The sequence below is a fragment of the Leucopleurus acutus genome (assembly GCF_964270905.1).
Source record: "Leucopleurus acutus genome assembly, chromosome: 10".
Taxonomy (NCBI): domain Eukaryota; kingdom Metazoa; phylum Chordata; class Mammalia; order Artiodactyla; family Delphinidae; genus Leucopleurus; species Leucopleurus acutus.
Genome location: NC_139153.1, coordinates 25,733,734 through 25,977,526, shown reverse-complemented (window position 1 = coordinate 25,977,526; position 243,793 = coordinate 25,733,734). Strand labels below are relative to the sequence as shown.

General features: G+C 42.3%; 1 protein-coding gene across 2 annotated transcripts; it reads right to left on the bottom strand.

Moving 5' to 3' along the window:
• Positions 1 to 12,950: 12,950 nt before the first annotated feature.
• Positions 12,951 to 178,032, bottom strand: ADAMTS9 (ADAM metallopeptidase with thrombospondin type 1 motif 9; the record flags this gene model as incomplete). 2 transcript variants are annotated; one of them, XM_082848658.1, is made up of 39 exons in its annotated part: positions 12,951 to 13,047; positions 23,105 to 23,209; positions 28,043 to 28,134; positions 30,257 to 30,390; positions 30,483 to 30,577; positions 30,693 to 30,787; positions 31,002 to 31,134; positions 32,555 to 32,749; positions 36,818 to 36,991; positions 56,610 to 56,783; positions 63,620 to 63,787; positions 89,015 to 89,191; positions 91,349 to 91,510; positions 96,535 to 96,804; positions 98,789 to 98,956; positions 99,092 to 99,196; positions 101,800 to 101,919; positions 105,367 to 105,531; positions 107,573 to 107,737; positions 108,217 to 108,427; positions 113,360 to 113,486; positions 114,059 to 114,188; positions 114,281 to 114,447; positions 122,348 to 122,443; positions 122,693 to 122,810; positions 124,570 to 124,706; positions 124,797 to 124,978; positions 131,383 to 131,528; positions 137,431 to 137,535; positions 139,506 to 139,647; positions 141,135 to 141,281; positions 146,070 to 146,175; positions 146,295 to 146,335; positions 147,311 to 147,426; positions 147,527 to 147,610; positions 149,861 to 150,150; positions 171,679 to 171,841; positions 176,920 to 177,320; positions 177,918 to 178,032. In XM_082848658.1, the coding sequence occupies 39 exons, from the start codon at positions 178,030 to 178,032 to the stop codon at positions 12,958 to 12,960; spliced, it is 5,811 nt and encodes a 1,936-aa protein (XP_082704784.1). In that variant the 3' UTR covers positions 12,951 to 12,957. The 2 variants fall into 2 exon arrangements, with proteins under 2 accessions (XP_082704784.1, XP_082704785.1); XM_082848659.1 differs by lacking the exon at positions 147,527 to 147,610.
• Positions 178,033 to 243,793: the final 65,761 nt, after the last annotated feature.

Genomic DNA, 243,793 nt, shown 5'->3' with positions numbered 1-243,793 from the left:
TCAGTCATATTAAAAGTTGAACCCCAAAGACAAATGGAACAGGAGCAAAGTCTAACCAATTAAGTGGAAACTGACTTCATCTTAACTTCACAGGGCCTGTGGCTCTCAACTGTTGGTATCTAGTCCAGAATATATTTGAGCAATCACAGGCAATATTCCCGGCGGGGCTCTTTTCTTCCTTTCTCTGCTCGCTCATGTGAAACAAGGTTCTAAATTTTCTCTTCTTTCTGCGAGCAAGCTCTCTGCTGTGACAGGTCAGTGTGTCAGGAGTGAGGAGGTATGGGCTCCAGTCTTGGTACTGTCCTTTCCCTAATTTAATGCCCTGGACACAGCTGCTTCGGGTCTCGTGCGTGCTGAGTGCGTAAGCCCCTGGGTTTGGGAGTCAGGCTATCAGACTCTCTTAACCTTCGATTTTCTCATCTTTAAAATGGGAATTTAAAAAGCGGCTCCCCCATAGAGCCGTCACGATGGTTCCATGAGAGGACACGTGCAAAGCACTTAGGGCTCAGGGTGAATGGCACCCCCTGGAGTTGTGCAACGGAATGGCTCTGGCCTGTCACGTAGTGTATGAGTCAGGGTTCTCCAGAGAAACAGAACCAACAGGAGATATCTACCTATAGATATCAATATGAAATAGAGGTATATTTATACATAGATATAAATATGGAATATACCTATAGCTATGGATATCTCTCTGTATAGATACATAATATATAATACTCTATCTATCATCTATGTATCTAGAAAGATTTATTTAGGGAAGAGATTTATTTTATGGCTTATGCAATTGTGAAGGTTAGAAAATCCGAAATTTGCAACTGCAGAACCAGGCAAGAGTTGCTGCTGCCGTCTGACGGCAGAACTCCTTCTTCCTCAGGGGGCCTCACGCTTTCTCTCCAGGCTTTCAGCTGATTGCTGAGCCTCCGCCACAGTGTGGAGGGTAACCTGATTTACTCAACGCTACTGATTTTTTTTTGGCTGCGTTGGGTCTTTGCTGCTGCACACGGGCCCTTCTCTAGCTGCAGCGAGCTGGCCGGGGGCGATTCCTCGTTGACGTGCGCGGGATCCTCACCGCGGTGGCCTCTGCCGCTGCAGAGCACGGGCTCCAGGCACGTGGGCCTCAGTAGCGGCAGCAGGAGGGCCCAGCAGTTGTGGCCCGCGGGCTCCAGAGCGCAGGCCCAGACGCTGTGGCGCATGGGCCCAGCCGCTCCGCGTGTGGAACATGCGGGATCTTCCTCGACCAGGGCTCGAACCCGTGTCCCTTGCACTGGTAGGTGGACCCCCCAACCACTGCGCCACCCGGGAAGTCCCTCCACTGATTTAAATGTTAATCATATTTGAAAAATACCTTCCCAGCAACATCTAGACTGGTGTCTGACTCAAAACTTGGTACCATGGCCTGGCCAACATGACCCATAAAATTAACCACCACACATAGTAAATGCCCAATAAATGCAGTTTTATGATGCTTGAGATACAGTTATTATTATTGTTGTTGATCTATGTATCCTTTCAGGCCCCTTCTAGCCCTGACGGTATCCTCTGATACACAGCTTTCATTTACGTTTTGGGAAGGGAAACAGAAAGAACTACGGTATTTTGCGAACAAGTGGAGCCTGAGGAAGGCACATACATGAAAACGTAGTTTTCTCAACTCTAGGACATGGAGTGGAGGTAAGAGTGTGGGCCAATACCTTCATACCTTCCCCACAGTACCCCTTCCCAAATTAAACCATGGTTTCTATAGCATTTAGTCAGTTTCTAGTAGCTAAGAGATACTGAGTACTTAACACAGGCAGTGTTCCAAGTGCTTTACGTGTACGAGCACATTGAGGCCTCACAGCAACCACGTGCCATGGGTACCATTATTATCCCTCATCCCACTGAAGAGGAAGGGGGGGCCAGGGAGTGTACGAGTCTTGTCCCAGGTCACACGGCTAGGGAGTGGGGGAAGCAAGACAAGCCATTCCATCTTGTTCTAGAGCTTATGGGTGCCAACTGCATGCCCACAGAGGACAAATACGAAGTGCTTGGGTGACAGGGTGAAGGAGACTGACACTGCCTGGACAGCCTCACTGCTGCATGAAAGAAGATGCTCTGAAAGGTAGCTTTCCCTAGTCTGCACAGGATCACTTGGGGAGCCTATTAAAAGGCAGATTCTCAGGTTCCACACCTAAGCATACTGATTAAGCTTGGTGGTATGCCCACGAACCACAAAGGGACCCCCTGAAGTCTCCTGCCTTGGCCCACAGTATGCTGGGGCCGAGAAGGCTCCCAGATGTGTACTCATTCTACGGTATTGTGAAACTTAGTACCAAGCACTGAAGAGATATCCTGGCTTAACAAGAACGATGAAGAAGGCACTGTTACCAAGGGTACCTATGAAAGTTTCTATACTTAATAATGGCTCATGCCCTAGAAGGCTGTTATAACATAAAGATGGCCCTATAAGCCTTGATGGCAGGTCAGATCTATCCAAGCATGAGAGAGATTCAGAATTCAGTGCACCATCACTTTAGTACCATAAGAATTCTATGTCCTGGGAAGTATATGCAAAAGCACAAAATTCTTGACAAGTTCAAAAGTCTTTGGACCAAGACAGGAAGATGTCTATATATATAAGGGCCACATGCCAAAGCCAATGAAGCAATCTAACTGTTAAAGAGTTTGGAATGCCGGTGGAAAAATCACGTAATATATAGCATTTGAATCCAGGAACATGGGCTATGGGAACATCCCTCTCTTGAAGTTGAAGTTCACTGACATTAAGGTCAGTGTGGCTCACTGGGAATTTGGACAATCACGTCAGCATCTGGCCAATCTCTCTAGTCCTTAAATGTGTGGAAAATGTAGTAGACAGAATAATGACCCCTCACTCCCACCCCAAAGATGTCCACATCCCAATTTCCAAATCTGGGAATATGTGACCTTTCTTTTGACAGGGGACTTTGCAGATATCATATCAAGGTAAGGATCTTAAAATAGGGAAATCATCCCGGGTTACCTGATGGACCCAATGCAATCACAAGGATCCTTAAAAGAAGGAGGCAAGTGAGTCAGAGTTAGGAAAAGGTGATGTGATGAAGGAAGCAGAAGTAGAAGGGGACACAGAGACTGGAAGATGCGACGCTACTGGCTTCCAAGATGAGGGGAGGGGCCACCAGCTAAGGAATGCAGGCAGCCTCTAGAAGCTGGGAAAGCCAAGGACACAGATTCTCCCCTGGAGAACAGAGAAGGAATGCAGGTCTATTAACCCACTTTAGATGTCTGACCTTCACAACTATAAGATAATAAACCTATATTGTTTTAAGGCTGGTTTGAGGTAATTTGTTATGGCAGCAACAGGAAATAGAGAGCCGCAGAGCAGCTCTCTGCCCAGCAGAGGACTCCAGCTTTCTGGGGACCCAGGCCTGAGCCCGAAGCAGCAAGCGCCCCAGGAGCCCCAGAAGACAGGTGCTGGGCTGGTACAGGACCTGCCCGGCGGCCTTGGGGAGCATCCCAGGGCCTTGCTGACATGCTTTTCTATCGAATCCCCACCTGTTCCTATTTAATCCTCACTAAAGAGCATCTACAGCCTAAAAAAAAAAAAAAAATACACAAGTCTTCCCTAGATGGAGTGAGAAGAACCATCCCAGTCTCTGCTGTTCCAACTCTTATGCTCGAGGAGAACCTCTGGTTTTTACAAGAGTTGGATGAGCTCACAACTTCTACTCACGCTAAGAGCAAGATTTAGAATACAAAAATGTCTACGGGAATCAGAACCACTATTAAGATTTTTGGTTTTAGGTACATGTGAAAATTTGATAGCTTATGTAATTGTCATAATTTTAAACATCTGAACTATTAGAGTAGTAGCTTATAAGGCCAATTTAAAACATGTCATTGAGGGCTGCCCTGGTGGCACAGTGGTTAAGAATCCACCTGCCAGGGCTTCCCTGGTGGTGCAGTGGTTGGGGGTCCGCCTGCCGATTCAGGGGTCACGGGTTCGTGTCCCGGTCCAGGAGGATCCCACATGCCGCGGAGCGGTTGGGCCCGTGAGCCATGGCCGCTGAGCCTGCGCGGCCGGAGCCTGTGCTCCGCAATGTGAGAGGCCACAGCAGTGAGAGGCCCGCGTACCGCAAAAAAAAACCAAACAAACATGTCATTGAGTACTTGATTTTCATTTGTAATTTTAAGTTAAAACCATTCTAAATCAACTTGCCACTTAGGAGTATTTAAAAGAACTTTAAGGTCACTGATTTACGCAATATTTATATTTTTATATTTATAAAAATTATCTAAGTACTCAGAAATATTTACCTCTGTCAGATAATTAAAGGGCTTAAGACAGGAAAACTTCATTAAATATATAAATAGCATATAAAATATTTAAAGGCTTTTTGTTGAGTAAGTGACGAATGGAGAAAATATTGTTCAAAAGTTTTTAAAAAGTAATTGCTAAAAAGTAGGCTGACAAAATAAATAGTAAAATAATAGGATTTGTCAGCCGAACTCCAAAGCTTAAGGAAGAGCTAGGTTTTTGAACTTGTAAATGTAATAAACTGAATATTAATTGTCTTTTCTACCTACAGACACCGTTTGATCTAACTGTAACTCTCCTATCAACAGCCTGCAAGGCATTTGATTCTAAATCCTAATAAAGTGACATAGTATAAGTTATATAGGAATTTTATCTTCTTTCCTTTGTAACTGAATGCCCTTTTTATTAGCACTTTAAATATTTGCTCCTTCTGTCCTTATCAGAAATCACTGCAATTAATAATGCTATAAAATTGGCTGTATCACCTACTGAACAGAAAAAACATGTGCCTAGGGCTACACCAAAGATGGTCTTCAGGTTTCAGGGGAAAAATTGATATTTGGTATTATTTAAAAAAATAGACTTCATGGGGAAAAAAACCCCTAAATTCATGGTCTGAGGTACATATTTAAGGGGAGTAGCATAAACTTTTTAGGGCCTAGGGCCTCTAAAGGTTTTATACACACCCTGAAAAATCACCTCTAAAATACCAGCAGAAATAAACTGCAGGTTTAATAGTGCAATGCCTAGACTTGATACCAAAATAACAGAGCAGGACCTCTCAGGCCATCTGTCGGTGGCAGAGAGAGTTTCCACACCCACTGCGGTTGGTGCCAGGCTTTTATGGTGATCCAGGGCTTTGTTAGGAGCTATGTAAGTTCATAAAGAAGAAATTCCTGACCACCCTGTTTAAAACAGCAACATGCTCACCCTGGGGCGCCGGGCATCCCTCCTTCTTCTCCCTTCTTTATTTCTCCCTCTGGTACTTCCTTACCATACTAGGTTTTGCTTACTCTTTATTACTTTTGTATGAATCAGAAGAGAAAGAAACATTGACACGCTAAGGCAAAAACAGACACGGGGCTTCTTCCCTGGTGGCGCAGTGGTTGAGAGTCCGCCTGCCGATGCAGGGGACACGGGTTCGTGCCCCGGTCCGGGAGGATCCCACGTGCCGCGGAGCGGCTGCGCCCGTGAGCCGTGGCCGCTGAGCCTGCGCGTCCGGAGCCTGTGCTCCGCAACGGGAGAGGCCACAGCAGCGAGAGGCCCGCGTACTGCAAAAAAAAAAAAAAAAAAAACAACAGACACGTGTGAAAGCTTTGGGGTATGAAAGTTCTTGGGATTCAGGGAGAAGCATGACGTGCCACGATGGTATATGGGTGGCTATCATGGAAAATACGCTCAGATCTATTACTGGAAAGGAACTGCAGAGTGCCTTACTTGCTCATTTGTTTATTTTCTCTCTCATCTGTCACCACTAAAATGTAAGCTCTGAAGGGCAGAGATTCTTGTGGGTCTTGTTCGCTGCTTGTGGCAGAGCAGCTAATCTGCCCAGGGGCCATCCTTCCCTCCTTCTTTTTACTCATGGAAGCCCCACCTCCACTCAGCATTAGCGGGGCACATGGTTGCCAACTAGAGCACATTTCCTCTTGCTTCTAAATCAGGCTCTGCACCTAAGCAATTGCTAATCAACTGTCAATATAGAGATTATCATACTAAGTGAAGTCAGACAGAGAAAGACAAATATCATATGATAACACTTATATGTGGAATCTAAAAAAAAATGACACAAATGAACTTATTTCCAAAACAGAAACAGACTGAGAAAACAAACTTCTGGTAACCAAAGGATAAAGGTGGGACTGGGGAGGATAAATTAGGAGTTTGGGATTAACATATACACACTACTGTATTTAAAATATATAATCAACAGGGACCTACTGTATAGCACAGGGAACTCTACTCAATACTCTGTAATAACCTATATGGGAAAAGAATCTGGAAAAGAAGAGATAAATGTATATGTATAACTAAATCACTTTTGCTGTAAACCTGAAACTAACACAATATTGTAAATCAACTATACTCCAGTATTAAAAAATTTTTTTAAGTCATTTTTTAATTTTCAGGTGTTGCCTGAAAATGATTGGCCCCTTCCTGCAGACTGGACACAGACACAGTGAGGATGAACCACATAAGGACACCACCTCGAGAAAGGCCAGGCCACAAAACAGAAGGAGCCCAAGTCCTCTGAAGACATACAGAACAGAGTCACGTAGCAGGCCCAGCTGCCTGCTGACCTCTACGTGGCGAACGAGAGAAAAATGAATGTCAGTCTTATTTTGGGGTCTCTTTCTTACAGCTCTGTGATGAACCGAATTGTGTTTTCCCAAAATTCATATGTTGAAGCCCTGACCCCAAATATGACTGAACTTGGAGATATGGATTATAAGGGTTAAATGAGGTCATAAAGGAGGGGCCCCATCCAACAGGGACTGGTATCCTTATAAGAAGAGGAAGACACACCTACCTCTCTCTACCCCCCCCCCCCCCCCAATGCTCACACCAAGGAAAGGACACAGTGAGAAGATAGCTGTCTACAAGCCAGGAAGAGAGGCCTCACTAGATATCAACCCTGGTGGCGCCTTGATATTGGGCTTTTGGCCTCCAGAACTATGAGAGAATACATTTCTGTTGTTTACAATACCCACACTGCGGTGTTTTGTTATGGCAGCCCCAGTGGACTGACACAGACTCTTAGCCTGTACCCTAATACAGCTGACACTTGAACAACACGGGGGTTAATCCACCTATTACTTACTGTGTTCTCTGTATCCACAGTTCTTCCATAGCTGTAGGTACAACTAATGCCAGGCCAGGTAGCGCTGTAGCATTTACTATTGAAAACTATCCACGCCTAAGCGAACCTGTGCAGTTCAAGTTTGTGTTGTTCAAGGATCAACGGTACACTGCTGCATCCCTAGTGCCTAGAACAATGACTGGAAATTAGTAGATGTGCAACAAATAGTATGTGGATAAACAGTGAATAGAACACAAAGACAATATTTAATCTGTACGGTGCTGTAAAGATATAAAGAATGAACAGAATCTAATAGATTATATCTGTGCATTCACCCATCCAAACATTCATCTTTCTATCACCCTGGTTGCATTTTCAGGAAAATGAACCCTCATCTTTGAATTCTGATCAGGGCCTTCTCTCCCACAGGCCACCCCGAATCTACCCACCGTCAGCCCCTGTTAATTTTACCACCTCTATCACTCTATAATTTTCTACCATTACAACGGTCACATCTCCAGCCCAGATCCTGTTATCTCTTGCTTACTTTATGATCATTGCTTCCAAACCATTCCCTCTTGTCAGTGTAGTTGAACCTGTTGCGGAGACTTCTAATTGCTTCTCTTAAGTCTATTTCGTCTTCCGGGAACAGATCCCTCATTTTATTTAGTTTGGCAATATACTCTGAGAAATAACCCTAATTCTCCACTGCTTCTGCGGCCTAGGTGTAAGACAGGACTCAATTCTGGCTGAGCAGATATAAGTGGAATTTGTTGGGTGAGGTTTCTGGAAAACCTCTTTCACCGAGTAGAAAGCTGGGACCAAGCTACTTTTTACCCTTTCCCCCACTCCTTTACTTTTATTTATTTATTTTTTTGCGGTACGCGGGCCCCTCACCGCTGCGGCCTCTCCCGCCGCAGAGCACAGGCTCCAGACGCGCAGGCCCAGCGGCCATGGCTCACGGGCCCAGCCGCCCCGCGGCATGTGGGATCTTCCCGGACCGGGGCACGAACCCGTGTCCCCTGCATCGGCAGGCGGACTCTCAACCACTGCGCCACCAGGGAAGCCCCCACTCCTTTATTTTTGTTGCCTAGAATTTGGGAGTGATTGCTGGAGCTCTAGCAGCCATATGGAAATAGGGAGGACTGAGGTGAGTAGGAGATAAAGAAACTATGTCCCTGAGGAGTTTGTGGAGCTGCCATACCAGCCCTGGATCGCCTATCTCCAGGCTTCTTGAATATAACAGTGAAATACACTTTTTAACGTGTAAACCATTGCAGTCAGGTCTCTGTAATTATCAGCTGAACGCAATTCCTAACTGATACAGAACCCATGGCTTTCACGCTGTCGGCTTAAATGTGCGGACGTGTATTTTGAGTGCAGCTATAGAAAACGCAATCCCGCACGGTAGACAGGAGGCATTTCAATAGCCTCATTTTACACATCTTTATCCTACTACGGTTCAGGATGCTACAGTTACTAGATGTCAGAGAAAGGACTAGAACTCAAGTCTCAGATGAAGCTGAGGGGTGACAAGGAACTATGGAACTATGGTGTGAGCTATGGGATGTGGAGATTTTATACTTGCACACATGCATGTGCATGCAACCACACACACACACACGGAATCTCCTGTGGATATGTGTTGCTTTTGCCTGTCTCCATACCATCTACCCTTTTCTGGTAACACAACCCTTCTCTTCTGGGACAGCTGGTCTTTCAACTGAAGTTGGTGATCACGTGCCTCTAGGTGGGCACATAATCCCAGCCGTCTTGACAATGTGATTGGTCCAGAAGTAGTCATGTAACCCAATCAGAGCCAAAGTTCTTTCTGAGACTGTCACTTATTCACTGTATGTGACCTTGGGCCCAAGTGTATCTTGAAGGCTCTGTCTCCTTATACAAAAAATGATGGCAAGTCTATTACCTGCTCCACTTGGTGGTTCTAAGAATGAGCTAAAACAATTTAGTAAAGGGCCCCGGCATATGGTGGATATTCACTTACTATTAGCTGTTCATTAGATTTCTTTGGAAAGCTCTCAATTCCCAGGACACCGTCAGTCTCTAGAATAGAAACTACTGTTACATAATATTAACAATTAAGCCCCCAAACCCCACTTAAATCTCCTCTTCTGTTTGCTCACTTGTTCCCCATCACACAAACAAGAGGTTTCTGTCTCTAAGTTTCAGAATAACCACTTCAACTGATTTAAGTGATGAAAAGACAAACCTTGGGGACAGTCCCCATTCTTTATCTGTCTCCAGAATGACAAACACAATCAATGGGATTAAGAAAGTCTGCATTTCTTCTCAGTCCGGAAATCTTAAAAACTAGAGATATGTTCATTCCAATTTGAATCAAGAGTCCAGAAACCATGTGAAACACAAATGTTTGGATGTGGTCATGGTATTTATTCATAGTATATTTTCACACTGTATTAATAATGGAGGATAACACTTTTTCATATATTGATATAACTTCCTGGAGCACTCTGGAGTTTGTTTGGCTTTGGGGAATGCTGCCAGGTTTCTCCTAATCTCTTTGGTTTTTGGAAATGGGAGGGCTCCTCAAATCGAGTGTCTGACATGGGCCGTGACCTTTCTTCAATCAGGCTGGAAGGGCAGAAAGACCACGGCTTTGGCACTTCCATTTTGGAAAGGAGAAAAAAACAGGACTTCCAAAGATGAATGGAATCCAAAGATTAATGGGCAATGAGAAAGACTCAGGCATCTTGTACTCCACAGTTCATTTCTTCTCATAAATGCCACCAATTACTGCAGCAGCCATGGACACTGGCAGGGTTTCAGGCTCAGGGCTCAAAGGCATCAAGTCACCAGCTAATATTTTCATACAGAAGTCAATCCTGATGACTAAGAATCCGGTTCTGAGTTTCTCCAGGTGTGCTGAGGTGTCGAAGGTCACCCCCACCCCGTGCATCCTCTGTCGCAATTGTTAACACAGACACCATTTCAGAATCTTGGCAAAATGCTGAGCGGCTCTCATGTGCTTAATGTCACTCTGTAATGAGGCTGCTTGGGGGACCCTCCATTTAACCACAGAGAGACCAAGGCACCATGAACTGAAGTAAAGTATTGATAAGAATAACAACAACAAGAACAAAGTCCAACTCTCTTCCCAAAAAGGCATGTCCAAAAACAGGGGTAAACAGTTGGTCTTATTTTTTCCAAGTGATTCTGTCCACTGGAAGTTGTCCTTTAGCTTCTCCCTTTTATTAAAAGCGTTTACATTTCTGAGTCTGATGATCACTTAAATACATACAACATTAGCACCAAGGCAGCCACTTTTTTCCCAGAGATCACATGAAACTGAATAGATATTTAACATAATTAATAGCTGGTACAAACTGTGACATCACTGAATTACTGATTGGCTAATGATACGTTCCTAGAAATGCCAAAAATATCCTCATACGATTCTTGTAGCACCTTGATGGCGGCTAGGTTGTTTTTTTTTTTTAAAAAATTATGGTTTTAAAAAAGTAACAATAAAACATTTACAGATAGAAAGTAAACAATAGTGTACCGTGATAATGAAGGATCACTTTTGTCAAAGTACTACATATAATGTAGAGTACGTAAAATGCAGTGGTCTGACTGCAGGGGACAAAATAACGTGAAAGGCAGTCATAAAAGAATCATTTTACGTACAAAAATATTACATCACAATAAATAATTTCAAACATAAATATTAAACTTTACATCATAAGGATATTCCACATTTATATACACACACATATATACATGTGTATATATGTGTGTATATATGTATATATATATATGCATATGTACACACACACACAGGCATACAAGTCCTCACACACATACACGCTCACACACATACACCCAAAGTTTAAGGTGGAGGTATTTCATCACTATCCTTCATCCATCCCATAACGGCTTCCTCTTCAGAGCACCTGAAAACAAATGAACCAACCAGGAAATGTAAATCTTCTGTCTCAAATGACATAAGTCAAGAGAAGGTAAACCATAAATTTGTACATATAGAACTTGAAAATAACACTATTTTCTCTGGATTTAAAAAATAACACTTGCTGCAAGAAACATGGAAATTCCAGGGGTGTATAGAGAATAAAACAAAAACCATTAGCCTGTGATTCCCCCAACCTGAGACAATGTTCTTCAAATACTGCTGTATTTCCTTCTAGCCTTTTTTATACATGCACGTAAATGTTATGTATCTGTGCTCACTCGAATGTTACTGTACATAAAATACATATAAAATTTACTTTATTGGATATAAAATACATAAAATACATATTGAATGGGAATCTCTAATGGATACCTGCTGACTCTGCCTGCCTCTCTCCCCTCTTTTCTGATAAACTCCTTCTGGTTCTTTGGCAACCATCCCTCTTCCAAATGAAGCTGTCAGTCAGTCACCCGACTCTAGGTGGGTATATGATCCCAGTCTCCTGGACATTGTGATTGGTTTGGAAATGGCCACGTGACAAATCAGAGCCAGAGTTCTTGTGCAGAACAGATGCCAGAGATGAGCATTTACTTGGAGCCGTGAGCTGTAAAGATGATGTAAGCCTAGAACTGCCAGGGACCATGGTGTGGAGGAGATGATCTGCCTGAGAATGAAGCCACTTAAGAAGCAAGCATTGTTGATGGATGGAGAAAGAAAGAGTCCTGATGACTCTGAGCATCTAGATCCAGCCATGCCTGAAGTCAGACCACCGCTTGGACATCTCAGTTACTTAAGACAGTAAGTTTCTTTTTCTTTCTCTCTTTTTTTTCCCCCCTGTGGCCTCCTGAAGTGGAAATAATCCTAATGTGAGATCATAAGGTTGAATATGGATTTTTAATTAAACACTGACACTGATACGTAAGTGTCAACTAGGTATTCCTTTGCCAGGATCCTGAAGAGCCTAACAGGGTAATGGGCTGCTGGAAGCTTGAGGGAAGTTGTAGGAGGGTCGCCTGAGTTGGCTGAGCCCTTGTACGTAAAAGGCACTGGGATGAGAAAAAGAGTGATCAGTTCAGTCCTCTGCCCAGCAGAGGGACAACTTGCTGGCATACTATAGTTATACCAGGAATTGTCAAACTTTAACAGGCACGACTCTCCTGCGGATCTGTTAAAGTGCAGATTCTGACTCTGTAGGTCTAGGAGGAGGCCTGAGATTTTGCACTCCTAGTAAGTTCCCACGCGATGCGGATCACGCTGGTCCTTGGATCACACGGTGAGTTACAAGCGTGCGGAAGAGTACATTAACTGAGAGGCTCTGGGGCAGGACACTCCTGGGTTATTGCCAAGGGAATCCATCTGACCTTAAGCCAGCTACTTAACTGCTGTGGATCTCAGCTTCCATCTGTAAAATGAGGATAACAGCCCCAGACTGTGGCTTTGTGGTGAGGAGTCACTGAAATAATGCCTGCCCGGCGCTCAGCACGGTGCCTGACACACAGTCAGGGCTTCATGAACGTCATTTATATTACACTTGGAACATTCCTTGGCAGTATTTCTCAAAGGGTGATCTGTGAGTTACCTGCATCAGAATTCCCTGCATTAAAAATACAGGTTCTTGGATCCACCAGAGACTTAATGAAGCAGGACTTCTAGAGATGGAGCCCAGTAAGCAGCACTTTTAATAAGCACTACAGAGGAATCTGGTACAGGACGTCTAGGGACTGCAAGTCCAAGAATGGAGAAGTGACGGCCTCAGGCACATGAGGATAGATGAGCAGGAGAGACAAAGGTCAAATAGCACTGAGTCAGCTTCACCTGCCTAGGGGCCAACGACCCGCCCACATCTGCTAATCATTAGGCTACAGAAAGGATGAGACAGAGTCAGGGACAGACAGACACTTACCGTGACTATAAAACTCGAACCTCCAGGCCAGTGCCAGAGGATGGAGCACATTTTCCACAGTAACCACCGCATTTCCCTACGACCCGGGTACCATCCTGCAAAAAGATGCATCATCTTAGTTCACCTGCTTGGCTCATAGGTTTCCAGGGCTTGCACTGGCTTTTAGGGAAATCATTCCTGTACACACAGTAGGTAGCACTTCTGAATAGAAGTGGGGCCCAACATCCTCACCATGGTCTAAAGTAGGGGCTGATGAATGATGGCCTGTGGGCCCCTGTTTTTGTATGGCCCACATCTTTGCAGATTACGTCCTCTTGGAGAATGAGAAAACACTAGGGCAGAAAAACTGAAGTGGAATTTACCTGTACTTCTTCTACACAGACCATTCATGGAGACTAATTCTTTAGTCCCTTCACACTCAGCATGGTCTTCTCAAATAAACAACTGAAAAGTCTCAGTAAAATCTACCTACTGATCGAGAACCAAAGGAAACCACTCAAAAGAACTGCTTTGCTTTTTTTAAAAAATAAATTTATTTTTATTTACTTATTTTTGGCTGTGTTGGGTCTTTGTTGCTGTGCGTGGGCTTTCTCTAGTTGCGGCGAGCTGGTACTCTTCGTTGCGGTGCGCGGGCTTCTCACTGCGGTGGCTTCTCTTGTTGCAGAGCACGGGCTCTAGGCCCATGGGTTTAAGTATTTGTGGCACGTGGGCTCAGTAGTTGTGGCACACGGGCTTACTTGCTCAGCGGCGTGTGGGATCTTCCCAGACCAAGGCTCGAACCCACGTCCCCTGGGCAGGTGGATTCTTAACCACTGTGCCACCAGGGAAGTTCTTTGCTTTTTAACTGATTATTGATGTAGCTCCCAATGTTAAGAACAGCATTTATATTTTATAGTTAAGAAGCAAACCGAGAATACTGCTTCTTGATATGTGGAAATGATATAAAATTCAAATTTCAGGGTCCATAAAATTTTATTGGAACACAGCCACGTTCATTCATTTCCCTCATGTCTGTGGTTGCTTTCAAGTTACTACAGCAGGGGTGAGTGGTCAGGATGGCCTTTGCAGCCTCACGCTGCCACCCTGCACACACGTCACAGTGACACAGTGTAACGTGATAGCGTTTTGAGTGCCGTGAGTGTTGCTATATCATAATATTTCCTTTCGTTTCTTTTATTACCAGTATATGTCAAAACAAGAAACGAAGACAAAAGTAGACTTTACTATTGCACTTTATTATTTTAAGATTTTTTTTTTGATGTGGACCATTTTTTAAAGTCTTTATTGAATTTGTTACAACATTGCTTCCATTTTTTGGTTTAGTTTTTTTGGCCATGAGGCACGTGGGTTCTTACCTCCCCGACCAGGGATTGAACCCACACCGCCTGCGTTGGAAGCTGAAATCTTAACCACTGGACTGCCAGGGAAGTCCTGACCATTGCACTTTTAAGGTACAGTAGCATGTGGATTATTCTGTTGTCACATTTAGATGGCAAAGCATTGTGTTCATCATGCAATGGCACTGCAGCTGTGCTAAAAGAATACAATATACCAACATCACCACATGCAGCATGTGTCACAATATTCCCAACTCACAGGAGAGCGACGGTCAAGAATTTAGAAAACTTAGAACAGAATATCTCACCATAGCGTAATTCTTCACAAAAATAAAAAATCAAAATCAGTAAGAATAAAAGATGAAAATGTGTAAGTTTCCAAATGGCTCATTTGTTAGCAAAACAAATAAATGTTTACTTTGAGTTAATGATATCTTCTTTAATTGTAATTGCTGAAGAAATGTTTCCAGAGAAAATCAACTTGTTTAAGACTGTTATCCCTTTGGTAAGACCAGCTGCTCAACAATTTAATGACATTTGGGAGCCGCATCAATAATCAATTAAAAAACAAAGCGAATAATTGGAGTGGTTTCCTTTGGCTTTTGGTGAGTAGATAGATTTTACTGATACTCTTCAGTTGTTTATTTGAGGAGACCATGCTGAGTTGGAAGTGATCAAAGAATTAGTCTCCATGAATGAATGGTCTGTGTGGAAGTATTTCAAAGAGGTTGAGAAAACACTAGCGCAGGAAAACTGAAGTGTAATCTGCTAAGATGCGTTCACAACTAATCATGGTAAGAAATATGTGTGGAGCGGGAAAAGCTTTAGTTGGACCGATTTACAAAGCTTGTGAAAATGTAAGATGTTTAAAGCCTGTGATTATTCATTGTGGAAAATACGTGGACCTACCTGGTGTTACAGAACCGGTGGTGTTAATAATGAACTTCTTTTTCTATCATAAACTTAACCTGCATGAGTTTTGGAAATTTGGGGTCAGGACCAGAAGCTGAATACCCTGACTTATCCTAACACACAGCAGATTGATGACTCAGCAGTGGTAAAGTTTTACTGTGATTTTGAGCTCAGGGCTGGGATTAAAAATTTTCTGAACAAGAGGAACTGTCCTCAATCACTGTCACTGAACACTTAATGGCTTTGGACACTATCTTTTGCTACTGACTTGATAATGTTTCTTAATGAATGGGAGCTAAAATTACAAGGCAAAAACTGCACTTAGAGGCAAAAGTTATACTGTGGTAAAGTCACTCCAATAACTAACATTGTTTGAATCATAAAGCACGTTAAGGCAGGTTGCACACTTCCCACTCTGTCAAATGTTAAAACAAGAAGCTTTAGCGCTATTCCACGTACATTTACAGTGGATATGTTTTCTGAGCATGAAATACAGTTCCAGCAGCATCTTTTGGACTTGGATGTAAGCGCAAAGGAAATTTTCATATTTCAAAATCCATCTAATGAGGTAATTGAGGGGCTTCCATCTCACCGTCAATTACAAGTGATTCATCTGTAATGTAATGACACGCTGAAAGGCAGATATCAAGTGAAACATCTAATAGAATTCTACCAACGCCTGCCAAGGCATGAATACGGTCAATTAAAATGATATGGTTGTGGACAATACTAGTATTTGGCAATACCTATCCCTGCAAAATGACATTTATAAAGATGAAGTACAGAAGATCTCATTTCAGATCCGCATTAACAAATAAACATTTAGAATCAATTTTGACAGCAGAGAACACTAATTAAGCAAAATGTTGTCCTCTCTCAATATTTCATACTTTTCCTTGGTAGATCTGGATAACAAAAATTTATGCTCAATTATTATTACACTTTGAATTGAATCACTAAAATTTTTATGTCAATTTGTTCTTGCTCTTGTCATATAAATACATATATAATATCAATATGTATGCCAGCATATTGGCTGGCAAAGTCTAAAATATTTACTAGCTGGTCCTTTAGAGAAAAAGTTTGCTGAACCCTGGTCTCCAGCCTTGTACGGGCTGACCCTGCCTGCCTGTCTGGATTTGTCTTGTCCCATCTTTTCTCTCTACTCCCGCTCCTCCGCATTTCTTTGGGTTGTTCTTCTAACACGCCTCTTATAACACAGGGCCTTTGCACATGCTACTCCTCTCACTGGAACGCTCTTCCCTCGCCCTCTCTGTGTGCACTGGACCACCCAACTTTTGCCCAGTATATTCTTCAGAACCCAGCCCAGAGGCCACTTCCCCTGAGAAACCTTTCTGACGCAGTTACCTGCTGCACAGCACCCTATAACATGGGGGTAGTTCTCTCTTTATGTCTGTCTTCCCCCTAGAATGTAAGCCCCATGACGGCAAGGCTGGTGCCTCGTTAAAATCCGAGTGTTTCCAGAAGCTAGCTGTGTGTGGCTCATGACGGTTCTAATACACATCTGGTGAATGAGTGAAAGAAGAAGGCTGAACAGGTACACTGTTCTTGGTGAACTGCAATTCAGATGGCCCTGCTAATCAGTCCCCTCAATGCTTCCCCGTGCTATGAAAAGCTCCTTGCTTCATTGCGGCACCATACCCCAGTCTGAAAATTACCATGTCATGTGAGCCACCCCCTACCCCTGACTGCTGAACAAGGTCTGGCATCTAAGGTGTTTTACATTTTCCTCTACTGGGACTAACAGTGGTGTGAACCATACTTGTGCATGCATTTCAGGGTATCTTTGGGCCGTATTTGATTCATATGGTCAAACTGTGAAAGTCTCTTGAAAACAATGGATACTCTCACTTAAAAAAAAAAGAAAAAGGAAAAAGAAGAAACTTTCCCAGTTTGCAGAAAAAAAAACAAACAGAAAAAATAGTTCTACTCTTTTAAAAAATTGCATGTTTTTGATTATGAGTGAGGTTAAGTTGGGAGATCGATTTCCATCACCCTACTTGGTCTTGGTTTTAGGGACCCCTGTTAGTTTTGGAGCTAGTCTGATATTACCAACTAGATTTGATGCCAGAACAACTGGTTTTCTAGCCAGGAACTTTTTCCCTAAGCTGAAGTGTACATCTGGTGGCCCTAAGGATGCTGACATAGTAGGAATGTCTTTTGTCTCATCAAAGCTTATTTTTTACCCAAACTCTTCCTGCTCTGGCAGCAGAGATCAGATTGCCTCAGGCTTGTATCATGTCTTTAATAACCTCTTTAGGGCTTCCCTGGTGGCGCAGTGGTTGAGAGTCCGCCTGTCGATGCAGGGGACACAGGTTCGTGCCCTGGTCCAGGAAGATCCCACATGCCGCGGAGAGGCTGGGCCCGTGAGCCATGGCCGCTGAGCCTGCGCGTCCGGAGTCTGTGCTCCGCAACGGGGGAGGCCACAACGGTGAGAGGCCCGCGTACCGCAAAAAAACAACAAAAAAACCCCTCTTTAAACCTCCGTTTCCTGGTGCATCTGTAAAATGGGGATAATATGAGTCTCCCCTTATAGGTTTGCTGCAAATGAAGGGAAGCATACAAAGTGCTCAGCATAGCAGTTGGCCTAATGTAGTACTCTGTAAGTATTAGCGATCATTGTCATAAAGGTGTTTTTTATGTGTGGATTACCATCATAGCCTGTCCATGGAGGTGAGGAGCAGCCTGAGTAAGGACAAAATCGCTGATACTAGCTCTGCAATGTTCATGTTATTGCATTAACTAGGACTCAATTTGATTTAGGTAAAGCCTGAACTAAAACTTACTTCTATTACAGAATAAAAAAAATATACTGAGAAAATGAATAGCAAATACATGATTGTCATGGAAACAGTGCCTATTTCAGAGAAAAACGGTATGTTTTCCAGCACTTTTGAAGCACCCGCTCCCATACAATGAAACACTAATTGGAAAGCATTTTTATTTCTTCATTAAAGCAAGCCCTCTAGAAATCTCTTTTCTATAAATATTTTGTTAGTAGAGTTTGAGCTATTACATATAATTAAAATGAATGACCTCTGTTCCATTAAGAACAGTTTATAGGGCTTCCCCGGTGGCACAGTGGCTAAGAATCTGCCTGCCAATGCAGGGGACACGGGTTCGAGCCCTGGCCCGGGAAGGTCCCACATGCCGCGTAGCAACTAAGCCCATGCACCACAACTACTGAGACCGCGTGCCACAGCTACTGAGCCCGCGTGCCACAGCTACTGAAGCCCGCGTGCCTAAAGTCCGTGCTCCACAACAAGAGAAGCCACCGCAATGAGAAGCCCGCGCACCGCAACGAAGAGTAGCCCCTGCTCGCCGCAACTAGAGAAAAGCCCGCGCGCAGCAACAAAGACCCAACACGGCCAAAAATAAATAAATAAATTTACTAAAAAAAAAAGGAATAGTTTATAGTTCATACTTTTCACTCCTTTCTCTGCTTTTTGCAGTCAATGTGACCAAGGTAGGTTGACTCATGTAATTTAGCAAAGCCAACACATCTGTGATTGAAATGTGCTTATCTGCATTTCTTTGGAGGATGCTGGGGATGAAACTGCCCATAAAACACAGTATTTTTTTTTCCCCGACTATAGTCCGAATCACACTTATATATATGAATATATGTATAAACATCTAATCTTCTATCGGTTTGTACAGAATAAAATGTACACATCTATAAAAGGTAGTTTCACTCTACTTGTCTGTAATATGATTTTCATACTTGGTGGATAATTGGGTTTTCACAAATGAATTGTGGGTTAGGAGGCAGCTTATGGTAGACAAACGAGGACTGATACTATGCTTGCTATGTGCGTGCACACACACAGGTATTTATCACGTGACCTTAACTCCACCGGTTGCAAATGAACTAAAAGATTAAAAGACAGGAACTGAGTCCATCTCCCCCACGGTCATGCAACTTTCATTAATTTTTAATTTCAAAGCAATTCTTCCATTTACAGCTCTTCCCCTAGAATAAGGAATGACCGTTGGGCCCCAAGGCCAGGTACCTCAGAAACACAGGTCCCCAGCCCTCTGTGGACCCTGCCCATCCCCCAGTACCCGAAGCAGCACAGAGCCCTGAGGGTACCTCTCCCATCCTGCCTAAATGAACCTCCCTTCACTGTGCCTGGCTCCGAAGGCCATTCCGGAACCTCCTCCTGGACGGAAGGCCAGACAACAGCTGTGAGAAGGGGCATCTTTCTGGGGGTGGGGGGATCGTCCGGATGGGGCCTGAGGACCCTTTCACATCCTGAGCACGTTCATGAGTTGAGGATGCACAGAATATCACTGGCAAAGGAGCTCAGAACGCCAACCTGTTCTCTCCAATCTCACAACCGGGCCAAGTCCCCCTTTCTGTCTGGCTGCCCCTCACACACAAGCAGAGTAGAAACTTGGCATCCCTAAGTCGAGCCGGTACAGCTGAAGCATCTGTCTAGAGGTCCATCCCTGGGTCCAGGGGGCGTCCCACATGCCTTACTCCCAGGTGAGGCAGGGCCCACATGGACAAAATCCACGTGGTGCAGTGGGGGCCAGCCAGGTCCAGGCTCAGCCTCTGCTCAGGCTGCAGTCCCTTGTCCTTCCATTGCTAGCAAGCCTGCTTCCTTCATCACCTTGACCAATCCTGCAACCTTAAGGCAAGCCTCAGGCCTATGAAAATGTTGTAACATTAACAGCTAATACTTACTGTGCCCCTGCTGCCTGCCCAGTGACATGTAAACAGCTTTATCTCCCTATTTCATTTATGCTCCGCAAGAACCCAACTGGGTAAGGACCACCAGGGTCCCCATTTTATGCGTGAAGAAACGGAGACCCCTGAGAAGTTAAATAACTTGCCCAAGGTGGCAAGGCTAGTACCAGCACATCCAGCGATCTGACTTAAGGGTCTGGGGCTTAACCTCCATACTCTGCAGCCTCTGTAGGCTTTGATTTCAGTACCCTTCCAAGAATCTGATGAGAAAGCTGGAGGAACGGGATTGAATGCATATACACTGCCCAATACATAGGGGCTATTTCAATAGCAAAAATCATTATTCTTATACACACGCAGGCAGTCAAGAATGAACCTTGACACTGGGTCTTGTTTTTACCAGATTTGTTCCTGCTGGTGAGACCACGTTCCTGCCCTGCACGTGGTTCTGGTAATTCAGTTCTACCCTGAATGACTAGAGTCTTCCTTTAGTTTCGCCTGGGGAAAACATTTTATCGCCAAGCAGGTTTGGAAAATGGAGGGTTTCGTTGTGTTTTTCTCTCTGTCGCTCCCAGCAGAAAAGTGAAGGGAAGTGAGAGTGATGATGTGACGGGTGAATCAAATCAGGGCTATTTGGAGAAGGGCTTAGGACTGGCCAGGATCTGCGTGCCGTAGGGGACACCAGCCTCGGTCCCTCAGAAGCAAGACGGTGCTCAGTCATGGTGGGAGCAGGACATTACACAGTTTTCCAGAGTGTGTTCCATGGACCACTGGTAATTCAGGGAAATTAAAAGGTATAACTTTGAAAAGAAGGCTCTGCGGTTGGTTTAACTTAGGTCAGTGATTCCTAAAATGTGATCCCAGACCAGGGCATCGGCATCACCTGGGAAACTGTTGAAAGTGTACATTTCAGGCCCCTCCCCAGGCTGGCTGTGTTTTAGCAAGTCCTGGCCCAAGTTTGAGAACGAATGATTTAGGGAAATGCTGGTTTGAACAAAACCACACAGGTTTCCCTCCTGTACACTTTAGTCCACCCTAAAATACACACATGCTTACTGCGACTCTTCAAGAAGGAAAAAAAAAATACAATTTTTCCAGGTGTCTTTGCCTGCGGGAGCCTATTTTCATGGAGTATCCCTAGGGGATGCTGCTCTGTGGACCGCGTAGCAGGTCAGGCGCACAAAGCATCATTTCTCGGGCTGCTAGGAGCTAGAGATTGCTCAGTGCTGGCTCCTGGGGATTCATAAGGAGTGTTCGACAGACCCTTGAGATTAATTTTGAGCTCAGGCTCTCTGAGCTGTCATGGAACACCAAGATTTAAAAAAAAAAAGTGCTGACAGGCAATTATGAAACCAATTCCCTTCAACACAGGCGTAATCCCCCAAAAGCTGGGGAAACAGCCAGCCCGTCTTGGCAGGGCAGTAATCTTTGTCTCCACAAGGTGGCGCTCCCGGCTATAATTATATTGTTAGGTTCTGGATGAAAACTGCAGGAATGACACTAACAAACAGAATTGAAACTTAGATTACAGTTTACACAGATGGCTTTCTATATAATCATGCTTTAAGTCTGACCACGTTTCGGTCAATTAATTTTTTTGTTTGTTTCTCTCAGTCACTGAAACATAATATATAGTAGGAGCAGGGAAGAACTTAATTTCAGGAGTGTAAAGCACACATCCTAAAGCACGTGTGTCGTCTCTCAGCTCTCTTTATTCCTTTCAGTACAAGAAAAAAATTTTGATGATTAATTTATAAGCAATCGATATGGTCATTTAGTTAATCAGATTTGAAGGAGCTGATTGGCTTAGACAGAGAAAAGAGGGAGTGAGAGAGATTTTTCTGTTTGTTTTTTTTCCCCCAAAGACACAAATTTAACACTGGAAGCTAAAAGAAGGGATCAGGAACCTCTGAGATTTCCCCCGGACGTCATAATTGATGTTCCTTCCCTTCCTTGGTGGAAACAGCTTGACTGAGCCGTTTCCTTATGTTCCGATTTTGATAGGGTTTAGAAAATAAAAATACCAGACACCCAGTCAGATGTGAATTTCAGATAAACAACACATACTGTTTTTTTAGAATAAGTATGTCCCATGCAATGTTTCAGACATGATCAAAGTAAAAAAAAAAAAGCTTGCTTGTTTATGTGAAATTCAGATTTAACGGGGCATCCTATATTTTGTCTGGCAACCTCACCTTGGAGTAACACCACACTTTCCAGTCCTCTTCTTTTTCCTCCCTTACTCACTTTCCTGAGACTGGGAGGCAGAGCTCACAGCTGAGGCAGGACTGGGACCACAGGCCACACCCCGTAAGTTTTACATTTGCCTGCGGGTCAGGCTCCTTCCCCACATCATGGCAACTTCTAGGCTGCAAAGGGCAGTGCTTTCTGCCCCCGCTTATGCATTAGAGTCACCTGGGGAATTTCAAATTCCCCAGAGATTCCCCTTCAGTGACTCTGGGTAGGGCCCGGGCACATGCATTTTCCACCTTCCCAAGTGATTCTTTACACCCACGCTGAGAAACAGTACGCAGATCAGAGCGTTGCAAGCTGTACTGAGCTCAGGAGCCATCTGGGGCCTTGTTCAGCTACAGGTCCTGCTCAGAAGCTCTGGGGCCCCAGAAACTGCGGTGTCAACAAGCTCCCAGGCAATGTGGGTGCTCTGGGGGGATCGATCCCACCTTGAGCAGCAAGACTTTAGAGCCTGAAAAGCTGACTTGGAGAGCCTGTGTTTCTCTTAATTCTCCAGAAACCCTCCTCATGAACTACCCCTTCTTCCAGCCCTGTTTGTATTTCAATTCTTCTGAAACAGACTGACATCACTGTCCCTAAGCTCACGTAGGTGAATTGCATGTTGGCTAATTAATTGCAAGGTGTCTGAGCCACACACTCCCTTAAAGGCTGCTGGCTACTTTCAGCTTCCTAGTTAGGCATCCTCCTAATTGCTCCAATGGTTCACAGGTTCACATCTCCAGGAAGAATTCACCAGAAGGGAAGCAAGACTCTCTGCTCCACGCACCTGTACACGCTTCAACCTTCGATTTATGTCCTAAATTTTCTTGCTGACACGTTGTAAAATGGTTTGAGGAAGTGGGAAAGCACACCCGTTACTTTTAGCACCGCCGCCTCACAGGGAGGGAGGAAGGAAGAGAAAACAAAACCCAGCCCCCAACCCATTAGTAACCTTACCGGCGACTTCTTAATGTCAGAGACGGCATAATTCCCTTGGGAGATCCATCTGGCAGATTCAGTTAGAGACAGGCCGGTTCCGTAAAGGTTGATGCTAAAACGACCCTGGAATAAATGGCCAACGAGAAAGATTTTTAGTCCACGTGACTTCCCAAGCAAAGGCCACACAATAAAAGGGAACTTGGAGAAAGATTAATTAATTATGATAGCTACTAATAATTGAGGGTTCTTTTGGGCGGGGGGAGAGTGGAGTTGTGAACCAGTCACTTTACATGCATCATCTCATCCATCCTCGCAAGAGCTCTCAGAAGGGGATTTTCTTTACAGAGGGGGACAGCGAGGCCCGGCGCAGGTGATTAACTTCTCCGGGAGACACTGAGAACCCAACTCACATTTTCCTGACTTCAAAGTCCTCGCTCTCAGCTACAGCTATTCTGCGTCCCTCACTCAGCAATCCTGATGTTGCTTACAATTATCAGATTCCTTCAGGAACAAAATGCCACAGTGTAATTTTTCTAACAAGATCTCGCTGCCAAAGCTTCCTTGGGTTTCAGCTCCCCGCGGCGCTGAGCACGCCGAGTCCTAAGCACAGCGGGGCGGGACTTCAAAGCAGAGGCGCGTTCTCTGGAGTTGCCAGCAGAGGGCGCGCGCGGCCTGCTCTGGACCGCAGGGGACCCGCCACCGCCACCAGGCCCAGGGAACCTAGACCTCTCAGCCCCGCTCTGGGATTCCTTTCCAAACGTGGCCTCGGGTGTTTGCCTTTTTATTTCCAAGGAGACGCTGCAGCAGAGAATCTCTCTTGCTTTCTCCATTTGTCTCTGTGTCTTTCTCTCGCAAAAATGACTCCACAAAGGCATCTAAAATAGATTCTTGAGGTTTCCTACTCCACCATGAAGAGTTTCGGAGTTAAAAATGTTCTTTCTCTGCAGACGTGGGTGAAGGCTTCCTCTCTGAGCCTTACCATCCAGTTCTTCGTCAAAACGGTCTTTAATAAATCAAGGAGAGCATCAAGGTGGAGACTCACATCCAATCAGAGCTAAGCGTAAATTCAGCTTTTTCACCTGAACATATTATTACCCTGTAAGAACCTCAGTTTGTCCATCTGTAAAATGGAAGGTAATACGACTGCCTCCTTCAGAGTAGTGTAGTGAGGGACTAAATGAAATTAGCCGTGGAGTGAACGCCTGGTACCTAGTAGAAACTCAAAAATATGGATACCAGTCCTGCATTTTCTAATTGTTTTGTAAGGGTTAGTTTTCTCTCTCTAATATAACAGTGAGCTTACTGAGGGGAGGGACTTGCTATTGCTTTATTTATATCAGTTATGGTTTGTAACATGTGACTAGGTACTTGATATTTACAGTCTTAACTAAATATTACATCCTAGCTCTTCCACGAAGACTTCCGGGATTAGGTGCAACTTGGAGGTTTCCTCTCCATGTCGGTTCCATAAATACTTGCTAAACAGAGTTTATGAACTCTTTAGGAGCCTGAAATTCCACATCTGTACCCTGGGGACAAACAGGATTCCTATTCACAGAGGTGATGGGAGGATTTAGTTTGGTCTAAGTCAGTGGATCTTATCAGAGGGCAACGTTGCTCCCAGGAGAAATCTGGCAGTCTCTGGAGACATTTTTGGTTGTTACGTCACAGCTAGTGTGTGTGTGTGTGTGTGTGTGTGTGCGCCACTAGCAGCTAGTGCAGACAGGCCCAGAGATACTGTTAAATATCCTACAATGCATAGCATGATCTCACACAACAGAGAATTATCCAGCCCAAAACATCAATCGTGCTGTGGTCTGAGGGATGAAATTATCCTAGAATCCTGACTCTTCTACCTTTAGTGTGACCTCAGGCTTACCTCTCCTGAGCCCATCTGTAAAATGGGTTAATAAGACATAATCTGTGAATAAGAGTAGAAGGTATAACATACCTAGCTTATTACCTGGCAGAGAGCAGGTGAAATTTTAAAAATATGTTTTGGAACTTGTTTTATGACAGTAGTACACAGATGTTAGTGGTTGTTATGCTGAGTGGCTTCAGTACGCAGGTATCCATGACCGTGGCTACACCGGAGGCTCAGCCTCCTTGCCCAGCCTCCTCAGACACGGGCTTCTACATGCTGTGTTAGCCCACCCGGCCATGTTCTTATCTTGCTATCATTCCTGCCCTGAGGAGGGCGTCCACACCAATCACAAATGCCCAGACCTCGTTGCTGCCAAGGATGCCCTTATCTCTCCTTCCCTATCCTGTTTCCCACAAAGACTGCCTGTTCTGCCTGCATCGCAGAAGGCAGGCTTGATCTGCTTTGACGTCCAAGTCCTTAGAAGGTCCAGGCTTCTGGCCTGAGGATGCCCCTGGCTGATCTGGGTGTCCAGTGTCTGAGCACGTAGCCAAGCAGACTACTTGCTAGCTAGATCTGCCCTTTCAGAGTGAGCGATAAGCAAGAGTTTTTGTCCTGATTCTCTTCCTGGCCTTTTCAGGTTCAGGGATTTGCATTTTCAGCCAGCGTCCTAGTTGATAATTAGCACTCTAAAAGTTGAGTGTCACCAGAGGAGTCAAGACCTACCGTCCTTTCTAGCTCCAGTCTGGGATATCTCTACCCCTAAAGGCCTTATCTTCAGGGTCTAAAGGGCATGAGAGCTTTAGCTACTATCTCTGTTGCTGATTTAAAAGAGTAAAGGTAATTCAGACATGCATACACTAGATGATCCAGAAAAGTTAGCCAAAGATGTATAATACCTCTGACAAACAGAGGTTCTGTTCTCTGTTGGACAAGGGTGAATGCTGCAAAAGTCTTGTCTGGACACAGGATCAGCCAGGCATGTCTACCATCATGGGTTGGAACTCAGACACACTTGGGATCAAATCCGGCCTCTACTGAGCACTAGTGCGGGTTTGGGTAAGTTACCCGATGTCTCTACACCTCAGTTTCTTCATCGGTCAAAAGGGGGCAATCTCATAGGCTGCTGTGGATGATTAAATGCTACGCTGATTTACCAAGGCTGAGCACAGTGTCTCAAGTGTAGTAAACACTCAATGAACGCTATGAACACCAGCATCAGTAATGACAATGCTGCATCCACTGTGATCAGGACAACAAAATACGTTCTGGGTGCATCTTGAGTTGACAGCTCCTGGGGACCTCCCCAAAGCAACAGCAATGGATGCGGAGGAAGAAGCAGCAGATTGTCAAACAGAGCATCCCTCTGCTTTCATTTCTCTGCAGTCATAGACCAAAGGACAAGCAGGGCTCTAAAATAGCTTGCACAGTCATGCTTTCTGCAGACTTTTCCCTGGAAAAGTGATACGAAAAACTCCCATCTTTCATCAATATAGCTGGTACTCAGTACACGTCTGAGGAAGTGAATTCTAGAAGTATCCGACATGGTTTGAAGAATGGGCTGGAAAAAATACAACTTAACCTCTCACTGGCTTTGGTTTTCTCACTTAGCAACTGCTTTAGTGTCAGGATTTAGCAAATCAATCGGTTCATTTGTCTCTGAGTTATTAAAATAACTGAATGCAAATTACCTCGCATTTACTTAAGTTTCCCCAAAGATGCACATATCGAAACAAGAAAATCCTGAGGCATTTGAAAAAGGCAGGACTGACCAATCTATAAGCTGTTAAATGCAACCCATACGAATGGGGTGTTTGAAGTCTCCAGTGCTCTAAAGAAACCGCACTTCAAAAGTTTTCAATTCCTGGGTAATGGAGAAAAGGCCCCTTTTAACATTCTGTCCTTTGTTTATTTTCTTTCTCCCCTGAGTGCTTCCTTTTCACTTCTCTAAAATGTTTAGCAATACTTTCTAAAGCTCAGGGCTGAGAAAACACGTTGTTAAAAGAACATTCAGATGTGTTTGCCTTTGGATGGTCTCTGTGGCCATGTGTAAAGGCACCCTGGGGAGACAGTGCCTGGGATTCTGAACATCACCCAGTCCCAGTTCCTAGAATCCGTGAAGGCCCACAGCGACGCGGGAAACTCTCGTCACAGAGTCTGACAACAGCTTTGTAAAGACCTCGTGTAAATCAACGGAGAGACTGGGGCCACGTTCTCCTGTCCAGAACCACCTAATTCATTATGTCTGTCCTACCTTCTCCTTGCAGAAGCTTCTGGCAAAGACTGATGCCTGCTTTGCAAAATGAGCCCAGGAGGATTATCACAGCCTGTTCTGAAAGGCAAGTCAAAACCTGCCACACCTCTAAAGGGGCAAAAACGTGTGCAACTCTAGAACAGGTAAGACTGCCGTGCAGCTGCTCTGGGGGAAAGCGAGTTCAGGAGACAACTCTGCACGTCATGGTCTAAACATGGCGCATTTACACATCTGAAACGGGAGTGACAGTTTTTCTGTCTCATGCAATATTCAGAATCTTTAATGGCTGACAGTCGGGGTGTTGGAACCCACTTGCACTGGCTTTTGAGAGACAACTGTGTGCATCTCTCCCCAAACCCTCCATTTCGTGACACGATATTGATGACTTGTAACCAGTCAGGCAGAAAATTTACACCACAGAAATGGGCAAATGCTGCAAAGCATTGCTTCCCCCCTGCCCCCGCCTCTTCCCTTGGAGACCCAGTTATTAAACATTTACCCACATGTCACTGCATAATATTCATTGTTTTAACATCGTCCTGTGTTTAACCAAACCCTTGCCATGTGATATCTAATTGGTTTCTAAACGTTTACCATGATCACAGATGCGTTTTGCTGAATGCAGAAGTTTGGCCCCTGGCTGGGATCATTTCCTTAGGAAACACCCTGAGTAGCGGAGTGACTGGGTTGGGGGCTGTGACCATCTGTGAGGCCCTTGATACAGGTGGCCAAAGTGCCTTCCAGAGCCGCTGTTCTAATTACATCTGCAGAACCAGATGCAGTCACGGGGGTGGGGGGATGTGAATCCCTGGGTGGGGGCTGGAGAGCTCCCGACTCGTACCTGAGGGCACTTGGCGGCGCTGTAGCAGTCCCCGGCAGTGGCAAAAGGGACGGGATGTCCTTCGCGTGTCCTGGCAAACTGTAAGTCAGTGGCTGTGGGGTTTTGGAGAAAGGGTTACAGGGAGCAGAGAGGTGAGAGTATGAGAAAGAGAAAGGGAAGGGCCAGGATATTAACAAGGAGACAGAAGGGAAGAAGAGTTAGAGAAATCATAAGAGGAAATGGGAGAGGAAAAAAGAAAACAAACCAAAGTATGATTAGTGAGCAAACGGATCCAGATGTACACTTGCTTTCCCCTCACTATATCTGTGGGTCTGAGAGCTTCCTTCTCTGGGTTTTACCAGAACTTTCTGTCTCTTCACAGTATGGAAGCCAAAAGGGGGGCTTAAGATGACTTTGGAATTGATTCCTATATAAATAAATATGTGAATCACCTCGCTTAAATGTAGTGTAATTGGATGACTGTGAATCTCCTGTAGAAGCAGCCGCTGAGGCTGCAGGACTGCAGGACAGGGCGGGGAATAAGCCAGCAAGGCATTTCCAGCTACTTAGCAGTTATTCCCCGAGGCTCATCTGTCCTCCCGTGGCCCAGGCACTATTACCACCAGAATGGGGAGCAATTAGAACTCACATCTTGAAAGTATTAACGGCAGTTTCTTAAGTGTGGGGCTAACTTTTTTAAAAAGTTTTTTTTAAAAAGCCAATAAAAACAGTGCTCGCGTTTTTAACCCTCTGGTGGCTCCCGAGAACAGCTCTGAGAATGGGGAAGGCGTATCAGGAGGTGGCAGACTGAGAATCCTACAAAATCTGGTGGGAACTAGAGACCAGAGGCAGCTTTTTAAACCTTTCTGCTTTGTCTTTCAGGAACAGCAAGAGAAGGCCTTAATCTTTCTGCAGGTTCGTGGGAGGGAAAGCTGAGTCCCCCAGCTTCCAAGGGCAGAAGCCCTGCCCACCTGAGCACGCAGAAGCCCTGGGTAAGTGGGAAACTGCAGATTCTGCCCTTAGCCCTCATCAGTCTGGCTGAAGGCAATTAAAAATATCTTGGTACAAATCAGATTTAATCTACCTGCAGAGGAAAGCAAGGCAAGGTTATGGGAACATGTTAATGAAGAAAAATTAATTATTCATTATTTGTTTCTCCACTACTCGAGGGAACGTGTTTGGATATTTGAGCTGTCTTTAACCACTCCTGTGATTAACATCCTTAACAAAAATGCAGTGTTGGCTGGAGTATGACATCAGTCCACGCTCGGGCTAATTTAAAAAATGGTAATTCTGTCCTCCGTTTTTCTTCTGTAAATCGACAATCAGAGAAAATTAGTTTTACGCCCATGTGCATGTTTGTGTGTGTGTGCGCGTATGTACACTGCTGGTGGAAGCCCAGGGTGGGGTGAATGTTGCTACATGAATGTCATAGCTTTGGAGTTTGCATCTGCTACCTTAAAACTTCTTCTCCCTTCGAAAGCTCTGCTACCAGGACTTCCCTGGTGGTCCAGTGGTAAAGAATCTGCCGTCCAATGCAGGGAACGCAGGTTCGACCCCTGGTCAGGGAACTAAGATCCCCTATGCCGCGGGGCAATTAAGCCCGCACACCCCAACTACTGAGCTCACACGCCTCAACTAGAGCCCACGTGCTGCAAACTACAGAGCCCACATGCCCTGGAGCCTGTACGCCACAACTAGAGAAGAGAAAAACTGCACGCCACAACTAGAAAGAAGCCCGTGCGCCACAACGAAGAACATATGTGCCGCTACTAAGACCAGACGCAGCCAAAAAATAAAATAAAATAAAAATAAAAAAATAGTAAATAAATCTTAAAGAACAATTTGGCTACCGTGCTTGCTTTGCCCACCTGGCTCACTTCCATTTGGCCTTAAGGTCTCAATTTCAATGTCATATTTTGGGGGACGCTGCCCTGACTCCCCCACTGCGATGGTGCCCTTTCATGTGCCTCCGTCTCCTCCATTCATTCATTTGTCGCAAATCTGATGCAGCACCGCCCCTGTGCTCAGCACTTCCCAGGCACCGCAGGGACAGCAGTGATCCAAGGGTGCAAAATCCCCCCCTCTGGCAGCTCAGACTGGGATTGTCATCACTGGACCCTAAGCTCCTCTTCACATCCTCCAGGCCTCGGCCCAGCCCCTGTACAGGATGTTTTTGTTGTGTGAATGCAGAGACCCATGGACACATCCCCCAGGACGTCCCATGGAACTTACTGATGATCTGCATGGTGGTCAGGTCTATTCTGATCTTCTGGAAGCTGGAAAACCCAGCCGCCGTGTAGTCTTTCCGACACTGACAGTCATCACGTCGGCTCCCGTTGTAGGGACATTCGGTTGGGTTGTGCAACCTACATTACAGAGAGAACATCCCAGTAAGGATGGGGAGGTCCTTCCAGGGATCTCCAGGCATCCGGGATCTTCTGAGCCTGAGCTCTCCTACCTGTGCCCGTAAACCTCAGAAAAATTCTCAGAGTCACCGTGGACCAGTGTCATGTACTCCTTGGGGCGGTCAGAGTGCATCCCTGCACAGAAGACCTGAAAGACAGACCAGAAATAACCTGCAAGGGGTGGCTCAGAAACGGGACCATGAGGGCCAGGGCCGCTGGCTCTGAAACCAGGCTAGAAATAACGACTGAGCTCCGACGCGTACCTTCAGGAGCTTTCCCGTGACGATCAGGAAATATTCCCCATCTTCACCGGCACCTTTCAGCCTTTTTACTTCCTTGCAGCTCTGGGGCAACTCGCCTGGAAAACACAGACCGCGAAAACGGGCTGTGATTCTCCAGGATGTGCAGTGGCCGCCGACGGAAGGAGTTACGTTATGCATGCTCATGTCTGTCTGCAAGGGGGCCAATTTCTTAACAATAAATTCTATATTTCTGAAAAAGGCAGGCAAGCACAACAACAATGAAACCTGTTCTTCAAGCTCCAGAAGGACGGCTTCAGTGGGCCAACTTACAGTTATAGATATTGTGGCAGGTTTTTCTATCTTCCGGCTTCAACTCATTCGGGCATAAGTGGCTGGGCTGGTCCTCGTTGGTGAGACACTGCACAGATCTCTGCATCACTCCGACGCCACAGGACACGGAACACTATAAGGCAGAGCAGGGTCAGAGCTGTGGCTGCGGAACCTGGAGATATGGGCTTCTCGTGGTGTGGAACTCAGAGCCTGGAGGCTTGCACAGGAACCCCGTGTTGCTGGAAACAAATATCTGACACATGTAGGGCACTTCCTATGGGCCAGTCTCTGTGCTAAGATTTTTTTTTTAATAAATTTATTTATTTTACTTATTTATTTTTGGCTGTGTTGGGTCTCTGTTGCTGTGCAGGGGCTTTCCCTAGTTGTGGCGAGCGGGGACTACTCTTCGTTGCGGTGCACGGACTTCTCATTGCGGTGGCTTCTCTTGTTGCGGAGCACGGGCTCTAGGCGCACGGACTTCAGTGGGCTCAGTAGTTGCGGCTCACGGGCTCGGTAGTTGTGGCTCACAGGCTCTAGAACGCAGGCTCAGTAGCTGTGGCTCACGGGCTTAGTTGCTCCGCAGCATGTGGGATCCCCCTGGACCAGGGCTCGAACCCGCGTCCCCTGCACTGGCAGGCATATTCCTAACCATGGCGCCACCAGGGAAGCCCTGTGCTAAGTCTTATATATACATGTCTATAGGTATGTACATCCATACCTACATATGTGGTCATACATGTGAAATATATATATATATAATACAATTTCCTCATCTAAGCCTCACAATAACCCTATGAGATAGTACTAGCATTTTTCTATTTTTACAGAGGGGAGATTGAGGCTCAAATGTTAGGAAATTTGTTCACGGTCATGGTGGAGCCAGAATTTAAACCTTAACCCCTTTCAACCGGTCCCACACTTCTGCCCGATCATCACTTTGCATCAGTGAAAGCCTCACAGTCAGGAGCCAGGGGGCTGGGGCAGTTTTCAAGGGCATTCCCAGTATCAGATATTCTTACTCGTTGTAACCCCAATGCAACCAGGAATTCCCGATGCAGAAGCACGAGTGCTTACAGAATTCTTAGCCACAGAACCCACAACGAACAACTCTGTAACCCTTTTTCAGTGACAGACAAGAGTGCTGGGTGCTGTTTAATTTTAAACTGTGGTAAAACATATGGCACTTAAAAAGTTGCCATTATAGCCCACGTGCTTTTTAATGCATGAACGCATTGCAGCTTCACAAACACCCCATTCTGCAGGGGAGGGAACAGACACGAACGCTTGGCCCCTTATCGCAGGTCGTTCAGTTGGGAACAGCAGAACCAGGAATCAGACAGAGGCTGTCTGGCCTCCCCGCCCCCGTCCCCCTCTAACCAGGCCAAACGGCCCAACAAGCAGAGAAGCCCCCTTCCCCCTTCAGCCCATTTCAAGATACTAACTCCTGTTTCTCACCCGGGGCTCTCCTGGAAGGACAGCTCAGGCAGGACATGTTTAAGTCGGGGTTTGAGATCCAAAAGCTTTCCGATTTCATCACTCAATCGTCTACTTACGCTCCCCCAGTTGCCAACTCTCCAGGTGGCAGAGACAGGGCACTCCCGCAGGTAGCAGGGCTGGACGCTGGGTGGCTGTGCGCCCGGGCAGTTGATGGTGGTTTGATAGCTGTACTCATAATTCTCCTTCCCGGTGTAAATCTCGCTACAGGAGACAAGCCTTTGTTTGTAGCCCTTTCCACAGGTCACTGAGCACTGGGAAGAGAGCGGGTAGAGAGCAGAGGTTGGAGCGGGGCCTGGGGGCAGCCACAATAGGCCCCTGACCTCCACGGTGAACACTGACCTCGGGACAATGGGGCAGAGAGCTCTCACTTTATTAGCTTCTTACGGGCCGCGGGGGACCTGCAGCCCTACAGGAGCCTTCTGGGATCCAGGGCTGCCACTACACCTTTTGGCCCCCGCTGCGGGCGGGGGGTGCCTCAAGTCCCCGCTCTGGATTTCACGGGGAGACGGGGCTGGGGGAGGTGCTCCAGCTGTCACCGGGTCCACTTACAGTGTCCAGAGCCCTACGTACTGGCGGCCAAATCACGCCTTTCCAAACCTACAATGAACGCATCAGAGAAGCGACCAAGTGGGCTGGAGAGAGCACCAGAGACCACCTGTGTGTGAAATCCAGGCTCTCCCGGGACTCTGGGACAACCTTCCTTCCCTACTTGATGGTCTGCTTTCCCATCCGCCCTCCACTTAATTTCCTTCTTTCTTCTCTCTCCCTGGCTATATACCGTGACTTAAATGTTACCTTTCTGCTTCCCTCCCCCCAGCCCGGCTCTCTCTAAATCACGCAGTCATTTAGACCTTCTGCCGTAATTATACGGCATTTAAAAATACCCAGATGATACAGAAAAGGAGAAAGAAAAAGGTACTTTACTGGTGTCCCAGCTCCTTCTGTGATGGGACATCTAACTGGTTATTAATAAGATTTTAGATTACGTTCGGCCTCCTCAGCTAAGTATTTTACATAATACTTTTAAAAGAAAACTGAATTAACCAACAAATTATTTTGATGGTATTTTTGGGCCAAGTCGCCAAATAACTGGCCACTCCCTGTGAAAATGAAACATAAAATTAAGGTAGAGTTTCAGGATTCTCAAGATCAAAGGTTCTTTGGGTGGGGGCAGATGAACCCTGGAAACAGTGTGCAGCATGTGGTGTGTTTTGCTTTTTCTGGGGTGAGGGACCATAGCTTCTGTACGTTCTCACTTGCTATTAAAACCAGGGTCTCTTTTTCCTGGTGTCTCCTACGCTGTCGCTTTAAGCCACGTGGCTTGCCGCCCCTGTAACTTTTCCAGGGGGAAGGCTCCCCTTGACGCGGTCCTAGAGTGAGCAGGGAACTGGCCCAGCCACAGGCATGCAGAGCATCCTTGGGCTTTGCTTTCCAGCTGGCTTAAGACATGCAAATACTCTGCGTACGTTTCTTCCTTCTCCGGCTGGCTGGCTGCCGCTGTTCAAATGCCCAAAGATGCAGTTGATGCCAGGCCAGGGGAGCGCAGGGCTAGTCTGAGGTGTTTCACGCATGGATAGATGGCTAATAAATGCTGTCTGTCCAAGCTGTGGGTATCTTAGAGTATCTAACTCAGTGCTTGCACGCCCTGACCTCAGTGTGGACTAATTTAAACAAGGCTGTACTTCTGAGAAGGCAAGTGCTAAGACCCTTTCCCCTTACCAGCCACAAGCAAAAGCAGCCCAGTGCCCATTTATGTGGGGGACGCAGTGGGAGACAGGTGTTGACAGATGGAAATGAGCCCCAAATATGGTCAGGTTTTATTCAGAGGCCTCCAGAGCTCTGAAAAGAACCCTGCAGTAGCTGTTAAGAGCATCCTGAAAATGTTGAGTGCCTCTGGCTTCCTTAATCCATTTCAGGCCAGAGCTGTTGAGTGTAAGAGGCTCTCATCGCTGGGGAGGGGAGAGAGGAGGGGAAGGTCTTATGGTTGACTCTCCACGCCGTGGTGCCACGTGCATGTTTCACGATGAGTGCAGATTACTTTTCTAACTTGAAAATAACCATAAAGCAAAATGAAACAATAAGAACGTGGGCTTCTTGCGCTAGCGATACACGTCGGGCCCAACCAGGGAAATGCACACGTGGGCCAGGGCTGATGGAGTCTTCTTCTCCAATAGGGAGCACACAGAACTCTGCAGGTGATGGAGGCCCCAGACAGAAGGCAAATCCTGCTGTGGCTTTGGCATTTTACTAACAGCTTTTCTAGAGGGAATTCTGGTCCAGTTCCTTGGGCATCACTCCCCCTTGCAGAGTCCCTTCCCATGATCCTGGTATCTGTACAAAGTCCTGTCTCCATCCCTCTAATCTTTGCCTATAGCTTGCATATTTTTCAACTCATGGTACACCTGAAAATCTGCAGATGTCTGGAAGGCTTTTTTAAAAAATTTTCTCCCTATCTCTTCTTTTGGGGGTTAATATTAAGGTTATGGTAAAGCCACAGGAGGAACATTATGCAAGTCTCAGAAAGAGACCAAAACTCTTTCAGTGTAATGACAACACACCAAATCCAGCTAAGATGAGCATGTCAACCTCGGCAGTGTGACAGGCACACGAACTCCAGCAAGACGAATGACCGAGAACCAAGCCAGAAACCAGGAAGAAGAGGCCCCCAGGAGGCAGACAGGTGAATGGTCTCAGGGACAGAGGCCTGAGGAGGGAGAGAGGCCAGAAAGGAAGGCTCTCCCTTCCTGAGAGTCGGGGGGTGGCCTTGTGCAGCAACCCAGAGAACCAGAAGTTAGGGACCATGCCTTTCAAGGCACTGGGAGGGGTGAACTGAACAGAAGAGAGGAGCCCCCCGGACCCACCTCCCTCCACCCGTCTTGGTATCTGAATGGGTTGGAACCTGTGCGTCAAACCCAAAGTCAAGGACTATTTTGAACACTCATCTGCACTTCCCATGTTCCTGGATGGGCAAGAGTAAATCTATTTCTAATGATCGAGACCACATCTCCCCTCCTCTCTTTGACAACATACGAAGAACAGGTAGGGCTGGTATAGAGCAGAGCTTCTCACCCTCAGCACCCCTGACATTTGGGCTCAGTAGCTCTCTGTTGTGGTGCTGTCCCGTACACTGTAGGAGGTTTAGCAGCACCCCTGGTCTCTACCCACCAGATGCCAGTAGCAGCCTACCTCCCCCCGGCTGTGACAACCAAAAATGTCTCCAGACAGCGCCAAATGTCCCGCAGGAGGTGGGGAGGGGAAGGCAAATTCACTGGGGTAGAGTGAAGGATGGGGAGACATAGTTAGACAAGGCTTTAGGAACAGTTTTAGTGCAGAAACAATTCAACACCCAACAAACACATCATCTAAATGCAAATATTCATCCCATTAAAACGTGAAATTGCTGCCCTGTTGAACTCTAACGAGACGCCAGCAATAGCAAAGCACCTTTGCTATGAGCCCAGACACGTCCCTTTCACATCTCTAAATTCTCTGGGGCAAATGACAACTAGTGTTGATGTTACAGGTCTTTCAGTATTTGAAAGTATCATGAGGTTTGAAAATATAATCATGTGACTGTTACTATTGGTTTATGAATAATGAAAAGCATCTAGGTAAGCATTGTGTACGGGAGGAGATAAGGAAAAACAGACACTTGAGATTCCTTGGATATTATGGAAAACGATTTCATTCCTCTGGATCAGAGGTTGTTAAATGGGCAACCAACGTCTGGCCCACAAAAGTGTTTGGTTTGACCCACACAGTGTTTTAAATAAATAATCTGAGTCCACATTTTAAGATTAGGAGATAGCACAGAAAAGTCCAAAGTTTTGTCCTCTCTTGAAACATCAGGTTTGGTTACAATGGACCCACATTTCTGCATGGCCTCTGTTGGAGTGGAAAAGAACCTGTTCCCCTTACACATCATGTGCTAGTTAGTCACAGTCCCCACCATTCCCTACTGCCTCCCTGATGCTAAGACATTTTTGTGTCATACTTAACTTTCTTCAGGCACCTACAGGAAACATATGAACTTGCAGTGTCTGTAAGAATTCATTTCTAATCATACTATTAGGACATTAAAGGGAATCACAGGACGTAGAGTTGAGAGGAGCGTGGATACTATCTTATGCACCCCCCCCCCCACTCTGCACCTGTAGGACTCTGGCCCAGGAGGGCTGAGGGACTTGTTTGAGGGCTCCCAGTTCTCAGGGATAGAACTGGCAGGTGGGTGTGAGTCTCCCACATTCCTGCCCTCATCACTCTGTTGCCCTCAGGCCATCGCTGACCTGAAGGCAGATCCAGAATCCCCAGGACTGTACCTCTGACCATTCTCCTGTGATCCAGACATACTCGCAGGGCTGCAGGCCACAGCTCTCGCGATCCACAGGCCGTGTGCTCATGTCACAGTGCATGCCGTGAACCTCGTCACCTTTGTCCTCACCCACACACACCACCTTGCGGTACCTGGAGCCTTTCCCACAAGTCTTGGTGCACTGTTAAAGACAGACAAAACAGGTGGTGACATGGAAAGATAACAGATGATTTCTTACATCCTGTTACCATAATGATTTATTTTCCTTTCTATATACCCTTTAAGACTGCGAGATCTCTGAGGGTACGCATTACTAGAGAACTCATTATTTTACCCCCATTACTTAACAGTGTAACATAGAAGAACAAGGCTGACTACATATTGGATTTATTCCTTTAGCTCTAACCCTTGTTTTCTGTTGCCTGTGCTTAGTCGTGCTGGCTCTGCACCTTTTGTAAAAGAATGTTGCCTACAGCCTGAAATGTACAGGACAGCCTATTCTCAAGGCTCTGGCCTTTAAAGTATAAGTATAAAAGAAGCCTGAATTCTAACTCTGGTAAGATGGTTCTTTGGGACACCAGTCCACCAACTTCTCCGTCTGCTGCTGGCTTTCTGAATAAAATTGCTACTCCTTGCCCCAACACCTTGTCTCTCGATTAAGTGGCCTGTCATGCAGTGAGCAGCATGAACTTGAACTCGGTAACAACAACACTGCTCCTGTCATAGCGATCAGCATTCAGTAAGTGGCTGTCTGAATGAAGCAGTGAAAGTGTGAATGAATGAATTTCAGGTTTGGAAAGGACCTTAAGGCCTGACTACTTCACCCATTCAAACAAACGCTGAATCTCTTTAAAACTTATGGCCAAAGGGTGTCAAAATACCTCTAGAGTCAGGGAAGTTATTCCCTGTCCAGGTGGCCCATTTCATCTTATAACATGGAACTAAGCCTGTCTCTTAGCCAAATCCAGCCTGTTGTCCTACTTGTTGATTCCAAGGGAGCATACAGAACAAATTTTGTTCCTCACAAGTAACCCCCTTCAGGGACTTGAGGAGAGATTTCCTGTGGCCCCTATAGCCTTTTCTTCTCCAGGGGGAACTGCTCTCACCCCTTGATCATCTGGCCAATATTCACCAAGTTCCTAAGACGTGTCAGGCCCTGTGATGGGTCTGGATGAACAGAAGCAGACACAAATAGCACAAACCCTGCCCTCAGAGAGGAGCTGTGTTTTAGTAGCAAAGACAGACGTTAAAGATGTAGACAGCTAGGCAGCAAGATTTAGCCATTACTATAATTTCTACTTTTCAGATGAATAAACTGGGACTTAGCCTGAAGAACTGATTCCTGGTTATCCATCTCTTTGTCAGGTGAATGGCATAGATATTTTTTATTCCCATAAACCAAGTGGAGAAAATGGAGCAAGTGGTATGTTTCATTCTAGGATGATCTCTGTGCTGACCACAAATTTCTTATCTTTTTTGCTTTCACCAACAGAAAACCCCACTGTAGAGGTTTTACCTTAGTTATCTGTGTTGTTAAAGTTCTCCCAAAGCCTGTCCTATCTGAAGCACCTGCGTCACCCAACATTTCAAGACTCCAGATTACATAGGAAAGTCACTGTAACCAACCCGTGTCAAGGACAGCTTAGGTTTCCTTTAACCGGGGATTACAAACTCTGTTGCCCCTGGGCCTTATCCAACTACTGTGAGCTGTCATTGTTGTTCACATAATGTCTCTTAAACGTTCTCCTTCTAGTCTTTTTAGGGAGGGCCTTAGACCCCACCTCTTTTTTGTCTCTCACAAGCCTCCTTCTCTTTTATTACCCAAAGCATCCCAAAGGCATTTGACTTTGGAATCCAGCTTGACTCAGAAATGTCTTTCCTGATATACTTCTTGCCTTTCTTTTTCTTTCTTTCTTTCCTTTCCTTTTTGTTTTTTGGTAGCAAAATACACGTAACATAAAATTCACCATTTTAACCATTTTGAAGTGTACAATTCAGCGGAGTGTAGTCACTGGTCATGTTGTGCAATCGTCATCACTATCTAGTTCCAGAATATTTTCATCACCCCAAAAGGGAATCCTGTACCCATGCAGCAGTCACTCCCCATTTCCCCTTCCTCCCAGTCTGTGGCAACCACCAATCTGCTTTCTGTCTCTATGATTTGCCTGTTCTGGGTATTTCATAGAAATGGAATCATCCAGTCTGTGGCCTTTGGTGTCTGGGTTCTTTCATTTAGCATAATGCTTTCAAGGTCTTGCCACATTGGATCAGTACTTCACTCCTTTTCATGGCTGAACACTCCATTGTATGAATATACCACATTTTGTTTATTCAAATGTTAATGGACATTTGGGTTTGTTGCCATCTTTTGGCTATTATGAAGAGCGCTGCTAGGCACATTCATATGCAAATTTGAACATCTGATTTCAATTCTTTCGGGTATATCCTTAGGAGTGGAAATGCTGGGTCATCTGGTATAACCATGTCTTTTGTGAGATGCTTTGTTCTTTCAGAAAGTAGTAGGGATATGTATGTGGTTGTGTCCTGGTATTGTAAACCTGTGGTTGTATCCTTATCGTTTGCAAATGTAATTCAAAACTTCTGCTGCTTGGAAGCAAATCTCTACATCTAGAGTATGGAACCATTTATAATTTTTGTGGGGCACAAATATGAACAGCAAACAGTGTGAGATGAGCACAGAGGAGCAGATCCCTTCCCACCAGTGCAGGAGGCTGGCTGAGCTCAGTGCCTAGCTCAGCTCTGACTCAGCAGTTCTGGGGGTTTCTCTTCCCCTGGAGGATGCTGGGAACCATCGTGAAGGAATAATGTTTTTGTTTCTTCATTTAAAAAAGCCAAATGAGGCCCTGAATGTTACAAAACAAAACAATGGTTAATCTGTGATGTGTAGATCTATGCAGAAGACATACTTATTAACTCCCCATAGAAAAAGTAATTCCTTAGAAAATCAGGACTTAGGTGACTCAGAGAAGATCATGATTATTGAGCAGCCTACCTGGACTAAACCTTCCAGTGTCCTCTTTCATTTTCACTAATCCTTAGGGCTTTAATCTGTAGCAATAAGTAACAGTTTAGAGCAGAAAGCAAGGATTACTAAATACTTTCTGCTTGTTAGGTGTTTTTCCCTTGGTCTTAAATAATGGTTAACTACCATAAAAACGATTTTGCCAGTGGTGGCAAAGGGCGTTGGGAAGCCTTACTTTGAATATAACTTTTAGAAAAATTAAACTAAGTAAATAAGTGACTTGCCCAGTGGTTTGGAATGAGTCAGTAGCAGCTTTGAAAATCACTTAGCATGGCTTTTCTCCTGGAGTTTTAAATCCTAACCAGAGCACAGGGGCTGGGTAATCACAAAGCAAATCCAGCCCATACTATAGGATTTTATCAGCTTTCAGTAATATCACTTCTCCCACCCACCTAGGATTTATGGCTCCTTCCTCCGTCCTGGAATATGATCTGGAGGGTTCTGAAAAACAGCTGGAGAAGCTCAACTAAGCTTCTTTTAATTTACAAAAGATTCTTCTCCAATTTCATTACAGATTTTAGAAAAACAACTATACCAAGTATGGAAGTCACACCACCAGCATCTCTGAAATTCAGCACACCTGTAATTCAGAAAGCAAATATCACAGCCCTGGGTTAACTTGGGTAACTTACCCATTGTCCCACGGGCTACATGTGCCTGTAAATGTGCTAAAACTAACAGGGGAAAATAACTTTTTAAATTTGAGGGTGAGGAAGATCTAAAATAAAATATTTTATTTAGCTAGGTTGGTTGGCCACAGGGTAATGGTCTAAAAAGGGTCACTTAATGCAATGGGTAGAAACCGTCTTTCCTTAAAGACTGCAACCAAGTTGCTTTACATTTTTTTGGTGAGATGCACTAACCATGGAGGGAAGAAAATCATTCTTCATATTCACCTGCTCAACCTTTAAGGTTGCTGATTTTCTCCATGGATGAAAGAATGTGTTGCGTCCTTACTAGGGCCAGGCTACCATTGTCGGATAGTGTGTGGAACAACCAAGTCAAAGAACAAATGGGGAGCCTGACAGCATAGCGTTCTGGAAGTGCTACACAGAGTCTTTGGCTAAAAGGAACAGGAAGTGCAAATCAATTTATCTAACATTGCTTTAAATTAAAAAAAGAAAAAGCAACCTTCAAATTACCAATGGGTTCATTTTAAAAGTCAGGTATGTGGAGTTTGGACATCTTTGCCCCAAAACAGTATACTTGCAAGGGAAAAAGGCAGAAATAATACTATGGAGACACTTTGTAACTTTAAAGTCATTCACTCATTCAACCAATACAAGCACACCTCAGAGACACCGTGGGTTTGGTTCCAGACCACCGCAATAAAGGGAATATCGCAATACAGCGAGTCACGTGAATTGCTTGGTTTTCCAAGGCATATAAAAATTATATTTACACTATAATCTACTAACTATGCAATAGCATGTCTAAAAAAATGTACATAATTTAAAAATACTTTCTTGCTAAAAAAAGCTAACCATCACCTTAGCCTTCAGCAAGTCCTAGCAGTGACGTCAAAGATCACTGATCACAGGTCACCATAACAAATATAGTAGAGAAAAACGGAAATATTGCGAGAATTACCAAAATGTGACACAAAGTGAGGAAATGTTGTTGGAAAAAATGGCAGCAACAGACCTGCTCAACGCAGAGTTGCCACAAACCTTCAATTTGTAAAAAAACCAAAACAAAACCCCACAGTACCTGCAAAGTGCAATAAAGTGAAGTACAATAAAACGAGGTCTGCCTATTTGCAATGGGCCAAGTTCTATGCTGGGCATGGGGTTACAGCCCTGACATCTTCCTACTCACCTTCTCTCTCTCTCTTATGACACCCGGGGTGGCTGTTCCTCCCAGCTGGGGGTTCGTGTGTCAAGACAGTCGGCTAACTGGTGACCCCTGGGGTTTAGCACTCAGGGCTGCCTTGTATGGCTGTTGTGAGCAGGTATGAGCTTCATAACAGAAAGTGTAATGGAGGTGGAAGCCATCAGGGTATCTGCAGCTGTGACAGCGAGAAAAGAGGAAGGACCGGGGGTGGGAATCCCCACAACGCTGAAAGCGGTGCGCCGAGGTAACCTGGCACACGGGAGATGGGGGGCACTCTCAGGGGGGGGCTCAGCATGCGTGGCTGGAGGTGGATGTCACGGGGAGGTGGGGCAGGGAGATGATGACAGCAGTTGGGGGTCCTCAGAGCCTTCGGTTTGAGATGGGGATTTCAGAAGGTGGGCAGAGGCCAGGTCACAGAGGGCCTTGTAAATGTCTCACGCTGCTTAGGAGAAAATCCAAACTCTTGCCCTGGCTTACAGAACACGTCACAACCTGGGTGCTCCGACAGGTCCAACCTCATTTCAGCCTTCCGGTCCTTTTGCTGACTCTGCTCCCAACGTGCTGTGCTTTTGTCCACAAACATGCTGGGCTCTGTCCTCCCTCTCCCTTCTACCTAGAATCACCTCCTTTTGCCCTTTATCATCAAGCACCCTAGAGAAGGTGGGACTAGCCTATCATGCTCTGTCTCTATCTCAGCACCTTGTTGTTGTTTTCCATCACAGCACTTTTCACAATTGGCAATTCCATATAACACATGTGTTTGCTTGTCTTCTGTCTCTCTCACTTGATCATCAATCCCACCACAGCAATTGCACATTTTCTATTGCATCCCTAATGCCTAGTGCCTGGCACTTTGCAGGTGCTCGACAAAGATTTGTTGAATAAATTAATGAGGGAATGAGTGATAAAGAGTTAATAGCTGGCCCTTGTTCACACATCAAAACCCAATCACTCCCTACTGTTAACTTCATAAAATCTTTGTAACCAACTGACCTGAAGCTCATTACTAATTTTTCTGTGCTAAGAAGATGAACTTGGGAATCATTCTACAGCTGATCTCAATAAAAGTTTTTAGAATCCAAATACGTATTAGAGTGGTCCAAGTCCCTGCACTGGGTCAAAGAGTCACGGGGCGGGCAGTTCTATCAAGGCCATAGCTTGTCCATGGCAATGTGACAATAAAGTAAAACGGCTGTTCGTACTGGAAAAACAGTTTGTTCTAAAAGACATTGTAGAGTGCTGTGATTCTAAATAGTTAAAGAAGAAAGACCATCAATTAGCAGGCTTTGTTCTGTAATGCCTTGCTTTTTCCTTCCCTCCCTCCCTCCCTCTCTCCTTCCTTCCTTCCTTCCCTCTCTCCACCCATTATTTTGTCCCTCCATTCATTCATAAATTCATTCATTCACCAAGGGTCTTCAATGCTGTAGGTACTGTGCTAAATGCTGGGGAAAACTCTGGTGAACAAGCTTTCTGACCTCCAACAGCTGATAACCTAGACAAGAAAAACAGGCTACAACAATTCAGAGTGCTAGCTGCTGAAGCAGAATATTTTCAGGGTGATAGAGCTGAGGGGAGGGCCATCTGACTCAGTCATTTGAGGGGAGGTGTGATTTTTCAAGGGCTTCTGAAAGGATGTGACATCTTGATTCAGGCCTGAAGGATGAGCAAGAGTCACTGATGTGAGGGAAGGTTCAGGGCAGCCACTTTGTGACACAGAGGTACCAGGGAGGAAAGAGAGTATTCTGGGTAAAGGTAAAAAAGAGTATTTGCAAGAACTGGGAGACTTACTCCTTAAAACAAAGAGATGCATAACGTACATACTCACAATTCAAGTTGGATGGAAAAACCTCTGCAGCTATAAGTAAATTCATAGTCAGATTATAATACTATCAATAAGTTTTTTACGATAGTAGTTTTCAAAAGAATTAAAAGGCCATGTATTTTTTTAAACTCAGTCTCATGAGCATAATAATTCTAAAGTGAGTAAAACTGAGCAGTGAAAAGCTAAATAACTAGCCCAAAGTTGGCGGGTGATCTTAAAAGCCCAACATTGTGATACGTGGATAAGCTGAAGTGCTGGTCATCATCTGAATCCTCCATCAGGAGTCCACTGTACCAAAGAGAACTACCATTTGGGGAAGGCCTAAAATATACTAGGCACTGCACTGCATCCCTCACTTAATCTCACTTAACCCTCACTATGACATTCAGCAAAGTCTGCCATACAATTCCCATTTTGCAGATAAGCTAACTGGAGCCCAGAGATTTGAGGTCAATTTGCCAGAGCCACACACTGAATGGTCTTTTGTTTACAACACTCTGCTTTTAGGGCATAAACAAATGGGACATGAATGTCTGGAAAGAGCATCTTCCGCTTGTCTAATAATTTTTCTCTGCGTCTGAAAGTCCAGGCTCTATCTTATGATATCATGAATGAACACTGATGCTCCTTCCCCTGCACAGTCAACAGGCCCCTCAATGAACAAAAAAGGTCCTCTGTAGTACTCCACCAAGACTCCCCACCAACCTCATGGCTTAAGGTCTGATCGTCAACCAACTAGACCAAGAATTTCATCTTCGGAAGTGGGTGGAGGTAGTCACCAGTACAGAGAATTATACTTTGACGCCAACTCTGCTGAAACAGTCTGGCCAAGCCAATAAAAATAGAAGAATGCACCTTAGGTGCATGTCGACATGGGAAGCAGTGGAATATAAAGGTTCAGAGCGTGTGTTCCAGAGGTCAGGCCGCTGGGCTTCAAATCCCAGCCTTATTACCTAGTGATTCTGTGAACCTGGGTGAATTAACCTAGCTAAGCCTCAAGCTACCTCAACTTTAAATGAGGATAAAAATTTAATTACGACATCAGAGAGTTATGGAAAGGTTAAATGAGGTCCTCCATATAAAAATATTCAACATAGTGCTTGATCCATAGCTTAATAAACAATGAGATGTATTCTTTTTATTATCATAGTATCAGGGCCACTGCACTGTATAACTCTAGAGGATGCCCCTCACATTGTAGCCTATGGGAATGGTACCCCTGGGGTTGTGCAGTGTACAACCTGTGTGACTGTGTATGACATCCCTGATGATCATGCTACTGTGGGTATGTGGAAGTCGTGCTTCTCAACGTGGACACTTGGATTATTTCTCATGAAGAGGAGGGTGCCATGTGCTATGTGCCTGGTGTGAAATACATATTGCCAACAAACAGGTGGGTTTTTAATAGTGTCCAAGGGGGAAGCAAAAGGGAAAAATGCACACTCAAAAAGCAAGCAACAGTTCTGAGTTAGTTGTAAAGAATGGCTAAGAAGAAGGAAACCTCCCATAATGGGGTGGGGTGGGAGTCTCCAGCATCCGATTCACTGGGCTCTGAGACCGCCCTGGCATCCTACTGACGTCAGCTCAATGAGGGGAAGAAAGTCAAGACATGTGCATGCACAAAGTGCATATCAGGTGAAATGGTAGCAGAGTTGAGTGGGTACAGGGGAGGTGAGAGCCAGAATGGAGGTGAAGGCTGATTAAGGGGAGCCTGAAGGGGGCTGTACTATCAAGTGACCACCCAATGTACTGTTTAACAAGGACGCTTTTGATTATGGAAGTAGGGGCAATTGATAATTACACTAGGCCTACTCCATGCATAAACCAGGACTGCTGTAGGCAAACAGGACCAGGGGCAAATCTGAAGATGGTTGCCCAGTTGCTAGCAACATTCCCTCGAAGCCTTGTGGATGTGGGGACGTTTGAAGAGAGGACTACCAGCACGCTTTGCAAATGAGGAACAATGGGTTCTAATGGGGCTTCTCCCTCCGCCATCCAGCTGCCCTGCACCTCCCTCTGGCCAATGCAGTGTCACGTGAGGGCCTCCCACAGTCCTCCAACCTCCCTCACCACCCAGGTCCACTGGCCTCAAACTCTCCACTTCGGGTTCAGGCAGATGAGAAAGCATGTTGGCAGGAGGGCAACTACCTGATCCACTTTTCTTGCTGCTCCCCTCTGGTCAACTTCTAAATTTAGCCACAGGTCAGGCTATCTTAGTAGGTCTCCTGTTCTTATACAGAGCTTGAGAGCAATATGTGAGGAAGGATTTAGAAAGATTGATCTGCATGGCACAGACAAAGGTGTAAATTTCTAGGCACATTTCAGATGATCAGAGATGAGTATTTCCTCAGTGCATATTTGGCAAGGTTTCTAGTCTTTGGGATTCAGAAGGAGTTGTCAATGGAGCTTGCATTTTCCCAAATGGCACTAGCATTTTTAGAAGTTGCCTAAAGCATGAGCTGTCAGCTGAGATTCACATCTGAACACTCTCTTACTTTGTGCTCCTTGGAGCAGTCACGCAGGGTTGAGTTTGGCACGGCATGAAGATGGAGAGGGAGAGGGAGGGAGCAGGCAGTGGTAGGTCTGAAGCAAGAATTACAAAGAGAATCAAGTAGTAACACACAGGCAGAGAGGGATGAAGACACCTCTTCTTCCTTCTCTATCTGACTCTGTCAATCCCCAAACCACTCGATTATTTCTAATTTTCTCAGAACAGCTTTGCACACTTATTATTCCCACTTGACCAACGGCAAACTCACAGTTCAGAAAATACAGCCTCCTTGTTCTAAGTCACACAGCTGAAATGTGGCAGTGCTGGTATATGAACCACGTCTGTAAAATTCTACGGCCTCTGGGGGTTCCCAGTAACTCGTGTGGCTCAAGTACAATTAATCTGAAATGTAACTGCTTTAGCTATTCCTCCCTGCCACAGTCTGGTGGAAGTAAAAACAAAAAAAAAACCACCAAACTTTATAATGAAAATGAGCAAAAAAAAAAAAAATATTGAGTAGACAGAGAGGGTGAGAGTCCTAAAGAAAAGAGATGACTGAAAACAATGGAACTAATCCATCAGGAGGGTGAAGGAGAGGGAAGAACAGAGCTGGAAGGCTGAATACCTACAATGCAGGGTTAAGAATGCAGTTGTAAGAAAACACACCCCATTTAAAACTGCATCAGAAAGAATAAAATACCTAGGAATAAATTTAACCAAGGAGGTGAGAGATCTGTACATCGAAAACTACAAGACACTGATAAAAGAAACTGAAGAAGACCGAAATAAATGGAAAGATCTTCTGTGCTCATAGACTGGAAGAATTAATATTGTTAAAAGGTCCATACTGAGGTTCCGGCTTTGGAGGTCAGATCCCAGGGAGAGCACTGGGGTTGGCTGCGTGAACACAGCCTGCAGGGGGCTAGTGCACCACAGCTACCTGGGAGGGAGCCCAGGGAAAAGTCTGGACCTGCCTAAGAGACAAGAGACCAGGGTGCGTGAGGAGAGGGGATTCAGAGCACCGCCTAATCGAGCTCCAGAGACAGGCGCGAGCCGCGGCTACCAGCACGGACTCCAGAGATGGGCATGAGATGCTAAGGCAGCTGCTGCCGCCACCAAGAAGCCTGTGTGCGAGCACAGGGCACTATCCACACCCCCCTTCCGGGGAGCCTGTGCAGCCCGCCACGGCCACGGTCCCGGGATCCAGGGACAACTCCCCCGGGAGAACGCACGGCGAGCCTCAGGCTGGTGCAACGTCACGCTGGCCTCTGCCGCCGCAGGCTCGCCCCACACTCCGTGCCCCTCCTTCCCCCCAGCCTGAGTGAGACAGAGCCCCCGAATCAGCGGCTCCTTTAACCCTGTCCTGTCTGAGCGAAGAACAGACGCCCTCAGGCGACCTACACGCAGAGGCGGGGCCAAATCCAAAGCTGAGCCCCGGGAGCTGTGCGAACAAAGAAGAGAAAGGGAAATCTCTCCCAGCAGCCTCAGGAGCAGCGGATTAAAGCTCCACAATCAACTTGCTGTACCTGCATCTGTGGAATCCATGAACAGACAACGAATCATCCCAAAATTGAGGCAGTGGATTTTGGGAGCAACTGTAGATTTGGGGTTTTCCTTCTGCATCTAATTTGTTTCTGGTTTTATGTTTCTCTTAGTTTAGTGTTTAGAGCTTGTTATCACTGGTAGGTTTCTTTATTGATTTGGTTGCTCTCTTCCTTTATATATGTGTGTGTGTGTGTGTGTATATATATATATATATATATATATGTTTTTTCCCTTTTTCTCTTTTTGTGAGTGTGTATGTGTATGCTTCTTTGTGTGATTTTGCCTGTATAGCTTTGCTTTTACCATTTGTCCTAGGTTTCTGTCTGTCTGGTTTTTTTTGGTATACTTTTTAGTGCTTGTTATCATTGGTGGGTTTGTTTTTTGGTTTGGTTGCCCTTTCCTTCCTTCCTTTCTTTTTTCTTTCTTTTCTTTTCCTTTCTTTCTTTTTCCTCTGTTTTATTACTTTAAAAATTTTATTTTTAATATTTTTTTATTTTAATAACTTTAATTAATTAATTTCTCCCTTTTCTTCTGAGCCATGTGGCTGACAGGGTCTTCGTGCTCCGGCCAGGTGTCAGGCCTGTGCCTCTGAGGTGGGAGAGCTGAGTTCAGGACACTGGTCCACCAGAGACCTCTTGGATCCACATAATATCAAATGGGGAAAGCTCTCCCAGAGATCTCCATCTCAACGCTAAGACCCAGCTCCACTCAGCGACCAGCAAGCTACAGTGCTGGGCACCCTATGCCAAACAACTAGCAAGACAGGAACACAACCCCACCATTAGCAGAGAGGCTGCCTAAAATCATAATAAGCTCACAGACACCCCAAAACACACCACTGGACACAGTCCTGCCCACCAGAAACACAAGATCCAGCCTCATCCACCAGAACACAGGCATCAGTCCCCTCCTCCAGGAAGCCTACACAACCCACTAAACCAAAGTTACCCACTGGGGGCAGACAACAAAAACAACGGGAACTACGAACCTGCAGCCTGCAAAAAGGAGACTCCCAAACACAGTAAGTTAAGCAAAATGAGAAGACAGAGAAACACAGCGGACGAAGGAGCAAGGTAAAAACCCACCAGACCAAACAAATGAAGAGGAAATAGGCAGTCTACCTGAAAAAGAATTCAGAGTAATGACAGTAAAGACGATCCAAAATTTTGGAAATAGAATGGAGAAAATACAAGAAACGTTTAACAAGGATCTTGAAGAACTAAAGAGCAAACAAACAACGATGTACAACACAATAAATGAAATTAAAAATTCTCTAGAAGGAATCAATGGCAGAATAACTGAGGCAGATAAGTGAACTGGAAGATAAAATAGTGTAAATAACTACCACAGAGCAGAATAAAGAAAAAAGAACGAAGAGAATTGAGGACAGCCTCAGAGACCTCTGGGAAACATTAAACACACCAACATTCAAATTATAGGGGTCCCAGAAGAAGAAGAGAAAAAGAAAGGGACTGAGAAAATATTTGAAGAGATTATAGTTGAAAACTTCCCTAATATGGGAAAGGAAATAGTTAATCAAGACCAGGAAGTGCAGAGAGTCCCATACAGGATAAATCCAAGGAGAAACACGCCAAGACACATATTAATCAAACTATCAAAAATTAAATACAAAGAAAAAATATTAAAAGCAGCTAGGGAAAAACAAAAAATAACATAGAAGGGAATCCCCATAAGGTTAACAGTTGATCTTTCAGAAGAAACTCTGCAAGCCATAAGGGAGTGGCAGGACATATTTAAAGGGATAAAAGGGAAAAACCTACAACCAAGATTACTCTACCCAGCAAGGATCTCATTCAGATTCAACACAGAAATTAAAACCTTTACAGACAAGCAAAAGCTAAGAGAATTCAGCACCACCAAACCAGCTTTACAACAAATGCTAAAGGAACTTTTCTAGACAGGAAGCACAAGAGAAGGAAAAGACCTACAATAACAAACTCAAAACAATTAAGAAAATGGTAATAGCAACATACATACTGATGACTACCTTAAATGAAAATGGATTAAACGCTCCCACTAAAAGACACAGACTGGCTAAATGGATACAAAAACAAAACCCGTATATATGCTGTCTACAAGAGGCCCACTTCAGACCTAGGGACACATATAGACTGAAAGTGAGGGGATGGAAAACGATATTCCATGCAAGTGGATATCACAGGAAAGCTGGAGTAGCAATTCTCATATCAGACAAAATAGACTTTAAAATAAAGACTATTAGAAGAGACAAAAAAGGACACTACATAATGATCAAGGGATTGATCCAAGAAGAAGATATAACAATTGTAAATATTTATGGACCCAACATAGGAGCACCTCAATACATAAGGCAAAGGCTAATAGCCATAAGGGGAAATCGACAGTAACACAATCACAGGAGGGATGTTAACACCCCACTTTCACCAATGGACAGATCATCCAAAATGAAAATAAATAAGGAAACACAAGCTTTAAATGATACATTAAACAAGATGGACTTAATTGATATTTAAAGGACATACCACCCAAAAACAACAGAATACACTTTCTTCTCAAGTGCTAATGGAAAATTCTCCAGGATAGATCATATCTTAAGAAAACTGAAATTGTATCAAGTATCTTTTCTGACCACAACGCTATGAGACTAGATATCAACTACAGGAAAAGATCTGTAAAAAATACAAACACATGGAGGCCAAACAATACACTACTTAATAACCAAGAGATCACTGAAAAAATCAAAGAGGAAATCAAAAAATACCTAGAAACAAATAACAAGGAAAACACGACAACCTGAAACCTATGGGATGCAGCAAAAGCAGTTCTAAGAGGGAAGTTTATAGCAACACAATCCTACCTCAGGAAACAAGAAACATCTCAAATAAACAACCTACCCTTACACCTAAAGCAAATAGAGAAAGAAGAACAAAAACACCCCAAAGTTAGCAGAAGGAAAGAAATCATAAATATCAGATCAGAAATAAATGAAAAAGAAATGAAGGAAACAATAGCAAAGATCAATAAAACTAAAAGCTGGTTCTTTGAGAAGGTAAACAAAATTGATAAACCATTAGCCAGACTCACCAAGAAAAAACGGGAGAAGACTCATATCAATAGAATTAGAAATTAAAAAGGAGAAGTAACAACTGACACTGCAGAAATACAAAGGATCATGAGAGGTTACTACAAGTAACTATATGCCAATAAAATGGACAGCCACGAAAAAAATGGACAAATTATTAGAAAAGCACAACCTTCTGAGAGAGAACCAGGAAGAAATAGAAAATATAAGCAGACCAAACAGAAGCACTGAAATTGAGACTGTGATTAAAAATCTTCCAACAGGGCATCCCTGGTGGCGCAATGGTTGAGAGTCCACCTGCCAATGCAGGGGACACAGGTTCGTGCCCTGGTCCGGGAAGATCCCACAGGCTGCGGAGCGGCTAGGCCCGTGAGCCATGGCTGCTGAGCCTGCGCGTCCAGAGCCTGCGCGTCCTGAGCCTGTGCTCCGCGACGAGAGAGGCCACAACAGTGAGAGGCCCGCGTACCGCAAAAAAAAAAAAAAAAAAAAAAAAAATCTTCCAACAAACAAAAGCCCAGGACCAGATGGCTTCACAGGCGAATTCTATCAAACATTTAGAGAACAGCTAATACCTATCCTTCTCAAACTCTTCCAAAATATAGCAGAGGGAGGAACACTCCCAAACTCATACTACGAGGCCACCATCACCCTGATTCCAAAACCAGACAAAGATGTCACAAAGAAAGAAAACTACAGGCCAATATCACTGATGAACAGAGATGCAAAAATCCTCAACAAAATTCTAGCAAACAGAATCCAACAGCACATTAAAAGGACCATACACCACGATCAAGTGGGGTTTACCCCAGGAATGCAAGGATTCTTCAGTATACGCAAATCAATCAATGTGATAAACCATAGTAACAAACTGAAGGAGAAAAACCATATGATCATCTCAATAGATGCAGAAAAAACTTTTGACAAAATTCAAACCCATTTATGATAAAAACCTTCCAGAAAGTAGGCATAGAGGGAACTTACCTCAACAAATAAAGGCCATATATGACACACCCAGAGCCAACATCATTCTCAATGATGAAAAAACTGAAACCATTTCCTCTAAGATCAGGAGCAAGACAAGGTTGTCCATTCTCACCACTATTATTCATCATAGTTTTGGAAGTTTTAGAGACAGCAATCAGAGAAGAAAAAGAAATAAAAGGAATCCAAATTGGAAAAGAAGTAAAGCTGTCACTGTTGGCAGATGACATGATACTATACATAGAGAATCCTAACGATGCTACCAGAAAACTACTAGAGCTAATCAGTGAATGTGGTAAAGTAGCAGGATATAAATTAATGCACAGAAATCTCTTCCTATATACTAATGATGAAAGATATGAAAGATAAATTAAGGAAACTCTCCCATTTACCACTGCACCAAAAAGAATAAAATACCTAGGAATAAACCTACCTAAGGAGACAAAAGACCTGTATGCAGAAAACTACAAGACACTGATGAAAGAAATTAAAGATGATACAAACAGACGGAGATATATACGATGTTCTGGGATTGGAAGAATCAACATTGTGAAAATGACTATACTTCCCAAAGCAATTTACAGATTCAATGTAATACCTATCAAACTACCAATGGCATTCTTCACAGAACTAGAACGAAAAATATCACAAGTTGTATGGAAACACAAAAGATCCCGAATAGCCAAAGCAATCTTGAGAAAGAAAAACGGAGCTGGAGGAATCAGGCTCCTTGACTTCAGACTATACTACAACGCTACAGTAATCAAGAAAGTATGGTACTGGCATAAAAACAGAAATATAGATCAATGGAACAGGATAGAAAGCCCAGAGAGAAACCCACGCACATATGGTCACCTTACTTTTGATAAAGGAGGCAAGGATATACAATGGAGAAAAGACAGCCTCTTCAATGTGGTGCTGGGAGAAGTGGACAGCTACATGTGAAAGAATGAAATTAGGACACTCACTAACACCATACACAAAAATAAACTCAAAATGGATTAAAGACCTAAAAGTAAGGCCAGACACTACAAAACTCTTAGAGGAAAACATAGGCAGAACACTCTGTGACACAAATCACAGCAAGATCCTTTCTGACACACATCCTAGAGAATGGAAATAAAAACAAAAATAAACAAATGGGACCTAATGGAACTTAAATGCTTTTGCACAGCAAAGGAAACCATAAACAAGACGAAAAGACACCCCTCAGAATGGGAGAAAATATTTGCAAATGAAGCAACTGACAAAGGATTAATCTCCAAAATTTACAAGCAGCTCATGCAGTTCAATATCAAAAAAACAAACAACCCAATCCAAAAATGGGCAGAAGACCTAAACAGACATTTCTCCAAAGAAGATATACGGATTGCCAACAAACACATGAGAGAATGCTCAACATCACTAATCATTAGAGAAATGCAAATCAAAACTACAATGAGATATCATCTCACACCGGTCAGAATGGCCATCACCAAAAAATCTGGAAACAATAAATGCTGGAGAGGGTTTGGAGAAAAGGGAACCCTCTTGCACTGTTGGTGGGAATGTAAATTGATACAGCCACTATGGAGAACAGTATGGAGGTTCCTTAAAAAACTAAAAATAGAACTACCATACGACCCAGCAATCCCACTACTGGGCATATACCCTGAGAAAACCATAATTCAAAAAGAGTCATGTACCACAATGTTCACTGCAGCTCTATTTACAATAGCCAAGACAAGGAAGCAACCTAAGTGTCCATCGACTGATGAATGGATAAACAAGATGTGGCACGTATATACAATGGAATATTACTCAGCCATAAAAAGAAACGAGGGCTTCCCTGGTGGTGCAGTGGTTGACAGTCTGCCTGCTGATGCAGGGGACACGGGTTCGTGCCCCGGTCCGGAAAGATCCCATATGCCGCAGAGTGGCTGGGCCCATGAGCCATGGCTGCTGAGCCTGCACATCCAGAGCCTGTGCTCCACAACAGGAGAGGCCACAACAGTGAGAGGCCCACGTACCGCAAAAAAAAGAAACGAAACTGAGTTATTTGTAGTGAGGTGGATGGACCGAGAGTCTGTCATACAGAGTGAAGTAAGTCAGGAAGAGAAAAACAAATACCGTATGCTAACACATACATATGGAATCTAAAAAAAAAAAAAAAAATGGTTCTGAAGAACCAAGGGGCAGGACAGGAATAAGGACGCAGACGTAGAGAATGGACTTGAGGATACAGGGAGGGGGAAGGGTAAGCTGAGACGAAGTGAGAGAGTGGCATGGACAGATATACACTACCAAATGTAAAATAGATAGCTAGTGGGAAGCAGCCGCAAAGCACAGGCAGATCAGTCTGGTGCTTTGTGACCACTTAGAGGGGTGGGATAGGGAGGGTGGGAGGGAGGGAGATGCAAGAGGGAGGAGATATGGGGATATATGTATATGTATTACTAATTCATTTTCTTATAAAGCAGAAACTAACACACCATTGTAAGGCAATTATACTCCAATAAAGATGTTAAAAAAGGAAAAAAGAAAAAAAATTGCATTCTCTTTCATATGTAGCTTTAACCTATTTAATTAGAGTCCTAATTTACTTTTCTTAAGGGGGGGAAACACACACACACACACACACATACACACACACACACACACGTACACACACACACACACAAGGCCCATACTACCCAAAGCACCACATGCAAAAGAATGAAACTGGACTCCAACCTTACACCATACCCCAAATTAACTCAAAATGGATTAAAGACTGGAACGTAAAACCTGACCACAAAAGTCCTATACACAGGGGCAAGCTCCTTGACATCAGTCTTGGCAATGAGTTTTTGGATCTGACACCAAACCAAAGGCAGCAAAATCAAAAATAAACAAGTCGGACTACATCAAACTAAAAATGGGCAAAGGACCTGAATAGCCATTTCTCAAAAAAAAAAAAAAAATACAAATGGCCAACAGATATATGAAAAGGTGCTCAACATCACTAATCATCAGGGGAATGTAAATCAAAACCACAACGAGATATCACCTCACACCTGTTGGAGTGACTATTACCAAAAAGACAAGAAACAACAAATGTTAGCAAGATCCTTGCTAACAGAACACTTATGTACTGTTGGTGGGGATATAAGTTGGTGCAGCCACTCTGGAAAACAGTCCGGAGGCTCCTCCAAAAACTTAAAAATAGAGCTACCATACGATCTAGCAATTCCACTTCTGGGTGTTTACCTCAAGGAAATAAAATCACTAACTCGAAAAGATATACTCACCCCCATGTTCACGCAGCATTATTTACAATAGCCACAATACGGAAACATCCTAAGTGTCCAATGATGGATGAATGGATAAAGAAAATGTGATAGAAAGAAAAAAAATATGAATATAATTCAGCCATTAAAAAGAAGGAAATCCTGCCATCTGTGACAACACGGTTGAACCCTGAGGGCATTATGCTAAGTGACATAAATGGACAAATACTGTAGGTCTCATTTATACATGGAATAATCTGAAAACAAAACAAAACAAAACAAACTCAGAACAGATTGCTGGCTGCCAGAGGTGGGGGGAAGGCACAGAGTACGTGAAGGTAAAGGTAAAGGTGGTCAAAAGGTACAAACTTCCAGTAGTAAGAGAAATAAATCCTAGGGATGTAATGTACAGCATGGTGACTACAGTTAACAATACTGTACATTAAACTTGGAAGTTGCGAAGAGAGTAGATCTTAAAAGTTCTCATCACAAGAAAAAAAATTGTAACTCTGTGAGGTGATCAAAGGTAACTGTGACATAGCTGTTAATACTAAGTACACTTACTGTAGTAATCATTTTGTAATATACACATATGTCAAATCACCAGGTTTTCACTTAAAGTTAATACAACATTATATGTCAATTATATCTCAATAAAAACAGGGGGAAAAGTGGCAACGCCGTTAGCATTTGCATAAAAAAAAGGAAAAAGAAAGCAGCTGCAATATCTCATAATGGTTTAAGAGAATTAACTTAGGATCAAGCCTTGCTTCTTCCACCTGCTATAGGTGTATAACATTTGGACAAATGACATTGGCCCTCCAAACCTCAGTTTCCTTGATTGCAAAATGGATAATAATAATACCCACTTTGTCTTTTTAAACCACTTAGTGGTTAAAAAGATTAAGTGAGGTGATGAACGTAAAGCACTTAGCCCAGTGCTGGGCACTGTCACGCCTGTCCTGAAAACCATTCCCAGTGGGAAACTCCCGTCTTACTATGCCTGTCTCTGAACCTTTTACAACTTGTACTTTGTTTCATTCCAATGTCAGTAGATACGGTTTTGCTTTTTAATATCCTTTCCCCCCTTTTCTACAAATCAATCTTCTGTACTGGAAACAGAGGTTGCCTCCTACTAATGTCCTATCCTTGCTGGCCAGGCCATTCCCCAGGGACACTTAGTGTTTTCTTTAACTAGACATTAACCTGGGGCAGGAGAAAAACAAGTCTATTTCTGCATCAATGGAGCAGTTCTTCAGATGCCCTCAGGTTTTCAAATGCTGGAAATCCTTCGCTCATTAATCAGGGTTTCAAATGAGTGCCTGTCTTCTAGCTGATGGCCAAAGCTGTGGAAGGAGGAAAAAACCCAGAGTAGGTCCTACCTAGAGTCTGCCCCTAGTGGCTGTCTGAACTCATCCAGAATGACCACGTCTGAATATACATATTTAAAATATTTCTTCCATCTCCCCCTCCTTCTGGGAAAGTTATCTTTACGCATTTGGCTCAAGGCCTGTTCAACTTTTTCTGGAGGCAGCCAGATTTGGAACACTCAAGAACACAGACGTCGGGACGGCAGAAAAAGGAGGAGCTCTCCCACCATTGCTGGAGTGAACTGTTGGCCGTCTGACAGCAAACCTTTTGGGAAAGAGCCAGCCTTGTCACCATGCTGGAGGGCTTCATGGGGGAACGGATGTGATGATAGCAAAGGGGTTGAGCGAATCACTGGCAGGTGCCCACTTCCTGGCTCTACTTACTTCTTGCCATTCATCTGCCCTCCAAGCGTAGAGTGGACACAGCGGGGCTTGGCAGGCGCGCTCTGACTCCGGTCTGGTGTATGGGTTGCACTCGGTCTCTCCGGCTATTTTGTGTGTTCCCAGCTGACAGCCCACATTTCTCCGCCGCACGCCTTGGCCACAGGACACTGAGCACTAAAAGGACAAGAGTGCGTAAGTGGGAGCTTCGGGTCATTTGGGGGAGGGAGTGATCATCGGGGTGGAGAGGGTCACAGATCTGGGGACCGCATTCCTAATCCAATGACCCTCACAGCTATCACAAGGCTTTCTAATTTCCAGTGAAAGGGACCCAAGAGAATGTCTTAAATCTGCAAACTCACTGCCTATCAGAGGTGGTTGAGTGAGGAAGAGACTCAAGTTAGGGGGAAATCTTTCAGGTTAACAAAACTCTTGGACAGTGGAATAGGCTAGGGGAGATCATTCTGAGACATGCAGTACAACCTAGAAGTAGCGCTGCCACGTGAAATGAAAATCCCAAATGATTTCTATCCTGGAAGGTTGAAGGGTCTTGAAAATTGGAGATACAGTTCTGTACAAGAGAATTTCTTGGCAGATGGAAAATATAACTCAAGGAGAGTAAATCACTGAAGCTTTTAGGGCCTTATAAATAGATTAGTTTCTTCCCTCTCTTCTTCTTGCTCCTATTCCTGGAGATAGGGAAATTTTTTTTTTTTTTAACTATGGAATTCGTTAAAGTATTTGTATCTATTTACAACCTCGGATGAATATACAAAAAATAAAAGCTGACCAAAAAAAAAAAATTTCCTCGGGTGTTGTGTTGTCAGTCCGTGAAAAATACTGTTAATCAGGCTGAAACATTTTGTGGACCAAGCTGCACAACACCCTATTAATCTGTAATTAACTTTCCTCTAAATTAATTTTTTTAATGGTTTCCTCATTGCTGGGTTTCATAATCGCACTTATGGTCAGGCCAAGAATTACTGTCTTTATTAAGCTTTTGACATTCAGAAACTAAAGGCAACATCTGACTGGAAAGAACAGCCTATTCACTTAGCTATTAAAAACTGTTTCCAAGTTTTTGTGATAGCTCAGCTGCCATTCATTTGTCTAATTGAGAAAACAAGCTTAACATACACTAAAGCCATATTCCTAAGAGGATGTCTTGGTAAAGAACAGAATCACGCTTTTAAATTAGACAAAAATTCTTGTCCAATTAACCTGCAGCAGGAGTCATCGTTCTCTGAGGCTAATGGGAATTTACTAACAAGAAGCACACGCTAATGAATTCTGCTGCATAATAATATTATTTCCGTTTCAGATTCTAAGAAAATAGGTGGTAGTGTTTAGAAGGCATCTTGGGAAATAATATCATTTCAGGTGAGTCTATGCCAGGCAGGAGCTTAAATGTTCACATCAAAGCTAGCTGAAGAGAAGGAAATATTTTGGAGCAACATAGCTACTATTGTTTGGGTTTAATTGTATTAATTGGATTGAATGAGTTTGTGACCCACAAGGAACCAGACTTTTAACGTCATTATGTTCTTGGTGGAATGAGAGGGTGCCTGATTGCCTTGTGTACAGAGGATGGCCATTTAATACTTATGGGAGCTACGTGTATATTTCCCATTGATTACACAGGAAATGGATGAACTGCAACATAGGAGAGTTAGCACATGAATGACAGAAATCATCAGCAACCACTGACAATAAACAACAACCAAAATACCCTTTGGCTATTTGAATTTGGGGTCTTAAAAAAATAAAACAGTACCCTTCAGGAACAATGTATCCAAATGGAAACACAAGGGAAAAATAAGAACAATTAAGTAAACAAATTTGAGTTTGGCATAGAGCTAATACATATTCAAAATCTCATAAGGCTTTAATAAGGTAAAGAAAAAGGAAAAAAATGTTAAAGGCTTTCAGGGTGTATACTATTCAGGCTCTAAGTAAATGAAACTTCTTTTTGATGCTATTGTTTGTTACTGAGTAAATTATTACTTACAGTTCAGCAAAGGCAAGGTATTAAGAGCCATAAGCAACCTGTATTTTAAAAATTATTTCTACAATGTTCGATATTTTTTCAAAAGATAAAGGAAGTTTCAGTGATACAGTATGTCACTGTGGCTTCCGATTTTCATAGTGTCAAAGCTAGCCCTGAATTAACACATTCAAAAGTTTCGACAGGACTTATATGCACAGTAAGGTGTAAGCCCTGCCTCTGTGAATACAGCATCCATGGTAATCTTTGTTCAAAATGAAGTATACTGCATCAGAGTTAGTTCTCCGTGTTTAACTTTTCTTCCTGTGCTGTCTCAGGGGAGGCAACATTTTGCATACAGAAACAGCCAGGCTTGCTTGGTGAATTCTGAGAGATTTGTGCAGAAGCCCCATGAATAAAACAGCATCAAAAAGACCTCTGCATGACCCTGGAGGTGCTGATGGTGGTGGTGTGTGCCCGTGTGCGTGCTTACTTCTTCTTGTTTTATTTAGTCCACCTTTAAGTTATTCTGCAGAAGAAAGAGGTTGAGCGGTGTCTATTAACATGCCCCCCCTCCTTTGTCCCATCTATCATTTCTGCATGGCAGTCTATTTGTGCCGGTTTGAAAGTAGATGTTTTTAGTTCCAAACTACTGAGCTGGGAGCTGTGTTTCACCTCTCTGTACTCCCTACTGTGCAATGCTAGTATGCAGAACTCACCGATTTAAAGGGGAAATGATGCTTATTTCCATAGATAAAAAAAATCTCTATGGAACTTCTGATGTTTAGGGAATTGTAGTATACACTTGAAAACCTGGAAAGAATTTTACATACTTTTTTCCAGTACAACTATTGCAACCATGGCAGTGACATTATTTAAAAGGAGGGATTAGTTTGAGAAATAAGTATATGAACCAACTTTAATAAATAATAACTGGTAACAACAATAGCAAACTTAGTAAGCATTTACTAGCCGAGGCTCTATCCTAGGGTTTCTCAACCTAATAATTCATTTTTGTTGGGGGTGTCCTGTGCATTGTAGAAAGTTTAGGAGCATCCCTGTACTCTATCCTAGTATATGTCAGCTGCATTTCCCCTCCTCTGCCAAAGTGAGATAACCAAAACTGTCTCTAGACACTGCCAAACGTCCCAAGAGATACAAAATCACTGCCAGTTGAGACCTTAGTTCTATGCTAAGCATCTTGCATAAAATATCTTTCATACTTCCTAGTAAACCTTTTAAGTAGATACTCCACAAATAAATAAAGCAAAGAACAGAGATAATCACCCTAACTCAAGCAAAAACTAAAACAGAAAATAGTCCAAGTAAATTCTATCCTAGGCAATAAACCAAAGCTACTGTGGATTAAAATTTGGCTTCCAGTTTTAAAATATGGTGCTAATATTATGCAGGCTCTTGTACATCAGCAAGAGTGTGGGTGAAAAGCCTGTATTCAAACAATTCAACATCAATGCTTGCAGTTCAAATACAAAGTAACAAGAAAGCACAAATCACTAAGGCAACTCTAGTTCTCATCACTGACCATGTGCATATGGTTTCCCTGACTTCTCAAAGGACACACGCTACACATTTGCCATGTTTCTCCATTAGACACTTGCAGAATACTTCAGAATCAGACACCACAACCAAGCTGCTCTCATTGTAATTACAAGAAAAATCCCAACCAAAAATGGCTGGTAGGTTCATAATGCAATCTGCCACTTACCATTTTGGCATGAGCACTGAAGAGCTTTTAAAAGTTAAGTATTTCTCTGAATTTAAGACACCACTGATACCAAGACACAGTATTACATTTTGTATCACTCAGAAAGAAAACAAGGGCAACTAATTAAATCACGGCCTTCCATTGGTTGTTAGGCCCATCCTGACCACAGAAATGTCAAAATATGAAAGAAACAGGCATCTCAGGATTGAATGAATTCATGATTGATAAATGATGATAAAGTGTTACTTCCATTCTACTCTGATGATTTATTGTTTAGTCCTAATCTTCATTTGTTTGAAAAGCCTTTCTATAGGAACAGGACGCATTAAAATTTTTTTATTCTGGAATGCTATTTTTTTTTTTTTTTGCGGTACGCAGGCCTCTCACTGTTGCAGCCTCTCCCGTTGCGGAGCACAGGTTCCGGATGCGCAGGCTCAGCGGCCATGGCTCACGGACCTAGCCGCTCCGCGGCACGTGGGATCTTCCCGGACTGGGGCACGAACCCACGTCCCCTGCATCGGCAGGCGGACTCTCAACCACTGTGCCACCAGGGAAGCCCCAATGCTTTTGAATCATGTGACTACAAAGCCTTCACATTTATCAAGCTGAATCAAGAAATGGATGCTGACTGTGTCTGAAAATTTCATCCCTCAGCTCTTGATCAAAATCATGTAAACAAACTGAACATGACCTTTTGAAAAAAAATGCTTTCAAACTTTATTGAGGATGTTTTCCAATAAAAGCTATTCTTTTTTTGGAAAAATATCCTTGACACATTCCAGATTTTCAAAAGATGTAAAAGTGAAACATTCCGCTTTAAACCTCAAAACACCAATTCTGAGGGAGAGACAGAGAAGATTAGCAAGGCTATACTAGTTTCCTATCCCAATATTCTATATGCCTTGTTATCGTCACACATTTTGACATGATGAGAAATTGCAATAATTATTCTCCCTACCTTGAAGATGAGATGACTAGAATATAGCTACCAGCAGAAAACAGAACCACCAGATATAAAACTTGCTAAATATTGCTGCAAATGAATAATCGTTATTCTTGCTTTATGTTACTGCCTTAGGGATATTTCTGTTTACTATGGGATCATTAGTAAACCAATAACCTTTAATCATGCAGACTGTCTTTCTCCATCAAACTCTGGGTCTGATTATTTTCAGGTATGCTTCTAAATTGCACAAATTGGATTTTACCCATGCAGAATCTTGTCTTGCCTGCTTTTATAATTCATTTCTATAAATCGAATCAGAGCATTAGAAAGTTGGCCACAGATCATTACATAACTGTGTTTACTTGCATTTTCCACAAAGGTAACTAGACTTTTCTAAGCAATCCTTTTGAACAGGTGCGGGTCTTTTCTGGGGAGGGATTCCGATAATCCTATTACCTTATGTTTGAAAAAACCCCAAGGGTTCAAACCTAATCATGCCAGCTTTGTGAACAATTTTAGACTTCGCATCAAGATCACAGGATACTAGAGTAAAACTCACTCTGTGTTTACCAATAAAGAGTGAAAGATTCTTTTAATCATCCTTTTATTGAATGAATTGGCCTTTATAATGAATACCATTTACATACTCTCAACTTAATATTCAGGACAAGATACAAATAGTAGATATGTCCAAGGGACATAAAGAAAAGTAACAGAGCATGAAAGTGTGCAAGAGGACAAGCTAATTAGTGTGGTATCTTAAATAATGTTAGCTGTAGGCTTTTACATGCATTGAATAGCTCCCAAAATAAAAAGGGCTGGAAGTTACAGATGACACTAGTCACTTAAGACAAACCATTAAGGATGACCAGTATGAAATACTGCCTAGAAATCTGGTCCCTTAAGGAAGCCAGAGGAGGAGCTAGCTCTGGCTGGGCACAGATGCTTTGATGGTTAAAACAAAAATAAAAACAAAACATGATCATCATGATAAAAGCATTGAGGGATGAGGCTCCCCTGCTGGGGAATGATGCAGGCCATGTTTTATTTCTCTGTGAAGAGAATAAGACTGTGAGGTATGGGAGACGATGATGGCAGCTCAGGGCATTTAAGAAAAATTCACGTTTCTAGAGGAATTTTCTATTAGTCATGTTCAAATGGAGGATTCTCAATTCCTCCTCATGCTAACACACCTGTGCAAAGCTTCTTTGGGGTATCAGGAATCAAGAACCAGGCCCTGAAAGCATCAATTCTAGAGGCTGCTAACCTTGAACCTAGTTTTCTATTGATTCTCCGGAGTACCTTCATACATCTCCACGGCATAGGAGAGCTACAAATTCAGTAAAACCTTCCTGAATCAAATTAATGGAAAGAAAGGACACACTGAATACAGAATATGTGAAAAGAAATTGGGCCTTATTACTTTTAAGTAAGCACCTCAACCAAGCTGAGGAAATGGACAAGTGTGGAGTGACAAGATCTACTTTAAGGGCCAGATGTGAGTGACTTTTGTTCACCCCTCAATTGTTTATAGGTAAACAGAAGCTTCTCAAATTCCCTCCTGAATTCAATAGGGAAACTCTCCCACCCAGTTCCTGACTAGGTTACCAAAGGTTTAGAATTAGTAGAGTCTAACTGTAGCCAGTTTCTTGGGTACTTACTCTCCTTCCCCATTGGATATACACACATCACACTCATCCAAGTAAAAAAAATATTATTTTTGAGATCTTATTAGATTTAAGACCCCAGAGCTAGGTACATGGCATTCATTACTGCTTTAAATCCTCCTAAGAGCTATATGAAGTCAGCTCGGCAAGGTCCAACAAATCACCCAAGGTTGCAGAGCTAGGAAATGACAGAGAACTTCCCCATCTGTCCCCCCACCTCTATTGTATACAAGCTAACAGGCAGAGAAGTATTCTCGAATACTTAATATTGACAGCCTTTTCTTTAAGAACCTCAAAGGTAAATTCAGACTCAATTCCTGCCAGGTAACATAGTCAACCTTACTAGAATCTGAATTAGTGGTTTTTTAAGTGGTAAACAGTAATAAAAATGCCATCAGCGAAGGATTGAGGGGCTACTCCGTCCTAGACAGCTGACATCTACATCTACCAACGCTTGGAATTAATCCTCACAACCCTCACAACTGTCCTATTGTAGATGGTATCCAAAGTGCCAAGGGCTGAAGCCACTTGCCCAAGGTCCCACAGCTAGCGACATAAAGCTGTTTCCCTCCCTGTCCCCAAGCTGCCCTCTGAAAAACCAAAACCGCGCAGGGAAACAAGCCAGCACACTGGTGTCAGCCGTGTGGCCGAAGGTAAGGAAGCAGTCACGAGAGGAGAAGCATTGCTCACCTGACTCCACGCGCCAGCCTTCCACTTGGGGCATCTTCCTCCTCGGCACTTTCTGTGCCCATTTGGCTTAGCAAGGTGTTTACAGTAATCACTTTCTAAATGACTTCCATCTTTTGCCATGCAGTAAACATTTCGTTGTTTATGCCCTCGACCACAAGAGACAGAACACTGAAATATAAAGCAATGGCAAGGTTGTTTTTTTTTTTTAAATCACAAGGAATTTGATAAAAACCTGTGTCGTGAGATGTTACGATCATGCCTAACGAGAGTCACCATTCCCCCCTTTTGCAGTGCCATTTTGGAGAACACCTCAAGGCTCAACACGGAAGGAAGGCAGCAATGGAGAAAACCATGTGGACAGCATGACAGCAGGAATCCTGTTTAGTATCTTGGGTCACTCAAGAACGAGGGTAAATCCTGGTAATTTAGGCCAAAAATGAAGCCCACAAACCTGAAATTACGATGAAATTCTGATTTACAGAATTCCTACTATGAATTAGTTAGGATTCCTTTCGGACATCTCACTTTGTGCAATCGCTGATCAAGACATTTCTTCAACAGACTACCTCACAATTCACTCTTTTGGATAAAGGTGTGTTTCCAAATTCAGCTGTGTCCCATTTCCTAGTGAACTGATTTAAGGAAACTCTTCTACCATTTTTCAGAGGAGAAGCTCTCATTTTCCCAGTCCATTGGAAAGGAGGTGAAAAAGGCATGTTAGAAACTGAAAGGTAAGCTAGCAGGTGGGTCAGTGCCAAGTTTGGGAGGGAGGCATTACCTTTCAACTTTGATCTGCAGGTTCACTGAACTGTTTTAATGTGACCTTGTCTGACCACATCTAAGAAACTTGACTTTGATTTCAGAGTAGGTTTCTCAGAAAGGGTTAGGAATCAAAGGGCTCATGGCATCAGGACAAAAATTTGATATGACAGCTTCTTGTGGAATAGGCAAGAGGCTGGCCCCCATGAGTCCGCTGAGATATTCAACGTCCATTGCCTCATTAGTGATTACAGAAGTCATTACCACTTGGATCATAAGCTTACTGGCTCCCGTTTTCAAGACACATTATTTCCCAATATAATGTCCTTACATGTCAGAGGGAAATGGGCTTAACAATGAAGAGCAAAATGTGAAAACACAACAAAAATAGATTTCAAGCGCCATTTCCTTCTACTCAATGTTTCTAATTCCCCTGCTAACTCTGTGATTTTGTAAACTTAAATGGCCAGAGTACCCTTTTATGCCTAATAGGTAAATAGCACCATGTAAAACATGTAGCCTAACATAAATCCAAACACTATTACCAAGCAAGCTCAAAGTGCTCCCATTCGTAAATGTGTCAGATGCGTTTTTTCTAGTAAACATAAACCATTATAAAAATTCCAATAGCAGCTGCTAGAGAAATTTAAAATATGTATATTAATATGTTTGGCTATAACATTTTACTTTAGGAGATGGAAACGTTGTTTTGAGCTCTCATCTTGTGAGTATTATGATTTGGACTAGTCATTCTGGCACTCTTAATAGAGTATACAGCGTGGAAGGAAAGAGCTGAATTTAGATATCTACACCAAAACAAAAGTATCCATCCTTCAACGTACAGTGTTTTGATGTATATAAAGGCTTTGGGCTATAATTCGAGAAGGCTTTTAGAATGAACCTCCAAGAAGTATACCTATAAACCAATTGTCTAATGACTTACACACAGATAATCCCTGTTATCAGTGACTATTTTAATATTTAAAAATGTTACTTCCACCAAAAAATAAAGGCACAGTTAGAATCTGAGGTGAGATCACTTGTTTATTCAGCAAACATTTATCGAGCACCTACTAAGTTTCATACGTTATGCAAAGTGCTGGGAATACAGTGATAAGTAAAACTGATATAATTCCAGTCCTTATGGAGTTTACAGACCAGTGAGGGAGGACAGCGTTAATCAAGTGATGACAAAAATAAATATATACATGCTAACTGAGATGAGTACTCTGAAGAAAACAAGCTGGAGTGGTTGCAAGAGGGCTCCCTGAGGCATTCCCTGGGGCCAGACCATGCAGAGCTCATAGGTCATAATAATATATTTCATTCTCCACGAGAGGGAAAATCACTGAGGAGATTTAAGTTGGGATAAGACACAGTCTGATTTTTCTTTCAAAAAGTCTACTTTGACTACTGGCTAGGCAATGAGTGGAAATACAGCATAAGTGGAAACAAGAAAACTGCTCAGGAAGCTAATGCATTTGTCCAAGCAAGAGGTGATGGTGGCATAGATTAGGGTGCAGAGTGGAGGGGTGAAGGAAGTTGGTGAATTGAAGATGCATTTTTTGAAGTAGAAATGATAATTCCTGATGGATCAGCTGTGGGGTGGAGGGGAGAGGACAGAGTCAGGAAGGTCTCCTGGGTTTCTGGTATGGGCAACTGGATAGACAGTGAGGACATGAATAGAGATGGGAAAAACTGCATTGGGAGTCAAGAATATATTACTTTGTAGGAAATGAGCTGAACTTAAAGGATATGGATTCATGGGTGGTAATGTGCTTGATTATGGTGAAGAAATAGACATAGTTGTCTTATTAATCAGATGAACATGGGTCAACTTAAAGCAAGTCTACCTCGAAGGATCATCATTTCAATATACAAACAGTCCAGACAAGCTGTCCCTTAGTATGGAGGGGAGAAAGAGAATTGGTGGAAATGCTGATTTAGTAATCTACCCATTGATCTGTCAGTTCCTCGAGGGCAGGGATTATGGAAGTTTTGTTCATCACTATACTCCAGCACTTTGCATAATTCTTGGAACTTAGTAGGTGCTCAGTAAATGTTGAACACACAAATGAAACAAATCCCATTTAGTGGTCACTGGAAGAGATAACCGAAAAGTAGGGAGCAATCTACAGAGGCGGAATTAGAAAAGGCACAGCTTTCTCCCACTTATTGGGTGCCAGTCACTGCTCTAAGACTTTATATACATTATCTCATTTAATCATTCCAATAACCATAGAGACAGGTACTATTACTGGAGACAAATGGTGTTTTCAAAATGGCACAACCAAAATGCTTTATACGTATATATCTCTTCCCACATGCCTCCAATCCAAGTGGCTAGATGTCTGTTGGGAACATAACAGCACAATGAAAATAATTAAGTTATCAACAACATCACTGATAATAATTCATCCGAGGGACACCACTGGTGCCACCAACATCTATTGCCCATGAAATGAAGATAGATGAAGTTGATACGAAATATGAAGCCTTAAAAATCTTTTAAATATCTGGATTAGTTGCATCCCACCCATTCCTATGTGTGGTTTTCTCATTTGGGAACTTCAATAGAACTGACTTGGAAAACAGGATGCAATACTACACATATTATTTGCCTCAAATTAAGATCGAAAAGCGATAAGGAAATTCACAAGGTATCTAATCTGATAGCAAACACTTTTCATTTCATGCTTTCTAACTTACCAATGAAGAAAAGCAGCTGCTTGTGGAAATTTTCCTATCTAACAGGTTTATTAGTGGGTCTATTATGATCTCATAAAGAAGTTATCATCTTGATAATCAAACACAGGTGTCAGCTCTTCTATTCTGAGGGAAATTTCCATCTGATTTTTTCCAGTCCTTTCCCAGGCAGTGACTTTTGCATCAATGTGCATCACAGATTATAATAGTTAAATTTAGAGTGTCACCTAGTACATATTATTTATTGGCTACATATCTGAGGGTTCTTGCTCTGCGGAATATTTAATTCCTTATATTTACAGCCAAAATAATCTCCTAGTTTGCCAGTAGGACTCTGACTTTTTCCTCTGGGGAAACAATCCAACTTGTTTAAGAGAATGATTTCCCCCCAACTTTGGGCAACACTCTCAAACAAAGTAATCTCTGCTTGTTACATAGAAACACCAAGGTCAGTATCTCAAATGCCTGGGCTTTTGTTTCTGCGAGGTCATTCAAAGGGAATGTTTAATGTGGAGCTTTGTTCAGATGCTGTCTTTACTTTTTAGACGAAGGTCTAAGAGTTTAAAATCCTTGCATTTCAACACATCTGGTGGAAACAGAACTGGCTCCCTCTCTAGAGGTAGCTCTGGATGTGGTGTGGATTTGTATCTCACTGTTCCTGGTGTGCTGTCCCTGGCATTAGGGCTGTCCTGCATCGGTTCTTTCACTTATACTGAGGGGCTGGGTCTCTGTCGCCAAGAAGCCAGCAAACAACCCCAGTGTGTCTGCTTGGATGAGAAGGGGTGAAGACCTAGAAAGAATGAGATCTCCAGCATTGCCGAGGCTGCTGAGAACCTGGACATCCAAATACAGATGGGAGGACCACACGGAATTGGTAAGGACGCCATGAGGAACCAAGAAGGAATAGGAAGGGGAGGGCTTAGGTCAGGGATGCACACAGAATCTGGCTAGAAGGAAGCTTCTCGATGGAGCTAGATGATGCTGGGGCTCAGAGGAAGCACCGGAGTGGATGGGGTGTGGGCCAGGACTGCCTGAGTCGTAGCAGATGCTTATACATAAGGGTTAATAGATGGTCTAGGAGGACAGTCCCAGCAGAGTGGGCACAGTTGAGTGTGTCTGCGTGATTCCTATTTCCAAGTGATCTGTATACATAAGATTCTGTTTATATGAAATGTCTTATGGAGGATGTTGATCAACTAGTCCACATTTCCAACCAGAGGACTGGTTGACAGCAGGTTAGAAGTAAGAATTGAGAAGCCAAGAGAAAGGTCATATACTAGAATCCATTACCAAGATAAGCCAAGACTCTGAAAATCTAAAGATTTTTGACAATCAGGTTTAACCATCACTCTGAGACTGGTGGGCAGAGTTCAGTTGTGAGACAGGAGACTGTACTAATTATTATTCAAGGCCTTTCCCTTGTGATTCTATAAAATATGAAAAAAACATCTAAATCACTTCATCTAAAAAATGAAGTGTGTCTTTTCTTAACAACAAGCTCTTCTTTCTTTCTTTTTTTTCTTTTCAACAAGCTCTTGATTCTACTCTCATTTTGACTTTGTTTAAGAAACATAAAGGCAGACCTCATCTGGAAAGTATGATATCAAAAAGGAGGCAATGCTCATGCCCATGGTTCAGAACTGCCTTTGCCAGTTATAATGACAAGTGAAGTGAGTATCGCATGAACATCACACAATCAGAAAAGGCAGAGGGATTCCAGCCTGTACCCACTGTTCCACCGGGGGTGGGGGGAAGAATGTTGAGTGCAGAGATATAGACTTAGGGATCAAAGTTTCAAATCTGCTCAGTGCAAGACCTGGAAAACCATGTGGGCTGGTCACATAGAAAAAAGATAGTAGCTGCAATCCACATATGTTTATTACTGCTTTCCACACTGTAGGCACTGAGCAAATATTTATGGGAATGAATGAATACATGAAAGCTATAGCCATCATAGAAGTGTACTATAAACCAAATGTCATGTTTTCCTAAAGGTTTCAAGAAAGAACCACCTGGAATCTGACGCCCAGTGCTAATGCTGAACTGATTTGGCAGTTATCCAAATTCAAAGAGGCCACCCCAAAGGCACTCTTTCAGTTGGAGCAGAGCTATTAGAAATCACACCATGAGCGCTTACTATGAGTGGGACCATAAGCTGAAGGCTACTGGCTTCTCCTATTTAATCCCTACAGCAACCTTGTGGCTCAGGTACTATTAGGATTCCTCTTTACAAATAAGGAGACTGAGGACTAAAGAGGTGACCTCACTTGCCCAGGGTCACAGAGCCAGGAAGCAAGCAGCGTTAGCCTTCACATATAGCATGTGTTTTTCCAGAACCGCCATTTTCTTCCCTAAGTTATACTGAAGAGAGGGCTTGGTTAAGAAAACAGGCTGCTCACCCCTGCTTACCCATGGTGATAACAGAAATCTAGGACTTTAAAGAAATGTCCCTTAGGACTATTTTAGAGACCTCTGTGACTCCTTAGTCTCCCAGGAAGAGGATGGTTATCCAACCTATTTCTGACTTTAATACTTTCTTCACAAACTCTTTAACACCCTGGGAAGAAAGACGCTATGAAAAGTAAAGACACCATCATGTATAATAATATAAATATAAATAAAGAGCCACATTTCTCTTTGCCCAAAGCCACACTCTGGTTTTCTCTTGGCCATTTGTCAAGGTCGATTCACCCTTGGCATTCAGCCTGATGCCACATGGTGAACGATCATCTCTATTCACTGGTGAACGGCCCTTTGCGTGGTCATGAATGGAAGGTTACAGGTTGTAAATTTTGGCCTGCCGATCCACCAGGGATTAAGCTCTCAAATCTCTGAGCTATAGGTCATCTCAGCATATTTTATATATATTTTTATTCAGTCCATGTATTTATTTTACAAATTCAATGCTACGGAAAAGGAGACACGTCATGCTCATTGTCACACAGTAAAGAAGGAACAGACGTAGGCTTATGACTAGGAGCTCCTGTACCTAGCAAGGAACGCTATTTGGTGCCCTCTGCGCTGGGGATCTGTGACCAGATTCTGGCGCTCTGTGTGTTGCTTGGGAACCACAGCTAACCAGGCATCCTGATTCCTTCCACTCCAACTCAGTCATGATCACATAGAGCTAGCAGGATGGGCTGGGGCCAGCCAAGGCAGGTGTAGATTCTGCGCCTCTGGCTTTGAGGAATTACCAACACCAATATGAACAAGCATGGGTTTCACCACCTCTTCTTCTAAGGTACCAGTTAAAAACAAATTCCACGGGGTGGCTGTGCATGGGGTTCCACAGCTCACCACATGGGTGCGTGTCTTCACCTTGCTCTAAAATGTAGCCCTTCGAGGCACAGGTTTTGGAGTCAGACAGACCTACGTTGCAGTGCCATCTGCCATTTTACCACAGTGCCATTTGGAGCAAGTTACTCTCAGCTCAGATCCGTTCTCTGTAAGATGGGGATAATAGCACTATGCATACGCAACAGGGCTGCCTTACAATTAGATGAGATGATGCATACAGAGCTCTTGGTGCTTTGGCCCAACAGTGTAAAAATCAATACACGTCCACTGTTCCTGCTACTACTACTTCTACTCAGTGGACTCTCTAAAAGTATCTCCTAACATGCAGTTTAAAAGGTGAGTATTTTAAAAAATATATGTTTACTCATGGAGTCTAAAATGAACATTCTAATACAGGCACTGCTGGGTGAACGAGGAACTCAGTCTGGCAAAATCTCCCTCTTATGAATGGGTGAAGAGCTCTTCTTTCTAAAGGTCACAGAGAAATCCCCAGAGCAGACATAAATGTTGATGATTCCTCTTCTTCTGCAGCGCCCTTTTCACTCTCATAGACTATTACTTATTAATATGGTCTCTTCTAACCAGAGAAGACAGACAGACAAGAAAAAGAAAGGCACCATATCTGAAAGCCACATCTCTTTTTCACTCCGTCACTTCCTGCTCACGCTTATTATCTCAAAAACGCCTTGTGTTTCCCGTTTGTTTTTTTGTTATGTTGTTTCTTTCAATGTCCTGAAGCACACAGTCCGCATCAGTGATAACCATTACCAAACACACATTCACTCACTTCCCTGCTCGGTTCAGCTCAGCTGTGGCAGCGCTAAGAGTCCTTTGTCGGAAAGTGTATCTGCTCATTGGAGATGTGAACACGTTTAGGGAAATTATTATAGGGCTTCTCACAATACAAGAATGGCTCTGAACAGGGGCATCAGGGATCCAAAAGGACCGAGGAGGAAGGAGAGAAAGCTTGGCCAGGAAACAAGGGCTGTGACTTGAGGGCGTTAAGCCAGTGTTGACAGGCCTGCCTGATGGCCGTTCGTGTCCAGGACCACCACGGCACTTATTACCATGAAAAGGAGCTGAGAAAGCATGAGATTGGCAGGGAACACCAAGGAAGAAAGCGGATGTAGGAATCACAGTCATCGCAGCTGGATGGGGCATCGGGCCATCCTTCCAGCCCCATTACCCCCCAGTACGCCCAGCCTTTGCAGTGCTACAAAGGTCTAAGACTGTGGGAGAAAGGGAACTAAGGTTCACACGTCAACTCTTGGAGCACGCTTGAAGGCTCCTGTCAATACTATATCCAAGTAGGCGGCCTTGCATATGCCTCGCAAGGGAGATGGCAGGGCCAGGAACAGAAGGGAGGCAGTGAGAGATGCTCATGACCGCCACCTCCCATCACCCCGCAAGAAATATGAGGTACCGGGCTCTCCAGCCATACAGCCTGCGGCCTCATAACATAACAACTTCTTATTAGAGGTGGGAAATACATTTTAACATGAAATACAGTAGCCTATGAAATTAGCTATGGAACTTGCGAAACCCAAATTGGGGTTCTTCTTATTCTGCAGGAGTGTAAATATTAGTTTTTCTCCCCATCAAGATAGAAACAAAAACCAAGAAAATTCGCAGAAGCCACACGTGGTGATTTCTAGAGCGGACGCATCCAATGGTGCCCTCAGGGATTTGAGGTATATTATGTCATCAGGCTCTGTTACCACTAACATGCCCTCTGATTCCCCATTCCCAAGCACAGTGCGTTTTGTAAGGCCTCTTTTCCCTCTCAAGGTTAGACGTGATGATTCTGTGTAACCCAACTTCAGCCAAATCACGATATTGGCATTTTTCAGGAAAGAGGTGAAGATGGTACCAGTACCCACACCCTGTGCTAGCCACAGAAGTATTTCTGAAGGCAGACTGGAAGATGGGAAGGGTAATGGGTGAGGTTTTTGTTCCAGCATCCTTTATTCTCAGCTGTTTCAAAGGTGGGTGCAGAAGAGTCTGAGTGAGTGAGTGATGGAAAAATTATGGCTGGTGGGAACAAGAACCCCACGCTTCTTGGCGCTCTGAAGGTGGACTGTAAGGGCCCAGGCTGGAGGATTCAAGGCTACCTGGAGATGTCATTCTGCTAGAAGATGACAGCCCTTGGGTAGACCCACTCATGACTTGGGCTACTGTCCCAGACAGCCAGGGACAGACCTGGGAAGCTAAAGTCACCTTTGGGAATGTTTCTGTAAAAAAGCAATGCAGGCAGGCTGTCTTTGGACTTTCATGCACCCAACCAATGTCCAGTCCTTGAGTTTCTTCCTCCTCCCAAAGAGCTTTCAGTCATTTAAAAGACACTAGGGCAGGGTTCATTTAATTGCCTCTTCCAGTCTTGCTTCCTCTGCCTGTCTGGCCATTCCCGCATCAGTTTCGTGTGAAAGGAACGTCTTTATCTGCCAGTATGTCAAATGTCTTACACTGAAAAATTTACAACTATTGGGGGAAAGTAGTTCATGCAATGACTTTGCTTTTGGGAAGATATTAATGCCACCCCAGAATGGAAATATGCATGCCTATCTGAGTCTGTAATCAGAGAAATATACCTCGGTGAGAGGGAAAAAGGCCATCTTAACCGTTATTGAATGAGATGTTCCTCCTCCAACTTTGCAATGCTCTACTGGTACTTCAGATAAGACCAAGTTACTATCAATGTGCGCTAGTCAAGTCCTTTGTGGCTTTCCTTGTCTCCTCCTCCTGCTTACCTTTTGCTAAAGAAAAGGCTCAGAAGTACCGCTATGAAAGGATGAGATGAGAAGAAATAAAACCCAGCTAAAATGTAAGTGGCTCACAACATGGAAGACTGGGCATACAAGTGGCTAACATCATGGTTGATGGTTTTCTGTGAAATTTAAATGATGCCTGCACTACTCTTGAGATTTATTCTAATGCAAATCCAAGGGTTGAGGCACAAGCACGTGGCAGTTGTGAATTCAGTTTTGGAATCAATCAGACCTGCTGTGACCACTGCTATCTATTCTTTTGTGATCTTATGCAAGATGCTTAACCAGGTATGAGATGATGGTGAGTAAGCATCTTAAACCTAACATGTCTAAAACGGATGTCCTGATCTTCCTATTATCTTCATTTCAATCAATGGAAACTATCCATCCACTTGTCCACTGCACAAAATTTGGAGTCATTCCAACTCCTTCCTCTTGTATCCCATATCTAAACTTGGAGCGAATCCTTTGGCATTATCTTAAAAATATGTCAGAATCCTACCACTTCTTGGGACTTCCCTGGTGATCCAGTGGTTGGACTCCGCACTCCCAATGCAGGGGGCCTGGGTTCGATCCCTGGTCAGGGAACTAGATCTCACATGCATGACGTAACTAAGAGTTCGCATGCCACAACTAAGAGTTTGCATGCCGCAACTAAGGAGCTCACGTGCTGCGACGAAGCCGCCACTAATACTTGGCGCAGCCTAAATAAATATTTTTAAAAACCAAAAGAATCCAAAAAAAAAAAAAGAATCCTACCACTTCTCACCACTTCCACTGAGCACTCTCATCTGAGTTACTCCAACGGCTTCTAATGTTCTCCCTGTTTCTATCTTTGTTCCTCCTATAGCTTCCCCTATATTCAGAAGCCAGACTCATTCTTTTAAAACAAATCCACGTTTCTACTCAACTCTCCCTCCCCCGCAATGGCTTCCCACCTCACTAAGTGTAAGCAAAAATCCCTCCAATGGTCCTTTTCTCTCCCTCTCCCACGATCAACTTCCATGTTCCCTTCCATCAATTTCATCTCTAATTTCATACCCTACCATCCACACCCCCTCTATTCCAGCCACCCTGGCCTCGCGACTGCCAAGATGTGCCTGGCATACTCCCGTCTCCAGGTCTTCACCTGAAATACTCTTCTCCTGGGTATCCACATAGCTTACTTTTGTATTTTCCCGGATCTCGGCTCAAATGTCACCTTTCATTGGAGACTTGCCTGGCCTTAAAGTTGCAGTTCCCACCTTCTCTTCCATGCTATTTTCTCTCTTCTTTAATTTAGTTTTATCCATGGCACCATTCACTTTCTTTCACAATACATATTTCAACTTTTGTTTTATTTGTGATTTATAGGTTATCTCCCCCCCCCCCACTAGAATGTAAGCTTGATGAGTTCAAGGATTTTTGTCTGTTTTGTTCACTGCTGTCTCCCCAGTGCTCAGAGCAGTGCCTAGTTTATAGCAAACACTTGAATACTTAGGGATCACACAAACGCATGCGTGAATGAATAGTATCTAATAGAGCCTAGAGCCACTTATCTCACAAGAATTTTTAAGGATGAAGCAAACATTCTACACAATGCTCAGTTCATTGGTAGGGTCCAAATAAATAACTCGTGCTCTCTCCTATCGCCTGTGTCTATTCAATCTAAAACTGGCTGAGCACTCTGTGGTTTAATATTTAATTCATAGTTACAGAACTGAATACTGCACAGGAGACATCTAAGAGGAAGGTTATCTGAGAATATGATGTAAGATAACGGACAGCAAGGGTTGGAAGCTGGGAACTCAGAAGACCACACTGTCCTGCACAGGCAAGGCTAACACTGAAAGCTTGGCTAACAGCCACTGAGACCACCATATACTCTTAGGGTCACAAAGTGTTGTTTCTCCTTCCCAAAGATGTCACCTTAGATTGACACTTTCGCCAGATGGAAAAAATGTAGACATACAGACTGAAAATAGACTACAAAGAAATGTAACAGACCAGAATGGGTTCCATCTAGGCCAGATACTGTCTATCTCCATTCTGGCTGGAAACATCTAAAAGCAAAGCAAAGCAAAGCAAAACAAACTAAAGACTTATACCATCTGTTCCAAAATAATGTGTCTAAGTTTGAGCCTGATTTTTTTTAAGTTCCCTTTCATTTAGAAAAATGCTCTCAGAGTATAGGGTATTCAGGATTATAAAACCAACATCCAGCCTGAGACTTTGTAACTGTAGATTGAATTTGATCTCCTGTACACTCTCTACAAGCTGGCCACCACAAGCCTCCCTACTAAGTGAGTGGTTATTACCCAAATAATAGGATTAGGCCACATTCAGATATATCTAGTTTTCTTAGTTCAGCAGATCTTTCCTTACAGATGTGCTAATTCACATTGTTCTAGCATGCTATAAATGTGCAGGGGAAAACCAACCCTTTTCAGAGCTCTGGTCTGAGAGTGTTGGGTGACCAAGCCCAATTTCTGAGTTCCTTTGAAAACCATTCAAAATCCAGTGAAGTGTTAAAAGGGCCTATTCAAAAATTCAGACCCCGAAGACTCAGTTTCAATGGCTTTTAAAAAGCAGAGGAGAGCTAAACTGGTTTCCACCAGGGCAAGAGCCTATTTTTGGATGTGTCACAAATCAAAATCAGTATTTCTAGAAGTTTTGAAAGCCCTTCCAGAGAGGGAGTGGGAAAGCATGAAGCTTGAGAGTCAGTCGGGTCTGGATCCAAAAATGACTGATTGTAGGATGCTGGGACACTTGCTTAGCCTGCGTGGAGCTCACTTTTCCTACCTGCATAATGGACACAATAGGGACCATTTTGTAAGGATTATATGAGGATTTGCAATAATGCTTACAAGGCACTAGGCCCAAAGCTTGGCTCACAGAAGATGATCCGTAAATGTGGGCCTTCTGTTATTCTTTCTCCACTTCTGGTCAAATCCATCTGGCCTACTGCAGGCAGACACTTTTTTTTTTTTTTTTTGCAGTACGCGGACCTCTCACTGTTGTGGCCTCTCCCGTTACGGAGCACAGGCTCCGGACGCGCAGGCTCAGCGGCCATGGCTCACGGGCTCAGCCGCTCTGCGGCATGTGGGATCCTCCCGGACCGGGACACGAACCCGTGTCCCCTGCATCAGCAGGCGGACTCTCAATCACTGCGCCACCAGGGAAGCCCCAGACAGGCACTTTTATGTGCCACATCAAGACATGTAAGACCACTGGTCATCAGTTGGTGACTGGGATGTGGAGAAACACATTCATTCAGAGAAGTAAGATTTCATTAGTGGCTGTATCGTCTCACAGCCCAGAATAACTGGTAAGGTTATAATTAGGTAAAAGGCAAAACTCCATTTCTAATTTGAAAGAGCTTTTGACATAGTTAGTCCATTGGTAATTTAAGGTTCCAATTACTTCTGCAAGGTAGCACTCATTTGTCTTATGGGAAACCAAGGTCTCTTCTACATTGAGCTCCAACGTGTATGTCTTTCTTTTTATAAGGATTTCCAGTCTTTTATCCAATAAAGTTTAAACATTGTGGGAAGAATCCAATATTTCATTAGAGTTTAGGTCCTACCATAAAACTTCTGAGGTTGATGACAGTGTCTGGGTTCATTTTGCTTGCCTTTCCTCTACCAATAGATTTCTTCTCCAGTCTCAAAGATTTGGAGTCACTATTAGAGTTTATGGTCATCATTGGTGACCTTTTTGAAGAAGAAGAATTGAGATTGATTTTCCTTCTAGGGCCAGGAGATGGATCATCTAAAATGTTCTCTGTGCCACGGATCTCGGAGTTGCACCTGCCATTCTGATCATAAATACGTGTGTCTGTGTGGCAGGGGGGTCTGAGGTTGGCAAATATATAGCAACTGCCATCTGCTAAAGCAGAAGAGATTTGAAAAGTGGGAAAGGAGAGGTATGAAGGGGTAGAATTTCAGAAACTTCCTTCCCCGGGAAGCTCATGTATTGAAAAGCCAGGTATCTGGCCAGCCAGCCACATATCTGAAAAAGGTGATCAGCTAGATTAAAAAAAAAAACAACTGGTGGGAAAATAACTGTGAAAACCTGGTGGTCTCTATAACATAATGATTTATCTTCCCTGAGAGGAGGAAGAGAACAATTTTAAAACCTCTAAGACTTCTCTGACTTAAAAAAAAAAAAAAAAGGAATTTGGAATCAAACAAATTTGGGAAATGCTGTAGACTATACCTACGTAATGCCTGTGAGAACATGGAAAGGAAAGTTCTGCTGTAAGACACTCACTGAACCACGAGGGAGAGATGATATTGCCCCCAGAGGACGTTTGCCAATGTCGGAAGACGTTTTTGGTTATCACAACCAAGAGGATATGCTACTGGCATTCTAGCGGGTAGAAGCTAAGGATGCTGCCAAACATCCTAGGATGCCCAGAACAACACCCCACAACAAAGAAGTACCTGGTCCCAAATGTGAATAGTGCCGAGGCTGGGAAACCCTGTGTCAGATCTATTCACGAGTCATGGAACACTTTCTGTACCACTGTCTCGGTCTCTAGTAAGAAACTGGTCTCCTAACTTCCCAGATAAAAATGCTCACTAGGATTAATTATGCTTTTATAAAAGTACTCCCCCCCAAAAACTCCGAAATATTCAACTCTGAAAACAATTCCTAGATATAGTTAGTTCATTACACATGTGCAAATTCTACCATGAATGAGGTAAGTGCTGTCTATTGATATCTATCGATATCTACCTATCTATCTATCATCTCTATACGATCAGTGCTATCAGTTCATGCAATCCAAAAGTATGAACATGTTGGAATAACGCTTGTTTTCGTAGAAATTCCCATCCTCATTTATGCCTTTCTATCCAAAGTTAGTGACCCCTGCCAAGGTTGCCATGTGGAATGTCTATGGACCACACTGTGCACATCTGTACACATCAACAACTTCCCCTCCTGGCTCCAGAAAAGATTGAATGATACTGCTTGTTGGTTTGCAAATTCAGAGTCTGGTGAGACAACTTTGAAACCTCCTATTTTCAGTTCATTCTTGAAAATCTTTGACCTTGCTGGCTTCCTAGGATTCCACATACTACGTGATGGAAAATCTGACTCTCCAGAGAGAAGTGTTTTCTGATAGCTAACCACAGTCATTCCACAGGGCTTGCAAGTGTGACTTCAGCCTTGACTTCTGATCATGAGTCCTCTCTCTCCTATGGGGACCATGCTGTGCGCTATAGGATGCTTGGCAACATCCCTGGCATCTCTTCATCAGATGCCAGTAATACCCGCCCCTCCCCCCCAAACCCATTTATGACAACCAACGATGTCTCCAGACATTACCCAATGTCCATATTGAGAACCCTGAATAATCCCAAGGTTTACAGAAAGTTCTGCAACAAGCTCTCAAAACTGAATTGATTTCAATTCATTTGGTGGGGGGCAGGGCACACAGAGCTTTCTTTTGGATGGGAGGTGGTAAAGGGCCCACTGAACATTCACAGGGTGAAAATCCTAGGCTAAAAGGGTTGGGAATCCCTGGTCTTAGAGAACGTGACGTGTACAACGTAAAATCAATTCCCAGGCACAGCAATGAAGATCGCAACTACAATGAAACCAACAGGCTCTTCTGGACAGCACTTCCTCCCTGACATCACAGTTGTGACCTGTCACTGCTAAGCGGTTCCCAGATGCTTCACAGCTGATTAAGAGACAACCAAGGAGGAAATCGTGATTTCACTAAGAAAGTGCCAACCGCAATGCAGGAATAGGTGAGTTGGTTGGGTGAGGGCTTTTTAGGAACACAAGGAAAACAAACAGCACATATTTGTGGAAAAGTTCTTTAGCTCTCAAAGGATTCTGGGCTTTGACTGGGGAGCAATGGATTAAAAAAGGGGAGTCTGCATTTGGCCAAGTATTTACTAGCAAGACCGGCAATGAAAGTCTGGATTTCCCTGGGAAAAGGGGAGCAAAAAACCACACCATTCCCAGAGACCCTTGCATTTTAGCTGCCTGGGTGGGAGGGGCAGAGGGAGGTGGGGGGGAGGAGGAAGAAGAAGTTCATGAGAAAAAAACCAATGAAAAACTAGGAAAGATGCTGTTTACGCTGAGCTCGGACTAGAGCACCCACTTTTATTATGATGTTACAATGCAAATCTGAGATTAAAAACAGCTTCCTAAAATGTGTCAGAATTTTTAAAGCCCTGAAATAAATCCAGACCTACTCTCTGCTTCTTTGTGAAGTAAAATACACACTCTGAACATATTTACGTTTCTTTAAGCATTAAAAAAGAAATAACTTATTTTGAAAATTTTCGAACTTAAAGAAAAATCGTAAGAACATCACAAAGAACTCCCTCTGCCCCTTATTCAGATTCCCTAACTGTCAACATTTCACCACATTTGCTCCCTCCTTCGTCCTCCCTAAATATACACATATATGCCATTATTATTTTTCCTTTTCCTGAAAAACTTGCAGACATAATGTCCCATCATCTCTCAAACTCTAATTTCCCCACATCAAGGACACTTTCCTACATAACTACCATACAACTCTCCAAGTCAGGAAATCACTACTGATACACCACCAGCATCCAAACCTGTGTGTTTCTTTTTATGATTCCCTCCTGCAAGTTAGCTCTTTATTTCCATAGTTCAGGCCAGTGCAATAAGGATATCAGCTTCTGAGCAGTTTATTCATTCATTCATTCATTTCAATATTGTTGACAGTATGCCTACTGTGTGTACGGCACCAAGCTTGGACAGTGGGCGTCTACAGCCCAAAGGAAATTAAAGTTTGGGGCAATTCAGTAAATGATTCGCTTAAAACGATTTTTACTTGAAACGTGGTGGCTATGTCTACATTTCTTCCTTTGTTCTAGTTAGGAAAAGGGAGCAAAACCACGTTTTGTTTCGTTTTTTTTAATGTCATCTCTTCCCTCACTTCATCTTACACACCTCCCAAACCATAACCACATCTTAACATGCACTTGCCACATGGATGGAGGAATACATCAGTATTTGGGCGAACGAGGGGCAAAGAACGAGGTGAATGAAGGGCAGAACTCACAGTGGTTGACTGTCCCACCAACGGGAAGGAATAAGCCTTAGCATTGCCTGAAGAGTTCAACTCCTGTAGCTTAATTTTAGCTCAAGAAAGAGTATGGAAGATACCTCAATGCATTTAATGTGTTTTACTTCAAGCAGACAGTTATTAGTGTGAGATCACTTTTTAATAAATTTTAATTTCATCATTTTTCATAATTCACTTGTAGTGCGACAGCATATCACATTCTACAATAAACCTAATCGTACAAACATCTACAAATCCCCTAACTGGCTTGACCAAAATCTAATTTCTCATCCTGATTACCTATATATCTACTGAACAAAGAAAACACTTAGATTTATTACCTCCAGTTATTCTATTTCTCTTTGTATATTAAAATGTCAGAAATATCACTTAATGTGTGCTTAATATATACTTCATGCTTTTCCCCCCCCCAAGTCTTCTAGAAAGCCCCAATCTTGCTCTTTACCTGGTTTAATTTTAAGAAAAACAATTTTCTCATGTTCATCCCTTTAGAGCTCTGAGCAAAATCTGTAAATGGCTCAATAATTCCAGAATGTTTCAAGCACTTACAATCTGGAAAAACAGAAAATCTTAAATTGTATACATCCTCTTTCCACAGCTTTTCACCACTTCACCAACTAAACAGCAAGATGAGGGGATTATATCTTGGTTACCAAGCTCAGAACCTGGTTCAGCCACAGTTTGACCTAGAACCAACTAGCTAATTTATCTGACGGCGCTAAGCTCATCAAGTAGAAGAGATTAAATTTGATAATGTGAGTGAATTGCTTTACATAACTTCTAGCAGAAAATAAATGCTCCAAAATGTAAGTGATCGTTATAATAAAAAGTCAAAGCTGTCACAATAATTATGGGATGAAATGCACTGTATAAAACTGAGGGGAAACAGCTCTTCTGCAGATAACTGAAGCAATCCATTCATCTACTTTCTGAGATACTTCAGAAGAAGGTGGCTTAGAGAGAGTTATTTGACTTATTTCCCATTTTAGTACATAGGCAACCTAAGAGCGAGGATAATAAATGAAAAAGGGCTTCTAAAAACAGACCACCTGAACGGTTTATAGTTTAATTCAGATGTCACCCTAAAGGGGCAAAAAAACCCCACAACTCTGTGTGGTCGCTAGAAAAGAGAACTGATGACATCATCAGACAATTTGCAGCCAATGTCGTTACATACATTTTAATTTCTGAGTGCATCAGTACAGGGTATGAACATGAAACAATCCATAATGGTCTTCTTAACACTGGGGAGGCAAAGTTAAATGACGGCAATTATAGTGATGGAGGAGACACAGCCTCAACTCTGATTCTTCTGAAGTGTCTTTGAGACAGCTCCATAAACCTAATCTACTCAACCTTTACCTACAGGGCTCAGGGAATATGAAAGTTGCCTTCTTGAAACTTCTCCTTCAAAGAGGGAATGGTCTCTTGGAATTCAAGCTTCTACAAGGTGGCTACCTGGCGTTGTCCATTTTTGCCCTCTCCTAAAAAGCATCATTACACCTTGCCCTTTCGACCCACAGAACACATAAACATTCTTTCTCCTTAACTGAACTTACTGCCATGATGAACTTGAACTCTGAGATGCAAAAGAGGAGAGTTTGTTTTAACAGCTGCTTTTGTGTGGAGGCCCTGGAGTTACTACTCTAAAGACAGCTGGTTCTAAAAGCCTCTTTTTTTTTTTTTTTTTTTTTTTTTAGGTTTGACCATTGTATTTTTCTTTTTTTTAACATCTTTATTGGAGTATAATTGCTTTACATTGTTGTGTTAGCTTCTGCTGTATAACAAAGTGAATCAGCTATACGTTTACATATATCTCCATATCCCCTCCCTCTTGCAGTCTCCCTCACACCCTCCTTATCCCACCCCTCTAGGTGGTCACAAAGCACCGAGCTGATCTCCCTGTGCTACTTTTTCAATGCCCAGCTGTCAGGGAACACCCACTAAAGTGTTCCCAAACAATGGTGCAAAACAGAATGACAAGAGGATGGTACATATTAGATGCAAGGGCATCCTACATAGGGACCCATTACATGTTGACATAGGGCTTTTCTCCCCAATTTATTTTTATAAGTTTACTGATCCCTTGCCTAGTTGAATATTAATTGCTAATTGCCTGAGGTTGCCCTGTCTAATACGGTAGCCACCAGGCACAGGTGGCTGTTTATATTTAGAGTAATTAAGTTAAGTACAATTTAAAATGCAAACTCCTATTGTACTTGGCCACATAATAAGTGCTTAATATTAGCCACATGTGGCTAGTGGCTTCCATATTGGAAAGGAAAGATAGAGAACATTTCCAACATTGTGGAAAGTTATTGGACTGCTTTGGCCAAGGCATAACCTCATTCTAATAAGAGAAAGGGGATGCAGGCCTGGCTAAGAATGGTGGCTTTGTAGGTTCAGCCTACATTGATTCTTTTCCATACTACTTCCTGTACACTCTTTTGGCTGCCAATTTCCTATTTTATAAATTTCTGGAAAGGGATGTTGCAGTGATTAAAACAATCCATGAAAATGAACAACAGCAAGAACAAAGATGGTGATGTGGCAATCCACACCTTCCAGATCTTTTTATTGGCGCCTATTAAATCACAAAGGGGGAAATGTACTCTCAGCCACAACTTCCCACGCTGGTGTCGAGGCTGAGGACCCCAGAGGGGAGAGGCAGAAAGCCAGGCCCTCCACTTACCCTGGCTCTCAGACCCCTGAACTCATGTTTGGGTTCTAACGTAAAGGTGAACAGAAGCGTTATTTCCTGACAGGAGGTTTTGAAAGGTTCCATGCCATCAGCAAGAGGGCATTTATCACTGAAAATTATTGAGCAACTGCACATTTAAAAGGAAAGACGAGATCAATAATTTATATCGGTTGAACAAAGATCATTAGCAACATGAAGAGATATATATATATATATATATATCTCCTAATAGCAATTTGTATTTTTATGGTTGTAGTGAGGCTCCCAGGAAAAAATTGTCAGTTCTATATGTGTTCAAATTTTCTGTTTCCCCACTAGGATGAATAGCTCTGACTGTTCACTGCTGTATCCTTAGCATGCAGAACAGACTAGCCCCCCAGTAGGCCCATAACAAGTATTCGCTGAAAAATGAATGACTTTTTTTTTAAAAAGGAATGACCCACAGTCTTTTACGCCCTCCTCATAAATCTTCCTCAACTGCCTTTAATAATCAGGATTCCCTCCCAGCCAATTAGACTTGGACTCAGCCTCTACCTCCCACTCCACATTCCAAGGTTTCCATTCCTGTCCATTCCAAAAGGGCAACTCGCTGACCTGAGTCCAGGGGAGGACCTTCACTCCTTCTCAGGGTCTAACGGCTCTCCTACCCTTGCCCCCATCCCCACCTTTGGACTTTTTAAGACTGTAAAAACAGAAATCTGTCAAGCTATCAAGAAATATCAGCTGTCAGAAAGCAGGAACAGGATCTCTGATAGGCGTACAATCACTGTAAATACGGAGGGGAAAAAAAAAAAAAAGTCCAGCTAAGTTTTATCTCCAATGAAACAGATGCAGGCCGGTGTTTTGCTTTTTTGGAGCACATGTGAGATGAGTGGTTTATAGAGTCTTAATCTACCCTGAGTTCAAATAAACTTTGTAATTTCATATGTCATAATGTTTTCATTAAAAAAAAACCTATCTTATTTTTTATACTCCATATTGATAGAGGCAAATAATGTGTTTCTTATTTCTTTCTTAAAAGACACTAGAAGTATGTTTAAGATCTGTCTTCATTAGTAAAGAAAAAAAAATCTTGTATTTATATAAAAATGCATACACATTTGATGTGATATTCCTTATAGCCCAAATCTTTATATCATCCTCTGAATCTGGCTATTATGCTATTTTTAAAATAAAAAAGAGAGATGTTTTGCCATTCCCTAAACATAATCAGTTGTTTGAAGTGTTCATAGCTGCCGGTTATGGGAATTTACCAGTGAAAGTTATAAATTTAGATTTTCTATTGCTGGAGTCAAAGGGGCAATGCCAGTATTAGCTAAATAACGTTGAGTCTAGATGGAGTGTGAGTTTTAGGCATATCCTTTTATTGAATATAAGCAAGAGTTTAAAAAATTCACTCTGAACATGAGCTGTTTCTTTCTACCAAAACAAACAGGACATTGGGAGACACTGCTTTGGAAAAGATCCTTGGTGTTCTCCTTACTGGCTACAAGTTATAAATCCTTCTTTCTCCCAGGGGAGAAAAACAAAAAAAGGTATACTGACATTGAAGTTGTATCGCTAAAATAGATTATCACACAGTCAAATGGATTCATAAAAACACCTCTCTCAAAAGGGTAACACGGGGGCTAAAGTGACACAGATTTGCTTAACTCGGCTTGGTACATAGTAAATACTCAGTAAACGTTACCTACGATCACCTGCTTTGGAGAAGTTATCTTATTCAGCACCTCATAAAAAAACCCTCAAATGCATATAGGGACTCCCTTATTTTGGTCCCTTCCCCCCCCAGTTACCATAACAAACTACAGTGCAAAATGGAGGCTCAGCAGGGGAGTGGAACCAGCAAAGATCTGAGGTCATCTTTATGATTTATCATTTTTTGAAAAGTGCAGGTTCTCTTAAAACTTTCAAGTTACTGTTATGTTTTCTTTAATAAGAAATGCTTCTGCAATGTATTTCAGGTGAACAAATAACAAAACTGACAAATGTTGTAAGTCTTTTATAGTTATCTGAACACAAAGAATAAGGTATGATCAAATTGATGCCCATTAGGTGAGCTTTTTCCTGTACCTGGCTCCTCTGACGTATTCAGAACCATTTCTCCTAATCACTGGTTTTGTCTTCTGGCTATGCCTTAGCATTATGTACAAATTCAATAAACGGAGTATTCATATTTCATAGGTGAGACTCAATGAATCAGGACAACAGTATTAGAGAAGAAAAAAACCCCAACAAAATATTAGGCCTCGTATGTTTTTGTTTATATCACTAAGCATCATTTCCAATCCAGAAATATTTTTTAAAGTATCCCTTTAAAATACACATTTTTTTTTTTTTTTTTTGCGGTACGCGGGCCTCTCACTGTCGCGGCCTCTCCCATTGCGGAGCACAGGCTCCGGACGCGTAGGCTCAGCGGCCATGGCTCACGGGCCCAGCCGCTCCGCGGCACGTGGGATCTTCCCGGGCCGGGGCGCGAACCCGCGTCCCCTGCATCGGCAGGCGGACTCTCAACCACTGCGCCACCAGGGAAGCCCTAAAATACACATTTTGAACTATCCAATTACATAAAGCTTGCCACTTGGCTAACTCAGATTTGGGAGAGGATGGTACAGGTTGGAGGGGATTTACAAAATTAAAACGTGTCTTTAAAACCAAAAGAAACATACACATGCATTTCTAAGCACACAGCCTATTTGCCTTTACAGTCTGCTGATAAACACTGATTTTTAAACATAGTACGTAAAATTAAATAACATGGAAAAAATAAATATGCTTTATTATATAAACACACAGAAATCTGTACTGCTCAAAATATTCAGATAATACTAGGCTTGGCTGCTTAAAATGTATTCGGAAAGTATGGTAGTGATATTTACAATCTTTATTTTTGCTAGAGATAGATGTGGTGAGGTGATAAAATACTGATGTCAGACGTTTTCTCTTCCTACCTACAGAAGCTGCAAACTTTAATATGAAAATGAGGTAGACACAAATTCATAAGTTGGCCAGGCAGAAACAAAAGCACAGTTCCTTCGTGAGCTCATAAATTCTCATTATTCGGGTCGACAGGCATTATTCCAAAGCACCTAAAGCAAGGCTCAGAGAACACATTTAGGTTTTGGCATGAAAAACTCACACAAGCAATTTCTCCTAAGGAGAACCATGGTCTCCAAGGCAATCAGCAAGCAGATACACGGGGCAATGCAAAAGGGAAGGCTGGAGGACCATCTTGGATAGGTGACATCACCTAGCAACCTTTTCGATTTCATCTTGAAGCAGCTTACTCTAGAATGCTACAGATTTTTTAACCCACTTCCCACTACAGTTTGACAGCTCTCTTTCCTCTTTATCCCTCTAGTCACGGGATGTGTGCGTGCAATAGGCAAATCAGTGTTAAGAACCTTATTTCAAAAATAAAACATTACCAAGTCAGCGTGCAAGGACACGTTCAAAAGAGGACAGAAAAGACGAAATCTGGGGAAGGTGTTTTCCACAATCACGATTCTAAATCTCTAGTGACTTGAGCCAGAATTAAGGGTCTTAAAATGAGTACCTGAAGCCTACATTCACAAAAACTTCATTTTAGAGAGCCTGGACACCACGCTAACAGCCATTTGCAGTTTCTCTCCTACATACTGCTCCTTGGTAACAACGGTTGAACTAGCCTATCTTCGTTTTGACCTTGGAAAAGACTCACACAGCACTAGCTGCTTCTCGACACTATCTCCAGCTTGGGAGTACTTGGGGAAAGAAAGCAACAAGGCCGGAGGGGGACTAAAGGCTACCCTTGGTCTCTAATAAATCGAGTTCACTTTCTCTTGAAAGCAACATGTTAGCACCTTGAATACAGTTTTTGTTGTTGTTAATGTCACTCTCAGTTACAATGATGAAGCACCATAGAAGTGGCTTTATGGCTGTTAACACAATTCACTGAGGTATGCTTCAATGTAGAATTACTAAGAAATTGTACCAAAGCATCAATAAAAGTCAACATAAAAGTAAAATCCAAATCCTACATTAAGAATCTAAAAGGCTGCCCTCACACACATAATTTAAGTAATATATTACAAATGAATCTATTTAAATAAAACGCTTTTGATTTAGTTGTTGTAAAAATCACAATAAAAAGCCTTGTAGAAGTGGCCTTGCTCCCAGGCTGCAGAGGCATTTGAATATATATTTGAATAATGATCACTTTACAAAGGAAGCATTAAAATCGCATAGGTAGCAAAAATATTTTCAAAATCTGTGTATTTGCTCCCGTGCATTACAGAGCATTTAGAAGCTCTCTCTCTCTTCTTCTCTGTGTGTTTCAGAAAACTATGTGCAGGCCCAAGAACAACAACTACAATAAGAAAAACTTAAAGCCTTCAGTTAATGAGCAGATCGTATTTTAAAATTTAAGCACTTAAGCTCTTAAAATATCTGTGGGAGAGGGTGGGGATCCGGTGTAAAAAGGAATTAAGCTGTGTTTAGAAAGTGTTCAAGAAAGAGAATGCTGTGGAAATTAATGTATATATACTATATACTATATATTGCATATATATTATATACAATATATAGTATATAATATTATATTATTATATTATAGATACACACACACATACCCTCTGAGGGTTAGGAGATGTTTTTTGGTCAATATTAAAGAAACACAACTTTTTAGAGAGCTACTAGATTTTTTGAAATATACTCCAGTGTGGTATTAGTGTTGGCTGGGTGAAAAGGGGTGAAAATATAATGGGCTCAAGAGGGAAAATTTCATGAAAAATAATATGTAATAGGTGACTTAGGGAAGCTGGAATGTCAGAAGATGTTCTTGACATTTTAAGGTTATTTCTGATCTTTTTGAAAATGTTCATTTTGGGAGAGTGCCAGTATTGCAGACAAAATACTCTGGGTGAACAATACATCTGAAATGCCCTTGAATAAAATCCTTAGAGCCCAGCTGAATAGTACCAGTTGAGATAACGCTCTAAATTCTTCTAGATTTCTACTTAATACAAAGTACAGTAGTTATATAGCTAGAGTTCTACCTGCAGACACAATCTCCGACACTGAAACCCTTGACTCTTAGAAGTGTCAACAGGTATTAGCCATGTCAGGTCAGTTAATCTGCTCTTTAGTTGGTTTTAGGAATGGTTAAGACTTTTCCTCAGAACCCTATGGAATAAAAAAGGCTTTTGGATATGACTTAATATAATATTAATTCAGCTTCAGTGCAATGAATGTATTCACAGGAATGTTTACTCTATTTACATGAAACAGCCCTAATGACTCCATAACCTATGGCACAATTTAGCCACAGTCTCGTTTCGACATAGCCTATCCTTCTGTTTGCCAAGAGCTGCCCCAGAAGTTTGCATAGTATTTACAATGGCGAATCTGTCTCACAATGTCCTTTAAAAGTAGATCGCAAAGGAAGCCTAGGACCAAAGAAAAAAATGGTCTCAAACAGGCTTTGTGTCTTGATAGAAGAGAGAACATTTCAGATGCCTTGAATGGCATCAGGTCACTGAGTCCACTTTTGGTCTTTTGAATTTTCCAAATGGTTTCAGTCAATTTTGTGGGCACAAGCTTTTTGGTGATTGTGTTGACAGCTGTACCCGAGTCACAGAGAGGCAAGGTATAGTCTCTGAATCAAAAATTGCTTTGGCCTCAATAAGCAGGTATCTTCCCACCAAAGTCAAAACTACCAGCTTAGTAAAGGAAAGAATATCTGCTTTTGAGTTGTCTGCTTAAATCACTTTGGAGCTTAATAACGGCACGGAGTTATTTAGTTTCTTAAAACACACACACACACACACACACACACAAATATATATAGTCTAGTTATAGGAAAGGATGCTGCTTCTGGGCATTGGCAAAGGCCTGTTTGAGGTACAAGTCACCTGTAAAGTCACTTTGGCAATCTCATAAAAAAAATTAATTAATTCTGTTGTATGTCAATATGAAGAAAATAGCAGACTGTGTATAGCACAGTTTCAGGGATGCCCTCGTGAGGAGGATAATTATCTGTCCCAAAGGAGTGACCCAGAACACCTTGGAATTGGGCATGTTAGTTACATATTTTGCTTAACAAACATGAATAGTTAGGGCCGTACCGAACTCCAAGGGCCAGTACTCCATGCAGCGTCTTGAGGACAAGCATGTGTGTTACATTGCTCTCGATCTGGCGGCTTGTCAAGAATTTCACAGCTCAGATCTAGAAACCGTTCCCCGCTGGGCCGCTGACAGACCACCAGTCTTGTCCGCAAGCCTCCGCCGCACAGCTTAGTACACTGGAAGAAGAAAAAGGAAGGCTGCAGTTATGTTGCCTGAAGAGAGCCAGTGGCAAATTTTCTTTTCCTGTAAGAGAAACGTCTTAGCCAGACTCTATTACAGCATCAGGCAAGGTAAGTCTGTAGGCAGAATGAAGCTGAGTTACCAAAAGTAATATACGCAGCAGACCGGAGCCCTCTGCTTTCATGGTAGGTATTGTTTACTGAGCATGAGCTCTTCATCTGCACTAAGTGCTTTTATATATATTACCTCATATATATTACCTCATCAAGAGGGGAGTGTAATTATTTGCCGCATTTTATATATGGGGCACCTGAGCTTAAGAGAGTTTCACTTGATCAAAGTCAATTCAACAGCAGGTGTCTAGGATAAGACTACAGCCTTTTCTTGAGGTATTCAAAACCCAAAATCAAAGAAACAAAAATCTAAAAACTGCTCAGGACCAAATAAAGGAAATAATGACTTAGCTGGTTTTATTTTCTGGCAACCTCTAAGAAGTTGTCACCAACCTTTGTCTATTCTGTGACTCTAGTCTCCATAGACCTTTCTGACGTTCAAATATTTTATGCTATCTCTGAATCTGAGGATAATGATGGCTTTCCCCTAGGATGAGTAAACAGTGTGGTGGGAACATTGGATAAGGTTCTGACTGTTGGCTAGACCCACACTTCTGAGGCAGGAACAAGTTGTATTTCTTGGACAGTACCGCTGTGCTCACATCCAGGAACACTGACTGTTCCCCTGCTGTGTCAAGGCCAGATCTCCCACAGAATTTGGAATGATCTGGTCCGTGCTGACAGCCAGCATCCCAGCAAATGCGTGTACTCTCCTGGCTTCTATCCAATTACAGAAGCTTAAGCACAGGCCCCACGGGACAGAACTTTACGAGGAGTTTTGGGAAACCCACAATACACACGTCTCCAAACCTGACTTCCCCTTCCGGCCTTTCAGCAAAGCCCTCCAGAATGACGTATTATCACCAAAAGTTAACAAACTCTCCGTTATGAGTGCCTATGACTACTAGGTTACGTGGATGAAAGCATGAGATGTGGACACGTGATTTCGTTTAGCCAGGGGTGTGGACAAACATGCCCGTCCATCTCATGTGTCTCTGTTCCCCTCTTGGCGGGGTGGGGGGAGTCTCCACGATGTTAATCCTCGTGTGTTATTTTATAAATTTTACAGTCAAGACAGAACAACTCAACAAACTCTAAATATGGGTTCTCCCTGTGGATTCAAGAGTAGAGAGATATATTCTTTGTTAATTAAATACAAACAATAAGCATCTAAGTCCTACACATGATAGTGGCTCAAAACCCCATTCGATAATAACAGTAATGCTAATGATAAGCAGTATTATTGGGAGTAATAATACTGATTATCATTATTATAAAAGCAGTTAACTGTGATTGAAGGCTATGGGCTAGGCTTTTGACACGCACTATCTCATATAATAGATGTGAACACTGTCAAGTGAGTGCCATTATTATTCCCATTTATAGACGAGAACACAGACATTTGGCAAAGTTGTATTATTTGTTAAAGCCACAAAGCTTGTAAGAGCCAGGCCTGGGAATGGGACCCAGTTTTGTCTGCTCCAAATATTCTATTGCCTTTCATCGGTCATAGCAGGCAATTCTTAAAAGGTAACAGCTGAAGAATTTTATTATTTGAGACTGTCAGCTAATTATTCATTTCTACAATTAAAATGCATCACCTTTGATAGGAGTAACAGCTCCTATTCATTCTGGTTCATCAGGGATTTGAAATATTAGGAGACACGATGCCATGGGAACAAGGGTGCATCACAAACACCCCAAGACTATGAAGAAGATGGCAAAATTTCCATTCACTGATTTAACACACATTTTCAATCACTTTAAAAGCACCCATGTTTTATTCAGCAGAGGTTAACAATTTAAAGTAGCATTTATCTGCATTCTTTCCTAACTTTTCTCTCCTATGTAGTCAAGCTGTCTCTACTTGGTAATAAATGCACTTTTAAAATAGTCCAGAATTAAGACTGTTCTCCTAGTTAACCTGAAATCAAGAAGCTTTAACTAGAGCTAGTTCTTTTCTTCAAATAAACTATGAACAATAACGCTGTTTGGCGTTTGTTTTTTCCCAAAGGATGTATAAGTGGAGTTTGCTCTCACCTCTCCCCAGCTGCCATAAGCCCACTGAGGGCAAGGGCCAGATTCGCAGGATCTCTGCTCATCGGGTTTGATTCTTTCCACGCAGTCGTTGGCGGTGTATCCATTTTCATCCTGACACACAACAACACGCCGCTGGGACCCACCAGCACAGGTACTGGAACACTGAACACAGCAGACATCAGTCAACAGGTTAATCCCTACCTCGATCTCCATCTCAGGGACACAAAAAGCAGCTGGTTGAAGGGTCAGAGACAAATGTGGCAGAAACCATTCTCAAGTCATCCACAATGGACAGAAAGCAATCCTGAGAACCTCCCTTCCGTGGGGCTGTTTAAAGTTCACGTCTTAGCAACACCTGGAGGGCAGAAACACGGCTTCCCCCTTGAGCAGGTTAGGTCTCAGCAGGTGTTTCATCAATGCCTAATGAGTGATCATGTCTTGGGATTTCCAAAGCTGTCCTATTCAACCTTTGCATCTCTGAGAGGTACAGACGTGCTGACTGACACCACAGTCTACTGGGAAATTCTCTTCTTTGCAAAACTGCAAGCGCTTATTTAGAAACAACATTTAACTTCCCTTTCAACACCGGGGTCAAATCACATGATTCAGGAATTGCCAGTTGTTGAAATTAAGCTTCTGTACTAACTCCTTCAATTACCCAAGAAAAGCATCACGGAATGTCACTTACATATCATTTCCTTGCAGGTAACGTTCCTGTCTCTCCCTTGGCAAAAGCCTCTACTTCGGAGGCTAATGGTAGCAAGATTTGTTTTCCTTCTTTATTTTTATTCCCCAGTGAACCTGAATTCCATACTGACAGACCTCTCTTCAGGTGCATGAGCCTACTGCTTACTCCCTTTCACGGTTGTCATAGAATTATGTTCACCCTTCAGCTAATTTCCCACACAAGCTTCTCATAGCTCTCTTACTTATCTACATCTTGAGTGTTTTTTTCTTTCCATAATTTCCTTATCTTTTGAAACCCGATGTGTTTGCTAGTCTCCTTCACTCTGACCCTTAACTTGTACAATCTGTTTGCTTGTAAAACAACCATCTATTCCTCCAAGCAATCCAATTCTCAGGAATTATCAAGTCTCCCACTGCATCTGCAACATTGTTTTGAGTTCCGGGTTCCAATGGCTGATTTGTGCTATCAAACCCCAGCTCAAACCAGTGTTATTTCAAAATACCCATAAATACTGCTCCTTGCTGGTTGGCTTCTTCCATATAAAGATGTGAAAATGTTTATTTTTTGCTTATTGTACTGGACTTCAGTTCAATTTCCCTGCCTATGCTGGACAAATTATAAATGATTTTCAAAAATACTGAGTTTAATTTTTAAATGTAGAGCAGGAAAATAGATTTATGAATTCTGTCTGAGCAAATATTTAGGTGTTTTTTTTTTTTTTTTTTTGCGGTACGCTGGCCTCTCACTGTCGTGGCCTCTCCCGTTGCAGAGCACAGGCTCCGGACGCGCAGGCTCAGCGGCCACGGCTCACGGGCCCAGCCGCTCTGCGGCATGTGGGATCTTCCCGGACCGGGGCACGAACCCGTGTCCCCTGCATCGGCAGGCGGACTCTCAACCACTGCGCCACCAGAGAAGCCCGGTAATGTTTGATTTACAAAAATCCTCCCTCTATTCTCTGAGGGTTCTGATATACTCACTTGAAACTTAAAAATATTTGTTTTCTACTTTTAAACAGCTTATTATGTGAGAAACACAGAGAACTATTATTTTAATCAGCTTTGTTTGGGGACCAGAATTAAAACATTAGGAAGGACCTTCCATATTGTTAACAGATTTGGAATATATATATTCTGGCCCTTGAATTTTTCCTTTGATAATAAAATCTTGTATTATTTATTATGTCACCTGTGTTATTGTCCCAATAAAATGGTAAGCTCCTTCAGAGGGGATCAATGTCATACTTGTATCCCTATTAGATCCTATAGTGCTGGTCACAGGATCTACTGCCTGATCCAATTAGAGTTTCTAGAAGCAAAGTTCCATAAACCACATGCTACCCTCCCTTCAATATGGCTGAGTGGAGTAAGGAAGGATAACAAATCCAAGGTCAACTAATCTACTGGCTGCCCAGTGACCAGTCAGATGCTTCCTATTGAGAATCTGACCAAACAGATAGAGTGCTCAGCTGGGGGCCAAGCAATTGCGCCATACAGTCTAGAACTTGTGCTTGCACAGTTCTGAACCCAGCATCGGCCTGGGTCTTTATACTCCCATACACAGGTGAAGTATTGTACATCATCTTTCTCCAGGTCCAATTTTGCCATTTTTTGATTAACAGGGTGTCTTAGTTCCATTCTCAAGTTGCAGAATTTCACTCTGGACTTATTTTGTTAACAATTTTCCTGTCCTCTTTAGATGACATATTTTCCCAGGTAAACATTCCTTCGAACAAACCCTGTACCTATCATCCACACTGAACAAAACAAGAGAGAATGGCCACTAGGGAAGCAAGAGATGACGGACATCTGGTATTTTTATCTGCCTACTATACGTCCCCTTAACACCTGGCAGCCCAATTTTCCTTTAAGGAATCATTTCTCCGCCAACGGATGTCATCTTAGTGGCACTGTGTTTTAAGATGCTCTACATTTCCCTGATCAAGGAGTAAGAGGAACGGGCTGCCAATCAGACTTTCCTGGGAATTTGAATCATGAGCAGAGCAACTCAAGGGTGGTTCAGAGTTGAAAAGGGTTCATTAAGACAGAAACTCCTTAAAGAAATGTATTATACTGGGGCTTCCCTGGTGGTGCAGTGGTTGAGAGTCCGCCTGCTGATGCAGGGGACACGGGTTCATGCCCCGGTCCGGGAAGATCCCACATGCCGCGGAGCGGCTGGGCCCGTGAGCCATAGCCGCTGAGCCTGTGCGTCCGGAGCCTGTGCTCCACGTACCGCAAAAAAAAAAAAAAAAAAAGGAAATTATACTGTAGATACTGTTGCATCCAGAGATCAGAGATTGGCCTTTGGCCTGGGGGCCAAATCTGGCCTGCAAGCTGTTTTTATAACTAAAGTGTTATGGAAACACAGCCATTTCCATGTGTTTACATATTGTCTATGCCCGCTTTTGTGCTAAGACAGCAGAGCTGGTTAGCTGCAACAGAGACTGCATGGTCCACATAGCTGAAAATATTTATTACCTGGCCCTTTGCAGAAAAAATTTGCCAACCCCTAGCTAGATCCCTGAAGATGTTCTGGTCCCAGTCTCTACTGGGGCTAAATGAACAGTATTGTTTGTTTTGCTTTCCCTTGAAAGAATCAATTCCTTTTCTTTTGCTTGCAACCAGAGACCCCTAGTTGGTAACACACCAAAAAACTTACAGAAGGTTCAGGTTTACGCAAAAACATACTGTAAAATGAGGTTCAGATTCCAGAAACTACTGGAAACGTTAGATTCCCATTCTCCAGTGTCCGTGATTCTTTGCTGCCTTTCCTGCTGTGGCAGGCAGGAAGAACCATGCATGCCGAACCACACAGAGATGTATACACATGCCACACTCTCCTGGGAGTAAGTCAGGCACGTCAGCCTACAGCTGAAAAATCACATTGTCCACCTTCAGCCTCACTTAACTTAGAAAAAAAAAATCCCCAAACAAAAAACAGGCACAATGAGAAGAATGGTATTGCCCACTGCTGCAAAAAGGTTACCTAATCCTCCCTAATTGGGAACTCTGCCCAAGGGCAGAATCATTCAATCTTAAAGGAATGCATTATCCACAAACGTAGTCCTAAACAAGAATAGCTTTCAGTGCCCTTTTTTTTTTTTTTAAGTTCTAGTGTTATCATTAGAATAGACATGTTTGAGTTGTGAATTTTTTCCACTGGAAAAATCATGGGACACTCAGTGATGACCTCTCTTGATCACCCTTTAATTTCTCAGAACCCAAATTTCTTCTAATCCAGGCAAAGGAAGCCTCAAAGTGGGAAGTAAGGGAGGAGAATGAGGTGGTGAAGGTCCCAGGCAGATGTTCTGCTTACGACCAACAGGTGCAGTGTGTGAAAACACTCAGTGGCTATCTGCATTCACAGGAAAGTAAACCTAATTTACTGAAACATAACCATGGTGGGAAACCGACAGGTTCCTTCTAATGCTTTTTAGTCCAGAAATAATTAAACACAATTAGCAGTACTAGAAGGAAATGAATAGTAAACAATTAAAAAGACTTCGTGAGTGATTAATAAACACCAAACTCCCCATACCTCCCCAGGGTCTCTTGCTACCTTACCCCTCCTGAAGTTCCTTTAGACATGTCCAGTATTCCACAATAAAATTATTTTTTGGAAAATTATTCAATAAAAATTCTGAAACTTTCGAGAGCATATTTTTCCTTTGAATGCTAGCTAAATATTATTTGTCAAGGTCTTCCTAATTTGAAGGACAAAGATAACGATAACAATAAAATAACTGTCGACATTTATTAAATTGTCACGATGGTGGGCAGAGTGAAAAACACTTTATTTGCATCGTTGTATTTAATTCTTACGACAACCCAAGAGAGTTGGAGTTACTGTTAACTTTGTTTTACAGATGAGGAAACAGGCTCAAAGAGGAGAGGGGACCTGCCAAAGACACCAAAATCTGAAAGTACAAGTCCTTGGATCGAACAGAGGCATCTTTCCTTAAAGCCTGTGCTGATAACCATTCAGGTATGGAATTTTCCCTCTAAGCACAGATTTTACCCAGCCCACTCCTTCTCTCCTAATCCAAGACAATGACCTACTACTACAAATGGCATAGCAATTGTGACACTTCAAGACTACACTCATCTGGAAGATAGCAAGAAGGAAAATGACTTTCATTAAAAACTCCCTTTCAGAAAAGTTCTTCTGCCCTTTTAATTTTCCTTCAGGTAAGAGCTGCCTGCCATCTCCAGGATCAATCATCGCATCTTCACATTACCTTCCAGGAAGCTGTCTGATCAAATCATCCAGCAGTGACACCCCCTCCCCTCCACCCAGTTAAGGTAGCTTAGAGGTGCGGGCAGACTGTCTCAAGTGACACCTCTGCTGGGACTGCAATTAACCTCAACAAATGAAAATGCACAGTGTCAATCCCTTCTGACATAAATATGCTCCAGAGGTGTTTCTAGTTTGTTTCCCTCCAAGCACTACATCAAATGAAAGAGAAGAAAGCAAATTCGCAAAGGCTTCAGGGAATACTCACTGCTCCCCAGGGGCCAGTCCTCCACTGGTTTCCTCCGAGCACGTGGGTGCGGCTAGGGCTGACGCTCCTGGGGCGATAACCCTCGTTTTGGAAAGGGTGCTGAGCGAGGCCACTGTCTGGGGTCCGCTGAGGGCATGGTGACATGGAACAGTCCTGGTCGGTTTCTGGGATATAATCCGGGTCACACTCGATTTGATCGATCACGTGGTCACTGTAGTTGACACAGACCACTTGCCGGGTGGTCCTCCCTTGCCCACACGTCACGGAGCACTACATTGGACGTTCAGAAAGAGAAAGGGTGGTTCAGCCAGTCGCTCAGGCCCAAAACCCTGGCATCTCCCCGTCTCTTTTCTTCCCACCTCATGGTCATTTTCATGGAGAAGCCCTGTCGGCCCAGTATGCAAAATACATCCCCATCAGCCACTTCCCACCATCTCTGCCATCACCTCCCTAGTCCAGGCCACCGCCTTCCCTTGCCAGGACTATTGCAGTGGCCTTTCAGCTGGGCTCTTGTTTGTAATCTTGACACCTTCCTCCCAACCCAAGCCTGTTATCCACATATCATAAACCATGACCCTTGCAAACTATAGTCAGATCATGTCATTCACCTAGTGACTTCCCAATTCACTGCGAATAATGTCTACAGTCCTTACCTTGACCTAGTAGGCCCTTCATGATGTGGCCACTGGCTACCTTTTTTTTTTTTTTTTTTTTGCGGCACGCGAGCCTCTCACTGTTGTGGCCTCTCCCGTTGCGGAGCACAGGCTCCAGATGCGCAGGCTCAGCGGCCATGGCTCAGGGACTCAGCCACTCCGCGGCATGTGGGATCTTCCCGGACCGGGGCACGAACCCGCGTCCCCTGCATCGGCAGGCAGACTCTCAACCACTGCGCCACCAGGGAAGCCCTGGCTACCTTTTTGACACATCTCTTATCACTCTCCACACTGCACTCCAGCCCCACGGGCCTTATGGATGCTTTTTGAGCAGGCCAAGAACACCCCCGTCTGAGGGTCTTTGCAGCTGCTCTACTTTCTGCTGTACAACACGGATATCCATGTGGTTCACTGCTTCACTCCATGCAAGCCGTGCTCAATGCAATGTGAGGCCTTTTCTGACCACCTTGTCTAAAAGCACATCACCCCTTTCTCTCTGCCATTACTGTGTTTGACCTTTTTTCTGGTATGTATCAGTATCTGGTGCTGTATCGTATATTTATACCTTTATTTGCTCATTGACTGGAATTGCCATTGGAATGACCTTCATAAAGGCAAGGACTTTCTTATTTGTCAGTCACTGCTCTTTCTAAATACCTGGTGAGTAGACAGATGGATCTGATAGATGTACATGTGTGCGTTTGGAAGCTCAGGGCGTGAGAGTGAGATTATCTACCATTTACTGAGCACCTTCTTTGTTCTAAGCGTTTAACAGATAGAATCTCAAATAATCCTTACAACAGCCTTATAAGGTAGATATTCTTTTTGGCCTCTTTTAAGAGCAGAAGAAACTGAGGTTCAAGGACTAACACCAGACTGCTCAAGGTCATGCAGCCAGTTAATGTCAATGTCTGGATTTTTACACAGCTCTCTCTGAATCCAGCTCTCACATTTCATATATGTATTATGGCATTTATTGAGATATTCATCTCCATTCTCTTCACCTGTCCTAAGCTCTGTATTTCCTGGACTCGGGAGCTTTTGCAAGGCAGAAAGCAGGAGTTACCTGAACACAAAGGTTTTTCTACTTTTTTTTTTTTTTTCCTACTTTTATAAAAGTCCACAGGTGGTTCCTGGTGTGCACAGGAGGCTGGGTCCCCAGCATCGCCTGAGGGTTCCTACTTCTCCCTCTCGGCAGGGAAGCCAGAGGCACAGGACTTGAAGGGACCACGGGATGCAGGAGGCACCCAGATGCAAGTTGAGGCCCTCCCCTTACTCCCCCCACTTCTCCCTGCTACTTCTGGTACTCCACAAGCCTACTACATTCTAATGTGACTTGGCTCAGTTAAGACTGCATTTTCCAACCAGCCCAACAGGATGTGGGCTTAAGGGGTTGTAAGTTGATTTACACATTTTTAAAAAATGTGCATTTCTTGCACATCTGGCTAAGATTCATACCAGCTGCACGTACGCGGAGAAGAATATCTCACAACCAAGTCCAATTCTAGAACAGTGCCCGTTGACCTTGGGGACCCACGACTAGTCATCCTCCTTACAGCTCCCCCAGTCCTCTCCCAATTCCAAAGAATTCACTTGCTTACCGGGTTCCAGTCCAGAGCCTTCCACCGCCCACAGGGGGTCACAGAACATTCCTCCTTTGCCACTGGTCTAGGGAGGGTTGCACAGGCACTCTCGTCAGCCACAGAGCCATCCTCGTCCCGACAGCTGACATATCTCATCCGGGTACCTTTTCCACAAGTGGCTGAGCACTGTTGGGTGTTGGAATAAAACAATGCAGAAATGTTATCTGAAACAGTCACTCACTGGATAGAAACCTACTTTCTCAAGTCGTGTCAGAGAACGTCTGCCTTCCCTCCCACCCTCTCTACTTCTTCCGTTCTTACTGGCGTCCAAGACCCAAATCGCCACTGGGTCCTTGGAGCACTGTGTGTGCTTCTCCTTGCTTCCGGGGCAGCGGGGGGAGGGTGACAAGATGGTAATTCACAGTCCTAGACGCGGACGGGAAGAAAAAGCCAAAGTTACCTTTCAGTCATGGCGTATACAAATATAAGGACAAAGAATTCTAAGATCTCAGACTTCTGGGTGATTTGGGGCAAGTCACGTGACACCTCTCAGCCCCAACTACAAATTCAACTGTGAAATGGGATATAATCTGAGTCCCTTTGTAGGTGCCTTAATACAAAACCACATTTATTTACCTGTTTGTGTGAAGAAGATATTGTAAAATGACACACAATTTAGGAAAGAGCAGCATACCCTTTTAACATGATTAACTGTTAATGTTTTGAAACATTCTGCAGGCCAATTTCTGCTTCTACATTTCAATTCACTTCTTAATCAGATTTTGCTAACCATGAACTTGCTTTCCGAGTGTACCCGCAGATAGCTCCTGAGGCCCCGAAGAAGGTCAACTCTGGATACAAGAGGTGTATGCAATATCACAAAGCCTAGAATTTATACCACACCCCTCAATCACTCAGAGGCAATTCCTATGATGGACTGAGGTTATCCATGCGTAGGAAATATTCCCAGATTTCCAAATGGGAAATCGGAAGTACACACCTGTTCACAATCATTCCCAGCCTCAGTGGTTATCAAATGTTCTTGGATTAAATACATACCCATTAAATGCCCAGGATGCCCGGGCACAGTGCAAAGTGCTGGAGGCTCAGTGCTGAAGTGACTTTAGGAAGTTTACCAACTGAACAGGAAATTCTGTTATTTGGTTGAGACCTTGCCTATTCCTCTGACTGGGTCCAAAGAATGGCACAGGGAACTTGTCGCACAGTGAAAAATTTATTCACCTGCTGCAGCTGCAAGAGCTGCCCTATAGTCAGTCCATGGATATTACTGAATAACTTAGAAACGTATGTTGTGAATCTCTAAGGGAGTCGCTAAGACCTTACTTTCTGCGTGTTTAGATGTCGCAGCTACTTCCCAGGCATTTATCATGCAGTGGGTTGGAACATTTCAATAAAAAAAATAAAGATGACACAAGTCACAGGCGGTGTTTGGTTAACTGATCAGCAATGACAGCATGAACAACACTGCCATATTCATTTCCTTTTTTGAGACTCTGCATCCATGAACAACACATGTTGCCAAGTAGCAGACTGAGGGCACTCAGAGCCGAGGCAGTGCAGTGGCCAGATGGGGCCTCAGAGCATAACTTCTGGGTGTAGTCTGGGTTCAAATCCTGTCTTCTGCAATTAGCAAAGCTGATCTGCAAACCCCAGTCGTCTCTTTACATATTCTCCTCACACAAATGATGCCAAAATCAAGGTCTACATGGAACAGTGTGCTGGTGAATGATTACCAACTAGCTCTCTCGAGAAACAAGGCGTGCTTATGCGTGTGTACAGATATGTATGTGTATATACATATATACATACACACATATTACATGCACCTATGCAGGTATATATATATGCTTGTTTATTATAAGTTTTTCTGATATAAAGAATGTGTAGCATAAAATTTACAAATAACAATAAAATATACAATTCTTTAATTTAAATTTCATAGAACCATTGATTCTTACAGAACACGTTTGTTGTTTTTGCTGAACTCTTGAATCTGTGGCTGAGCGATGGTTGTCGTTGCTGGACAAGTGTAGTTCTGACATGAATGTCAGTTGATATTTTGTTTACATTTAAGGGTATCGTGAAAGAGAAACAATGAAGATGTATGTCAGAACTTCGCTCACTCGCCCAATGACATGAACAATTTCTTTGCTGAACCAGCAAATAATTTTCAAGTACCAGAAAAATATTTCCTTATTTTTTTATGCTGTTTACAACATAACAGCTGCAGACACAAGACTTTTAAAAGTTTAGTCTGCATTATTAACATTTGTTCCCTCACTTTTTTGAGTCTAAACAATCAATACAACAATCAATTAAACTCTGAATTACAGCATCTACTGATTTCTGTGGTGTAAGTACTCTCACCATGGCCAGTTTCAAGCTACCAACTTGATATCAATGAACACAGAGTTAAAAAGGGATGTGCTCACCACTGTACAGTATTTCCACCATGCAAATACGTACAAATGTAATGTAAATGAGAGTGAACTACAGGAAAATAATTAGAAAGGGAAAAGTATTTCTCAACTTAATTTTTAATATCATCTATTTATTTATAGGTTTTTATTTTCAATTTTTAATAATGACTGAATTTAACAACCAGCTTGCAAAATTTCTGAAAATTTACCAACCATCGCTTGTGAGCTAGAACAAGCCAGCTCCAGCACATGCAGCCTGAACATATGATACTATTTGCCAAACTCTACATTGAAATCATTAAAAAAATCTGAGTTCAAGAAAACCAGCCCAAAGAGTCAAACTTTGCCACCCAATAAGAATCAGAATCAAGCCTACATACCATTCCAATAAGCAGAGAACAAAACTGGTACATCAAAATATTAGATCCAGAATGTAACAAATAAGTAAATCCAGAACAATTTAGTTAGTCTACTGTTTCCTCTACCTGCATACTTAACTATGAAAGGACTTCAGTTTTGACTGAGCTCCTGGGAAGTTTTGGCATCAGTGCCCAAAGCCAATAACTGATTTTGACAAAGGAAATTTACCTGGGTATCAGTTGGTCTAGTTGCTGCATTGCAGTCATTGTCATCCACCACTGACATGTATGTCCCAATGATGCATTTCACTGCTCTTAGCTGGTATCCCTGTCCACAAGTGACACTGCACTGGGGGAAAGAAATAAAACAGAAAGGATGTACAATCTAGCCAATGTTCTCTTTCCCTAACTTTACCTATAACATTCTACAAGAGAAAAAATATTTCCATCACAGTGGGCCAGAGGGCTGGCACTCAAAGATATTACATAAAAGCAGGTAATCCTACTCTGTACAAATTATACTAATCGATTATCAAGATATTACATGGAATTATTTCTGCCTCCCATTGGAATTATGTTTGTAGGAGTTCAGTTCCTTGACTGTGAACCCCTGGAAGGAGGGGAGTACATTTCAATCATTTATACATCTTTCACACTCTACCTAGCAGAATGCTGTGGCTAATATAGGTACTTTATATAGTTATTTGACTTCTGGAAAATTTTCCTAAAGCAATTATCAGAGTTTTTGCATGAATATTTTTGTATAAGAATGGTCTTTGCAATATTATTTATAAAAGGCAAAATATTAGAAACCACTTAACTAGGCAAGAACCAAAAGTCAATTAAACGCACCATGGCAAACAGATCATAAGGAAAATGTAGCCACTAAGCCTAATTGTTGGACTTAAAAAGCATCTAAGAAACAATAAGTAGAGGGAGTGTCGTCATGGAAATGGCAGTCAGGAAGCCCCAAGAGTTGATCCCTCCACTGAAGCAACGATTAAGCTGGCAAAAAATGGCAGAATCTTTTTTTTTTTTTTTAACTCTGGAAGCTAATCAAACACTTAAAGCAACCAGGTGAGTGCTTACTGACAAATTTCAGTAGGAAAGTGTTGAGATAGTTTTGCTTATTGCCCCCCTGCCATATTACACGTTCCTCTCAAATGCACATGGAACATTCTCCAGTACAGACCATATATTAGGCCACAAAACAAGTCTTAATAAATTTTAAAACCCTGAAATCCCACAAAGTATCATCTCTGGCCACAAGTAGAAAGAAATAACAGGAGGAAAACTGAAAGATTCACACATATGTGCAAATAAAACAACAGAGTCTTAAATAACCAGTGGATCAAAGAGGAAATCACAAAGGAAATGAGAAAGTACTTTCAGATGAATGTAATCAAAAATAAAACATAAAATTTACGTTTTAATAAATATAAAGATGCAGCAAAAGCAGTGCTCAGAGGGAAATTTGTCTGTAAACACGTATATTATTAAAAAAAAAAGATCTCAAATCAATAACCTAACCTTACCCCTTAAGGAACTAGAAAAAGAACAAACTAAACTCAAAACTAGCAGAAGGAAAAAAAAAAAAAGACTAGAATAGAAAAACAACAGAATCAACAAAACTAGAAGTTGGCTCTATAAAAAGACCAACAAAATTTATAAATCTTTACCTAGACTGACTAGAACGAGAGAAGACGCAAACAACTAAAATCAGAAGTGAAAGCAAGGGCACGGCTGCTGACTCTACAGCAATAAAAAAGGATAATGAAAGTCCGGTGAACAATTATAAGCCAACATGTTAGACAATCTAGATGAAACACACAAATTTCCAAACACATACTAATTACCCAGAAACACAAAAAATCACAAAACTTGACCTAAAAAGAAACAGAAAGTTTGAACAGACCTATAAGAAGTAAAAATATTGACTCAGTAATCAAAGACTTCTTAATAAAGAAAAGTCCAGGACCAGATGGCTTCACTGGTGAATTCTACCAAACATTTATAGAAGAATTAAGTACTATGCACAATAGCCAAAAGGTGCAAACAACCCAAATGTCTGTAGAGGGATAAATGGATGAACAAATTACGGTATATCCATACATGGAATATTATGCAGCCATAAAAAGGAATGAGGTACATATGTGTGCTACAACATGGATGAACCTTAAAAACATCGTGCTATGTGAAAGAAGCTGGAGACACAAACAGTCACGTATTGTATGATTCCATTTGTACGAAATACTTAGAATAAGTAAATCCGTGGAGGTAGAAAGCAGATTGTTGGCTGCAGGGGTGAAGGGGAAATGGGGAGTAACTGCTTAATGAGTATTTTGGGGTGACAAAAATGTTTTGGAACTAGATGTGGTGGTTGTACAACATTCTGAATGTACTAAATGCCACTGATTTGTTCACTTTAAAATGGTTAATTTTGTTTCGTGAGTTTTACTTCAATTAACAAAAAATTGATGAAATACAATCCTATTTTTAGTTTTTAAAACATAAGGAGACAATCATAAATGTATTAACTCTGCAGTGCAGAGCTAGGAGTGTGGTTTTCTTCTTTTTGCTAAATTACTTTTTGCAAAACTTCTCTTATGAACATACGTTATTCTTCAATATTTTAAGAAAGTCTGTTGCCCTGAATTGCATGTTCAGTCAAAGGACGGACAAATTTCTGGCTAGGACTGACCTGGTATAAACACACATAAAAAAATAGGCCTTTTAGTTCTAAAAGCTGTTATATTCAAATCTTAACAGTGGCCCTGAGCTGTGCTCTCCTTCTGCTATTATTTACAAGAGCTAGCAGATATGGACAAAAAGGAGGCAAGATCTGGGGCATGAGTGGACTCCCCCTGTTTAGTAAGTGTGATCAAACATGATCAACCATTCTGACCAAGGATGCTGTGTAATGGAGAGGAAGAGTGCCAATGTAAACGGTAGAAATTGTAAGGGTGTAGTAATAAAGCTGCTCTCATTTACTGCACGTATGTTGGAAATGAAGACGTAAGCTAGGGAAGAGACTGTGGCTGGACAGGGTGGAGGGAGAGTCATTCTTAAAGAGATTACACAAGTGACAGCAAGCAGCTGCTTTGCTTCTCTTGGGAACGTGGAGTGCTACTTAAATAGTACCCGAACGCTTTTGCTTCTATATTAGGAAAGACTTAATTCCAAGAGTAGTGGCTTCTTAAATGCAAGCCCAAGGGAGACTTTCACTCTCTCCTTTAAGAACAGTTCAAATGACTGTGAAACCCACACTGGGGTCTTGGAAAAGATTCTTTCAAAGGGAGATGATTCCTGTAACCTTTGATCTAATTAATTCTGTTTGAAAAGTCTGAATAATTTATGAGAGGTGAACGTAGGAATCATGACACTGGGAGCCAAAACATCCCTTCCAAATCCCAGTCCAGACCCTCCTGCCAAAGACACTGGCGCTGGATCACATTCTGTAACAGACCCACAGCTGCACGCTAGTAGATAACATCAGCCAGGCACGAGATCTGTTGTGAATTTGTTCAAATTCGTGTGTGCTCAAGCTACAGTTTTAACCCAAGGGCGAAGACATGCACGTGGGTCTGGAAAAGGAATAATCAGCTCCAGGAGGCCAAGCGGCAGCCCTCAGAAGTGGGGCAAAATGGTTGCAGAGTTTCCATCACTTGGCGCCACGGAGGTGCAGTGCGTGCCACATGCCATGGTGGTTAAATCCCGGCCGCTGGAACGTCCCTCTGCAGGCCCGCTCCAGATAAGAAGGAAAGAATGTAGTTAAGAACTTTATCATTCAAAATACCTGTCCCCAGGGACCTGCCTGCCAGGACGCACATTCTGGCTGCTGACAGGTCTGCATGGAGGCTGGCTTGGTCTCAGAGTCACAGATTCTATCGTTTAATCGATCTTCGCCAAACTGACACCAGACCTGGCGGTGCTTATGCCCTTTTCCGCAGGTGACCAAGCACTGTAATAAAAGGTACAGCCGGTCAGGGTCATTTCTGAACAATGTACTGTGGTTCCCGGGGATTAGTCATTGATTAACAGGACCAGGTGTGCTCTTTTCCCACAGCAATTCCTCTCAGTCGTTGCAATTTGTAAATACATCAAGGTTCAAGCTTTTCACGCATTCACTCATTCGTTCATTCATTCTGTATTTATCCAGGCTCTGGGACAGTTTCAAGCGCAGAATAAACTTAACACAGCATCATGCTGTGAAATCCTGAAAAACGGCATTCATGGTTTGGTAGCATAAGAGTTAAGGGTGGGGAATTTACGAGTCAGACTAACCTAGTTTTTAATCCTAATACTGTTTTTTAATCAGCTGTGGATAGTAAGTGATCTCCCTGTACTTCAATTTTCTCATCGGTACAATGGGGAATACAATAATGCCTACTGCCAGGAATTGTGAAAACTAAATAAGAAAAATCCAAGTGAAGTACTTAGCACATGCTCATTCAATGAGTCTTAAATATAATCTAAATAAATAAATAACATCATCATTATTATCTACTTTCATTGTAGAAAACTTGAGAAATACAGAAAGACATAAAAGAGAAAACTATAATGATCCCCAAATCTCACTACCTACCTAGGGATAATTATTATTAAAATTTTGCTGTTTTCTTCCCAGTCTTTTTAGCTATGGAATGTTGGATCATACTGAATATATACTTTCATATCTCCCACTTCCATTTCATTACGTATTTTTGCAAAGGTCTGTTACTTAAGCTAGTATTAGCTATCTAAGTAGAACTTAAACCCAAAACCTTCTTTCATCTTTTTTTTTTTTTCTTTTAACTAAATACTAGAATTGAAGCTAAGGCCACGTAGTTAACATAGAACATAAGAACTAGGTTTGTTGTTAATTTGTCCGGGAGTCAGACACTGTTAATCACATACACTGTTACTTGTCTGCCATTTCAGAAGCGTTAACAGTATTCTTTTACGATTCAGGTTTTATTTAATGTTGAAAGTAAGCAGTTAATATTGCACTTGCACGGATGAGATAAGGGAATGGATGCAGACGCTGTAGCAGGGAAATACACCTCTTTCGCCACATTCCTGACTTGGCCCATAAATAAGGCAATTTCTGTTCCCCTGCCACTTGCTCCCCTGAAGAAAGGTGGAGGGAGGCACTTGCTCGGTGAGAAGCTCACCAGGAAATACTGACTCTGTCTATAAAAGCGAGTTGCTGTCCTCGGGCCACCTATGCTACACAATGGAGGGTTAGCCTTATGCTTCATCGGGTAAGGGACAAGCAAAGCATACATCTGGAATACTCAGCCTGCTACTTTCTCTTTTTCCCAAGTTTTCCACTAGCAACTAGATGGGTAATCAAATAGGTCACTCACTGGGGTCTAATTCTCTTATTTCAAAGGTAAAACATCAGGGAATCTTATTTTTGACTTCAGATCGAAGCCAATGCAGCTTTATAATTAATAAAGAAAGCCCTGATTTCCTTTATAGCAACTTAGCCAGGGCTCAAGGCGGAGGGAAGGTGAGGAGCTGGAGCTTCAAAAATCACTAACAGGGCTTCCCTGGTGGCGCTAGTGGTTGAGAGTCCGCCTGCCGATGCAGGGGACTCGGGTTCGTGCCCTGGTGCGGGAAGATCCCACATGCCGCGGAGCGGCTGGGCCTGTGAGCCGTGGCTGCTGAGCCTGTGCGTCCAGAGCCTGTGCTCCGCAACGGGAGAGGCCACAACAGTGAGAGGCCCTTGTACCGCAAAAAAAAAAAAAAAAAAAAAAAAAAAAACAAAGAGGAGAAAAAAATCACCAACAGAAGCTACTACGGTGGGTAACCCAGATAAACCCACTGTGACTCTGGGGTCGCCAGTGGACCAGTCATGTCCAGTGAAGACAGTCATGGGGCAGGTGGGAGACTGGAGTTGTTTCCTCAAGAGGAGGTGGGAGAAAGGTGTAGCTGGTCTAGCCTTGAACCGACCTGGGGGAGACTCAGAATTGAGTACTGGAGATGAGCTGGGGGAAATAACAGCCTTTCCATCTCACCTCTGACCAGTCTCCTGATTTCCACTGTGGACAAGGGAACTCGTTGCACTTCTGAATGGTGACTTTCTCTTGATGCGTGCATTTGCTATCATCAAGTACGTCATTACGGGTGTTGACACAAATAGCCCTTCTCCTCTGGCTTCCACCATCACAGCTTTTAGAACACTGAAAGGACAAAACAAATGAAATAAAATTATTGCTGAGTTTCTCATCAAGCATGCTCAAGATACTGGCTAGGCTGGCTTGTCTCTTCCAGTCCTTAAGAAACAACCAACCAACAAAGCCTGGTCAATTCTAGTTGTTATTTTAGGGGGATCGGTTCATGTTACCAATTTATTTACCAGGTTTATACTGAAGTCAATATTAGCAAACTGGCAAAGGAAAACAAAATTGGACATAGTTTGTGGGATATGAAAAAAGTGTTCTGTTGAGTTGTTCCACCACTCCCAATTTTCCACATGCCACACCCACATCAGACATTACAAATCAATCATGGTACTCTTCTGCAGTTTTAATGGGGGCAGCCATTATAAATCAATCATGGTACTCTAAATGGGATTTCTCAATGCAGCTCTGCAAGGAGCCATCATCAGCTAATCAGACTTACTCCAAGAAGAAGCCTCTCTGAGTGAGAACCAACTTACTTCAGTCCAAGCAGAATAGCGCCAGCCACCAGTGTTACATTCTCCTGAGCATTTTTCCCGGTTGCTTGGTTTGGGGTGACTGCTGCAAAAACTGTCATCAACTTTCTCGGGCTTCCCATCTAGCCTGCTGTATCTGGCACAGTAGATGTCTAATGTGCGGTAACCCAAGCCACACTGGGCACTACATTCACTCCTGCTGGCCACGTGCCACCTATGCATAAACAACGGGGAGAAACCAACATTTCTATTAAATATATATGTCTTATTGAGACTCGACTGGTGGAAGAGTTGAGCTCTGTTTTCTTCCTTAACTCAACTACCATGAAACGCAAAGCCACAGTCAGTTACTGAAATCCAATTTAAAACCAGTATTTCCATGTATTTTTCATGGCTGCCAATGTACATGTAAGTCACAGAGTGATAGTCAGTGGTTCTGTGTTTGTGAAGATTCTCCCCCGATACAGTCAATCTGAAATTCAAGTAACCAAAAAAAAAAAAAAAAAAAATTGGAATTCAGCAGAGCAAAAAAAGTAATTTTATATTTAAAAGGTTCATGCGACCCAGCCTTTCATTTGTCAAGGAGGCTGCTTTAACAGGGAATCACTGTTGGAAACAATCCCTAGGAAACCTCCTTTACGTGGGCCTGTGCTGGAAAATGCTCAGTGAACATCCTGTGAATTAATAAAGGAATGGATAATTTGGACTATAATTGTGAATTTCAAGTATGCTAAACTATGTACATTATTATCTGTGAATAAAGACTAGAAGTTGCTTGAAGCCATAGACCGTAGTCTATATAACTCAATTACAATTTTTTTTTTTTGGCCGTTTAGCGTCTTAGTTGTGGCACATGGGATCTTTGTTGTGGCACACAGGATCTTTCATTGTGGCACGTCGGCTTCAGAGTGGGCGGGCTCAGTAGTTGCGGCACATGGGCTTAGTTGCCCGGCAGCATGTGGGATCTTTTTTTTTTTTTTTTTTTTTTGCGGTACGCGGGCCTCTCACTGCTGTGGCCTCTCCCGCCGCGGAGCACAGGCTCCGGACGCGCAGGCTCAGCGGCCATGGCTCACGGGCCCAGCCGCTCCGCGGCATGCGGGATCCTCCCGGACCGGGGCACGAACCCGCGTCCCCTGCATCGGCAGGCGGACTCTCAACCACTGCGCCACCAGGGAAGCCCAGCATGTGGGATCTTAGTTCTCTGACCAGGGATCGAACCCAAGTCCCCTGCATCAGAAGGCGGATTCTTAACCACTGGACCACCAGGGAAGTCCCACAATTTTTTTTTTTTAAAGACTAATTTTTTTTAGAGCAGTTTTAGGTCCACGACAAAACCGAGAGGAAGGTACAGAGATTTCCCACATACCCCTGCCCTCACATATGCAGAGCCTCCCCATCGGCAGCACTCCCCACCAGAGGGGGACATCTGTTACAACTGATGAACCTACGTTGTCACATCATTATCAACTAAAGTCTACAGTTTACATTAGGGTTCACTCTTGATGTTACATATTCTACGGGTTTAGACCCATGCTTAGTGAATATATATCCACCATTACAGTATCACACAGACGTGAAACTCCTCTGTGCTCCACCTATCCATCCCTTCCGGTCCCACGATTATTCACTTTTAAAAGTAGATATGAATCTAACAAATTTTTGTCAACTTTATATCCCTAGTACCTATAAGACTTTTCTGGCACACAGTAGGTGCTCAGTATGTACTGATAAATCAAGTGGTTCTTTTAAAGCTCCAGCAATGGAGCTAGAGCTTAAAAAAGAAAAAAGAAATGCTTAAAATGAACAGAATAGTCTAAAAAATGAGCTTGAAACGTGTTTCGTTGATCAAACTTAGCAATCCCAAAAGGATGATTTCTTTATAATCTTCATTTGAATTTGCTCTTGATCGTTAATTCTCTCCTGCTCATAAACTCCGTGGCTTGCCAAATACCAATGTCCTAAAAGTTCTCCCTTCTACACTCAGGAAGAGAAGAAGAGCACTGGACACAAGCTTATCTTGGAATTTCTCACAAATGCTCAAAAGTAGGTCAGAGTTGACCCACTCCTACATTTGGCATGTAAAGTGGGCTACTGAGATTTTCCATGGGAGTGACATAGTATTTGGAGGATTTATTTCTAACCGGAACATGTTACATGGGGATTGTAAAACAGTGCTTTATCTCATCCTGTCAAAGTTTAATCTGGGCAAACTCTCACTTCCCTAAGGAAGTGAGGCAAAAAATGTGGACCAATTCAACAGAGGCATCTGGAACTTTCATCCGCCCTTTGATTCTCAGCTACCTTCTCTTTGCCTTCATCATCATTTCCTCGTGGAAGGGTTATTTTCCATCCTGGATAAGGGAGCCAGGAATCCTGCCCCCTACAAGCGCACCAGCAGCTTGGGCTGGAAAAGTGTACCAGAGTTTTCCTGATAGTCACACAATCCCCAGAACCCAGGCAGAGAACGTGGCGTAGTCTGTGAAAAGGTCACAGCACTGCTTTAGGAAAGTTCTCAAAATGCTATCACTTAACTTCACTTATTATCACACTGGAAAGTCATCTCACCTTCAGTGTTCTGAATTCATTCATTCATGTCATGTAACAATTGTAATGTGTTACTATATTGCAGAAAAGCAAAGTGTTTGTTAATAAGTGGAAAACAGAAGAGAATGTGTGTCTCCAGTGGGTGTGTGGAGCATTGTGGCATTAAATAATTTGGGGAACTACTGATTTAAGCAAGTTCCTCTATTGCAGAACTTCTCAGGGCCTTCAGAATGTTAATCTGAATTACAAATCTTCACATAGTGGAGAAGACAGTCAGTAATACTTCTCACACATACTGGTTTGCCGTGGATCATCCTGTTCAACTAGCATTCCATAAAAATGTTTTGGGAAAAAAAAAAATGTTTTGGGAAAAGCTGTTGTAGAGTTTGAGCAACCAGTATTAATCTTCTCTCCAATCTTTCAGTTTTGCACAAAGATACTTGGCAATTATTAGTATAAATCATAAAAACAGCCACTGTCAAGTTGACAGAGAGAAGACAGACAGTAATGCCTTCTTTGGGCATTTTGCCTTTCTGCCTTTGCCTGTTTTTTCAGTAAACAACTTTATTCTTCCAACAATCTGTAAATGCCAGTAAGATATGAGCTTGAATGCTGACATACAAACACAAACTTCTAGGGACTTCCCTGGGGGTCCAGGGGTTAGGACTTCTGTGCTCGCACTGCCGAGGGCCAGGGTTCAATCCCTGGTTGGGGAACTAAGATCCCACAAGCAGTGCAGTGCGATCAATCAATCAGTAAGATCTTCTACTTAATTTCAGACATGAGCATGCACCTGTCTAGTTATGAGGCTTTAAAAACTAATCCTAAACTTCCCCTTTTATTCTTTTTATTTCTAAATTCTCCCCCACAAGGTCTGTCACTTCTACCATAGACACGTCTACCAAAAGGCATGGCTAAAATTCCTTCACTTTCTTTTCTTTAATCAGCCAGAGGTGCTATCATCACCCAAGCCGGTTCCCTGAGCTACTGTCCTCCTTTGGTATCAGCAGAGTTTAAGGTGTTTTGTTTGTTTTTTTCTTTTTTTATGTTAAGTATAAAAAAAAGCAGGTGGCTTTCCCCAAATGGGGAATTTAGAATAGTACCTTTGATATACCTACTATATGAAATGCAAAGACTTTAAGACCTGACTTTATTTACCTAGTTATTGTGACATGAGTTTTAATAAAAATCAGAATCAGAAAGTGCAAATACAAGCTCAACACTTATTAGCTAAGTGACTCCAGGCAGGACACTTAACCTCATGGAGGCTCAGCTTCCTTATCTGTGAAATGGGGGCGAGTAGGATCCATTTCATAGGGCTACTAGGAGGATTAAATGAGACAAGGCATGTGTAGCATTTAACACACATGACAAGTACTCACAAAAAGTAGCTGCTGCTATTATTATTACCCTTGGTATTTTATTCTCTAACCAAGTTCTGAGTAGCATGTAACTCCACGTAAACCATTAATACAAAGTGAAAAGAAATCCAGTTGATATCTTCATAATTCTACATAAAAGTATCATGGATCCAAGGCTACCTTTCAATGCATTCACTTTGTACAATTTGCTTAATTTTTGTTCTCCGTCAGAAAGCTTCCAATGCAGGAGAAACTCTGGAGAACATCCAATTCGCCAGCATCATCACCAACTAATGGCAGTTTATTTTAGAATCTGATTGAAGTGAAAAATATTAGTTTCTCGAAGAAACAGTTCAAACATGATCTCCACCTCAACTTGGTGCTCCTTGCATAAACTTTAAACAGGGTTCTTCAAAAATCTTTTTTTTTTTTATGGTCATGTTCTATTACTTGTGGTTCTTTGTACAAACCCGCCTTCCTTGGGATTATAAGAGCACGCTCAGTGCTGCAGGCAGGTGTTCCACAATATCTGCACTGATCCTTTGAGACTCTACCGGCCCCAGCTGGATTCAGTCAGTGGGGAAGTGAAATCTAAGGGAATGCAAGTAGGGCGGGCAACAGACATGGAGCAGAAAACTCCTCAGAGTTATTCCTCTTCACCAAGAGAAATGGAAACGCTTGATAATTCTCTATTCACTCGCCATTTCTTGCCTCAGATTTCAGATTTTTCTTAAATATAGAACTGTTTGCGTATCTAGATATCTCTACATAAATTTTCTTCTAGTTCCCTCCGTAACTCTACATTAGTGCGTTGCAACTTTCACGTATGTAAAAGTTCTCATACTGGGTGATAAACACTGTGGGTGGATACAGAGCATTATGGGTACCTTGATGGACGAGGTTACCTCTTTTCTGTTGCCTTTCCAAACAAACTTTTGCATTTGACGTAACGCCCTCATAATAACACCTATGCAGCGAGTTGTGAGGGTCAAATGAGAACGTTTTTTGGCAAGTGCCATACTCTAGTAGTTGTTTCTAATTCGCAGGAGAAGAACCAGAAATCTGCAGGTATGTGTCTTAATCAGTTTCAGAGGGATGGAAAATTGGCTAAAGCTTATTCCACTGAAACACAAGGAAGGGGGTCTAAAGACTAACAACCACACCTGCTTCTCACATGCAGAGACCTCCTACAAAACCCTCACAACTCAGTACTAAAGACCATGAGGAAACACTGGCCTCACCTCAGGTCACAGTCTGTGCCGCAGGGTTCAGTAATGGGTGCTGGCTGGGGCAGCCGATCACATCTTTGATCAGAAACTGTAAGCTGATCAGATTCCCTGGTACAAACAGGTTTTCGTTTCCGCTCCCCTAAGCAAGGAGGAAAAAAATTATTCAGACAAAGTAGCCTATTCCATAAACTATTTAGACCAGGGACTGGCAAACATCTTCTGTAAAGGGTTAGATAGTCAATATTTTTGGTTTCGTGGGCCACATGACTTCTGTCGCAGCTACTAAACTCTTGTTATAGGGCAAAAGCAGCTGCTTACAAATGTAAAAAATGGGTGTGTCTGTGTTTCAATAAAACTTTATTTATAAAAGCAGGAAGTGGGCTGGATTCAGCCCACTGGCTGTAGTTTGACAACTCATACTGTAGACAAAAGGAAACAAGATCAACCACATAATACGACTACTAAATCTATGTCTCTGGAAAATCAGCTTGGCAGAGCTGATTTTGCTTGGCTTCACACATAACGAGGAAACCTAGCATATCCTGAACCCCTTGAACAGCTCAACTTGCCAGCCCAAAGTGACCAGATAGATGCAGAGAAAGATTAGAAAATGCATGCAGATCGAAAGGTTTATAGATTGCATGTATTCGGCTGCTTCCAAAAAAATAAAAAACACCTTGAATCCCCCAAACTCAACCTAAAAGTAGATACCTTGGCAGGGTTTGCTGCATGCTTGCCAGGGTCCATGACTGTTCCAGTAAAACTGCTGGGGTTTGTCTTCAATTGGAATGTTGAAAGAATAGCGCACATCAGGGTTGTATAACTTTCCCACGGACAACACCTGGGACGTGCAGACAAAATGGAGAGGATGTGTGTGGGCCTGGTGATTCTTGGAGTTAGAAAATGGGCATGGGCTCATTGCCAAGTGTTTACCTGAAGCAAAAGTTCTTGTTCAATGCGATCTGTGGAGTTGATTCTTTCCACTACGTTGTCGGACCCGCTGTACTCTATCACGGCATTCCCAACCCGGATTTCCCTTTTGGACATTGTGACAACAAAGTCTCCATTTAGCAAGAATTCACCTTTACTGCTTGATAAAGCTAAAGATGAGAAAAGAGAATTCATTGATTTGCTGCCACCTGAAATAATACTTTGATAGGCAGACAGCCAGAGTGTGAAGAACGTAGACTGTTCAGCCAGACACGCACAGGCTCAAATCCGAACTTTGCCACCTGGCAACTATGTGGCCTTGGGACATCACTTTCCTCCTCTCGGTCTTGATCGCTTTATCTCTTAAGTGGAGATAAAACACCTCCCCTTCATGGTGCCCTTGAAAATTAGAAATATAATACAAGCGTGCTAATTAGCCTGGGGTTTTTGATACAAGCCCCGCAAACACAGGATTACAGATGGAAGCAATGAGCTGTGGTTACCAGAGGAGAAGGGGCGGGGCGGGGGGCAAAAAGGGTAAAGGAGATCAACTGGATAGTGATGGATGGAGACTAAATTTTTCGTGGTGAGCAAGCTGTAGTATATACAGAAGCAGAAATATAATGCTGTACATGTGAAACTTATCTAATGGTATAAACCAACATTACCCCAATTTAAAAGAAGAAAAAAGTTTTATGATTTAAAAATACATATTAATAAAATGAACACTTACAAAATTGGTTCCCACACAAATAACCCTTTCTACTTCATATGAGAATTAGCTGAACCTACTGAATCTTTGTTAGTTTTCTCTGTTTAGACAGATGTTGAAATGTAGAAATCCACAGCCAATATGATGCTCAAATATCACTTCCTTGGCGAGGCCCACTGAGGTAGCCAGCCTCCAATACGGCCCCAACAATCCTTGCCTTTTGATAGTCACACCTGTGTTGTTCCCTACCACACTGAGTAGCACTGATGCAATAATAGTAGCACTGGTGTGATCACTAGGATACTGTGACTTCCAAGGCCAGGTCAAAGGCATTAGGGCTCCACCTTGCTCTTCCTTGAATCTCTGGCTTTAGGAGAGAAGTCAGATGCCATGTTGTGAGGATACTCAAGCAGCCTCATCGAGAGGCATCTTGCAAAAATCAGTGAGGAACCAAAGCCTACTGCCAATAGCATCTACGTGAGGCATCTGGTAAGTGGATCTGCTAGCCCCAGTCAAGCTTTCGGACAGGATCACAGCCCTAACTGAAGTCTTCACAGCCACTTCAGGAGAGACCTTAAGCCTGAAACACCCAGCTATGCTGCTCCCAGATTCCTGACACACAGAAACTGGGATATTATATATACTTGTTGTTGTAAGCCACTATATCTTGAGATAATTTGTTACATGGTAAAACCTACCTGGATCATTGTTTTTAAAACTGCAAGCCCCTCCCATTGGAAGCACAGATTCCATACTTCCTATCCCATTTCCCACCTTAATTTTTCTCCATATCACTTTGTTTATGCTCTCTCTCTCCAAACAGGAATGTAAGCAAGGATTTTTGGACTGCTTTATTCACAGCTATATCTCAGCTTCTGAAAGAACACATGGTAGATGCTCAAAAAATAGTTTTTGGGGGGAAGAATGAATGAATCCACTGTGAATCTTGCAGAAGATGCAACAATCAGTGAAGCTGAACAAGGAATGTTAGAGAACAGCTTGAGTCAAGTGCCAAAACACTGGCCAACTAAGAACATGACAGAGTTAGACCAGTTAGACATTTAAGAAAAGGAAATAAAAATGGACAAAGAAGATGAGATGACAGCTGCTTCAGAAGGAATAATTTACTCATCCAAGTGTCAAGAGAGACTACTGGGAAAGTGAATAAAAACCTCAGGAAGCTTTTTAAAAAATGACTCGTTTTCAGATTTTACTGTCAAATTCAAACTTTAAGCAAAGAATGTACCACTCTATCACATGACTTGACTGGAAAACTTAGGGAAAAATATTTATTAATTGCTTATTCTCCATTCTAAAAATGTGGGCATGATTAAAATCAAAATACAATTTTGTTGGATATAAGAAAAAATAAAATTTATACTTTTTGATTAATTTCTCAAGATAAAATCCCAATCATATCATGATCAAATCAAATCATATCCCAATCATATCTTCCCCCTAGTATTTACTATAAAAGTTTGGTTTTATTTTAAGTACCTTTTTTTTTTTTCAGTACTACTGCTCTTTGAATAATGAATTCTCCCATGTTTTGAGCTTGACATGTAGCAGGTACTCAAGAAAGCAGAGCTATTAAACATTTGAGCCCTAAACAAAATACTAGAAAGAGGCCAGTAACCTTCTGTAAGTTGTGCACGATTAGCAAATCTCGGCAGCGAGGGATCCCTTGAAATGCACAGGCCATGTATTTAGGTGAATAAAAGGAATGTGGAAATTGGACCCAGGGTTGGCAAACAGGTGTCCTCCCAGACACAAATGTCAATCATTTGGTACTAGCCGTTCAAGAAGCTACGCAGAACAGGATTCCCTGACAGCATCGTGTCTCAGCATCATTGATGACATCTGTCTTGGTTGTGGGATGGGGGGGGAGCCAAGTTATCTTAGGCGTCTGCCAGATCCTAACCTGCCCTTCACTGATGCAGGTGACGCGCTGTCTTTCACCAGAAGTAGACCAGAAGCAATGCATATGTAGAAGAGGTTGAGAGGATTTAGGGCAAGTAGATATCATACCCTTAGGTGGAAATTAATGAAGGCTTCAATGAAGCTCTGAATATTCCCTGTGGCTCAGTAGCAGTAGTGGCCCTGTTTTCCAGGACACGGGAACCTCACAGAGTTCACCCAGCTGGGCGCTATACTGATGCAAGGACTGCTCTTCGCAGGAACAGAATTAATTGCATCAAATTTGATCCCTAAACCTGCGCTTCATCTACCAGAACTCCTACCTTATAAGCCCCATCTTGGCCCTGAGGTAAAAGTAAGATGCCTTCATTGGAAATGGTTGGGAAGAAAGTGGTGACACAGGAGCAAAAGCTTTTAAAAAGATAATCTTTTGAAATAGGCAATCCAGGATCTTGGCTTCTTCTTCTTGATCCAAAATCCTTTGATTGTCCCTCTACTACCAACAGAATGTAGCTCAAATTCCTTAGCATCACCTTCCTGTATCTTTACAAATCTTATCATGACCTATTCTTCCAACCTCACCATTCACTCCCACCAATAAGCCTCAACCCCAGTCATGTTCATCCCCAGGTCAGCTACACATGTTTCTATATGGAAGTAGTAAAGTGAAGTGGTTAAGGGTACAGGGTCTGAGGTCAGACCAATAAGGATTTTAACTCTTTTCCCATTTTCTGTTCATGTGACCTTGGGTAAGTTATTCAACCTCTCTGAGCCTCAGTTTCGTCCTCTGTATGATGGATTTCTTATAGAATTGTTACAAACATGAAGCAGGATAGTGCATATAGGATTTGGTAGCTGGCGGGTCAAAATGCCTTCAAATGCATTATCCCCTCATCACACTTTGATACTTGCTTAATTCATGGATAAGAAAAGCATGACTTAAACATTATGACAATATTTTCTGAGGCCAGGTGACTTCTAATCGTGGAAGTGTGTCTCCAGAGCCTGTTAACCACTAAAGTTTTCTAAGAAGAAGGTCAACACATATCCACGAAATGAGTGAATGAATTCAGGCGTTAGCTTATGTACAAATTGAAAGCAAATAAGTTTAGCTAGAGATTTTTAAAAATTTAAGACATTTGTTCTGCTAGACTGCACGAGCCTCTTTAAGTAAAGCCAACATTTAAAAATGCACTTTTCTAAGCCTAAGAAAGATCCCAGTCCATAGTAGGTGCTCAGTCAACGATGTCGAAAGAACAAGTGATTGATGGAACCTGACATTCGTGACAAGGAGAACAGACAGCTTCCAGCCAAATAACTGGTTCCCCGTCAGTGTAAACCTCTGACAACCTCATCTCCCCTGCAGCTCCTGTAGCGTGAGACCCACCGGCCATGCAAGATGTAGGAGTTTCAGTGGGTCACTGGTTGGAGACGAGGTTGTTTCTGTGGCACCTCAGGCCTCCTGAGGCTGCCTCCTAACGTGGGTCACTTACATGGCGGTGGCAGGATGTGCTGCCAGAAAAATCACCCAGTTCTTTCAAGTGAAGTCGCATGCTAGCTACTCAGCTGACGTTTCACTAAAAGGGGGGAAATGAGATGTCACAAGGCCAGTTCTGTAAATTAAGCGATAATCCAGTTCTGGCTGTATTCAAAGAGCAATCATCTAGCCTATGTTAATTCTGGGGGCTCCTTTCCAGTGTCTCCAGGCTTCCTCTCATGCTTATGCTGACCTGGGGGCATTTCACCCTTCACTGCATGCTCCTTATCCCATTAGACGGTGAGTAGGAAAGGAGATAGGAGTCATCAGGTGAAATGGAGTTCCTGCTTTATCTTGAACTGGATCGATTCCTGTCTTCCCACCGCCACCATTAATCAAGGGCTAAGTGTCCTGTAGACAAATAAGCACCATGGAAATGGCTCCTTTTTCTCCTAAAGAAACACGAACATGGTAGCACTGGGTGCAACTTGGCTTCAACCCAACGGGAGGGAGGGGTCTATGCTGAAAGGATGACCTTTGACATGGAGACTTTCTGCTTCGGTACCTTGTGAAACAAATAGTTTCCTGAAAACAACAGTCTACTGCCCAACCTCCCACTAATGCGATTAGGGAGCTAATTTCCTGGGTTGGTTTCCCCCCCATTTCACCCATCAGAGCTGGGCTGCTACAAAGGCTCTCTCTCCTGGAAACTGCTCCTTCACCAACACATGCGAAAAGAGTATGGCTTGACTGACCTTGAAAAAAAAAAAGTGAGGTATACAGATGATCGCTTAGCAACCGAACAGCTAGGACTGGCCTCCAGCAAGACTCAACTGGGGGCTTTAAAATATTCTTAGAGCATTTGCTGCGCCTTCCTTCAAGCCAAGAGTAAACATTTACACCCGGCAGATTTGATGACAACATCATATTCCTCCTAACTTGTTAAGAAACCACTGTAAGGTTCAAAGGCTCTAAGGTCTTGACCTTCATGCTCAGTGAACTGTGACTCGCCATCTTTGCTTGGACTTTTCATTTATTTCCAGAGAGACGTTCTTTGGCCAACAGGTAACTTTCCCATAATATTCCATTAAAGAGCCATGACTACCTCAGACTCTCTGTCCCAGATGACAAATCTTCTTTAATTTTGCTTTCATTCTTTACAAGGAGATTAAGAAACCTCTAGCGAGAAATAAAAGGATATAAGAAGGCCCTCCCCAATTCAGGCACCTGACCTGGTTGATGAAGTTGAATTGAACTGAGGCCACTGCTTGGAAAGAGATTGTTTTTCTAAAAGGAGAATAACAGTGGAGAATCCTTCTCCTTTTCGATGAGAAGAAAGGAACAGCTCAACATGGTGTTTGGCTCTCAGGAAATTAACCAATAAGGGAGGCTGCATGCAATACTGCTGGATTTAATTAGGAAGTAGTAAGGCCACAGCAGTCACAGGTTCTAATTTATAATCCAGTCCACAAAGAAAAGTGCTTGACCCATTGTGCACCGTGGTTGAAGGAGAAATGTGGGATTCCCCAAAAATAATTTGGATAGGGTCCTCAAGAACTTTGTTAACTGTTTTCAAAGGTACCACTCATTTGCATATTTAGGGTGAGGAAAAGCTGATGCAACCACTGAGAATTGATTCCAAGTAAGATTTTACAGTCTTTAAAGAGGAATGATTCCGTATATTTCCATCATAACTCCATCCCCCCATTAGGCACATGACAGGTACTCAGTAAGTGAAGACAGCATGAGCAATAATTATTATTCAATAATTATTCAATAATTCAGCCATCACGTACTTAGTTCATATCATGTGAAGGCTTCATATCAGGAGCTAAGAATATAAAGACACAGCTTCTGACCCTAAAACACTAGTGGTCACATGGATAGATAAGGAACAAGTCTCAAGTGAGTGGATGGTGACTGCATCCTTTTGGCTGCTCAGGTCAAAACCATGGAGTCATCCTTGACCCTTCTCTTTCTCTGATATACCATATTCAACCCATCCACTAATCATGATGGCTCTACCCTCAAAAGATATCCAGAATTTGACTGTGTACTGCCAATTCCACTGCTCCCACCTGGGGACAAGCCTCCAGCACATCTCTCTTTGACTACTGCAAGAACTTTCTAACCCATCTTTCTGTTTCTACCCTGTACCCTACCTACCGACCCCATCTATTCTCAACATAACAGCCAGGGTACTCTTTAAAAAATATAAATATGATTATATCATGTGTTTCCTTGGTTCAAAACCTCTAGTCGCTACCCTCGTCTTTCAGAGTTCAAGTCCTTTCAATGATTATATGGCCCTATATGATCCAGTCCTGATACCTGTTTAATCTCATCTGGGACTCTCCTCTGTGCTTACAAAGCTCCAGCCACACTGGCCTCCCTCTATCCTTGGAACAAACTAGACATATTCCTCTTTTAAGGATTTCACATTGGCTGTTCCCTCTGCCTGGAATGCTCTTCCCCTAGACAGCCATTGTCTCTCACTACAATTCAAGCATTTCAACTCCACTGTTCCCGCCCACTCTCAGTGTCCCAATTTCCTTTATGCTGCTCTGTTTTCTAATTTTACTTATTACCTTCTATTACCTGTGTATTGTCTATCTCCTTCCACTAAAAAGTTCTAAGAAGACAGAAATTTTTATTTATTTTTTTAATGTTTTTGTTCTGTTTTGTTCATTGTGCCTAGAACAGGGCCTGGCACATATTAAATAAGTGGCTGGCTGAATGAATGATGAGACATTGCAGAAAATGCTACAACACAGGCATGTGTAAATGTTACATTTAATTAGCACGCTTGGCTAAAGGGTCATTGCTTATCTATAAACGATTTCATGCAGACATTCCAAAATATAGATACGGGTTCTAATTCAATCCAACACATTCTCATTTCTAACTCAATATTTCCAGATGTTTGGACTAAGCCTCTACAGAGGCGGTATTCAGATGCATGGAGTCCCTGCCTGGACATTATAAGGAAGTCCATTCATTTCTTTTAAAAACTGACTGCCCAGCAAGACTGCCCTGATTTCTTCTAGATCTGAGTGCAAGTTGTGCTGCTTTTCAGAGCTAAGAAGAATCCGATTGTGCAAGGTAACTAGCTGAATCCCTTTCTGTCATTACCCCAGTCCCCATGTCCTTTTTTAAATGAAAAATAATTGGGTGAATTTCCTAATCACTTATGGAAGTTTACATAATGATAATCTGAAGTGGGACTGGGCTGAGCAAACAGTTGAAAATGAACACAGGGTTGTTGGTGAGCTGTGGTTTGAAAATAGGAAGAGATATGAATTAATCATGTGCCTGGCCATGGTGAGAGAAAGATGAAGAAACTATGAAGTAACAAGATGGGCCACGTTAGCAATGACATAAGAAACATATTGCCAGTATAGAACCTTCTGGAATGACCGGGAATCATGAAATGTTGAATAAGTCCACCTGTGGTCTGCTATTGGTTAAGTCAACTAACACCTCTACTACAACACTGGCATGTCAGTTACCCAAAGGACAGATTTTTTTTTTTTTTTTTAAAGACTCAAAAAGAGCAATGATTTTAGGCTAAACTTACAAGGCAAATACTTTCAAAATTTGATTTGGGGAGATATGGGGACGTATGTATACGTATAGCTGATTCACCCTGTTATACAGCAGAAACTAACGCACCATTGTAAAGCAATTATACTCCAATAAAGATGTTAATGGGGCCTATTTTCTAAGATCCAGAGTCAATTCCTTGATACTGACTACTATAACTACACAACTCGTAAATCAACAGGCTGACGGTGTAATGTACAAGGGAGAAATAAAATAATGAGTTTCAAGATCAACTTCTTTCTTTTATGAAAATACATGACATCTGAAAGCTGTCCACCTGCTATAGGGGAAAGGAAGGAGCCTCTGCCAACTGCTCCAGAGAACCAGAATTCCTGCAAATGGCAGGGGGCACCCATCTCACCTAAGTAGTTATCATCCTCTGATTTCCCTGAGAAACTGTGCTGCCGCACATCGATATTGGTAGCACCAGCTGGAATTCGGACCACAATATTGTAACCTGAAAAGAAGTGAGCAGAAATTGAGCATCCCACAGATTGGTTCATTTTCTCTAAGCATGGTGTAAAGGGTGGCAACAAAGGAATACAATGTAATTCTCACTATTAGGTGCCTTATAGCCAGATGGGTAATGTACCTTATCAAGACTCATTTTACACTTGACATGAATACTTTTACGTATTACACGTGGTTAACAATGTTTACACTTTGACTATTTTCCTTCTCATGGTTCTTAGGAACAAATTCTTACCATAATGTACTGTATTAAATGTTCCTGCCACTGTTTTGCACGAAGAATTATCGCCACCACAAACCCCACATTTATCTCTCCGGGCTTTTGAGTTTAAAACATGATCGCATCCAGCTTGCTTTTAAAAAGAAAACAGTTGAAATACATGGTAAGTATTAGAGAGATTATAAAATGATACGTAATGTGTTTCTTTGAATGAGGTGCATTCAAAATGACAAGAACTTTTAAGTCTCTTTAAACTTTCAAGGGTTGGGAACTCAAATTGTCTTTAGCCTTGCTGGGGGAAAATGTGGTCCTTGGACCAGCAGCCATGGGCATCCCCAGGGATGTTGGGGATGCAGAATCTTAGGCCCCACCCAGATGTACTGAGTCAGAGTAGATTTTCTGGCATGCTAATAAGACCCTTAAGTGCTTCGTCTACAGATTAAAGTTAGAGAAGCACTAGTCTACAAGTAAAGTAAATGAGGAAAATAGCTCAGGAATGAAAAAAACAAGAGAGGTTGAGGACTGTATCCCATTAAAGAGCTCACACCGCATCTTAAGGGAGCAGCCGCTGTCCACTGCAGGCTACTGCTGCCATGCAGAAATAGGAGCCCAGTGTTGACGTATCCCAATGTTTCAAAAGGGACTGGAAAATTTGATTTTTTGTGAAATCCCCTATGTTTAAATACAGGCTATGAATGGAGGACAAAAGCATGACTCCAGGCTGCCAGGTTGAGGCCTCAGGCTCTAAGCGGCCTCTTTAATTTCTTCACATCTTAATGCAAGGCAGCAGTGTAGACTGGGGTCTGAAAAGGTCACCGGCAATCACCAGAAGACCAGGAGGACAGAGTTCACATCCTCAACTATTTTGTTCCTTCGAATGAACTAGTCTTTGAGGAGACACTCAATGTTTTGCTCTAGCGCATGGACTAAAAGGGAAGTCCGCACCGTAGCTGTGGGTCAGGAGGCGGGTGAAGCTCATAGGGGCTCTTCAATCAAATCCTACCAATGAGGAGCTCCAATGTGCCCTGGACTCCATGCAAGGAACAGATACATCATCTCAGAGCCGGGCTGCGAGGGAGGAGTTCTGACTGGTGAGAGCTGGGAAATGGTGCCAAGCCCTCAAGAAATCAGCACTCTGACGCTTTACCATCTGCCAGAAGGGTCTCGATTTCCCTCCCAAGAATAATTTGCCTGTATGTCTTTGGTAGAAGTTATCCTGCTTCAAATCAGAAATCTGAGTGAGGCCGGCTCTTCCTCGTAACATCTTTTTGGAGCACAGCTATTCAATCTCCAAAACTCACTGTCAGGAAGCTTTTGGGTTTAACCTTATGCACTGTGGTTATCGTAAAGAAGTGTGTATGTGTGTCAATTATAATAAATCTTCACAGGGAGGTTTTTTTTCAGACTCCCACAGAGAGTGTCAGAAAAATCTAGGGCAGTGGTTCTCAAACTTTGGCATGCATCAGAATCAGGTGGTGCTGGAAGGGATAAATTAGGAGTTTGGGACTAACAGATACACACTACTATACGGAAAAGAGATAACCAACAAGGACCTACTGTATAGCACAGGGAACTATACTCGATATTTTGTAATAACCTATAACGGAATACACACACACATAGGTAACTGCATCACTTTGCTGTACACCTGGAACTAACACAACATTGTAAATCAACTATACTTCAATAAAAAAAATAAATCAAATAAAATAAAACATAAAGAAAAAAAAAGAATTGGGTGGTGCTGATGTTGGTCCGGGGGCCCCCACTTTGAGAACCACTGCCCTGGAGATGATGCACAGATACTAGCAGCTGCTACTCTATGAAGGAAGCCACACATCACAGCTTGGCAGCAAGACAACACAGTGAAGAAATCGCCATCTGGGACTCACCCGGCAAAGGCCTTGGACACAGATGTCATTGGTGTCCTGGCCACATGGAGTTCCATCTACCACTCTGTCACGGAGCTGATAGTAGGCCGTGTTCCCCGCCACCCTGCAGAACAGCTTGCAGCGGTCCTTCATCAAAACTAGACAGGAGAGACACCATGCAACGTGACTTTTGTGCCTGGACCCCGTGCCAGCCTGCCAGCCACGAGCACGTCCCCAGATGCACTTACTTCCACTGTACTTCGGGACCCAGCGCACGTTCGGAAGCAGACCATTGATGTTGAAATGCTTTCCATCAAAGTGAGCACACTGTTCGTCTCGGAAGTCTCGCTTCTGCTTGGGACATGGCTCCGTGTTGCAGGACTTAAATTTCATTCTGCGCCCTACACAGTACTTCCCGCCATTTTTTGGCCTGAGAAAAGGAAAGAACACACGTGCTGTATTACAATGTATTTCTCCCCATTACTTGATAATGTAAAGAACACACATACTGTATTATAACGTATTTCTCTAATGTATCATAATGTCATGTATTACAATGTGGCTTCCTGTCTTTGAGGGAAGCAAATGTGAAGTGGACAGTGACAGTGGCCAGGGCAAGGGCTCTGGAATCTGGGTTTGCACTCTGCCTTCAGTATCATTAAGTCTATAACCTTGGGCCAGTCACTGAAGGTCCTTGAGCCTCAGCCCTTCCATCTGTAGAATGGGAAGGCACCACCTGGTAAGTCTGTTTTGAGGATAAAATAGGAGAGCATCTAACTTAAAGTGTGAAACATAAAACCTGGCGTCTATTAGGCCATTCTGTGTCCTCCTTCCCGTGAACATCCACAGTCCTTCAGTTTTAAAAACATAGAAGGACAAAGGTACAAATGAGTACTTGGAATGCTCTTGTCTACCTCCCGTATCATGGTACTTTCATGGGCAACCATCCTAAAACTTGCACCATTCCATTTCCATTCATTTCTGTCCCTCTTCTCTCTTCCTCTCTCTCCCTGCATGACCATTGTTTTTGCTTTGTTTTACAAATAAGATGGAATAAGATGTGCTCATATTTTGACTAACTTAACAGGAGAGAGTGTAAAGGCTTCATTAACTTTCGTGTGACAGGAGTATGGAGGACGCCTTGCAAAGCATCACAATGCAAATTTAATCTCAGCATGCAGCCCCGTTCATGGATTTTCCAGATGTGACCCAGAGAGTATATTAAACAACCCGTCTCCCGGCAGTCAACAGCTTGCCAAGTGCATCACAGAGACGGGAAGATCACAGAATCGGAGGAAATTGGACTCACTCACAGCCCAGGGCTGGAGCAGCTCGGATACCAGAGCTACTCGCATACCACAGGTACCACAGTTGAGGGCACCTCTCAGACTGAAAGATTTCTACCTTTTCTCTTTAGAATGAATCTTTCAGAGTAATTTGGACCACAAGAAGTGGTTTTTTTTTTGTTTGTTTGTTTTGGTTTGTTTTTTTTGCTTTGTTTTGTTAACAGGGCTTGGGGAAGGGAAATATATCCATGACTATAAAATACAGAATGAGGGGCAGTCTAGCTGAGCCCGTGAGGCTCTAGAGTTGCATCTGACTTCTTATCTTGGCCCCACCCTCACTGTGTGACCTTAGACAGAGTTCTTAGTCTCCCAGAGCTTCAGTTTTCCTCTTCTCTAAAATGAGTGCACACAGCAAATGCCTAAAAATGTTAGTGACTATGATGTTACACGTCAGCACAACCCAACCTAATCCCATCCGATTCAGCGGTTTCTTTGTTTTGAGTACCAAATCTGAGCTAAGACGTGTGCACCGTGAGGCAGGTCTCAGTGGTACTGCAGAGTGCCTGAGTCTCAGGAAGGGCTGCCTGGCCATGATGCTGTCATAAACATGTTCCATCCACCAAAGATTTCTAGAGGGAGGTAGGAGTATGGGCTTTGCAGTTACAGGCTGGGCAACCTTGTGTAAGTTACCTGGTCTCCGTAAGCTTCATTCTGCACATGTAAACAGAGATGATGCTGTGCACCTGAAAGGCTTGTTATAAACGAGGAGCTCAGCAAGGAGTCTCATAACTAACTATTCATTGTTATTATGAAGAAGACTGCATCTAGGGATGCAAAACGGCTCAAAACCCAACAGTATCTATGTCTGATCATTTCCCCATTAGGCCCATATGATTTATATCTGCCTTGTGTGCTTGACTCGCCCATATTCACTCATATCTTGCCCAAGGGGAGGGTAGCTGAGGGACTTTTAGATCAAGGGATGGAAGGTTCAGAGAAGTTAAGGACTTTGCCCAAGGTAACACAGCTAATAAAAGAACAGAGACAGGACTGGAATTCAAGCTTCCCAGGTTCTCCCACTGTGCTCTTCCCTGCTTCATTCTCCAGGAACTATGGTCCAGAGTCCTGTCTTTTTCTTTTTTGGTGCCATTTAGAGATACAGCCTTGGTTTTCTGGATACCAAGTTCTTCTCTCAGTACCAAAGCACCCCAGTCTCATGCATAAAATATCACTGATGACACATGAATAACTCGGGCTCCTAACGCTGTAAAACCTGTTTTTCCTTCTACAAAGAAGACCCCTTCAATTTTTTTCTCAAATTGAAATGATCTCTGTGGAATCTTTTAAAATGTCCCAACAAACTACAATGGATCCATCAGATCATTTACCTGTTGTCTGAAAGTAACTCATATTTCTTTCCCTTTGAAAATAAATTTTTTTCAGTGATTTTTTTTCTTTCGGTTCTCTTATATAAGAAGTGTTTTCTGACTCTTGAAATTGATCAAGAGCAGCAGTTCCTCGGGCAGCAAAGAGTTAACATTTGCAGGTGGCTTCCTGATTCACATGGTAACAGAATCCACCTTTGCTTGCTTTGACCACTATCAAATGTCAAAGAGCATTTTGTGACTTATTTCTATAAATGACATTAAAAAAAATAAAGAACACACAGAAAACACTCCAGGTAAAAGGCAATATTGCTGAAGGTTATAGATACAGATTCTGGAAACAGGATTTGAATCCCAGCCCTGCCTCTTAACCATGGTGCAATCGTAGGTAAATCGCTCAGTGTTGCTAAGCCTCAGTTTCCCTACCCGTAAAAGAAAGATGATGCTAATATCTACTTCAAGGGCTGAGTGAGGATTAATGGGTTAATAGATTCAAAGCACTTGAACGAGGCCAGCCATACAGTAAATGTTTAGCTATTGCAAGGGTCTGTAAACTACAGCCTGTGGGCCAAATCCAGCCTACTACCTGTTTTTACATGGCCAGTGAGATAAGAATAGTTTTTACATTCTAAAAAAATTTAGAAATAAATAAAAAGAATATTTTGAGACGCAAGAATTATATGAAATTCAAATTTCCCTGTTCATAAATAAGAGTTCTATTGGAACACAGTTACACCCACTCTATATGTATTATCTGCGCATGTTTTCCACTATATCAGCAAAGTTGAATAGCAAGGACAGCCATCCTATGGTCCACAAAAACTAAGATATTTATTATCTGACCCTTTACGGAAAAAGTTTGCTGACCCCTGAGTAGTCTAGTGTACAGGGCACCATGTCACTTTGCAACTTCAGTCACTGACTCTGCATAGCCATCCGGTGCGGTAGGTAGTAGCATCCTTGTTTCTGAACCCTTGCTTGAACTGGGCTCAGAAATGTTAAGTAACCTGGCAAGGTCACATGCAGCTAAGTGAGACACACTGGCTGAGAGACCAAGGCAGGTCTCCCTGACCCAAAGCCCACAGTCTGGCCTCTCTCCCACGCTGGCCTCTCTTGAGACAGGTCTCTTTTCCATTTCAAAACTGATTCTACGACTTTATTTGCTTTTTATGGAAAGGCAAATGATATTTTATGAATAAGCATAAATTTGTCCTTTAGAAATATACGGCTTTTTTTAGTACCCTAGACAACAGGATCTCTGCTTGATTTGCATGTCCTGTGTAGTGAGGAGGGCTTTACACAATGGAACTTACGTTTCAGCATGGAGAAATTCATGTTTTAATTTAATAATTTAGCTGGATGGAAGTTTCTTCCCCATATAGGCAAATACTGAAAATTATAGGAAATGTAGCTTTACAAATAATATTAATCGCATTTTCTAACTATTAAGATCCTTTTAAAATAATGCTTGTCGAATAGGGATGGAAAGGACTTAAGGAAATTGCTGATTAATTTCTAAGAAATAACTACATTCAGCACAGGCAAGCTGAATCATATACGCAAAGAAAATTCACGATGCCGCATGGCCAAAGCTAGGACAGAATTTTTGCCAAGATCATGGCAGGTGCATTCTACTCTCGAGGAAAGCTAAACTTTGGTCTGCAAATGGGTTTGAAAAGAAATCTCAACACCTATGTTTACTTACGATGAACTACAGTTAGCACAAGGAAGAAATTTCTAATGATACAACAGGCGGCCTGAGAAGGTAGTGTATTTTCTATCTTTGGAGGGTTTTAAGAAGGGGTCTAATGACCGATTGCGGAGAATGCCGAAAGAATATTCAAGGATTAGATGGGGTGGGCCAGGGAGCCATACTAGCGATCGTTAATAATTCTGCCAAACGGGGCAGTCTATGGGACTGGATATCTCTATTCATTCATTAGTTAATGGCTCTCCCACAGCAACCAATTCTCAGTATTTCAAAAGACAGATCCTTCTTGACTTATGACGGGGTTACGCCCTGTTAAATCCACTGTAATTTGAAAATATCTTAAGTCGAAAATTCACTTAATGCACTTAACTTTCTGGACATCCTAGCTTGATGGTGAACCAGTTGGGACCACCAGCTTTTTTGGGATATGAAATTAGAAAGGAGATGCTTTCTAAAGCTTGCTCATCAAGTATATGCTATAGCACGATCCCATGCACATGGCAAGGCTGCTTCTCTTTTTTAGCGTTCATGCTTTCAAGGAAAATAAAAAACCTAAAACTATAGCTTAAAGTATGCAGATGCTAAATAAATACATTTTTGAATCACATGAATACAGTGAAAACGTAAGAACCACCCAGTGTTCTCAATAAAGGTATACCTTGGATTCTGAAAATGGAGATCTTCATTATAGTCTAAGGGCTCCGCAAACTGAGAAAAGCGTTTTGCCAGCAGTGGGGGTGGGGCTGGGAGGGGCTGCATTCTCTGAAACTTCCTGAGAATCAGGACAGCAACCACTTCCACATTCTACGTAATGAACCATTTGCTCTGCGAATTTCTCTGAACAAGCTCTTAAACTGATTTGGACCTGACTTTCCCTTTTCAGTGTCCCTTTCCCTCGTCTAATTGACTCCCCCAGTGCCATCATAACCTTGGTTTTAAGAGGCAGACTCCTGCCTTAGTTCCCAGGGACATCCCGAAGTGCAGATAACTTGGAGGAGTTTTAATGAAATGATGTCAGTGCTGACACTCAACTAGGTGGCTTGTATTATTTTAAAACCTCCCACAGCAAACAGCCAGGACAAGGACCTCTAATTGAAGTCTTTAATGATCGGTTCCTAACTTCTGAATGAGAGGATCTTTGCTTCACTTTGAAGCTCAAGATCTTTTCCTGCTGAGATCTTTACACTGGGTGATTTTCTTTGTCTGCTCCATTCCAATTATGCAGTGATTTATCTCTTTCCACTTTCCACACTGCTTTTAGAATTATTCTAAGACTATTAAAAAAAACAAAAAACACCCCCCCACTTCTTTTGAACGGAATATTCTTGAGTCAAAATGTTAAAAGTACCTACTGTTTGCAATAGCCACACTATCATGATAATAATAGCTCACTATAATAATCATGATTTGGTTCAATGTAGCCACCCAAGAGTTTTTAAATTTTAAAAAAATTCATCATATCTGCTGCTAGCTTAAAATGTTTTATTTTAAAACTTCAACAGTACAAGCAGCTAGGATATATAACTGATTTTAACAAGCAAGCTGTGGAACAATATATATAGGATGAGCCTTATTTTATATTCTTTAATATTTATTTCATATAATACATATTACATCTATAATCTCTTTTAAAAGTTTGAAATAACACACAACAAATTATTTTTTAGTGGTTATTTCTTGTGGGGGAGTATTGGGGGTAAGAATAATAATGGCAGTAAGTTTTTTTTTTGTTTTTTGGGTGTGTTTTTTTTTGCGGTACGCTGGCCTCTCACCGCTGTGGCCCCTCCCATTGCGGAGCACAGGCTCCGGACGCGCAGGCTCAGCGGCCATGGCTCACGGGCCCAGCCGCTCCGCGGCATGTGGGATCTTCCCGGACCGGGGCACGGAATCCGTGTCCCCTGCACAGGGAGACGGACTCTCAACCACTGCGCCACCAGGGAAGCCCTACTTTACTTTTGATTCAAAAGTAAATCCTGACTTAGGGCTCCAGGTCCCTTGGGGTTCACTCATGCCGCCTTGGGGGTCTGTGTGCCCTTTTCAGCATTTCAGTAGCTAACTGGAAAGGATACATTTATCTACAATCTGGAAGGAAATGTCCGATTTCTTTGTTTCCTCATGAAAATCACTTGTTCACTTCATTAGTGTGCTATCCCAAGCTCTGGGCGGGGGGTGGGGCAGGCAGTGAGATATACCTGACTGTCAAAATTGTTGACCAACCAACACAAAGCATCTACCATTTAAGAAACAAAACTTTTAATAATAAAGAGTCACAGGAGAAAAATAATAATACAGAGAGACAGAGCTTAGATAACATTGGTCTGGGCAGCTCTAGATGTCCACCCACTGTCTAATTTGGAAAGAGCTCTTTACTTGCCTCCAGCTAAATTATTCCCTTTAGGAAGTTTTCACCCCTGCTACCCCAATAATAAGAGTGACGAGTTCTAGGACTTACTCTGGTCTGTTGCACTCTCGAACAGCTGTTTTGATACCCCCTCCACATGTTCTTGAGCAGGTTCCAAAGTGACTCCAACTTCCCCAGGATCCATCAGTCACAGGGACCTCCATTTCTTTGGGAACACAAAATCCAAACTTGCAGTGCTGTATTTAATAAGGGGAACAGTGAGGGAGAGCTCGGTGCTTGAGATATTGTAGGACCCGCTGTCCTTTTAAATACACCATACGTTCATTGTTTTCCATGTGCTGGTTTGAAATGCTACAATTTCATCATCTACGTGAGTCATGGAAACAGTAGGGAGTTTAATCTCGGGCTTAGTGGTTTTAGGCTGTGTCTTCATTTACCACTGGCTTGAATAAAACTGCCCAATGAGTGGCTGGCTCCAGGCTGTCAGGGGAAGTCCCATGGCCAGCCTAGAAGCACTCAATTAGTCTTCTTGGAAAAATGAGGCGTGGAAATGGGCTGTCTACTGGTTGGAGACAGGGCCGAAACGAGTTATTGGATTTACATAGTGCATCTCCATTAACAAGGCCTAGAGATGTTGTGAGCCTGGTAAAATACAATGCTTAACTGCTCCTCACAGATTTGAAAACCAATTTTAATTAAATGGGAGAGGGAAAAAAAAGCTAGTTACATGATTCCTATAGACTCACTCTAGCAGGGCACACAGGATGAGACTAAAGCAAAAATGGACACACTACAGAGAGCCCTAAACTTCATTGCTTTTTGGTTACTAATGGTTTCTGATTCTGCAGCCTAGAGCAGGAAGAAGGCCATGATGCTTAAAGCAAAACAAAGTAAAACTCCTCAGCAGGACAAGTGAGCGGAGAAGCCCGTTTCAACCCTCTGCCATTGTTGGGGTGTGAGGCCCCGACACAAAGCCGAGGTCAATGAGCAATGGACAAAGGAAGAGGGGCAGCAGTGGCAGCAGGAGGGTGACGCCCTGCCGCTCGCTCAGATCTCTGAAGCGGAGCTGGTGGTGGCCACTGTGATTTATCCCCAGGGAGGACCCAGGCACGGAGTTTAGAAGCAGAGTAGCCTGGAGGCCAGGCGGTGGGGGGAGCGTGTGGGGAAAGGGAACAGATAAGAGGCTGGTGAAGCCTCAGTCAATGGCCAGTCCCAGCAAAGGTCTGGCGAACAATTATTTTAAAGAGTGCAGTTAGGCTTTCTCTATTCTGCCCTGCCTTCTCCCTTGTAATTATCCTCCTGAGTATCTGAGGACGCATTCCTTTTCCTGGGCTGTTTGGCTGAGGCTTAAAAGGTTCGGCATCCAAAGAATCCTGGGCAACTCTGCACCCAGGAAATGAGGGCAGAGGTGACCGCATCACTCCCTGAGATCATTTTATAGCTGTCTTTACAGCGGTCTTGAACATTTCTTGGAATATATGCACAGAAAATCACTGAGAGGCAGCTTGGTCTAGAGCGCCACTATCCAATAAGAATGTAACATGCGTCACATGTGTAATTTAAAAAATTCTAGCAGCCACATTAAAACAAGTAAAAAGAACACTGAAAGTAACTTTAATATATTTTATTTAGCTCAGAATGTCTAAGACATTACTGTGTCTCCATGTAATCAACATAAAATTATAAATAAGATTTTTCCCCACGCTTTCTTTTCCATGCTAGATTTTTAACACCTGGTGTGTATTTTCATTTTAGCACATTTCAGTTCAGACTGACATTTCAAGTGCTCGCCAGTCATGGGTAGCTAGTAGCTGCCATATCGGACAGAGCAGGTCTTAAGGGGACAAAGCTTAGCAGGCAAACAGTCTGGTGGTGTGGGATGGCCATTCTACAAACTAACTGTGACCTCGGGTGAATCACCGAACTCTACTTCCATAGCTGAAAAATGGGGACCTACCTGCCCAAGTTGTTTTGAGTATAACATGAGGCAATGTATGGAAAGCACCTAGTACACAGCTGAGCACATAGGAGACCCAACTTGAACAAGGTCTGTAATAATAAGAGCAAATATTTTCATAGCACTTAACATTTGCCAGGCATTGTTCTAAGCGCTCTGTCCTCACAGCACACTATGAAATAGGTACTACTATTACCCCCATTTCTACAGAAAAGAAAATGGAGGCAGAGGGAGGTTGATGTCAAACATCTGGTAAGGGGCTGAGCTGATAATGAAACACAGACAATCTGGCTCCAGAGTGCATACTCTCAGCTGTGACACATGCTGCCTCTCAACTGTGAGCAAATGGGAACAACTGTTGACACCTAAATAAAGACTGAAATTTAAAGGCAAGATTAATGAGATAGTTAGGTGAGGCTGACACTCCAATGTGTCTACCCAATATCCATTCTCTCCTTCATCCTTAATAATAGAATCTATATTTCCCTGGATTCTTGTATAGATAGGAATGCTCAAAGAGATGGCAGCAGAATTCATTGGGTCAGATTCCTGGGAAGGTCCTTTTGCACCTTTGTTCCTTGCCCTTTGGCTTCATTCTGCCCAGGACTCAGAGTTGATGGCTGGAGCAAGAGCAGCAATTTTGTGACTTTGAGGACGATGGCCATTTGCATATGATAGTAGAGCAGAAAGAAAGTAGGAACCTGGGTCTCTGATGATTTTGTAGACCTACCATAATAGCTCCATGACCTGCCTACCTCTGACTTGTTTTTCGTGTGTGTGTGTCAGAAAAAGAGCCAACTTGCTTACACTACTACAATTTGGTCTGACCTGAACAAAAATCCTAACTAATAAACAATTGAGGTCACAGCTGATGCCCAAATTCAGCCATCAAATCTTGACGCCAGGTACACATTTTATAAATTCTACACACTAAGGAGAACGTTCCTATGACTAGTCATGGACTTTCAAAATGAAGTTTGTCTGTAAATACATTTTTTTCCTCATGTCACTTCAATCTTCAATCTGTTGGCCTCTCTACTCTATAGACTCTACCTCCACACAAGAATAATCTTCAAAGCGACCATAATTCTCATTGAGCATTACCATAAACCAGAGAAGAATAAGGGCATAGGTTAAGCAGAGTGTTGCCATTCAGCACTGGATTCAAATGTCCTCATAGGGTCCCTTTTTAAAAGAAAACCTAATTAAAAATTCACCTGCAAATTAAACATTTCTTACTGATACGACCACTGGCAGGGGTTCACAGGGGAGGGAGAACCTCAGAGGAAGAGGGGAAGAACCTGAGGTGACAGAGGCTGGACATGGGGACTGTTGGGCGAATATGTATCAAGATAATCTATTTTACCAGGAATTTGAACAAACAATAATTATATACTGGAAAAGCCATTACATCATAACAAAGCATTAGGGGCTACTGGAGCCAGAGCCGAAATATATAGTCAGCCTTTCCTCAAAGTGCTCAAAACCATTTAAATGATATTTTACATAAATGTTCTTTCTGAGATTGGAAGAACAATTTGGAGGTCAATTTTGTCCCAAGGAGGCTTAAAACACAAGAGTTTCAAATCTCAGATTTACAAACAGGGTTAAAATGAAAATGTTAATGGACTTAAGAAGAGAATGGAGAAAATAAAAGGACATGAGAGAGTCATTCATCAAAATAACATTGTGTCAGCAACCCAAGACAGATTACTGCTGAGGGAGCAGGGCAGAGAGAAGAGAAAGAAAAAAGAAAAAATTAACCCAGCAGCAAACGGATACAGAATTTACTAGAGAAAAGGATAAGGTTTTACTGCCAATTCTATGAAAACAAAAGCGAAATGGAAAAACACAAAGAATGTCTATGCCAACATATTTACCATCTTATTTGTAAAGTGCATAAATGTTCTTCTGGGGAATAAACAAATGAACATCCACATCTTTAATATAAGTTGCTAGACTTAGCCGCTTTTCTAAAACAAACTAAAAATGTACCTATCATGTTCTCCACATAGCTGCTTCTCTGAAGGTGTTCCGAATCTGCCTTTTGGAATGCCTTGATGTCTCTTGCTTTTGCTGAACAAAAGCATACAAGGGAGATGTTTTCTGAAAGATCTCCCCAATTATTTCCCCATTTGTCAGCTATAAGATTACCATGCAATCTCTTATTTTCTGTTTCTGTTACAAAAACAGAAGACTAGAAGAAGACACAACAGACACCTTCCCAGGTTCTGTGCTCCACGACTGACTGGGATACCATAGTACTACATGGAGCGTGGTAGCCTGTACATGACTATTTTACCAAATACAATTCATTTCATCATACAATTGAAAGCTCTACTTTGTTACGGTTTTTCCAGCAGTAACATGTGTCAGAAATAGACATAGTAGGTGGGTGCATCAGATTGACTAAGAACCATGACATAATACCAGTGATTTTTTTGAGCTCAGACAGACTCCATTTAAATATATAGTTGGCTGGCTCCAACTCAAGCCAACTAGCCAAGTTGTCAACTAGATACCATGTCTATTGTCATCTCCCACCAACTGAGAGCAGCTATAGGGGTCACTGTGTTTAGAAGGACTCTGAGGCCACATCTTCATTTATGAAGAAAGAGTGAATGCTTGATGGCTGCCATGGAAACCCGAGAACCATATCCCCACTCAAACCTGTGATCCTCTGGCCATCAGAACTTTGAGTTAGATGTTCTGCAAAATGTGAAAGGTTCACTATGGCCAAGGAGATATATTTCTTCTTAATCTAATGAAAGGTGCGGTGCAGAAACTGTTATGCCTATGTCCTTAGGCTGTTTTCTCAGGCAGCTCCTGGAGAAAGCTGTATTCTCAATTGCTAAGGTCCTAGCCATCGAGAAGTGAGACCAGAGCTGATGGAGTAACCAAGCTAAATCAAGTGAAAAATCATCTTCATTATAATTTTATAAAACCACCCTAATAGAATTTAAAAAATAAAAAAAACACTCTGAGAAATGACTAGATAAGCGATTAGTTCTCCTATTTGACCATGGAAACTTAAAGAGCTCAGTGAGCTTGAGTTATGGACACTCCTGTGGACCCTGCAGCTCCTTCAGACAAAGAAAGCAAAGGAGAGAATTGGGAAGGGAGTGGGTAGGGTGTGTGAGGACTCTGCCCTGAATGAGCTGAATGACCTTGGGCAAGTCACTTCTCTTTTCTGTTTCCTATCTATAAAACTGGGGAAGGGACGGTTAAGTTCCTCATCTCTGAGGACCCCATGTTTCCATGGAAACACTCTGGGGGCCACTGATTCCACAAGGCAAAGGAGAAGAACAGAAAATGAGATGAGAACAAAATATTAAAAGTGAGTAAAGTTGACAATGAGAGAAGAAAGGAAAAAACTTATGTAAGGATAACATGAGACTCAGATATAGTACAGGGATTACCTCATAGGTAAGTGAACATCATTTTTTGTATGGATTAAAAAATTCAGGTTTATATCTAAATTTTTTTGTAACCAAAGCCTTAACATACTACCTTTTTTTTTTTTTAGATGGACACCAGGTGCAAAAGGTTGCAATAATCATATTCCTAGTTGCTGGGACATTGTTATCATTGGGTTGTACAAGCAGCAGATTTTGTTTGGTTATTAACCAATAAGTAGGAGCCATTATAACCAACTCAGAATGTGGATTTGGATGTATCTCAGGTGGCATCACAGTGCCTTAAAGGGGTCAATATAGGCTGGGAAAAGCCTTGTACCCAAGTAGTGAGCACAGTAAGTCTTCCCGTATTTCCGTAATTTTAAGACGTTCCACCAGCTTAATAACAGCCTTCCAGTGCCACCCCAAAAGAAAGAGGAAGAGAGAGAAAGAGAGAGAGAGAGAGAGAAAAGAAATGTTACCTCACATTAAATGTACGCATAAACTGAAAAGCACATTGGGATTTAAAAAACATTAAAATGAGAAAAAGTATGTCTTAAAATCGAGGCAATAATGATAGCTATGTCCCTCGTGTCAGTATTACGCTATAAGGTTAAGTCTGCACAACTTTCAACAGTAAAGTTGAACCTCCTGCCTCAAAAAAGTATTATGCATGCTGAAATATGCTACATTAACTTATGTTCTAAACAATGGTGACTGAGCCTACAGCCCAAATCTTGCACATGTCTGCCCCAAGACAGAAGGACGGATCGGGGCGTTACTTGCCTTTCCAGGCTCACACTCGGTCCCATCAGCCCAGGGCGTGTGCTGAGTCCGGCAGCCTTTGTGCGCTCCATCCACGTTATTGCACCAGAGCCGTCTACACTGCATCTGCGCAAATTCAGTTGAATGACAATTCAGTGATGATGTGATTAGACGATATCAAGCAAGGCAATGGTTGCTTTCAACTAACATTTTGCCAATGATGTAGAGCATAGGTTAGAAAGGGATTTTTTTCTTGGTATGATAAATGATAAAATATTCCAACGGATAGAGAGAGCAGCCCAGGAGACACATTTCTATGCCTGGGAGGACTTGCCGGGTGTCAAAGGGGAACTACTGTGCAACAGAAACATACGAGATGTCATCTGGTCCTAGTAACATCTCCCCATATTACAGATAAGGAAACTGAGCCTGGCAAAGAGTAAAGTATCACACTGGAAATATGTGATGTGAGTTTAGGTTTGCAATGAGCTGCGACTGGAGAGTGGGTTTTGAGTTACGTTGTGATTAGAGTTAACGTTTGGCTTGATGCTAAAACTGGTGTTTTTTCTTACTAAGCATATATTATCATGATCATATTATGACTCTTTTCGAGGGCTTTCAGGGGTTGTCAGAGGAAAGAAGGGCCAAAATATCATGAAATATTTCAGGTATATAAAAAGTATGAACAATAACGTAATGGATACCTGTGTGTCCACCACCCAAAGAAAGAAAGAAGACTTGACAGGCTCAGCTGAATGCCATGCACACTCATTCTCAATCCCAATCCCTTCCCCCTCTTCCCACAGGTAACCACTGTCCTAGTGATGCTCACCATCTCATCATTCCCACTGCTTTTACTACAAATGTATAAATATCTATCAATAATATACAGCATTTCAGCTTTAAACAAACAATGCTGTTAGATATTTCAGAATATATGGATACATCCTACAACTTCCTGTTTTCCCCCTCTACACACTATGTTTTTTGAGTTATCCAAGTTGACATACTTAGCTCTATTTCAGGCATAGTTTTTAAAGATAATTTTTCCCCTGATGATGAAAATAAACAATATTCATAGTAGAAAAATTCAGAAGCTACTATTTTTTAATAGAAAAAAAGCTTTAAATGATCCAGTCTTTCCTGAAGCTTTTTTCCCCCTTTTACATTAAGAACATACTCTGTAAAATAATTGTTTATCCTGTTATTTTAATTTAAAACTATAGCTAGAGCATGTTCCCTTGTAGAGTTACTTTTCAATTTTTGTATAATATTGCAGTAAACGGAGATACTATAGTTTGCTTTACCTTTCCATTCTTGGGCATGTGCATTACTCTCCATGTTTGCTAGCATGAGTAACAGAGAAACGAATATAATCATAGATACATTTTACAGAAAAATTTTGTTACTTCCACGGAATCACTGTACCTGCCAATTTACCATGCTATCTCTGAACCACTCCCAGCAAAATAAACAAACTAATACACAAAAGAATAGAATGGGGCATCCCAGAGAAGCACAGTTCTGCTGATATGCCTCCTGATAACCACTGGATCAAATCACTGGTCCAAATGTCCATGACACATACATCAAAGTATCACACACTTGCCAGCTGAGCTACCACCAGAAACAGTTTCAAGCCCCAGGTGGTCATAGGCCACAGCTTCGATAAGCTAAACCAGGGAAACAGGTCTGTCTCATGAATTCCTGAATCTAGAAGAGCGCCTATAATAAAAGTCATCTGGACGAGGCAGTGGGAAGAAAAGGAGACAAGGAGGGAAAAGGGCTGAGCTCTGTCATTACGAGCTTTGTAACCTTGTCCCCTCTGAGCTGCACTTACCACTCATAAAATGAAAATGGTAATGGCATCTGCCTTTTGGGCTGAGAGTGAAATGAGAAAGTTCAGGGAAGGCCCACATGCAACACTGAGCACTATTACTGTCTATCGCCATCATCACTATTACTATCATCATTAATAGTCAATGGGCCACTCAATGAGTGGTTTATGTTAAGAGTGAGAATCCAATGGGAAACTATGAATTCAAAAAGAGTCCAGAATCCATTTATGAGGGTAGAAACGGCCCCCAGATACTTACCATATACGGGCACACCTGAGAACCTGGTCCAAAAATCAATTCACATTGTTTATTCACGTTGTAAAGGAGGCCTGGCAGTTGGAGAGGCAAAGAATAGGGTCTGGATTCAGGTTCGTTAAGCAGACACTCGCCGTAACCAGTGCTGTGGAAAGCAGAAAAACAAAGACGGTGAGGGCAGTGGATAAGATGACTGTCAAAGGCTCCAGATGACAGTGAAGGCCATTCTGTCATTTTAATGGTACAGAAGGTGGTTCCTTTTTTTGTATTTGTTTTATTCATTTCATCCAAACTTGAGTCCAGAAGCTGAAGTTCTATTTTCAGTGCATTCTTGTTTGTGGAACCACCGGCTGTGCACACAACATAACCAGGAGGAAATATGTAGCTGTTCCAGAATTTACCACCTTTCGGGCCAATTACCTATTTATTTGTTTATTTATTTATTTTGCGGTACGTGAGCCTCTCACTGTTGTGGCCTCTCCCATTGCGGAGCACAGGCTCCGGACGCGCAGGCTCAGCGGCCATGGCTCATGGGCCCAGCCGTTCCACGACATATGGGATCTTCCCGGACCGGGGCATGAACCCGTGTCCCCTGCATAGGCAGGCGGACTCTCAACCACTGCACCACCAGGGAAGCCCACCTATTTATTTTTTGATGTCTTCTCCAATAGAGTAAAGTGTCTTAGGGGTAAAAATAGTGCCTTTTTCACCCAAGCATGGGGCCCTGTCCATAACAACAAGTGTTTAGTAAATATTTGCTGATTTGCTTAGTGTTACAATAAGAAACACTTTAGATCATCTGGTTAAAAAAACCACACATACTCACACTCTCTCTCTCACACACACACACACACACAAAACCCCCAGCAACCTGCCAGTTCTTCCATGTTTCTGCAAACACCTCTTCTGGAAAATTCACACCCGGTGAGTTCTGATTAACAAAACCCCCTCTTCCCTGTGGCTGGGGAAACATACACCCAGTGACCTTGGGACAATCACTTAACCTTTTGTACATCTGGGAGAGAAGAGCAATAAATCTGTTACACAAGGATATTGTATAATGTAACTGGATCCTTGAGCAGCCTGGTGGGAAGCTTAAAAAAAAAAAAAACAAGAAAAGAGAGAAGGAGAAAGAGTCAAGGAGATAGAGAAAGAGAGAGACAGAGAGAGAATGTTCTCAATTCGACAATATGGAGGTCTGTGCAATTTTCATCCACCCATGTAACGTTCTTTGGGGGCGTCTCACTTCCCCACCCCTTTCCAACACCGAATTACTAAGTTAGAAGCACGTAAATATTTGTGGCCTTCCTTCATCATGTCACCATATTCATGGTCCCTTCCCCAAGACCTGCAGAGATTTCACAGCTTTACCAACAATGAAGCAACATTTACATATTCTCTTTAAGATCCCAACCTTTTCTTTGAGCTCAGTCTGTAATCTTCTAAATTCTGGTGAGGACATGAACTACACAGATGTCAGAGTATTTTTCTTTTCCCTCCTCCCAGGAATGTCAACAAAAATAACAACTCAAAAGAATGCTTGACTCTACATTTTCTTTCCCACAATTAGTTCACTGCATGGAGGCCAGATACTAGCATGAAGGCTGTGCTCAAAGAAAGTTCGACTCTTACTCTAAAAATTCAGTGATGTATTTTCGGCTACACTTTGACCACATCCAGGGGTTGGTGTAGAAGTTCAGTGTTGGGGCCATGACATGCTGGGGACTCTTAACTGCTTCTTCTTTGCACTTATTGTTGTCATCATGAGGCATGTTGAACCTAAGGCCAAAGAGACAATGATATAAAAAAGTCAATAAACACTAAGGGATAGAGCTGTTATAATTGCATTGAGGACGCATCTTAGAGAAAAAATTCAACTGACTACTGCATTATGGATAAGAACCTGAGTCCTGGTGAGCAGAACAAAACCTACTAGAGGATTAAAGGCAGGGAGTAGAATAAAACATACTTCTGACCCAACGGAATACGAAGTGCCTTTAATGTAAAAAAAAAAAAAAAAAAAAAAGTGAATTGGGCCACTATTTGGTTTAGCTGTACTTCTTGGAATTGCAGAGGCTCTGCATGTGCTGTAGTTGGTGCTAGAATACAGTAGTTGGAATTCCTAATAAGCTGCTGAAGGCCAGTTTATAGAGTCAAGAACTTGGCAGGTTATGATAACACTGTGCACATAAAGAGTCAGTCAACTGTCAAAAGTTGAAGTCAAAAGCTTCCTAATGAGAGGCTCAGGGTGGGTCTTGGCATCTCTTCTTCTTTGGGTCAGGCTGACAGATGCTAAAACCCTGCAAGTATACCGTCATAGAGGCATGCAAAGTTCGTGCACAATAAAACCCATTAAGAAAAACTGCAAGCATGGAAACGAGAGGCACGCCGATCCAGTTGGCTTAACCCAGAGATGGCAAATAGTTTCATGCTTCATGCCAATTACAGTTGATCGGTACCAGCTTCCTGAAAATCTGGGCACAGAAGTATTCTTAAACTAATCCAGGTTCTGCCCGAGAAAAGGCTGTGATGGAGTGCCAACATCCTCTTGGGTCTGGGAGGGAACTCGGCAGCGGCATTAACACATATTTGCCATTCTTGGCTTAGAGAGAGGAAGTGGGGAAAAAAATGACAGGAAGCATTTCTCAATCCAGAAACATCAGTTCTATGACCCACATGCCTTTCTCAGTAAGATAATTATCCACTGGGTAACAAGCTCACAGGGGCTGTCCTCTGGATGACTATTCCGAATCACAAAATTGATGTATATGATTAATTTGGCATTTAGGGAGGAATTCCCCTCACTAGTTCACCTTGAGTTACAAAAACAAGGGAGTCAGAAAGAAGTATGTAGACTTGCTTCATATAACAATAAAAGCTGGAATAAAAGTCTGTGAAGTCCATACCAGTAATTTCTCATGTCTGATTTCCTTTTTCTTTTAAAAATTTGGCCCCCTCTATAATTGCCAGATGGGAAATGTAAGACGGGAAAACTCCAACTGTCTTGGTTGAGCTTAATAGTAATAAACGCTTAAGAGGCTATTTTCTTAAAGGAATGACTGCCCAGGTTTCCAAATCCCAGCTGCAGAGTCAGTGTAATACCTCCATCAACAAACCTAATACAAGCAAAGTTTTCAAATCTTCCTTGTTTGTTTCTCTCTGGTGCAAAGGAGCTAGTGTTTATTCCCCACGCCACCATGACTTGATAAAATACAGTTTATTTCACCGTGTAAACAGAAAACTTTTTTCTTTTCATTCAAATGTTAGGCACGTTTGCTCATGGCAGGGGTGGTATAACAACTATTCATTGAGCACTTACTAAAAAATAATTACCAAGACTTTTTTAGCATTCACAATGCTCCAGCTGGTGTGTTAAATGCATTCGATGCCTTATTTCATTTAATTTTATTTAATTTTACTTGATTTCATTTAATTTAAAATTATTTTATTTATTAATTTTATTTGACCCAATGAATAGTGTGCTATTACTATCCACATTTTACAGAAAAGGAAACTGAGTTGTAGAGAGGTTTAACTATCAATATTTGATCAAGGTCACATGGTTACTAAGGGAACTGGGATTGGAGTCTACTTCAGACTGATTCTAAAACCTCCTGTTTGGGAATACATACAAACTACATTCTCTCCTATGAGGCAAGTTGCGGAAGATTTGTCAGAAACACTGTGTAAGGATTTCTGTATTCAGTAGAGACTCAATTACCTCTCGAATTCTTCCTGATTCTTAGATTCTGGGTGTCTATGAAGCTGGCACGAGAAGCCAGGAGCTATTTGTGAACATACAATGACGCTCAACAGATACAAGGTCAGTTGCTTTTTCCTCCCAACAGCTCTTGGGTTTTATATTATCAGAAAGTCATGACTGTAACAACTTAACATTTAATTTTGAAAAAGTTCATTAGAAAATCTGCTACAGAGTGCGGTAGCAAATTTTTTTTTAAAAGGATTTTTACTTTTCTTAAAATATGAACAAAGCTATCTCAAAGGGACAAGGCGCCAAAAGAAAAATAATTCATTAACAGGCTAGCAGTATACTTTCTGTTTAAGCCACAACTCACAGCATTCACCAATTATTTCATTTCTTGCTTCCTGACACTTTTGAGATGAGGGGTATATGTATTGTTTCCATCTTATAGGAAGGGAAACAGCATATATTTTCCTCAAGTCAAAGGGAATGTTAGAACAATTCCATCCAGAACTTGGGTATCTGGCTGCCTGCTGACTCTGCCTTAGAACTGGTGCTCCAACATCATATGCTCCTACGCCAGCATTAGCTACTATGCTTTGGGTAGTTTAATATCTCTAAGTCAAACACAGGGACACAATGGTATCTACTTTGTGGGGATTATAAAGATTAAGGGAAATAACGTAAATGAAAGCTCCTAGAACAATGTCAACAACATGGTTTTTGCAGGGGGAGATGTTTGTTAACTGTGAATTGAGACTTCTCTATAGCTTAAAATATTTTGTTTTTGCTACTCAAAATTCCTACCTTCCTTAAAATGTCAATTTTATAAACTGGCTATCTAAAAGGGGTTTATAAACTCTTTTGGGGAAAGGAATTAACAGGAAATTAATTATATTTCTTTAACCAGTATATTCTTGTTAGCCATATTTTGGGGGGCAATGTTAATCTGTTAATCACACAGGGACTTCCCTGGTGGTGCAGAGGTTAAAAATCTGCCTGCCAACGCAGGGGACACAGGCTCGATCCCTGGTCCGGGAAGATCCCAAATGCTGTGGAGCAACTAAGCCTGTGCACCACAACTTCTGAGCCTGCACTCTACAACCCGCCTGCTGCAATTACTGAGCCCGCGTGCTGCAAGTGCTGAAGCCCGCGCACCTAGAACCCTGCTCCACAGCAAGAGAAGCCACTGCAGTGAGAAGCCCGCGCACCACAACGAAGAGTAGCCCCCGCTCTCCACAACTAGAGAAAGCCCGCGTGCAGCAACGAAGACCCAAAGCAGCCAAAAAAAAAAGAAAGAAAAGAAAAGAAAAAAAATCACACAAACTCTTGCCCTTTGAATACATTTCTATCTCTGGAACTTTCCCCATTCCATTCTCTGGGGGCCACCCTATTCCTCACTGTGAAATCTATACCTCCTATTCATATGTCTCACATAATTTACCAGATTTCTTGTAGAACAAACAAATGAAAATCCGCCAAAGATTCTGTTAAAATAAGTTTGGGGAAACTGAGTTAAACGAAATCAACATTTTAATATAGGACTTGTCAGAGCCTTTACTTCATGCCATTTGGCCTTGGCATTCCAAGCATGGCTAGACTAGGAAAAATTCTTTTAAATCACTGGATTACAAAACTCTATCTTTCCCCCATGGACCATTCTCTTGGAATCAGTGTTAGAGCCCTGTACTTTGGGAAATGCTGGTGAAATGAATAGTTTTCAAACCTAGTTCCAAGAAATCCTTGAGTTTCATGAAGATGTTTCAGAAATCAAAGGACAGAGAGGCAGCTGACTAAGCAGGACTCTGATCTGCCACAAGGGCTTAACTGAAAGTCATGCCTCTTTTATTCTCTAAATATTGGGCATCTGACGATATTTCCTTTGGAGAAAAAAAAAGGGGTTTGCTCTTAAAATATGCTGGAAAATATATGCATTATACGTGGAGCTGGATTAGAGATACCTCTATATATGCATCTTGCTTTACGCCTATTATACGACACTGCACATAAAGTGCCTTAAAAAAACATTTGGTGCATGAAAAAGCTTGCTCAATAGATGATGTTCTCTCTAAATAAAGTTAACATCTGACATGCAGATTGATACACAGCTGTATTATACTAAGGACATCTTTTGAGAAAATTATTTCAAAAGGATATAGTATGAGTAATTTAATCATTCTAGAAAGAAAAGAAGGCAGATGAAAAACCCAGAATAATTTTGAATAAATTTATGCTCTTTTGCCCCATGTTCTAACCAGGCTGTGGCTCTAAAGAACAAAAAGGAAAAGCCAATTTTATAACGACCAGACACTTAGTGAACATAATTAGGAAATAGTTTCTTCTCTGTATCTTTGTTCATTTTTTCCCCTAAAAGAGGGATAGCTCTGTTCCAGAGGCTAATATCTAAAGGACAACCTTAGATATAACTAAAATCAGGAATGATCTGGGTTTGGGAAAATCGTGTGGACCACAGCAGTGCCGGAGGATCCTACTAAACAAAGATGCTGTGTCAGGTAAGTTCTCTGCGCTGATATGCCCTCTGCTTCAGTGGAAGGGGTAGAAAGGCCCCCTTTTTTCCACTTTGCAGTAGGAAAGGAGCATATTAGACCTTGCCTAGACAACTTGTACAGTTAAACCAAAGAGATGCATGAGCTATGGCTGAAGAGGGTGCACTGTATTTATTTAGCTTCCCAAAGTCAAAGTAATATCTGTCAGCTACATTCCAAGCTTTTCAACCCTGCAAACTCAACTATGATTCAAGAAGCGTCTTACACCCTCTAAAGTCAAGTGAATGCTCACTGATGTGAAGGAACATAAGTTTCAGGTCACTACAAATTAAATGAAAATATGGAGAAGAAACGTACACATGGCCCAGTTCATGGGCTATTGTAAAAGCTGTACTCAATCCACTGTCTTCACTGATAGAGCAGCTTCTGTAGGGATCACAAATGGTTCCCAGTTCAGCCAGACCTATTAGAAGGGGAAAAAAAAAAAGCCCACAAGGATTTACTTTAAAAAGCATTTGTGGCTTGGAAGAAAAACATGTCATAAACTGTTGTAGTCAGAGAGGATACGCACAGTGGACTCACCTAAGGTATCACATTTGTCATGAGCTCTGCAGATATCCTGTCTGAAAGCAAAGCAGACTTAGGGTCTTGACACCAAAGAGTAAATGTCAATACAAGCAAACACTTTAGAATCTTCCAGGTATTCACAACATCACCACTTTAGGGGGGTGGGGGGGGGAGGGTACTGGTTTTACAAAAAGCAGACTAACAGAGTCAGGGATTTGCAACTCAAAAAAGTTTAGGAATCACTGGTTTACAGATTAAAAGCTACACTGAGAGGTCTCCTTCTGCCACAGGGGTAGCCAAGGGCAAGTGAAAACCTTTCCGTCCAGGATTTTTCCTCATACCTTGAATCAAGTGATTCTAGTTTCTGAAGAACATTCTGAGAAGGCTCTAAATGCCTTTCATTTAAGTGGATCTAAGAGGAAGTGTTTGTGACCATATCAAAGGTGACCGAGGGGAGACACACTAGGCCAGCAGACCTCTTTGCTGCCCCGCACAGCCTTTTAAATATTTTTGAGCTAGAAGCTACCATTTAAAAATTGGGAGATCTCACATTTTCCAAAAGAAGTATCCTTATTTCTGGTTTCTTACAGAATCACAAAAGCTGGCAACACTGGACTTATATCCTGCATCGTAACGAGCTCAATGGGAATGGCAGCTGCCCGCTCTACACAGGTGTTTACTTTCAGACCTGCCTAACACATTTATTGCCTACTTGGCGGCGATGGGGGTTATTCTGCCCTCCTCCACCACACACCCTCAGAGGGCATGTGGCAACGTCTGGACAACACTTTTGGTTGTGACAGTTAAGAGGGGGGAGAGTTACCGGGAGGTAGTAGGCAGAGACCAAGGACGCTGCTCAGCATCCTGCAGGGCACAGGGCAGTCCCCACAGCATAGAATTATCTGATCCAAAATGTCAATAGTGCTGAGGCTGGAAAACCCTGGGCTAGGGGCTGGCTACCAGGAATATATGACCCCATCCCATCAACGTGACCAGAAACTAAACGACTGGAGGAACAGACATCCATATACCTCGTTACAAGAACTGCTGTATCATGCTGGATTCCACCTGGATGGTTCTTTGAATGCTGCCACTGGCAAAAGTTTTTTAACGTTGTCTGGGCATTAAAAGATATGGAAGGTCCTTCCTAAATACAGAAAAGAATTATGGTTGGTCCGTTGCACCAATACCAATTAGATATGCCATTTCGGATACAGAGAGAAGAAAGAAGAAAAAAACTTTATTACCTGTTCATTATGAATCACAACTAAGTTCACAATTACAATATTAATTAAATTTCCAATACTTGGGTCTTTATAGATAGAGGCTACCTGCAACCGAGATAAATTTTTCAAAGTTAATTGTGAACTCCGTGTAAGCAATAAGCAATTCACTTCTTATGCTGGGCTCCACCTCTTTTTATGGTTCATGCAACATATGCATTTTGGAGCTGTGAATTTTCATTCAGTCAACAAACATTTCTTAAAAGTCTCTTTGTAAAATTCATAGACGGCAGCTTTAGACAGTAATGAATGCAAACAACTTTAAATTTCAAGGTGTTTCCAAGGAAACTGCATTGCCATGTAACTTAGCAGTTCTTTGTGCCAAAACACTGGATATTAACTTTTGATCAAGGTTTTTCATCCCAGTTGAAGCTGGACTGCCATTTATGGACTCTCACATGGACCACATACTTGCTAATACTGCTGTTGTACCAACCATTTGTGTTCTCCACAACTGGTAACCTGTTGGTTTTTTTTTTTTTTTGGTTTGTTTTCATTATTATTGTTAATTACGAGAGCTAACATCCATTGAATGCTTACTGTGGACTAGATCCTTGCTGAAAACTGCACAGCAACATTCTGGGCTAGGTGTGACTATAATCTTTGCTCAACAAATGAGGAAACTGAGGCTCAGAGAAGTTAAGCGACTTGTCCAAGACTAAACAGCCAGCAGTGCGTAGCAGAGCCAGAATTCTCAGCCAAGGTCCATTTGACACTGAGGCCATGCTTGTCGTCAAAATCCTTAACAGGTCTGAATATATGGGTTAGAAATGGAGTTGAGTCTATGCAAGGCCTGACTAGGTTTTCCTTTCCCTCCTCCAGGACAGGAGAGGGCTGGGGCACATGGGACTGAGCTTGAGGAAGCGGGGTGAGGGAGAGTGGGGAGGGGAGGCAGGTGGGGTAAGGGTTGGGGAACACAGTGGGGGGTGGTTCACAGCAGTGCAGGGAAACACAAAGAGAACCACAGGCCACGGAGAAGGAAGGAGAAATTTTAAGTCAGTGATCCCAAACGGCTGCTTTTCATATTCACTGGGGGAATTTAATACAAGCAGATTCCCATTCAAATAAACTACAATCAATCTATTAATAGGAAGGCTCTGCTGAGGCTTAAAATGAAGGCAGAGCACATGGGCTATTATGGAACAGTCTCCAGTGTTTCAAGAAAACAGCAATATGTAACACCGTGTATGAGAATGCGCCATCTCTGAAAAAGAAAAAAGTGTAGCCATACATATGTGCTTAAGAAACGTCCAGAGTTGCCTTGTCCAACATGGTAGCCACTTGTCACGTGACCACTGAGCACTTGAAATGGGGCTTGTCCGAACTGAGATGTGTTCTGAGTGTGAAACACATACTGGGTTTTAAAGACTTAGTACGGAGAAAAGTTAGTCTCGTTAATAATTTTGTAAATGATAACATTTAGATATAAAACAAAATACATGATTAAAATTAATTTTACCTGTTTCTTTTATGTCTGTGTGCGGCTAACAGAAAATTTTAAATTACATGTATCTATATTTTAAAAAAATTACGTGTGTGACTTGCATTATATTTCTGTTGGGCAGTGCTGGTTAGAAAGATGGGCAAATAAACTTGTCACAGTGGTTGCCTCTGGGAAGGGGCCTGGGAGCCCGGGTGGGGAAAGGCACTTCAGCTTTCTCACTAGTCTTTGGATCTGCTTGATCTGTTTTTCAATCACGCAAATTTATTACTTTTTCAATTCAAAATGGGAGTAGAAAAATTCAAAATGGGAGAGATTCCTAAGACTCACCCCAGAGCTACTTAATTAGAATCCTGGGGAGGGGGATAGAGACATTTTCCAAAGCTCCACCAGTGCTTCTGATTCACAACCAGCATCCACAAGTCTTACTGGCGACCCACACCTGGCTGTGCAAATTCACGTGTCAAAGGGCACTGGTTTTGGGAAGTGGACAAGCTGAAGGTCACATGCAGTCCCTAAGCCACTAGACTGGCTTTACATGACCATGGGCAAGCAACCCAACTCCTTTGAGGCTCAGTTTTCTTATCAACAAAATGAGAATGACAATTTACCTAGCAGAGTTGCCAGGGGGATTAGAGATGATGCCTTTTAAGTAAGAAGCACATTGTCTAACACAGAATAAACACTCACTATTGATGCCCATTATTGTCATTGTCTAATCTTATGTTCTCTTCAGTCACTTGCCTGAATCGTTGAAATGCCAGCCCCGAATGGTTCTCCAAAGCACTGGGTGGAAACCCATTCCCCAATGGCTCATTTAGGGACATCATAAATCACCTCCTTTTGAATGTACTTACAATTGACATTAAAGTTAAAATATAGTGTTGAAGGTTTGCTCCGTGGTATAAAACCATTCTGTTGTCTGCCACCACCATCACTTCTACAAACCGTGGATAGGATAAAAAACGTTTTGTTCTCCTGTGGGTCCTCTTTTCCCTTGTGCTGTCCGTCTTGTTACCATAGGCAGAAAGGGCCCTTTTGGTTAGGCTGCTTCTTAATACTGCCACGTCATCAGCCAGGCTACTCCTCTCTCCCCATTTTCTCGTCCTCGTTTTCCTCTTGTCCTTACTGTGACTATTTTTGTGTTCTGTAACAAATCAGATGGCATGCATTACATTTTGAGCCACATCTATTTCATATGAAGAATTTAATTTGACACGTCTTAAAATGATGCCTCTGTCGTCAAATTACACACAAAATCAAGTTCTACACGCTGTGGAATCTCCGGGTGAAACTATCTGCGCTCTCATCTAAATGACTAAGGACTTGAAATTAGCTTTTCTGGAAGCTTCCATAAATGCTCACTTAAGGTGTTAGAAAATTAGCCCTGAGTTTAGGGGAAACAATTGCTTATTCTTTTCATTCGGTAACAAAAGCCTGGCTGGGGTTTAAGTGGTTTGTATTCATTGTTCTTTGCCATACATGGAGGAAGGGCCAACAGCACAGCTATAGAGCTCTAGAGAATGGAAATGGAAATGCTTCATGTACACCACTTTTCATATTCAATGAGATACAGTATAAAGGGGCCTAAGAGGTGGGCAAGCTAACAGACAGTACAAAGGAACTACAGAAAATGAATGACAAGGTATTATTCTCTTACCGTATTCAATCACTGTAATGCATGAAATGTAAGAACAGAATCACTGCTGTTCAATGCTTCCAAATTTTTAATTAATTTGTTTCAGGGCTCAGTTGAGGAAGTAGATTCCACTCAGGGAGTATGAATAGGTAGTTGGGACTGTGACATATAATGCCAGATGAGGTCTCCTCATTTCTGATTCTAGCCAAGGTACCTCTTGGATTCTACACAAGCTTGCAGCTCACAGTGTGGTCCGTGGACCAGCAGCATTGGCAACTCCTGGAAGCTTGTTAAGAATATAGACTCACCGGACCCACCCTAGACCTGATACATCAGAATCCACGTTTTAACAAAGATCTCTACGTGATTCACATTCATGTTAAAGTTCTGACGAGCACTAGTCTCCAACTTGGTTTGAAGCTCCTGTTGCTGGTGAAAATATTCCATTTCAGAGCCATCAACCACAGAATAAACAGAATGAGCATAAAAGTGCCTGCTAAAATACGCCTTGAGTAAAAACAGAATTTAATCAGTTATCTTGCCTATCAAATCATAAATGTGTTTCAGAGTTTTAATGACAATAGTTTGTAGGCCAAACAGGCAACAGAATTGCACAACTAAGAAATATGCTTTCCTAAGACACAAGAAATAGAATTTATTACACCAGTAATAACAACAAAAGAGTTATAAACTCTGAGTGGTTTCATATTTGAAGGGCTCAAATATTTAACCATTATAACCTATTGCTAAAACCATCAATTTAGGCCAGGATGTGTATTTTGGTCAAGTTGAGTGTTTCAGTGGTTGTTAAAATAGTGAAATCAGTCCAAATTGTCAAACAAGTTATACGTGGTGCAGCTATAGATAACATGACTAGCCCTAAGCCTGGTACGCAGTAGGAGTCAACATAAGACTATTTTTCTTCCAGTCTCTCTTTCAAGAGTATTCATATATGTATACCCATGCCACACAGGTACCTGGGCTGTCATTCCATTTTTAAATCACTAGTGATTACGGAATGGATACTAGACAAGCACCTACTTCCTGCCAGATATTGAACTAGGCTCTTTTACATATGTTATCTCATAATTCTTCTCAGGCTGAGAAAATTACCTCTATTTTACAGATGAGGAAAATAAGTCTCAAAGAGATTGAGCAACTCGTCCAATGTCACATACAGGATGTGCTGGTATCTGGAATCAGGCATGGATTTGATCAACACCTTAAACAGTGCTCTTTCTATCAGGCAAAACTACTCAAGAGCTAAGGACTGAAATGGGCTCATGGTTTGGTTGACAGTTTCTAAACTGAGCCTGAACTGGGAAAAAGACAGTGCCTGGTGGATATTTTCACAAACACTAGCTTTTTACAACAGGTGTATGGAAGCCACGTTGAAAATTGGATTTTTAAAAATACATTAAAATGTGTTACTTATTTTGTGAAATAATACCTTTCATGTCTTTTGTAAATATTTTAATATAATTTATTATAATCAGTAAAGTTTCAAAGGTTTTAAAGTCTCTATTCTCCATTTCATTATTTCTGCTCTCATCTTTATTCTTAGTTTTATTCTTAGTTTTCTCTTCTTTTTCAAGTGTCTTAAAGTGGAAGCTTACATTATTGACTTGAGATCTTCTTTCATAATAGAGGCATTTAAGACATAGCTATAAACTTCCCTCTAAGCCATGCTTTAGCTGCAACCCATAACTTTTGACATGTTGTCTCTTCATTTTCATTTATCTCAAAGTATTTTCCAACTCCTCCTTTGGTTATTCAGGAGTGTGCTATTTACTTTCCAAATATATTTGAGTTTCCCATTTCTCTGTTATTGATTTCCAATTTCATTTTACTGTAGTCAGAGGAGATACTCTGCATTACTTCTATGCTTTTACATTTACTGATATTTGTTTTATGGCCTAGCATATGGTTTAGTCTGGAGAATGTTCCATGTGTTCTTCAGAAGAATTTGTGCTCTGCTGTTGTTAGATAGAGTGTTCTACAGATATCTGTTAGGTATAGTTGGTTTACAATGTTGTTCAAGTTTTCTATTTATTGGTTAATCTTCTGCTGAGCTTTCTATCCGCTACTGAAAGTAGCGTATTGAAAGTTTCCATCTATGACTGTTGATTTTTTTATTTCTCCCTTCATTTCTGTCCGTTTTTGCCTCACGTATTTTGGTGCTCTGATATGAGATGCATATTTGTTTATAACTGCTAAGTATTCCTGTGAAATGACCCTTTATCACTATAAAACATTTTGATAAACTTTATCAATAAAGTGAAGTAACCCAGTCAAAAAAGATCACATATTATATGATACCAGTTGTATAAAATGTCCAGAATAGGCAAATCTATAAAGACAGAAGTAGATTAGTTGCTTAGGACTGGAGGTGGAGTGGGGACATGGGGGGAGGCATTGATAGCTAATGGGTTCAGGGTTTCTTTTTCAGGTTATAAAAAGGTTCTAATATCGACTGTGATGATGGTTGCACATAGCTGTGAATACACCAAAACACCACTGGACACTTTAACTGGATGAATGGTATGGCATGTGAATTATATCTTAATAAAGCTGTTAAAAAAAGAAGATATGTCACTTAGTTTGTGAAAAGCAGATAATCTTTACTTATTGTCTTCCATAAATATTTTGACTTATCAGGTTAATTTAGAGAAAAGCATAACAACAGTGAGAAAAACACTGAGGAAACATTATATAGAAGTCACTCTTTGGACCATTCAGGGGAATCATCTCATCAGAGGGGACTTGGGCATGGGAATACCTGAGGATAAATCAAGGCACTAATTGGAAAAAAGGTACACTTATTTAAGTAGCAAAGTTGAAGAAATTAAGGCATTAATCACTGAAAGAGATTTCTGACAGAGAACAGTGGTAACAGAGAAAAACCCATGTAAATTCTAATATACCTGGAAGACATTTCATTCACAGCTAATCTGTGTGTCAAAGTAACAATTCAGTATGCTTTACATGGTATAAAAATGCAGGAATAAAATTACTTCTTCAGAATCAAAAGCAACATCTTCTAATACATACTTCCCAGTCTTTTAAACATCTGACCTTTTATCCTAATGAGTTAGAATAATATTTATTGACCTAATTAGCCCAACTAATTTCTACCTCATTAACCATTTTAGCAAGCAGTTTTGAATTTGGCATTACAAAGAGTAAGAGCTGTGACTACAAATGCAGGAACATTTTTACTGACAATGGAAAAAACAGACGCTATGACTGGTAATATCTACCCAACTCTCTGGCCTCTGAATAGAAATTGTTAATATCAGAGAACAATTTCTACCAAGGGACACACATTGTTAGGATAAAAAGAAAGTCATTCACATTTCTCTTTAGTGACCTTTTAGCATAATGGAACTGAGACTAGTATTTGAAATCTGCAAGGTCACTTTGCTAATAGTTTTATCAAAATGAGCTACATAATGAAATTTCACCCTTATAGAAAGCACAGTATGAATGGTCTATGTACTTTTGCTCTTCATTTCACCCACAGACAGCTTTATGTTTGTTATTACTTTTTATTGAGATATAATTTATATACCATAAAACTCATACTTTCAAAGTATACAATTCAGTGGTTTTTGGTGTATTTATAGAGTTGTGTAATCATTTCTATTATCTAATTTTAGGATATTTTTATTGCCCCCAAAAGAGACCCTGTACCCATCAGCCATCACTCCCCAGTCCCCCTTTACCCCCCATCTTTCAGTAGGTGAGTCTCTGGCAATCACTAACCTATGTTTTATATCTATGGATTCTCATTTCATACAAATGGAGTCATACAATATGTTGCTTTTTGTGTGTGGCTTCTTTCACTTAGCATAATGTTTTCTAGGTCCATCCATGTTGTAGCATGTGTCAGGACTCTATTACTTTTTATTGCCATGTAATATTTTACTGTAGAGATATACCACATTTTGTTTATTCATTCATCAATTGGTGGACATTTGGGTTCAACAACTCAACTGAATAATGTTGCTACAAACATGCATGTACAAGTTTTGGTGTGGCCATGTTTACATTGCTCTTAGGTATTGCTGGGTTGTATGGTAAGGCTATGTTTAACATTTTGAGCAACTGCCGGATTGCTTTCCATAGTGGCTGTACCATTTTCATGCCTCTTCTTGAAGTTCAAATACGACATTTAGAAAGGAAATCATTTTTTCATGTTTTTTCTTGAAGGATTCCTCAAAAATTAATCATGTTCACTAAACTAAATAGCTTATGAGCAACCTGGCCTAGTTCAAATCTTAAAGTAGCATGTTGAACCAAAGAAGATATACAGATGGTACATAAGCATATGAAAATTTGCACCATGTCATATATTAAGAAAATACAGATAAAACAGCCATGATATACCAAAATCCAGAATGCTAACAACAACGAATGCTGATGAGGATTTGGAGCAAAAGGAACTCTCATTCATTGCTGGTGGGAATGCAAAACGGTACAAGTCACTTTGGAAGACAGTTTGGATGTTTCTTACAAAACTAAACATACTCTTAATATACGATCCAGCAATCGTGCTCCTTGGTATTCACCCAAAGGAGTTAAAAATTTATATCTACTCAAAAAACTGTACATGGAGTGTTTATGGCAGCTTTATTCGTAATTGCTAAAACTTGGAAGCAACCAGTATGTCCTTCAGTAGGTGAGTGGGTAAATAAACTGTGGCATATCCAGACAGTGGAATATTATTCAGCGCTAAAAAGAAATGAGCTATTGAGCCATGAAAAGACTCGGAGGAATCTCAAATGCATATTACTAAATGAAAGAAGTCAATCTGAAAAGGCTACCTACTGTATGATTCCAATTATATGACATTCTGGAAAAGGCAAAACTATGGAGAGAGTAAAAGATCAGTGGTTGCCAGGGGTTGGGGCAACAGAGCAATGTATAGGTAGAGCACTCAGGATTTGTAGGGCAGTGAAAATACTGTGTGTGATGCCATAATGATGGATACTTGTCATTATGTATGCGTCCCTATCCACAGAATGTACAACACCTACAGGGAATTGTAATGTAAACTATGGACCCTAAGCGATAGAGATGCATCAACGTAGGCTCATCATCTGTAATACATGTATCCCCTGATGAGGGATGTTGATGGCGGGGAGGCTCTGCATGTGCGGGGGCAGGGATATGTGGGAAATCTCTGTACCTTCCTCTCAATTTTTCTATGAATGTTAACACTGCTCTAAAAAAACGCAGACAATTAAAAAAAGTAGCATGTGATATCTCCAAGAATCAAATGCACATTTGCATTCAGAGAAAAGTAAAATATTTTGCCATTGGAACCCTCACATGTGCATGTAAATAAATTTCGGCACGTTAAAAAGCTCTAACGTGCAGTTGTGTGCTTTCTAATGCCAAGTCAAAGGCACTATAGTTATAATGCTTTATTCCAAGAACACGACTTAATGTTGACTTTTACAATTGTTTCGGCCTTGAGAACTACGAAGGGGAACGGTGATGCTTACACTACTACTAACAGCCACTGTTCTAAGATCTTGTGCTCTGAAGAAAGCAAGCTTCAAGGTCTATTTGACCTTGGGCAAATAACTGACTTTTTCTCACCCTCATTTCTTCCACTTATAAAGCTGAGTAAGAACAGTACCTCTTCCAAGGAGTTGTTTTGAGAAACAACTAGAGATCATGCATATAAAGTATGCAGCACACAGGAAGCAACCAATAAATTTTTTTTTTCTATTTTTTACCAGTTATAAAGTCATGTAGTGAGTTAGAACTAAAAGGAACCATTTAAGGGAGAGAGACTATTCTTCTGAAAAACAATTTTCTGGCTTAAAATCATTTTAAAGACAAGCTGTTTTACACCCTTAAATGACTTTTTTACTTCTATTAGTAAATGGCCAATTACTTCTCTTGGCCTCAGTTTCCGGACCTCTTAAATGGGTATATAAATAGGTGTTTCCACCTTAAGCCTATTTTGAGAATTAAATAAGAAAGTGTGTAGAAAATTCCTTGTAAATTATAAACTGAATTTTAAAATATTATTTTTTGCACCTATTTTGTGCAAGGCACTTGGCTAAGTTGAAATAAACAACAGCAACAACAAAACAGAAGCAAAACTTGGGGCCGATCTTTAAAAAGAAAGTATCATGAAAATTTAAGATGGTATCAATATTAAAACACCTGACAGCTAAAAACTTAAACAACATTTGCTTATTTATTGATAAGAATGTTTTAAATGAGCTTCATTTCACATTACCATACAACAAAATGCACACGACATTACTAAATAACTGGAATTATTTTAGAAAATAACATCCGGGCCTGGTTATTCTGCAGTTACTCATTGAGTGTTTCCTACCCACTGGGGTTGAGCTAAGGAGATCCTCATGTTAACTTTAACAGTTGGGAAGTTAATTATTGCTCTCTATGTTTATAAGGTTTATCAAAATTTAACTGAATTTTCCTTAAGGCACTGAGCCACCTTGTGACCTCATGGTCTAAGTGGGCAGGGGAACCACAGCACAGGACCAAAGGGAAGACTGGCGAGCAAGGATTTTAGCAAGTCCCCTTTCTGCTCCTCCAGGACTTGACAGCCAGAAGGAAGTGGACAGGGAGTTGGTAGTGGTTTCACACTTGGATTCTGGAGCCAGACCAGCCCTGGTTCACGTTCCTGCCCTAGCGCTGCTGTAGCTGCCCTTTCTTGGGCAATTTCCTATCTTAAAGGCTCAGTTTTCTCATCTGTAAAATGAGGATACTAACAGCACATACTTTAAAGGGTAACTGTGAGGGTTAAAAGAGATAACACGTAAAATGCCCGTGGCACAGAGCACGGTGCACAGGAAAGATCCATTAAATATTTATTGCGATAAGGATTTTTAGTTGTTATTGCTTTACCAGTAGTATGCAAAACAGCCCCTCCTTATGAATTAGAATGTTGACGTCAGGGTTTCTCAAACAAAACCGTTCTATTTTTGAAAGAATCTTCTAAAGAAAAGGAGAGAGGGAGGGGAGGAAGGAAGGAAAGTCATAAAGACCAGCCCCTGTTCCCTCGGAACTTCCAATCTAGGTTAAGAGGCACATGCAGACTGACGTGGGAAGACCTAGTCAGAGATGTAATTAGATGGAAAGAAATGCCACAAATACTTCTGCTTTTCAACTGGCTCCAAAGGCCAATAACATACAGGAAACAAAACATGGAAGCTGATGGCAGCTCCTGGCCCTCTGTTCCAGTCCCATCTAAGATCTGCCCTCAGAGAGTTACTCAATGAAGCCTTCAAACGGGGACCCCCATGGGATGAGAATCACAGTCTACTGGGATCAGAGGAAGATGGGTAAACAAGCACAATACGGGGGTGGGTGGGAAGAGATAAAACATAAAAATGAAAATAGCCATAAAACCAATGAATGTTCTAGTAAAGAACAATGTGTTTCCAGAAACCGGGTGGGGAAGGAACTAAGGGAAGGAATTCTTCTGTGTATATAAAGGTCTAAAGCATATGAATGAAAATCACCAAGGTTTAATTTTTTTTAGGGGTCCTCCATTTGACAGTCTGTAAAACAACAGTGAATCCCTAGATACTCAGGAGAGTCACGTCCCCAAACCCATTTCTCTGGACAAACTGTTAGCTTTTGGGGGGGAGGGGGAAGTGGCATGCCCAGCATCTAACAGTGCTCCACGGACAACACCGTTGGGACATGGGTGCAAAGGGCAGTGGCGGGAGAGATCTCCTTTTTGGCTGGGCAGGACCTTTATAGACAGTGTTTCCCCAGGAGTGGTTTACAGAACGTTTGTCCCAGAAGATATTTCCAAAAACAAATCAAGTGGGTTTGCAAAATGCTTTACACAGCATTCACATCTGGGACTTTCTGCACACACATTAGCATTTTAAGAGCTCTGAGAAGTCTTGCAGGAAAGAAACCAGTCTACATTTTGTTCATCCATGGAATTGGGAAACTTATGGGATCTTGGCCAATTTATGAGGGGATTGAAAAGTCCCTGGAAATAGAACAAGATGAAGAGGACTGTGTTGATGGGTTTTCTTTTCAGGGACAGAAGGAGATGCCACTGGGAGAAAACAATTGAGAAGCTTCTTGTAGTTCAAGGGGCTGTGATGGGTGACAGGTGGCGGGCAGTGGGAGGCATGTTTGAGGGTCATCACACCACCTTCCAAGGGGTGGGTGCCTCCAGCTACCTGCAGAGGTAAATTTGCTGACTCAGGTGTGCAAGCTGGGACACTTGCCCCAAAGGCCCTGCCGCACGCTCCCTGATTCAACATCCTGCAGCTCCTTCAACTGCGTGCGGTAACTGCTGTGACGATGTGACGATGATACTGTTACGATAATACTGGCTAACGTTTGTTTTACGCTTTCCTCTGTGCCAGGCACTCTTCGAAGAACTTTACATGGATTAACCTGATTATTCTTCACAGGGACTATTAGAATAATAGACAGGGACTATTATCTCCATTTCATAAATGAGGAAACTGAGGCACCCTTGAAATAACTTGAGAAATTAATTATTTAAAGCACATCTATTTGAAACAGTATAAAATGCTGAACATACCTGGGCCTGTATTTTACTGAGAAATTGTTTGGTTTTCCTATTAATAGCCTGCAAAATACCCCTCAGGAGATGTTGGTTTTCACTCATTCCATCTCTTCGCAGTAAGGGGAGATGGGCTCCTTCTGCCCAGCGGGATCCCAGCTGCCCACAATCACCCTGCACTGTCTGCAGCCTGCTTCTGATGGCTGCTTCCCAGGCCCCTTTGTGACGTGGCTTGGGATCTTCCAGACCAGCACTCTCTGGGAGGAATAGCATGTGAGCCCCACATGGAAGAAAGAATTTCTAGTAGCCAAATTTTAAAAAGTCAAAAGAAACAGATGAAACTAATTTTAAGGATCTACTCTATTTACCCTAATACATGCAAAATATTATCCGTTCAACATGCAGCGCCAGCCCCATTTCTAGGGCTCAGGAGCCACATGGGGCTCCTGGCTGTGGTACAGGGCGGGGCATTCAGGAGGCAGTATGATGTGCTGATCAGAGTTTCAGAGTCAGGGAGATCTGTGATCAAATCCCAGCATCTGTGCATTCAATCTGTGGGACCTAGGCCAGGTCACTGAAGCCCTCTGTGCCTCAGTTTCCTCATCTGTGAAATGGAGATAATAATGGTTCTTCCTTAACAGGGTGGTGGGAAGGGCTAAGTGACTTAATACACGGAAAGTGCTGAACTAGGGCCTGGTGCAGAGTAAGCGCTCTAGGGGTATTGGCTGTGGCAAATCATTACTAAAGATGAACAGCCTTTTTATGCTGGAATCAAGGGGCTCCGGCTATCTGCCATTTCACTGCAGCTCTTGGGTGGCCCTGGGATGCCTGTGGCGGGTTTAGGTATCACTCCCGTATCGGAGATTAAAGAGCACTTGGGCTGGAGCCCTTTGAAAAGGCTTCTAACCAATTCTTAGGGAGTATATCTCCCACATTCCTTTGATACACAAGTCTCCCAGTTTACAGGCAACTGAGGACGAGTTTACACACCAGGCCTGCAGTAGAAACCCTTCTTCATCCTGATGTCCCTGTTCTGGCCACCATGATCGTGAGTGGTTGCAGGGACACACTGTACTCTGACCACAGGCTGAACTCACCAGGGACCCTCCCAACCACAGGCCAACATCTTGCAGCACCCTGGCTCAGCTCAGATATTTAGCTGCTATACATTCAGCTCTTGCTCTGACAACTTACTCCCTTAAGCGAATTAAAAGCCTAATATCTTTCTCTAAAGTCTTGATATAACTTCTTAACTAGTTTATAACGTCTCACTAGTTTATTCTTAACTATCCTTATACTTAAAATAAACCCAGTAGCACTCCCAAAACCTCATTTGAATTGCCCTTTTAAACATACCCCTTCCAGGCACCATCCATGGACAGCTTTTCCTTGACTTACAGCCTGGAAAGAACACAGGACCGGGAACGAAGAGGTCTGTGTTCACGGCTCACTTTTCCATTCGTTTTAGCTCCAAGATTACAAATTCCTTCAGAATTCTGACCCTCGATCCTCTTATCCACAGAGGCAGGGACTAGAAGTTCTCTAAAGTTCCTTCCAGTATTGAAAAATGATGAGTTCTTATATTTTACGAGTGAAAAATGCCAAAAAATGAAGTCCTACGATTCAAAAATGGCAAAACCCAACAGTCTCCTCTCTTGGCCACTTAGAGAGGGTATCAAAGAAATAACCAAACGGTACGCAGGGTGGGCAGGTAGAAGGAGACAGAATAACTGCAATGGAGAAAGACCAACAGAAAAGAAGTGAGGTATGGCTGATGTTAAAAAATACCAAGGAAGGTTTCCTATATGTGTCTCCAGTACTCATTGCAGTGTTTATTTTGGACCTGCTAAAATAGGTAATAGTTTCTGAAAACTATTTCTATACCCTAATTTGACTTGTTACAGTGGAATAGCATCAAATGTGAGGATTAGGAAAATAGGCTTAAAAGGAAAACAAGTGACATATAACCAAAGTTACCTTTGGAAAACCATTATACTGCCCACAAAACACAGCATAAGAACACTGGGGAATAATAGAGTCATGTCTCCCATTCCTATTCCCCCAAGAATGTGGTCCATCCAGGGCTGGGTCTTGCACTACTAACTTCGTTGTGTGTCTCTGTCTCACTGTCCTTTGGTTTTCTCTCCTGTGTGCATACATGTGCAATAGGACATAGCTGCATTATTAGGAACTGACCGCTTCCTTTGTAACTATTCTCATTCATAAGCCAAGAGGAACCCGTTCCTATCATTAACTACGCAGGCTTGAAATTGAAAGTTGTGTTTCCAGATATCAACCAGAAATAAAAACAACACTATCCCTTTCTGTTGGCACAGACAATGGCTTTGAATAACCAGACCTAAGTAAGTCTTTCCTAGTCCCTTTCTCTGTACCTGTGTCTTGGACAAACACTAAACTTCACTCTCTACTATGCTTTCCTGCAGTGTCATCCAGCATGAAATCCACCAGACATGAAATGTTTGCAATAAAAAAAAGAAACCATGTATGAAATAAGTGTCTGCAAGTGAAGAGAATGAAAAGACAAGCCGCAGTCTGGGAGAAAGTGTTTGCAAACTACATGTTTGATAAAGGGCTTATATCAGAATACAGTATAAAGTGCTCTCAAACTTCAATAATACGAAAACAAATATTCCAATTTTTTAAAAAATGGAACAGATTTGAACAGACACTTCACCAAAGAAAATACACGGACGGCAAATAAGCACATCATTAGTCATTAGGGAAACATAAATTAAAACTGCTACGAGATACCACTACGCATCTATTAGAATGGCTAAAATAACAAAATAAAACCAAACGAACAAAATATTGGCAATAACAAGGGCTGGCAAAGATGCAGTAGACCTTTTATACCCTGCTGCTGGGACTACAAAATGGTACGGTCACTTTGAAAAGGAGACAGGCAGTTTCTTATAAAGTTAAACATAGCCCAGATATCTCACTTCTAGGTATTTACCCAACTGAAAACGTATGTTCACCCCAAAATCTGCATGCAAATGTTTACAGTGGTTTTATTTATAATTGCCAAAACTTTATCCCTCGACTGGGTAAACAAATTGTGGTCTACCCATACAATGGAACACTATTCAGCAATAAAAAGGGATGAATTACTGATACAAGCAACAGTGTGGATGAACCTCAAATGCACCATGCTTAATGATTCTATTTGTATGACATTCTGGAGAAAGCCAAACTACAGAGACAGAAAATGGGGGCTGCCGCAAAGCACAGCAGGAATGCAGGAATCATTCTCTATCTTGACTGTGATAATCGTTACCTGACTGTATGCCAAAACTTGCAGAATTATACACGAGAAAAGACGACTGTTTCTGCATGTAAATTACACCTTAATAGAAAAAAATGGAAGAAAATACTAGAAAATATCAATGGAAAATAAAAAGATTTGTAAAATATTAAAATAAAATCTTAGCAGAAAAATTCTGAGGTCCAGCACATGAACGTGAACTTTTCCCACACACTACAGGCCAAGTGCATTCTCAACACGCCACTCTAATTCCAATGTCACGTGAGAGATGAGGAATCAATAAAAAATGAACATTAGCCCCTTGTTTAATCTTACTCCCTCTCAGAGTCCACCACCCACGTGAATACACCACCATATCTTGCATTTCCTCCTGCTCCTTTTTTGTGATATGCGGAACACTTCGTACTTATTAGTGAGCTGCAGTTGTACGGAATGTCCATGCAGAAGTCTGGGCCAGACACGAGCAGACTTTGGTTACCCGTAAATAGCTACAATAATGATCCTATAATGATCTGATTATCACAAAGAACCTAACTTTGGCAGATGCAAATTTAAAAATGTAAACCTCCAATTACATCTCAATAAAGCTGAAAGAAACAAAAAATTTAAACCTCAATTATATGAGTAAATAGCACTTTATTAAATGAATGGGTTTAGATGAAGAGAATGCTCCTATGAAGAGAACTGAGAGATTCTCCAATGTCTTACTTCAAAAACCTGCTCAGGTGAAGGTCTGAAAGCCCTCAGATTAACTCCAAGTACCTCCTGCCACTGGCAGCCTGTATGTCTGATGGCAGCCCTCTGTCCTAGCTAGCCTTCTGCCATTTCCTACATCCCTTCCTTAGAGGACATGCATCTGTTTCAGGAGGTTACTGGGAAGATGAACAAACTAGCAAGTACCTGTCTGACCCTTTTCCTTGGGGCAGTGAATGGGTTTTTGAAGCAAGGAAAAGAAACCACCCAGATTTGATGACAGGTGACAGGGAAAGCCCGATTTGGGATCAAGGTGAAGCAGGCCACCCTCGGGCTATCTGTGGATCCAGAATCTTATCAAAAGGCTCGTGGGAGGGGACAGGAAAGCACATCATACATCATGCAGATGAATTTCACATCCAAACCTAACCTGACATTTTACATTCCCAACTGCAAACTGGCTCTTCTGGGCTTCAAACCACAGGTGAGTGAAATTCTTGAATGGTAGCTAAGGTAGGCTCAGGGAATATTGTAAAACTGAGGATCTTTCTACTGGTAGCTTTGGGAAAAAAAAAAAGAAGGCTATCAAGGTGCTCCAGACAAAGAGTCAGAAACCAACCTAACACACCGCCTTTTGTGCTCAAGGAAATTACTCTGATAAGTGGCTCATTCCTGGTGGCTTTGTTCTTGCTATGTGCTCTGGGTTTGGGGGCTGACTCTGCTCTTCCTCACTCGTGCAAATGCACGCTGACCTTATGATAAAGATGAATCAAGGAGTAAAAGAAATGGAAAGGATAAAAAGGGCCATAGGGGGCATAAGTAAAAGTAGACCGAAAATAGTGATTTTCACAACAACAGCAATGACAACAGAGTGACAAGTTCCTTAAGAGACCTAACAATCAATTGCAACTGGTGTGGACCTTGTTTAGATCATCATCTAAACAAACGGACTGTAAAAAGGCATTTGGGGGCAATCAGGAAAAATTTAACATAGATACTGTTTAGGTGATATGGAGTAAATCACTGTTGATTCTGCTCACCCTGCCAAATACTATTACAGTTATGTGAGAAAACATCCTCATTTTTCAGAAGTGCATATTGGAGTATTTAGAAAATGTCATGATACCTGTGTTTACTTTAAAATACTCCAACAAAAAGGAAAAATAAGACGCAAATGTGGGGAAAAAATCTTTGTCATCATTAAATGTAGATGGCATGCTGGTGGTTCACTTTACTGCTGCCTCTACTTTTGTGTGTTTGAAGATGTTTGTAATAAAATGCTTCTTAAAAAAAGTGATGAAAAATTTTAAAAAATTAGATGAGGGGCTTCCCTGGTGGCGCAGTGGTTGAGAGTCTGCCTGCCAATGCAGGGGACACGGGTTCGTGCCCCGGTCCGGGAGGATCCCACATACCGCGGAGCGGCTGGGCCCGTGAGCCATGGCCGCTGAGCCTGTGCGTCCGGAGCCTGTGCTCCGCAACGGGAGAGGCCACGACAGTGAGAGGCCCGCGTACCGCAAAAAAAAAAAAAAGAGAAAAGAAAAGAAAAAAAAAAAAATAGATGAGCACAGTTCCTGTATTAGAAGTTTCTTTTTTACTCTCCTTTGCCAATTTTTTTGGAGTGTTGCACTATTAATAGGAATGTTAAAACAAAAGAAAAGCCAATTATTTTAATATAAATGCCACAAGAAAGATAAAGGTGAAGAAATAAGCTCAAAAATTCAGTTATTTAAAACAGTGCTTTTCTAGAAATTTACAGAGGATTTTAGAGGTCACTGTTTTTATTGACTATTAGACATAAAGTCCATCGAAAAATATAAAAAAGGGAAAAAAACGTATAAAGATGGATGAGGAACAGAAAGAGGTAAATGAAAAGAAATTAAGCCAAAACAATAACCCCCAAATGGCAGAATCTATCTTTAAAGAGTCCACTCGGTCCTGGGTTTGAGGGCCAGCTCTTTCCCTTACACACTGTGGGCAAGTTCATTCACATCGTTGAGTTTAGTTTGCTCATCTGGAAAGTGGGAATAACTGGCATGTCTTCCTTCCCGGAATATGCTCCAGGAGTAAATGGAAAAACTCATAGTGTGCTTTCACACTGACCAGCACATGGTTCCTTCAGTGTGGCCTGTTCTTAGGCTACAAAGTTGAGGGGAAGGATCTGAGGAGAGAAAATGGCTGTGGGAAAATGGCAGCACGCTGGTCTCTCACACAAATCACTAATTAACCCACAACTACCAGACCTGCTTACGTCCAGGCAGGACTACGAGGGCAGCCAAAGCTTCTGTCACTGCCTGGAACCTTCAAGCTGTCCCAGAATTGTTTACTTGAAGCCCCCCCTCAGAGGTCTGCTCCTTACCTCCGTCTCTCACTCCATTTGGGCCCAACTTTCAGGGCAGCTAATCTAATCAGCTAATCTATGCTAAATTATTAATGGGATCCAAGAGGTTAATGTGTAACAAGTACACACTCCAATGGAGGCAAGCTGGAGACACAGGCCTCCGTGAGTCATCAGAGCCTTGGTGGGAACTCAGGGCAGCAGGCAACCCTCCGCATATCAAATCAAATTCTACGAAGGCATTTTAAAAATTATTAAAAAAATAATTCATATAAAAATGCAATCGGGCTTCCCTGGTGGCGCAGTGGTTGAGAGTCCGCCTGCCGATGCAGGGGACACGGGTTCGTGCCCCGGTCCGGGAAGCTCCCACATGCCGCGGAGCGGCTGCGCAGGTGAGCCATGGCCGCTGAGCCTGCGCGCCCGGAGCCTGTGCTCTGCAACGGGAGAGGCCACAACAGTGAGAGGCCCGCGTACCACACACACACACAAAAAAACCTTTTAAAAATGCAATCGAATCAACAAAGGGACAGGCCAAAAAATCCTTTAACTAGACCAGGACAAAAAGGTTATGGAAAATGGTATGTTAAGGAGCTCTATAACCCTTATGGACCTTTCTATGCCTCTGTTTTCTTATCTGCCAAAATGAAGGTTGAGGTAAGGATTAAGTATAATCCATGTAAAGCACTTGCAACAGTGCCTGCCATGCAACAGGCACTCAACAAACATTAGCCACTGTTAGTATTGGTTAACGATGAGATTACATAGAAGTCAAAAGGGATGCTCTGGGGGCTTCCCTGGTGGCACAGTGGTTGAGAATCCGCCTGCCGATGCAGGGGACGCGGGTTCGTGCCCCGGTCCGGGAAGATCCCACATGCCGCGGAGCGGCTGGGCCCGTGAGCCATGGCTGCTGAGCCTGCGCGTCCGGAGCCTGTGCTCCACAACGGGAGAGGCCACAACAGTGAGAGGCCCACGTACCGCAAAAAAAAATGCTCTGAAAGTTTCAGTGAAAAAGAATTTTCTAGATGGCAGGTTCCATTTGTGTTTTCAATGAAGTCTGGCTCACAGCATAGCACCCTGGCATCAGATCTGGGTTCAAGTGTCAGGCCCACTTCCTACCAGCTGTATGACTTTGGACAAGTGGCTCAACATCACTGAGCTATAATTTTCTCAGCTGTAAAATAAGGATAATAATACCTACCCTGTAGTAATGATGAATGAATTACATATGACAATGTACGGAAGTGTGTAGCACAGTGATTCCATAGGGGCATCCTAAGAGCCCCAAAAGTGATAGCTTTAATCATCATCTTGTGTTTCCCAGTCTTTGCGATCGCATCCTTGGGAGCCCAACCAAGAAGTGACAGTACATTCTAATGGGGGTGACGGGCAGAGTCCCCAGTGCCTAATAGAGACTAAGCCTTGGTAATCCCATCGTAATCCTACGGTTGGTTAGTCTAACAGCCACAAGGCAATTTAGCTGGGTGAGGATAGAGCCTCAGCTTTGACCAACCCTGGTGTCCCAAAGAAGTAGCCACGATGCAGGAATTTTATCTTCCTGGTTATTGAGATTATCTCATTCCAAAGGCAAAAACATGGTGTCTTGGCTTGTCTTGGTAGCTCCCCGGTGACAAGTGCCACGGGGCCACCGAATAACTACATGCCACCACCCCCATTTCTTTTTAACTGCATTTTTTGACGGCATTTTTTGATTATGAAACTATTATAGAATCATAGCAAAAACTATATAAAAATATAAAATAAAAAGGGAAGGACTGCCTATGTTCCTACCAATAAGAAACAGTCCCTTTTACATTTTTGTGCACGTTGCTTCAGATATTTTCTTTATACATATATGCTCCTCCACACGCTTCGCCATCATTTAAAAAAAGATGAGCTCATACCCTACATACAACTTCATCACTCGTGTGTTCACTTAATGTATCTATTTCTGTGTTTGTCTGCCATCATTTTTAATGGCTGCACAGGAATCCATCAAATGCAGACTTCATAAATCATTGATCTATCCTCCAACCGAAGGCACTTAGGTTGTTTTCAGCCTTCTGCTATACTAAACAACATCAGACTGAGTATTCTCACATAAACCTCTATACACAATTGTCCAATTACTTCCTTAGAAGTGGCACTGATGGGTCAACAAGTGTACAGTTTTTAAATGCCTTATGAAAAAACCAAAACAAAACAGCTAGCCTTGCTGAGATGGGAGGGTGAGAGAGGCATTTGAGTAACAGCGAGACACTGTCTTTTAGGCCCAGGTAAACAAAACAGCCTTCTGTTGGCCTTCTCCCCTGCCTTCCCATCATTCACCTACTGGGAAACACGTCTCTGTCACTAATGAAAACAACTAAATCCTCCTGTGCAAAATCCAGGGTCCAAGAGCGAGTGTCTGTGAGACAAAACTTGGGCTGTCATCTGGAAATGCAATGCGAAGGATCAGCAGGAAGTGGCTTATAAAGGCGACAAACTCTCCCGAACGGCTCCCACGAGCCTCCCACTGGGCCCCCCTGATGTGCAGGGTGGGCAGGCAGTCGCCTCAGTGACCTCAACTGAGGACCCAGTGGGTAGGAGGGGACGAGTCTCAAGGGCACACTGTAAGGAAGAGAAGCCACGCCACACTCCATCCTGAATTCTGAGGGACCCACCAACAGGATGAAAACCACAAGTCGATGCAGATGTACTCAAGTGGCCCGCATGCATACACACAGACACAACCAATGAGGGCGTAAGAGAAACAGAGTCACTGGGCTAAGAGGAAGTTGCAAGAAATAAAATTTCAAAATGCTGCATTAGGTACAAATAAACATGCGGACAGAAAGGGCTCTCAGTCGTGCTGCTCGCTGGCAGGGGGACCCTGGGCAAGTCCCTCATGGGGCCTCTATGACCAGGTAACCAAGAAGCTCTAAGCTTAACCACAGAGATCTGATTAACTTTGGGTTTTGGTATTTTGAGTTTTCTTTCCCTGGCTATGGTGTTTTAATTTCTATTTTTACAATCTTTTTTTTTAAAAAAATCTCCCTTTCAGTGATTGTCTACCGTCTGTCCCGGGAGCTTCCATTGTTTCATACTCATTTAGTCCTGACTACCCCCTTGGAAGGTGTATGTTATTCTTACTTTATGCTCTAAACGTGCTTGAGGTCACACATCTAACTGCAATAAAGATGGTTCCTGGTTTTAGCCTCATGGTACAGAGGAGTTACTCAATAAATAGCTCATGGCTGAATGAATAAATGCACACATGAATGAATAAATTATGTTGTAGACTCCTTTATAAACCCATGAAGTTTTCACTATATAAGACTCCTTCTACACGTGTCTTTTTGATAAAGTTATCTCAGAATCTTTTTTGAAAATTAGACATACATCAACAATCAGAAACGAGCAAGACTTCTATTCCATCTATAGGAAGCAGGTGTCACTGCCACAGTGCCCTGTCCCGGGAAGACCGTCATAATCCAGCAACTAAAGGGTTACACCTAGCTCAGCGGGGGGTTTCCAGGGGCCTGCTCCCAGGCTTGGGTGACCTCAAATTCTGATGGTTTCTTGTTGAATATATAGGGTATCACTCCTGGAAATAAGTAACTTAACATCCCAGGCCTACAGTTTTTGCTCATCTGGGTAGAATTAGCATGTTGACCTAGAGCTAGTTTCCTCTAGCTCGAATATTTCCTCACCCTATGAGAAGAGAAGGTGGAAAGCAGCGAAGGAGAAAGCCAAGTCCAGGGCAAAGGCAGCACTGGCTATGGACAGTGGTTACTGCCCTAAATCCAACTTTAGCGGGAACTCTCACATTTAGCTGAACTTCTGAATCACCTGGAGCACTTAGTAAACCCACTGATTCTTGCTCTATTTCACTTCCCTGCAAGAGGTGTTTGTTTGTTTGTTTGTTTGTTTAAAGACTCTGCATGAGGCTCCCAGGGTACTTCTAAAGTTTATCTCTGATTACCAACGGCTGCTCTTAGTAGGGGAAATCCTTGAAGCTGAAATCCTTGAAGCTGAATGAATTGACATTCGCAGAGAGGATATTTTCCCCTCTGGCCAGAGGGACTTCTCCCCTCCCCACCAGCTTTCACTCCCTGTGCCAAGGCTACCTGGTTTTGGAGGTTTCCGTGACCTGCTGGTCCATCCCTCTAATGGCTGCTGGTGAACTGTGCCACATTCCAAAGTTCTCTCCAACTGTTCTGAGCCGCCTGCATCTGAATTCAAAGAAGGGGTGCAGAAGCAGCTGGAAGAGAGAAACCAGAGTGGCATAGTCCAGCAGCAACCTTTGAAAGAGCCAATCAAAACTGCCAGGCTTCTGATTCATCACACGGGGTGAAGGAAGGGCCTGTCATGTCGGTCACTGGCAAGCAAAAACCAGAAAGAAAACTAAAAGTTGGCACTGGTGATTTGAAAGGTGGCACTCAAAGGCCCCCACCAATAATTAGAACCCAAATAAAGCTGTTTTGAAAAGTTAAGCCATCTTTTGTTGTCCTCAATCTTTACTTTTTCAGATTCCCTCCTTTTTGTGTTTTCAACTGAACTTGACAATGACTTGTCCTCTAGTCCAGAAAATCAAATGTCTATTTAATTGGATAATTAAATTGAAAAGTGAACCCTGAGGATTTTTGGAATGATAGTATTAAGAAAGACTTTTCTCTTCCTCTCTTGAATCACATTATTTCCTTTTTATTACATGATATATGTATGTTTTAGACACATGTATAAAATATGCAGTGGCTATTTCAGATTTCGGAATTCAAGAAGTAAAGGTCAACATTCTTACTAGCATGGGCAAAAAGATGTGATAGATGTCTTGCCATTGAACTTGCCAGCAGCTGGCAGTCGTGGCACCCTGGCTATTGTTTCTGAGTACACCCCTCCCTCAGACTCCCACCTCCACCCCTTGGCTCTGTAGAGAGTCTAACTGACAGAATATTTTAGTTATGTTCCACCTAGCCCTGGTGGTTAAGAACACAGGACTGGATGGGATAAAGCCGAAAGACTTAACGATGCCATATGCTACAACTTGGCTATACCAGGTTATCAGCAGCCAATGTCATCCCTTGTTAAAGGATTCACTTTAGAAGTAATAATTCCAGGGGAGAACAGGACATCACACTCTGTCACAGTGGAAGAACCTGATACAGATACAAGATGAAACAAGTGATCATTTTAGGAAAACCCCCTTTGTCTTGAATTTTGGTCTTATTTGGAGAAGCCAGAAAGACCCTGAGAAGTTATTTAGTTTGGGGAAGCAACTTTTGAAAATAAAGAATAGGGAGAGGGATAAATTTTCAGAAAGAGGAAGTCCAAGAATAAACAAGATGGTATTTTAACAAACACCCTAAAACACAGGACCAAATACATGGACGGTTTCTAATGATACACTATCATCAGAGAGAAAGTAACAAGGATTCAAAGACAGTGACAGGGTGCTTCAGGACTGCAGAATGAGAAGCATACAGAAGCATAAGCTTTCCGGTGTGCCCAGAGGACATGCCCCTGACATTGGCCAAGTGTGTCAGCACCGAGCCTCAAAGAATCTGACCAGGATGGAAGAAGAGCTACGGTGGGCATATAAGCACTCGACTGACACCTGACAGTGCAACCCACAGCTCCATTCCTATACTTCCTGAAGCCACAGAACATTAACTAAACTGCAGTTGACTGGAAAATTCCCATAAACATATAGAAGTTTTTGTGCGTTGCATTTGTTAAGACTTTTTCATAACCCTACACTGTAAAAAAAAAAAAAAAAAACAAAAAAAAGTCCAAATGAATAGAAGACACCAACCCAGCAAAAAAACACAAGCAATTGCTGATTGAGGATACGGCGACAATAGCCTCAAGACATTACTGAAGCATAAGCCTAAACATGAGCAACTTCAACAAAAGAGGCAGCTCTGCCCAGAGTGGGCTTGGAGTCCCTGCTCTTTGAGTCCGAATCCTGGATTTGTCACTTATTCACTGTGTGACCTTGGACACGTTACTAAACCTCTTCATAGTTTCCACATTTGTACTGATACAATGGGGATATACCTACCTGGCTTGAAGACTGAATAAAAGACAATGTAAATGGTAGGGCTCTGTAGCCTGTGAAAGGGCTACATCTTTGTAGCCTGGCAACTAACCCAGCTCACACAGCGGGGGGTCTCTGCTGAGGGAAGAAGCAAATACCTGAGGTGTCACACGCACGCCTTCCTGTTGAGGGCTCTCTGTGAGGGGTGCTGCGCCTATAGATAACGTGGGGTTTGTTTTGTTCCTCTTCACCTTCTTGCTCGTCAATGGACAGCAGTGGTTCAATAAAATAATCCCCATCGTGGGACCGGAATGTGCCCAGCTGCAAATAAAGAGAGATGAGAGGTTGATTTAATATAACTCAGCCACTGGGAGGAAAAGGACAGTGGAATGTTGCCAAGTGAACGGCACCATTACCCAATCCCTTTCCCATGAGGGCTGCTTAAACTGAAAAGTCCTCCTGACATATTTGGAAAAGCAGTTGTTTCTTTTGTCTGTTTGTTTTGGTTTTTTTCCCCACTCTCTGCCATATCAGTACCTTACCCTTGATTGGACTCTACTTTATTGCACCTGCGATCCAAACCTGTCTGTGAGAAATACTTCCTTGGTGCTCAAGTTCTAATTATATACACTCCTACAGACTGTTGAAAGAGAGTGTTTCTGTGCATTAAGACAGCCTGGAAACTCAGGGACAAGTATCAGCTCCAAAAGCAAAAGCCTACCCAAGGAAGCCTTATTATGACTTCAAACTAGAAAGCATATGTTGACCACAAGGCACTCAAGGTGGTACCACCTGTGACACTGGCACACGAGTCTCTTACCATCCCTTCCCTTGGCCATAGGGAGTGACATGGGATAAGACTTTGCAGTCAGGCTGCCAGAGGTTCCAATCCCAGCACTGCCACTTACCCACCCACCTTGGGCAAGTTCCTTAATTGCTCTGAGCTTCAGCTTCCTTGTTTATCAATTAAGGACAAAAATACTTACTGTCACTTACTGTGCAGATTAATAAGATAATGCGTGTGAAGTGCTTAGCAAAGTGATACCTTGTAAGGGCTTAGAACACGAGTGGCTTTTGGTGTTGCAGGGTTAGCCTCTAACCACCAGGATACAATTTGCGTTTGCCAATCACTCTAAGCACCTTGAAAGAGGTAACTCTTTCTCCTCCCCTTCCCAAGTACCAACAAGTTTTGCAAATGATTAATGGTGATTCAAAGTTGAAACACCCAAACAAAACATTACAAGAACACTAAAAAGTTTCCCATGCCATGCCGGTGGCAATGTTTCAAGGGAAGTATCAAGCTCTTCCTTCTCCATTGTTCCTCTTCCCTGTGGCGGGAAAAAGGCAGAGGCCTTTGACTTTCCCCTGGATATAGGGAAATGAGCGTCCTTGAATGTCAGCAGCAGCATAGGCACCATCCAGGAGTTAGTTAGATACTCAAATAATCGCACTCCACCCCAAATGTGATCTACTGAATCAAAGTATCTGGGGGTAGGGCCCAGGAATTGAAATTTTAGAATTCTTAGGCATGATAAAGTTTTCAAGCACTTGGCTAAGACACTGGGGTTCCCAAACCCAGCTAAGTGTCAAAATTGCCTAGGAAGTTGAAAAAAAATTTTAGATTTGGGGTGCCACCCTGTACCTGCAGATTTGGAATTTCCAGTGGTGACGACTAACATCCGTATTTTTTTAAAAAGCTCTCCGTGTGGCTCATGAACCACTGACTTAAAGAGAAGACAGCTCTAGTGTCGTCTGGTGTCAAAATAAGAGACAGAGTAACTGGTGTCCAGAGAAGAAGTGATTTAACAAGTTTATTTTCACCCAGGCACCTCTCTCCATTTTCAACATACAACTCTGGTGTTCTCTGAGCACAGAGCAGGAAGCTGGCTACAACATGGGAAAGCTACTAGAGACAGGCTATAAATATTGAGAAAGAATCTGGGAGCCCATCTGGTGAAGATCTGGCACCTTTGATTATTGAAAGGGGAAACTGAGGCCCAGAGAGAGGAACTGGCTTATCCCCTTCAGTGATACAGAAGCAGCTGAATAGTACCCATGGTGAATCTAGAACTCAGGTACCCTGACTCTAGTCCAGTGCCTTTAAAAACAAACAAAAACAAGAACTTTGAAATTCTCTTTAAGAACATAGATTCATTCTCTGGCCCATGGTTAAGAGTACGGGTCAGAGGATTGGGTGGGAACCCCAACTCTGCCACTTACTAGCTGTGAAACCTCCAGCAAGGCCCCAACTCTCAAAGCCTCAGTGTCCTCATCAGCAAAATGGGTTGTTTCAAGGATTGGGCTGTTGTAAGGAGTTAGATGAAATAATGCATACATAAAATACTTATTATAGTACAAGACACATAGTAAGAGTTCAATAAATGGTATCTATATGAAGTCAGATTAATTTTGTGGCTGATTCACAAAACAATTGCTTGACTGAAGAGTAATCCTTTCTTGGGTAAGGTGACCATTTATTCAAACACAGGTACTAAGTGCTTATAATATACAAGGCTCCAATACGGGAGAGAAATGAATTGATGCTGACCCTACTGCCAAGGAAAAGGGGATAGAACACGTGTTCCAAGAACCATACTACAAGGGAGAGCACACTAAACATCAAAGAGAAATGCAGGTAAGAGTCTATGAAAGTGGAGACGGAGAGACAACAGCAGTCTGAAGGACGACAAAGAGGTTTCCCGGGGAACAAGATACCTTAGTTACACTTTGAAAGAAGGGTATGATTTGAGCATGTGAAGCAGGGTGAGATCACCAAGTAAATCCAAAGGCCCAAAGGCTATGAGGTAGAACTAGGACGGGAGGGAAATGCAGAGAAATGCGTGAGAGCAGGTTGCCTGAAATGCAGGATTTGTGAAGGAAAGCTTAACAGATGCGAATGGACATGTGGATGTGAAAGGGGTGAGGAGGTCCACTGTCAATGGTCTGACGTGCCAGATGGAGGAGTTTACAGTCGCTCACTAGGCAGTGGGGTGGTCTGTGAAGTAAATGAACAGGGTAGCCATGCGATCTTGTTGTGCCTTGTCATCAGTCATCTGTTAACAGTGTGAGGCAGGGATTAAAAAAAAAAGACCAGAGAAGAAGCCAGATGGAAATATTTCAGTCCTAACGACAGAGGAAGAGAGAGGGAAACAGGTCCAGAGTCATAGGAGGGATGTTCAGAACAGGTGAGAAACGCATCTGAGAGGGAATTCAGGGAAACTAGTAACTGACCAGTGGGGTGACGGGAGTGGGGAAGGTTGGCATGACTCACTCTGAAGAGTGAAACATTTCCAGGAAGGTTTCCTGTGTGGGCCACGAGGAACGTCAGGATACTATTAGTACTGAAACGGTAAGGGGGCATCTTGGGAAGAAAGATAAATTCCAGGAGGAAGACAAAGGGGCAAGGGTTTTGGAGCTAGATTCGTCCCTGAAGATAGAAACAGCCAGCTCACATATTTTTCGTATGTATGCCAGACCTTGCCCCCCACCTCCCCCAAAAAGGGCCAGATTGCAAATTAAACGCAATATAAACGGACTCCTCAAGGTCTAGACAGTCCTTCTGAAGTCCCGGCCCTCAGTTCCCTGAGAGAGTTACGACTCCGCAGTTAACACGTGCGAATTACCACCTAAAATTGCCAATAGAAACTAAGGTCCTGCGCAGTAAAACATACCACTGCTGGGGCCACTCAGCGGGGTGTGGAGGCGGGGAGGGAGGAGGAGTAAAGGCTGTTTACAAACTTGACGTACACACGTAGCCCTATCAGTAAGGTTCTGGAATTGTGGGTTACAACCTTGGGATTTGGGTACACTCTGATGCCCTGGGTTCCGGCACCTAACTTGTGCCCACCCAAACCCCAACCTTGCTAAGAGCAGAAAGATTCCAGGCGTCTTGGGGCAGTGGTGACTCACTGCAGCACCCCCTCCCCTTCGCCTAACTGCCGTCTCCGCCCACCCCCAAACCATGTCAACAAAGCACGGCGGCTCTGGGAGCTTTGCTGGGGGCTAAAGGCGTTCATCTTCGTCCTCGCATCCCAGCAGGCTAACCCTACCCCGTCCGAGTCTTCAAGCTTGCCTCGCTCCCCACCCGACCCTTCGGTTGAGCAGCGGAGATAGATGAGACATCCAGATGCGGGACTCTGGAGCCACTCACAGCAGCCCGTGGAGGGGGCAGCCAAGAGCCCTGGGTAAGTATCCAAGCTCCCACTTGGAAAAAGTAACGACGGGGAGTTAATGGGTGCTCTGGGGAAAAATAATCGTATCACGGGGGCGCACGGCGGAGAGCGCCCGTGCGCTGGGAGAGTCTGACCCGCGATAGTTTCTGCGTCACAGCGCGAGGGAGAAACGCACGTTGCTTGGGAAAGTCCTAGAAGAGCTCTTGCTCGGGTCAGAACCTTACAACGGGTCCTCAAATATCAGGAGTGGAGAGGGCGGACACCGCGTGGGGCCCACTGGAGGGCAAGTGGGGCGGGGGGGGGCGTAACTAGGCAGGGGGTAGGGGTATCAACTTGGATCCCCTGCTAAGTGCGTATTTTGCAGCGCAGAGAGGTGGCCGCCCCGCCCTCTCGCCTTCCCTCTCTAGGGAAACGCGCGCCGCAGGCTCTCTTTTCGGATTCTCTGGCACCCCATGGGTGGTGGAAATCCCAGAAGAACTGAAACCTCCTCCGGGCAGCCTCTCCAAGCTCTCTCCCAGTATTTCTGCTTCTCGGGGCCACCCCACCAGCAGGGTGCAGAGTCGCACTGCGCCGCACCCCCATTCCCAGTTTCCTCCCTAATGCAAAGCGTCCAGGGAAGGCTCCGCCCCATTCCCCGCCCCCTGAGCCCTCGGCCCACCCTTCCGTTCCTGGGACGGGACCTGTTCCCTGTCAATCCAGCTCAGCCTCAGGGTTCCTGGCGCGTGAAAAAAGGCCCTGAGAGAACGTGGGGACTCTAGATTCCGCAGCGCACTCCAAGACACACGGAAGGAACTTCCCCATACCCGTGGCTGGGGATTCTCAGCCCACACCCCCGACTCAAGACGCGCCAATAAGGAGTCGGGTTCTCAGTGCGCTCAGCTGCTCGGCTCCTGGGCGGCCGAGTTTGCAGCAAGGAAGGACAACTCTCTCTGAGTTTGGAAACCGACTTCCCAGCCACCTACCGGTGTGGGGCAACACTCAGCTGAGTCGAATTCGGACCCTAGAAATCTCCGAAACATCCAGAACTCCCCGGGGGCGGATGCGTGCGCTCCTCTCGCGCACTCACCGGTGTAGCCACCCAAAGCGTAGGACGCAAACAAGTTTGTAGCTGATACTTAACGCCAGAGCAGAGACGGCGCAGTGAGGGTCTTAGACGAGAGAGCAATTAAGTCTCCTAGAAGCGGGTGAGGAGGCGAGAGGGCAGGGGAGGGGTGCGCGTCCACTTACCATTCCTGAGCAGAGGCTGATGACGGCCGTGTGCTCAGACTTGGTATTGACATGGCCTTTGTAGAAACAGTGCTTGAGTTCCGCTTCCTCCTCAGAATAAAACTTTGTCTGGTTCACCCCGGGTGCCCCGAGGAGGGTGACAGTGAACATTGGAGCGATAAATCCGGCATGGGCGGTGAGATTAAATAGAAATTGCTGGCCGAAGGCGGAGAGGCGGTAATGCGCTTGGGTGTAGGTAGCGGAGGAAGAGGAGGAGGCGAAGGCAGGCCAGGGGTCAGAGGCAGAGTTAAGGCTCCGTCGCCTTCTTTTGAAGTGTACGTTCGTGGGAAAGGGTTCTCCGAGAGCGTTCACTCGGATGGGAGACGCGATTTCGTATTCGCTCAGAGTCTCTAATAGTTTCACTGCAGAGAGAAGCAGAGGCACATGAACCAATAATTCAATTTTCCGCAAGTTTTAATTTAAAAATGAAGTGGGCGGTTTCGTCCTGAGTTATTTTCCAGCTTCCCCCTCCTCCCCCCCCCCCATTTGAGTCAATCCCTTCACCTTCAGTCACTGGACAAATATTTGCTGAACACCTACTATGTGCCAGGAACAGTGTTAGGCGCTGTCGGAGCCAGACAATGAATAAGTCAAAACACATAACATGATTACAGATCCTGACAAATACCCTGGATAAAACAAAACACGCCACGATGGGGTGCCCCCAGTTACTAAGTAACTGTAGTTTGGGGCCTGGGGTGGGGAAGGAAAAAGATCCGGCTAAAAGAAGGGGGAGACGACAAAGTTCGTTCCACAGTGTGTCTCTCTCTAGAAATAGGCTGGGAATGACCTAAAGAAGGGAGAGGCTGCAAAGCGGGAGACCATTCTTTCTAGGAAAAGGATGAGAGAGAGAAAGAGAGAGAGAGAGAGGCCTCCGCTGCGGGGTGCCCGCTGTCGGACACGGAGGCTGGGGAGCTGGCGACAGGGGCGGAGGGGTCCCGGTGGCCGAGCCTCGTTACCTTGCCTCGGGTGCAGCCTGTCCCTGCGCACGGCCGCCGCGGCGTCTGGGCTCCCCGTCTCGGCCAGGTCCCGCACTAGGAGCGTTAGCAGTGTGGCCCAGGATACAAACTGCATGGTGCTCCCCACCCCTCCCCCGCCGCCCCCACTCCCCCCTCCCTCCTGTCCTCCTTGGCGGCTGCGGCGGCGACGCTAGGCAGCGGCCGCGGAGAGCGCTCGGAGCCCGCCGCCAACTTTTGACTTTAGGAGTCGCTGAGGTCTCGCGGCGAGGGTCCCGTCTGCGCTCGGCTGAGCAACGCCGCCGCCTGCCGAGAGCTGAACCGCTCGGGCCGCAGGAGGAGCCGGAGGAGGAGGAGGAGGAGGAGAACTGGGGCTCGGCTGCTCGGCCGCATAATGTCCAGGGAGCGGGCAGGAGAAGGCGCGGAACGTGCGCTCCGAGGCGCGCCGGGCGCCCTGTGCTGGCGGGGATAGCGGAGCGGCTTCTTGAATGGGGGGCTGGGGGGCGGAGGCGTGGGGGGGGGGCCGCGGGTCCTCCGCTGCTCAAGTACCCAGGTCCCCGCCTCTAGGAGGAGAGGGGAGGAGAAAGCGGAGGGAGTGGGGACCGCCTCCTCCCAGATCGAGTCCGCTCCTCGGCCGCCCGTGCGGGACTCGAGCTCCCAGAGGCGCCGGGAGCGCTGGGGCAGCCCATTGCGGTCCCGCCACCACACCGGGACGGGCTTTCCTGAGACTCCCTGCCCTGGGGACGGAGAGCGGAGAAAGTTCTCTCCCTTTCCTGGCGTTCCCAGTCTGTCTCTCTGCCGTCTCCTCTCTCCCTTCCGAATCTCTCTCCCTCGCCCTGTGTCTCTGTGCCGCTCTGTCTCTGTCCCCCCGTTGTGGTCTCTTCCCCCCTCCCTCTCTAGTTCCCGCATCTCCCCCTTTCCTTTTCTTTTTCTCTGCTGTCCCCATCCCTCTCTCTTCTCCTTCCCCCTTTATGAATTTCTGTCCCTGACTAACCCCTTCTTTTGGTTTCTTACAAGTGAAAGTGGCCCAGCGCAGGAGCGCCTTCCCTTCCTACACTTTCTCACTAGGGCCGAGATTTGGCATCGGAGCTCCGCTCTCGGTTTAATCGCCTCAAGTCAAGAGGTTTAGAGTTGGGGTTCTTATTTTGCAGTTCGCGGTGTGTTACAAATCCATGGTCTCCTGAAAGTTTCGCAAAGCTTTAAAGCTGTGCTTTTCCCAACCTCCGTCCCCATCGCGAGAAGGTCCATAGCTTTCTGTACGTCTCGGGCCCAAAAAAGGTTAAGAACCGCTCTGGGCAGCGAGAGGAGGCGGGGACTTAGGCGCCTCCGACTGCCTCCGGGTTTAGAGATATGGGCATGGGGCGGGGAGGGGGGGAGGTGGGGAGGAGTGCGAGGGGACTGTCGTGGACTCGAGGGGAAGCACCAGTGCCTGGAGGGATTTCTCAATCACTTCCGCTTGCTTTTTGCCAAAGAGATGCTTGGAGCAGCTCAAAGCTGACACTTCAAGCTATAACTACCTCTGCCTTGGGATGCATATTTGGAAGTCAGAAGAATTCAGGCCAGAGAGGGAGGATGTGTTTGGGGGGGGGGGTCGGGGGGAGAGGAAAGAGAGAGGGAGAGAGGTGTTTAATCCCTGATGTTTCAAACAGTTTCTGTAAAAATGAGTATTTGCCCAAAAGTCCCAAAACGAGAGTTTTCTGTTGCTTGGTAGGCTGGCGCTCAAGGTTGAAAATACCAGATTGCCAACACCGGGGACCAAATAGCAATATTCTATACGTGTCCACTACTCTGGAAACATTAATGCATATATTTCTCCTGGAAGAGGGAAAAATGACTTGGCAAGACTGAAATTTCCTAAAGAAGTTGTTAACCCAGATAGACCAATGTTACCATTATCTGTCTGACTGGGATTTAGGATGGGTACACAACGTGAAGATGGCAAAACAGAAATACCTGTCAAGTGCACAATCAGATTTTTAAAGGGTAACATTTAAAGCTTTTTCTAAAACCTTCAAAGTAATTGACTAAAAGACATTTCTGCTAATACACAATCTTTCTTTCCATTATGTAATAAAAATTCCTCACAATCACAGTGTCTAAGGTTTGCTGAGAGTTTAGCAGGGAACAGAAAAATATCAAGAAATCAAACTATTAGGTGATTCCTATGGAAAATATTCTAGGACATCCACTATAAAATTACTTAAAAATGTAGCACGTGTTCAGTATTTCCCATTAAACAATTTTCCTCTTTTTCAATTTAAATCCCTCCTGATAGAGAATCTAACAGTATAGAAATGATTATATGTAAGGGCAGAAGTTTCCTTTGTGTACTCTTTCTCCCTAGTTTTCTTTCTAGGACTTGGCATTAAAGGATGAACTTTGTTTATGGTTCTTTAAAATTGCTCCTAATACAACCAATCATTTCCACAGCTAATAGGGATGAAAACTACACAGTATCTCTTGCAACCTCCTGAGGTGACCAAGAGCCTGGATTTCTAAGTTTCTCATCCTCAGTGAGTCTGTTCATCCTTTCTTAAGTGTTATTAGCTTACCTCTATAAACAAGTCTCAAAAAAAATCTTAGTAAGATGTTTGAAATTATAAGAAATTAATAGGTAGAGTGAGCTAGCTAACTAAATAATTCAGGTCAAAATCTGAATAATAATAATGATAATAATCAACTTTGAGTACATACCATGTGCTGCACCTTGTGCATTGAATACAGCATTTAATTCTTACAGCAGCCCTATGAGGCAGGCAGTATTAGTAATTTCATTTTACAGATAAGGATATTCACGTTTAAAGAGGTAAAATAATTGGATAAGGGTCCCCCAACTAGTGAGAGACAAACTCGTGTTTGTCTCAAACTCTGAGATTCAAACTCTGTTTCAGCAGTTTAGTCCAAGTTCATAATTATCATATAGAATGAATGAATGAGAAATGTTGCCAGGTTTGGGGGGGTTGGTTTGGGTGAGGGCGGCTAAAATCATCAAGAGAATTGTCTCAACTGTCTTCGCTATGTATGATTTGTTTTTGGCTCTCTTGCTCCTTTCTCTAAGGTTGAGTATTTCATGATAATCCTCTTAATCTACTTCATTCACATTTCATGATGTTTCCTTCAGCATCTAGTACAGGTCTGGCACATAGTAGGAGCTCAAGAAATGTTTATTGAATGAATGAATAAATATAAACCTTCTATTTTGTTTCAATTGTGCTAAAATGACTTCTTTATCATATTTATAATATGTAATTATTGTATTAATGTATATAAATATATGTGATATATAAATAAATAATACAAATTAATAAGTGATAAATAAATTTATACTTGATATCCTTTTAAGGAATACTTGCCACCAAATTTTAGGCCGGAAACTGACTGGAATAACTGTTTAGGAAAGAATCACAGCTACATGGCTTTTTAGATTTTTGGTACATCCGTTAAAATTGTGTACAAATTAAAGTGTGTATTGAGCCTCAAAACAACCAATAAAATGTAAATTATGAAAGAAAAATATATGTACATGCAGTCTGGAAGTTGGTTCTACAAATAAGAATATAAAATTACCTGAGTGCGGGAGGGGAGACTGGATTCTGTAATAGCTGGCCCCTCACAGAAGTTTGCTCTGAAGGAAGAACCGCTTACTGAGATCACCTGGAGTTAATGGAAGGACAGATGTTAGCCCATTTTCTTCTCCCAGGCTTTACTGGAATTGAATGTTATTGTAGGTTAAATGGGAAGCTTCTTTGGCTGCTGCTTCATGAAAACTGAATCCCAGAGGAGTGATGAAGGAGATTAGTCACTAGGGAGACATAGTCATGATAGTCGCATGAACAGAAATGCGAAGGATGACATCCCAAATGACTTTGCAGAACACCAGTGAAAAGAACAGGAAGGAGATTTGAAGCAGATTTCCACAGAAAGGGAAAACCCACACCCAAATGATAGGGAGACACCAGGAGGCAGAATTAAAATGAATTGTTTCCCGAGTGGTCAGTAGTAAGTGGTTTCAGGAATAGGTGAGTCCGTGGTACTGGGTAGCATAGGATTCTGGTAAATGAAGCACCAAGCTGGTGATGGTCAAACTCTGCAGCCCTGAGCAACACACCCTCTTTGATCCAGTTTCCTGTTTGCAGAGTGGAGGTGGGGAGAAACTGTGTCATCTTTTACTTGCCACAGGGGAAATGATCTTAGTATATTTTTTAAAGCCTTCCAAATACTGACTTCAAGCGTAGCATAACATAGAGAAAGTAGTTTATATCATTTGTAATAATAACATGAGATTCTTTGCATTGAGTTCCTACTTTGTGCTAATTATTTATTCCTCATAGCAGTCCTGCTGTCTGGGTTCTACTCTCTCCATTTTACATATGATGAAAATTAGACTCAGCAAAGTTAAGTGACCCACCCAACATTACAGAGCTAGAATGTGCTGAGCTGGGATTTGACCAGGAGTCACTTTACCTGCAAAGCTTGCCATCTCTATGAATTAGAGCAGCCTAGTGACAGAAAGACGGTCACCTAATGGTTCTTGATCGTTCAGCCTTTATACCTGGCCTTATGAGTATGATCTGTAAGAACCTTTCTTTAATGTGAATGCTAAATCTAAGTTCTAAATAACTCCTCTTGAGCCTGTGTGGAACATCATAGTCTGGTCTTTATGATGGCTCTAGATAGCTCATGACTAGCTTATGGCAATTCTACAAAGGTGTTTACATACCAGGTGCTCCTTTCCTACTTATCATTCCAGAAGACCATATTTTAGCTATTGCCCAGGCTTTGGAGCCCCAAATGAATCCCACTAATAATCAGTTGAAACACTTAGGGCCTCAGATCCTTATTCTGCCCCCTCTAGTATCCGTAGAATGCGACCTTCAGACCTGGGTTCAACATCATAACTACAAATGATTCAGAAGTGCTCAGATTCAAACCACTCTTCAACTAAAGCCAAGTTATAAAGCAATACAACGTGTGCAAATACAATTTCTCCATTTGCCAAAAGTCCACATTCAACATAGACAGTTGTTACAGATGTGCTAGCGTGGACTCTGACAATGCTCAGAGTACTGTGGGATGCGCCAGGATGCTACCTGCCCCCTGAGCCCTGAACTTCTCCCGTCCTGCTTTGTTTCATCCCTTTTGTCTTGTTGTTTGGTGTTCTCTGTTAGACTTTAAACTACACAAGGGCAAGGAGGAAATCTATTGCCCTCCGCCCTGTATCCCCTTGGTGCTACCTAATAGGCACTCTATAAATATTTCTTAAATGAATGAGTTTACAATTGCTACAAAACTGTTTCTAGTTTTCAGAGCCAGTATTTTGTTTAATTTGTAAAAGTCATTCTCTCTCTCTCTCTCTCTCTCTCTCTCTCACACACACACACACCTCTGCAGGAATGATGGAGGTAATCTCTTTCTCAGGGGGAGGAAAGTCCTGCTTTAATTAGAATCTTCTGGAGTAGAAATTTCCAGAGCTAGGCTTTCCCCAGTGCCTACATCAAGATTGTGAGCATGGAAAGTAAGAGACCAGTAGTGTGGGCACTTTCCATATCCTTTCCATATCCTGAAAAGAGGGTAATAATCACAGTTGCCTGCCTCAAAGGGATGCTGTGAAAATGAATGGACCGAGGTGTTGGCTTAGTGGCTGGCATATAGGAAGTGATCTCTAAACATCCAAATCAGCAGCCTCACCTGCTGACTAACCCACCTACTAGTTAAGAAGAGCAGTTCCTGATTCAGTCTTACAGAGAAGAGCGCTGGCACCTAGCGCTCCTTCCTCAGTTAACCTCCTTCTTCCACCACTGATTTATGGGCCTTTCTTCTTCCGGGAAAGAAAGTATGCCATGTGCGTGCTTATATTTCATTGACTATGTATTTTTTCACATTCATCCTTGTTGTTAGCCCCCCTGTCCTTTTAAAACTTTTTTTCATTTTTAAACAGCTTTACTCTTTCTCATATTCTGCTTATATTAGCAGTTCCTGCAAGTCAGACTTGGCATTTTTTCAAACATTGGGCTTTTTTTTCTGGCAGAATATATATATATATATATATATATATATTTTGGCTGCGCTACGTCTTCATTGTTGTGGTGTGTGGGCTTCTTATTGTGGTGGCTTCTCTTGTTTGTTGCAGAGCACGGGCTCTAGGCGCACGGGCTTCAGTAGTTGTGGCACATAGGCTTCAGTAGTTGTGGCTAGTGGGCTCTAGAGTGCAGGCTCAGTAGTTGTGGCGCACAGGCTTAGGTGCTCTGTGGCATGTGGGATCCTGCCAGACCAGGGATTGAACCTGGGTCCCCTGCATTGGCAGGTGGATTCTTAACCACTGTGCCTCCAGGGAAGCCCCTCTGGCAGAATATTTTAAATAGCCAAAACATTAGCCAAAACATGATTTTCCCATAGAACATTTACAGAAGTATATATATATATATTTTAAAATTTATTTATTTATTTTTGGCTGTGTTGGGTCTTCGTTTCTGTGCGAGGGCTTTCTCTACTTGTGGCAAGCGGGGGCCACTCTTTTATCGCGGTGCGCGGGCCTCTCACTGTCGCGGCCTCTCTTGTTGCGGAGCACAGGCTCCAGACGCGCAGGCTCAGTAGTTGTGGCTCACGGACCCAGTTGCTCCGTGGCATGTGGGATCTTCCCAGACCAGGGCTCGAACCCATATCCCCTGCATTGGCAGGCAGTTTCTCAACCACTGCGCCATCAGGGAAGCCCAGAAATGTATTTTTGTATGGTAAACAATATTTACATATGCAAAAATGTAATTTCCTCTGCCAGATGATGCATAATAGGCTGTCCACCGTAAAGGTATTTATTACAGTAATGGTTAACCTTCGTGATTGCTTACTACTTCTAGGCACAATTGATAAGACAGTATTCAATCCTTCTGACAACCCAATGAAATAGGAATGCCGTGAGCTCCACTCTTGAGAGGAAGAAATAAAGACACAGAGAGGATAAGTAACTGGCCCAAGGTCACACAGCTAGTGAGTAGCTAAGTGGGCCTTCACAGGTAGGCTTTCTGATTTCAAGGCGTATTGTTAAACCATAATATTATATTGACTCTCATGTGTATTTATGCTTTTTTAAGCTTAATATAGGATAAACTGTGATGGTCTGGAACACAATCTCAAAGAGTAGAAATCTATACATTAGAAAAAATTCAGGTTATCAGGTCAACTGGGGGAAGAGGCCTATAGGGGGTCTGGTTTAGGGAGTCAGTCACAAATGGTGGGGCTTCTGGATATCAGTCCAACTGGGGTTGAGGGAGAGAATTCCTTTCCAACGCCCAGACCACTCATTGACCTAACTGTAAGACTGGCCCTTAGGAACACTGCTCTTCTTCAGTGGTCTCATGGCAACAACCATCCTTATAGACTGTCAAAGCCCTCCGTTCAGCCCAGTATCTTTGTGTTGTTGAGGCTATACTGTGGCCCTTGCTATTACAACAGCATATGGCCGAGAGGCCTGCCTTAGAGTTACAAAGTAGTGCAGGATTTGAATTCCCCGTGAGCTTATGTGGAAGCCTGCTACAAAGATGGTCTTCAAAGAGCTTTTCAAAATATCTCAGCTACTGTGACTACCAAGGACAACGGAGAGGGGCTAGGGGCAGGGAGAAATACCTTCATTTTCCAAATTAACGTGCAAAAACATAGATGCATTGCATGCACCAGCTTGACGCAGTAATGAGGTTATGCGACATCAAATCAGCGCCAGTTGGAAATGGTATATTCACCATGCACCATCTTTGTATTAATTGGCACCAATAACACAAAATAGGTTGCTTCCTGAAATGTAAGCCTAGAAATTGGCGCCTTGTCAAGTCCCTATCAGAAGTTGGCAATGAAAAAAATGGTTTTTGTTTTTTTTTTTTTCCCCACTTAAAAACAGGTCTGACAGTACATATCTCTGGAATTCACGGCAAGCATAACTGGAATAAAGTTCAGCTACTGCTGGCCTCTGTGCTAGAGGTACAGTTACAGAAAGCAAGACGTTGGAGGTATAATTTTCTCCTGGGCACTCGCACCATGGTGGTGATGCTGCCTGAATCCTGATTACAGTCAGCAACGCAAGTTCACCCACATACATTTTTTACACTTCTTACAGCTGATTATTCAGTTCATTAATTCTCACCACCAATCTGGACCTCATGGAACTTATATTTGCTCTAACGTACCTTTTCCGACAGAACGGAAGTCACAGTAGACTTCCCTGAGCGGTGACTGGCCCTCGTGTCCAGGAGGGCCAAAGGTCCTAAAAATTGAAAAGAGACACAATTCAAGACCCTGTCCTCCCCACTTCACTAAGCAGGTGTAAAGGGAAGGGAACCATCAAGAGACAGCAAATGCAATGAAATATTAGGCAGTTATTTAAGAGTCAGGAAGAGCAGTATGTTTTAGCATAGAAACATGTCCAAGGTGTATTATTAAGTAAGTGAGTCACAGTGTGGTTTGTGTCATTGTTTCCTTTAGTAGTAAAAACAAAATAAAGCGCAAAACCTCAGCCTGTGCCAGGAAAGGATCCGCATAGGAAAAAAAAAACGTCTAGAAAGATGGATATCCATCATATTATAACCATGTGACTGTGATCTCTGAAACTGGGGATTATGGAGGTCTTTTACATTTTTTACATTTCTATGATACCCATTCTCATATTGTTTACTTATGTTTACGATGAGAATATATTATTTTCTTAATGAGACCAGTAGCTGTTTTTGTTTTAATAAAGAGACAGTATATAAAGAAAATATGATGTAGTCACCACCCTTAGGGAAAAGTTTTCTTATAAATTATGCATAATATTAGCTTTTTCTGTAACATTCAATATGTGTTTCACTATTTGAAAATAACCTTATATATATTGTGTATATGTGGACAGGTGCAAAGAAGAGATTTATGATAGCTAAATCAGGCTTCTGAGTGAAGTTTGAGGGGAGCTTGTGATTTAGACAGAAATAGAAGCAGTTGATATACGGTAACTGTGGATTTAAAACGTGGTTAGAGAATAATAACTGAGTAGCAGGAAAAAGTAGAAGTTTACCCAACCCCTGACTATATAAACAAGGAAGACATTTGTTTATTTATTCAATAAACATTTATTGAACACCTACTATGCACCATGAAGTTTGCAGATAGCAGAAGAGCTCACAGTCTGGGGGGAAGGGAAACATAAAATAATAGGTGAACAAGTATATAATTAAACACTGTTCTAAGTATTGTGGAGGAGATTAAAAGGGAGATAGTTGAGATCAGGTGGACAGAGAAAGCCTCTTTGAGAAGTGCTAGTTAAATGGAAGCCTAGATAGTAAGAAGGAACCAGCCCCTTAAACAACAAGCAGAAGAATATTCTCGGCAGAGAGACCAGCAGGACAATGTCTGAGATAGGAAAGAAGTGGGAGGGTTTCAGAACCCAGAGGAGCCCTTGTGGTTGGAGTTCTGTGAATGAAAGGGAGGGGATGGAGAGTGGGGCTGCAGGCCAGTGAGCCAGGAGCCAGGTGATATGGGGCCTTCCAGGTGAGGAGTTTGTATTTTACTCTGAATGTAAGGGCAAGCCACAGAAAATTCTTAGGCAAGGAGACAGCAAGACACTTCTTTCATTTTGAAAAAATCCCTCTGGCTGCTGTGTGAACGATGGGATCAAGGAGGCTATTGTGTTGTTCAAACAAGGATGACACTGGCTTTAACTAGGGTAGTGGGAGTGGAGGTGGCAGGATTTAGATATGGAGAAAGTACATTTTAAAGACAGACTCAATAGGACATGGTGAAGGATGTTATCATGGGGATGAGAAGTGGGGGCATCAAGAATGAGTCCCAAAATGATTATGCAGAAATTGCTGTCTTTTATATATACAAATAACAACCACATAGAGAATATAAAAGAAAAAAACCCCACATACAATAGCAACAAAATCACTGGGGATAGAAATAACAAGGAACATACAATGCCTGTAGGAATACTATTTTAAAACACTAATGAGGACCTCAGAGATGTGAGTAGATGGAAAAATACCATATTCTTAGGATGACGGAATGTCACCAAGGTGCCCATTCTCCCTAAGACAGTTTATAAAATGACTGGAAACACAATATCAATACCAACATTTTGTTTCTGTTATTCTTCTTTTGTTTGATTGAGACAAAATTGAACAAAAGTTTATTTGGGAAGATAAAAAAACTGCTTGGAAAACTTTGAAAATGAAGAGCAATGTGGAGAATCTAGTATTAATAACAGATATTAAAATATAATGGAAAGCCTCAGTAAATAAATTGGGTGATACTGGACTGCGAATGAACAGAAAACCCAGTGGAAGAGACTAGAAAATCCAGAAACAGATCTGACTGGGACAGTTTAGTTTCTGATAGAGATGGTTTCTGAAACTGACTGGGAAAACTTGGACCAGTCACTATGCAGTGCTAGAATGACTTGGTAGCCATGTGGTTTAAAATTAATGTTTAATAATAAAAAATAAATTTAAAGTTGATGTTGAGGATGTGGAGAAAAGGGAACCCTTGTACACTGTTGGTAGAAATGTAAATTGATGCAGCCACTGTGGAAAACAGTATGGAGGTTTCTCAAAAATTAAAAATAGAACTATCATATGACCCAGCAAATCCACTCCTGGGTATATATCCCCAAAACCCCCACTAATTCAAAAAGATACATGCAGCTCAATGTTCATAGCTGCTTTATTTACAATTACTAAGATATGGAAACAAGTTAAGTGTCCATCAACAGATGAATAGATAAAGAAGATGTGATATATTTATACATATATATGTACAATGGAACACTACTCGGCCATAAAAAATAACAAAAATTTGCAGCAACGCGGATGGACTTGGAGGGCATTATGCTACATGAAATAAGTCAGACAGAGAAAGACAAATACTGTGTGATATCACTTATATGTAGAATCTAAAAAATACAACAAACTACTGAATTACCAATGGTGGGAGGGGCAATGTCAGGGTGGGGGAGTGGAAGGAACAAACTATTGGGTGTAAGATAGACTACAAGGATGTATTGTACAACATGGGGAATATAGCCAATATTTTGTAATAACTATAAATGGAGTATAACCTTTAAAAATTGGATAAAAATTTTTTTAAAAAGTTAAATCTGTACCTCATACTTTAAATTACATGCTTGATCCATATCAAATGAATAAAAAATTGACTGTAAAAATTAAACCAAAACAGGCTTAGAAAGAAACAGGAGTGAATAATTCCTTTCTATCTGTGGCATAAGGAAGACCTCCTAATGCTGACTCGAAATGCACAAGCCACACAGGAAAAAGAAACTGAAATATTTAACTTCATTATGAAACAAATAATGTTCTACTTGACAAGAAACATCATAATCCAAATCAAAAGTCAGATGACAAACTAAGAAAATGTTCTGCTCATAACACAGAGAGAAATCTTTCCTCAATCCAAAAGAAAACTCTGCAAAAGGTATCGATTAACAGCTCACAACAAAGGAAATACAAATGGTACAAGCTTGTGAAAGTATACTCAGTTTTATCATAATAAAAAAATTCAAATTAAAACTATACCAAGGGCTTCCCTGGTGGCGCAGTGGTTGAGAATCTGCCTGCCAATGCAGGGGACACGGGTTCGAGCCCTGGTGTGGGAAGATCCCACATGCCGTGGAGCAACTAGGCCCGTGAGCCACAACTACTGAGCCTGTGCGTCTGGAGCTTGTGGTCTGCAACAAGAGAGGCCGCGACAGTGAGAGGCTGGCGCACCGCGATGAAGAGTGGCCCCCCGCTCGCCGCAACTAGAGAAAGCCCTCACACAGAAACGAAGACGCAACACAGCCAAAAATAAATAAATAAATTTTAAAAAAATAAAAAAAAGAATCTGTTACAAAGTGAGGAAGGCAATCCTCATTAAAAAAACAAAACAAAAAACCCCCTATACCAACACTAGTTTTTCAGCTATCAGGCACAATACCGATAAATACAGTCAATTATTAAGACTGGGGAACTCTCATACATTGTTGTTGAGTATGTAAATTGACATAAGCCCTAAGAAGGCAATCTGACAACATCTATCAAAACTACAAAAATCATATACATTTTGACCTAGCATTATATGTGTTATATATAAATATTTTTGCATATGTAGAAAAATGACATGCACAAGGTTCTTCGTTGATTGCAGTATCATTTTTTAAATTTATTTATTTATTTATTTATTTATGGCTGCCTTGGGTCTTCATTGCTGTGCGCGGGCTTCCTCTAGTTGTGGCGAGCGGGGGCTACTCTTCATTGCAGCGCGTGGGCTTATTATGGTGGCTTCTCTTGTTGCGGAGCATGGGCTCTAGGTGCGTGGGCTTCAGTAGTTGTGGCTCGCGGGCTCTGGAGCGCAGGTTCAGTAGTTGTGGCGCACAGGCTTAGTTGCTCCGCAGCATGTGGGATCTTCCCGGACCAGGGATCAAATCCCTGTCCCCTGCATTGGCAAGTGGATTCTTAACCACTGCACGACCAGGAAAGTCCCTGCAGTATCATTTCTAATGGCACAAAATCACAAGGAATGAAAACATAAACTATAGGGACTGATTAAATCAATCAAGATACATGCATACAATGAAAGACAATGCATCTGTAAAAGGAATGGGACTTCTTGTGTATGTGTCTGCGTGTGTAAAGGATGGAGAAAATAATATTACATATTTTTATTTGCTTATATATTCTAAAGAAAGTCTGAATGTAAAGAAAGTCTTATGTATCCATACATAAGAAACGAAGCACAGTGGTTACCCTGGAAGGAAGAAGATTGGGAACTGGACATAAGGGGATGTATTATTCTGCTAAGGCTGCATATTAGTCAAGGTTCTTCACAGAAATGGATCCAAGACTCTCTGTGTGTGTGATGTAAAGAGATTTATTATAAGCAATGGGCTCCTGTGTTCATGGAGGCTACCGAGACCCAAGCTCTGCACAGTAAGTCAGCAAGCTGGAGGCCCAGGAGAGCTGATGATGGTTTAATTCCATCTGAAGGCCAGCCAGCTGAGGACCCAGGAAGAGTCTATGTTTCAGTTGGAGTCTGAAGACAAGAAGCGGCAGATGTCCCAGTTTCAAGGCAGTCAGGCAGGAAAAATTCTAAGGGAAGGTCAGTCTTTTTGTTCTCTTCAGGCCTTCAAGTGTTTGGATGAGGCCCACTCACGTTATGGAGGGCAACGTGCTTTACTAGGTCCACTGGTTTAAATGTTAATCTCATCCCAAAACACCCTCGCAGAAACACCCGGAATAATGTTTGATCAAATATCTGGGCACCCCGTGGCCTAGTCAAATGACACATAAAATTAACCATCATAAAACACCACAGACTGGGTGGCTTACACAACAGAAATTTATTTTCTCACAGTTTTGGAGGATGCAAGTCCAAGATCAAAGTACTGCCAAGGTTTTTCTGGTGAGGCCTCTCTCCTTGTCTTACAGATGGCCACCTTCTTGCTGTATCCTCACCTGTCCATTCTTCTATACAATACATTCCTGGTATCTCTTCCTCTTCTTACAAGGACACCAGTCCTATTTAATTAGGGTCCCACCCTTATCTCATTTAACCTTAATTATCTCCTTAAAGGCCCTATCTCCAAAAGTAGTCACTTTGGGATTAGGGCTTTAAGATATAAATTTGGCAGGGACACAATTCAGTCCATAACAGGGGGGTAAGGGTGGGAGACACTTTCATCGTTTACCCTTTTATACCTACTGGGTTTTAAGCCACCAGAATGTATTACCAATTTTTAAAGATTTTTTAAATGAATTCCACATTTCTGCTTCTAATGACCTGGAGGACATTGGTGCTATTTGTTGGGATGGAGAAGGCTGAGGGAAAAATGGTTTGGCAAGGTGGGAGTGGGGTGGGGAGCACTGGAGATGTGGACGAGGCACCCTAGTGGTATGTCAGTGGGGCAGCTGGTGTTCAGGAGAGGAGTTGAGGTTGGAGGTGAGAAAAAGGAAGTCTTCTACCTGTTTACAGAGTCAGGGAAAGGCAGGAGATCACGCAGGGCAGCAGTTCTCAAATTTGATTTAGCATGCTTCAGAATCATCTGGAGGGCTTGCCAAACCTATACTTAGGGTCCCACCCTCCAGTTTCTGATTTGGTAGTTCTAAGGTCAAGCCCAGGAATTCACACTTCTAACAAATCCCAGAGGATGCTGGTACCACTGGATGGGAACCACACTTGAGAACCACTGGCCTAAGACAACGATTCTCCATTCTAGCCTCCTAATAGTAGAAAACAGAAAGCTAAGAAGGAATAAAACCCATTACCTGGGATCCACCTCACTGCAGAACCTCTGGGAAGTGGGCCTGGGCACTGGTAAATTTCAAAAGCTCCCCATTTGATTCCAATGTACAGCTTGAGAAGAGAGCTTCTGACCAAGGGAAAGACACACGGGAGAAACAAGAGAAGGCCAAGAAGGAAGACCTTATGCTGCTACCTTTGAAATGACCTGGAGGCAAGGAGGGACAGACCAAGAGATTGAGAAGTAAAGAGTTGAAGGGAAAACCAGGACCCCCATACATGGCAGGCAGTCACAAGCCAGCAGGCTCTGTGCTGGACTCTGGCAATGCAGATACAAATAAGACCTACACAGCCTTCAAGGAGCTTCCTTAGCGTTAAGGACCAAGCTGCTCTTTTAAAAAAGCAATGCCATCATCTATCCATTTCTTGGTGTCTGTCCTGGAGAAATACTTGCTCACAAGCCCAAGAATGCAGGTCAAGGGACTTCCCTGGTGGTTCGTGGTTAAGACTTTGTCTTCCAATGCAGAGGGTGTGGGTTCGATCCCTGGTCGGGGAGCTAAGGGCCCACATGCCTTGTGGCCATAAACCAAAACATAAAACAGAAGCAGTGTTGTAACAAGTTCAATAAAGACTTAAAAATGGTCCACATCAGAAAAATCTTAAAAAAAAAAAAAAAAGGATGCAGGTCAAGGCTGTCATGGCAGCACTGCTTGTCATAGTGAAAAACTCGAGATGGCATGTCCTCAGCAGAAGGATGGCTGTGTTATAGAAAATGGTACATTTATATGGCACAGAACCCTGTACAGAAGTTCAAAGGAGCAAACCAGGTAGAGAGTAACTGGCGATATCTCAAAAAATATTGTTGAAGGGCAAAAAGCAAGTTGCAGCCTGATGTGTATACCATTTAGGTGAAAAACAACTCACACCTATGTGTATTTGTGTATAAAAATATAAAAAGAGGTCTGGAAGGATGCTCTCTAAATTCATACCTGGAGAAAGGGGGACAAATTTGAGGGTGATGGTAAAGGGACTATACATTTATTTATCATGCTCTTAAAATTTTTAAGACTTTTGATAAATGCACATATTTAATTTTATCAATGTACTAATTTAAGTCATTTATGAAAGTCATTTATGAAAGTCAGTAATTGCTAGCAAATCTGAAGTTAATGTATGCACGCACTAGAATTTTTGACTTTATGTGGGGTCTTGAAATAACACTCTGTGTCCCCCTCCTGATTTTGGGGTTAATTGGAGATCTTCAGTGACCACATGAAATATTATCTCCCAATCCATTTCCTAAACTGAGAAAAGGGCAGAAACTATAACTTCAAAGGAAAAAAGCCATTGCTTGGCCGTTACTCTTCTCTGAATTTTTCTGCCAAAGAAGCACGTTTGAAATAGCATTTCAAAGATACAGACAACTTCCCCAGAGCCCTGCCTGGCAGACATTCTAGTTATTCAATCAAGGAGCTATCCTGGAATGCAATTCTAACAAGGCAGTCGAGATTTTTATTTTGCAGGCTTCTGACTCTTCAATAGCAGGTAAACAATGCTGGGAGATTCTGGAGATAAAGATTTGGAAATCTACTGAAGTACACATTAGCCGGACCATATCTGTGACTTTCTAGACAAACGGGTACCTCGGAGCTACCTGTGTTGACAAACCTCATTGTCTCTCTGGGAAGCGATGACATTTAAATCCTTAGATACTTATTTTCAGAGTCAGAAGACAGTCTCTTTATGTAAGTTCCAGGAAAGCAGGGACCGCATCTGTATCATTGTCATTGTTTCTCCAGTACCTAGCATACTGCTTGGCGTACAGTAGGTGCTCAGTAAATATTTGTAGAATGAATGAAGCCACACAAAAGAAAGATAAAAACAAAATCAGGGATGAATTCTACATAATGTTGAGTGAAAGAAACCAGACACAGTAAAGCGCATCCTATATTTTCCACGTGTATAATGTTAAATAACACACACAATTAATTGGTGGTGAGAGAAAATGGTTACTTTGGTGGTGGGTAGTGATCTGGAAGGGCACAGTGGGGGCTTTTGGGATGCTGGTTACTCTCTATTGCTTGATCTTGGTGGCGGTTACAGGGATGTGTTCACTTTGTAAAAGTTCATTAAGCTATATAATTATGTGCTATATAATATATTGTGCGCTTTGCTGCACGCATGTTATTTTTTTTTAAGTTTACTTAAACTAAATGAAAGTCACTTTTTCCATTAAAGAAGTCCCTGTTAAATAAATGTACATTAACTGAAGTTTTGAAGTTTTCATCCTTTGCGTCACAGATGATGTCACCCCTGGAAAATTATTTTTCCAACCCTAAACGTATTTTCATTTTGTATTTCTGAAGAGAAGATGTGTAACATCACCTCCAGGGCTTAAAGGCTTAGCTCGCCCTCTTCTAAGGTTTTGCTCTTCCTTATTGGAATTCAGCTGCTGGTAAAACACCTGTTATAGGACTGGAGGCAGCTCTGCTATTGGGTCTTTAGCACCCATTCTATTTCCTGCCCTTACTCTTTTGAAATTTCTGACCCCTTGAACAGACAAGGAAGACTACTGAAAGAAAACCAGCAACTTCAGAGATGAGCAATCTGGGGAAAATATGTGACATTTTCTACCATTTAATAACCACCAGACTCACTAAATCTTCTAATATTTTTCTTTTCTCTCTCTCCCTCATTCTTTTTTCTTCTTTTCTTCTTGATAATAATAACAAAAACATTTAAAAAAATCCTTGAACCTAGGAACCCAGAAGTTTAACTTACACTTATTTCCTTGTACATGTACAAAGTGAGGGAATTACAAGGTAACTCACAGATACGTTGTCTGTAACAGCAAAAGCTTGAAGGCAACCGAACTGTCCATCAAAAGGGAACTTTTAAAATATATAGCATTCAACAATAGAAAAGTACATGACAGTAGAAAAGAATGAAGAGGCTACATTTATGAGATATAGCAAGTGCAAGGTCCAGACAGTGTGTTTAGACTGCTACCATTTATGAATACATAAATGATTTCTGGAAAGAACACACAGGGAACTGTGGCCCCCAAAGGGGGATGGTGTACCTGGGCAGGAAAGAGACTCCCCCAGATACCTTTGGTTCCATGGACATTTAAACCATATTATGTACTGTCTCATCAAAAACAAATTTTTAAAAACATAAAATAATACTTTTGGCAATGGTTATTAGAGAGAGCCCTGATTTTGCAAAGGATGTAGAACAGAGGCAGAATCTCATGCACCATTGTTGGAAGGGGAAAATGGGATAACCTAACAGGAAGGCAATTTGTCACATATCAAAAACTTTCACATTTTCCTTTTGACTGGGTATTTCTAGTCCTAGGAATTTATTTTTAAGAATGTAACTGTAACTATTAAGACAGTGATGAAAGACGTTGGAGAAGACAGAAATAAATGGAAAGATATTCCATGCTCATAAATTGGAAGAATTAATATTGTTAAAATGCCCATACTACCCAAAGCAACCTACAGATTCAGGTGCAATCTCTGTCAAAATTCAATGGTGTTTTTCAAAGACACAGAACAAACGATCCTAAAATTTGTATGAAACCATAAAAGAGTCCGAATAGCCAAAGCAGTCAGGGTGAAAGAAATACAAAGAAAATAAAAAGTGGAAAGAAGTGAAAGAAGAACAAAGCTGGAGGCACCACGCTTTCTGATTTCAAACTATATTACAAAGCCATAGTAATCAAAACTGTGTGTACTGGCATAAAAACAGACACTTAGATCAATGGAATGGAACAGACAGCCCAGAAAAAAATCTATGTACCTATGGTCAATTAACTTTTGACAAAGGAGTAAAGAATATGCAGTGGGGAAAGGACAGTCTCCTCAATTAATGGTGATGGGAAAACCAGACAGGCACATGCAAAAGAAAGAAACTGAAACCCCTATCTTACAACACACACACACACAAACACACACACACACACACACACACACCCCTAAAAATGAGATTAAAGACCTGAATATAAGACCTGAATCCATAAAACTCTTAGAAGAAAACATAGGCATTAAGCTCCTTGACATTGGTCTTGGCAATGATTTGTTTAGATTTGAAACCAAAAGCAAAGGCAAGGAAAGCAAAAATAAACAAGCGTGACTACATGAAGCTAAAAAGCTTCTGCACAACAAAAAAGAAATGATCAACAAAATGAAAAGGCAACATATGGAATGGAGAAAATATTTATAAATCATGTATCTGATAAGGAATTAATATCCAAAATATATAAAGACCTCATATAACTCAACAGCAAAAGGAGCAAAGAAACAAACACAATCCAACTGAAAAATGGGCAGAGAGTCTGAATAGGTATTTTTCCGAAGAAGACATACAGATGGCAACAGTTACATGAAAAGGTGCTCAGTGTCATTAAGCAACAAGGAAATGCAAATCAAAACCATAGTGAGATATCACAACACACATATTATAATGACTATTATAAAAAAGGCAAGAAATAATAGGTATCAGGGAGGATATGGAGAAAAGGGAAATGTTGTACACTGTTGGTGAGAATATAAATTGGTTTAGCCACTATGGAAAATAGTATGGAGGTTCCTCAAAAAATTAAAAATAAAATTAGCACATCATCCAGCAATTCCACTTCCAAAGGAAACAAAAACCCTAACTTGAAAAGATACATGCATCCCCGTGTTCACTGCAGCATTATTTACGGTAGCCAAGTGTCCACTGATGGATAAATGGATAAAGAAGTTGTTATATATAATATATATGTAGTATATAATTTTATATATATATATATATAATTATATATATATGTATTACTCAGCCATAAAAAAGAAGGAAATGTTGCCATATGTGACAACACGGATGGACCCTGAGGATATTATGCTAAGTGAAATCAGTCAGCTAGAGAAAAACAAATACTGCATGATCTCACTTATGTGTGGAATCCAAAAACATCAACAAACAAAGAAAAACAAACTCACAGATGCAGAGAACAGATTGGTGGTTGCCAGAGGAGGGGGGTGGGGTTTGGACAGAGTAAATGTGGTCAAAAGGTACAAACTTCCAGTTATAAAATAAATAAGTCCAGGGGATGTAATGTACAGCATGGTTACTATAGTTAGTATCACTGTATTGTATACTTGAAAGTTGCTAAGAGAGTAGATCTTAAAACTTTTCACATGAAAAAATCACTGTAACTATGTGTAATGATGGAAGCTAACTAAACATTGTGGTGATCATTTCACCACTGGAAATACTGAATTATTATGGCATACATCTGAAACTAACAATGTTATATGTCAATTATATCCCAACATGAAGTTATCTGAATAACATAATCAGTGATACACAAAAGGACTTATACACAGGAATTTCATCTTATTTTTCTTTATAATAAAATTGTAAATATTTTGGTGAAAATTGGAAGCTGCCCCTCCCCCTCCCCCAGAAAAGAAGAATGAAGGAAGGAATGGTTATAATGGAGCAGAGTGAAGGATTAGATTGCAGAAATATTGGGAAAAATAGATGTATGAAACAGATGATCAGTTCCATAAATTATGGTACAACTATACATTAAAAATGCCATTTTAAAAGAATGACAGAAAATTGTTAATAACATTAGGGAGTGAAAAATATAAAACATGTACAGCATAATACTATTTGTGGCCCCAAATGCACCCATATCACTGTGTATACGTGTTGGTGTACACACGTGTATAAAACATCTAACACTTTCATTCTAGGTCAGGGGTCCCCAACCCCTCGGCCACCGATCAGTAGCGGTCCGTGGCCTGTTAGGAACCGGCCGCATAGCAGGAGGTGAGCAGCGGGCGTGCGAGCGAAGCTTCATCAGCTGTTCCCCATCGCTCGCATTACCGCCTGAGCTATGCCTCCTGTCAGATCAGTGGTAGCATTAGATTCTCATAGGAGCAGACGACATAAGCAACACGCGTCGGGTGTCGTTATCTCCCACCACCCCCAGATGGGACCATCTAGTTGCAGGAAAACGAGCTCAGGGCTCCCACTGATTCTGCATTATGGTTAGTTGTATGATTATTTCATTATATATTACAAATGTAATGATAATAGAAATAAAGTGCACAATAAATGTAATGTGCTTGAATCATCCTGAGACCATCCCCCACCCCTGGTCCATGGAAAAATTGTCTTCCATGAAACCAGTCCCTGTTGCCAAAAAGGTTGGGGGCCGCTGTTCTAGGTGATAGAATGATGGGCATTTTAATTTTCTATTTCTATTCTTACATGGATTTTCAAAAAGAACTATACTATGCTTATATTTTAAACTAGAAAATGTATAAGAAAAGAATTAGAGAATATTTTTAAAGGTGCTACAAATAAACCCCGCCAGTACAATGTAAGTGCAGCCCCAAAAGATTCAACTGCAAACAGTGAAGGGCTGCACTAAATTGAGGTTAACGAAGGGACAGAATCAAGACTGCTGTGAAGGACAAGAGCCAGTTGCCAGTCACTTTATACCTCAAGTTTTATTGGCAAGGGATGCGTTACCCTGGGGCACTGTCTCCATATGGCCCGCGTGGACCACTTACACTCTGACAATTATTTCTCTCATTCCAAAGTATTTTAATTCCTTGAGGAAGTAACTGTCTACCCTGAAACAAAAAGAAACTGAAAAATAAAATATATATGACATGGTGATATAATGCTTTTTAAAACCACTTCTAATCCAATAGTATCTTTTATTCTTTATTACCTTTTTTTTAGTTGAGGTGAGAGTCACATAATTTTAACTACTTTAAAGTGAACAAGTCAGTGGCATTAACTGCACTCATAAGGTTGTGCAACCACCACCTCTATCTAGTTCCAAAACATTTTTATCACCCCCAAAGGAAGTTCCATATATATTAAGCAAGATGCTTCCCATTTTTCTCTCCCCACTGCCCCTGCCAACTACCGATCTGTATTCTGTCTCAAAAGATTAACCTATTCTGGGGCTTCCCTGGTGGTGCAGTGGTTGAGAGTCTGCCTGCCGATGCAGGGGACATGGGTTTGTGCCCCGGTCCGGGAAGATCCCACATGCCGCGGAGCGGCTGGGCCCGTGAGCCATGGCCGCTGAGCCTGCGCGTCTGGAGCCTGTGCTCCGCAATGGGAGAGGCCACAGCAGTGAGAGGCCCATATACTGCAAAAAAACCCCACAAAAAAACAAAAAAGATTAACCTATTCTGGACACTTCATAGAAATGAAATCATACAATATATGGCCTTTGTGTCTGGCTTTTTTGCCATAGCATGTTTTCAAGTATCATCTATATTGTAGCATATAGCAGTAGTCTGTTCCTATTTATGGCTGAATAATACTCCATTATATGGATATACCACAGTTTGTTTATCCATCCCTCTGTGATGGACATCTGGACTGTTTCCCCCTTTTGGCTGTTGTGAATAGAGCTACTATGAATATTTGTGTACAACTGTTTGAGCCTCTAGTTCTAATTCTCTTATACCTAGACAAAGAATTGCTGCATCATGTGGTAATTCTAAATTTTACTTTTTAAGGAACCACCAAACTGTTTTCCACAGCAGCAGAACCATTTTAAATCCCACCAAAAATGTCCACGAGTTCCAGTTTCTCCACATCCTTGCCAACTGTTGGCTATATTTCTTTTTTATCTTTCTTGTTTAAACCATTCATGTTATACATCTCTGTGACAGCAGCTGGATATGTATACCAACTAATACACAATATCCCTCTTCCCAATGCATCTTCACAGCAATCGTTTGGTGATAGCTATTTGTGTCATTTTAGATATTAAGAAATGGAAAATCACAAATAATAACGAATTCACCCCTTAGTCACATAGCAGGAAAGTTCAGATCAAATCTGGGGGTCTGACTGGAAAGACCAAGTTTTCTCACTGTTCTTTTCCTGAAGAATTTATAGTTCTTTATAGGCACTTAATTTTCAAGTCTCTACCTTGCTGATTATATGATTAGATTTTTGTACACATTATAAATCACAGTAATCACACTGCTAACGATGTAGAGAGAAACACATTTATGAGTTCTCTTTGCACATTTATGCCTTCTCTCCCTTTCCTGATTCATTTTTTCCTGACCTCCAAACAAAATAAGTGTGAAAGCTATTCTCAAGTCATCTTAAGTCTTTTTTTTTTTTTTTTTTTTTAGTGGTACGCGGGCCTCTCACTGTTGTGGCCTCTCCCGTTGCGGAGCACAGGCTCCGGACGCTCAGGCTCAGCGGCCATGGCTCACGGGCCCAGCAGCTCCGCGGCATGTGGGATTCTCCCGGGCCGGGGCACGAACCGGCGTCCCCTGCATCAGCAGGCAGACTCTCAACCAGTGCGCCACCAGGGAAGCCCATCTTAAGTCTTTTTAAAAATTGTTTTAGCGCTAAGTAAATTTGACTCACTTATTCACAAGTGGGTAGGAACACTCAGCTATGTATGACACCGTGAGGACAGCAAAAACAGATCAGTCCCAGAACCCTGTCCTCAAGGTGCTTGCAGTCCTGTGAGATTGCTAAGAAATTTTAACCCATGGCAGATGACAAGAAATATTAAGTATAGAGTACTAGAAGACTGTTAAATAAAAAAGGTTATCTTGGGACTTCCCTGGCAGTACAGTGGTTAAGACTCGGCACTTCCAATGCAGGGGGTGTGGGTTTGATCCCTGGTCAGGGAACTAATATCCCATCTGCCGCGCATCGTGTGGCCAAAAAGTAAACCCCCCCCCCCAAAAAAAAAACCCGCCATCTCTCTCTTGAGGACAAGAAAGCTTTAGGAATTTGGTGACCTTCGAAATGAACCCAGAATTATGGGTAGAGTTTGTATAACCGAGATTTGGGGTTTTATTTTTTTGTGGGTTTTTTTTTTTTTTTTTTTGGTTTTTAGTGATAGAAGCCCAACTGAAACTAATTTACGCAAACATAGAAAAATGTGTTGGTTTAACTAACTGAGAAATGCAGGAATATCTTACATCAGGCAGAGTTGGATCCAGGGTATCTAAATGATGCCATTATGCAGTGGTTGGGAATCTGCCTGCCAATGCAGTGGACATGGGTTCGAGCCCTGGTCTGGGAAGATCCCACATGCCGCGGAGCAACTAAGCGTGTGAGCCACAACTACTGGGCCTGAGCGTCTGGAGCCTGTGCTCCGCAATGGGAGAGGCCGCGACAGTGAGAAGCCCGCGCACCGCGATGAAGAGTGGCTCCCGCTCGTTGCAACTGGAGAAAGCCCTCCCACAGAAATGAAGACCCAACACAGCCATAAATAATAAATAAATTTAAACGATGCCATTAGAGAGCCGTCTGTCTCTTGGTGGTTTTACCTTGTCCTGGCTTTGTTTTCAGACAGGCTTATTCCTTGTAGAGGTAAGGACGGACACCATCCCTCCTAGGCTGCCTTGTTACCAGCTCCACCACGCCAGCATAAAGAGAGTGCCTCTCTCCTGATAAATGAGGCAGAATATACAAACAGGGCTGTTTGGCCAGGTCTGGATCACATGCCCACTTCTGGAATTGAAGATGGGCTCAGCCTGTTGAACCCACAGAGTGAACCTGCTCAGGAGTGGTTCCCCCAAATTACAAAGGAAGCTTTAAAATGAGAAAGAGGAGAAATGGATGCTGGCTAGTCAAGAACAACAGAGGTCCATCACAAGGTTCACAGGTGCAGATGAGAATGAGGAGGGAATCCCAGGTGCAGGCAACCGCTTGAAGGAAGGCATGGAGGCAAGACAGGAGAGCAGAGTCCAGTTGGACAAGATGAGGAAGAGAGAAAAATTAAGCTGGAACTGTATTATAAAAAGCCTTGACTGTCAGGATAAGGTGTTTAAGCCCAGTTTTTTGTTTTTGTTTTTTTAATTGACGTATAGTTGATTGACAATGTTATGTTACTCTCAGGTGTACAGCAAAGTAATTCAGTTATATGTGTGTGTGTGTGTGTGTGTGTGTGTGTGTGTGTATACTTTTTCAGATTCTTTTCCATTATAGGTTATTACAAGATATTGAATACAGTTCCCTGTGCTACACAGTAGGTCCTTGTTCTTTGTCTATTTTATATATAGTAATATCTGTTAATCCCCAAACTCCTAATTTATCCCTCCCCCGCTTCCCTCTCTGGTAACCATAAATTTGTTTTCTATGTCTGTGAGTTTGTCTCTGTTTTGTAAATAAGTTCATTTGTATCATTTTTTAGATTCCACATATCATATTTGTCTTTCTCTGACTGACTTCACTTAGTATGATAATCACTAGTTCCATCCATGTTGCTGCAAATGCCAATATTTCATTCTTTTTTATGGCTGAGTAATATTCCATTGTATGTATACGTGTATACACACACACGGCCAGTTTTTTTTTTTTTTTTTTTTTGAGGTACATGGGCCTCTCACTCTTGTGGCCTCTCCCATTGCGGAGCACAGGCTCCGGACGCACAGGCTCAGTGGCCATGGCTCACGGGCCCAGCCGCTCCGTGGCATGTGGGATCTTCCCGGACCAGGGCGCGAACCCATGTCCCCTGCATCGGCAGGTGGACTCTCAACCACTGTGCCACCAGGGAAGCCCACATGGCCAGTTTTAAAGGGAGTGGGGAGCCAAAGAAGTACCCTCAAATATCATCACATATTACATATATAATAAATATATCATCAAGTATAATTGAAAATCAGTTTTTTTTGGTATTTTCTTTAAGAGTCTGTTTTGTAGTTACTTGCTTCATTTATAAGGCATTTATTTTCAATTAAACTATATATGTTTGCTCGACCTACTACTTGGAAAAGTTTCATTATGTTTCCTCAATGTATCTGTCTCCCCCAGCTTATTATATTTCCCTCTTGCCTATAACTTTGGGGTTTGGTTAAACTGAAAAATACATATTAGTATGGGCAAGCTCAGGTGAAGGACCAGGGAACTCTCAGACATAAATACAAAGAATGCAACCAACCAACCATGAATCCTTGGACCTGATGGGCAATTTACAACCTTACCTCTTTAAGGCACTCATTTATCCTTCAGTTAAAGTTGTTCTCTCAAGCTTAGCACAGACTTTTGAAAAATAAACATTTCATGATAATAATGATTAAAAAGTGCCTTTGGAGAAAGTAACTTGCTGATGAAGAATAATTTCTGTCTCCCTTCCTCTCCTATTTTCTCTGTGTCTCTAAAAAGAGAAGTGAGAAAAGAGTTGACCAGAGCCCAGAGTAATGGGCCATGAAGTTCCCAAAGGAGTGGTCAACCTGGGTTGACCACAACATAGTTTTTTTTTTTTTTTTTCTTTTTCTGGCTCCAGATCAGGAAGTTTTATTGCTGACTGATCACAACATAGTTTTAACGGCCTCCCTTCACTGTAGGGTCCAGTGGGAAAGGGCTTTGCAGACAGTGAAATGCCACATATGAATTCATTATCATCACCTCAATGACGAGGTGAAACCCATGTGGTGGGGTTACCATAGTTCCCATTTTTCTGATGAAAGGCAGCACAGCTTCATGATAACTATTCCTTGGACTCCCAACTAAGACGGTCCTGACTTTTTGTTGCTTAACCTGCCTGAGCCCCGATAGCCTCATCTGTAATATGGGATAATAAAAGTGTCTACTTATCTAACAGTGCTCAGTTGAGGATTAGCTGAGATAAAAATGAATAAAAAGCAACTAATTCAGTAATGCACCATGACCAACGCATCCCAGTTTTCCCAGAACTTCCCTGGTTTTAGCATCATAAACCCCTTATCCTCAGAACCTGGTCAGTCCCAGGTAAACTGTGATGGTTGGTCATCCAAGAGGCAGGAACTCAAACTTGCTTAGAAAATATTATCTATTTTTGTTTTAGAGGAGAAAAGTGAAGACTAAAATACTTACCATGGTGTAAGGAACATTTTGTTTTAAAAAAAATCATCCATTATGACTAGAGAATTAAACCTCTTAGGATTCGTATCTAAGGCTTCTAAATCCATATCCCATTCTTTTTCTATGGTGTTTTTATTCATTCTTTCATTCAATTCTTCACTCACCTAATCGATCCCTGCCCTCATAGAATTTAAAGTGTAGAAGACACAGACATTTAATACGTAGCTACCTTACAAATAATTCAAATTGCCATTGTGTTAAATGTACTACTGGCAGGCAATTGTTCATGTGTGGTTTTTCTAGGGATTTCTCTGAATCCACCCACTCTCAGATGTTTCCACTGTGTCTGTATTTTCTTGCAACATGGACACCTTGGGGTTGCAGTATAGCCTTTGGCCATGGAGGAGGAGAAAGTTAATTAGCCTGAAATGACCACGTCTGGTCAGGCCAGGGGGTTCCTCTTTTTACATTTTCATGGATTAGTAGATCGAAGGAGTCCAGGGTCCTCTTCCCTATCACATGGACCAGTCCAGAGCCAGCCAGCTCCTCACGAAGAGCGAGGACCTCCCTGATCCATGCAGATGAACTGGCTCCCCATCTGCCGGCCCGAGGTCACGAAACCCGAAAAGACCTGAGGGTCTTACGCTTCACCTCACACTGTCACCATCCACAAGAAAGGGAAAGTAGGCTTTCCAAATGCATTCCCACTACACTATTGAGTGGTCTTTTAATTTTCATTTTGGTTGAGGCAGTTAATTCAAAATCAGTCACCTAGTCTAAAATATAATAACCTTTTGGTATTCTATTTATGATAACATATCATAGGGAAAGGGAATATTTCATCTGGGAACCAGGGCAGTCACTGGGGGACTGAATTTCCTCAGCAGTACGGTGTTAATAAACTTGAGACAGCCCTATGCTACGTTAAAATGCAACTTTTCACCCCCCGCTGGCCTCGCAAACTGAACGGGAAAGGCAACCTCTAGCAAAAGAGGATTAGATTTCACAAAAAGATATGGGAAAGGATACAAAATCCCTCACCGTGTCTCCTGCAAAAATAAAAGAACAAAAGAGCCAGTGGCCATTTCTTCAAAGAAGAGCTTTCCTTGGACTGTTTCCACTTAAAATCTACTTTTTTCTTACTTTTAAATTTGGGTGGCTGGTGTTTCACAAAATCTTTACAAAGTTAAGTGTTTTATCTTCTTCTTCTTTTCATTTAGGAAACATTCCAGGGAGGATTTTTAGGTGTTTGAATTTGGTAGGAAATTCTATGGTCAGGTCCTGAGAAGAAAATAGGGTTTATTTTTGGTTTGGACAGGCAGGTAGGAGATTGTGGAAGGACAATGGTTCTGTGGCATCAAATACCAGGAGGCTGGCTTGAAAGTACAGCCTCCAGGGTATGTCGGCAGCAGCATTTTCTCTTCATTTCTTTTTCTTTTTCGTGAAATTGCAGCAAGTCTACGGCTATTTCTTAAAGGAATTTAGTGCAAAAGTTGTGTCCCTTGCTATTCTGAGATCTTGCCTAAGATTTGAAAATGTGCCCAATGCAGATATGATGAGACTTCAAACGAAGAAAATAAGTTCAAAATAATTTTTTTTTTTCTTGGTGGTGGGATGGGGGAGTATTAAAGAGAAGGTGCCTGTGTTTTTGTTTGCTTTTTTCTTTTCTTTTTCTTTCTTGTTTTTTTAAAAGGAAGATACTTTGTTAACCATACATCCTAGCAGGAAAGAAAAAAGGAGGCAGCGATCTTCTCATTGCTAATCTTGCCAAGTGTTATGGGATGAATTGTGTCCTGCCCCCCAGCCCCAATTCACATGTTGAAGTCCTAAGCCCCAGTACCTCAGAACGTGACTGAATTTGGAGACAGTGCCTTTAAAGAGGTGATTAAGATAAAATGCGGTCAAATGGGTGGGCCCTCATCCAATATGACTGATGTCCTTATAAGAAGAGGCAGGCTGTACCCAGACATGCACACACAGAGGAAAGAGACCATGTGAGGACGCTGTGAGAAGGCTGTCCTCAGCAAGTCAAGGAGAGAGGCCTCAGAAGAACTCAACCCTGCCAAAACCTTGATCTTGGTCTTCTGGCCCCCAGAACTGTGAGACAATACATTTCTGATGTTTAAGCCACCCAGTCTGTGGTATTTTGTTATGGCAGCCCCAGGAAACTAGCACAGTAAGTCAAATGACTATTTCTGCCAAAGAAAATTGCCAATGGGGAATGACAACTCCTTGTTTGAGGAGAGAAATGGTGGCTTGCTTTTCTGCTCTCTGTTATACATTTTTAGCTAGCTCTTAAAAGTGCATATAGAATTAGGGAATTTTAGTTTCAGTTGAGTTAGTTATTTTTCGGGGGGGGGTGAGAATGTATTTCAGTCACATTTGTTAATTTGAATTTATTTTAATATGCTTAATAAAATTCTGGGGGCTTCCCTGGTGGCACAGTGGTTAAGGATCCGCCTGCGAATGCAGGGGACACGGGTTTGAGCCCTGGTCTGGGAGGATCCCATATGCCACAGAGCAACTAAGCCCGTGCACCACAACTACTGAAGCCCATGCGCCTAGAGCCCGTGCTCTGCAACAAGAGAAGCCACCGCAATGAGAAGCCCACATGCTGCAACGAAGACCCAGTGCAGCTGTAAATAAATTAATTAACAAAAAAATTCTGAACCATGTATGGCCTATAGGATAATTTAAAAATGAAAGAGTATTAATGTGTTTTTTACAAGGCTTTGATTTCTTTGCATGGCCTAACTTGGATTTCTTCTTTTTAACTTAAAATGACAGTGTCAGTTTTCTTGCTTTCCTGACCTTTGTAAGTTGCTTAAAATGACTGTGCACAACCTCTGAGGAATTAAGGTAAATATGAGATAGTCCTGTATGGAGTAAAATGCAGCTGTTTTTAAAAAATGTAGCAACACCATGTAGCGAAAAGCATTTTTAGTCTTAATTGAAAAAACAATGTAAACCAGTTGTATGTATATTATTATTGCAATTATGCATAACTATATGTAGAGTATATATATTATAATTATACCTATGGCATCATTATAACTAGGTTTTTTTTCTAAAGCCTACCATAGAAAAAGGATTGTGAGGAATATACTGACCAGTGATTACTTTTGGGGAATGGCATTATGACTGTTCCCCTCCCCATAGTTTATTCTCCTTTTTGCCTACATTTCTTTCATAAGCACGTATTTCTTTTATGATTAAAGAAAATTATCCACCACCAGTATGAAAATGCATATGAGTTCATCATACATTAATAATTAAATGAGCTAATCACCAGATGTAAACACCGGGCATAGTGCCTGGTCCAGACTATGAGCTCAGTCAAGGTTAGCTCTCTTTGTCTACATATGGGCCAGACTAGTTTCCAACCATACAACAGGATACAGGTGTCCCAGGAATAGCTAATGATATTCAGGTCTAACTACCAGAGACAAAAGAGTCAACACAATTTAGAAATGGGGGTAGGAGGTAAAAAGAGATGGAATGTAGGTCTTCTAATAAGTAGAATTTAATCTTTTTAGTGGATCAGTACTACTCTATGTTCCTCAATGGTAGACTTGCATATTGTTTATTAAGAATGTATCACATATTTTTGTGGAATTGCAAATATTATGGATGCGTCCCCCCACAAAAACGATATTCTCTTCCAGAAAGACGGGTGGAAAAGTAAATACTATGTTGCAAGTTAGAAGAGTTTTGATGAGAAAACATTCTTTAGGCATCATAGACTATGTAAAATACTCTTTGGAGTACTATTGAGATAAGTAAGAACTGCTTTGTTGATCAGGCTGCCTTTGCATGTTGACCCAAGATGTTGGGGGAGAATCTCTAGGTGTCATGAAATCACTGAGCACGTGGGGCTCATTTCAGTAGAAGGACTGACACTGGGACCAGCACTCCCAGAACTGTGCGTTCTTCTCTTTCAGTTTCCTGATCCACCTCCTTCCCTAGGGGAAAAGAAAATCCCTAAGCCACTTTTAGAACAGCTAAGGAAGTTGTGTAATGAGGTGCAGGAAATGCTTCCTGGTGGCTCTAAGAGAGGGATTTTCAATATGGTCTAGCCAAGAATTTAGAACTTGTAGAATTTTTCGGAAGGTACCTAGAACCCAACAAAACTAAAAATAGATTGCAGGGTGCAATTTGAAACCTTATTTGTCCTCCCACAGCCGGATGAGTACCTCCACTAAGGACTGGAAGGATCCAGGCTTATCAGCACTGTTTCTCACCTGATTTAATACTAGCAGATTCTCAGGAAAGTGGAGATAAAAGAAACTGGAGAAAAATCTCTGAAAGACTGCCTCAAGACATATGAGGATCACAAATCGTTTGTATTCCTAGATTCTGAGCTGAGTAGTTCCTTCTCAACTGAACAAAGTTCTTTATTTTCTACTTTACTGTGAGTTGACCTGAAACTTCAGGCCTGGGCCAAGTTACAAATATACACTACCAGGAATTGGCCTTGTTAACAAATTCCAAAGTGGAGTCCCATTTTTAACTGAGGTCTTAGCTGAAACTTACAAGTGCAGTAGGGCTCACTGTAACAATATGAGCTTTCATAGCCTTGCTATTTAAGATTCTTTCTCTCAGACTAAATAAGCAAAACTACTCCCAGACATCCATCCCAAGTATCACAAGAGTGACTTACATATCATGTAACTTAGAATGGGGTAGTTTGATTCCTTCAGGCTTCCTGACTTTAGTTAGCTGCATGTGCTCATGTGGGGAATGTGTTTTGAAGACACTGTATCATTTGACCGAGAAAAAGGAGGGCCAGATGGCTTTGAAAGAATATTAAATGGCAGAAGGCTGCCTTGGAATGCTTAACTGTTTCTAGACATCATGCTTATATTTCCTAAATAGTGTCCTCTTTGGGGTAAAATTTTGCTATTTTATCCAAACCAGAAATAATAAGGAAGATAAATACTTTCAGGATATTTTCTAAAACAAAGATGATGAAAGCTTTTTGAAAAATGACAAATATAATTTTGAGTATCTTTGATGGCATGGTGCTTAAGATGTTTTATCTTACTGACACATTCTGTTTTATTAGAGAAGGCATAATATTTACTGTTAGCTTTCAGCAATGTGTTTTCCTATGTGGAAAGAAAAATTTTGAAGACTAGAATGATATATCCTTTGCTCATAATTTGGAGACTTAAGTAGACATCAAGAGGATTCAAAGAATGTATGTTGATCTTTACTGTCAGTAGGATTAATAAAATCATGTACCAGAAATTCTTAGAATGATGCCTGCCGCATTATAACTGCTCAATAATTTAACTGTATGATTATGATTAAGCTGTGGACTCAGAAAGTCAACTTCTTATTTCACATCTCCTTTTGGCTATCTCCCAGCCACTCAAACTTGACATATACAAAGATGATTTATTTATTTCTTCCCTGTTGCAATCTGGCTCCTCCCATAATCCTCCCCATCTTAGTAAACAACACCCCACATTTGCTCAAGCCAGAAATCCTGTGAGTCACACCTGATACCTCCCTCTCTCTCACCACTCAATAGTCATCCATCACTAAGTCCCATTCATTACATAGTTTTAAAAAAATTTAATTATCTACTTATCTCTATCACTATTGCTAAACCTCTAACCTAAGGTTTTCAACCTCTGCACTATTGACATTTTGGGCCAAAAAATTCTTTGCTGTGGAGGGCTGTCCTGTGCATTGTAGAATTGTTAGCAGTACCCCTATTCTCTACCTACTGGATGCCAGAGGGCCTCCCTATTTGTGACAACCAAAAATGTCTGCAGACATTGCCAAATGTTCCCCGGGGAGCAAAAGTCTCCCCAGTTGAGAACTACTGATCCAGCCCAAATTACTCTCATTTCCTACTTCAACTCCTACAAAGCCTCCTTAATGGTCTCTCCCAGGTAAGGATTATACCCTCCTTCACTCCCTGTAAAGCCTTTCTCCACGGAGCCGTCGGAGAGGTCTTTACACCACATGAATTTCATCAGTTCACATAGCAGCCTAAACCCCTGACCTGCTTTTCTTCACACTTAGAACAGATACTCCCAACCATGTCCATCTCCACTGGGTCCTGGCCCTCAGTCCAACCTAATCTTGTGCATGTCTCTATGTTCCAGCCATAGGGGAATTCTTCCCCAGTATTCCAAACATCTGTGCATCTCAGCACCTTGACACGAGCTATCCCCTGCCTGGAGTGCTCTGTACTTTTCTATCACAGGACTCTAGCTGTTTCCATAAGAGCCTTCAGCACAATTTGTAACTACACTTTTTTTTTTTTTTTTTTTTTTTTTTTGCGGTACGCGGGCCTCTCACTGCTGTGGCCTCTCCTGTTGCGGAGCACAGGCTCCGGACGCGCAGGCTCAGTGGCCACGGCTCACGGGCCCAGCCGCTCCGCGGCATGTGGGATCTTCCTGGACTGGGGCACGAACCCGTGTCCCCTGCATCGGCAGACAGACTCTCAGCCACTGTGCCACCAGGGAAGCCCATAACTGCACATTTTTAACCTTACTTTTGTTGTTTGTCTCATAATAGATGGTACATTTCTTGAAGGCAGGAGCAGGTCTATTCCTTACTCAATACCAGCACCATCACAGTGTCTTGCACATAATAGGAAATTGATGCATATCGGTGGAATGAATGAATGGTGAATGAATGAAATATAAAAGCAGTTTTGGTTGGGAATCGCTTTCCCCATTCTTAGCACTAGGGGGTGCTAAATAAATAAATAAATAATGTTTATAGTATTTTGGTGGTTTGGATGCTCCTTTCCTACGATGCCATTTAAACTGGGTAGCCTGACAAATTGTTCTTCATAGTATTATCAAGTTCAAAGAGTTGTGCTAATTAAATGAGATATCCCTGCAAAATGCTTAGCACAATAGCACCAGCCAATTAGAAGTACTCAGAAAGTGCTGTTATTTGAACCTATTAACCTATTTAAAAATTCATTTTTTTATCAGCCTTCCCATGAAAAGGGTTAGGGGAAGTAGTTTTAAGTCAAAAACCATTACTAACCTATATTCTCCTTAAATGACTTTATTTCCGTTTCCCAGGGTTTTCACTATTTGCCCTGAAACATATAACTTCCAACTCTTAACAAAATGTGATCATGTTTAAAATATAAAGCGGCTAAGATCTGAAGAATAAAGTGTTCAGTGTTAGACAGACTTCATTTCAAGTCAATCCCCGGTGTTCTAATTCCTAAATAAAAATGTCATAGGATGAGATACTTATCTGAAAATTCAATCTTGACTCCATTTAAAATTTATTAGGGTTTTTGAAAGTCCTATTGCTGAGGGAGGATTTTATGACACATTTCACTAAATTGCAATAGCTACAGGTTAAGTGTATCACTTTGCCAAAACAGCAGCCAGGTTTTAGTAGTGTCAAATGCTAACACGTTGCTCTGATACTTCTCAGCAAATGTATTTTGAGTTGCATGGTATTCACAGCCCTCATTTCATCCAGTATGCTGAAATTCTACCATCTAAGGGCATTAAAATCTCTTAGAGTATAAGAAAAAACAGGTTGTTCTGCAGATATCTTTTTGTCATATGCAGAGTAGTAATGGGTAGTTTTCACATTGCAAAGAAGGTGTAGTTACAAAGCGAAGCTGTAATTTCACTGTTTTCTTCTCTCCCTTTAGATTTTCAAATTGCCCTGATTTCTTCATTTTTCTATGACACTCGTAATTTTGTGGCTATTAAATCAACACAATGAAATGGAGTGGTTCCTCTTACGGCCCAGGAAAGAACGTTACCTCATTCTCAAGCGTTCACCCAAAGAGTCACTGTAATTGGAAGAAAAATATGCTAAAGGAAACTTCACTGAGGATAAGAAAGGACCCAAATAATAAAAATATTTCTTGCAGATAGTTCTATTGTGGAGCCCAAGAAAATAACTCAGGGACTAGTTTGGGATTTCCTTCTTCCTTCAAGTCAGACTAGTTAGCTCAATTGGTTACAAGTGTGGTGCTAGTCGGGCCAAGATATTATCCTAGCTGGGTCCCTATCTGGGCCTGAAAACAACCAACCATCTTACCAGCTGAAGTTCTTGTTCTTGTTCTAGGCAGCCTGGCCTAGGGACTCTAGAGGAATAATTTAACATTTGTAGAATTAGAAACACAATTCAAAGAGTTTTGGCCTGTAAAGATAGAGTTCTATTATTTTTCAAGCTTGTATATATAATATATAAAATTGGCCCTTAGAAAAGCATCACAGGTGAAGGTATGGGTTGGGTGGGAGACAGAATCACTGAGCTCGTCAATATCATGCTTATCAGCATCTTCATCTTTTCTGTCTTCTGCCTCACCCTCCTCCTCATTATCAACATCATCATCAACATCATCAGTGCTTCATGTTCCTATGATGCGCCAGGCACTGGGCTAAATGCTTTATCTATGTTATTTAGTCTTCCCAACCATTTCTTGAGGTAGTCTTGGGTATCTCCATCTTACAGCTAACAAAACTCACGAATCTGAAAGGCTACCCAACACATGCAAGAACACCCAGTTAGTATATTTCAGAGCTGTGATTCAAATCCAGGTCTCTGATTCGCAAGTTCATGATCTCAGTATCTACACACATATGCTATCCTTAGAGCAACAAAGCTGCCGGCTTCTGTTCTACATTAACTTTATGTCCCAAGGTTGGATTGTTTTATTTTTCTAACCAGAACTTTACTGTGGGAAAGTTTAAAACCCTTTTGAGAAAAGCATCATGGTGACCCAATTTCTTGTGACCTAGCTTGTGATCAGCTAAGTGGTCAAACTAAGATCACTCAGCTTACAACTGATACTTCACCTTTAAAATAGTAAGAAAGTAACATTAAGAAACATACTTCTGCTTAATTCCCCTAAAGAGGGTACCAAGCTCGGACTTCCCTGGTGGTGCAGTGGTTAAGAATCTGCCTGCCAATGCAGGGGACACAGGTTCGAGCCCTGGTCCGGGAAGATCCCACATGCCGCGGAGCAAACTAAGCCCGTGCGCCACAACTACTGAGCCCACGTGTCACAACTACCGAAGCCCATGCGCCTAAAGCCCGTGTTCCGTAACAAGAGAAGCCACCACAATGAGAAGCCCCCGCACTGCAATGAAGAGTAGCCCCCAGTCACCGCAACTAAAGAAAGCCCGTGTGTAGCAACGAAGACCCAACGCAGCCAAAAATTTAAAAAAGTAAAAATAAAAAACCCCCAAATCGGTACTTTATTTTTAATTTTTTTTGCAGTACGCGGGCCTCTCACTGCTCTGGACTCTCCCGTTGCGGAGCACAGGCTCCGGACATGCAGTCTCAGCGGCCATGGCTCACGGGCCCAGCCGCTCCCCGGCATGTGGGATCTTCCCGGACCGGGGCACGAACCCGTGTCCCCTGCATCGGCAGGCAGACTCTCAACCACTGCGCCACCAGGGAAGCCCAACCAAATCGGTACTTTAAAAAAAAAAAAAAGAGTGTACCAGGCTCAATATATGCCCACCTACAAATAAAAATGTTAGCTGCCTCTTAGACATCTGACACCCAGCAATGCTGCGGAGATAAATCCTGGATTTCTACAATGAATACCAAAAAGACACTGAGAAGAGTCGTGCTTAGTAATATCAGCAGCTAACATAATAGAGCATTTCTCCATTCTCTTAAGAGAATGTCAGTCAGTTATTTAAATATTTTATGCACACACACATTACAAGTTTTGAGAGTTTACTTATTGTTTTTTCTTTTATGTGTGGGATGTTAAGGGCAGGAGTGGTATTTTATTCTTCTAGCCACTACAGTCCTTGGTACATACATAATAACTACTTAAGTACTTACTCCATGATATTAACTTATTACAGTACTATAGCAATAGACTTACTGGCAGACAATGTCTGCCTTAATTGTTATTGTATCCATAGCACTCAGCACAGAGCCAGGAATACAGTGAGGACTCATTATTAATAGGTGATTAACACTGAATTAGGACTAAAGCTTAATTTCTTTGTAACCATTCACTGGGCTGGACACCTAGTGTGTACTCAAATATATTCTAGAAACTTCAGAGTGACCTTTGGCTGAAAGAGTGAAGATTTAAGAACCTGCTGCTTACAGGCCCCTGGTAATGGAATTGCACTGGTCCATCCACCCAGTTCTACTCTGTAACTTGAAATGGGACTGCCCATGAAATGTGGCCAATCATAGCAATAACATCTTAGAGTTTGAATAAAGGGTACTAACCCCTACACGGATCAAAATAATGACTTTCACCTCTCTAGTTATTGCTACAGTAATCAAAAAAAGCAGGCTCACAATAAGAGAAGGATAAAAAAAAAAAAAGAGAAGGATAAGCTGAGGAACAAGTGACTACCATCTGGTAAGAAAGTCTACATTAAAATGCTGGATGCATCCCAAGCCAGCTTCCTAGCACCTCATTAAATTAAGTTGTATTTCCTAAAGTGAGGTCTGGGCTGCCAGGTGGCATGTAGGGCCACTTTGTGAGGAAAGGTGTTTTTTATTGCTAAGAAGCTAGTCTAGAAAATTCATGGGCCGGCTCAAAAACAAACAAACAAAAATACTCTTAATATGAGTCTTGAAGGAAGAAATTTAGAATGACTTTGAATAGCAAAGCTGATAATAAAGGGAGATGGAAAAATAAGCATGTTATATTTAGGAATGCCATTTCACAGCCTGGTATAGTGGAAAGACCCAGAACTTGCCATTAGAAGCTGTGGACGTGAGTATAATCTTTGCTATTCCCTGTGTCGACCTTGAGCAAGTAATAACTTCTTTTGAGGCTTAATTTCTCCATCTGTAAATGAGGGATAAATCTTTTGGCCTAGCACCGTGGGGTTACCATGGCAACTGACCAAGTCTCATGTCCATGAAGAGTTTCAAGTGTAGATGTTTGACTAAACAGAACTAAACAGGGTTTCACTTAATGGTCCTTAGGTGGCAAGCTGGAACATTAAATGAGATGTTTATACTACTTTAAATGTATGTTTTTTATTAATAGACCACATTACTTGTGGTGCATTGTAAATTAATACGTGTTTTTTGTAAATTCTGTATTTACCTTGCTTTAGCACACGTATATCACATTTTTCTTCTACTTTAAAAGCATCAATCTGGTTAATGTAAGTATTTAAGAATATAGCACATTTTTTTGGACTGGGGCAGTCTTTCTTTACAATAGAGGTACTTCCTTTGAGGATGCCCTGGTCCAAAAAACTGTGCTGACCTCTACATTTAAAACTGGTTGGGCTTCCCTGGGAGGCCAGTAGTTAAGAATCCGCCTGCCAATGCAGGGCACACGGGTTCGAGCCCTGGTCCAGGAAGATCCCACATGCTGTGGAGCAACCAGGCCCGTGCGCCACAGCTACTGAGGCTGCATGCCACAACTACTGAAGCCTGCGTGCCTAGAGCCTGTGCTCCACAACAAGAGAAGCCACCACAATGAGAAGCCTGAGCACTTCAACGAAGAGTAGCTCCCGCTCACCACAACAACTAGAGAAGGACCGCATGGAGCAACGAAGACCCAACACAGCCAAAAATAAATAATTAATTGAAAACAAAATAAATAAATAAAAATGGTTCAAGTATGCAGGTTCCTCAAAAAACTAAAAATAGATTTGCCATATGATCCAGCAATCCCTCTCCTGGACATATATCCGTACAAAGCTATAATTCAAAAAGACACAGGCACCCCAATGTTCATTGCAGCGCTATTCACAATAGCCAAGACGTGGAAAAAATCTAAATGATGAATGGATGAAGAAGATGTGGTACATGAACACAATGGCATATTACTCAGCCATAAAAAGAATGAAATAATGCCATTTGCAGCAACATGGATGGACCTAGAGATTATCATATTAAGCAAAGTCAGACAGAGAAAGACAAATACCATATATCACTGTTATGTGCAACCTAAAATATGACACAAATGAACTTATCTATGAAACAAAAACATACTCAGAGACAGAGAGAACAGATTTGTGATTGCCAAGGGGGAATGTGTGAGGGATGGATTGGGAGTTTGGGATCAGCAGAGGCGAACTGTTATATACAGAATGGATAAACAATAAGGTCCTAGTGTATAGCACAGGGAACTATATTCAGTATCCTGTGATAAACCAGAATGGAAAAGAATATGAAAAGTATATATGTGTGTGTGTGTGTGTGTGTGTGTGTGTACACACACACACACACACACATATAACTGAAACATTCTGCTGTACAGCAGAAATCAACACAGAATTGTAAATCAACTATACTTCAATAAAATACATTAAAAACGGTTAAGATGGTAAATTTTATGTCATAAGGATTTCACCGTAATTAATTTTTTTTAATTTTAGAAAAGAGATAATTATTATTTCTCATTTAAATCAATTAGTTGCCCAATGTAAACTAGTTAATGGAAATAACTTAAAACCGTGGTACCAATTCGGAATTTTAGATGAAAACAAAAAGGAGCATCGAGATTTCCTTCCCACTGACCCCCCCTCCTTCCCACTGACTCCCCCTCCTTCCCACTGACTCCCCCTCCTTCCCACTGACTCCCCCTCCTTCCCACTGACTCCCCCTCCTTCCCTTCTACAAATATTTACAGAGCTTCTCCTTATTTGCTGACAGTCCTTGAAGAGTTGGGAAATGGGGAGAAAACAAAGTTCCAGCACTCATGGATCTTGTCTTCTAGTGAGGGGTGGGGACAAAAAAAAATGTCAGGTAAAGATAAATGCTATAAAGAAAAATAGTCAGGAAAGATCATAAAGAGAACATGGTGGGCAAGTGCTGCTCAGGGACCAAAGGAAGCCTTCCTCCAGCAGGGCTGTTTGACTAGAGACTTGAGAGAGGGAGCCTGCAAATTCCTGAAGAAAGAGCTGTTTCTAGGCAGAGAAAATAGCAGGTGCAAGGGCCCTGAGGCAGGAATATGCTTGGCATGTCCAGGAGACATGTAGGCTGCCCTTGTGGCAGAGAATGAATGAGCGAGGGAGAGAATGGTGAGAGATACAGTTGGAGAGACGGCCAGGGGCCAGAATTAGTTAGGTTCTTGTGGGCCATTTTACAATGAAGTAACTGGGGCTTAAGGAAAATAAGGCACTGGGCCCAATCTAAAGATACTGCTCTTCCACTCTGGAAGATGCTTAAGACAGTGAAGAGCCTCTCTGGTTTTTTCCACTGGGAACTTCTCTTAACTGTGCAGAGCCAAGTTACAAAACTGACTCAATTGTTTTTTGGCTCTTCCTCCTGAAAATGGAGTTCAAGATATGAATTATAGTGTATGTGAACGACACTTGATTATCTCTCTCCCTAAATTCGTGACTATATATTTATGCCTTGAAGGAAAGGCAAAAAGAGGTAGCACGCTGAGAAAAATGAAGAACCCTCTCTTGTAATTTGGAGAACATGAATTATATAGTCATTTTGGAATTGCTTTTAGGCTAAATCCAAGCACAGTCTGATAAGGGTTGTAATAATATGCCCAATGAAGCAACCTTAAATTCTATATCAGAACATATTCAAAAGCTATGCATATTAGATGCATGAAACTATAATACTTTCCAGCCAATGTTGTTTAATTTTGCAAAGCAGATTCCTAGCTAGCAGCCTTCTGGTTTTCAGGCATGCTAATATGTGTCTTTATGGTAATTACTTGTTCTTTTGATTTTGAAACCAGTATTTCTTAGATTACTATATAGCATTGATTTCTACTTAGGAGCATTGAGGGTTTTTTTTTCCCCCCAGAGTTTTCAACATGCTTCATTTTCTAGCCACACAAATCAAGTTCAAATCGTAAATGGGGCAGAGCTAGAATGCAGTTAGTCTAAGTGCAAATTGTCCTGGGGTTCTGGAGTTACTTAGAGATGCTTCTCCATCTGTAAATGGGGATAATTCCACTTGGCCCACTTCTCCAGATTGGTGTTTGATGAACTCAAAGAGTTGTAGAAGTAAAAGGGCCTATACAAATGCTGGGCATAGTTATTCCTGATCTGCATTCAGTAGAAGAAGTCCCCAGTTCTACAGAGCTCTTTGTGGCTGCCAGAAGTGCTTGCGCCACGGTCTTCAAACACTGAAGTGCCTCTACAGGATAGTTTAAAGGGACCAACGACAGGGCTTCTAACTGCTCCTTTCATCACTGGGCATACTTTACCCTTCTGCCTGTTCAACTGCCTTCTAGTCATTGAACCAAGGAATTGACTTCTTATCAATTGACTTCTTAACAGTCTACTGACTTCTCAGCGCCCCCCAGCTCCTTTACAATTTTCTGGCAACAGGAAGGAAACCATAAATGAAGTCTGCTCTCTCCACATCCTGTCTTCTTGCTCCAGGCCCTGCCAGTCAGGGCCTATCAAAAGTGGGTGCTTTAGCACAGATCAAACTGTTTCAACACAGGGTTGGGTTCAAATCCCAAGATGTCACATACCAATGGGTGGCCATGAACATGTTACTTAACCCCAGTGAGCTTTGGTCATCTCATCTGTAAAGTGGGAATAAATAAGAGTACCCTCCCTCCTCGTATCAAATGCGGTAAGACAGGAAAGGCTGATAAGCATCAAAGAAAAAGCAGGAAAAAAAAAAAAAAAGAAAAAGCAGGTATTTAAATGCAGGTCATGCACATGGCATGAGTAAGCAGTGAATGCTATCTGCCACCATATTATTATTACTATTTACCACTGTCGTTAACACGAGTTCTTGCGCTCCAAATCCACCCCTTCGTCTCCTACTCAAAAAAATGATTTAAGATACAAATAAATGAAAGCAAGTTTCATCTGGATAACTTTGTTTCTAGACCGGTTTGTTATTTTTAATAGAAGCCCTCATATACAGTAATACCTTAACTAAAATTTGTAACAAATTTCTTTTCTCAGGCTTCTCCAAGTGCTACATGGATCCCCTGATGGTTTTCTGGTAGGAAATGTCCCTGACACGACATCCTATTGCATGACAAGAAGACAACAGTGGTAAAAAGGGGCTTTCCCAAATGTGACTCCAAGGTGCTGTTGAGATGTTTTCAGGTTCTAAAATAGCCACTTCCATCCAATGTTCTACAGGGTAATTATAGCTGTGCCATTATTCCTGGCCTGGCCATGATCCAGAATTCTGCTCTCATTACCTCACTGCCTCACCCCGGGTCTGCTGGAGCCCTGTCCTAAGGATGCAGGGACCAGCTGAGCCTTCTTGTCACGCTCTGCAGTCGAGGCTCCCCTAATCCTCCCTGCATGTGCTGGGGCAGGTCATGAGGGAGAAATATTAAGGAGTCAACCTTTCAAAGAGAACAGAAGGGACCAAAGCAAATGGAACGTGTTTTGTAGTCGGGGAGGCACAAGTGCGCTCTTAATTTTTTCTCTGGGTTTGGGTGTGTATTTATAGACTACCAGAAGGAGTGGAGGCTTTTGAGTAGACAGACTGCTCTCTTCAAGGAGAAAAGGAAGACTCCTCTCCCACCCCATTTCTTTTTAAGGCCAACACTGAAGTCATGCTCACCTTCCACTGTGAGGCACGATGATGTTTTTCTAATTGTCTGGAGTCAGGCCTGCCACACTTCCTTGACTACATCTCTCCTTCCTGTCGGGGGCAGGTTCCTGGGGTCAGGCACGCAGCAGGCTCCAGCCCAGCCTTCCAACTCAGAAGTCAGGAGCCTCGGTGTCCTCTAGATGGAGATCTGTGGCATGGCGCTCAGACTTTTGAACTGGGACGTGACTGGAAGCCACAATAAGCCCCCACCCCCCACCCCCGCACACTTGGGGTGTCCTCGGGCATCGTCTGCCTCTCTATGCTGGTTTTTGACGGTCCTTCAATAGGAGCCTGGCTCATTAGAGGTGCCTTAGCCAATCACCAGAGCTCTGTGCATGCACTTGGCCAATCCCCAGAACGCATGCAGATAGGAGGTGGGGCTAGTTAAGGTGCGCTGTTGCCACTGAGAGCAGTGCTGGATGCTTTACAGACAGTATCTCAGATGAGTCCTCATGACCACGTCCCATGATACAATGCTCCTATGATTCCCATTTTACAGATAAGGAAACTAAGGTTCAGAGAGACAAACTTGTCTAAAGCTACACAGTGTTTTCTTGGTTTGTATTTTGACTTGAAGCAGAATCTGTGACAGGATTTGAGTGAAAGTAGCTTATTTGGGATGTTCAGGAAATATCAGTACAGCCACGGGAAAAACAGACCCGGAAGGGATGGCTGCTGATAAAGGGTGTACTGTCAAGGTAGTAGGAGACCAGAGAGTTACCCTGCAGGGAAAGTCTGGAAAACAGTGTAGAACATATGCCTCAGAATTATCCCTTCCGGAGGGTGAGGGAACCGCAGTGTATTTTTACACCAACTTCTGTTGATCATTGATTAAGGGTGGGTGGGGTACAGATGGAGTGTTAATTTCCTAGCTTGGACAGAGCCCTTACAAGGCTTTGGAGAAAGCCCCCAGGCAGAGAGATCCAGATGCTGGTAGTTGGAAGCCAGCCAGCCTGCACTGAAGTGGTGAGCCCTCCAAAAATATGAGCTGGGAACAAACACTGTTATACATACCTCGAGTGGCAGAGCCATGGCTGCCGGCTGCCCCTCTCAATTACTTCCTCCTGCAGAACAAACTACCCCAAAACTTAGCGCCCTAAAACAACAATCATTATATCTGTTCATGAGTTTATGGGTCTGTAACTAGGGCTGAGTTCAGCTGGGCTGTTCTGCTGGTCGCACCTGCGATCACTTGTGTAGATGCACCCATTTTGTAGTTTAACTTGGAGCTGCTTGTTCTGGGGAGACCTCAGCTGAGACAGCTCCTCTTGGTCCCATGTGGTCTCATCCTGCAGCAGCCAGACCAAGGTTCAGCAAACTTCTGTAAAGGGCCAGATAGTAAGCATTTTGGGCTTTGCAGGGCATTAAGTCTCTGATGCAGCTTCTCAACTCTGCTGTTTATAATGTGAAGGCAGTCACAGACAGTATGTAGACACATGGGCATGGCTGTGTTCCAATAAAACTTTACAGAAACAAGGGGTGGGGTGAATTTGGCCCATGGGTCATGCTCTGCCAGTCCCTGAGTTAGACCACACTTCATCATATGGGGCTGTACGTTTTGAGAGAGTAAAGGCAGAAGCTACCAGGCCTCTTGCGACCTAGGCTCAGAAGTTACACCGTGTCCCTTGTTCTGCATTTGGCCACTCAAAGCAAGTCAGGAGGCTAGCCCAGATCCAAGGGTAGAGTGATAGACCCCACCTCCTGATGGAAGGCTCTGCAGCAACATATTGGGCAAAGGGGTGTGCGTTCAAGGATGAGAGGAATTTTGGTGTTCATCTTTGCCCACAGTCTCCCCTCCAACCTAAACCTATCTGATTCCAGAGTCCTGTATACTTAACTACCACAATCTACCCCCTTCTCTCTACCATCTCATGTAACGAGCTGAGGGATGAGGTCAGGAGGTTGGGCAGATCTTGATAGTTTTAGATCATATTCGGTCTAAAATTTGAAGAAGGTCTTTGCTGCTCCCAGTAACGAACTCTACATCTTTGCAATATTGGACCTCAACCTTAGAAGTGGAGTTTTGGAGACCTAGAGAGTTCTCTGGTCCACTCAGTTGGTCCTTGTATGAAGGAATCCCTGCTATAAACTGCCCAGCAAATGACCATTGAGCTTCTGCTTGATGACCCCTTGAGAAAGGAAGCTCTCTACCCCAGTCTTTTGTCCTTCTGTCATTCATATGCCTCATCCATCCCTCCATTCATGGGAGCATTCAGCCAAGTGTTTACAGAGTGAGTCCTGCGTACCAGTTCCTGAGTTAAGTGATGTACAGATAAACCCAGTAGCTTTCTTCCTGGAGCTTAAGGTCAGTTCATCTTCAACATGGTGCCTGTTTTCAATTTTCTTCTTGGTCACATAACTCTTTCTTTGTTCTTCATGGTCTTTGTTCTTTTAGGTCTAGAGTAGTTGTTCTTCAACCTTTGAGAATATTTAGAAATACTCCCCCCTCTTTACTGAAATTAATTCCACTTCTTTCCTAAAGTGAATGTCACAGATACAGAGATACCTACACAACTTCAACTGAATCTACATAACGCATTAACTAGAATTAATAGAACTTAAAGAAGATAATAAAATCATATATATTTTAATAGGTAAATATTGTAGGATTAAATTAGATTAGGTACTGAAGTAATTGGATGTTAGTACTAGACACAGAACCAAGTTTATACCAGGGGATTGCAAACATTTCTGTAACGTCAGATAGTGAATACTTTAGGCTTTGCAGGCCATTCTCAATTCTGCTATTTTACTGAGAAAGCAGCCATGCATAGTATGTAAATGAATGAGCACGGTTGTGTCCCAATAAAACTTTACGTGCAAAAACAGGCGGTAGGCTGGATTTGGCCAGCTCGCTGGAGTCTGCAGACTCTTGGCACATACTATGGCTATGAATGAAGACTGATAAGGATATGTCGTGTGGACAATATAAACATCGTTAGCATTACTGTCAGCGATAGAATTTTCCAGAATGGTGGTGAGTACCTTTTGGCAAAGTTCTTAAGAAAACAAAAGTACAATCCTCCCTTAATCTACATACTAGCCACTTTCCTGGAAAATTCAGTGTATAATACTACCTGGCCAAAAAAACCCTCACTGTTTTGCATTTTTTTGTAGCTTGAGATAATTATACACAGGTTTCTCCTCTCATAAATGTCCTGTGGGATATTTTAAAGGCATTCGGGACACAGAATTGTTCTTTTGTTGTGAGGACTGAACTGGGCACTGAAAAAGGTTTTGCCTCCCTGGCCTCTGCCCATAAAATGCCTCCTGTGCTCCTCAGCTTTGTGACCATCAAACATGACCCTCCCCCCACCAATTTCTTAAATCCCCCTGTTACGTAGCATCATTCACTATTGAGAACCACAGTTCTAGACATACTCCTTGTGTTAGTTTGCTCAGGCTGCCATAACAGAATACCACAGACTTAAACAACAGAACTGTATTTTCTCACAGTTCTGGAGGCTGGAAGTCCAAGATCAAGGTGTCAGCAGGTCTGGTTTCTCCTGAGGCCTTTCTCCTTGGGTTGTAGACAACCACCCTCTCACTATGCCATGACATGGCTTTTTCTCTGTATTAGTGTACTCTTGATGTCTCTACCTCTTTTTACAAGGACATCAGTCCTATTAGTGCCCCAGTCTTATGACATGATTTAACCTTAATTACCTTTTTAATGGCCCTGTCTCTAAATATAGTCACACTGGGGGTTAGGGTTTCAACTTGTACATTTTGGGGAGACAGTTCAGTCCATAAAGCTCCTTCACCTCTACTGCCTACCTAAATCTTCTCATCCTACCCTCTCTTCAGGGCTCATGGAAAGTTCACTCCTCAATACAGCCTTCCTCGTTGATGGTAATTATAATAATAAAGTATATGGCTTTACGTGTCATCTTACGCTTGTGGTTGCCAAGGTGGGAAGATGGAATGGATTGGGAGTTTGGGGTTAGCAGATACAAACTGTTATAGATGTGTATAACTGAATCATTTTTCTGTACACCAGAAACTAACACAACATTGTAAATCAACTATACTTCAATAAAATAAAAAAGAATTATGTTGTTATGTGTAGATCTAGTTTACTCCTTTTTAATTGCCGTGTATCATTGCATGAGTATGCTATTTATTTATCTGTTTTCCTCTTGATGGACATTAAGCTTTGTTTGTGATTTTTCACATTACAAACGCCTGTGTATGTCATCTTGTGTACATGTGAGAGGTTCTCTAGAGAACTCTGGTGAAAAGAAAACCAACTAACAGTGAATTGATGGTACAAGAGGCTATTCTTCCTAACATTACGCCACCTAGGCATTCCAGGACTGCCAGGCCAGTTGAATGATGCCAATGGGCTCCAGGTTTGTTCCATTTCTCTGCTCCGTCATCCTTACAGGGTGCACTTTTACCCACAGGTTTGCTGTTTTATAACCACAGCATAGTTATAGCAACTCCAGACATTGTGTCATGCTCCAGTCAGGAAGAAGGTACAGGAGATAAAGTAATCTAGTCGTACTATCCCTGTAAACAAGTTTTCCAAGAAGGCCTACTCAGTGACTTTCACTTACACCCTGTTGGCTAGAACAGGGTCATGTGGTTTATCCCTCAGCCAATTACAGGAAAATTTCTGGACAGCATCGGGCTGTGGAAGGGGGTTGGGTCAGATGACCAGTGGTATTTGCCATACTGCCTAGGGAATCATGGCTGGGCCCTAGGATGTGCACATCTTCAACACCCCCAGATGCTGCCAGATGATCCTAGATGTGGCCAGATGCCCCAATGGACAGATGCTCCAAAGTAGTTGAACCAATTTAGAGTCTTGCCAATACAGTATAAAAGGCGCTGCTTCCCTACGTCAACAAGTCGAAGAATTATTATAAAACTACTGTGTGCTTGATGGTGGATCAGGTCATTTACAAAAACACAAATAGACAAACAAAACCCCAAAATCAGTACTTCTAGAGCCTCCAGCTTAGAGTATACTGTCAGACCTGTTGGAGTCCCTGCTCCGCCACCTACTGGTGGGTGATTTTATATAAGTTTTTCTGAGACTCAATTTTCTCATCTGTAAAATGGGGATGAAAGAATATCTATCTCATAAAGATGTTTTAATGACTAAAAGAGAAAATGCCTCTGAACGACTAGCATAGCACCAGCTACAGAAGGAGGCTGCAATCAACGTTTCCTACTGATATTAACACCATTACCTAGAGATTATATACCATATGTGGTTGATCATATTTTTGGAGCCTCAAATTAGGAAACAGATATGACACTTACGAGTTCTACTCATGGAAAAACAGATCCAAATATTTGCAATGGGACCATTCTGGAAATGTGGAATGATTTCTAATGTCTTAATGTTTATGCTTATTCTAAACCATAGACTTCACATCATCTCTTCTAGAACTTAGTAGAAAGTAGAGCATGTTTCAAAAGATGAGCCTCAAATATCAAAAAGGCAAAAAAAAGGAAGATGAGACCAGATGACCATTATTTAAACCCATATCTTATTCCTTACTTTGTAGATATAATCACTGTTTTTCTTTTTTTTTTTTTGTATTTTAGCCCTCAGAGAACAAAGGTAAGAATAGAGACCTCAAACTAACTTCCTTTCTTTACGAGATTTAACAATATGCATTAAGATATGAGTAGTACGGAGAAGTGGGAAAGCAATGAAAATTATTAATAGATTTTTATAGGGAAAAGTTTAAGAAGCCAAGGTTAGTAACCCAGAGAAGAGAAAGCTAAAGGAAAATAGCATAATAATCATGAAGCCCCCGAGAATTACCTTCAACGGGAACCAAATGAAGTGGAATGAGTATAAACAACAGGAGGAGGGATTTGGGATCCTTTTAGGGAAGAATGTTCCAGTAGAAAGTACTGTTATACTTTGCCCACGTTTCCAAATTATTGAGTGGAGTGACCTAAGGAAATAGACTGGCTGTTACTTTTCTGTAACTGTTTATATCCCTTTTGAGTCATGAAAAAGTGCATTTTTAAGAATTGTATCACCTGATTCTAAACCTTAAAAGAAGTGGCATGCTTTGTGGCTCTCAAAGGTACACAACGTATGTTTACTGACATGTCTAATTATATCGCAGGCAAAATGCTAGACTCTGAGAATACAGAAGCATACTTGCTGGAGTTAGATGCTGCCCTCATGGAGCTTACAGTCCATTGCACTTACAAAAGTGTGATGGATGCTACAGGAGACCTGAAGAAGCTCCTTAATCCTGCTATAGGGGGCTGGGCAGGGGGATCCAGGAAGGCCTTCTGGAGGAGGTGAGGTCTAAGCTGAAATCTGATGGATGAGTAGGAATCCATCAGATCTGGGTGAGAGGAGTGGCCGGTAGGAGGTTGGTGATTAGAGGAGGGTAAGGACTTAGGATAGAAGCTTCTCTTACGGGGAGAGTAAGTCTGGGGAATCGGTTGAATTAGAGAAATCCAGGGCCTGAACCACTGTTTTTTGCCTGTAACACTTTTACTTTCATGGTACTTTTCTATTTTTTTTCCTTGTTGTCTTAATAACCATGACATCATCATTTTATCTTAAAAACTGTTGGGAGGCTCCACTTGAGAAGGAACTCTGGTGGAACAAACCTCTCCTCTGTTTTCTCCTTAGCTACGTGTTGGATTAAACACTCAAATGGTGGTTAGGGGAAGGTAGGAAGAGTGGGGAAGGAGGAGATAGGCCGGGCCCTGGAGGCTAAACTACCCTGCCTCTTCTGTTTCAGAGGTTTATGTTGTAATCCACTGGATTTGTGGCTGTGTAACCACTTCCCATGGAGCATGATAATTAAGAGAGTGAGCTCTGGAGCTAAAGGGCCTGTTTTTCAATGGGGAATGACTGGCAGTGTGACCTTGGGCAAATAAATGTTCCTTTCTGGACCTCAGCATACCCATCTGTAAAGAGGGAATACAACAGCACTCATAGAACTGTTGTGAGCACTGAACGGTGCTTAGAACAGTGCCTGGTACACAGATAATCTTAAAGAGATGGCTGGCAATGATCATCGTTATTATTTTTGTTATATAGAATGTAAGACAGGGATCAGCAACAATTATAGTTCTCATCGATCGAGCATTTATTATTTGACAGTCACCATGCTTCTTGCTTTGCCCTCGTTATCTCATGTAATATTCTCAACCACCTTATAAGTTAATATACCACTTCTACAGACAGAAAAACTGAGGCTCAGAGAGGGTAACTAACCTGCTCAACTTGCTCCAGAACAGTGGTGGTGTGGCGAGCCCACCATACCCAGTCTTGCACCACTTTGATGAGGAAGATAGGATCCTGGTTCCTTTTACGTTCCACTCAGAGTGCTTTGTTTTCTTTATGGCTGTGTTGGTAGACTCTTTTTAGAACCATGTGGTCAGTCTAGAAGTATGATCGGCTCTTTAAAAACCTCCTAGCAGTTATATTAATAAACATGGCTTAGATAAGTGCCAGAGAACTGGCCACCATCACCAAGGAACAGCCAAAGGAAAACTACCCACATAATGTGTGCCTGAACTGTCAACAAATGTGTCTGGGGCTCACGATGAGCTTGCTTGGCTCCCAGAGATGTGGATGGTGATGCCACTCAGGGGAGAAAGTTTATTCTCAGTCTTCAACTGTGCAATCTTGAGCCCCCATGGGGGAGCAGAGGAGCAGAAGTGACAGATTCAACATGACATTTGTGACACAACATGGCCCAAGAGCTAAGAGCAGGGCTTGCTATCCAACGTACCAGGCTATGAAGTCTGCTTTGGTCACTTCTAGCTCAGTGAACACAGCCGAAGACCTGTTTCTCTGAATCCCAGTTTCACTAACCTGTGAGACAGGGATGTGAATACTTACATTTCCCAATCTCCCTGCAGCCGTTTTGTGACTATTAACTGAAATAAAGAACACAACGCAAGCAATACAGTATATTATTATGCGTGGTTACCACCCAACGTTAGCTATTACCCTTTAGGCCTAGATATCAGTATATAATTAATGCTTTGTTTTTGGAAAGGGGACATTACTTCCCAAAAGGTTTTTTTTAGTGAATGTGTCCTGATGCAAAGGGTATAAAAAAGGAGAAGAAATTCGGAGAGGGAAGAGACATTGTTCAGAGAGCTAATGAGAGAAGCAGTGGCCTGAGTGTGGGATGCAACTTTAATAGTACTCCCTGTATTCTGTGCTATCTTGGTCACTTTCCAAGCTCTAAAGGACCCTGCACATTTGGAGAGAGAATGTTAGTCTGCAAAGTGAGAGAAGATGGCTTCTTGGATGGGGAATAGGGTGGTCCTGTCTCTCCCTCCAGACGAAGATTAACAATGACTTAATTCCAGAAAAATTGTCAGCAAGTAAAATAAATAGACTAATCACTGTGGGCAAATTGTACGTTAATGTATCTAGGCGTTGTTTCCAGTCTGACCCTTAGAGATACATTTAATCAATCTACATGGATGAGTCATCCTGTTCCTAATTAATCTTTTCGGATTTTTATGGAGAAAAGGCGAACGCTTTACGAAGACCTTATAAATGTGTTTGAGGTTAGTATGGATTTCTATTTATGTGCACAGCACGAGAGGCCGTCACTTCTAAATGATGGCTTATTTTGAATGTTCTCAGACTTTCAAAGTGTTTTATTTCCATCCTTGGGGAGAGAATCAGGGGTGAGTTGAAAGGAAACACATGATGGCTATTTCCCTGGCATGAGCTAGGTAATCCTTCTGGAAAGGACATGTTTGCTTGGATTTTATAGCACTGCAAGCAGAGACTGGCAGAAAGGCATGGGGGCGCTTACTCCTCCAGAGGCCTTCGTTGGGAAATGGGGTCACATTCAGAGATGGGTCTCAGTCGGGGTGACCCCCAGAAATCATCGCTATCACAAAAGCCTTTCTGTGGAGCCTAGAGGCTGCTCTTGCAACAAACACCAAGCAGCACCCAAGGGCCCCTGTTATGGGCTTTTTTCTGTTGGACACTGTTGGGGATCAGCCATCCACTGGGACTCAGGAAGTTCAGTTCTGATGCTATTTGCTGTAGGGATTTGACTTAAACTGGAGTCAGTTCTTCTAGGACACAAGCTATGTGTGTCTGTGTATTGCAGAGAATGGCATCTTTACTTGGTCCTCCAGCTCCTTTTGTCCACCAGAATTTTGGACCCCAGGATCAATTATTTTTGCTACTTTTGTGGTCCAAACATTAGCTTTTGGTGTTCTTTTGTATTGAGCACCTTACCATAGCAGGCACTGTGCTGATATAGCAGGCGTTGGGACTACAGTGATATATATTATAGACCAAAAGCTTATATTCTACAGGTTTAGAATACATCAGAATTTCAGGTATTGATAAATGCCATGAAAAAAATGAAACAAGGTGCTGAGATAAAGACGACATCTTTGAGAGGCAGAAATCAGTCCAGGAAGGCTGGAGGAGAGTGGACCAGGCAGGAGGTAGGTTGAAATGTGGCCAAAATTATGGGCAGAGACCAGATGACACTGGGTCGCAAGAGACACAATAAGGAGTTTGGATTTAACCCAAATCACAGTGGGAAACTATTGGAGGGTTTTAAGCAGGGGACTGACATGATCTGATGTAGGTTTTCAGAGATCTCTATGGCAGTCGTGCAGAGCCTTTCTACTCCAAGCATGGTCCATAGGTGGACCGGCTGCCTGAGCATCAGCATCTGGGAGCTGGTTAGAAAGGTAGAGTCTTGGGTCCCACCCGGGTCCTTTGAAGCAGCATCTGCATTTTTAACAAGATCCCTAGTTTGACTGTATGGAGGTTCCTCAAAAAACTAAAAATAGAATTGCCATATGATCCAGCAATCCCACTCCTGGGCATATACCCAGACAAAACTATAATTTGAAAAGATCCACGCACCCCTATGTTCATAGCAGCACCATTTACAATAGCCAAGACATGGAAACAACCTAAATGTCCATCGACAGAGGAATGGATAACGAAGATGTGGTACATATATACAAGGGGAATATTACTCAGCCATAAAAAAGGAATGAAATAATGCCATTTGCAGTAACATGGATGGACCTAGAGATGATCATACTAAGCAAAGGAAGTCAGAGAAAGACAAATATCATATTGATATCACTTATATGTGGAATCTAAAATATGACACAAATCAATATATCTACGAAACAAAAACAGACTCACAGATACAGAGAACAGACTTGTGGTTGCCAAGGGGGAGGGGGTGTTGAGGAGGGAAGGAACAGGAGTTTGGGATTAGCAGAGGCAAACTAGTATATACAGGATGGATAAACAACAAGGTCCTACTGTATCGCACAGGGAACTATATTCAGTATTCTGTGACAAACCATAGTGGAAAAAAATATGAAAAAGAGTATATATATATATATATATATATATAGAATATATACTGTATATATATAGAATATATATAGTATATTATATATAGAGAATATATATATATATATATATATGAGTCACCTGACTAGACAGAAGAAATTAACACAACATTGTAAATCAACTATACTTCAATAAAATTTAAAAATCACCCCCCCCAAAAAAAGGTCCCTAGTTTGAAAAGTGTTTTTGCAGAGACTGGATGGAAAAAGTCAAGAAAGAATCATTTTACAAGCCACCCAACCTTGGTGTCTTCTCAGGTATAGGAGGTGAGTTGTTCTAGACAGATCTCAAAGGGTCAACCCAAGCTTGCTTTGAAATGCTACTTCTGATTGAACCCTTTCACGTACATTTTAATTTGTTCTCTTATTTCTCTAGTTCTTAGGTAACTCTCCTTCTTGCCTTGTACCCAGAGGCTGAACTGTCCATCTTCTTGTTTTTTGGTGTTTTGCTTGTCTATTAATTCTGTAACTACCTAGCCCTCAAGAAATGACCACCATTTCTATTATAATTCCAAATGGCAGTTGCATGAAATACCCACATCTTAATAGAACTGGATCCTGTTACAAGGTTGGTATAAGGTTGACGTCCATATTTGTAGTCTAGCCATTACTACTATCAGGGTCTTAGTGAATGCTGTTGGCATGTGTGTCGATTAGGATTGAGTTTGCCTTAAATGAATAAATTTAAAACAATGGCTTATAGTTTATTCTCGCTCATGTCAACATCAGTATGGGGTTATTATGAAGGTTCTATTCCATGAAAACCTCAGGAACCCAGGCTTGTTCTATCTTATATTTCCACTATGTATGGCCTCTTTTCCAAGATCACCTCATGGTCCAATATGGCTGCTTTACCTCCGGCCAACACAATAAAATTTCAGCCATCAGCAAAGAAGAAATAAAGAAGGTGGAGCAAAGGGAGCACAGCAGCAGACTTTTCAGGAAGATTCTTAAAGCTGCCACGTGATACTCACATTTACAGAGGTACTGGCCAGCATTTAGACACATGGCCCCAACTCTGATAAGTCTAGTCTTTGTTTTGGGTGGTCAGATACCCAATTAATAATCAGAGGTCTCTTTCTACAGAGAAAGGGGAAAGCATGAAGGAACAACGAGCAGCTCCTAATACAGCATGTTTCAAGGAATGTGATTTGACATATCTAAATATATAACGGTACCTCCCCACTAAATTTAATCTAGGCTGAATATTTTGCACCATCATCATATCGTTACGGTATCTTGCAGTTCTTTCCACTTTTCTTTCCAAAGAAAAAGAGGTGTCTGATTTAGCAAGAATGCACTTCTACATTCAAAGTGGAAATGTGAGGATAAACCTCACCCACTTGAAATAAGATAAAAGAAGTTCACTGAATAGAGGGAAATATGCAGATGATTCTATTAACGTAAGTATCTTTTCCTGAATGGGGTCTCCATGCGACAAAGGAATTGAAGGTGCTCCTCCCTTATCCCACAGTGTTTCTGACAACTCCAGATGGCAACGTTATGACCGAAGGATTGGAAAGTATGTATGCAAACACTAGACTTTCAGAGGACTCTGTTCCCTAATTTCAAACATGGAAAAGATACATTTAAAATGTTTCAGTGCACTGGCTGGGAGGACAGGCAGTGGAGTCAGCTAGGCAGAGCTGAGAAATGGTGATTCTACTTACAAATGGGTTACTTTGGGGCAAATAATTGTTGACCTCAGTATATATGCTAGTTAAGTGGTTAAGAGAACATGTGATCAATTGAGAGTTCATTTGAAAATTAAATGAGACATTACATGTAAAGCTCTTAGCACAGAGCCTTGTTCATTGTGAATACTCAAAAATGTTGGGTATGCCAAGTTCAAACCAGATTACAGATAAAAAAAGGTATCTGCATTTTTTTTCCAGGGACGTTTAGGACTATGCTTGAATCATATATGTAATATTATTTATTTATTCACTTATTGGTTCATTCATTAATTCAACAAATATTCCACCTCTACTATGTGCCAGGTCCTACTAGGTACAATTTGCTGGAAGGGGCAGGAAATATATAAAGATGAATAAAGCGATTTCTGTCCTAAAAGGAGCTCACTGCTTAGTGGAAGAGAAAAAAACTAGGCAAGCAATTATGTTCCAGTGAGAAAAATGAGAAATGTAGAGGTTATTAAAATGAAAAGAGAGTTAGAATCATGAGTATCAAATCTGTGGCATTTCCTTGACGCATTCAGACATCCTTTATCATCAGCTTTTTAAATGGAGGCAAAGAAAAAAGAAATCTTATATTAAATGTACGTCATGATTCTAAGACCTTTCTTAGTTTCAGAAACATGAATATGTCAAGAAAAATGAAAGCTTGTCTAAAAATTGAGGAGAACAGTCATCGGGGGTAGTAAATTACTTGGATTTGTTAGATGACACACCATTGGGTTGGTATACTAGTTGCAGGCCTGTGGACTAGAGCTCCAGAGGGGAAATAACAGCTGGGAAAGTTCTTTCCATCAGATGGGACTCATTCCCAACTCATTTCTGTGGCAGAGTCTGGATGCCAAGGAGGATGAACATCAAATTTTGGAGTGTAGGGCTGTTTTGGGCTTCCCATGCCTGGAAGCTAACTTGTTTCTTATCTTCCTCCATTGGCCTGTAGATCATCATAGCCATGGCAGGAACCCTTGGACTCTGCTAAGAGGATGGGGTGTTATAAAGTCTTTACACCTTTTCTAAGAAGCTATGACTGAGAACTAGGCATTGATGTATCTCCCTGAAAAATTCATCATGGTACCACATGCAACTTGCAGCTTTCCACTGCTCTTAAGACCACAACTTTTAATATGGCCTAAAAGACCTATGTGATCTAATCCTCATCCTCTTGAGCCGCTTCGATCCAGGAGAGCAATTCCATGGTCATTTTTAGTGTCTATGTGCCCGATGTCTATACCATGTTTTACCATTCTTACTCTGTTTCAGTTTCTCTGGCTTTTTTCTCAGGTCCTTACACTCAACTCGTTTCCACTTGCTATGGGACCTTTGCACATGTCTAGAAGGTTCTTTCCTTCTACTCTCTGTCTAGATTATTTGGATCTCACCTCAAGAGCTTCATATCTTCCTGAAGCCTTATCTAATCCTCCCCTTTAGCAGGGAATAGGTGGTGCTTACTTTGCAGTTAACATCTCAAGGGGTGTGTGTGTGTGTGTGTGTGTGTGCGTGGGCGCGCGCACGCGTGCGTGTTTCACAACAAGACTTAGAGATAGTCATTTCCTGCTCATGTCTCCTTTTGATTCTTTTTCTTGGAAATTCTTGAGTATTTCTCTATCTCTGCTCCAAGTTGTTTCTTCCTTCTAGGTCACCCTGTTCAGAAGCTCTTTTAGACATCTTGTTCCCTTCAAGAATGGGGTAGGTGATGAGAGGAAGAATAATATTGATAATAATAGCAACTCACATTTATGGCCCTATGTGTCAGCCTTGTCTGCAGGTGACCATCACGCATGGGGCAAACGACTCCCCACCCTACACACTGCTAACAAGGAGCTTCTGTATCCTCACAGAAATCCCCCTGCTTGGACTATCTCGATTTTTGCAGCCAGGGGAATGCCTGTTCAAATTGGCCAGACAGGGTTTCCTAGCCCATCAGCATGGTAGCGGGGAGAGGATTACTCTGCCTTTCATTGAGTTGGGGCCCACCGCTAAAGCTAAGAGTGGAGCAAATCTGATGCTATGGCTGCTACCCAGCGGGAGATGGGCGTGATGGATGACAAGGACAAAAAAACCAAATCCACTGCAGCCATGCTCTTCTCAGGCATCCCATTAACCAAACCTAGTGGGGAAGTCTGCTCTCCACACTGCTTAGATTTGACATCGGTGCTTATCTCAGACTTTGAGAATAAGCAGATTAACACCTTTTACTTTAGGATCTTTTATTCTCAGCTACAGTGTTTGCAGGGACTAAAAGCCTCAACGCCACTAATTCCTAGTACTAATCTCTAACAAAGTAAGGATACCATAGGGTGAGTAAACGTACTATTAAGTCTATTGAACTGCATTTAGCACTCCATCTAGAAGGCCTCTCACAGTGAGATGACGGATTAGATTGATCAGCTGCTTTTAAGAACCAATCACTTATAGCCTGCAGATATCTGAAACTCTGCTTACTCACACCTACTCTAAGGACTAGTTTTCAAGGATGGCTCAATCTCATCCTGCCAACTATAGGATTAGAAAAGTGAGGGTCTTTGTTTGTTCGTTTGTTTCAAGTTAAGAATACCAGTAAAAGGGAACCACATATGCAGAGAAGGTACGAGTCCTGTAACATGCATCATATTCACCTGGGCTTGTTAAACACAAATTGTTGGCCTCCACTCCCGTAATTTCTGATTTATTAGGTCAAGAGTGGGGCCTAGGCATTTGCATTTCTGAAAAGTTCATCTGTGCTGCTGCTGCAGGGACCAGGCTTTGAGAACCAGTGTACGATCATGATCCCATTTGAAAATTTGGGATAGAGACTAGAATTTGTCCAAAGCTTACCAAACATTCCCGTTTGAAAGTAGGACCCTAAATTTGTAAACACCATTATCAGTTCAATCCAGGGGACCAATTCCATGAGCATTCTTATGTCTATGTACCCAAGTGTTTTCTTTATCGTGCCTGCGTTAGAACCTAAAAATGCCCCCTCCTTCCTTTAACAATCGGAAACTCTCCTCTGACCCCCCACCTAGTGTCCAGTTAACCATGGCTGGATTGAAGAGCTCCTTTTGGGAACGGACCAAGCTCCCCGGGGATCCTTATAATCATTCTGGCAGCATCTGATAAGCAGAGCAGTCTACAGCTTGGCTGTCACATTGCTAATGCCTCTCAGAGTGTTATGGCATTTAAACCTCACCCCACCCCTGGGGATTGGTACTAATATTACTCCTATCTTCTGGGGAGGGAACAGAGCCTGAGAAGAGGTTAAGCGGCTTCCCCTCCTTACCAAACAAGAATTCAGTCCAGGCCAGTGTGACCCCAAGCCCAAGCTCTCCATGACCCAGTTAAGTTTGTTAGATGAAAGCACAAGAGAAAAGTAAACTGGCGGTTCTTTCTACCACGATCTGAGAAGCCCTCTTCTTACTGCTCAGATTCCAACCCTATGCACCAAGATTCCCCCTTAATCTAAAGAAAACAGTGAAAGGGCTGTGATTCCTGAATACCTATTAATCAGAGAGAAGCAAAAATCCCTACCGCAGCACATTACTATTCATACCAGCATCGCTAGAGAGAAGTTACACCATTCATTACTTTGATGGGTGCTGGAGGGAGGATAAGAATGAGATCAGCCCCAAACGGATCCAGAAATTATTGGCAAATACAGCTGTGGAGGTTGTGTTTGGTACTTTTTTCAACCTTTGACAGAAGATAAATAGCATATGACAGTAAGCAGTTATCTGTTTGAATATGCAACTCAGAAAGTCTTACCAAAGGAAAAATAAGGTCAATCGGGAATAGAGAAGGGAGATAAGCAAGGGTGAGTGCTGTATTTCTCTGCTACTCAGACTCAGTCGTGACTGTGTCATATTTCTCATCCCTGAAATGACTGCCACTCAAATCATTTCTAAACTTCTGACCCCAGGTTTGTTCCTAGGTCGTGAAAAAAAACCAGCTTTGTCTATGTGCATTGGTGAAAGGTAATTTTTTGTTTCTACTTTCAGATAACACTAGACATCGGCAAGAGAATGAGCTAAAAACTGAACCTTGGCTAAAAGAGTGTTTATAAATAGTTCGGCTGGAATGACAAGAGCTTGGTGGGTTTTCTCTACGTTTGCTCCTGTAGAAGGCTGTGTGTTTAGATTTGCTCTGCAACCTGCCAGGCAGTTTGGTGCGGGTTTGGATTTGACTCCCATGTCTTCTGTATTTATTATTTTAGAATCACTGGCCCCAATAAGTCTTCCCGTTCAACGTGGGATTCCAGTAAATGGCAAAGCACCTTAAATCTGTCTGCAGTTTTAGGACAGACTGGCCCAAAGCCGTTATAATAACCCTGGGTGGGCATTCACTGAAGGGCTCACTGTCATGTTTATTTACTCAGTTCAAAGGTAGGAGGTTGCCCGCCAGCTCTGGGAATGAGTACAGATGCTGTGATGAGCAGTTGAAAGCTAGTGCAAGCTAAATGGCTGGGCTCAGAGGAAGCCGGCTGGAGCCATAACCCAGCCAAGGTCAGAGAGAAGTGCTATTATTATTTCATTAACATTATTATCATAACTATTATTTCCCAAATTACCTTTTAATGGGTCCGATGTACCTTCAAGTCTGTAACTAAGACACAGATCACTTATCTTCTGTTCAGCAGTCATTAGAAATGTCCAAGGCAGATTTCAGCCCTCGTAGCTCTAAATCCAATCTCAGTCTTCTCCAATGGTTATTGTGCTCTTATTTATGCGTCTGCTTAGGATTCACCTTTAAACTTTGCTGCATCGAGTGTAAAGCAGCAGTTGGTGTTATTATGTATTCAGGTGGCTGATAGCTTTTATGTTCACTATGGAGACCTTAAAATATATTTTTTCAATGTCATTTTGATATATAGGTGGTTCCACTATGCTGACATATAAGGTACAAAGACTCCACAGGAATTCCTCATAATACCACTAAGGGAGTTATATTTTTCTCCCTTGCCTTTTGCTCTTGGACTTGGGTTTTTCTTAGACAAGTTCTGCCTGGAATAATTTTGAGTATCAGAGGAGGATGGAAGTAAAATACCTGATGCATAGTCAGTCACCAGTACATTTTAGGTGCCTTTCCACTCTTACAATTCAGCTGTGTTTTCGATTCTTCTGATCTTAGAAGGATTAGCATCATTCTATATTCATGCAATGAGTTTAGAGTGAGAAGGAGAGTTAATATACACCAAATTCCCACAATTAATGGGTAGACTTTCTTTCATTTGCCAATTTAAAAATATGACACCTAGAGCCCACTAGATTGGGAGTTTCTTGAGGTCAACTGCTGTTCCACACCCATTTCTGTGTCCTTGTCACCTAGCAGAGTGCTTGGCTCAGAGAAGGTGTGTATTCAATGATTGCTGAATTAAGCTGCCCCATTTCTGCATAGTTTGAAGTACTTTAGTAAGCGCAGAATGATATAATAAGATAAAATCACTGAGTGTTAGAAAGGATATTGTTTTAAAGATGGGGAAGCAGGTATGGAGACGTGATGTGGCTTAAGGTCACAGAGTCAGAACTATGAGGACTGGCTTCAGGTCACAGTGACCCAGTATGAGGTTCTGCCCACCACGACCTTCATGTATAGCCAACAGTTTTTTTTTTTTTTTTTTTTTTTGTGGTACGCGGGCCTCTCACTGCTGTGGCCTCTCCCGTTGCGGAGCACAGGCTCCAGATGCGCAGGCTCAGCGGCCATGGCTCACGGGCCCAGCCGCTCCGCGGCATGTGGGATCTTCCTGGACCGGGGCACGAACCCGCATCCCCTGCATCGGCAGGTGGACTCTCAACCACCGCGCCACCAGGGAAGCCCAAGCCAACAGTATTTTTAAAGGTAACATATTACCCTTAAAAGTCATACATTAGCCAAATGTTTACATTCTAACCCCCAGTATCCCAGAATATGACCTTATTGGGAGATAGGGTCTTTACAGAGGCAATCAAGTTAAAATGAGGTCACTGTGGGGGGAGCCCTAATCCATTATGACTGGTATCCTTATAAGTGGAGAAATCTGAACACAGAGACATGCATGGAGAGAAGATGATTATGAGCAGACCTAGGAAGAAGATGGTCATCTACAAGCCAAGGAGAGAGGCCTGGAAGAGATCCTTCCCTCACAGCTCTCAGAAGGAGCCCACCCTGCCAACCCTGATTTTGGATTCCTAGTCTCCAGAACTGTGCGACAGTTCACTTCTGTTGTTTAAGCCACGCAGTCTGTGGTACTTTGTTACGGCAGCCGTAGCAAACTAAAAGAGATTTTGGCATTAGTTTTCTAGGGCTGCGTAAAAAAATGCCATAGACTGGGTGGCTGAAACAACGGAAATGTACTGTCTCACAGTTCCGGAGACTAGGAGTCCAAAATCAAGATGTCAGCAGGCTGGTTTCTTCCAAGGGCTTAGAGGGTAGGATCTACTCCAGGTTTCTCTCCTTGGCCTACAGATGGTTGTGTTCATGTTCAAATGGTGTTCTCCCTGCGTCTACATGTCTTATACCTTTGTATGCTATGAAATGAGGAGTGCTGTCTCATTTTCTCTCTCTCCTTAGGCACACGTCTAAGGTAACATGAGGTCTTCTCAGGTTTGCCTCTCTGCACTTCCACAGTCTTTCATTTATTATGCAAAGTTTACAACATCATTTTTACGCCCTCTTTCCCTGGCTCAGTTTCTTCCCTTCTCTCCTTATTCATTTCTGAAGCCTGCCCCAGGCCTCTTTCATCCAATTCTTTCTCCCCAAGTCCCATCTTCACCTCCTATGCATTGGTTTTCTATTGCTGTATAACAAAATACCACCAACTTAGTGCCTTAACATTCATTTGTTAGCTCACAGTTCTATACATCAGAAGTCTCGGAGAGGTCCTCTGCTTAGGGTCTCACCAGGCTGAAAAATCAAGGTATTAGCCAGACTGGGGTCTTATCTGGAGACTCTGGAAAGAATCTACTTCCAAGATTTTCCAGTTGTTGGCAGATTCCAGTTTTTTCAGCTGTGGGACCAAGGTCACCATTTTTTTTTTTGCTGTCTGGGGATTTGCTCTCAGCTCCTAGAGGCCTCTCCCAGGCCCTTTCCGTATGGCCTTCTCCAACTTTAAAGCCAGCAACGGAATTTCTCTCTTGCGTCCAATCCTGTTCACACTTTGAATTTATGTGATGCCCCTTCTGCCACCAGCTGATGAAAACTCTCTGCTTCTGAAGAACTCATGTGAGTGGGTTATGTCTTTCCAGATAATTTCCCTATTTTAAGGTCAACTGATTAGTAACCTTAATCACATCTACAAAATCCCTTTTACCATGTAATCATGGGAGTAATACTAGGGGGTAAAGATCATGGGGGCACCTCAGAATTTTCCTACCACACCCTGCTATTCAGTCTAAGGAGAAACAGTGGATAAGAGACAAATAAAACTTAATGATTTCATCCACTGGTCAGCAATGGGCGCATTCCAAAGTAAGGCGGCATTTGAAATCTAAGGACGAAGTTAGAAAAAAAGTGTTCATGTGAGGAAGGCCATATTCTTTGATCCAAGTTATCTATCAATCACCATTATAAGAGTAGCTATCATTTATCAAGGGCCTTCTATGGGGTCAGTCACTTTTGAAGGCGGCAGTGCATTGATGGCTTTATTTTGAGTGTTAACAATGATTCTCCAGATTGGGTTGCACCAAGGAGGAAACTGGGACACTGAGTTTGATAACGTGCACAGGTGCTAGTGACAGAGCCAAAATTCAAACCCATGTGTGGACAGTGCAAGTCCTGTGTTCTTTCCAGAACCGCATGCTTCCCTCTTGCCAGGAAAGCCCACAGACCATGTGTGAGATTATCTCTGTATGGGATAGCACTGTAAATCCAGCCTGCCTAATACAGTGATTCAGAGCATTTTCTTGTAAATTAAGGTGATTCCATAGAAGCCACCATGAAACAGGCACCCTAGAATCTAGAATTGGGGAGATTATATCTTCTTATGAAAGTATGCTGAAGTGAAGAGGGCTGATGATGGTAAAAAATGAGATTCAGAGTAGCATTCTGGGCCAATCTATCTCCCTTTCCCTGGGGGAAGAATGATCTAGTTTTTAGACAGAAAAGGCTTTGGAAAACAGAAATGTCATTAAGTAAGCTATACTAAGGCTTGACAGCAATGCTCTCTTTGATGTCCAAATGAACTCTGATTTATCATTTGGTGTGTATCCTTCAATAAGCTGTCTTGTCTAGAAAATTAAACTTAGTTCTAATGTAAGATGCTTTCTCCCTTCTTTCATCTCTTCTTTGTTAAGTCAGTCAATAAACATTTAGTGAGCACCAACTATGTACTAGAAATGTGTTAGGCATAAAAGATAGGACATTATCTCCGTCCTCCAAGAGCTTCCAGTAATTCAGATGATCGCTGTTCCTACTTTTCACCAGGTGACACGCAAAGCAAGAAAATAAGGTGAAGCTGACGAGTGGCGGCATTCTGAAAGACAGATGGAACCAGTGGAATTGGGCAGGCAAAGAGTGTGTTTGAGAATTATTTCCAGGGTCTAATCCAGTGCTGTCCAATAGAACTTCCTATGATGAAAGAAATGTTCTAGACCTGCACTGCCCAAGATGGGAAACAGCAGCCACATACGGCCCTTGAGCACTTAAAATGTGATCAGTGTGACTGAGGAACTGAATTTTAAATTTTACCTAATTTTAATTACTTTAAAGATAGTTCCATGTAGCCAGTGGACAGTGGAGAAAACGTATACATATCTGAAGCTCTTCATTCTATCAGCTGCTTTGAAACCTTTACTACTCTCTTACTTCTTGGCTTCTACATGTATTTTATCCAATATCTGAGTTATTTCCGCATGTAAATTAATCTTCTGAGATTAGTTTCTGGTATCAATGTAAACATACTGCAAACCAAACAATTTTTCGAGGTGCAATCACAAGGCAAAACAATATATTTTTAAACAAGCTGAAAGAGGTTATCAGCCGAGGAAGCATACCAAGGAATGGAAAATAATTAGTTGGACAACGTTATTTTAATCCCATGTCTGGGTGTTCTAAGCAGACTCATCTCCTGTCATTTGAAGAAAGTTGCCAACATTTGCCCTTCTGTCCTGTGAGGAAACACGCCAAATATGCTTTCATTTCATCCGGTTTAGACAGTTGTTTTAGTGCCCTTTTCTTGATGTTATTAACAGATTTCTACTGAGATGCCAGCTGCGACGAGAAGTGTCTGTCACTTGTACGTTGCTTCAACCCTGGCTCACTTACATGGCTTGGCAAGCAGATTCTTAATGACTTTAAGCTGTGCCATTCCAACAATAAACTCTATGGAACTTCAGTCTGACCATTTTTTCGGACAAGTTTACCTCTTCTGTTCTTAGCCTCTGCCATGCCTGCCATGCCACTCTTAATAGGCTATGGAAGTTCTATGGGTTTTTGACCATTCTGCCTCTCTCTGGGTGTTCTGATGCCAAAGATATCAGACATACATTTCCATTTCTTTCAGCCAGTAGCTTGTCTTTGCCAGCTGCTTTATTAAACGGGTGTACATCGTTGGGAAGGAGCCCTCAGATTGTCTGCCATGATAAGAGGGACTATATATTGAGGCTGTTGTGCAGATGCCAGCCACCGTCCTCTCAAATTCAGCAACCTAATAAGAATGTGTCCTTTGGGTATGGCGATAACGCCAGCACACAGCACCTTCTCTCTCAGGGTCAAAGGAACAATGGTTGAGCCTAAAGAGGATTTTTGAAAGGGCTGTGGGCTCTCCAATGCCATTTTCAAGAAACTTACTTTCTAGAAATACTCATGGAACATGGAATTTTAGAAAATATTAAATATAGGAACGGGCAATGAAAATAAGGATATATATCTCCTAGGACCTAGCTGTACCATTTTCAGGCGTCGATCATGGAGAAATAGTTACCTGTGTGCCCAAAGAGGCACATTCAATAAAGACAAATGTCAACATGTGAGATTTGCAAAAGAATTAAAACCATCTCAATGTTCATTTACAGGGAGACTGATTAATTATAGGACATCCCTATAACGGAATCATTTGCAATCATTTGAAAGGCTGGCACAGATTTCTAAGTGCTGATGTTGAATTATATTTAAGATGAATTAAGGGGGAAAAAGCAAGGTGCACAGCAGTATGTTTCGTTTGCTTGTATATGTGTTCTCAAAAGGCTCATTTATACCACGAAAACCCCAGATACCCACATAAGTGCCTGTGTGTACAAACAAAAATCTGGAAGACCACTCAAGAAACTATGAAAAAGTGGTTATTTGAAGGAGATAGATTTGTTGTATTCTGTATTCCATCTGTATTGTGATTTTTTTGAAACCAGGACCATGTGTTAATTTTTCCAGTAAAAAATTACTTAACAGAAACATCATGAGAATCATCTCTAAGCCCACTACTCAGAAAATGTGTTAACATTTTGGAGTATATTCTTCTAGGATTTACTTTAGCTCATATATGGCATATGTCAGATAATGTAGTACAGCCATTTTGTCATTTGTTTTTTTCCCAAATAAAAATCTCTCATGTTAATAGAACACCTCTATCTTTTGTTTTGTCTGAATAAACTTTGTTGACAGTAAAACACAAACACAAGAAAAAGCACCCATTTTAAGTGCATCACGTTTTGACAAACAGCTGCACAGAACTGCTCCTTACTGAACAGTGATTAGTCATAGAGACTAATTCAGGGATAGGTTAATGAGCCAAGTCAGTCCAAATGGGGCCATTCCTGGAATTTCTGGTGGAAATACCGTAGTTTATTGCCAATTCCACACAGTTGGATGTTTAGGATGTTTCAAATGTTGAACTGTTATAAGGCTGAGATAAATGAATATTTTTTTAGCCAAGTCATTGCACACATCCTTAATTACAGTATTTTCTTAGTATAAGATCCTAGAAGCAGAAATTCTGTGGGGAAGGATATAAATGATATAGCTAGATTCCTCTCAAAAGCGAGTATGCCAGCTTATACTCCCCACTCTTCAACTGTCTCTTTTTCTTTACCCCTATCTATTATTTTTCCGACCTTGGGAAATGCAACCAGATACATATTTGAGCACAGCTTACTAGCTGACCAAGTAGACTCGGGAGGTTGGAATGCATTTGAAGAAGCTATGATTTCACAGAAGGGAGGTTGCTTGTACAAAGCAAGGCTGGATGGCTTCCACCTCTGGGCTCAAACGATTTTTGTTTGTGCTGAATGAGCTTTGCTTCCCTCATTTGTAGGATTGGTCCTTTCTTCTCTCCTAGGTCATTGGTGCTCAGCTGTCACCTCCTCAGTGAGGTTTCTCTGCCCAGCCAGGTATATCTGTATCCCCTGTACGTCTTCCTTGCTTTTCTTTCTCCATAACACTTCTCCCCTCTGACTTACCAATTATGTTTGCTTGTTTATTCTGTCTCCCCATGCTAAAATACAAGCTTCATCAGAGCACGGATCAATGTTTTGCTAACTGCTGTATGTGTACTGAGCACAGACTAGGCCCCGGATAATTTGCTGAATGAATGAGAGAGTCATACTCAACAGCACAGGAAGCACTTTGACACACACGCTATCACTTGCTCATCACAACATCCTGAGAGATGAAGAGGGCTGGTTCCATCCCTCATCTTCCAAACAAGGAAACTGGGTCTTCAAAGGACCAAGTGATTTGTCCAAGGTCAGGCATACCTCTTCTGACTCCAAGTCCAGCTTTCTTTCCACCTTACTCTCACCTCTCCAAGCACATGGTTACAGGCTCTACCTTTCTTCAAGGAAACTGTCATATTCTCTCATTAATGGGAAAATAGTACAGGTTACAACAGCTGGGCCAGGGACTTGGTGGAATAAAGGGGTGGGAGTCAGGAGACCCAAATTCTAATGCTGTCTCGGCCTCTGAATCACACATGCAGCATCAGTAAATGTTCTTGCTGTCTGTGGGCCTCACCTTCATCCTTTATTAAATGAGGAGGCCAGACCGTATGGTCAGAGGCCTCTTCTAGCTTTACTATTCAATGACCCTAAAGGGAAATCTCCACCATGGATCAATAGATACTGTCCATCAGTGGAGGCCAACCCTCCTGCATTTAAATTCATGAACCCAAATTGTCTCCAGTCCATCTCTGGCTCTATAAAGACCCCAGTGCAGGAAAGTGGGTCATCACCTACATGCCTGCTTATCACAAGAGAAGGTATCAGGATGAGATGCCAGCTCAACTGATGGCAGAAAATTCCATTCCTGGAATGGGGAATCCCAAGCTTTAGTAAGTTCTAACATTCTGTCCTGGGTACT